Below are 254,428 nucleotides of genomic sequence, written 5' to 3'. Positions count from 1 at the left end.
TGGTAACACACAAATTTACTTTTCAAGCCCTGACCTTACACCTGCTGTACAGACCAGAGTTTCTGAATGTCTCTCAGCTATATCATCCTGGATGGCCTTCCACCGACTTAAACTTAACACGTCAAAAACAGAGCTCCTCATAGTTCCTCCAAAACCTGGCCCTACAATCTCCTTCTACATTACTGTTGGAAGCACTATCATACACCCAGTAGCACAAGCACGCTGCCTAGAGGTCACACTCGACTCCTCTGTCACATTCTCCCCTCACATTCAAAAGGTAGCTAAAACCTGTCATTTTCCCTCTGCAATATTTCAAAGATATGCCCTTTCCTCTGTTGCGCGACTGCTAAAACTCTAACACAGGCTCTCATTCATTCCCATCTCGACTACTGTAACCTTCTGCTTTCCGGCCTTCCTGCCTCTCTTCTGTCTCCCCTACAATCTATCCTAAACGCTGCTGCCAGAATCACTTTGCTCTTTCCTAAATCTGTCTCATCGTCTCCCCTGCTGAAATCCCTCTCCTGGCTTCCAATCAAATCCCGCATCTCACACTCCATTCTCCTCCTCACTTTAAAGCTTTATACTCTTATGCTCCTCCTTACATCTCAGCCCTAATTTCTCGCTATACACCATCCTAACTCTTGCGTTCTGCTCAAGGATGTCTTCTCTTTACCCCTTTTGTGTCTAAAGTCCTCTCCCGCCATAAATCTTTCTCACTGACTGCCCCATACCTCTGGAATGCCCTTCCCATCAATATCCGACCAGCACCCTCTCTATACACATTTAAGACCCATCTTAAAACACATCTTATCAAAGCATATGAGCAGCTGTGTGGTTTATACTTTACACCTCATACATTGACCTTATGTAGCAACTTTGCAGACACAATTACCAGAACACCTTCCTACTGTCTCTGTACGTTCTTCCTACTTGCCAATTAGATTGTGAGTTTTTCCTGTTACTTTTATGTTTGAAGTGCTTCTTCCCATTATGTGTTATTTGTATTATTTATTTACATGATTGTCACGTGTATTAGTGCTGTGAAGTGCTACAGTATGTACGTTAATGGCACTAAATAAATAAAGATATACATACATGTGGTACGTGTTGGGGTTAGAGCTAGCAGGGATTGTGTGTTTGTAAAATAGCAGGGGCTAAATATTGTAGGTGTAAAATGTGGTGCAAGAAGTGGATTAAATGTTGCCATAATGTGTCACTAGATGTATAACTCACAGAAAGAATAAGATACTTTGGGCCTATTCTAGAAGCTACACGTTTTGTATATCCATGTGGAAAGAGCCCTTTCCGATTGGATTTGCAGGTTTTGGTTTTCTGTAAGGCCTTCCCGCATGTCCAAACCACATAGAAAAAGCTTTTTAAAAGAGGTTTCATTCTGGCTCTGCTAATCCAAGCAGAATGACCAAAAAGGCTTAAACTCCCATTTTTTTCCAACTCGCAGGAATTGTTAGTTCAGTTAACTTAACACCTAAATTAAAAGGAAACTAAACTGTGCATTATGTGCAAATTACGTGGTAATTATCCCTGTATAACAATACTAAACATAGGCCTCACTACCTATCCTTACAGCCTGTGTTTAATGCTTTCACATAACTAATCAAAAGTCACCTCATCCCATTGTTATGCAAATGTTTTAACAGAAATGTCCTCTAATTGTTTTAATTGTTGGTCTTGTAAATTGCAATACATTAGCAAACATGGAACACTAATATACATGATTGGCAAACAAAATTATTTGTTTAATAGTGCAACTGTCATAAGTATTTTAACCTTCTGCAGGTGTTCATTCACCCCCAACCAAAGTGGAAAAATATTAGTGTTAAGAATCGGGCCATACAGTACATGTATTTTGACGTTTGCTACTGTATATTGCAGGTTGCAGATTAGATAAGATTTTTCACACCCCTTTCAACATAATACAAATGTTGCACACTCTGTTTATACATAAGTAGAAATTGGTCTTGATAGTTCAGTTTGTAAGGTAAAAATGAAAAATGGGAACTTTTAGTTTTAACACTGCTCATTTTGGACAATGTACTGATAGATTTATCGGTAATGGAGGGCAAATTTATCTTAAACATGTCACCCACCCATGGTTGTCTTATACATGTTACCCACATCATTTAGTTATAATTTGGGGAGTGATTTGTCCAGCATCCTTTATTCTAATTATGTTAATGAACGAAATAAGGATGTATGTGGCTAAACATTATACCAACTCAATTTTGGGTACAAGATTTATTACATCTCAATTATTTCTGCACAACAGGTACACCTACATTTTTACGACCCCTTTGTGACCCTGTTTTGGGGCCTGTTGCTGCAGCTACAGCTGGTGGGGTGGCTACTACAGCAGTTGGTTGCATAGAAGCCGTTGGTGGAACCCTTGGTGTTTGCCTTGCATTAGCTTGTATACGTGTATACGCCCCAATGCAAAGTACACGGTCTGCTTGTTTCAGCCACACTTAATTGCAGGGATTCTCCAGTCCTTACAGCTTTTTCCTGTTTTAAATTGTTGTACATTTGTTGTAATGTGGCAGCAATGTTCTCACTAGCTGTAGTCTGTCTTGCCTGGAATTCGAGCTGCTTTTTCAGAGAAGCCATGGTGTTCTGGAGCTCCTTGGAGTTCCATTCATTCACAGTGCTATAGTTTTTGCTTTTTGAAAAAGCGTCCCTCTTCCTCCTCCTTAGGGTTAGCCAACACTCGAACAACAGATGGGTCGTACTGGGGCACATGCTGCCTCTGTTGGTTTAGCGATGGGCTGTTTCACCAGCTGAGGAAACTCCTTCCTCCTACTCATCCTGCTCCAGATTCTTCAACCCACTGTAGAGCATTAGGGTTATGCATGGTGAGCATGATAAGGGGGAGTCATGTTGTGAGGATTCTGATGAGGCTCTTGGTCAATCAAAAGTGGGACAAGGTCAGTGAATGTTGGCAGTCAATTGACTGTAAATGTGGTTAGCTCTGTATGAGATACATGTGAATGTTTTCAATTGTTCCAATGAAAAACTTGTATGCTTTTTTTGACAGTGAATTTGGTCCTTACAGTATGTTATTGACGCTCATTTGAATTACAAAGAAGGTACTCCTCTAGCTTCCATTTAAGGCAAGACCATACAGCCTCCGCAACGAACAATAATATCCATGAGGTAATAACAATGCACCATACAGACATATATAGCTGCAAGAAACCAATTAATATGATAATCCCTCAAAGGAAACCTAGGTAGAGGGAGAAGGAGAGGGGAGAAAATCAGATCCCATATTCTGCCTCAGCAGATTCAATGGCGGATTGGCCTTTTTGAGACAGATCTGCAGACAAAAGGAACTGGCCGATCCAAGATGGATCCAAATCTGCAAAGAAAGTTCACTAATCTCTACCATCCACCTCCAACGTGAAGCCTGACCCCCTCCTCCAGCTCCGACATGAGGAAGAGGTCCCCGCCCTAGCCCTGTAGTTTAGAGAGGGACTGAGTTAGTTATGGAAGATAGTGAGTTAAAGGTGGGTGTGTAAGTATATGCGTGTTTAATGAAGAAAATAAGTATTAACAAATAATTTATTGGGAAGTTAACAAAAATACAACAAATCACAAAATACATTAAAAAGCAAACATTTCTAACTTAACTATAACATAAGCTAGCCAATTTTTCTTCCCCTTTCCCCCACTAACCATTAAATTACTGTACAAAACACTCATTCCACCAGGTTCTTTTCAGATAAAGTATCTGTCGTCCAAATTTAGCAAAGGTTGAGCATGATGGACGTATGTCTTTGTTCAACCTCATCTACTATGTAACTATACTGGTGAAAAATCAAGTCCTATTTAAGCCCTTTTTCAATATTCTGTGAAGTCGCTTCCCTGTGCTAGAGAGGAAATCAGCCTCAAATAGACTACATTCTTCTCCAGTATATTGAATAAGGGAGCAGAGCCCGTATTTAATATTCTGTACTGGAGAAGAGTTTAGTCCCAAAAGATTTTTGCCAGAAGAAAAAGAGGAAAACAATTTGACTTAATCAGTGTCTTGATAACTCTATGCTTTTTCAATTGCAATATTTTTTTTTTTAACTTTATTCAAATGCAATTGTCAGGGTGGCTCTAGGCATCTGTCTTATACGACCTCACCACAAACAAATACCTAGTGTATATTAAATAAAATGAACTTTTAAGGGAGTAAATACCCTCAAGAGAAAAACATACCATAGCCAAGTAATATGTTGATATGCTACGTTATGCCATTGTTACCTATTATTAATTAAGACAGTCTATCTTATTACAGTTAAACTCTGTGCAGTATATCAATAGGCATACTTATTGTAGCCATCATTGGTTTGCAGTACACTTCATCTCTTCTTGCCTCACCAATGGATCAATCTCTGTTGGCAGTTTCACCCAGGCCCGCCAACAGGGGGGGTCTGCCGGGGTTGGTGTCCCCGGCCCGGTGAGTCAGGGGGCCCGGCCGCCCGTGCCCCCTGTATGACCGTGCCAGTGTTTAAAAAAAAAAGTGTCAGGAAAAAATAAAATGCCGGCGATCCCAATGCGCAAAGCAGATGTTTCAGCGCACATGCGCAGGGTGTCCGGTATTGTTCCTCCCGCCCGGAGCAGCAGCAACCACGTGGATGTGCTCCCCCGGCTCCCAACATGGGACGGAGGGGAAGTGCCATGGTGCGCCCACCAACCCAGCTCCCCCCGCACCAGCCTCCTGCCCCGGGCAGCAGCCGCGGGGACTGGGGGGAACTAGATGCTGCCAGGGGGGGAGGAGAAACTAGATGCTGCCGGGGGAGGAAAACTAGATGCTGCCGGGGGGAGGGGGAAACTAGATGCTCCCGCGGGAATCAGCCCTCCAGTCCCGCCTACCTCCTGTGCCCACCTCCCACCCTGGGCAGCAGCCGCAGGGATCGGGGGCAGGGGGGGAAGTGAGGCAAGGAAGCAGTACCCACCAGGTCAAGGTAATTCACCCACCAGGCAATCAGTCAGTCACCCACCAAAACAGGCAGTCAGTCATGGCAGTCAGTCACCCACCAAGGCAGTCATCCACCCACCCACCCACCAAGGTGGTCAACCCAGTAAGTCATCCACCCACAGTCACCCACCCAGGCAGTCACCCACCCAGACAGTCACCCACTGTCACGGTAGACCAGGACTTTTAACACCATTTATACTTAAGGGATCAGTCACAGGGCAAAACTGTACACATGTAACTATACTTGTAACCATGTACTATTTGTTTGACTCTGTGTCCAGGACATACTTGAAAACGAGAGGTAACTCTCAATGTATTACTTCCTGGTAAAATATTTTATAAATAAATAAACACAGTATGTGAAATAAAATGAGGTTTATTTTGGATAAATCCTTGGAAATACACAAGAATACAAAATACAAAAATATACACACTTACAGGGATCTGAGGGATGAAATCTACCTTTCCTAGGTGCAAGGACCCACTTCAAATCCACTGTCCGCTTCTCTGCTCCAGGTTATCAAAGTGCTGTACACAGCAGCCCCTATGAAATGTATCTCCACACTCCTTCCCAGAGATGAACTTCCGGAAACTCCACACTCTTTCCCAGAGCGGACTTCTGATGAACTTCTGATGGAATCTCCACACTCCCTCCCAGTGTCTCTCCCTCTGAGAGTAACTCATGCACTGTCCAGCAGCACCCTTTATATACCCCTTGGTGGCTATTGAACAAAGGCAGCCAGCCAAGAGAAAACAGTGCCTTGGGCTAAGGCCTGATTACTGATTCATTTAACTAATCCTCTACCTTTGTTCTGATCTATTTCTATGGAGAGCTTCAACTAAGTGAATTACTTGTCTTTCTCCATACAAATGACAGGCACATACTGTAACTTAATTCACATTTGCAGGGCTAACATGTTAATTCCATCACCACACAATACCAAACTACTTTATCTAGCTGAGAGGAATTGCTAACACAGGCATAAATACAGACATAAGGTAATTATGTCAAGGACAGGACTGTAACGATCGTGATTGCCACAAACTGGTACCGGACCGCGGGGCTGAGGTGGGGATGTATATGCACCGACCTTAGGCCACAGAGTCAGGTCTGGAGTGCGGATTCCGTGGTCAGACATAGCCGGTTCAGGGTTGGAGAAAGCAGCGTTAACGTTATCCAGGCTGGGGTCAAGGCAGGCGGCATAGGAGCGATTGTCGCGGTCACAAGCTAGGGTCGTCATCAGGAAATCTTCAGCAGGACGCTTCAGCAAGGAAAGCAGGAACTTCAGCGGAGCAGCTTCAGCATAGGAAAAGGGCCCCTGTAAGGAGGACAGGGGTAGGACAGCATGAAGGCCTCTGCAAGGGAAATATGCAGCAGGCCACAGGAATTAGAAGCTTAGCACTGGGGAACCAGTGCTTCACACAGGAACAGAATGGCCAGATAGGCGTGCTTGTAGCAAGCACCATAACATCCAAACAGACTTGGATTATGCTTAGCCACTTCCTGGGGGGAAGGGCTAACCCTAAATAGCATGGGCAGCCAATAGGGACAGAGCTGCATAGCAAGCAGCATGAAGGAGACTGCAGAGTGAGTCCAGAACAGGTGGTTCTTGATTGCAGCAGCAAGGAGGGGTTGTCTGTAAACTCCACAGCTATGCAAGGATGAGTTCCAGCCAAAACCCAGGAGCGGATTCCTCACAAGGACTTAGCATTACACACAGCTAGCCCAAATCCCATCAAAGAACAATGTTGATTGGGGAAAGGATTGTTACAGAGAAGACAGAATACATGCTTTGAAATGCATTCTTACAGACATGGTGCATTATACATTCCCTGTTTTTCCACAGATATTAAAGACATTTGGCTGGATGAAATATTACTAGGACAGCCAGGGTACACAGTTTTGTACGGGTAAATAGCTGGGATTTCTCTTTATTAAGTCAGCCAGCGACCCGTACCATCACACCCACCCAGGCAGTCAGTCACCCACCCAGGCAGTCAGTCAGTCACTCACCCATGCAGTCAGTCAGTCACCCACCCAGGCAATCAGTCACCCAGGCAGTCAGTCAAAGTCAGTCACCCATCCACAAAGGCAGTCACCCACCCACGCAGGCAGTCACTCAGTCAGTCACCCACCCACCCAGTCAGTCACCAACCCACCCAGGCAGTCACCCACCCAGTCAGTCACCCACTCAGGCGGTCAGTCACCCACCCAGTCAGTCACCCACCCAACCAGGCAGTCAGTCACCCACCCAGTCAGTCAGTCACCCACCTACCTAGACAGTCAGTCACCCAGGCATTCAGTCAGTCAACAGGCAGTCAGTCACCCTCCCACGTGCCTTCCATCTCCCCTCCGAAACTAGCCCCACCGCCTGCTAATTGAAGCCCCCCACCCCCTCCAGCCGGTAGAATGCTCTACCCCGCCCAGCCCCCCAACCTGGTTGGTTGAAGCGCGGGCCGATTGAAGGCTCCCCCAGCCGGTTGAAGAGCGGGCTGATTGAAGGCCCCCCTGCCGGCCAGTTGAAGGCTCTCCCCTCTGGGATGCTTGATGCCGCCCCTGCGGGGCAGTTGAAAGCCCCTTGACCAATCGAATGCCCCCACCGCGGATCGGTTGAAGAGAGGTACTGTAATTCATTTTAGTCCCATACTGTACTTTACCCTTTAGGTCCATACATAAACCCCCAAGGCCCATACTTAACCCCCCTCCCCCTCCAGGCCCATACTGAATCCCCCCAGGCCTTTTGTCACCTTGGATGTAGCATTGGGTATCTTTGTCTTTTGTTGAAAATATTAAAATAAACTGATTGCATTGTAATGTTTTTTTCCGTATTACATTAAGAAAACAGTTAAGTAAAAGTTAAGCGCTAAAAAAAAAAATTCCATGGTAGGTGCGCTATGGGTTGGGGGGGGGGGGCTGCTCCTTTCATTTGTCCTGGGCCCTATGATTTCTGTTGGTGGCCCTGGTTTCGCCTAATCTTCTAGTTACCTGATTCTTTTATAGGGTAACATTATGTACTGAGGATACTTCTAAACATGTTACTAGACCACACCTTGATGGAAAAAGCTCTGGTTGACTTATATATTTTGCTCAGGTGCTCAAACAATAGTTCTGTCCATCCAGGTCCGGTTTGACCACAGTCTCCTTCTATAGTTGTTATCCTTGGAAGAGTTGACAACGATTTTATTTTATGTTCATGGAATCTTGGAAGCAGTCAACTGCCCCACGCATGGTTTGCTCAATGGCTTTCCATACTGCCAATTTAAGTTAATATTAAACTGTCCACATTCCAAAATTATCATGCCACATTTAAATTCTGAATGTGCTTCTGGGCAACTGACTTTTTACTACCTCATCACAAACAAATAAATATTGCATATTGTTTACAATTCATTTTTATGGGAATAAATATCCTCAAGTGTGAGACACCCGAATAAATATCCTCAAGTGTGAGACACCCGATTGCATGCACACGACTGTATGTTACTATGCTATGTCATGCCAAATTTCAGTTGGCAACGTTGTCAGTTATCATCCCCAGGTCAATTATGAAGGATTGTTGTTGTTCGAATGAAAAACCTCACTCTATCCTACTGCCAAAAAAGATATAGATATTAAGAAATTACTGTATTGCGGAGGTGTTGGGGGATGCCAAAAAGTCTATGGGATGAGTGTGATATTGACAGTAATTAACCTGTGTATACAACATGATTCAGTACTGAAAAGAGAAAAATAGTTTAATAGTACTGTAGCAGGCTCAACCCTCTTTGCAAATAGCCTAGCACTGTTTGGGCAGCTAATAGTTAACTCCTGTCTAGAGGAAGCAGGAGCACTAACGAGCCACTGGGGCTGAAACCTTTAAAACCAGGCAGCCTGAAGTCCCGTGCTGTTGCTGTTCGGGACTGCAGATGGATACTGAGTCTGAGGTCTGTTACCATACTGTACTTAGTACTGCTGAACTTTGGCTAAGGTCTGTTGCCCTGTTATACTTTGTACTGCTGAACGTTTGGCTGAGAAAAAGCCGTAGTTTTTATGTTGATGAACTTCGGGTGAATAAAAGCCTACATTTATTTCTCCAAATGCGTCTCATGTCATTACCTCTGCGGACGTCTCGTACAGTTGGTGTTAAAAGTTAAATGCTAGAGGTGGCCCTTATATCTCAAAGGGGCCCAGGAGACAGTTATGGGGAAAAAAATCAACAATTCCTGCAACAGCAGGCCTAGCAAACAGAGCGGCAGGCTCAGCAAACAGAGAGGCTCCTACAACTGCTCACCAAAGCCCAAGCGTTTAGCAGATTAGAGCTTCCAGACAATCCGACGGTCCTGATGCTAAAAATTAATTTAACAGATACACAAGGGCACTCCTTCAGACATTTGAGGGTTGCTACTGCACATGAATCGCTACAGGCCATGAATCGCTGGACAACTACTTTGGCACCACTACTTACTGGAGAAGTGCATGCAGCATACAAGCTTTCTCCATAGGGCAAGCATTGGACTATAAACAAGTCAAAACGGTCATTCTGGACTGGCTAGGCCTAACCTCAGAGACCTATCATAACTGGTTCTGGACCTATCAAAGTATACCCAAACCTACAGTACCCCGGACTATTGCACAGCAACTACGAGATTTGTTTACCCATTGGCTCCGACCAGAGGAGCTTAGTAAAGAAGAAGTCATTGAACAGGTTATCTTGGAACAGTTCATCCAAGTTCTGACAGCTTCTGCCGGTGACTGGGTGAAGTGTCATGCTGCAGGGACCCTTTCTATGGCAGTGCAACTAGTTGAGAACTTCTTTGGTGCTAAATCCCAGATAGGCGCATTTATTTCAGACCCCAAGGTGACACTGACCCGCAATGAGGGAGCTGCGAAACCTACAATCAAGACTGTACGAGAACGCCTGGGTGGCTCTAATGTGGGGACACCAAAGTGGAGATGCAAAGACTGAATGTAGATACCGGCCGTAAGGTCCACCAAGTCCATGATTCCAGAGGCATCACCAGATGTCTACAAACTTCAGATGGTCAGCTGTACCTCCTGTGGAGAGCAAGGACACCAGCCAGTTGACTGTCCCGAGATGATTGACTGCTCCATCAATGACCACAGCTCACCTGAGACAAACATCCAGTCCATTGCTCTTCCAGGTCCTGATTGCTGGAAAGACCGTCCAAGCCCCGCTCGATTCTGGCTCTGCCAAGACGCTGGTGCCCAAAGATCTGTTGAACCTTGAGGAGGACTCCTACGAAGCCACATATTGTATTGAGTGCATTCACTGGGATTCCTGATGTTACCCCACTGCTCAGGAATCCTTGAAGGTAGAGGATCATGAGGCTTCCCTCTTGGTCGGGTTAGCTCTGTGGTTGTCCACACCTATTATACTGGGCTGCGACTGTCCCTATTACGATTTCCTGTTATCTGCCATTTCTACTGTCAGGTCCTCAGGGACCCATGGGGCCCTCTTTCCATTTTCTCCTGAACTCTACCTCTCGAAGCAACAAATCCTCATGTCCCAGGTAAAAAAAAAAAGGAGAAAGGTACTGGCTTTGGAATCGAGATAACCATGAAAGGAAACTACCTGCATTGTTGGGGGAACGGCAGATGGAGGGAAAAAGAGAGACCTACTGTAATACGTCTGCCGGAACTCACACTCCCTGATTTCAGGTCAAGACAGATGGAGGACCCAGATCTGGCTAAAGAGTACAAAAAGATGGTAATGTGTAATAACCAAATAATTGACCAGGTTGGGGTAAAGGTTTTTCCTCGTTTTATGTTAAAAAATTATATCTTGTTCCGGGTGACCAAGGATACACAAACAGGAGAAATCACCCAGCACATGTTTTTCCCCCAAATGTTCATAAAAGCAATGTTCAAGTTAGCCCTTACTGTACCGTGGGGAGAACACTTGGGCCGTGAGAAACCCGCACACCGTATTGTGTCCCAATTCTTCTGGCCGGGGTTCATGCGGATATTACTAAATTCTGTGCAAGCTGCCCAGGGTGCCAACTGACCAGCCAGAAGAATCAGAAATCGGAACCTTTGATTTCCTCACTCTTAGTAGATGTCCCATTTGAGAGGTGGAAATGGATCTTGTAGGTCCGCTAGAACCCTCAGCAAAGGGCCATAGATTTATCCTGGTGGTGGATTACGTCACCGATATTTGGAGGCTTTTCCTTGAGGACCGCTATGGCCAAGAATGTGGCCAATAAGTTAGTTGAGTTATTCTCTAGTGAATGCTCTTAAAGCCTGGCAGAAAGACTTCCCGGAAATCCAGACTATGGGCAAATTGATACAGGGATACGAGTGTACATAAGATTATATCATCAGAAACATGGAGGGAAATGCAATTCAGGATAACATACAGAGCATACATAGCATTCGCTAGACAGCAGAAACATATAGCGAGAGATACCAGGAAGTGCCCTAATTGCGGGGCGCACACAGCTGACCTAAAACATTGTCTTTTGTCATGCGGCTACATCTCTAGATTCTGTGATCAGATACTGAAGTACATCAAATTAATAACAGGAGTCAAGTAGGAAAAACACCCAATACCAATGATATGAGCGAATACAGAAACGTGGGGGCCTATGCAGAAAGGGCCGAAAAATTGCATTCGCCAGGGTTTCAATTCGCCAGGTTTTTGGCGTGTTAACCTCGCTGTATGCAGGGAGGGCTGAATCCCTGGCGAATGAATGCGCCACCACCATTTGAAATAATGGCTAGTAACCGGTGGCGAGACGGCTGCCTGGCGAGAAGCTGCCGAGAAGCCGTCCCCTGGCGAGTTGTGTTTGCAGCAGAGAGAGATCCGCTGCTCTCTCGGCGCAAACATCAGCACATTAAAAATTAATTAAAATACATTTTTACTGATAGTGTAGATGTGCAGAGGGTCTCCGGAGCTGAACCGCATTGGTTTCCGGTCTGGGGACCCCCTGCTTCCTGAGATACAGGCCCCTTTATGAGGTGCCGGTATCCCTCTGCATTTAAAGGTCACGATCATGTGACCGCGGAATGTAAAAAAAGCAGAGGGATACCGGCACCCCATAAAGGGGCCTGTATCTCGGGAAGCAGGGGGTCCCCGGACCTAAAACCAAAGCGGTTCAGCTCCGGAGACCCTCTGCACATCTACAGTATAAATAAAACACACATATCAATACACAATCATTCCTTACCTTAGCGGCTATGTGCTACGGTAACAAAGCAACATTAATGTATTTTTAATAATAGTGTACAGTGAGCAGGGGGTCTCTGAGCCACAAATCAATGCGGTTCAGCTCAGGGGGCCCCCTGCTCATGCACAATATTATTAAAATACAGAAATGCTGCTTCATTACCATAGCGTATAGCCGCTAAGGCAATGAATGGTTAAGGCAGAATAGCATGTTTATTGGGTACAATTGCCCCCAATAAACATTGCAATAAACAACATACACCCACTGTGTATTTAAATTACATTAACAAGAATAAATACATTACATACATATAGCACTTACCCATTACCGGTTGCCACGATGAAGGCCATCCTCATCTTCATCCTGCCCATGTCCCCTCCGCTGCTGCAAAACAGACACAACAATGAAAACATCCAAAGTAATGTCCCCTAAACCCCTTAATCACCATAGCGGTTATTAACCGCTACAGTCATTAAGGGGTTAACCCACCCTCACCCACCACTCGGGACGCCTACATACCCTCCCACACTAACCCCCCATCCGTGAGGCCTAACCACCCTCACCCACTACCCACAAGGGAGGCCTACCCACATACCGTTGGGGAACACCCCCCCCCCAACACCTACAGTACAATAATGTGCAAAATAACTATTATCCAGATAGGGATAATAGATTATTTGCCCATTATTAAAAACATTAACTAGCATATTCAAATAAATTAAGTACTACTGACCTTATCAATAAGAAGTCTCAGTCGCCAGCAACATCCTTGTCTTGCCCACAAACAACATAGCCAATACAAAGCCAATACATTGCAATTACATTCAGATATCAATTAACCCCTTAAATACCATATCGGATAATAACCGCAAAGGTAATTAAGGGGTTAAGCCACACTGGCCCGATACCCACCCTTCACCCATGAATTTGTACATTGGCTTCATCATGCAAGTATATATATATATATATATATATATATATATATATATATATATATATATATATATATATATATATATATACATACCCTTATGGTATTTAAGGGGTTAATTGATATCTGAATGTAATTGCAATGTATTGGCTTTGTATTGGCTATGTTGTTTGTGGGCAAGACAAGGATGTTGCTGGCGACTGAGACTTCTTATTGATAAGGTCAGTAATACTTAATTGATTTGAATATGCTAGTTAATGTTTTTAATAATGGGCAAATAATCTATTATCCCTATCTGGATAATAGTTATTTTGCACATTATTGTACTGTAGGTGTTGGGGGGGGGGCGGGTGTTCCCCAACGGTATGTGGGTAGGCCTCCCTTGTGGGTAGTGGGTGAGGGTGGTTAGGCCTCACGGGGTGGGGGGTTAGTGTGGGAGGGTAAGTAGGCATCCAGAGTGGTGGGTGAGGGTGGGTTAACCCCTTAATGACTGTAGCGGTTAATAACCGCTATGGTGATTAAGGGGTTTAGGGGACATTACTTTGGATGTTTTCATTGTTGTGTCTGTTTTGCAGCAGCGGAGGGGGCATGGGCAGGATGAAGATGAGGATGGCCTTCATCGTGGCAACCGGTAATGGGTAAGTGCTATATGTATTTAATGTATTTATTGCTGTTTATGTTATTTAAAATGGCCACATTCACTATTATCCCTTTGTGGATAATAGTAATTGTGGCCATAACTATACGGTATGTGTTAGGGGGGGGGGGGGGTTATTTCTTTAAAAGTATGTATGTGTTTATTCATTAATTTGGGGGGGGGCACATAATTAGTACTGCAGGCCTGCGGGTAACACCCGAGGGCCCCCGCCGGCCTATAGTATCATTGATGTGCATATATGTGTATGTTAGGGGTTATAGGGGTTGTTGTTATATATATATATACATATATATATATATATATTTATATATATATATATATTTATATTCATTTATTTATTTATTTACAGTTATTTATTTATTTAGGGTGGGGCTGCTGTGTGTGAGTATTTTTTAATTGTGGGTAGCGGGTGTGGAGGAAGGGGGTATTAGCCCCAACGGTGGTTTGTTTAGGGCTTGCGGGGGGGTAGCGGGAGGGCTTAACCCCTTCATGACCGTAGCGGTATTAACTGCTACGGTCGTGAAGGGGTTAACTGCACCCGCAACCCCCCCCCCCCGCAAGCCCTAAACTCACACCCAGGGCCAAATACCCCCTTCACCCACCCCCGCTACCCACAATAAAGCTGGCACGGTGGGTTAACCCCTTCATTGCCTTAGCGGTTAGCCGCTAAGGTAATGAAGTGGGCTGTACATGCATTTTTCCTGCCTCGGATGCATGCCGGGGGGCTCCGGTGCTGGTATTAATGGTATCAGCTCTGGAGCCCCCCAGCATCAATCCGAGCCAGGAAAAAGGCCTGATTTTTTTTTAATGTCCCCTATCGCCGCTCAGCTCCAGCTTCTTGCCAACTTTTTTTGGCAGGGCTATTTGGAGAACATCTCTCCATTTTATTGGCGCGATCAGCGGCGAGATGCTGATCGGGGCTACCTGCATACGGCGGGTTTTAAAACTGGCGAGATATGGCTTCTCGCCACCCGGCCGGCGAGTTTTTTTTCCAAGAAAAAAAAACTGGCGGATTTTCCTCATCTCGCCAGTTTCTCGCCATTTACTAAATTGCTGTAGGCATTTTTGGCAAAAAACTGGCGAGATTGGGCTTCTCGCTGCTCTCTGCATAGGCCCCTTGGTCTTTAAAAGTCAGATATTACAGGAAATCTGTCAGTCCAACAGAAACAATCTTACTGGCAGCAAGGAAAGCGATAATGATTAATTGGATCTCAACTGAACCCCCCTCGATAGCAATTGTGCAGTCCTTACTATACTAACTCCTTTCCCTAGATAGAACAGAAGCTAGTTTACATCCAGGAGCCATGGGTGACAAATATCTGTCCAAGTGTAGCTGTCTCCTGGAATCCTTGCCAAAACGAGAGCAGGAAGAGATGAGAAATGAATTAACCAAACCGACCTGGAGCTTAAAAGCTGGTCCAAATCCCAAACCAAGGATGTGGACAAAATACACATCTAAAGAACACAAATACAAACCCCTATGTTGGTATTATTTTCAGTTGAAAAGTTAAATGGATTAGTAGGTTACTAATCGCACTAAGATAGATAAAACTTCACAACACACACAAAACACAAAGGACATCAGCTAAGGTTAAAATAAGAAAAAAATGAGGCAAGTTCAAAAAAGAAATAAGGAAAGGGAGAGAAAATAAGGAAAAGCTGCGTCCCACCAGCCCAGAACTAGGGAGCAACCAATGAAAACTAAGAATACTACAGGATAAAAAAGGCCAGGGCAATGCAAAGCTGAATTTTAGACCATTTATATAAAATATGATAACAATGTATAATTGAATGTCTTAATAACTATTCCTTTCTGTAACACCAAAATGATTTCCCCACATAAAGATATTTTTTGGGGGGGAAAAAGGACAGGGAGGAACAGCAATCTCTTTCTAAAAATGTTGTCTAATATGTGATTAACCTCAGAGATTGGCTACAGTTAGTAGGTCACTTTGAAAGACAACGTTTTCAAAACTCTCAGCATGGTATGCGTGCGGGCGCACGCCCGGTGTTGTACGCGCACGTGGCGTGCATGTTTAGTTGCTATAGCGCAAGCGGTGACCCGCGTGGCTAGGGGGCGTGGCTCTGACATAACACGTGGCGCGGCAGCAGCGCAAAAATACACATTTCTTGTATTTTCACAGATCTGCCGTGCGAACGCTCACGGCCATGCACGCGCGCGTCTCAAGTATAGCAACTGCAGGCTCACACCCTGCAATTATCATTGACGATAGTCTTTCAACCCGGGGACAGAGTAATGTTGCTACTTCCCAGTAGTGAGAGTAAACGTTTGGCGAAGTGGCAAGGGCCCTTTGAGGTGCTAGGTTGCACAATCAAAGTGAACTATGAGAATGCTTAGCCAGGTTGCAGGAAGGGTAAGCAAATTTACCATGTGTACCTCCTGAAAGGTTGAAAAACAGGGGAATCCCAGTTCATCCATCCGGTTGACGAGAGTACGGATTTGGGACCCCCAGCTTCCTGTAGAAGGAGAGATTCATAGAGCAGATCCCAATGGGAAAACAGTTAACTCCCAAACAACAGGAAGCTCATTATCTAGTTTAAGGATGTTTTTTCAGAAAGGAAAAACTCATTTGATTTTGCATAAAATGATAACTGAACCTGGAGTGCGAGTACGGTCTCACCTATACAGACTATCTGAGAGCAGGAAGGACATACTCCGAAAAGAGGTCCAGGAAATGTTAAGGCTGGGGTTTATGGAGGAGTCCCATCGTGACTGGTGCACTCTCCTTGTTCTAGTACCCAAACCAGATAGGAAAGTATGGTTCTGTGAAGGAAAGTCAATGCGGTCCAAGTTTGATGCATACCCAATGCCCAGAGTAGATGAGCTGCTTGATTCCTTAGAAGAGGCGGACTACATAGCCACTCTGGATTAAACTAAAGGGTATTGGCAAATTCCTTTGAAAAAAAGAGTCAAGGCCAAAAACTGCTTTCGGCACTCCTATGGGACTGTTTCAATTTCTAAACATGCGTTTGGGTTAAAGAGGGCACCAGCCACTTTCCAGAGGTTGATAGACTGGGTGTTGGGTCCCCATAAAGGCTATGTAGTGGTGTTGTGAACGGGTAGTTTCTCTGTTTAATAGCTTTTCAGGGAAAAGCTTATGTGTAGCTATAGTACCAAGTTAATCACAGCCTGAGTTGATTAGCCAGTTTCTATCTGGCTCGTTACCAGTGTTTAAAAGGCTGGAACACAGCAGTCTAGGAGATGTCTGATCCAGGTAGGTACTCATTCTGGACCGCTCTAGAGATCACAATGCATTGGCCCTCTTCCCCGAGCCAGGAGGAAGCCGGGGAGCCAAAAGGTATAACAAGTCTGTGACTGTGTTTTGACATAATTGGTAAGGGGCTTAGCCCTTCAACATACTATATACCAGCGGTGCGCAAACTAGGGGAGGGCGCGAGACTGTCTGCAGGGGGCGTGGGGTTTACAGAGGCCCCGTGTGCTTCCCAAAAGCACTTAAATTAAGTGCCGGGGAAGCTGCAAAGGCCTCTGTTAACCTCACTTACCTTGGCTCCAATCGCTTCTTAGACGCGTCACCATGGCAACACAACATCATGACGCCGAGGTAAGAGGGGGGGGGGGAGGCGCGGAGAGAGGGGAACTGCCAGCAGGGGGGCGCAGGGAAATAAATTTGCGCTCCCCTGCTATATACTGTAGATAGGAAATAATCTTTGTAATTAGTCAGCGCTCCACATAGGAGCTAGGTATGTTTTGTTTGTTTTGTTGCTCCATTATACTGATCGAAGCAAGAACAGCACTGCATAACAGGAGACAGTAGCAGCACGGCCTACCACTAAGTTAGCAAGAAAGTTGTGAAGCATAGCATGTTTGTATTTGGCGCCTTGTTAAAGTCAGTGTGAATGCCTGGGAATGATGTCAACAACCGCCCACATCCAGGGGTGCGCCTCTTGAAGACTGATACCCCACCTCCACGTGCGCGCACACACATAGCCCAACCGACCCTCTGAAGCGCAAGCAACAGAAGCACTCGCACTGACCGACACAAACCCTGCACATGAGTCCTTTCAATCTTTAATTAGATAATAGTGTGCAGACTGATTAATAACGTTTTATCACATTATAACTTCTTTCACGTGTAATTGTTCACTCTGATTAAAGAGATACAATATTATTTATATATATATATTGTAGTACAGTATATTAGTTTTAAATAATAGTATTCACAAAGATTAATGTCATTTTTATACACTTTAATCTTATGGACTATTCTTTTAAATATCTTCACGATTTTTATATAAAAAGACAGTGATGTCTTTTTGATGTATCTATGAGTGATGTCATTAGCATATTGTCTGCTGACATCATCTCATTAGCATATGGCGCCAAAGATCACTAAGGTGGTGGATTTAAGATAGCTATAAATAATAGTAGGAACAGTAGGTTTGTTGCTTACACCTGAGGAAGGGATTTTTTATGCCCCGAAATATTGTGCACTCCCATGTTTTGTTTACAGTATACAGGCATACCCCGCTTTAAGTACACTCACTTTAAGTACACTCGCGAGTAAGTACATATCGCCCAATAGGCAAACGGCAGCTCACGCATGCGCCTGTCATCACATCCTGAACAGCAATACCGGCTCCCTACCTGTACCGAAGCTGTGCGCAAGCGGGGAGACTATAGAGCCTGTTACAAATGCGTTATTTACATCAGTTATGCACATATATGACGATTGTAGTACAGTACATGCATCGATAAGTGGGGAAAAGGGAGTGCTTCACTTTAAGTACATTTTCGCTTTACATACATGCTCCGGTCCCATTGCGTATGTTAATGAGGGGTATGCCTGTATATAATAAATGGCCCCACGGGACCCTTAGTACTAGATGTGTACATTTGGCTTCACTGGTTTATGTGGTATAATATCCGGACTGCAGACAGAGCAGGTTCATCAGGACAATCAAGTGGCCAAGCATTTTCTTAAAACAGGACATTCTGTAGCAGAGCTGCTGTATGATATATGCCAATTGAACAAGTGAGAAAAACACAATGTGGGGATGTATGCCATTTTGTATATGCCGTAAATGCTTCTAGATCAATACACTAGAGAACAACTAAAAAGCTTTAAGGTTAACCTCTCACTTTCAGGTTTTCTGGATTGTTGCCAAGCTGGATAATTAGTATATGTCGCTTGGCACATGCCCGTGTGAATGCAGTGTGCATACTGTGGGATGGAGCATACTGTATAACAACAGTTATTTACAGACTGTTATTTACTCAGCTCGGGAGGTTCTATGAATTAAGGCATACGGTATATTCCTTTATAATTGTTAATTTACTCTATTATTGGAAAGTGATGCGTATCCAGGAATGACCAAGAATGTACTCCCGGATGGACCGGACCACTTTTACTATGAACTATGAAATGGGCCATATTATGGACTTGCATCATCAATTGGCTTGTGGCATTTTGACTGTGGCCACCGGACAACATTTGTTCAGTGTGGGTGGCATGTACTACTGTATTCCACATACCAGCGCTGACCATTTGAAACCCATTCTGCAATCCTGGTTGGCATACATCCCAGGAGTATCCGTGTGACTACGTTCTAACCCATTTTCTTTACAGTCAAGACTTGGAATAGGATTTGCCTCAACCCCCAATGTTGTGATGATAGATCTGAAGTCCTCTGGACCTGGAGAGCACATATACAGGTAGCGCTTCTGCAATTGAGAATAGGACATGCTTCTAACCACAATATGGCAAACAAACTTGGATACCGTCTCTAATAGAATGTGTTCTATATATAAACAGATGTTCTATATACAGATATAACAGGTGTTATTACTCCTGTTCACGCACATAACACAGATACAAATAACATACTGTATGTATTTAGGAGGTAACACACACTTTATCATTCTTTTGCAAAGTGATGCGATAAATCTCGCATTACATAACCTCGTAGCGTTGATGCAACACATTGCATTAATGAGAGTAATGATGTTTGCTAGATATGTACAACTGATAAGTTTGCTACTATTACAGAATGTAATTTTCTGTATCCCAGCTTGACGATAATATATAAACACACCTGCAAGGACAAATGGCCTGCCTGGAATAATCTGTATACTAAATATTCTTGTTATACATATGTTTTACTGCATATATTTTGGTCATGTCTGTTCCCATACTTCACTCTTGGTCGCATAAACGTTTTGCTACTTATTTCTTTTTGCCTTGTATGGTTTTTAGATACATTTGTGTGGCCAAGGGCCAGGACTCCAGATATTGCCTGGTGAATTGCTGAGCAAGGGTAAAGCATGTGGAACGATTGGTTGAGGGTTGATGTGGAGTCCAGCTTACCTTTTTTTGTACACGCGATCGCCATTTTGTATAACCCTTCTCTGTTTGATCAATATAGCTGCACTCCACCCTTTGGTCCATATTTACTAAACATTCTTCTGCCATAAAGCACCTTCTGGTGCTAAAAGACACCCTACATCCCATTCACGTCAATAGGCTGCAAGGTGTCTTCTAGCTCCAGAAGGTATCTTGTGGGAGAAAACTGCTTAGTAAATATGGGCCATGAGGTTTTTTTGACAATATGCAATGCCCCACATTTTTCATCATTTGGATCCCTTGACTATTATTTTCTTTGTTTTCTTTATTCACCTTTGGACATCTACTATGTTTGGTAACAACACAAATTGTTGTAACATAGACAGATTCTTGTGCTGGACAGTTGCTGGCTTACATTTTTGCAAGCCTTTTCACTATAGTTTATGTATAGTATAATATAAGGCAGGGGAGCGCAATCTTTTTCCCATGCGCCCCCCTGCCGGCTGTCCTGCTCTCGGCGCTCCTCCCTCCCTCCTCCTTACCGTGGTTCCCGGCGTCTGGGCATCATATTGCCATAGCAATGCGACGTCACAAGACCCTGCGGCGTCATTGGACACCGCGTTGCCATGGCAACGTGTCTCCAGATGCCGGCTGAACCACGGTAAGTAAGGTTTACAGAAGCCTTCGCCGCTTCCTGGGCACTTAATCTAAGTGCCTTCGGGAAGCGCGCAGGGCCTCTGTAATCCCCACGCCCCCCGCAGTTAATCTCGCGCCCCCTAGTTTGTGCACCGCTTGTATAAGGGACCATCATTGATATGGTGTTTGTCCCTGACAATGTTTCTAGCGGGCACCGAAATGTTGAATAATAAATATTAACCCTACTTTTGCACGAGTATGTCCAGTCTACTAATGAATAAATATATTTTAACAAAAAATAATAATATATATACTGTATGTAGCACCTGTTTCCCCTCACCCATCCCCACCCTACGGGCAATGTGGCAGCTACATGGGTGTACTCTGATGCTGTTAGCTCACCTGCAGTCTTACAGAAGGTCTGAGGGCTCCACTGGTGTTGTATGGGAGCAGCAACAGGACAGGCCTTTCCTCCTTAGGGTGCAGCGCCTCCATCCCATGAGGATCCTGGCTCAGGCAGGATGATCCTCATGGGCAACTCTCTTCTCCAAATAACACAGTATTGTTGGTACAACTGAATCTTTATTCAGCCGACAGCTGGTCATCCTCCACAATCCCTGGAGCAGTCCCCAAGGACTTGAGGCCCCAAGAGTCCCTCCTCGGCTCCTTCACCCCCTGACAGGGCAAAGGGAATCACTCTCACTCCCCTTAGGGAGGGAAGACACACACCAACAACCCCGCCTAATTTGGTGGAGTGCCTGCTCTTATACCCGGGGGGAGGGGCTTGTAACCCTGCCCCATAGTAGGGCAGGTCCATAACACCATCTGTATGTGACCCAGTCAGTACCCTCCCCAGGTATGACACTCCAACTGCCGGTTAGGCCTGCCTCTGGATATAGCAACAGTGTAACATGTAACTGCAGGCTAGGCCCTACACAGGTGTTTAACCCCAACACTACCTGTTCCTATCAGGACTTATAGTGTTGAGGCCAGTTAAGGCTACAGCCAGGGGCACTAGGCTACACATACACACACACACACACACACGCACGTTATGGTGGGTAAAAAAAGTGACAAAAACCCTCCACAACAAAGCATATAGCAAATGGATATATTACTGTATGCTCATTTGCATGTCTTAGACAGGTCTGCAACCCTGCCTTTCACCATTATCACCCCGCACACAGCACTTACACTGCAGCAAGGGATTCTGGGAAATGACATGCAAATGAGCACACAGTGCCACTTTTTGCTTCAAACCCATTCAACATGGTTCCCCCATAGGCTTAAGCTTGCTGCATGGTCACAGCTTTGAGCACAGCCAGGGTTAAAATGCATAGCCAGCGCTATATATATATCTCTACCATTTTTTTGTGCAGTTACTGTTGTTTTAATTTTAATATGTTACCGCAAACTCTCCCTGCATAGAAATGGGACATGTAAATGAAAGAACAGGTAATGGCGAGACATTGACGGAGAAATGGGGAAGCATCTGTGGGAAGGAGAGTGGGCGTCAGAGAGTGGTTACAGTGATGGGATTTACAGTGACATTACGTGGGCATTCCAATTAACTCTTTCTGTGCCACCAGTTATACATTGCTGGACCTTCATGTATTGAACAAATGCTGAGATGCTTCTGCAAAGTAAGTTTTCGACTGATAGTGTAAAAATATAACAGAATATATTCTATTTAGGTATATATTCCAAAGCTCTTTACAATTATACTTTAGAGACATCCATGCAGTCATTTTTGGGGTGCAATCCTAGCAGCACATTTCAGAATTTTGGCAGCATCCAAAGTGGAGAAGAAAATAATTATAACAATACGACTAAATAACAGAGTAATTGAGGAACAAGGAATATAGTGAGTGTACTTAACCTTCAGTATGTAGAAAGTGTGACTCTTCACATTCAGTGCTCTAAACGCACAATTCTAAAAAAAAATCTTTACTAATGTAGCGGTCATGTAAAATGCCTACAGTCATCTCTCCTGCTGGCAGCAAGGCCTGGTAAGTGTGGGCATGCCAGCAGTAATCATGGAGGTTTTCCCTCACACCCTGGTGGGGTGCCCTGTGTATGGATGGGACTGGTCACATGCTCTGACTCCATGGTTAGTGATGTCAGAGGTGTGTCAGCCTCAGAAGTTACATAAGGCACAGCACTGTATCAAGAGTTAGTTCTGTCAGAGTTCAAGGCGAGTACAGTTGCTGGAAAGTTCTTGCAAGGTTCAGGAAGGAGTTCAAGTTCTGCAGAGTGTTAGTTATGTTCTAGTAACTCAATGGGAGACTGTGTCCAGGGACCTGGCACATGGCAGTGATTCCTGCGGGAATAGTGAATCCCTCATCTAGGTGACATACCTATCAAAGGGGAGCACGGGCGAGATGATCGGCTAAATACACCCATTGTGGAGGGCAGCTATGCCCACCGTGACAATAAAGATGGAGCTGATCAGAGAAACCCCTGTGTGTGAGAGTCCAATGATTACACAGGAGGTTGCACCACCGAGGAGTTCCTCGTCAGGATCATCCCCATGCGGACGCAGGGACCCTGGTGAGGTGGAGGCGCTGCACTGGAACTAGGTGAGACTCAGCACACTACCTCAGCTGCCTGTCTGACGGGTCCTCCCCACACACCATCATGTGGGAGACTCAGGAGTCCTGTAGCCAACAGGTGCACCATCAGGCATATCTACACTGTAATGGGGTCCGGTTAGACCACAGGGGCCAATGTGAGATTGGGTGGGTCAGGCCGGGCCAGAAACACCGTTACATTTGGAGGCGAGCTGCTGAGATCAGATCTGTCATCAGGACAGGCTCTAGCTAGGCACACTGGGAAACAGGGAGAGAGTCTGCTGCCACTCTGTGCTGCGTAGGGACGGACCTAGGGGTGGTCAGGGGCTGACGGGATATTGTCAGTTCGCAGGGACAACCTAGGGGCCTGAAAGGAGTGAGGGGTTTGGAGCGGGGCTATAGCTGACCGAGTCACCTTGAGGCAGTGCTAGTTGGTAGGATGCCAGAAGGGATAGCCTGTTAACTTGGTCAGGAATCCTGGAGAGGGTCTGCGCTAGGCTGACCAAGAGAGGTAGACGCCCCAAGTACTGCATGGCAGAGCCAGAGTACCTAGCCCATTCCAGACACTCACCGTAGGGAGCACAGACTGGGAGGAAGGAGTCACAGCAGACACTGAGAGAGTGAGCCTAGCCTGAGGTAGTGCAACACTGGGTCACACCTAGATAAGGTACACATGTGGTGGTGCATCTGAAGCTAATCTTTATTGTACCGGTGTGGTGGCTGCCCCGCAGAGTGGAGCCCCATGTACGATAACTGTTACGAGAGAGTGGAGGATCCGCGTGGGGCGGAGAACATGAAATGGCGGACAGAGGCTGATGGGGAGGGCACCCGTGGCGTGCAACCCACTGAAGAGCAGACTGTCGCCGAGTTATCATTGACCAATCTGCTCTGGAGCGGAGCGAAGGCCGTGGCTGCCCCGTTTTTATCCTGTTTGGGACAGCGAGGGGCCACAATTGAAGAGTGTGAGGAAATTGTAATAATTGGGGGAGAACCCCGCGAGGAGAGCAAACAAATGGACTTTTTGGGCGTAAAAGTCAATCAAAATGGCGGTTCCCGCTTGCTAGGGAAACCGCATGGGCCAGTCGCAGAAAAAATGGCTGATGCAGGACTTGCAAGGAGCTGGCCGGGAATGGCGCGAACAGCAGAGCCCCGCCCTGATGGGGGGCATGGCGCGAAATCTATGGCTGCGCCGGGATGGACAGTGACTAACTCAGCCCCTGTGCTGAGTCAACCGCTTAGTCTATGGGACCCTCCCCTGATTTCTACCAGGGGGAGTGACTTTCAACTATGGCCTGTGGGAATGCACCCACTGGGCCCAGGGACTGATATCCAGACGGCGCCACTACAGAAAGTAGTTCCGGCCGTGGAAGAGCCGTGCAAAAAGGATGGTTATCTTGCACGGAGGGCGGCTGCCAGGAGAAGGCGGGAACTAGCCGCGGGAAAAGACCCCCACCCTTGTGGGGAAATTGGCGCGAAAACGCTAACCGCGCCCACCAGGACTGAGAGAGGTGCGGCCTTAATTAAGGGGCATGATATTCCCCTGTGGGACCCGACCATTATTGCAACCCCTGGGGGCGGGTTCCAGCTCTGTCAGAGAAGGGAGGAGCCGAAGCAGGGAGTGGCGGATCCAGCAACTTCCACCAGCCAGTTACGAGGAACCACTAAGCTGGAAAGACCTTTACAGAGAGTGGCTCCTGTAAAGAGAATAGCCTGCTCCTCCACTGTGGGCACAATGGTCTCTACACAGCCCTACTCAGTGCCCGGCGGGGTGCTAGTAGTGAGGGTGGCCAACACCGAGACGGTGGTCGGGCTCTGCCTACAATGCGGGCTGCCCGGAGGAACGGTCAATACGGCGGCACGTTGCCCTCATTGCGGGACTTTATACCTGTGGCCTATGCCCACATTTATTCCTATACAGCCTGCTGACCCCCCGGTGGACATGACAAGGCGCTCCGCCGAGTCCCCGGGCGCGCTATGGATCAACCGCGCGAGTCCCGGAGACAAGGGACTGGAGCCGGTCAAGTCGGCTGGGTCAGTAGCGATCGAGGCGGCTGAATTAACCCCCGCGTTCGGGAAAAAGAGACTGTCACCCCGCCCGGAGACCCCTAAGTCAGGAAAAGGGGATTACTCAGACGAGGACCTCCGTGAGCTGGCGGTGGTAAAAGCGGAGTTGAAAAGGCAGACCGGAAGGACGACACCCCGTGGGGTGAGTGGCAGGACGTCCCCCGCAGATCGGCGACCCGACCGACGGAGTCCCGCCATCCCAGGACCTGGCGGAGACGGGAGAGAGACGCCTACACCCCTGCGGACGGGTAAGCCAAGCAGCCCTATTACTTACCTGGTTACAGCGGACGGCGAAGCGCTGGAGGGGCCGCGCCAGGCCCAAAGCGCACGTGGAGGGATGGCATCACTTCCGGCAACGACGGCGGAGCAACCGGATGTCGTCATAGAGGAAGAGATCCCGCATGGGGGTCCCACGCAAGATGGTGACGTTTCCGGTTCCGGGGAGGACGTCACTTCCGGTGGCGACGGCGGAACCCATGAAGAAAAAGCAGCGACGCTTCGGCGATCGGGGGAAGGTCCCCGATCACTTACAAGGCCCAGAAATTGGAGAGACGATCTCAGGACTGAGGAGGGTGAGACATCATCCTTGGACCAGTCTACGGACAGCCAGGAGCGGGTCGTAACCCCGTGGGGTCCCGTTCCGTGCCCCTATGCCCAAACCCCCGCCATAGTTAACACCCCTACCCCCATCCCACGGTCACCGGGTTCACCGCCTAGCCTGGAGTACGTGGACAATTCACAAGGGGGAGAGGGAAGACGGACTGGGGAAAGGCAGCGCAGTGGCGCTACGGAGGGCGATTCAAGGGGAGGGGGAGAATTGAGAGTGGCAACTACAGCACCCCAACCCGTAGTAAAGGCCTCGGGGTCGTTTAGGTGGTCCGTACCGCGATCTGAGAGGTCATCAGGGGTATTTTCCATGGACGATGATAGGGACTCAGGAGGGTCAAACAGATTCCAGGAGAACCGGTGGTGGGCCCCATTATTTGAAGGGTACTCGGCCTGGATGGACCGCACTCGGTTCCTCATCCGGCGAGAGGATGTAGTGGACTATTGGTGGGCTGTGGGAGAGTTTACCCCAGAACAGAGGGACAGAGAGCTGCAGGAGCGATGGCTGCAGATTGAGAATAGGGAAATAGAGCCTATGGGTCCCAGTATTTTGTCAGACCCCGTGGATCCTGACGAACCCCTATCATGGGTGCTGCCTGGGAGGGGAGGTAAGGCTGACCTGACTAGAATTAGTAGGGCCGAGAGAACCATAATGGCTCGGTATAAATCTTCCCACGGGTTGGAGTACCCGTATGTCCCTGAGCCTCTCATGGACGAGATAGAGGACAACCGGGATAGGTGGCTTAGGGAGGCCATAGAAATGCACCTAGTGGGGAGAGGGAGTTCCGTGATAGGAAAGAAGGCCGAGGAACGGATAGAACATTTAATCCGCATATGGGCCATTGGGAGAAATATCTATAAACACAGAGTAACATATAGACCAGAGAGGGGATTACCCAGGCATTTCTCAGTAACAGTTCTGGATATGGGGGGTAGAGAAGTAAAGAAACCGGACCCCTATCACTATTTTTAGGTGGTACTGTGCATCACGCGGGTCTGTGGCTGCTGGTCGGGGCGGGCTTGGCGGATGACTGTATTCATGTGTACTGCATTATGAGGAAATTTGTGTGATGTTAATTATGTTTTCCGTTACAGTGCTTCCTGGAAAGAGGTATACAAATTTAGGTCCCAGCGAGGACGATGGGATTCACCAGGGGGAGAATGTAGCGGTCATGTAAAATGCCTACAGTCATCTCTCCTGCTGGCAGCAAGGCCTGGTAAGTGTGGGCATGCCAGCAGTAATCATGGAGGTTTTCCCTCACACCCTGGTGGGGTGCCCTGTGTATGGATGGGACTGGTCACATGCTCTGACTCCATGGTTAGTGATGTCAGAGGTGGGTCAGCCTCAGAAGTTACATAAGGCACAGCACTGTGTCAAGAGTTAGTTCTGTCAGAGTTCAAGGCGAGTACAGTTGCTGGAAAGTTCTTGCAAGGTTCAGGAAGGAGTTCAAGTTCTGCAGAGTGTTAGTTATGTTCTAGTAACTCCATGGGAGACTGTGTCCAGGGACCTGGCACAGGGCAGTGATTCCTGCGGGAATAGTGAATCCCTCATCTAGGTGACATACCTATCAAAGGGGAGCACGGGCGAGATGATCGGCTAAATACACCCATTGTGGAGGGCAGCTATGCCCACCGTGACAATAAAGATGGAGCTGATCAGAGAAACCCCTGTGTGTGAGAGTCCAATGATTGCACAGGAGGTTGCACCACCGAGGAGTTCCTCGTCAGGATCATCCCCATGCGGACGCAGGGGCCCTGGTGAGGTGGAGGCGCTGCACTGGAACTAGGTGAGACTCAGCACACTACCTCAGCTGCCTGTCTGACGGGTCCTCCCCACACACCATCATGCGGGAGACTCAGGAGTCCTGTAGCCAACAGGTGCACCATCAGGCATATCTACACTGTAATGGGGTCCGGTTAGACCACAGGGGCCAATGTGAGATTGGGTGGGTCAGGCCGGGCCAGAAATACCGTTACACTAACTTCTTTGCTTGCGCCTACAGGGGTTTCATGGTGAAAAAATCCTTGCATTGTAACAAAAACCTGTAACGTGAGTGGCATCACCGTACGAAAGGGCGCGCAGCCCCGTCGTGCCCGGCCACCGCGCTTGCGCATGCGCACAAAAACAGCATTCTAGGCTGCACGGACCTTACAATAAATTTGCATGCGCACAAGAAGAGGTTGTGAGCCCCGGCGCGCATGCGCAGAAGGCAATTCTCACCCCCACACATGCGCAATACAGCTGGCCGTGTCTCTGCACCTCCACTGGGGGAAGGAGAAGAGGGGGGGGGGGCTGCTTCGGCGGAATCATTGCGCATGCGCACATGCCTATAGGTATTGCACCCATTCTGGCGCATGTGCAGAAGGCACTGGCGTCCAAGTAGCAGGACACGGAGACCACACACACACACACTGACTGAAACACACACACACTGACACACTGACAGATACAGACACACACTGACTAACACACACACACACACTGACTGACACACACAAGGAATTCAGTTACTATAAATATAGAAGTGCAAATAGCTAAAACACGCGTTCTAAGTCAAGACATCTTTGCGTTTTGGCACTGAAATTGTGTTTTTATTTTTAATTAAAAACATCACCATCACAAATATAATTTTAGTGACAAAAAAACTAAGAAGTTTCACTTAAAATGCACATGCTCGGCACACACACACTATGTTTTTTTTTCAATTTTATGTACTGTATATAAAAACTGATACAACTCTACTAATCCAAAGAATAGCTTGTCTGTTGAAAAGCGGACCTTACTCTGGCCCAGATCCACAGAAGGGATACATATGAATGCCAGTAAAAGCGTGCTAAAGCATAGCACCCTTTCGTGGATCTACAGCCGCAGCCGGTTTTATTCTCCGTCATCTCCGATTTTTTCGGGGATTTTTTCCGAATGCCACGCACTTCACCGCGTTCATGCCGCATTCATGCCGACGTCACCCGCGGTTGATGTATTTATTGATATGTTTATTGATAATGGTAGGCCGGTGTGTCAACACAACTAAGGCCTCGGATATAGTGGGTGCGCATGGCGCCGCGCAAGCCTGTCGGCCGAACGATCTGTGACCTGAGATCCACAGCAACGGGGATTCGAGGTGTGGCCGTGACATCACGAGGCCAGTTTGCCCTGATTGGCTGAACCGCTCACGTGACCTGGCCGTCGCGCGCCAAAAACAAATTGTGTTGTCTGCTGGAAACGCTATCGTGTTTCGTCGCGCGCTGGGTCGCGCATTCTATGGCCTGCCTCATTGAGGTACGGCCATTTGTTCGCGTTGCGCACAGTATGGACGTGGTCTAAGACCTATAAATAGGTCATATTTTGTCCCTACTATACAACAAATGAACTATTATTGAGCTTTTTAAATCTTGAAATTGAAGCCAAGCATTTTACTGTTTGAGTGGCCTTGAAGGTGACCTGCTAAAAGCCTTTACATAGCCGTAAACCACGGCAGTTAGAAATCTAAATTTGTATATAAACTAGTCTTCCTTTGTATAAAACCATCTATTAATCTGACACTGTTATTATCATTATTATTGGTATTATTTTGATAACCTCATCCACAGGCACCACAAACCTATTGCTGAAGCAGCAAGGCCTCTCTGGCAGTAAAAAGACTAGAGAGCAGCAGAATATCCTCTCTTGCAGCAGGCCTGCTCTGTGTCCACTTGGAATCCACTCCACATCTTCCTGCAGGCTGTGAGTGACATGATATCACTGGAGGTGTGCCTAATTCCTGGTGTGGAAGCAGTCAGTGAGCTGCATTGCCGCTGCCTTGGTAGCTGTTAATGGAATGACTGGATCCTGAAAGCTGTGAAGCACTTTGGTCTATTAATGATCCTCATGGAGGCACGCAGAGAAATTGTAGAGACCCAGGAGGAATTCTCAAACAGATGTGTCAGTGAAAGGTAATCGCTGAAAAACACGGTGTCAGAAGTGGATTGAGCAACAGATAAAAAAAATCTATTGTGTAGTGTGTGATGGGGATGGGGTGGGATGATCTTGCACAGTATGCTTGATTGGCAGTAATTGTAGCAGCAACACAAAAAGCCTTTGTGTTTTTATTTTCACAAGAGGACAGCTTTTGTGGGTTTTGTCATATGTTGTCCATTACAGATTGAAACATTTCATCCCTTTGACCAACAACTGTCAACATATTGTGTTGCTCCTGTGAACTCTTACAGCCTGGGTATTATACAGCCTGAGGGTGCAGTATGCTTCCTTCCTCCTCACACTGTATACTAGGGCTGTATCCAGATATTCAGAAATGTGGCTGCACACTATCATGTATAGAGATTTCAACCAGTGGTGGACAACATGATATACTTCAGGGGTTGCATAAGTCTTTTGTTGCATATGTGCTCCTTAAGCCATAAAAAGGGGTACACGTTATCATTAACTGAGGCAGAAGAACCCATTGGGGGCAGGTGGTGGCGGATTGGATAAAATGGGTGAAGTTGGGGACATAGTTGTACCTTTTTCGTTCTTTCCGGTGCACATGAAGCAGGGATTATGCAGCTGGGTTACAAATGCCGTTACACACTGGCAGCTGCTTAATGCTCGTTAGTACTGTCCTGCTCCTTTTTCTCACCCTCAGAACTAGTCTCGAGCACATGCCCTATTTACTGTATGAGCATGCTGTCATAAAACAGCTGACTGGAGGGCATGGGCGGGAGTTCTGATCTGCAACAGCAACATCCCCTGGAAGAGGGGGAGTGGGCTGCCAGGGCCCACCAGGGAGAATAGTCAGCTGGTTGGGTTGCCCACACATAATTTAAACATAATGTAGGGCAAAACAAAGAACAATTCCTGTGCTCCTACCAATTCGGCTAAAATATACTAGTGACATTTTTACATTTAGAACCTAAGTCTGTGTGACAAAGGAGTCATTTGGTTGCATATTTTGATCAAAACATGATTCAAGCCTGCAAACCTCGTCAAAGTAGACGCCGTTTAGCAGGTGCCTACACGGAATATATGGCAATTTTCTTATTGTCCTATGGACTAAACTTTGTGGAGTATGTGAAAGGGCCCTGAAGGGGTTAAACAAATGACGCATATGCTTATTTTTGATTTAGTGCAGTGAAAGTTGTATAAAGCTAGTATCAGAGTTCCCTTATTATAAAGGTGATCTGTGAGTGCACAAATGACTCATTTGTCACACAGGCTTAGGTTCCAAACGTAAACTAGTATGTCACTAGTATATTTTTGCTCAATTGTGCAGGAATTGTTCTTTGTTTTCCTTAAATGTAAGGCCAATTCTTTTACGAGCTGAATACTGCACAAAGGGAGGAGCGCAGATAATATGTACAGTATTTGTTTTCCATAATGCACTGCAAACTTAACCTGGGATTTGTTTTATGTAGGAGCATCTGTTATTTAGATCTAGAAAATATATTGGCTACCTATTAAAAGGAAGCCATAGAATTATGCAAAGGGTAGTTTTATTTTCTTCTTTAGGATGTAAACTATCCCTTAGGATAGCGGAGCACAAACTTTTTGCCCTGCACCCCCTGCCTGCTCTCCCCCAGTGCTCGAGCCTCCCCTTACCTTCTCTTGACTGTCAAATGACGCAGTGGGGTCATGTGACGTCACGTGTCCCGCGGCATTTGACGTCGTGTTGCCATGGCGACGCTTCATCTGTCAAGGTAAGAGCGCGTTACAGAGGCCTTGCGCGGTCCCATGGCATTTAATTTAAATGTTGTGGGGAAGAGTGCGGGACCTCTGTAAGCGCCACACCACCCTCCCCCCCCATAAAATGGATGGAGAGATTAACAGATAGGGAAAACAGTATTTTTCTTTATCGTAGTCCTCTCTAGCTGTATGTGATCTGAGGTTGTTCACTTGAGGTCCATATGCAGGGAAGGATTTGGGATCCCACTCTTCATTTAATCACTAGCAGTGATTCTTTGTGTAATACATTGTAAAGAAACATTATTTAATTACACAAACAGTCAAAACAAAAGTCACTGTTGTGATTAAAGTAAAAAAAAAAAATCTGGGCTTGAGCTTGTGTGGCCCTGCTGCTGTTGCTTACTATGCTGCCACATATTGCTGTGCCTATACAGTACATAGCACCAGTACTATGGCTACTTGTGCATACTGTATGAAGCTGCAGTGTGTGAATCCAGAGAGTGAAGTAAGAAGGTTTCAAGAGGAGCTGTTCAGCCGGATAATTGGTTATTAAATGACACTCATAAAGAAACCTGGGGTTGGTGATGTGAAGAGCCAGTTAATTTTGCAAGCTTCAACTGGTCTTGACTGTGTGAGGTGTACTATATACTCTCCCTGCCTCCCACATGCTATGAGGTGTCTGGCTGCAGCAGCTTCTTGCAATGATCTCAAGTTGTGCCTTGAACGGCTGCCAACATTATTTTATAGAAGTTTAACACTATATTCTAACTCTGTGTTTCTCAGCCAGGATGCTGTGTCATCTAAGGGTTCCACAGACTAACCAAGTGGTTTCTCTATTAAAAAAAATTGATTTTTAGTACGTTGTTGGGAAAGATTTTGTATCGCATTTAAAAAAAGAAAATCTTAATTAATAATTACATTTACAAGCAGTCACTATTAGGGATGGACAGAACAGTTCAAATCCGTTTCCCGGAATTCCACGGATCATTTTGACAAAATCTGTCCCGCCCACTAAAATTTGTCAACAGATTAACAGAATAACAGAAGTTGTGTGGGTTCAACTTCTCATCATGTTGGGTCTGATACTGTACCATACCTAATTCCTAAGGTGCCGTAGACCAGGGGTGTGCAAACTGGGGGGGCGAGATTTTTCTGTGGGGCGCGGCAGTTGCTGCGCTCTATCCCAAGGCATTTAAATTAAATGCTGGGGAATAGCGCGAGGCCTCTGCTACCTGAATTTACAGAGATTCAGCCGGCTTCTGGACGCGTCACCATGGCAACGCGGCATCAAATGACACCACAGGGTCATATAATGTGATGTCATATGACTCACGGCGTAGTTTGACGCTGCACTAAGGTAAGGGGGGAGCGCGAGCACCTGGGGATACAAGGCAGGGGGGCGCAGCAATAAAAGTGCGCACCCCTGCTTTAGACCGCTGTGGTATAGAAAAGCAGTGGTTACAGCCAGCACCCACAAGGAGGGCCACTACCTGACCTGGTTTTCCCTAAACTTTTTTCTCTTTGATTTCTCCATTTTTCCCCTTCCCTCTCTCTGACCATCAACTCGTCTCATTTTCTCGCTCTCACTTCTCACCTTCTCCACCTCCATCTACCCCTTGTTTCTGCAGAGACCTGTGCTCTATTAACCTACCAGTTTTTTATTTCACTTTACGCTCCTCCCTCTCTCTCAGCTCCAGACCCTGGCAACCTGGTCAGGAACTACAACTTTGCACTAAACTTTGCACTATCCTCCACTCTTGATCTACATGCCCCGCTTTCTCTTTGCCGTTCTCAACCTTCTAACCCCAGACCCTGGCTTAATTGCCACACATGCATGCTGCTTTCCTACACTCGCCTCTGTAGGAAATCTCACATTCTCGCAGACTTCCTTCACTACAAATTTATGTTATCTTGTTTCAACTCTGCCCTCTCCCAGGCTAAACAAACCTACTTTTCTTCACTAATCAACATGCACATGTCTTTGACCGCCTACTCAGACCATCCTCTGCTGCCTGTTTTTTTTCTTCAAGCTCATCTCAGTACTATGCTACAGTAACTAATTCAAGGAAAATGTGGAATTCATACTATGTCTGGACATCCCCTCTTTATCCTCCTCTCATCCTTCACCTCCTCCTAACTCTCCTCCTGCCTTCTTCGACTCTTTTCCCACTGTCACAGAGGAGGATGTTTCGTTGCTGATCTCCTCTTCTCCCTCTACCACTTGCCCTCTTGAACCCATTCCCTCCCATCTCCTAAAACTCTTGCTCCTACTATAATCCCTACACTCACACACCTTTTTAACTCCTCCCTCTACTCTGGTACCTTTCCCTCTACTTTCAAACATGCAACAGTTATACCATTACTCAAAAACAGCAAGCTTGACCCTACTTGTCTTTCTAACTATCGGCCTGTCTCCCTCCTGCCTTTTGCCTCTAAACTCTTTGAACATTTGTATTGTATGTCTTTATTTATATAGCGCTATTAATGTACATAGCGCTTCACAGTAGTAATACATGTGGTAATCGAATAAATAACAGATAATATAAATAACAGATCATGGGAATAAGTGCTTTAGACAAACATAACATTAAGGAAGAGGAGTCCCTGCCCCGAGGAGCTTACAATCTAATTGGTAGGTAGGGAGAACGTACAGAGACAGTAGGAGGGAGTTCTGGTAAGTGCGTCTGCAGGGGGCCAAGCTTTATGTATCATGTGTTCAGAATGTTCACAGTGCTATTCGTATGCTTCTTTAAGCAAGTGTGTCTTAAGGTGGGTCTTAAAGGTGGATAGAGAGAGTGCTAGTCATGTACTGAGGGGAAGGGCATTCCAGAGGTGTGGGGCAGTCAGTGAAAAAGGTTTAAGGCGGGAGAGGGCTTTAGATAAAAAGGGGGTAGAAAGAAGACATCCTTGAGCAGAACGCAAGAGTCGGGGTGGTGCATAGCGAGAAATTAGGGCTGAGATGTAAGGAGGGGCAGAAGAGTGTAAAGCTTTAAAAGTGAGGAGAAGAATGGAGTGTGAGATGCGGGATTTGATTGGAAGCCAGGAGAGGGATTTCAGGAGGGGAGATGCTGAGACAGATCTAGGAAAGAGTAGAGTGATTCTGGCAGCAGCATTTAGGATAGATTGTAGGGGAAACAGGTGAGAGGCAGGAAGGCCGGACAGCAGGAGGTTACAGTAATCAAGACATCTTGTATTCTCTTGCTTGATCCATTTTCTCGCCACCTATTCTCTCCTAGGCCCTCTACAATCTTGCGTCTGCACTGCTCACTCCGCTGAAATAGCCCTCACTAAAATAACTAATGACCTACTTGCAGCCAAAAACAAAGATCATTACACTCTGCTCATATTACTCGACCTTTCTGCAGCATTTGATACTGTGAACCACCCTCTTCTCCTTCACATTCACCATACTCTTGGTTCTGTATCTGTAACAAAGCTCTATCCTGGATCTCCTCTTACCCCTCCCATCGTACTTTCAGTGTCTCTTTTGCTAACACCTCCTCTTTTATCGATCTCTCTGTTGGGAAACCCCAGGGCTCTGTCCTGGGACCTTTTAACAGGGACTTATCCCTAAACAGAAAAAAAGAGATTGGTGCTTCAAAAGCGCTTGTGTGATAAACACAAATACAGTGCATATGCTCAATATAATATTAAAACAAGAGCACAAAGAAACTCATACATATCAGGTAGGCAGCCTGATAATACTGACTGAACAAAGTCAGAACACAATACAGAGAAAACAAATACAGACCGGCGCCTTGAAAAATAAAGTCCAATGATTGTCCAGAGGTACTGTAGAAGTGCTATACTTGTAAGGTGTCAAATCCTGTACACCTGGATCGACTTTGTGACTCCGTAGATTACGTCCCGTGATATGTGGAGTTAAACACAAAGAGAAACCATAGTTTACACTGCTAATATTAAAACATATAACTCTAACAAACCCATAAAACACCCACATACAACACTAACTAACACACATAAAACCTATACAACACTCAACATATAGATATAAACAAACAAGGCTGTATAATAGTTAACTAATTTATTAAAATATAAAATGAACACAAAGGTTCCATAAAATGGAGAAGGTAGCTTGTTGAGGATGATCTGGTGGTTAAAACCAGAATCCTACTTACGACAGGGCAGATCAAAGCAACATGTGTGTCCAACTTTAACAAGGTAGCTCCCGTTTTTCCTCCGTTGCAAGCACACGTCTGCAAACCCGTTGCAATGCTGTAATGTGTGCTCCGTATCTGCTCTCACACCACGGAAGCACACACTGGGGGAAGGAGACGCTTCTGGATGCTGGATATACAACACGCTTGAATGGCTGCACACAAACTCCTCTGTGGTAGCCTCAGGGAAGTGCCGTAAAATGAAACGCGTAGGGTCAGAAGTCACGTCTACCACGGAGGAGTTTGTGTGCAGCCAGGCAATTAACCAGTCTCTACCTTGCTATTCAGAGCTGTAAAAAAGCCTCCTGTGAGAAACTGCAAGACAGACAGATTTTCCTTAGCACACAACGGTGCTGACGCTGGAGAGAGACAATGTCTTGAGCGCAAAGGCTGTGCTGAGATCAAGACACAACTGACCTGAAGGGCCCCCTGTTTAAGATACACCTTGAAACTTTGGGGTGGTAGGCAGGTAAGAGGCTTTTCCTCCCCGTCTTGTAGAGAGGGACTGGGGAAGTAAGTTAGCCCTTACACAGGGATAGGTGTTTGTTGCTTTGTTTATTTTGTTTTTGTATGCTGTACAGAGTTTAAAGCGACAGGCTCAATAAAGCCATATTTTAATTTCACCCAAATTGGTCTCCATTAGTGTACCTCTGCACACAGCTCTCTTTTTTTTTTTACTTATATTTTTATTGAGATTTTTCAGATCTAAATGGGGAGGGGTACAGAAGGGGAAAAGAAGGGGGAGGGGACAACCATTTTGTAACAATGCTTACAGTCATCAACAGTCACATTACATCACATACATCGTTTTATAAATCACATATCATATTTTCCTCACTCCCAAATTCTCCTTTCTATTACAATCATATCCTTATCCCACAGCCCAAGGTTCCCATACTCTATCAAACTTTCTTGTGGTATGATTCAGAAATGAGGTGAGTCCCTCCATTAGTTGGACATCATTAACCCTTCTAATTATCTCTCTTCTGGAGGGCAGGATTGTCTTCTTCCACACTGCTGCTACAGGGCATCTACTGTAGTCGCCGTTAAAATAATTATAATAAATTTGACTGTATAGTGGTTCACATCATCCATGGGTCTAGCCAGGATAATTAAGACTGGTCTAGCCGCATCTTAATCCCTATCACACCTTCTATCAATTTGAGATCTGTCCTCCAATATGTCTACATAACTGGACAGAACCACCAAATATGCGCTAGATCCTCTATCTGCCCACAACCCCAAGTTCTCGACCTAACCCCTCTGAGTTTATTTGCCAACAGATGGCTATTAATTAGCTCAAACCATGACTAATACATCATGATTAGTACAAGAAATATAGGAACTGTCATCATACACATAAGGGTTCAATAAATGCATTCCTAAAATTGGAGATGAGGTGTATATCTATTAAAGATGTTTTCTATATAAACAGGAATCTTGAATGGAATCTATGAATGAACAAGGTATCCATATACAAACCGAAATTTCACTGTAATAAAGAGCAACATAATGTGTAGCAAATACAGAGAGAACAATAGAGAACATTACATTCTTTAAGGACCTAGACCAGGAAGTGTTTTAGTTCCCAGTCTGTATTGATCCCCAGGGGAGACAGCGAACCCAGTGTATATATCCAGAACATTTGTCTGCGGTTGAGGATATATTCTCTACTACCTCCTCTAGTTGGTGAATAGCTCTGTTCTAGAGCACTAAATGTAAGCGTGTCCAAGCTACCGAATGGACACAGAGAAATGTCTTGACACTGGGTACCTGTCATCTTTATTTTTGATGGATCGTAAATGTTCTGCAATTCTAAGTTTTAGGGGACGTATCGTTCTTCCAATGTATTTGCTACCACAGCCACATTTAAGCATGTATACAACATAATTGGAGCTACAAGTTATCAAAGATTTGATATTATATTTTTCTTTTGTATAATACATTTTCGCTCTTTTTAAGGGTACGGCATAGCGACATACATTGCAGTTGCCACAGGATTTTAAACCTTTTAATTTGGACCCATTATTAATCTTTACGTCTGAGCGTAGCAACAGGTACTGGGGGATAAAAAATGCCCCAATGTTTTCGCTCTACGAAATACAAATTTAGGTGGATTCTTGGTATAGGTCTTTAAATCGTTATCAAGACCAAGCACATTCCAATGTTTTTGGATGATAGCACGAATTTGCTGAGACTGTTTGCTAAAAGTGGAAATGAATAAAAGAACTGTATCATCTTGCAGAACCATTTTATTCCTTTTACCCCTTTTCAAAAGATCCATACGATCAGTATGGAAGGCTTCTTCAAAGGCCATAACAACATTTTCTTTTTTATAACCTCTTGATAAAAATCTTTTTAAATCGTCGGATTGTTTAAGGAATGATTCCTCATTAGAACAAATCCGACGCAGTCTCAAATTGTACTTTTGGAATTCCATTAAAAAGGGATGTGCGCTGTTTGCCTTGAGGAAGGAGTTGTGGGAATTGGATTTACGGTAGAGATCTGTTTGTATATTACAATCCATACCGATATACAGACATACATCTAAATAATTAATGTGATGTCTGTCAGATCGGTGCGTAAATTTAAAATGTTATTCAAATAGTCAATGAAGGCCACTAATTCTGCAGTGCTTCCTTGCCAAATAAGAATCAGATCGTCGATATAGCGACGGTAAAAAATTATATTAGATCGATATGGATTGTGGTCCCCAAAAATAAAGATAGCTTCCCAGTAACCCATGAATAAGTTAGCATAGGAAGGTGCAAAAGAAGTGCCCATAGCAGTACCCTGTGTTTGGAAATAATAAGTGGTGTCGAAGAGAAAATAGTTGGGATGTAGTAGAAAAAAAGATGGCATCAGTAATAAATGTGTTCTGTGCTTGTGAAAGATGGGATTTATTGAGAAAATATTGTGTGGCCTGTATACTTTGTGCGTGATCTATAATAGTGTAGACTGACGTGACATCTAGAGTTACCCAAGTATAATTTTTACACTAGGTGATTGTGCTGTTCCCAGATTGATGGACAGCAACAATTGCTTCTCTAAAATCATTGCTGATGTCTTTCCTCCTTGGCATTGTGTTAACACACACCTGAATGCTCCAGACCAGCAAACTGCTAAAACTTCGGCTTTTATAGAGGTGGTCACACTTGCCGATGATCAATTAATCAAGGGCATTTGCAGCACCTGTCTGCTACATAGCATCTTAATTCCTATGGAAGCAGTAAGGGTGTACTTAGTTTTTCACACATGGCTTCTCCATTTTGGCTTTTGTGTTGTTGTTCATCTGAGGTTGTATTTACCTAATTTTAAGACCTGCTAAGGAACAGATGATTGTTATTATGTCCTGATATGTAAAACCATAGACTTCAAAGAGTGTGTACTTTCTTTTTCAAACAACTGTGTGTGTGTGTGTGTGTGTGTGTGTGTGTGTGTGTGTGTGTGTGTGTGTGTGTGTGTGTGTGTGTGTGTGTGTGTGTATAATATAAATATATATATATATCTATATATATATATATATATATATATATATTATATTATACACAAAGTCGCATCGGTGGTCCCACGATGTGGGGTCTGCAAATCTCCCCTGACGCCTTACTGCTGCTGGCCATGTGCGGTCTCATCTGAAGCCCGTAGGTCGCTGTGCGGACGTCCTTCTGACTGCGCAGTGGTGTGGGTTATCAATCTCTACTAGGGAGTGTTCCTATCTAGGGCCTTCCCTACGATACTGGTCTCAGTAGGGATCGGGGTCTAACTGGGGCCTAAGGGCAAAGTCTGGCCTAGTCCAGGGGCTTACTCCCTCACTGGACACATCTGTCCTCTTTGCTGGGTCTGTGACGACTGACACGTGGGCTCCTAGTCCGCAGAGGAAATCCTTCTCCTAAGCCCCTCCCCTTCCGGCATCACCAATCCCAACATGGCTGCCACAGCACACAGTCCCGTAGACTTACATGTGCGCCAACCTCAAAATGTCCGCCGCAACTTTCCCCCGATCTCCCGGTCCGGCGTAGCTTCGGATCACTGGCTCATCAGCGGGGCAATGCAGAGCAGCTCCCCATCACCCAGGAAAGGAAGGGGGACCCTGCCACACACACACACACACACACACACACACACACACACACCTTTAACCAGGGTGAGAGAAAAGAAGAGGGAACTGGCCCTTACTGCTTATATTCTGCACTACCCGTTATAAACCTCCAGCAACAGTTAACCTAATCAACTCATGGTGAGAATTAAACAGTGTTGTACCTCACAAACAGTGCATGTAAGACTAGAAATCCTCAGGAGGTCAAATGTGTATATTTATTTATATAGTACCCACAGTGTACTAGTAGAAATATAATATATATATATATATAGAGAGAGAGAGAGAGAGAGAGTTTTTCTTGATGATTCCAAATAAACGTAAAACAATGGGGTACAGAAAGAAAAATCTCGGGTGCATTTACCGTTATTGGTGTGTTAATTCGATAGTACATCAGTGAGAAAACAAAAACCATGATCACACATACAGTACATAATAAAACCAAATCAAGAGTCCCCCTATACATTACCCCCACACACACCATTCTCTATCCTTGATCCTTATAGTTCCAATATTGTCCTATTGAAGCATGCGACCCCCTCCCGCTCTATCCAATGGTTCCAGATTTTGAGGAATACGCTGTTCCTTTCGTTCAGAAAAGCTGTTATTTTTTTTGTATTTGGATCAGCCATATCTTGTCCTTTATTACCATCAAAGTGGAAGTAGCCTTTTTCCATGCTGCCATCATACAGCACCTAAATGCTGAGAAGACCTAGGTAATCAATTTATTTTCCGCTAGTGAGATGTTATATATCGGGCAGTTTAAAAGTGCTGACCAAGGGTCCATTGTTAATGAAAGATGGAGGGTGTAATTAATGTGTATATCTGCTGCCATAGCGCTACCACCAGTGGGCACGTCCAACAGATATGCAGGACTGTGCCCATGCCCCCGCAACCTCTGTAGCACATGGGGGGAATTTTCATTTGGATGCATTTTTAAAGACATGGTTTGAATTCAGTGCAATGTCCTTGTGTCTTTCTTTATATTACTAATTTTTTTTAGGAATTGCCTGATCTTTCTACTAGTACACTGTGGGTACTATATAATAAAGATACACATTTGACCTCCTGAGTATTTCTATTCTTACATGCACTGTTTGTGAGATACAACACTAATTAATTCTCACCATGAGTTGATTAGGTTAACTGTTGCTGGAGGTTTATAAAGGGTATTGCAGAATATAAGCAGTAAGGGCCAGTTACCTCTTCCTTTCTCTCACCCTGGTCAAAGGTGTGTGTGTGTGTGTGTGTGCCATGGTCCCCCTTCCTTGCCTGGGTGAGGGGGAGCTGCTCTGCATTACCCCGCCAGTGATCCGAGGCTCCACCGGATCGGGAGATCGGGGGAAAGATGCGGCGGACATTTTGAGGTTGGCGCCGCATGTAAGTCTATGGGACTGTGTGCTGCTACGGCCATGTTGGGATTGGCGACGCCGGAAGGGGAGGGGTTTAGGACAAGGATTTCCTCCGCGGACTAGGAGCCCGCGTGTCAGTCGTCACGGACCCAGCAAAGAGGACAGATGTGTCCAGGGAGGGAGTAAGCCCCTGGACTAGGCCAGACTTCGCCCTTGGGTCCCAGTTGGATCCCGAACCCTACTGAGACCAGTATCGTAGGGAAGGCCCTAGATAGGACCACTCCCTAGTAGAGATTGATAACCCACACCACTGCGAAGTCAGATGATGTCCGCACAGCGACCTGCAGCCTTCGGATGAGACCGCACATGGCCAGCAACAGTAAGGTGTGAGGGGAGTTTTGCAGACCCCGCATCATGGGACCACTGATGCGACTTTGCTAATGGAGGATCCCTCTAATTCCCTGGTGTTAGCCAGGAAGGTACTCACCGTGCACCACCACCCTTCAGGGAGGGTAGCGCTACCTTCACACACATTGGGGTGGGGTTTGCTCCTGGGATTGGAGGAGGGACACTGGGTTACCACACTGGTACTATTGCTATTGTAAGTTCATTATTATTGTGTTTACGAGCAGGGACCTGCTGGTAAAATATACTGTTATTACTATTGCTGTGTGAGTTCTGATAATTGCTGTGTATTGGTTCCTATGAGGAGTCATCTCGCTCATGCTGGGATCCACATAGGTGGAGGCGCTGCGAGCTATAGTACCCAGGCTCCCCAGAAGTGGAGGCTTTGGCCTCCTGTGAGCCCCACAGGCAAGAGGAGCACGTGAAATCGCCCGCAGTTTCCCCTTGGCATAGGGAAAGGGGGTTACATATATATTGCCAGCCTGGGGTAAGTGGTCACACAGCACTTTTATGTGAATACTTACATTTTGCAAGATGTTCTCATTTGCATCCAAAATTTGCATATCACATGCAAATTTAAGAAATCATCAAATCACTACTTTAAAATGCATTTTTTTTTTATATGGTGTGGACATTAACTGTAATAACTGTTAAATGAATATAGAGAGATGTGTTTTCTGAGCGATTGTGTCAGTTGTTGCTTGGAAACTGCTCCTAATTTAATAATAGGCCCATACATGCACTTCTAACCCACAAGGTCAGCAGGAACATCAGCAGATATTGAAGCGCAGCAGAAGTGTGCCTGTGCATTACAACCAGATCCCTTTACCCTGTTTTAATTTGCTGCACTGGGCACACCTGACCAGGGTACCACACCATCTATTTAAAATCTTTGAAGAGAATGGACCTTCTCAGGCATGTTGTGCAGTCTGGTTGATTTGGTCATGGTTTTTTTTTTTTTATGAATGTAAAAACGACAGTACTCGGCTCTTTGTTTCACCTCCGTTACTCTCTAGATGGTACATGGGCTTTAAAGGTACGAAGAATTTCTTGCTCAAAAAAGTTTTCAATGTAAGCAGCATGGTGTGAGATTTTCACAAATGCACAGGAGACATGCTGTACTATTTCACATTAGAAAGGAAAGAAAAATAGTTTATTCTGAAGGCCGTGACTAGAGAAAAATATAAACCTTTTAGGGTTCCCTGGTGAAGTGTCATGTAGTAGAAAACATTTTGGTACCAAAAGTTATGCAAACAGTTGTTGCCCTAATCAAGGTCCTTCTTGGAGATATTTTAAATACTATTTATATCGTTGTAGACGTTTTACATAACATTTGGGGTGTTTGTTACAATTTCTATGGCATAAAAAGAGCAGGAATAAATGTGAGGGCAGTTCGTAAACTCACAGTAAAAAAATTAAATAAAAAGTAACATAAACTGCATGCATACACTTTATTAAATCAGATTAAGATTAAACACATGTTTACTAACCTTTGCTATTCCAGAGGACATATTCCAGTGTCAGAAGACCTCTTACACCCCATTCAAGCCAATGGGCAATAGCGCTTCTTTTGGTGCTGGAAAGTATCTCTAAAGAAACAGCACCCCTTAGTTAATATGGACCCGAGTCGAGCCTTTACAAGTTAAAACAGCTTTTTTATATATAATAAATTTAAAAACAAATTTAAAGCACTTACGCATACATTAATTTATTTTCAAATGTCACCTAAGTGTTTATTTTGATATGGCTTAGTGTATTTAAGTGTAGCACATGTTGTCCCCCCCCCCCCCCCCCACTCTTGGAGATTTAGTCATGACTATTGCTAGGTGTAGGGCTTGTTACCTGTTTGGCACAGGAGAGCTGAGGTACTCGCGATGGTGAGGGGGAAGACAGGCAGGTTTTTAGGGATTCCTCTGGTTCTTCTTGGTGACAGCGCCTCCAGACATAAGGGGCTTCAGCAAGGCTGAAGGCGATCCCCGCTATGACAGTTCTTACGCACAATTCTCCCTCTACAAAGACTGCCGCGGAGCCAGAAGTATAAATGAGGGTGCTATTTATTATAGCAGCAACTGTGATGTTGCGAACGCTTTAGTTGATAAGGTAGATCCCTGGCTTCTGATGGTGCTGGCCTGCTGTTAATAGTGAGGCCTCTCTGGATTTGGTTAGTGCCTCAGCCCATGAGGGACTGAGCACATGTCTCTCTCCCAGCATGGAGGAGAGCTCAGAGCTCCTACCCCATGAAGGGATAGTTGGAACCCCAATCACAGACTGAAGGACCCACCCCTAAGGGGCTGAACTTCATACTATAATTTAGGCACGTCCTTCCTGTAGCTCGAAGAGGGAGGGCCCAGCACATGCACCACCGCTCTGTCACTCAGGAAGTCAGCACGAGAAGGGGGAAAATCCAATAGGACAGCCTGTCGCTGTCTGTGTCTTACTAGAACTTGCATAACAGGGTAGGTAGAGAGCTGGCTGGACCAGCCACCGCTATATAAGTATTGTTGTAATATGCTGTGTGTGGGACTTAGCACTCTTTGTGTTGTTAAAGAGTTCAGTAAGATTCAAATACAGTTGCATTTTAGGCACTCTGCAGCTCCCTCAGCAGTACTTTTATTATTTCCGTGTTTGACTCTTATTAAGCAATTCTATCCCTCATTATGTCCACAGGGTACTGTGGTAATACCGTATCTCCAGTCAGACCTTAACACTGTCTCTGAGATTACTGTGTAGACACTTTTTGTTATTTTGTACTTCTCACTGCATTGTAACAGTACAGAATTAATTTTAATTATACTCTCACCCAGCCATGTAAAAGTCGCTGAAAAGGTCTTGTTTAAATTGCAGGGTTTCACATTGATTCTGAAATCCTTTTTTGGATTGAATTGAACACACAGCGTTTGAAGTCTCTTTTTTTCAGTGGAGTTAAATAGAGCATAATAATTATCATTTGAGTCATTTCTTCTCTGCCTACTGATGTGGTTTTTTTTTCTTGTTGAGCAAATGGGAGCTCTTCACAAAATAATTTATATTGAATTCGGCATATCCAACCTATATTTAAAGCCGCAATACCCCCACCCCTTAATCCTATATGATTTTAACCCATATAATGTTGGTATCTTAACCCCTGAGCAGGTCCCACTCTCTTGATTTTTTTGTTGTGTTTAATAATGATGTTCTTACACTGTTGCCTTCCCTTAAGGTTGGAGGAAAGGAGATTTCACCAGCAACAAAGGAAAGGGTTCTTTACAGTTAGGGCAGTTAAAATGTGGAATTCATTACCCATGGAGACTGTGATGGCAGATACAATAGATTTGTTCAAAAAAAGGTTGGACATCTTTTTAGATGGGAAAGGTATACAGGGATATACCAAATAAGTGTTGATCCAGGGATTAATCCGATTGCCAATTCTTGGAGTCAGGAAGGAATTTATTTTTCCCCTTATGAGATATCATTGGATGATACGACTCTTTGTTTTTTTTGTTTGCCTTCCTCTGGATCAATATGTAAGTATAGATATAGGATAAAGTATCTGTTGTCTAAATTTAGCATAGGTTGAACTTGGTGGACGTACGTCTTTTTTTAACCTCATCTACTGTGTAACTATGTTGCGTTTGAGGGTAACATGGTAATCTTTAGGCTGCACTCAGCCCTGGGGAGGGCTCCAATTGTACCTAAGGTACCAGACAATTAGGCACCGATCCACAGAGATCCATTATTGACTTAATGAGGCATTAACCTAAGTTAACGCCTCGTTAAGTGCTAACGGATATCTTCAACGCTTACGAACGTAATGATAAGTGTTTTTACTAGTCGGAAAGGGCCTTGCTTTAACTACTAACTGCAGTTCGTACTAATGATATGTAAAAGAGGTGTTCTCTCTAACAACACACATCCCCAGAGCTGTGTTACTGTATATGAGAGATGGAGACAGTCCCAAGTTGCTTAGGTGTTACCCAAACACACTTTTAAACACGTGGAGAAACCAGTGCACAAAAAGTAGAGCACAAGATATCTGGGAAATACACTGTAAGCTAATTTTAACTATACTTTGCTTATCCAAATTAGAGAGATTTACTACCCCCTGGGTGCCCCATCACACAGCTACCAAGTCATGAGGTCTGGTTCTCCAGGGGGCCCCATGACTTCATAGCCACGTCATGGGATTAGTGCTTGTTTTCTGGGGGGAGATCGGATTCTGCTCTCCTTTGGGGCACTGAATGGAATCTGACGGGACATAGAACGGAAGAGGATAATCCTGCCTCTACTGTTTGCATCATCAGGGACGTCGCGATGATGTGAATCGCCAGAGGAGCGCTGGGCCAAAGAGGCTGGGGCACTCTGGTGCTGCGGAGCCTCCGGCACTGAAAGGATTAACATGAGTAAACATGAAATTTAAAAAAAAATGGTGATCGGCACAGGCTGCTGCTTCAATACAACTTCGGTGTTTTCATGATTGGAGGAAACATTACACTTGTTTCCGTGTTATAATGACACATTTAATTAAGTAGAATGTCACTCAATACTGAAGTGCTCATTTTCTCTGCGCTAATGACACAATGTAAATGTAACATTATTACAATGGGCGGAATCAAGCTGTGCAAACATATCTCACCCCAATATTGTCAAGAATGTATGTTCTTATGTGCCCCCATGAGACCCTTTATCTGTGATACATCCAAGCACTGTGCACGTTGGTGTTAAATTCTGTATATATTTCTGATTTAACCTAAAGGATTTCTTTGGCTTTAACAAGCCATGAGCTCATTAGGTTTTTACACCTTTTGAAATGTAACACAAATTATGATGTCTGTACTTGGAAGCTGCGGTTGTTCAGGATGACCAGTTAAACGCCTAGAAAAAAAAATCATAGTAGAGGAGAGTACAGCTCAACCCCGCTATAACGTGGCTCCGCTTATAACGCGATGCAAGCGTGGCTCCCAATTTTCGTATTTATGAATACTTTACAACACGATTATTGGTATCTTAAATACTTTATTGGACAATGCATACAATGTACATTTTTTCGAACGCGATCCGCTTATAGCGCGATGTGATTCTTTGGATCCCAAGCACAGTGTTATAAGGGGGTTTAGCTGTACTTAGTAATGCAGAGTGGCCCCAAAGCACTGCATTAATCGTAAGTAGGGATGGACGAAAATGTCGAAGTTCAATCCATGAACATTTCGACAAACTTTTCTTATTCTTCACTAAACTGCAAAAATTGATTCAAATGGTTTTTAATTCAACATCTGTGTGAAAGCGTGGAATTCTGCCCAAGTCATTTAAAATAAAATTAAAATAATGTAAAACATATATATTTTTAATCTTTGTTTTGGCGCATGTGCCGAGTTTCTTCCCTTGTTTATTTTTGACAACGGAAGCTACAGTTGAGCATCTTTTGGCTACAGCTATTGAATACAATCATTGCAGGCTGGCCAAATATGGATACAGCTTTTACACTCGAGCTGCTGCAAATGGACTGTGTCCAAATTTCAACAATTTTTCAAACTCTTACTGTAGTAAACAAACTTTTGGTATACAGAGTCAGATGCTAATGTGTGAAGGCTGATGGCACCATAAGGCCCCATCAAGTGCGCACTTGAAGAGGAGACTTGTAAATGTTTTGGAACCACTGTAAGATACAATTGACAAAGAGCTCTTTTGTTGAACGATTCAAAAGTATGGCATCCAAATGAGATCCCAAAAACTTTTTATTTTTATTTGAGGTAAAGATTACCTGGTGTCGCTTTAAAAGGGTGAGAACTGTGTCAAGATAGATAAGATAGTGTATAGATAAGAATTCAGGTATGACAATGGTTGCATATATGGGGAAATGTCCAGTTGTCAAAATAACAATATTTCTTTATTCTCTTTCCATTTTTATAGGTGTAGTTCCATTTATCAAGCTAACTTGTGGTTTTAGTTCACCTTGACTTTTCCTGCCATCCCAAACATATGAGCTATTATACAATTCTGTAGTATTTAGAAAACATGTATATAAATTCTTTAATTTTCAGAGCTTCTTCAGATGCTCATTTCTGTGTTTGTCTTTGATGAAGGAGACCTTACAACTTAAAAAAAATATATACATACTTTAAATATAATATATATTTTCATTATCCTTCAATCCAGCATATCTTTCTTCAGAGAACAATTTAGCCTATCAGGATTAAAGATGTTTGTGAGTTGGGAAAATGTTGCAAAAATGTTAATATTTGCAAACTAAGGAACGTTTCCTTACTTTTCAGAGACCGTAAGTAGGGTACAGTGCAGCGTTGCACCTTTTTATATGGTGAAGATGTCGTGGTACTTTAGGTGTCATTGGCAAATGCGTGTGCTAGTTTTATTGTCTTTTAATTTGCATAATTAGCATGACATTTAATGTTATTAATTCACAACATCGTTTAGGAACTGGGATACATTTGACAGCACTAATTAGCCTTTCTGCTATTTTAGTTGCTGGCTGCATTGTAGCAGTGTTTTCTCATCCTCAGACTCCCAAGCCGAGATTGGTGAATGTGTCAACATTCGCAAATAAAAAAAAATATATATTATTATTTTTACACTTAAAATGATATTATTTAGAAGGGGGATAGAGAATAAGGGGGGAAAGGGATCGGGAAGTGGTACAAGACATAACAAGTGATAAAACGAAAAGTCGCTCATGGAATAGGTGAGGATGCAATCCAGGAAATGGCTCAATAAGCATAGAAATGAGATGGGAGCAAAGAATTATGTAGACTAGGCCACCTAGTTAGTTAAGACCAGATAATGAAATAAAGCAAGGCTCAAGTTATTAACTTCTGCATGCAGCTATAGCGTTATGAGGTCTCAATCAAAATTAGACCATTTTGTGTTTCACAGCCACGGGTCCCAAGTATCATTACATTTTCTGAGTGTGTCGTTCAAGAAAGAAGTCATCTTTTCAAAATGCGTTATCGGACAGAATTTGTTTTCAATTGAAGTCCAGCTAGGAGCAGGCTTTCTTCTAGTTGCAGCAATGCAACACCAAGTGCCTGAGAAGATGTGAGTAATTAATGTGTGTTTACTGCTACTATAGATACCTAATGTATCAGTTTATTGAGTAAAGCCATTGCAGGGTCTGACCTGAGTGCTGTACAGTACTCACAATCCTGTTGACCGCACAAAATATTTTTTCTAGCGTTCCTGGAAGAATGGGCAAAGTAATCATGTATGTAGAAAAGAGACAATATTCTTACAGTTCCAGAAACATAATGGTGAAATTTGCGTACATATCTTGTATAGTTTCTCTGGTGTTTGGTATAATCCGTAAAGCATTTTATAATTATTTAGTGTGTGTGTGTGTGTGTGTGTGTGTGTGTGTGTGTGTGTGTGTGTGTGTCACGTAAGGAATGTTTTCCCAAATCTCATCCCAAGACTCTGGGTCCAATGCCTCTCCCAGGTCCAGTTCCAATTGTTTAATCCCAAAAAACAACTTTAAATAGTGCTATGGAATAGTTCACTGTAAAGTGCAACAAAATTGAAATGTTCAAATTGGCCTGCTGGTGGTCTTTTAGGATCTTTCTGCGCAGTGTAATAAGTTTTCTCCTCAGGCCGCAATGATGGGAGAAGGGAGAAAATAAACACAATCATAGTGAAATATCCCAGGGATAGAGTATACTAGACAAAGCATACTTGGAGTCCAGAGTGGATCGAGATATATATGTGGCTGTTCTGAACAGAGTAACACCAAAATGTTAATGTGCGTATGTATATCTTTATTTATATAGCGTCATTAGTGTACATAGCGCTTCACAGTAGTAATACACGTGACAATCATATAAATAACAAATAATACAAATAACAGATCATGGGAATAAGTGCTTCAGACATAAAAGTAACATTTTGGAAGAGGAGTCCCTGCTCCGAAGAGCTTACAATCTAATTGGTAGGTAGGAAGAACATACAGAGACAGTAGGAGGGCATTCGGCTAAGTGCGTCTGCAGGGGGCCAAGCTTTATGTATCATGTGTATAGTATTAGCCACGGTGCTATTCATATGCTTCTTTAAGCAAGTGGGTCTTAAAGGTGGATAGAGAGGGTGCTAGTCGGGTATTGAGCGGAAGGGCATTCCAGAGGTGTTGGGCAGTCAGTGAGAGAGGTTTAAGGCAGGAGAGGGCTTTAGATAGAAAGGGGGTAGAGAGAAGACGTAATTGAGCAAAACACAAGAGTCGGGATGGTGCATAGCGAGAAATTAGGGCTGAGATGGAAGGAGGAGCAGAAGAGTGTAAAGCTTTAAAAGTGAGGAGGCGAATTGAGTGCGATATGCGGGATTTGATAGGATGCCAGGAGAGTGATTTCAGCAGGGGAGACGCTGAGACAGATTTAGGAAAGAGTACAGTGATTCTGACAGCAGAGTTTAGGATAGATTGATAGAAGGAGGGCCTGAGTCAGAGTTTTAACAGTCAAGCAACAGAGGAAAGGGCGTATCTTTGTAATATTGCGGAGGAAAACGCGACAGGTTTTAGAGATATTTTGAATGTGAGAGGAGAATGTGAGAGAGGAGTTGAGTGTGACCCCTAGGCAGCGTGCTTGGGCTACTAGGTGAATGATAGTACTTCCAACAGTAATGTAGAAGGAGGTGGTAGAGCCGGGTTTGGGAGGAAGTATGAGGAGCTCTCTTTAAGTCGGCGGTGGGCCATCCATGATGACTATCACAGAGAGACATTCTGAAACGTTTGTCTGTACAGCAGGTGTAAGGTCAGGGGTTGAAAACTAAATTTGTGTTTCGTCGGATAGAGGTGATATTTAAACTCAAGAGATGTGATTAGGTCAGCTAGAGAAAGTGTGTACAGAGAAAGGAGAAGAGGTCTCAGGACAGAGCTCTGGGGTACCCCCACAGAGAGATCGATGGAGGAGGTGTCAGCAGAAGAGACACTGAAAGTACGATGGGAGAGGTAAGAGGAGATCCAGGATAGAGCTATGTTATGAATACAAAGAGTATGGAGAATGTGAAGGAGAAGAAAAGACTTGCGTAAAGGAAATCTTTTTGGTGTACCAAACAAATAGTCTGATTTGGGTGGGTACAAAATTTTTATAAAATAGAATTAAAACAAAAATTCCATGGCAAAAAAATTACGACATCATGACGACTGGTTAAAAATAAAATTTTACTCATGAAAACATAAGCTGTCATAAGCTGGGGGTAGCGGAGTTGATCTTTAGTCCTGGCTGGTCTGTCTGGTCTGCGTGATGTGCTTCAGGCATGCTATTCCGTGTGTTCGTTCTTCTCCTCAACGGTCATGTGGATCGGACTCTCCGGATGACGTCACGGATTGCTCAAATTCAGCTGGTGAATCTCCGAATCCCTCCTGCGTTTATTCCTCACTCATGGTTTAAAATCGGAAAAATCCCATGATTTTCCTTTTAGATAATATAATGTTTGATAAAAAAGGGATATTAGACTCTTTGACTGAGGCATAGATCTATGAACAAATTCGAAGTATTATTTGATGTTGTCCTATGCAATGGGTCAGAAATAATGAAGTGTCGCAGTTGCATATAACGGAGTAGTGCGATATTAGGAATTAAACATTTTTCTTTTAAGGCTTTGAAGGATTTCCCATTGCTGCCCGCAAGTAAAGCTTTGACTCTTCTTTTTTCTTTTTGCCACGCCACCCAAAAATGTTTTGTAATTGAGGCATGGGTTAAAGGCTGGGTTTTTGAATAAGGGAGTCATATTGGTATTAGGGGAAGTTAACCTAGAGTTGGTGCTTGGTATGTCGCAGATGCTTAGGGAATTGCTTATTGTAGGACGTAGGGAAGAGTTATTGGTTCCTATCTTTTTTCCGAAGCCACAGGCTTCACACTTAATTCAAAGTGTTCAGTAGAAGATTTCTCAATGCTAACTCATCTGTTGTATTTAGAGGGAACATACCAAAGCGTAAATTGTGCAACTTGGGCTGCTTTGTAATAGGTAATTTTTTATTTTTTTTAAAGATGTTCTGGTTAACCCTTGTGTTTACCAGCACAAATATCTTGTTGTTTTTTGTTTGTTTGATATTTTTAAGGCCCTCTACATCTCTAGAGATAAGTGGAATAGGGAGAGACCTGGACAGGGAAAGGATCTTTTGGCAAAAGAGTAATCTTAACAGAATACATTTTGCCGATCCTGAGATGCTGTAGCAGGACTACGTTTGTAATTCCTTCTTCAGTTCTTTATAAATATAGGTTGTGTGTGTGTGTGTGTGTGTGTGTGTGTGTGTGATACGTTTTGGTGATCTTGACCCCTAGAGTATGTCAGACTACTCTTCTTCTGTCATTTTAAAGTTAAAGTTGATTGCTATCAATTTCACAGTTTTCAGAGGTAGGGTAATGTTCAAAGCTTCAAATTTACTGCTATTAACCTTGAAACCTGGCAGGGACTCAAACCTGCTCAGTATCTTATATACATTCGGCAATGTAATGCTAGGTTTTGTTCTGGAAAGGAGAATATCAGCAGCAGTCTGAGTGTATTCTTGGCCTTTTGACAGTGATACCTGAGACATTTAGGTGTTGTCTTCATGCTATTGCTAAGGGCTCTATCGAAAGCATGAATAAAAGAGGAGAAAGCGAGCACACGTATCTCGTATTTTATTTATTTATAAAATCTTTTACCAGGAAGTAATACATTGAAAGTTACCTCTCGTTTTCAAGTGTGTCCTAGGCACAGAGTTAGAATGACAAATACATGGTTACAAATACATAGTTACATCATTTTTAATCCCAATAGAGTTTGAGTAACCTGTGCTCCTCATTATTGCAGATGGAGAATTGTACAGAGATTGAACCAGATGTAGAAAATAGCCTTTGAACGTATGCTTTCATAGCGGAAAATAAATAAGACCAGTCAACGCTATAAACAGATTTCTCCACATCTAGTAACAATAGCATTGTTGGAATTCTGGAGGTATTGACTATGTAGCTTAGGTTAATCATCTATCTGATATTACATCAGGCTTGCCTATTTGGAATAAATCCAAGTTGGTCAGGATGTACTGTATGAGAATGTAAATAGGTATTAAATGTAACCGCCAATATTTTGGCTAGCAGCTTAACATCAGTGTTGATAAGAGAGATAAGCCTGTCTGTCAAGACTTCAGGTGCAGGTTGGACCTTAGTTGCCGGAACCGCAGGGAGCAGGCAAAGCTTAGTCTGGGTCACAGGCAGGGGCCAGGTTAGTTGGCTATAAATCGTAGTCCAGGTCAGCGGCAGAGGTCGGAGGCAGGCAGCAGTGTATCGTAGTCAGGTCACAAGCAAAGGTCAGTAGCAGGGGATCCACGTGGGACTATGGCAGGAACAGTGTCAGGGCAAACAACAGACAGGGACAAGCCAAATTACAGGCAAGGACCTTTATTAGCAAGGACTGAACAAGAACAGGGAACAGAAACAGGCTATGGCAGAGAAGTCCAGGGAACACAAAACAAAGGCAATGTGAAACAGAACACAGGAAACTATAAAGGCAGAGCATGACAGAAGACAGGGAAACACAGGAGAACCAAAAGAAGACAGACAGAGGGAAACCCAGAGCAGACAGAAGCAGCAGCACACCCATTGGACACACAGAGGAACTGTGGCTGGGAGCAAAACATCCAGAAAGAACCTGACTGTCATTTTTGCAGACTTCTATATCTTTATTAGGTTTAGGAATTAAGATTAATATTGCCTTTAGCATTTCACTGGAGAGTGTGCTCCCTTTAGTTAGGCTATTAAAAAGATTGGGGTACTAAAATGTTAGAGATTATATACGCACGCGCACACACACACACACACACACACACACACCCATCTACCCCTGGGACTTTAGAAGTCTTAAAGGATTTAATACCCAGTGCAACCTCCTCTTTGGTAATAGGTCTATTGAGATTATTGGGTGCTTCATTATCTGATTGTGGTAGTTTGCAGTCGGATAAAAATTGATCTAATTCTGGGGTAAAGTTTTTATAAGATTTAACTTCTTGACCATGCAAATATAGTCTATATGTAATTTTTTCCCCCATTAAAATATTCTGTAATTGTTACATTTGTTTAGCTTTATTTCTAATGGATAAATATTTGATTAACACCAATACATTTGTGAATTTGCTGTTTTTGCAGCAAATTTGAGAAAGTCTATCTATTTCTAATCAGAATTAAATATTTTGAGAAGATTGTCCTTTCTCTTTCTTATCCTGAATAATTGTAGTATAAATGTTTTACTTTTTTATGCCATCATGGGATTTAAAGTGCTCAAAAAAAGTTAGATTGGACACCACAAAATAAAGAAGTCAGCGGTGGTGTGTGATGGAGAGTACAATTCCAAAGTGCGGGGAAACGGGCGAGGAGAATCTTTTTTGTGCAGCCAACACAACCTGATGAAAGATCTATATGGGACCTGAAACGTTGTCTTTCCACTGTTCTTGGCTGCCACATTAAATGGAGAATTGCATTATGAACTTGTGAGTAGAGCTCTACTTTGTATCTCTGTCTTAGAGGAGACACGCACTTTTGAAGAACTTGTTTGTGTGATGAAGAGTTGCAGACGCCACAAATCATAAGTAAGGCACGTTTACATTAGGGAAAGCAAACCTTTTCAAACAGCTCAGTGATGCTCAGGATGAATGCAACATAACCCTTATGCAAGTGGAATAGTAAATAATGGTGTTGGATCTGCTGGAGGTATAAGGCAAAAATGAGCAGAATACTGTAGGTGGGCCAAACCGCTTTTATGTGCTGTCTATTTTGATGCATCTAATGATAAGATAACTACATCTCTTTTGTGAGTTAATGCTGAAATGGATGTGAATTACACATTTCAGAGGAGGCATATTCTTCACTGATTATATTGTAACAGTGTACGTATATTTATTTATTTTTAGGTTTCTTTTTCATACAAATCTTCTTCCACAGATGTACTGAACTGAGTTGGCTGTTTCTTCCCCTCCGCTAAACAGCTCCTAATATTTGTTTATTTTTAATTCATTTACAGGATGTGAGGAGTGCAATCTTCTTAATCTCATGCTATTTTAGTGTTTCATATTTGTGAATATGGTAATTTTTATATTACAATAAATTGGCAGTGCACATGCACAGTGTACATATAGATAGATAGATACATAGATACATCGATAGATAGATACATAGATAGATACATCGATAGATAGATACATCGATACATAGATACATACATAGATACATACATTTCCAAAGAGAATGACCTAGGCGCAAATGGAGACAAGAAAAAACAAACATAGGGTAGTATGTTCTAACAAATAAACCGCCAGAAGGTATAATATGCACTCACAGCGTATAGGATAATATCAAGCCTTGTATCCACTCTGGGATCTGGAACAATTAAATGATGAGTCTGGAACAGCTGGTCATCCACAGCAATTGCAATCTCGAGCAAAGGTACCCATGCAGGAAGAGAGATAGAACACAAATAGCGTAACACAGTTTATTAAAATTATTAATAAAAATGACTATAAGTAAAAGACTCACATTCTGTGAGATATCATAAAACTTTTGAGAATTCTGAGCATCTCACACTCATTGGAAAAGGGTAGTAACACTATGCAGATTTCTTCAACAGTCCTTAGTCTGTAGATATGTAACCAATAGGGAAATGAGTCCAGGTTGTAAATAGCACACACACTTAGTGTCTCTACTGTTCCACACAGTCTCCTTGTGTGAGCTGTCTCTTTCCGTTCTTATCAACCTACATAGGTCTATCTCACTGCACCTAATGTGCGTATAGTACTCACGGTACTTAAAGGTAGGTGCTGTCCGGTTTCACATATAGAGAGTTCTTTCTGTTTTCCCACGAAGAGTTCTCAATCTTCCTCCGGTCACCCACGTCTCCTGGGGACGCTCCGTGCCACGTGACAACGTGGTGACGTCACTCCCTCTCGCGAGAGTTCGTCCGGTGGGCTGTGGGAGCGGGGCCTCAATCCTCTGCGCTGCTAGTCTTCCTGCAGGCAAATAGTGGGACAAACGGCCACCGGCACCTCTTGGCTGCTGTCTGCTGCTACTCCTGCTGAATACACTGTGTTCACTGTCTGTAAACCACGCCCTACGCGTTTCTCCGTTAGGCTTCGTCAGGGGCTGATTCGTCAGCCCCTGACGAAGCCTAACGGAGAAACGCGTAGGGCGTGGTTTACAGACAGTGAACACAGTGTATTCAGCAGGAGTAGCAGCAGACAGCAGCCAAGAGGTGCCGGTGGCCTGCAGGAAGACTAGCAGCGCAGAGGATTGAGGCCCCGCTCCCACAGCCCACCGGACGAACTCTCGCGAGAGGGAGTGACGTCACCACGTTGTCACGTGGCACGGAGCGTCCCCAGGAGACGTGGGTGACCGGAGGAAGATTGAGAACTCTTCGTGGGAAAACAGAAAGAACTCTCTATATGTGAAACCGGACAGCACCTACCTTTAAGTACCGTGAGTACTATACGCACATTAGGTGCAGTGAGATAGACCTATGTAGGTTGATAAGAACGGAAAGAGACAGCTCACACAAGGAGACTGTGTGGAACAGTAGAGACACTAAGTGTGTGTGCTATTTACAACCTGGACTCATTTCCCTATTGGTTACATATCTACAGACTAAGGACTGTTGAAGAAATCTGCATAGTGTTACTACCCTTTTCCAATGAGTGTGAGATGCTCAGAATTCTCAAAAGTTTTATGATATCTCACAGAATGTGAGTCTTTTACTTATAGTCATTTTTATTAATAATTTTAATAAACTGTGTTACGCTATTTGTGTTCTATCTCTCTTCCTGCATGGGTACCTTTGCTCGAGATTGCAATTGCTGTGGATGACCAGCTGTTCCAGACTCATCATTTAATTGTTCCAGATCCCAGAGTGGATACAAGGCTTGATATTATCCTATACGCTGTGAGTGCATATTATACCTTCTGGCGGTTTATTTGTTAGAACATACTACCCTATGTTTGTTTTTTCTTGTCTCCATTTGCGCCTAGGTCATTCTCTTTGGAAATTTTCGTTACCAGCCCGTGGAGCGGTAGACCTTTTGGCTGCAGACTGAGTCAGGGAAAGTTAGACTGTAAGGGTATATACCCTCCATTACATGTGGTAATTATTCTATTTACTAATTTCAGTGTGGTTGCGCTCATTGTATTTCTGTCTTTTGTATAGATACATACATAGATAGAGATGCATACATAGAGATGCATACATAGAGATGCATAGATAGACATACATACATACATACATACAGATAGATACATACATACATACATACATAGATATAAAGATACATACATAGATATATAGATACATACATAGATATATAGCTACATACATAGATACATGTAGAGGTATCTGTACCGTGTTAGCCGAGCTTAGGTGAGACGGGACAAGGGCTAAACAAGAGAATGAATCTGCATCGCCCGAAGAAGAGATCAGTGTATATTCAAAGTTCGCAGAAATAAAAACATTTAGTTAGCCACAGAAGGGTATCGACTATTTGTTTTTGATTTTATATATGTATGCAGGGGGATAATAGCGAAAAGCAGGGTTACAGATCTGTCTATGACATGAGAATGTGCTCACAAGTAATATTTTTATATATACGGTGGAGGGTTTTTAGTCACCTTTTCACTTACCATAACCTTAATAATGTGAGGTGAAGACCTACTCATGTCTCAATTTGCAAAGCCAATATAATGAACCTCACACTGATGAGACCCACAAGGTCGAAACAGTCTGTCTGTGAGTGGGTTTATTGGCTTTGCATCTCATCCCAGGCTATGTTTAAAAGCTGTGTTTAAAGCAGCATGCATTGGCTTAAGGGTTTTCCATGTAATGTGGGCTTGAGACAAAAGGTGGCACTGTGTGCTCATTTGCATGTCATTTCCCAGAATCCCTTGCTGCAGTGGAAGCACTGTATGCTGGGTGATAATGGCGAAAAGCAGGGTTGCAGACCTGTCTATGACATGTGAATGTGCTCACAAGTAATATTTTTTATGAGAGATATAGATATATTTTAATATTTTCCCTTTATGTGTAAGCGATTGCGTAGTAGTTTGAGAGTATGTGTGTGTTTGTTTTTATTTCCCTATTTTATTGATCTAATTAAAAACATGTATTTGTGTACCTGAGCTGCATTGATTTTATGTTTCATGCATCGCCATAACACTGCATCACCATAGGGCAGTGGTTCTGCCACCCTCAACAGGTTAGGTGATTGAGCCACCTGTGTGTCAGGAGTGTCCCAGGTGGGTCTCTCGCGCTCCCACTCTGGAGTTCTGCCAGTCTGCCAGAGGGACTGCTGTTCAGTGCTGCTGTTCTCTGGAGAGAACTTTCTAAAGGTGGCTGCTTTAGTCATTGCTGGCACCTTCATACCTGCAGCCAGCCTGTATAACCTCCCCTCGGTAAGCAAGCTCGCTGCCTCATTGTACCATTTACGGTTGCTGTGTACTGGACTCTATTTGGACTTTACTATGTTGTTCCTCTGTTGCCCTGACAATCGATACCTGCCTGCCTCTGTCCTCTGCCCTTTTCCTGACCATTGTTACCTGCATGCCGCCTGTCCACTGACCATCGCTACATGCCTGCTAGGCTGTCCCAGCTACTGGACTTCAACCCTACAATTGCTCCTTGTGACACTGAGCTAAGCAGGGATAGCCTTAAAACCTGACTTGCTGGGTGTTCATGAGGGAACTACTGTCATAGGGTATTAAGCCACTCCGAATCGGTCATGGGATACGGGTCAACTGATTAAACAGTAGTGTATAAAGATGTATCCTCCCTCCTTTTCACACAGTTGTGGTGTTTCTTACCAGCAAGAGGTAGACATTTTTATTTTATTTTCCGTTTTTTTTCTTATTTTATTTTGGGCCGCTTGAAGGCAACCTGTGGTAGAATGAGGTTTAGGACTTAACCATGGGCCATATGTTGCCGGCCTATCTGTACCGATACATTAATTTTAATTTGCAGCTCCCTGTCTGCTGGTTCTGACAGCCATTTTATGGTTACCTCACATACTGCTTCTGCAGCATGTTCTTCCACTCCCACCTGGTACCTATCGGAGCCCTTCGCCGGTCACTGTTGCTCCAGGGACTTTTATTGGCGTGTAACATCACTGCACCGTTGGTGCCAGGGAGGGGGCAGGCACGGGTCTCCTCTGGCCATGCTAGTTTCAGGAGGGCCTGATGGAGCAGCTGTTATGGAAAAATGTTGCTGAAGAAATATATTCCATGGAAAAGGGCCTCTTTCCTTAATATTTATTTATTTATTTTTCATAAACTGCTTAATAACTGTCGTGTTCCATCAATGAAGGAATTATGCTGCAATGCTTCCTTAATTAGATATGAGCTTCTATCTCCTTAAAGCAGTAAGCTCCTCATTTAATTTGTTTTCTATTTTGTTTTATTTTTGCCTTATTTGAAAAGAATGGTCCCCTGAAGCGGAAATGTGCACTCCAAGCTAAGGCAACCGCCGCTTCTTTAGATATTTAATTTTTTTTCATTCCCTTACAAGAATTCTTGACCGGAAAATACAATATGGCCTGTAGGGCCAGCTTTACTCTGGCAGGAAAAAGAAAGCTGTGAGGTGACATTACAGATTCTGACACCCCCTCCCAGCCATCTTAACTTTTGTCAGTATTTGCTAGGAAAAATTAATGTTCAGTTCACATACAGTAAAAAAAAAAAAAAGTACTTTAACAGATATATAAGATAATATACAATATGTGATGTTTGTTATTCAGCATTATACTCCACAGAGCTTTCAGTTTTATTGCACTTTATATATATATATATATATATATATATATATATATATTGCTTAAAACAGGCCCAGTTAATCTAACTACATACAGTATACTGTATTATTTTTTTCCATCCTGAAAACAGTATATTTATTGGGCACTTATCTTACAGACACCAAAGTTATATCTATGGCAAATAACAAGTAAAACACCTCTCAAAGTGATAAATAACACTGCCAGAATAACTTGTACCACTTAAGGCAGTTATAGACATGACTAATTATTTACTTACAGGTATTTATTTTTTACTTTCGCACCAATCAATTTGTATATAGTACAAGTGCGAGAACGTGAACGTCGTGCAATAAAAGTAAATGATTTGGGGATAAACATTGTGTGTTTTGCTCTGCACTAGATCTTTTTTTTTCTAAATATATATTTGGTGCCTGCTATCTGCAATTTGCTTGCCATTTATATAGCTTCTAGGGAAATGGTTTGGTTTTAGTTATAATGTCTTATAATAACAATTATGTTGCTGAGGTGATTGACTGCACAGGTCTGACCAAAAACACTCCAGTAAATCATATAAATCCATTAATACTGCCCTAAACCCAATGCCTGAGAGCAATATGGCTGTTGTGCTATGGCTCCAGTCTCACTGCAGGATAATGTACTTAAACCAGCCTTTCATTGCCAACAAATCATGCTGCTATGTTGGATTCCAATCTCCTCTTACTCTCTGCTGAGATCACATGCAGTTCAGGTTTGCTTAAATTAGCTATCCTCCTGCCCCCTGGGAAAATTCCACCCTTATGAGTTTAGCATGATTTTGTAGCTTATTCTTTTGCTACATCAACCATGATCACTACTACAATTTCTTGCGCTGCTTGATCACAATATAAATAGACATTGTATGCAAAGCAAATCTTGCTATGGCACGATTTTTTTGAACTCCTGGGCTTGTTTTGCAAATGCCTTGCGTCTTTGTGTAAAAGATAATTTTGTTAACTACAGTATATGCTAAGCCTGTTTATATGCTTGTGATGCACAGCAATGTAGAAACAGGAGATAGTTAAACACAGCCATTTTTAGATTACAGTATGTTAGGTAGGATTCTGTTTTCTTCTCTTGTCCTTTTATACCACAGGGCTACAATTAATAATAATAATAATAATAATAGCATGTTCTTGTATAGCGCTGCTAGTTTTACGTAGAGCTTTACAGATACATTTTGCATGCACACGTCCCTGCTCCGTGGGGCATACAATCTATTTTTTGGTGCCTGAGGATATTTACAAGAACAGTTACCTTTCCAAAATAATATCCCCACCAACAAAAGACTGGACATTCAACTTGTCAGATGTCTGACAACATATCAACGAATCCATATTAAGCCATTCTATAGTACAGCTCAACCCCGATATAGCGCGATCCGCTATAACGCGGTTTGAGCGTGGACCCCGAATATTAAAAAAATAAAAAAAAATACATGCACTCGCAGCATACTGCACACACTCACAGCACACTGCACACACTCACAGCACACTGCACACACTCACAGCACACACTCACTGCACACACTCACAACACACTGCACACACTCACAGCATACTGCACAGCACACTGCACACACTCACAGCACGCACACAGCCCCCCTACCCCCCTGCTTTTGGTGTCAGCTGCTGGGGCATCGTGGGGCTGCTGGCGGGGATCGGTGCAGGGCTGGGTGGGATTGGTGCGGGACTGGGGATCGGTGCAGGGCTGGGGGGGATTGGTGCGGGGCTGGGGATCGGTGCGGGGCTGGGGCTGGAGGATTGGTGCGGGGATCGGTGGGGGGCTCAGGGGATCGGTGGGGGGGGATCGGTGGGGGGGGGATCGGTGTGGAGCTGGTGGGGGAAGTGCGAGGGGAGTGCGGGGAATGCTGGGGGAAGTACGGTGGCTGCTGGGGGACGTGTAGGGCTGCCGGCGCCTTACTCCACCTCTTCCTCCCCCGTCCTCCCCCCTCCTCCCGATTGGGTGTGCAGCGGCCATTTTTTTAAAAATTAGCGCGACCCCGGTTATAGCGTGGTCGGATCTGGTGGCCCCCGAGGACCGCGCTATAACGGGATTGAGCTGTATATCAGTATTTTACATGTATAAGGAAATTACACCATCTGTAATTCAATATGCTGTGCTATGAAATTATAGTGTGATTCGAACCCCAAAAGATTATAATCACTCCTGCAAAATTATACATATTCCGATAATTGTTACTGTAAAAGACAAAGGGGCCTATTCTAAAAGCCTCGATAACCCACTTATCGAGACCTTTTCGGCCAAAATGCCTCCCGCTATTCAGAAAGCCTCAATAAGTGGGCGATAAAGGCATGAATCGCCAATTTTTGCTGCCATCCAAAATACTTCGCCAGGTGAGCAGCAATAAGACACTTATCGGCAGGTTTTGAAACTTGTGCAATTCTAGTAGCCTCGATTAGTTTATCGAGGCTAATCGCAGCTCTAGAATGGCGATTTTCTCCCAACATCCTCATACCAACTTTGATAACGATAGAAGAAGGTGAAAGAAGATCAAAGAAAGAAGATTTTTTTTTTTACCTGATGCTGTTCTTCAAGGAGGATGGAGACGGATTGCGGGTGATGACGTCGCGGGTCAAGAGCTTCCTGAAACGCTGGGATTTGGAGGATGAAGACTTCTACAGGTAAGATAAATATTGAATGTATGTAATTGTCCTTTTTCAGGTTTTTTTTTTTGTATTTATTTCTTTTTATGTTTTTGATTGCCCATTGACTGCTAAGGTATTATCTGTGCCCTTAGGGTGCAGATAAATACAGTGATAGGCAATGCATTTTTTGGCAAATGTTTGTTTCAATTGATTTTTATTCTATTTCTGTTAATTGTTTGATTAAATTGTTTGGCATTTGGATGGCTTGTTTTTAGTACATTTGTGGATTGACTAGCAGTTTTTTTTCTTCATTTGTTGGTTAGGTGTTTCTTTAATTGTATTCTATTATTTTGGTATAATATTTTTATTATTTAGCGGTTTTGGTGTTAGAATAATTTTATTAATGTGTAGTTGTGGCTTTTTAGTTTTATTATTGTTGTGTTTAGGTGGTTGTTTATATCTTTAATTGTTGTGTGTTGTGCTTGATTGTTTTAATAGGTTGGCCATTGACTGCTATAGTGGTTTATCATGCCCATATTATATAGGTATGATGTACCACTGCCAGTCAATGGGTAGAGAGGGTGGGTATAGTGGCCCTTGGGTGGGTGGTTAGGCCTCTTGGGTGGGTAGCATGGGAGGGTGGGTAAACCCCTTAATTATTATAGCAGTTATTAATCGCCAAGGTGATTAAGGGGTGAGGGGCCATTAGATTGTATTTTTTCATGTACTCTTGTTTGCAACAGAGGATGTGGACCTGGAGTATGCTGACGAGGACGCCCTTTATGATGGCAGGGGTAAGTAGAAAGTTTTATTTACTTTATGCTAGCTGGCTAATGTTTGATTTTATAATGGACAAATGCGCTATTATCCATATGTGGATAATAGTAATTTTGCCCATTACTGTACTGTATGTGTTGGGGGAAGAGGAGGTGGGTAGGTGGGTAGTAGGGTAGAGGGATTGGGTGAAAAGGGTAGAAGGATGGGTGTTTTGGGCCTACAAGGGTGGGGGGGGGGTAGCTGGACTGGTTAACCCCTTCATTACCATAGCGGTTCCCACCGCTATGGTAGTGAACGGGTTAACTCCTCCCGCAACCTTCCATGCAGGCTTAACAACCCACCCTGAGACTACTACCCCCTTCATCCACCCCCTCTGCCCCAAGAAATAGGCTACTGAGGTTTAACCCCTTCATTGCCTTAGCGGCTAGCTGCTATGGTAATACAGCTATTTTAATAAAAATGTTAATACTAGTGTACGTGAGCAGGGGGTCTCTGGAGCAGAACCGTGTTCATTTGAGGTCCAGGGACTCCCTGCTTTCCTAGATACAGGCCCCGTTATGGGATGCCGGTATCTCCTATGCATTTTATTCCCACGGACACGTGACGCAAGACATGTAAATGCATATGAGATAATAGCACCCCATAACGGCGCCTGTATCTCAGAAAGCAGGGAGTCCCCGGACCTGAAATCAATGCAGTTCTGCTCCGGAGACCCCCTGCTCACGTACACTAGTATTAACATTTTTTATTCAAATCTTGCAATCACTGGCGAGATATGCGTCGGCCAGATCGCAGCAGATCACTGGCTGAGCCCTTTAGAGAGAGGCGAACATCACATCGCTGGCTACTCGCCATTTTGGGCATTTTGCTATCGCAGGTATTCAAGGCTTTCTGATACCGTGATAGCGACGCTCCAAAAACTTATGGCGTAAGCGGCCCAGCTACTAGAATAGGCCCCAAAGGGCTTTCTGAAAATGTGTTTATTTTAAGTAGAGCACGAAGAAATGTTTGAAACGTTTAGTTTTATTAATAGTGATGGGGAAAACTTCTTTTTTTTAAAGCATATTACAAGATTTTGTACCATTTGGTTGAGCGAGAGCCTTTCAACAAGGGTTGATGCAAAATAAATACATAAAATGTGAACGTTGATACAATCTTCCATCAATTTTATACTGTATATATCTTTCTACTACTAACAGGGTATATTAATTTGTCTTCATTTGCTTGTCTCTTTTATAAAACTACTGGATGCAAGTTTCTTATATCATTATTAAAAATAAAAGCCATGCATTTTGCTTGTGTAGAATAGAATTTTCATACATAAGAAATTACTCATTCAGAAAAAAACACATTTTAAGCCAAAAATGGGACCACTGTTCTTCATCTAAATGTAAAAAAAAAAATCCATTGAGGATGGAAAGCATCTGTAATGAACCTTAACAGTGAGGGAGGGAGAAGGAGTGGCTCGGTCAGTAAAAACACTGACTGGCATTGAGTTTGAAGCTGAACCTGGTTCAATTCCCAGTGTCAGATCCTTGTGACCGTGGGCAAGTAACTTTATCTCCCTGTGCCTCAGGCAACAAAAACATAGATTGTAAGCTCCATGGGGCAGGGACCTGTGCCTGCAAAATGTCTCTGTAAAGCGCTACGTAAAACTAGCAGCGCTATACAAGAACATGTTATTATTATTATTATTACTGTTGGCTAGAGTAGTCGATTGTTAACTCTTGGAATTTATTGGGATTTAAGGGATTAAGGGCCTCATGCAGAGAGCATCGAATTTTCAAATTGGCGAATTTCATAAAAAGTAGCTTTTTTGGAGAGTTTTATTCTCCATATGCAGAAATGTTCGAATTCTGCTATGTTTAACATGGATGCGTGTGGCGAGTTTAAATGGGAAAGATGCGCGATTCAGAAATGTGTAAACAAAAAATCGCGCATTTTTTTTCCCCTTTACTATAGGCGGCGAGCGCCATCTTCTTGCCAACTTTTCCTGGCGCGCAAAAATGAGAAAATCGCGCCATTTTCTTGGCGCGAACAGCCGCTACATGCCGTTCGTACCTCTCTGCATTCGGAGAATTTTAAAAATGGCGAGATGAAGGTTCTCGCCAGCCGCGCGGCGAGATTTTGAAATAGGAAAAAAAAATGGCGCGTTGTCCGTAACTCGCCATTTTCTGCAGTATTCTGCGCGAAATTCTACAAAAAATGGCGAGATTTGAAATACCGATGCTCTCTGCATGAGGCCCTAAATCCCTTTCTATGGATAGTTGCTATGGGAATATGTGTAAGAGCAAAAAGGTTTTGCAACATTGTAACTCATTTGTTGTCTTGGCAACCCTGGAGGGCTTCAGAAGGAAGATTCTGTCATGTTCTGGCACCTTCCTGGTGTTATAAATAAGAGTGCTGAGCTTGGACCAGGTTAGTTCTCAGTTCAATTGAGAGTTCTTATTTCTTGGTTATTGCAGCTCCAGTTTTTAGTTGCAGATAACCATGTAGGGTTACAATAGCTGAAGGGTGCGACTGCATCCCTGTCCTTGGGTTTGCCAGCTGGGGGCGAGGGCAAGTTGGAGTAGGTTCTCAAGATTCGTCTAAGTGCAGGTGGAAGGATGAGCTTCTGGCTACATTGCTAGGCTTCCTTTCAAAGGATGAGCTTCTGGCTAAAATGCTAAGACTTCCTTCTAAACTGAGACCTTCCAGAGATCGGTCACAGTTCCTATAACAAGCCTACCCCCCATGCTGTATCCAGTGCCCACTAAGTGAAGTGTCCCTGGTACTGGGTGGTGCCGGCAATTATTTATCTGGACCAGCTAAGTTGGTCAGTTGAAAAATAGATTTTATCAACAATGTTTTTACTTTTAAAAAGAGAATCAGTCCATGCACTCTGGAAAATATGGAAAATTATAATTTTGTTGTCCATCTGGAATTTTGAGATTTAAGTTTTTACAAAATATATCATAAATCGGATACGAAATTAATGCATTGTTACCCAACCGATACGGCCACCGGATGGACAATGAAAATCATTTTTTGCAATATTTTCTAGAGTGCATGGACTGATTTTCATTTTGATGTTACCGTGTGAGGGAAAGTGGACTCTTGTCGGTCTGATTGCAGCTACCTAAAAAAAAAATAAGAAGGACAAGCGCACAACTCTCATAGTGTAGCATAAAAATATATAATATGATAAATGGTAAGTATCGCACGTACAAAAAGATAAATCTTTAAGGCATTTCATGTGACATAGACATGGGTTACCGCAACAGTTCAGGGTCTTGACACACACCACAGCGTTGATGGCTTCTACGCTGGGCAGTCGCAGAGTAGAGTAAGTGGAGAAACTTCCAATCATGGGAAGTGCGACGTAAGCACCGTCAGCAGGTCAGTGTTGTCGGCACACGAATGCAGCAGCAAGGTATATTTCCAGTCTAACAGGGTCCAGAGTAGATGCTACCGACGGAGAAGGTAGTGTCTTCCAGCGGGAGTAGAACTCTGAGCTGCAGTGGGTGGCGGCTAATGACATCACCGAAGCGTCACAGATGCGACCATAAGGTGTGACGTCAGGAAGGCCGATTTTTATTGCAAGCACAGTTTACAGCTGTAGTTCAACGTATTGAAAAAGTATTGAGTGCACAAATGCTGGCATTTAAACACCTCAGTCAAATGTGATTGGCCGAAAAAAGGGGTGTGTGGGTCAATCAGAAGTGACAGAGCTAGCCAACATTGCTAATTCTAATCACATCAAAAGTAAAAATGCAATACCAAAATAAAAATGCAAATACGATAGAAAATCAAGATAAAATATAAATATTGTAGGGTTTTTATATTTCCTCTGTGTTTTAAACATTTTTTCTTTTTCGTTTCAGCGATTCAGTTACGTTAGGTTTCCCCTACTATATTTATATTGTATCATGATTTTCTATTGTATTTGCATTTTTATTTTGGTATTGCATTTTAAATTTTGATGTTATATTAAATATATCTGCAGTATGTTATTAGTTTATTGCTAATCGTGATTGGAATCGGCAATGTTGACTAGCCAGGTCACTTCTGATTGGCCCACATACACCCCTTTTTTCGGCCAATCACACGTGACTGAGGGGTTAAAATACCAGCATTTGTGCACTCAATACTTTTCACTGATGAAGTAGTTAATTCTACGAAAAGCATTGGATAGAGACATTAGAGTCTCTTGACTCTCTTTGAACAACAGCTGTAAATTGTGCTTGCGGTAAAATTCGGGCTCCCTGACGTCTCGCCGTATGGTCGCCACTGTGACGCTTCAGTGATGTCATTAGCCGCCCCCACTGCAGTTCAGAGTTCTACTTCCGCTGGAAGACACTATCTTCTCTGCCGGTAGCGACTATTCTGGACCCTGTAAGACTGGAGATGTACCTTGCCGCTGTTGCATTCGTGAGCCGAAAACCCTGACCTGCTGACGGTGCTTACGTCACACTTCTCGTGATAGGAAGTATCTCCACTTACTCTACTCCGCAACTGCCCAGTGTAGAAGCCGCCAGTGCTGTTCCTCCGCGGTGTTTGCGTGGAGACCCTGAACCTCCGCAGTGTGCGTCGGGACCCTGACCCGTTGCGGTAACCCATGTCTATGTCATGAAATGCCTTAAAGATGTCTTTTTATAAGTGTGAGACTTACCTTTTATCATTTGTCATATTATATATTTTTATACTACACTATAAGTCGTGCACTTGTCCTTCTTTTGTCTTTTTCTAGTGCTTTGAGATGATGGGCCATCTTCTTTGGAAAGCGGCAGACTCCCTTATTTTTAACCCCCTGATACCAGGTTTTGTTGTTTCACTTCTTCTTTCACCATTGATACTTAGTGTACATCTTACCTTAACCACATACCACGTGGGTTATAACACAGACCATTTCAGGTCACATTTGCTATCCAACTGGTTAAAGTGTCACTCTCACTTATTTTTCAATTGGTGCGCTGCATTCTGTCACTTTTATGCACCTACAATACCTAAACCCTTATATTAAGAAAAAACGTTGTCAACAACATTTTTCACTTTTTTCTTTTTTGTAGTGCAATATTACACTGTATCTTTAATAAAAAAAATAATAACTTTTCCGAGACGGACTTCATGGCAGCGGAGTTTTGAATAAATGTTTGGAAATTAATTCCCTGTAATAGTCATGCAGCTATTTTTATTTTAAACACTGGCTTGAGTAAATATAGGGCAATAATTGTTTACCAAATGTTTAAAGCCAATTATGGCAACTACCTATAATAGCACAAATGCGCCCTCTAAAACTATATTTACACAATTATTAAGCTTTGGTTTTCTCTAAAGCAGAGAGAAATAAATATGAACCATTCATTCCTTTCTACAGTAGTCGCTAAAATAGATATAGGGCAGTGCTAATTCAGTCAACATTAACAAGGCCAGCAAATTGTAGTGTAGCAAAAGAAAGTCCTTCATTATGTAGGTCAGCGGGCCGCCTTTTATGCATTTACATTTATACAGTATAGCTGCTCTTTTTTTTCTTTTTAACCATGCAATGGCATGACACCTCTGTAGTTTGCCTACACGGCAGAGTTAGTGCGTTATACTAATAAGACATTTACAGACAGGTCCACCAACAGATTTCCCGGGGCCCCGGACTAGAGTTTTGACCGGGCCTCCCCCCCCCCCCTTTACACCTCCTCGCTCTCCCTCTCCTCCCCCAATGTATTTCTCTCCCCCCTCTGTCTCTCACCCTTCCCCTTCCTCTTCCTAACTCACTCTCCCCCCTCACCCTCTCCACCCCACCCACATTAATTACCCCATCACAATACACACAGTAATACCCCCCACAAAATACATACAGCATTACTCCCCATCCCCAAATACATACTATGCTACGCCCATCCCCAAATACATACAACACTACCCCCACCCCCAAATACATACAATGCTACCCCCATCCCCAAATACATACAATACTACACCCCATCCCTAAATACATACAACGGTACCCCCCATCCCCAAATACATACAACACTAACCCCCCATCCCCAAAACCATACAATGCTACCACCCATCCCCAAATACATACAATACTACACCCCATCCCTAAATACATACAACGGTACCCCCCATCCCCAAATACATACAACACTAACACCCCATCCCCAAAACCATACAATGCTACCACCCATCCCCAAATACATACAACACAACCCCCATCACCAAATGCATACAACACTACCCATCTCCTGATCCCCAACTACATACAACACTACTCTTCATCCCCAAATGAATACAACACTACCCCCTCCCCATCCCCAAATACATACAACATACACTTACTTTGGGGGTGGCCTCTGGCTGCGACCGGCCCCGGCTCTCCCCAGCTGCTGCTGGCCTCCTGCTGGGCCTGCCTCTCCTGCACCGGGCCTCTCACGCTGGAAGCTGACAGGGGAGAGGCATGTTGGGCAGGAGGCCTGCAGCAGCTGGGGGAGAGCCAGGGCTTGGTGGAAAGCAGAGTCCCGGCAGCCGGACGCAAAGTTGGGCTTGTCCTGTTGCGAAACATCCTGTATGCGATTGCCCTCTCTCCAATGAGATTTAACCCCATCAATGCTTTGGTATAGCAAGCCTGCTTTCTCCATAGATTATATATTCCAGCCATACTTCGCAATATTAATTGTATCTTATGTGTATACTATTCTGCTTGTACTGTAAACTAGATGCCTTACATGTAAACACCTTGTTATTGGTAAGGATTTCTGCTCCTTCTCTAACCGCAAGGAATATGAGGTGAAGGGCAAAATCAACTGCCTTTCTACGTTTGTTATTTATCTAATTTCCTGCTCTTGTGGTCCCCAATATGTGGATAGGACCACACGTACCATGAGTACTAGGTTCCTAGAACACAGGGGAAATGTCATCAAGGGGCACCTAGCTCATAGTCTTTCCAGACACTTCTCACAGAATCACAACAGAGATCCCTCCTCTATGACCATCAAGGGTTTGGAATGTGTGGCGTTGACCCTCCTGGGGGGTGATAGATTCAGGAGGTTGTGCCTTAGGGAGACCTTCTGGATCTATACATTGGACACTCTGTCCCCCAGGGGGATTCAACGAACACATAGACACAAGCACAATTGTATAAGTCTGTGCTCCCTTCAGGGGGCTCTGTTGTGATTGTTTGTAGGAGACTCTGCTGTGTCTGTTTGTCGGCCTCAACATCCAATGCACTTAATGGAAATGTATAGATTTTATGAATTTTAGAAGTTATATGTATGTAATATTTAATGTATATTATATATGTTATATCTTGTGTTTAATATAGATGTTATGGTTTCTTAAGTACATATTTTTAATATAAAAGACTATTTGTATCTTTATAGATTGGTAAATGGTTTTTAACAAACTTTTTAACAAATGTTATATCTGTTCTCTCTATTACACATAGATTGGAATTTATCCAATGATGTTTGTGTGATATGGTATGTCTCGAGTTGTATTTAAATTTATGTAGTTGGATGAAATGAAGTCACATTTACTCTGGGAATAATTTGTTTATTGCCAGTAATTATATATTAAAGGCCACCTGACATTTCTTTCATCTAGTAAATTCAATGTTTATTCAGGTTTATCTCTTGATCACATATATGATTATTCATGTATTTGTAATATATAAGTTATGTCTAAGGGTAATTTATAGTACATTAGTTAACTAATGATACGTATCTATTGCTATATCTCTCTTCTCTTTATGTTTGGTAGACCAAGTGTGTTTGTTTTTATTATTTTTATTTTTATTGTTTGAGTGTCCAATCTCTATCCCCTTCTCTTTAAGCAGATGTACAATTATTTGAACCATTATTTTAGTGTTGCAGCACCGGTGTGTAAACATCTCAACTAATTAATCAATTAAGCATTGGGCTATTTAAGAAATACACCGATGACTGCACATCTTTCCCCTGAGGAAGTCGCATGTTGCGACGAAACGCGTAGGGCAAAGCCTAGGACTCTTTCAACCATTGTGGACTCACATACTTTACTCCCAATACACTGCCAGTATTGAAGATATCCACTAATATCTTCCCGTGACCATTTGGTTATGGTACACTGTATGTTATAAGTTCCATACTTCCGGGATTGATATCGCGAGACATCAACCAGGAAGGGAACCAGTGTGGACGCACACTCCTGGCTCCGTGGCGGAGGTTCAGCGGTATCACCACACGTGGACCCGGTGTTTGTGACGGAGTAACGGGTGAAGTTCCTGTTTAACTGTGATCCTTGCTTGTTATTATTTTAATATTGTGAGTGGACGTAATCTGGGTATTGGGCTATTATTAAAACTTTTTAAGTATTACGCTATGGAAGCCGTGCTGTTTTCTTTTGTTGTAATATATATATAAACAAGGAGTCCCTCTGATCTCTCTCTACAGAGAGAGAGAGAGAGACTCAGTCTCAGTCTCATTGTTTCAGGCAAGTCAAATAATGGTTTATACATTTGAAGGGGAAAGCTACTTTAAATAGAAGCAAACATGTGCAGGTTTTTACATGTTAACAATATTACAATATACGAATATATACCTTTGCAGAGAGACACATCCAGTTATACCGAGTGTTGTTCTCAAAATGTCATCTTTTCTATAATGTAGAATAGCCTATTATTATTTTTTCTATTTAAGTGTCCCCCAGCACCAATCTTGGACCTACGATTTGGTTATCAAATGTATGTTAGCAATTGTTAACATGTGTTCACATAATTATTCTTGATCTTTTTTGGCCTAGAATTTATAAATGGTGAATCTCATTCATTACACATACTTTTCCAACCTTCTGAATATTTATATATGGTGAGAAGTTGTGTAGGTATTTGTATTTTAAGAGACTTGCACATATCAATTTTGGGAAAAGCCATGGGGCTAGATAAACATGTTTTTTTTCTTTTTTTTTCTTCCGAATGTCATTTTACACTATTCTAAAGCTATGTGCCAAAAATAGGCCTCTGGATGCATTTTTGTCATCAAAACTACCTGGCAAAGTTAAAACTGTTTTCAAACACGATGATCTTATATCAGGTTTCCATTATGATGATCTGTGAAGAAAATAATAGTTTCATTTCTGTAAACCAATCGCTGCTGTAAGGTTAGTTATGTTCCTAATGGCATTCTGGAACTTTGCCTGTCCCCATTCCTTTGTCAGGCAGATGTTGATTTCCATGCCTAGCTTTTTTCAAGTACAGTAAGAACATCTTGTTTGGAGACCAAAGAAAGCTCCACTTTACTTGGACTTTACATTATACAAACAGGAGAAATTATATAAAAATACAGAATCCAAATATTTTTAGCACCATGAATGAGGGCTCTTTCCATGTAAGGAACAAGAGCAATACTGTTTTTCATAAATCCCAGACCATCTATTGTCATAAAAATGTATAGGGATGGGCATGCTCACAAATGTATTTTTATGTATTTGTGTTTTCATTTATTAATTGAACAATGAAAAATGCAACATGTTTTTTATTTTATTTTTTATTATTTTTTACTATTGAAATTGACCTCATAATTTCCTTTTTTTTATTGCATCATTCATGCTGATTTGGTGTAGATTGTATGTATACTGTTTATTGCTACAGTTTCACTGAATTTTTTACCTCAATGTAATTCTTTATATGGTGATGTCAAGCCCCCTCTGTTATTCATTATCACTTCATGGGATTTTTGGGGCTCCTAGTTTGAGCCTTAATGAAGCACTAACTGAAATACACTGTAAGTACTGTAGGAGTCAATTAAAATGTTGACATGCTGTTAACATTTATATAAATGGGGGGGGGGGGTTAACTATATGGGACGTGGGATTTGTGCTTCTCCAGCTCCCACACAATTTTTTAATCTTTTAGAAATCTTGTTGATTTTAGAGGGGACCGGCCAAACCCAGTCCAAAGCTCATTCCAATTTGAGTAGTTGGATTGCTACTGAGCGGTCTTTTCAGGTGTACTAACTTCATTGTTCAGTATCTTATGTGGTCTATTTATAACTGAAGAGAGGCTATATGGGGCAATAATATTATGTAGGTGGAGAGGCAATTGATGATATACATAGACCCAGTTATATCAAGCAGTGGTAAGGACAACTAGAGATGTGATCTCCAAAAATTAGTAGATTTTTGCAAGTTGACCAAAAATGTACTAATTTTTGGAGATGTTATAGTGTGCTATGTATCCATTTTCCTTGTCTTGCTATAATATTTACAAGTATATTTCCAGGGACATACAGCATACATTAACTGACATTTACCTTCCCATTTATGGAAACCTAATGTGTTGAACTGTATCGGGTGTTCTAGCCACAAAATACCAACTCACAGATTTGTTTTCAAATTTATCCAGCTGTACTGTAAGGTTACCAACTAACTAGCAGGTCAATTTGGTAACTATAGTCAGACTTCTATATCCTATTACAATAGATCTCAATTAGGGAATCTCTTTTTTTTATTAGAGGAGTGTCTTCATTCTAAGGCAATGTGCCAAGCCACCCCCTGCTAGTCAATCACATTCAATCTGCTGAAAATCCAGACTCCAATTTTCTAACAGGCTTCCAGATGCCCATGTCCATGTCCAGTCAGTAGTATGGAACCACTGGGTGTTTAATTACAGAATTCAAGCTACATGGTAGGATCCTGCATTTCTCTTAAGAGTGTCCATACTTTTTATTCTGTGTGTTTAATTGTACTTACCTTCTGACTGACTGGACCTCTGAATAATATGTACATTTTTATGTTTATCTTTTTTTGTGATTAAAGTTAAAAGTACTTTTTTATTTACTGTACTTGAGTATATTCTGCAAATCTGCCTAATTGTCACGCTTGTATGCCCGCAGACCTGGCAAGACCCCAGTACTGAGGTGGGAACGGTATTACACCACACACCCACAGCAGTGGGAGCAAGCCCGGAATGTGGTATAGCGTTGCTGGGCCTGTAGAGAGAGTTGTTAGATATACTTGCAACATCTGATGGTGTAAGCGTAAGAATGGTCGTGTCCGTGTGCCAATGTCCAGGGGTCCAGAGGGTTGAGTCGTCAGGGTACAAGCCGGGTCCTAGGATGCCAGAGGTAAGCGAGGTAGAGTTCGTAGCGAGGTTCAAAGGGGTACCAGAGAGCAGAGTAGTCCAGGACAAGCAGGGGTCAAAAGCCAGGGAAATCCAAGATAAACACAGGAGCAGGATACAGCAGAGACACAGAGGGAGCACAGCATAGGTCAGCACACACAGGGAAACAGGAACTATGCAGAGCGAGGAAGAAGTGGACAGACAGGGATTATAAAGGGAGACACACCAATAGGAGAGAGGGGAGGAACCGAGAGAGAAGTGGGAGACAATAGAGATAGGTCAGGGAGAGAAGAGGAGGAGACAGGAGGGGCAGTCAGGGGAATGGCCTGAAGGGATTTGGAGGAGTCAGAAACGTGACCGGCCAAACAAGAGGAGCGTGTGCGCGCGCCCTCGGTAAGTTGAGGATGCGCGCGCACAGGCTGTGACAGGGAGATGGCACACAGGGACTGAGAGGAGGGAGCAGAAGGGCGACAGGGCCTAGAGGAGGAGCGTGTGCGAGCGCCCTCCGTGAGCTGAGGGAGCGCGCGTACAGACCGTGTCACCAGGCTCGCGGAGCGCCGCGGGCACCCCGCTGGAGGAAGGCAGAGGAGCGGACGGAGGTACCAGGGAAGGTGAGGTACTAGCCGTGGGCACGGCGGGTGTCCGGGAGCAGGGAGCGTCACTGCAGGGGTTTGGGGACCGCGCGGGAGCGTGAGACCTGCGGGGCATGCGCTGAGGTAGCGGGAGAGAGGTAGATGGAACGGGACAGGAGTGGGAAAGGGTAGAGGGATTTGCAGGAGATGGGACAGAGGGAAAAGAAGGGGAAGGAATCCCCTGAATCGTCACACTAATAAGCTAATGGAAACCTTACTCGGCAGCAGATATCCACAGAATGCCTCAGAGCTAGGCAATTCATTCAGTGTAAGACTGTGCGGATTATCTTTTTCCTTGAAAAATAACATAAGGAAGGTATTTGCTGGTAGCCACATTTTCCAACAGACGGCTTCCTGTTGGCAAGTTAATCAGTAATAACAATATCATTGGTCACTGATACTCATTGTTTCTGTTAGTGGTTGTGTTGCTGCTAAGCAGTGGCGGATTTACTATTTTGATGCCCTTAGGCCCATACCCTTTTGCCGCCCCTAAATTTTTATTCTCACCCTCTCCTCAATACACATAATACTCCCCTCTCCTCAATACACATAATACCCCCCTCTCCTCAATACACATAATACCCCCCTCTCCTCAATACACATAATACCCCCCTCTCCTCAATACACATAATACCCCCCTCTCCTCAATACACATAATACCCCCCTCTCCTCAATACACATAATTCCCCCCTCTCCTCAATACTCATAATACAGCTCAACCTGTTATAGCGTGATCCGTTACAGAGGGTGTACAACAGGTAATAAGCAATAGCCTTTATAACAGTTGCTCTTCTTACAGATTACCTTTTGTATATATGATTAAGGGAGGTTTTTTCTTGCGACGCAGTATGTGGACACCTTATGGATACCATTAGGCAATTATTCCTCCATAGCATATTGATCTGTACTTTAAATTTGGACATTCTAAGGCAATCCGGACATCAAATGACTTACAGTCTTGAAAAGATTTTCCAGAGCATATATGTGGTCTGAGCACCGTTTCACATTGGACTTTAATGCGAGAGAGAGCAGTAAAGGTGAAACGGGAGGAGAGGAGACAGTTATTGGTCCAGTGCAAGAGACGAGCAGGGTCATAACGAGAGATCAAAGCTGATATATAGGGAGGAGCAGATGAGTGGAAATCTTTAAAGGTAAGGAGGAGAACTTTGTAGGTTGTCTGAAATTTGATGGGAAGCCAGGAGAGGGATTTAAGGAGGAGATGAACAGAGATTGTTTTGGGAGAAAGTGAAAATATTCTAGTAGCAACATTTTGGATGGATTGCAAAGGAGAAATTTGTGAGACAGGGAGTCCAAAAATAAAAAAAATATAGATGTTGCCCAACAAACTGACATACAAACATAAAACATATGAACAGGGGAGGAAGGGGAGAAAAGAAGAAAAACACAATAGTGTAATATGGCTAAAATAGATCAATATAATTAGCAGCAAGTTGGTATAGCACTCACAAACATCAGCTTCAAATAAGCATATGGGTCGCGATTTTCTCGCTTGGATGAAGGGACTCTCTGTCAGTCGGTCCGTGAGTTTCTCTCTCAGATTGTATTATCTTTAACTGTGCATGCAATGTCTTGTATATAATGTATAACCCTGTTCACTTAATGTAAATCTGAATTTGTAAGCATGTATTTGTCATCATATCTCTGTGCTCTGGACATACTTGAAAATGAGAGGTAACTCTCAATATATTACTTTCCTTGTAAAAGATGTTATAAATAAATACTACTGAAGAGGTAGGTTCTCCTTTGGCTGGATCTGGTGATGAATCTTTTTTTTTTTTTTCTCCCCCGCCTTGTGTTACTCTCGTATACTATTTTGTAGTCCTTTTCTGTTTCGGCAGCCCTTTAAAACAATGAGGACAAGGCGGCATCAGCACGCACTCTTGAATATAGCAATCTGGAGTTCATTTCATTGGGCCTGATCATTTTAAATATGTTGTGTGGTGTGTGTCATATATCGGTCAGTGTGTCACAGATACATACTGACACGCTCCGACACACAGTGTGAGGATTCTGCCCGATCCATGCCAGATTTTGCTGCAGTTCGGGTTTTCCAGGTTTCCTGCCCTTTTTGCTCAGTTCGGCCATTTTGTTTACTGGAAGCCTGCTATATGGCTGCAGTTCTTTGTGGGAGTCGCCGAGCAAGGTTCTAGTTTTTGAAGCTCCTGTTGGTCTTCGCTGTCACGCCTTTCCCTTTTGCTATTTGGATTCCTTGTTGCTGATCCCAGACCGTGACTCCGACCTGGCTGCTTTCTGCCAGCCCTGACCTTTTGCCTATTACCTGGACTCCGCACCACTGCCACCAGCCCTGACCTCTGCCTACTTACTGACTTCGGATACTAACAGGACTCTGTCTCTGGGCTCTGGTCAGTTATGCTGCATCCCTACCTTAGCCCTGTGGGTCCGCTTCCTGATTCGAGACGAGCACCGTCAAACATAGCCACCAACAAGGTTGGGCGTGCTGTGATAGCTGAATTCTGGCTCCTACAAATTCTGTCTGACTCCTAATATGTTTATATTTTTGTCCACCCCTGCTTTTTAGCATACCTAGGGCAAATGACTTTGCATATTGATAGAACAACAATATGGTATTTTTAAATGTTGCATATTGTCCATATTATGGTTTTACACCATGACTTTTATGTACTTATTAGTAGCACAGCAACACACCTGGCTGTTATATGATTGTTTACTGAAGTAAAGTTTCAAGGGAATTTCCAGCACTTGTATTCGCTTTAATTTTCAAGAGGTCAGTGGATGTGACTAAGTAATCTTGACTTGCTCCGTATTTTACCTACAGATGTTATAATGTGCTTAACATTATCTGATGCCAGTAACTAATCTGGGCTGAATGACACAGCGGGTACTGATTAGCTTTTTAGGATTGTTGCCTTTTATTTGTTGCATGCAAAGAAGCGTAATCCAGTGCTAAATCAGAATGCTTGCTGTGCACTTTGGTATCTTTGTACAGCCTTTGTGATCCGTGAAAAGTGTTAAAACTTCTAGCTTTGTCTCTTTCTGTGTATATGCATGTACAGTATATACTCATTTTGCTCCAAAAATATTTGTATGTATAGTTATACATACTGTTTTGTTTGTTTTTTTAATATTAATCTATTGAGGTAAAGATATACACAAAACACATGAAATATACGTTACCAGCGCAGTATATTACAAACAACTTCCTTTTGAAATATACAATAGAAGTATATTACAAACACTTCCTTTTGAAATATACAATGTAATGGCTGTTTGCCATGTTAAAGTTGTTAAATTGTATTTCTTTCTTCTTTTTTCAACCAGATAAACTTGTACATTTTGACTATACAGTTAACAAAGCAGGAAGGGTGAAAGGGAAAAAAGGGAATAAACTAGGAAATCCACTAAATAACAAAATAAGTAAAGTAAAAAAGTGGTTTTGGAATAGTAAAGAGAATTGAGATTAATAAGGGTGTATTATTAATAAGAAATATTAGTATAGAGTCAATTTTATGTTTCCTGATTCTTACGTTAGTCTCTTATCCTTTTGGAATAATCCAAATACTGTGCGTGATTAGAGGAACTGAACAGAATGAGCAAATGCAGCAACTTTGACTGAACAAAGACAGAGTGATATCATTCTGTGTGAGAATACGTTCATATAAACATCATTCTTTTAACCCAGTTATACACTACAGGTTAATACAAAAGCAAAATTACACTATATGTGAAATGTTGGAATCTTTTTAGCTTACACATTTGTAACACCCTTATCTCCACACACGCCCCCCCTAAGGGAGATCTGTAGTTACATGATGTTATTGTGGTGCTGTGTAGCTCAACTGTAGTCTCTCAAGAGGTCTGAGTCTCAACAGATGGTTGAGGGAGTAGGCAACAGGACAGGCTTTTGGTTCGTTGGTGCAGCGCCTCCATCATTTAGGACTCTGCCAGAGTCAGGGAGTGTTCAGGAACCCTTCCATGAACTCACACTCCAGGCAAGGAAACAGTTCAACCATTTATTGGCAGGCCAGTCCTGATCCTTCCTTCTCATGCAAGAGAGGAACTCATCACACAGCATTAGTCATAGAATAATTCCCTCGCAGCTTGCATGCTGATCACTCCTTGACTAGGCCCCATGGGCTAGTCTCAACCCCTTACCCCCTGATGGGGTAAAGTAAATACATTACCCACTCCCTAAGGAGCAGGCTAAACTGAAGCACACTAAATGTGATAGGGAGCCATCTTTTATACCAGAGGAGGATCCTGCTCCTTAGCTCCAGTAAAATGGGCAGCACTCCTCCAGTGAAATTGGCGATTTACCTGGGTTTCTTCAATAATTCTTCCTTTGTTATATGAGCCACATTATTTCCAGTTAAGGGCTCGGTGACCGTTATTAGCTCACTTTGTGCCCTTGATTCTCTCTTACTCCTGTAATCCTTTATCTCAAGAGACATGTTTGCCACGAGAACAAGAGTTACAGTAGAAACACTAGCCACAGAAGTTAGAAAAGTAGTTTAAAGATTATTTGTGTTCCCAAAACAAACGTACAAAAGTCAATTCAGTGGTAGCTGTTAAAGTGTGCTGAGATTATATTATGAGTGCTCCAATGTGATGTGCAGTGTTATAGTGATCCTATAGACAGCTGGAAGCTGCATATTTAGCGGGCACGTTATGCTGTCTGTAGTAGGAAGTCTTTCTCCAGTAGGTTGCAATGCCACGAAGGCCAAAGCCAAGACGTAAGGTACTAGCCTAGGTGAGAAAGTAGCCAAGCACACAGACGGTTTCCAACAGAAAGCAGGCTGTCTGATATGTGAGGAAAGCACTGCAGCCTCAGGCTCATGCAGATATTGCAGTCACAGCGTACATACAGTACTACCGCAGGGAAGGCCGCAACTTTTAATATAAATTACCTGGCAACCAGGGAAAGATCCATAGCAGACAATACGGGTCTCAAAAGAGAGTCCTTAGCTTGGCCTACAATCCACAGTAAGTAAAACCAACAATTTGAGTTGGTAGGAGGATGGCTATGGATGTAGAGCGGACAGGCAGAGAGCTCTGGTGTTAAGCAGCCATCTTGAATGCAAAGCCTCCTGGAAGTCTCAGGCCTCGTCCAGGGTGGCACTGAGCGGGCGCGCACGCTCTGCTGGACACGTTGCGACAATGCACGTTGTGATTTTGCTGCTCGCAAGCGTGTCACGTGAGCGGTTCGCCCAATGAGGACGAACCAGCTCCGTGATGTCGTGGCCGCGCCCCCAGACGCGCGCACCAAGCCGGCCAGGAATCGCCGAGCAGGGCGCTGCGCTGGAGCGCCAGCGCGCCTGTTTCCACCCTGGACGAGGCTTTAAATACTGTTGTCAGTTTGCTTTAACAATTTCTACAATTTTATGTTTGTTGCAGCATCAAATGTAAGAAACCTGTTATTTAGGGAGGTTTATACAATCCAAGACCTAATGCAGGTTTGGCTGAAGGAAAATTGAAAAAAAAAAAAATAACATTTTTTTATTATTATATTTGTGTTAAGTAACTTCTCCATAACCGCTTGTATTAACATTCCAAAATCACAATATGAAGATTCCTCTCTTAGAACCAATTTTGCTACAGAATTGCCCTGATGCATAGATCCATGGACATTGGTCAGAGTTCCCAAATCTAATTTATTGGCCCTGAAATGGGAGATAAGCACTAGTTACCACTTACTACTTACAATGTATTTAGTTTGCAGCCTTGCAAATAAAATTGAAATTCTTAGGAACAACAAGTTTTGGAAGGGCCAGGAAAGGTTCAATTGCTGAGTAATATGTTGATGTTTTCTGGCTTCATTCTGTCTTTCTTCCTGTGACCTGCTTTCCTCTCTGTCCATGTCCTCTTCTGTCTGCCTTTGTCAGCCCCTCCTCCTTTGTCTGTCTACCTTCCTATACCCCTCCTCTTCTATATCTAATTCATGTGTCCCCTCTTTGTCTTTCAGTTTTTTTGCAATCATCTCGTCTCCTTCCTTTGTGCTGTATGTTCTGCTGAAGTTCTATAGGACCCAGGAAGCCACAAACTCTAGGCTCTTCTCCTCATGCCACAGACCAAATTCCATCTCGGTTCACACTCAGGAAAAAAAGAAAAGGAGCCGTTTCTGGCTTAGCTTCTGCTGATCCTGGGTCCTGTTGTCCTCCAGCTGTAGCCCACTGGCAAAGTACATCCTGCTACCCGGCACATGTATGTAGGTGCTCAGGGTGCATGGGTACTGGCCGTATTTATTCATAGCTGTGTAGCACCCCTATCCCACCCGGCTGCCAGAGATAGGGCTTACATGTATAATTGTGTCACTTTGCAATTCTGACAAGGTTTAGACCTGTTCCATTAGAGTGTTAGCTCAGTGGGTTACCTTTCTCTTCCCAGGGTCTCTCTCCGTTGGTGGGTTCAGGCCAAGGCTGTGAGGAGTGAAATAATGGTAGAACGGGGCGCCAGGAACTTTTCAAATAGACTTCTTTATTGGGTGCACCACATCTTACATCTCCATCCTCCTCCAGACAGGAGTTCAGTGAAGGCAATATAGAATTACAACCTCAAGCCTTTCGTTGGACGTGGAAGCTGCATGTGAGCAGGTGTCACCTTCTCAACCTTCCACACGAGAGCTTCTCTTGGTTACATAATTCAAGGACCTTTTACTCTAAGGAAACTTACCCCTGTCTGGGAAATCCACGAAGGGGAATGCTATCCCTTTCCAATAAGCTTGCTGGCACCAGATTAGATCCCTGAGGAAAGGGATCCCTCCCAAGGTCTGTTCACAAACCCCTATGGGGTCTGACTCATAATTAGGTGGAGGTCCATTTTTATGCAGTAGTGCCAATCCTCTGTCCCAGTAACTGGGCAGATTTAGCTGCAGCAAGGCCCTCACCCTGTCAGGTGACTGCAACAGCTTCCAAGCAGGCATGTTACACTTCGATTTAAATACATGGAACTCTCATTTTGTACATATTTATTGTGGACAGTCAATGCACATACAGATGCAGCGGCCATTATTGAAACACTTCACGCGGTTTATACCTCAGAATATCCATGTCATGGTGCGGGATTTCATCCAACCGTACCGCCTTAAGACGCGAGTGCATAAAATGGCATTTTAGTGTTCTGGCTTTTAAACACCTGAAATTGACACAGTAGCACAGTACTGCACACATTACAATTCATTCATTTAATTGCACACAATCCATGAAATTCAAACAAAGCAAACACGATAAACACGTGTGCCTGGGGCGATTGACGGCATTAATGCTGCGTGGAGTACAGCAGCGCACACGAAAACGGCGCCATGATTTGTTTGAATAACGTACGCTGCCATCTGTACTATAGAGTACATTTTTAGGTCAATGCCTATCACAGATTACATCTATGGTGTTTTGTACTGTGTACTGAGAGGCATTGATTTCCATGTGCACACTTTTGAATCATCAATGAAATATGTCACTATGAACCAAGAAATAATATGCAGAACAAAATTCTTTCTTGAAATATCTAAATATTTTCTTTGCGCATGGTCCATTGCTCAGTTCCTCACTTGTGGAGAGTGTACTATACCAGGGGTGCGCAATCTTTCCCTGGTGCGCTGCCCTGCCTGCTTCCCCCCCCCCCCCTGCTCGTGCCCCGCCCCTCCCCCCTGCCTTTCCTTATCTTCTCTCTGGCGTCAAATGACTTTTCATGGCATATAAGAAGGCACCTTCACAACACGTTTGCTTGCCTAGAGGCAGGTTATCCTTTTCTACTGCTACTTGGAAGCTCCCTGCCTTTCTGCTGACGATTTTCAAAACCTGGTACCAAATCCAGCTTGTCCTCTCTCACCTGCCTGATCCCTGTTCTTACCTTTGACTTGATTGGCCATTCTTCTGTTTGCTGCCTGCCTGACCTTGTATCGCCTGACTTCCTCACCTGCCTGATCTTCCCTGGACTCTGCTACCATCACACCACGGATCTGGATTCCTTACTCCAGCTACCTGCGACAGCCCCAGGTGAATTTGCAGTACAGATTCTCCCTGTGGATTTTCCCTACTAAACCTGATGGTATGGAATTCAACCTGGAGAGGACACTGACACACCAGGGAGCAATACACTTAGGTGATGTCCTTAATATCGTTTGAGAGTAGTTTGACTGCTTCATCTCATTTTATTAAATTGGAAATGTACACTATGGAAATTCCTTTTTTTGTGCTTTTTTCTATAAATTTTACAAACTTCCCGAGTTACGGGCCCTGGTATGGGGCTTAAGGTTCCGGTGCTGCCACCATTTTTAAATCGTCCGCGTCACTTGAACGGGGGATTTAAATACCAGGGCCTGTAACTCGGGAAGCAGGGGGTTCCTGGGGCTGAAATCAATGAGGTTCATCTCAGGAGACCCCCTGCTCCCGCAGTAAAAATGTAATTAAAGCAGCTTCATTACCATAGCGGATAGCCGCTACGTTAATGAATTATTTTTATTTTAATGTTAATACTAGTGTATTGTATCAGGGGGTCTCCGGAGCAGAACCTTGTTGATTTGAGGTCCGTGGACCTCCTGCTTCCCGAGATACAGGCCCCGCTATGGGGTGCCGGTATCTCCTATGGATTTAAATCCCACGGTTGCGTGACGAGAGACATTTAAATGCATAGTAGATACCGCCACCCCATAACGAGGCCTGTATCTCGAGAAGCAGGGGGTCCCCAGACCTGAAATCAACGCGGTTCTGATCCGGAGATCCCCTGCTCATCTACAATAGTATTAACATTTATATTAAAAACTTTTGGTCGCTGGCGAGATTTGCACAGGGAGAGGCGGCTCTCTCTGTGCAGCTCTCTCTGCAGCTGAAAGAAATCGTCGGGTGAGCCCTTTTCAGAGAGGCGATCATCACGCCGCCGGCTACTCGTCAGTTTTGGGAATTTTGCTATCACAGGTAATCGAGGTTTTCTGAATACCGTGATAGCAACGCTGTCAAAACTGGCGGTGTAAACGGCACAGCTAAAAAAAAATTATCGGGGTTTATAGCATAGGCCCCATAGATGGATTTGTTTAAATTCTTTGTTAAAATATATGATGTCAATATCTGTTGTTTGTTCCTTTTTGCCTGTATGGAATCTAGTAATATACTGCGATATATATTGTTTCAGTGACTGGTGTATGATATCAGGAGTTTTATGAGTATTGTGTAAACAATGGTCCGTGAGATCATGTTATCATCATCTCAGGTTAGATAGCAGAATTTCAATTCCATTATCATTCTAGATGCATTTCTTCTATTCAATAGAGAGCAGGTGTCCTTATTGGAATTATTATTGAAATTCAGATATATGTTAGTATTAGCTTAAACTCAGATGGTTATATACTGTTGGATAGTTATTTAATTTCCTTTTAGTTAGATGCAATAGTCTCCTGTATGGGATAAGAATTATCTGAGACTAGAGGTATTTTGTTCAGAGGAGATCCCTACCAATATTCAGTTATGTAATCTACATTTGGGATTTATTCTACTAATATACTGTACTTTTCAAATAAGCTCCTTATTGTGTGGTCTCGATCCCAAATGTCCTGAAAAGCTTAGTAATGGAGCCAAGTTACTTGGTTCTATGAGAATCATTAATATTGTGAACACTACACAATCCTATGCAACATATTAATATCAGATATGATCAGTCCCTTTAATATAAATGAATTGATATGCACAGATTTTATTAAATGAAACGTTTTGGTGACTAACAGTGGATTTAAATATTAAATCTCCCTCTCTGTTGTATTTGTTAAATGTAATGATAAGAATAGACAATTAATGCTTTAGTGCGTATAGTGTTAACCCTAACAGTTATTTAGGTTTATATTAGGTTTATCTTATTCTTTGTCAATTAATATCTCCTTTAATGATTTTCAGTGTATGCATATCTTTTTAATGAATTGGTGTACTCTCATTAAATTGAATTATATGATCGTAGCACGTTAGTCCTTTTAGGTAAATGCTAATTGCACCATTGTGTCAAGATGGGGAGACTATTAGACATTTTGGACATTGACCAATCAGGTGAAGGTGTTGACTATTTGAGAGAGGGTCAGATTATCTGACATTAATCCCTGAAGAAGCCATAAAGTGAAACGCGTAGGGTGAAGGAGCATTGCGGAATAGAGATGGACGGAGTAGAGGAAGAAGCCTCCAATAGATTGCTGAGCATCCGGGCATTTACTAACGTCATCGTGGGGGTGGAGTCAGGAGGACGCGAGGAGCCCTGCGTTCACTGTCTAAGGAAACATCATCCTAGTCTCAAAGTGGCTCTTTTTAAACGTGATGTAAGTGCATTACTTGTCTCTTTTTTAATAAATTATGAGGATCTACACGTCCATGTCCCTTTGTTGAGAGGCCTTCAGGGGTGTGACGCCAGGGGTGAGTGCGGAACTTCGCTGCCCAAAGACACCGGTTCCAGTGTGTCTGCAAGTTCCTGCATTGTATGCTGCAGCTCCAGATCCAATATTTGGGAGAAATGCGTTTTTAAAGCTATCCAAATGTGAGTGCAATACTTACCTTACAAGCAGATAACTGTGTGCTAGGACGTACTACTTTATGTTCTGTTCTCTTATTTTTTGTGCCTAGGTCATTCTTTCTGTGCAATTTCTTCCATATCAACGTCTGTGGGGTTGAGGACTTACTGGCAGCATTTATAGGGACAGCTTTAGTTAATATTTTAACACCTTCCCTCCACTTGAATTTATGTGAGTTTTTTTGGTAAATGTATTTGTTGATGTGCTTTTTGTTATTTCTATATATTGCAATATATGTGTATTTATATACGTATGTACACAAAAGTGCAATAAGCGCTAACTTAATTTGTGAAAATTTACAAAAATAATTGTGTCTGTGTAATGTTGTAAAGTGCAAGAAATACAAAATGAGAACATTACTAAAACTACAACAGACAAGCTAGAGCACTGTGAACGATTAATAAACAATTGGTGCAACTATAAATCCTACTGTCAAACCAGTGATATATACAGTGTCCAAACTTAATGTTCAATAAATCTGGAGGCTTCTTCATGAATGCCCAACATCCAATATGCAGACAAATCTAAAAAAAACAGGGAAGAAGTGCACGCTACATAGTGCAATACATTTAATACAATTACTACTGTTTGTAAAGGTGACAAATGCCCACTCACAAGGTATGAGCTGATAATGCGTAGTTTCAGCATATAATACTAGATATTTGAGAGACAGATGAAAAACACCTCCAATCTTGAGCAGTGTATTAGCAGGGGAGTCCACCTGAGCGACCGCTCCATCTTGACTCAAGGCATGGAGGGATCTGGGGAAACGATGGTAGTGGCCCCGCTCACACCCTCGTAGTGTGGAATACGCTTGCCCTGCTAGTCCTGATCGTGTATATTTTCCATTCACTATCCCTCCACATCCACTGTGGATCCGGCGGCTGGTGTCAAGATAGAGCGGTCACTAAGGTGGACTCCCTTTCTAATACACTCCTCAAGATTGGATATTTTTTTCATCTGGATCTCAAATCCAGGGGAGTACCTGCTTGTATCAGCTGGTCTGAGACACGGTCTGCCGCCCAGGATGCCGTTTTAAAGTAGCCCTTGACGAGAGACGACATCTCCCGATCCCATATTCATGTTTGAATGCGCATGTCCTATTTGCGTCCTGTAAGTAGGATTCTAATTTTCACGGAGCGGACAAACACCTGATCATTTGTTGTATTTTGCTATATTGTTTTTTAGTATTTTATTAAATGTATCTTTTATCACTTCACTTTACATTTCTATTTATTTTCCATACCTCTGAGGCATCCATATTTTACTAACGCTTAATTGCCACAAATTGAATACCAAATAGTATTATGCTATGTTTTTTTGTTTCTCTCTTTTCATGTGCTGTGACCATCATCCGTAGCATTACCATTTTCAGAGTGGCCAGGACATTTTCACCTTGGAACATCTACGGTTGTATTCATTACACACACATGTTATCAATGTAACAACTCTTAGATTGTACCTACCAGGCGCCGTTACAGTATTTCCTTGTTGCACAGTTCCTTATCTGACCTGGGTAGTCAGATCACCTGTTTGGCAGCCACCCATCACTCACTGGGATAATTGAATTTTTTGTGTGCTCACAATATTCACTTTGTATCACATTATTAGTAGCGCTATACCACCCCACTTCCCTTTTTTTGCACCAGGTTAAATGGTACAGTCCACATTTTCCAGGTGTTTCCACTAATTCCTGTGGGGCAATATATACATTTCCCCCATGAGAGGACAGTGTGGCAGGACTTGAAAAGAGATTTTTACATAATAGCTGGCTTCCCCACAGTGACGGGTCCAATAGAATGCACATACTGTACGTTGCATTATCCCCACCCACAGAGATGGAATTTCGGTTTCTCGACCACAAAAATGTTCACACGATCAATGTGGAGGTGGTATGTGATGCCAACATGCGCATTCAAAGTGTTGTTGCCGGCTTTCCAGGTTCCTCTCATGATACCCAAATCCTGCGTCACTCATCCCTTGCTTGCCTTTTTGAGGAGTGGAGATACTGTATGGCGTTGGATGGCTATTAGGTTTGTTAATCTAAAAAATATATTTTGAGGGTGTACAAATTATTGTAAGCATTTCCCAGTGTAATGAATACCATTGCTTCTAATCTCATAAGAAATGGGTGTTTAAACAGTTAATGAATATGTAAAAAAAAAAAAATAATAATAATAGTGTAACAATTTTTTTTTATGTGTTTCAACAGGTGATGCATTTTATGCATCCCTTTGGTACTGTGATTTGGAGAGTTCGTAGAAGTCAGGGATTCGAGGAACCCATGGTTCCAGTGATGCAACTCTGCATTTTAAAGACAAAGATACCTTTGAATGCCTTTTGCTACTCACTTGCTGTAAGTAGCTAGTTGTGGAGTGAACGAGTTCAATCTTTAGAAGTTAGTGCGCAATGGATTGTTTGTTTCCTTTCTATGTTTACAGAATCATTCAATTCTGAGGAGCCAATGTGAGACCAGCGTTTTCACGTAAAAGACCGACATCAGTATTGTGGTCAAGGACTTTTGCAATCAAGGACTGGTATATTCTCTGATTTCCTGCGCCAGGGACTTTATGTTCTCTTGCTGTTTCTACTATTACAAGTCATTGGATAAACTTGTTAAATTGTCTTAAGGCTGCCATCCTATAATTCACTTAATTGTTCATTTGGTATTTATATCACTTCTACTTTTTATTGATCGCTAGTGATCTTTTTTTCACAAGTCACATATATATAATTTTTGTGCACTATTGTATTATAATTATTTTATGTAGAGGTAATTAGTACACTACTTGTTTATTAATAGGCGGAGCGCTTATTGTAGGTTCATTTAGTATTATAGCCATCTGTTTTCAAATAACGTGTTGTGTTCTACTATCAATAAAGCTCTTGATCTTGTACTGCTTCTTAATGTTTTTAGAACTATGTACCTGTAGCCCTGGGTAAATTTGGGGCTATAGATCTTTCTCCTCCTGTGCAATAATCCCTGGTAAGGGCAGGTTGCCAGGAGTAATCATGGGTTTTTCCCCACACACCTCTATGCTGTGCAGTAAGGCAGTGAAGATAGTGTCATCAGGCTCTGTACCCAATTACAGTGACACAGGGGTGGTGCCTATTCGAACTACTTATTGCATAGCATTTCCTGAATCTAGTGAGTGCCTCTCCCCCTTGAGAGAGGTTAGTCTGTACCAGCAAACTGCCAGGGCTCTGGCAGGTTTTGGTGTGGGAGACTATTTCTCTTACTCCACCAGGGAGTAAGAGAAGAGCAAGGACAGCTTCTAGAGCCTTGACTAGGAGTGGTGTCCAGGGACTTCCTTCTGGAACAATCTATGGTGAACGGCTGAGAGACCGGCTGCATAATGGGCAGTCTGCTATTCTTGGAACAAAGTATGCCATTGATAAAGAACTCTTCTCGTCTGAGCCTGGAGTCATTCAGGGCGAAGCTGCACCCAGAGGTTCTCTTTCAGAGACTCCTCCCTACAACACTGGGGGTTTGGAAGAGATGGAGGCGCTGTATCAATAGTGAGTATGACTCAGCCATACCTCGAAAGCCAGTCCTTATGATATCCCCCATACAGTAGGATCCCTTTCAAAATGCACCAATGTGTGTTGAGAACATTTCCAATGTTTTGGCCTAAATGACCATCTCATCACAAAAGTCAATTCATCTGAAAGTCTGTCATGGGACCTTGAACAGAAGATGAGTGTTTCTCTTGTTTTTTCCTCTAGTGACACCCTCTTGTTGTGAGATTTTATTATTAGCACCAGATCTGCTGGATAGTTGAGTTAGTACCTGCATGTTGGTAGAACTTGTATCCTTATTCTGGACAAGGGGCTTGTATTTCTTATTGTAGTTATTCTTATTCTTGTTTTAAAAACTATCCTGAATTTGTATTAGAGCTTTCTTATATGCTGATTGAACCAGCAGGGGATCATATCCTTCCATTATAAATTTCTCAGAAAAGGCTTTCATCTGTACTTCAAGTTTAGAGTTCTTTGAACAATTTCTAACAAATCTAAGAAACTGTCCGTATGGAACATTATTGCTCAATGTCTTGCTGTGATAGCTTGAATTGACATTCACTTCATTTTTTTGTAACTTATTCTTTATTAGAGTTTTAGAAAAACAAAAAGAAAGGGATACAGAAAATAGAAAAGAGGAAGGGGGAGGAAAAGGTACCACCTTTTTAATACAGTTATCATAAAATATAGTGTCGATGAGTAACCACATCACTGCTCACTTCACACAATAATCAACCCTCTGAGAGAGGATACAACTCTCTATCCTCACTGATTCAAAAATTCACGGATTCCGCCTAGAGTACCAGGGCCTCCATACCTTGTGACATTTTCTTGTGTTAGGTTTTACGTAGCCTGGTAATCTCTCCATAGATTGGACCTCATTTACTCTCAAAATAATCTCTCTCCTAGAGGGTGGGGGTTGGGTCTTTTTCCAGGCCCCTGTGATTGCACACATCGCAGTGGTCAGAATATGTAATAACAATTTACATGTTTTTTGGTTTAATTATCTAGGGGTTGCCCCAGAACGATTTTAAGCGGGTCTAGAGCGATTCTTATTTCAATTATTTCCTGTATCAAATTCTGCACCATTCCCCCAAATCTCTGGATTTTGGGCAGAACTTCCAGATATGGGCCATATCCCCAACACCACCACAGCCTCTCCAACAAAGATTTGTGGCCCCTGGGTAAATCTGCCTCAACCTCTGAAGAATCAAATACCATCTAAAAATAACTTTATAAATATTCTCTTTAGATATTGTGCATATAGATGTATTCGTTAAGTTGTCCCAAATGTCTTCACAATCTTCCCACGAGATCTCAACCTTGAAATCATGGGCCAATTGATCCATATAACAGTGGGTGCAGGAAACGTTGATTTCCAGAGAAGTAAGACTTTGGTACAAAGTTGAGATGAGACGCCTTTGATAATTTCTGTTTCTACATAACTCTTCGACTATAGAGCAATTTGGTAAAGACCCACAAGAGACCATTACCTAAGATAATGGCAAACTTGTAAAAATCAAAACACATCAGAGCCCGTGAAAGAGTATTTCTGACAAAAGTCGCTGAAGTTTAACAGTTTACCTTTAAATAGCATATCCCCCACATCCCTAATTTTCTTACCCCCCAAACATCAAAAGTTACAGTAAACAAACACGGACCAAAGTCAGGGTTGTAAAAAATGGTTGTACATCTCGAGGGAACTGATAACTGATATTGAGGTTTAACCCTATGCCAAATCTTAAGAGAGGATTTTATTATCGCCGAATCAAAAAGGTCTGGTTTAGAACATTTTATTGACTTATTATTCCACAAATATCCAAAAGCCATCGTTCTTACAGAAACATGGCTAACCCCTAAAACCCCTGATGCACATATTGCCATTCAGGGATACTCCATTTTTTTAGGAGAGATAGGTCAAAGAGAGGAGGAGGGGTGTTATTTTATATTGCACACCTTACAATTTACTCTGTTAAATTGCCCCCCAAGACCAACCTCTTTTGAAATCCTAGTTGGCAGAATCTGCCTCCCCTTTTCTAAGCCCATCCTGATTGCTGGCATCTACCGCCCCTCTACAATCCCTGACTGATATCACCCAGTTTCTTGGCTCAATTTCCTCTCTGAATGAGAAGAGTGAACTGCTGCTAGTTCTTGGGGATTTCAACTTCAATTGGCTTGACCCTAAAAACCACAAAATCCACACACAAATCAAGTCGCTTAACTTATCGCAACTCATTTCCCAACCCACACGAACAAACCTGAAATCGCACAACCATTCCTTGCTTGACTGGATTCTCTCCTCAAATCCCAGCAGAATCCAATCCTCTGGCATCCTTCCTGACATTTTCAGTGACCATGCAATAGTACACTGTGTATGGAAAATTAAACCGCCCCAATCAAGCCCTAAAGTTCTCCTCACTAGAACATTTAGAAACTTTAACCCACAACAGTTTCTGGCTGACCTTACCAACTGCCCTTGGCACAGAATCGATTTAATTCCTGACCCTGATTCTGCGCTCGACTATTTCCAATACGAGTTCTTAAAACTCTGTGATACCCATGTTCCACTACGCAGAATAAGGGTACAGGGTGCCCACCTTCGATGGGTTACACCTGACCTTATAGCACTCTACCAGTTCAGGGATGCCTTGTGGAAAAGCCACAAAATAACTGGCACTACCAAGGATCTCAATCACTACAGATGCCTGCGGAACATGTGCACAAGGCAAACAAGGCATGCAGAAGCACAATATTACTCTGACAATCTCCTCCAGAACACATCAAACCCAGCTAACTTCTGGAAGGTTATCAACAACATATTCCAGCCTTCTAACCATCAACAGCCAAATAATATCACTAAGGGCGATATTACTCTGACAAACCCCACTGACATTGCAAATGCATTCAATGATTACTTTGTGGGGTGTGCTACTAACTTATTAACAAAACGCAACCCAAACCACAAACCTGAATCTCATCCTGGGAGTACCCCTATAGCCCCACCCCCTCCCAACATAGCCCACAATTTTCAATTTGGCCCAGTATCCGAAGAGGAGATTACACAAGCGCTTCTCAAATGAAAACTAAGCAGCCAATGTGGACCTGACTTACTACATTCTAGGTTCCTAAGGCTAAGGCCCCGCTGCCTCAGACCACGCGCCCACACTGCAGAGAGGCGGCGCGTGGAGAGGCACTGGGGCTTTTTCCGGACCAAAGGGACCATTTTTGTGAGCGGGGGTGGGGTGTGGCCAAAATGGGTGGGGGGGCGCGGCCATTACGTGGGTGGGCGCAGCCATGACGTGAGGGGGCAGGACCGCCCGTCAGCCGTTCAGCCCCTCAACTCTTCAGCCCCTCAACAGCTAAGCCCCTCAAATCCTCAGCACTCAGGCACTCACGCACTCAGGCACACACACACACAGACAGGCACTCAGGCACACACATATACACACACAAACACGCACTCAGGCACACACACAGACAGGCACTCAGGCACACACATACACACATACAGACAGGCACTCACGCACTCAGGCACACACATACACACACACACAGACAGGCACTCAGGCACACACACACAGACAGGCACTCAGATACACACACACAGACAGGCACTCACGCAGCTTTCCCCCCACACTCTCCTCCCCACTCCCCGAAGCCTCCCCTCCTCAGTGGCTCACAGCCACACCACGTGACGCGTCGCCGCTTGGGATTACAATTCTCTTGAATCCCCTGGCGGCTGACGCGTCACAGCGTGTAGTGAGCTGTGCAGCCAGGGGGGACTGGGCCCGGCTCGGGAGGATTCCCCTGCTGGTGGGGAACGCTCGTGCAGCCGCCCGCGCCGCCGGGTGCAGCGGGTCCCAGCCCTAAGACTTGGTGCCCCAGCAATTGCCAACCAATGGCTTCCATAGTCAACTCTATTCTGTCTGCTGGCCATATCCCTAAGACCTAGAAAGCTGCCAGAGTTGTCCCAATCTTCAAAAGTGGGGACAAAAACACTGTCTCAAACTACAGGCCAATCTCCCTTCTCCCAATCCTATCCAAAGTCATGGAAAAATGTGTCCACTCCCAATTAAGCGTTTACTATAACAAGACAAATTTCCCAAGCCAATTCCAATCTGGCTTTCGCCCCAAACACTCTACAGTAACTACCCTGCTAAAAGTTTGCAATGAAATCCAGTGTGGAATGGAACGGGGACAACTTACTGGTGCAGTATTCCTAGATTTTGCAAAGGCTGTTGATCATGTTATCCTGCTTAACAAACTCCAGAGCTCTGGAATAGGGAAGCATGCTTTAAACTGGTTTCAGTCCTACCTATCAGGTAGATCCCAACATGTGTCCATCTCTGGCTCTAACTCTAACCCCCTGGCTATCACCGGTGGCGTCCCGCAAGGCTCTGTTCTGGGGCCCCTACTCTTCTCAGTGTTTATCAATGATCTTCCCACCGCTTGTCAGGAAGCCTCAATACACATGTATGCAGATGACACAATCCTATATGCACACAGTCATAGCCTCTCTGACCTTCAACACATGCTTCAGTCTGACTTTTTCAGACTCGAAAACTGGATTTCCCAAAACAAACTGTTTTTAAACACTGACAAGACTGTAACAGTGGTGTTTGGGACCAAGACTAAATTTTTAAAGCTTTCAGCGACTGAGCTCCAGATTACAACCAACACTAACACCACCCTAACTCCTGTTACTAGTTTTAAATACCTGGGCATATGGTTTGACTCCCACTTAACATTCGGGATGCACATTAATACCCTGACAACCAAGACCTATGCCAAACTAGGGGTACTCTACAGGAACAAATCCTCCCTAAGTCTCCTGGTCAGAAAACGTATCGCACGTAATGCCAATTATTGACTATGGAGACATAGTATATGGCTCGGCACCTCAAACCCACCTTAGCAAACTTAACACCCTCTACAACTCAATTTGTCGTTTTGTTCTCCAATGCAACTATAACACACATCACTGCGAAATGCTCAAAGAACTAGATTGGTCATCACTCGAGTCTAGGCGCAAAGTTCACCTTTCCTGTCTTGCCTTCAAATTCATTATGGGCAAGCTACCCAGCTACCTGAACAAGCTCCTCACCCCTACCACATGCAGCACCTATCATCTGAGATCAGACTCCAAAAGACTGTTCATGGTCCCAAGGCTCAACAAAGTATCCGGCCGCTCCTCCTTCTCTTACCGTGCACCCCAAAACTGGAACAACCTACCAGAGACTCTTACATCCACCACCAGTCTAAGTTCTTTTAAATCTAAGGCTGTCTCACATTTTAATGTGGTCTGTAACTGTTTCATACTCCCATAATATATATTTACTTTAACTGTGCATGCAATGTCTTGTATATAATGTATACCCTGCTCATTATGTAACTGTATTTGTAAACATGTATTATTTGTCTTAACTCTGTGCCCAGGACATACTTGAAAACGAGAGGTAACTCTCAATGTAGAACTTTCTGGTAAAATATTTTATAAATAAATAAATACAAATGGGCCAGGAGTTCGGCGGAGCTATTAAATATATTTTCTAAATCTACCCACCTATATTGATTTTTCTGGGAATGCCAAAAAATTATCTGTTTCAAATGGGAAGCTAAATAATATTTCTTAATATCAGGGACCGCCAGACCTCCTCTTTCTCTGGGTGCGAGCATAACTGATCTCGCAACTCTTGGTCTTTTGTTACCCCAAATGAACTGCATAATATTATTCTGTAAATCCCTTACGTATTTTATCGGGATAGAGACCGGAAGTGTCTGAAAACAATATAACATTCATCTTAACTGATATAATACGGCCCATCCAAGTGATTTGGTGTCCAATCCATATTAAAAGATCTCGTTTGATTCTTGTGAAAAGCTCTGGGTGGTTTTATTTGTAAAGAGATTTGGTAATTTTTTGTAAGAAAGATCCCTAAATATTTCAATTTTGCTGTATTCCAATGGTAATTGAAGTTTAATTGAATTCGTTTTACCTCAATGTCTGATGAGGTTAAATTTAGTGCCTCTGACTTGGCAGAATTAATTTATAGCCCGAAACAGAGCCAAACCCAGAAAGCTCTTCTTCTAAATTGGGAAGTCAGGGGATTAGAGTTTCAAAATAATATCATCAGCAAACAAAGATAATTTGACATTTTCCAGGCGGATTTTAATACCCTGTATGTTTGAGTTTTTCCTAATTTCAGTTGCAAGCGGCGACATTCACTTCTTTTAAATAAGTGCAGGTATGTACAGTGTCATCCTTGATATAGATGTTTAAATCAAGGAAATTGATTAAATCAACACTGCTTGTACAGGTAAATGTCAAATTATTTGTTTAAGAATTCAAAGAGTTAAACTCAGATAACGTAGATTCATCACCCTGTGAAATGAGTAAAATATCATCGATGTATCTCTGCCACAGATTATTCTTTGTGGGAGATGCATCAATATCCCATATAAATCTCTCTTCAAATTAACCCATAAATAAATTGGCAAAACCAGTGTCCCAAGTTTGTAAATAAAATGATTGATCAAATATAAAAGAATGATGTTCAAGTATAAAGTCAATGCATTTCAGAATAAAGTCTCTTTGGATACAGGGTTAACACCCATCATGGTCCAAAAAATACTTCACTGCCTTCAACCCATTCATGTTTAATGAAATATATAAAGACTGTGTGTCTAAAGTGACAAGCCTTTATCCTTCACACCAGGTGACCGATTTCAATAACTTTAGTGTTGCTGTGGTTTTCAGATATGAGGTGAATTTGATAACTAGATCTTGCAGAGAGGTATCTACATAAAAGGAGAAATTTGATGTGAGTGAATTATAAAGATTACCTGTCTATTTGCCTTTGTCTCTATCTTCCCCGTTGTGTATCTTTCCCTTCCCCTCTACTGTGTGCAGGTCCGCCAACAGAAATCATGGGGCCCGGGACAAATAAAAGGAGCAGCCCCCCCCCCCCCGAAACCATAGCGCACCCCCCTCCCCCGAACCCATAGCGCACCTACCACGAAAAAATATTTTTTAGCGCGCAACTTTTACTTAACTGTTTTCTTATTGTGATACAGAAAAACATTACAATGCAACCTGTTTATTTTTATATTTTCAACAAAAGACATGTTACTGCCTGCCTGGGTGAGTGGGCGGGCGAATGACAGTGGGTGGGTGGATGAATGATGGTGCGTGAATGACGGTGGGTGGATGAATGACTGTGGGTGGGTGACGGTGGGTGACAGTGACTGGGTGGGTGACAGTGACTGGGTGGGTGGGTGACAGTGGGTGACAGTGACTGGGTGGGGTGACTTACCTTGACTGCGTGGGTGCAGCTTGCCGCCGGACGCTTCCCCCTCCTGCCCCCGATATCCCCGTGGCAGCTGCCCGGGACGGGAGGTGGCCTTGGGGGAGGAAGCGCGGGAGTTGGGCTCGGGGGCGCGCGGGAAGCTGGCTGAGGGGAGGAGCGGGCCACAGGAGGAGCTGGTACTTCCCCCTCTGTCCCACGTTGGGAGCGGGGGGGGGGGACCGGGCCGCAGGAGGAGCTGGCTGGTACTTCCCCCTCCATCCCATGTTGGGAGCGGGCCGCAGGAGGAGCTGGCTGGTACTTCCCCCTCCGTCCCACGTTGGGGGCGGGCCACAGAGGAGCTGTTACTTCCCCCTCCGTCCCACGATGGGAGCGGGGGCGGGCCGCAGAGGAGCTGTTACTTCCCCCTCCGTCCCACGTTGGAGGAATTGCCGCCATTTTTTTAAACTTTTTTTTTACATTTATTTAATTAACGCTCAGACCCACGGTGCCTGGGACGTCAGTGCCCTTTGTCCCCCCTGTTGGCGGCCCTGACTGTGTGTATGTGTCTCTTTCTGCCAATCTGCTCTCTCTGTCTATCTGTTTCTCTGCCCTTCTATTTCTAAGCCCCTCTGCTCTGTCTCCCTCTGTCTCTCTGCTCTGTTTTTCTTTCTCTGCTTCACTGATGTCTCTCTCTGCCCCTCTGCTCTGTCTCTCTTTCTCTGCCTCTCTGGTCTGCCTTTCTCTGCCCCTCTGCTCTGTTCCTTTCCCTCTCTCTGCCACTTTTGCCTCCTCACTCTCACCCTTCATTCTTTTGCTGATGCCGATGCATCAGCATCGATGCTAAGGCAGGGATGACTTTAAAGGGAGGTCATGCCACAAGAACGCTTGTTGTTGAGTGGTTCACACTAAACCCAAGCATGAATGGAAAGCTTGGTTTTGCCTCGTATTCAGTTCAGGCCAAGACACACAGTTCCGAGCTGCTGCTCAGATTTTTCTGAACCGCGGGGGGATCGGATTAGTGAAATTTGAACTTGCCCATCACTACTTCAGATATTACTTCTTTTTGTGTAGTGATTTAATGGATGCTGACCTTTTCTTCTCTCATTAGAAGTAGTTAGTTTACTATTTATTAAAATATTTGAATATACAATATAATATTTTTTTTTAGGGAATGTACTGTATCTCTAATATAAATGTATCAGTACCTCCATTTGGCTCTATAATAATAATAAAATGTTTTTCCTTTATAGCACTAACATTGCACGAGTCCAGTCGTAAAAAGCTTACAATCTAATTTTGATTAATTATACCCAAAGTGCTCTTTAACTAAAGCTTATTGAATTGAGAAGTTGTAACTACTGTAGCAATCACTGAAAGAAAAATATAAATCGGTGTGTTTAGCGTTTCTGTTGCTACAGTATTTACTTTTTTCAACCCTTTTATGTAATACTTTGTTGCGAAATATCTGAATGTAGTAAATATCCCCTAACGCAGCGGTGCGCAAACTGGGGGGCGCGCAAGATTGTTTAGGGGGGGCGCAGGAAGCAGCGGCGATTTTGCCAGGAGCAGAGGGAAAAAAGCCGTCTGCAGCTGCAATTTTTCTTTTGGCCATTAGGTGGCGCTGTGCTGCGCTGTGCTACAGTACACAGCAGCATCTCGTTGCTTCCTGCATCAGCGTGTGACATGGGGAGAGGGGGTGAGTGAGACTGGCACATGGGGGAGTGTGACATGGGGAGAGGGGGTGAGTGAGACTGGCACATGGGGGAGTGAGACTGGCACATGGGGGAGTGAGACTGGCACATGGGGGAGTGAGACTGGCACATGGGGGAGTGAGACTGGGACATGGGGGAGTGAGACTGGCACATGGGGGAGTGAGACTGGGACATGGGGGAGTGAGACTGGGACATGGGGGGGAGTGAGACTGGGACATGGGGGAGTGAGACTGGGACATGGGGGGTGAGACTGGCACATGGGGGGGAGTGAGACTGGAACATGGGGGAGTGAGACTGGCACATGGGGGAGTGAGACTGGGACATGGGGGAGTGAGACTGGGACATGGGGGGGAATGAGACTGGGACATGGGGGGAGTGAGACTGGGACATGGGGGGTGAGACTGGCACATGGGGGAGTGAGACTGGGACATGGGGGAGTGAGACTGGGACATGGGGGAGTGAGACTGGGACATGGGGGGGAGTGAGACTGGGACATGGGGGTGAGTGAGACTGGGACATGGGGGGGAGTGAGACTGGGACATGGGGGGGAGTGAGACTGGGACATGGGGGGGAGTGAGACTGGGACATGGGGGGGAGTGAGACTGGGACATGGGGGGGAGTGAGACTGGGACATGGGGGGAGTGAGACTGGGACATGGGGGGTGAGACTGGCACATGGGGGAGTGAGACTGGGACATGGGGGAGTGAGACTGGGACATGGGGGAGTGAGACTGGGACATGGGGGGGAGTGAGACTGGGACATGGGGGGGAGTGAGACTGGGACATGGGGGGGAGTGAGACTGGGACATGGGGGGGTGAGACTGGGACATGGGGGAGTGAGACTGGGACATGGGGGGGAGTGAGACTGGGACATGGGGGGGAGTGAGACTAGGACATGGGGTGGGAGTGAGACTGGGACCTGGGGGAGTGAGACTGGGACATGGGGGGGAGTGAGACTGGGACATGGGGGGGAGTGAGACTAGGACATGGGGTGGGAGTGAGACTGGGACATGGGGGAGTGAGACTGGGACATGGGGGGGAGTGAGACTGGGACATGGGGGGGAGTGAGACTGGGACATGGGGGGGAGTGAGACTGGGACATGGGGGGGAGTGAGACTGGGACATGGGGGGGAGTGAGACTGGGACATGGGGGGGAGTGAGACTGGGACATGGGGGGGAGTGAGACTGGGACATGGGGGGGAGTGAGACTGGGACATGGGGGGGAGTGAGACTGGGACATGGGGGGGTGAGACTGGGACATGGGGGAGTGAGACTGGGACATGGGGGGGAGTGAGACTAGGACATGGGGCGGGAGTGAGACTGGGACATGGGGCGGGAGTGAGACTGGGACATGGGGGGGGGAGACTGGGACATGTGGGGGGAGTGAGACTGGGACATGGGGGGGAGAGAGACTGGGACATGGGGGGAGTGAGACTGGGACATGGGGGGGGGGAGAGACTGGGACATGGGGGGAGTGAGACTGGGACATGGGGGGGTGAGAGTGGGACATGGGGGGTGGGAGAGTGAGACTGGGACATGGGGGAGTGAGTGTGAGACTGGGACATGGGGGAGTGAGTGTGAGACTGAGGCATGAGGAGGGTGTGAGTGACATGAGGAGTGTGAGATGGGGAGGGGGGTGAGAGTGAGTGTGACATGGGGAGGGGGGGGTGAAAGAGCTACATGGGGATGGGGATGAGAGAGACATTGGTGGGAGGGAGGGAGACACTGGCAGGAGGGAGAGAGACACACAATGGCTGGAGGGAGAGTGTGAGAGAGACACCGGGTGGAGGGAGAAACAATAGCTGGTTGGAGAGTGCAAGAGAGACACTGGGGGGAGGGAGAGGCAATGGCTGGAAGGAGAGTGAGAGACAATGGAGGGAGGGAGACACTAGGGGGAGGGAGAAAGAGAGAGAGACACACAGGGGGAGGGAAAGAGAGTGGGGGGAGACACTGAGGGGAGGGATAGAGAGGGACTGGAGGGGGAGTGAGAAATACAGGGAGTTGGAGAGACTGGAAGAGGAGTGTGAGACTGGAAGAGGGGAGAGAGTGAGAGACAATGGGGGGAGGGAGAAAGAGACACACACTGGGGGGAGGGAAATAGAGTGGGGGGGGAGGGGGAGACACTGAGGGGAGGAATAGAGAGGGACTGGAGGGGGAGTGAGAAATACAGGGAGAGACTTGAAGAGGTTAGAGAGGTCCTGAGGTGTTCTAATGTGGCGGGAAGAGAGAGATTAATAATACAGCAGAAATGGGAACGCTATTAGACAAATATTATAATATTTATTTTTAAGTTATGTAATTTGTGCTATAAATACTTTTTTTGTAGACGCGTGGCGGGGGCGTTACAAAGCTGGTTCGCCTCAATGGCTGAACCAGCTCACGTGCACTGACGTCATGTGATTTTGATTACATCAGGCAGGGGGGGCCCGAGAAATTTCATGGATGAAAAGGGGGGCTCGGCATAAAAAGTTTGCTCACCCCTGCCCTAACGTCTGTCTTAGTTATTTGATTAGTCCGAGTTTTCATGCTTGTTTCACGAAATTGAGTTATGTATGAACGTCTTCTTCGTACGTTAATTGTTTGTTGTTCTGGTTATTGTTGTAAAAACTATGTTCTGAAAATAGCTATTACTTGTGTGAAATGATCCTCTATTTTGAGGTGCAATCAACATTTGTGATGTTTCTTCTAACCTTTTTTCATAGAGCGACTTTTCTATTGCCTTTTCAGCAATATTGCTCTCTATTGTTTTTTTTTCATGGCGTACTTAAGAATTTTACGCAGCACTTGTCCCATCTCCGTCATCCCTGTAATATTTTGAAAACCCTATATAAAAAAAAAAATTAAGCTTTTGCCGCAAAATAATTCCCTTCTTTGTTTTATGAAATCAGAAACAATGAGTGAAAGCGAAGTCTGCACTGAGCCAGGTGTTTCTTGTTTGGCAGCTTGCTCCCTAATGACTTTGGCTCTCATAGAGCAGCTGCCTGCTTGCCTCCTTTGTATGGCCCATTGTTGCAGCACACCCCTCGTTAATGCACATGCTGCCCCGGGGCAGACCCTGGGAATGAAATCAACTTGCTTATCTTAGAAACCTACAAACCTGACACAGGGTGGGGAGGTTGCCTTGCATCTGCCTAGCCAAGTTATTGTCAGCCTGCTATTCTGCGATTGGCTGCTTTTTCTGCTCAGTAATAGGTTAAGCAAAGACACTGCTATTCCATCTGTTCAGCTATTCATTGTTCTGCCTGCCTGCCTGGAAGCCTGCAGCTAAAATTGCGTTAAGGAGTTGCTGTTAAAACTGCTACAAGAAACCAATGTCTGTGTGCTTCCCACCTAAAGTAAGTTCATAGATTTGTTCAAATTGTTGGATTTTGAAAAATATATTTTCTTGTCTTGGCACCACGGTTTACAGGAGAATAAGTGGCTATAGCAGGATGAATACGACATTCGCAGTTGAAATATTTTGGTTAAAAAATAAAAAAAAATCCGTTTATAGATTTGAGGTGTATGTGTATAATGCACACTGGTATTTAATTCGCTTGGCTGCTTTACTTATTTTTAGACGTTGTATTGTGGATTCTGATGAAGCTGAAGAAATACATTTGACTCTAAATCGAGTACAGAGCAGGTGCACAGATGTCCTGTGCTGTGCAGTTGCTTCCCAGTTGATAGAAATGTGTTTTGTCTTTTGTGACCATTTTAGGGCAATGTGTGTGAAATAATTATCTGGGGACGGTTGTATCACTTCTAACCAGTGTGTGAAGGAATAACCCCACTTCGGTCAATCATAAAAGTATGTCAAATGAATAAGATTTCATAAGAATTTTGACATGGCTCACCCCAGGATTGTAACATGTGTACAGTACAAGAAGTGCCCTTTGCCATCTACGTACATACTGTGCAAACCAAATTACCAAACGGGGGTAATAGTTTTTATATTTGTATGTACATAAATAATAAAGGGCACTTCTTTTACAGATGTTGGAAGGTTATGTTTTTTAAAAAATATCTACATATCTTGTGGCTAATTCACAAATGTCCTTTAAGGGAGCTGCATGGACAGCTCCATAGTGTATGTCAGAGGTTTTTAATTTAGATTGTAAGCTCTCTAAGGCAGGTGTTGATTGTGTTTGCATCATTCTACTCTTTATACTGCTGCATGCACTGTCCGTGCTATTCAAGAATATTATTATTTGCTATTGTATTCATTTCATTTATTTTTGAGAACCTGCTTTTTTGTACTTAACATTTTGGAAAAACCTTACAACATACGTTATAAATACACTGTACCCTGTGATTTTAGGATATTTCCTTTAACTAAGCGCTTTATCATGTTTATTTTAAACACACACACACACATATTGTAATATCCATGTTAAATCCTTTTTTTGTTTTGTGCTCCAGATTGAACTGTTCAAAAGCCCACAAACTCTCAAAGGCCTTTCAAATATCAGTTTGGAGGCAAAGCAGGTGCACAAAGAGTTAAAAAGAGGCAGCAATCGTAGCACATGCCCCATTATGTGAACATATGCATTAGTCTATTGAAAGTTTTCAGGAGATGGGCAGGCCACCAGTTGCTGGTCTCCTGCAGTTCCAGTAGACATCTGTTGCCCCAGAGCATTAACCAATCTGTTCAATGGGACATCTTTTCTTTGTTAGATGGAGGCTTGCAGACAACAGTACTCACTGGAATACAATGGTAATTAAATTCACAGATACCAGTGCCAAAGGTATTTATTAAATATTCATTATTTTGCTTGCATTGTTTCTGAACATTTGATTAAAGCATTTAGCAAGAAAAGCTGTCATGCTGAAATTCTAAATTAATTACAATTAAGGAAAACATTGTTATTGGCACAATTTTCTATTATGGTAATGCAGAACAAGTAACTATTGTGAAGCTCGGTTAAATGTAATGTGGCTGGTTTGTAAAAAAAATATTGTTCGGTTTATTTTTATTGGAGTCGGTTGTATATATATATTTTACATGAGATTATCTCATATTTTCATATGACCTTAACAGCTACCTGTAGGTTCTCTATTTAGTGTGTATGTGGCTAAACAGAAATAGGGCTACTGTATGCTTAGTATGTGTTCATACATGCTGAATATACTGTATCAAGAAACACTCAATATGTATGTATCATATATACATGGCTAATACAAATAGTGACTTTAATTCTGTTATGTACATGTGCATAAATAAAACAAAAATAACTTTTTTTATCCTACCACTGTACATAGAAACATTCAAATGTTTTCTATTGCCATTTATTGTAAGTACAATACAAAGCTGGATTAAACCTGTTACTTATTACGTGTTTTGTAGTTGTCAGAATTAATTCACTTATTACATTTTCGACAGCAAAATGATGAGGAACACTACATGCCTATAGTATATACTTTTGTTTAAATATAAATAACAGCCCTTTAGTTATATAAATGCTAAATTGCACCTGCTTACAACTGTGCTCTTCAGTGGGCAAATTGGCATATCCTCTGAATAATGTGGCGTAGTAAATATGTATTCTCCACCCCTGACGAAGTGTGGGCAGCCACACGAAACGTACGTAGGGGTTTTATGAAGGGGGCATTTTTAGCAGATGGCAGTGACTTCTGAGGTACTCCGGTGATCAGGTGGTTTTGCGGTATTCTTATAATAACCTTCAGATACTGAGTGGCTCTATTCCGCTTGTGACTCTCTGTAGATCAGAGTGTGTGATAAAGAGCTTTTCATGCACTTTGTTACACGGACGCAACATAGTTGCTGCTGTGATTTACTGCAGCTCAGGCTGTTTGCGAAATACCTAATACGCTTTGCCACACGGTGGTAACACTGTTGCTCATATTACTCTGTGCAGCTCAAACTGTGAGAGTATTCATACCTAATGCGCTTTGCCACACGGACGCAACATATTCTCCACATGTGTCAATAGTAGTACAGCATTGTATTTTAAGTGTTGATTTTGACCCTCAAACTAGGGCTTACACCACTTAATACATTTATGAATGTTTGTAGCACACTATTATGAGGCTGCGCTTCTAGTGACAGCGACGCGACGTCGCTTCAAAACAAATGCATTGCCGGCTTGGTCACGATCGCTGGAAGTCATCTCAATTTGTTTTTTCCAGCAACTGTAGCCTGACGTCGCGTCGCCGGCACTATAAGCGTAGCCTGACAGTGTCATGCTCAACCATATCATGCCTAGTATTTCTTCATAGACTTGGAGTATTTGTCCTATGTGTAGTATATTAACCTACTGATTGGAGTAAAAGGTTTACTATCTAGCACAGCGGTGCACAAACTGGGGGGATGCAAGATTGGTCAGAGGGGGGCGCGGCGGTTGCAGAGGCCCCATGCTCTTCCCCTGAGGCATTTAAATTAATGCCGGGGATCGCGTGAGGCCTCTGCAACTTCACTAACCTTCTCTTCAGCGCCCGTCACCATGGCGTCAAATTACACCGCGGGGTCATGTGATGTCACGTTGGCAGGACAATGTGACGTCACGTGACCCCGCTGCGTCATTGGACTCCGAAGAGAAGGTAAGGGAGGGGGGGGGGGTGCATCATGGAAAGATTGTGCACCCCAGAACTAGCACACCTTGCTTGGTATACCATTGCACTAATGTACTATCTAATTGATAGACCTGCATCTATGTGCTATCATGATATACTATAGCAGCCATCATGGGGATTTTAAAGCACTGTAAATAGTTTTCACTTACGTCGCTTACTAATAAAGTATTTGATTATTTGTTCAAGTGGGAGACAATAAATACCATATATATACTGTGTAACCTGGTATTTATATATTCTTTATACACTTCGGAATGCCTCCTTAAAGTAGTCTTCATATTGTTAGGACTATTCAGTCAGTAATACATTTGGCATAATTTATCACTGAGTGCAATATGAGGGCTCTTTTGTAGGATTTCTTTCCCACACTAAATGTTGTTGGGTTATGTATTATATATCCTCTGCACCGGATATATGAGAGTTCATATTTCTCCTTGACATAGCAATTTTGGCTGAGCGGATGATCAAAAGACAGTAGTTTAATACAAATAGTGACTTTAATTCTGTTTCTTATGTACACGTGTATAAATAAAACAGAAATAACTTTTTATCCTCCTCCCCCACTGTACATAGAAACATTCAAATTTGTTCTATTGCCATTTATTGTAAGTACAGGCATACCCCGGTTTAAGGACACTCACTTTAAGTACACTCGCGAGTAAGTACATATCGCCCAATAGGCAAACGCCAGCTCACGCATGCGCCTGTCAGCACGTCCTGAACAGCAATACCGGCTCCCTACCTGTACCGAAGCTGTGCGCAAGCGGGGGACTATAGAGCCTGTTACAAATGCGTTATTTACATCAGTTATGCACGTATAGGACGATTGCAGTACAGTACATGCATCGATAAGTAGGAAAAGGCAGTGCTTCACTTTAAGTACATTTTCGCTTTACATACATGCTCCGGTCCCATTGCGTACGTTAATGCGGGGTATGCCTGTACTGTACAATACAAAGCTGTATCAGACCTGTTACTTATTACATGTTTTGTAGTTATCAGTCAGAATTAATTAGCTTATTACATTTTCTACAGCAAACTTCAGTGGGCAAATTGGCATATCCCCTGAATAATGTGGCTTAGTAAATATGCACACAGTTGTACTCCTGCAATGGGAAGAGCATTGCCATGCAATCTCTTATTTGTGGAGGGGTTGGGGGGATCTTGGCATGAAGAGGAGGGGGCAGCATGTACAGTAACTCGATATAATGGTTTATGCTGTTTAGTGAATCACGACTACAGGACTTTCCAAAAATTGCGAAAACGTATTTTAACAAGCATTTTAATGTTGTAGAGTTTTTTTTTTTTTTTTAGAGGAATTAGATTTTATTATACTTGGTACTCTGGACATGTACTTGTCTTTGTTTGATTGTGGGGTTTGTAAGCATGGTTGCGGCCTGCTGTCCTAGTAATATTGCATATAATTTATGGGGGAAATGAAGTGCTGGACGTTTTTGAGAGTAATTGCTTTTCTGTGTTTTGCTGTAAAATAACCTCTTGGCATGTACTGCACATTTTTAAAGAAGCAATTTCATGTGAAATACTGTTATGTTTTCTTTCTAAAGTAGAGAAGGTGCTTTTGGAGTTTGTACATAAGCGCTGTATTGATTTCAATATTTGTTAGCTGTAGCCGGAAGGATAGTGACCTGTAGGTGTCATTCTATTTCTTGTACAGTCAAACTCTAAGGCCGGGGCCATAGAGGCTTAATCAGAGCGGAGGCGCGCTGAGGCTGAGGCTCGCCTGCTGAAGTCTGCGCTATTGCATGGACATGCAGGCGAGCCAGCGGGCGCGAAGGGAGCCGGGGGGGAGGTGGTTGGAGGCGGGGCAGTGACGTCGCTGGGCCAATCGCCCGCGACGCACTCACGTCAACGTCACGGCGCCGTGACGTTGACGCTGCTTCAGGCTGATTGGAGGTTTTCAGCCGACAGCGCGCTGAAAAACAGCTTGGCTGGCGGCTGAAAACTCCAAAGCCTCAGCACGCCTGCGGACACTCGCGTGAGCCCCCTCTCAAGGCTCCCTCATTGAGGATGCAGGGGCTCAGCGCTGGAGCGTCCGCACGCCTCAGCGCAGTCTGTGGACTCGGCCTAAGGCTTGTCTTATAGTAGTTGCGGTGTGCGAACGCGCGTGCAAGTGGCGCACGCTTTGTGTGTGTGTGTGTGTGTGTGTGTGTGTGTGTGTGTGTAGAGATTGTGTTTATGTTAATAATGAATGAAATAATATTTTTTAAATAAAAAAAGTTGCACAATAAAAATAATTTTTATTTATTTAACTTTGACACACACACACACACACACACACACACACACACACACACACACACACACACACACACACACACACACACACACACATTACAGCGCCGCTACTAAAAATGTATTATTTTCCCCATCTTCCCCACTGTCGGCCAGCTCCATGCTCACTAACCTCAGCCAATTCTAAGTGCCGCGCGGCCACTATATAACAGCCCTAAAGCAGAGGATGTGTGGTCAAATACTTGGTTGAATTTGTGATAGAAAGGAGTGATACTACAAAAAAAATGCATTGTTACTGTTGACTTCCAAAGTATGTTCTTGTTGTGTTTTGTTTTGTTTTGTGTATACACTGTGAGCCAAGCTTGCAGTGCTTTTTGGTAAAAACCGATTCCTTTTTTTTTAATGTATGGGATTACACATACAATATAGAAACAACTGCAACTAGCACAACAGAAAAACATATGTGCTCCATGGCCCCCTAGTCAAGATGCCACTTCCTCTGTGCTGAAGAAGGTTTCGTCTCCATTCAAATGAATGGGAATAAAATCTTCTCCATCACAGAGCAGCAGCAGCTTCACAACATGAAGAAGAAGGTCTTAAGTGGCAGGGACGGCTGTCGCTGCTGTGCGAATAATTATGTGAAGAGAATGGAAATCACCGACCATAGGTCTTAAAATCCAAAGTTTGGACTCTAAACACTTGGTGATCATATTTTTCCATTCAGGAGCACCTATTTGTTTGCTAATTTGGTAAAGGAAACTCCTTATACGCTGTTAGTATTTTGATGTTTATATGCTGCTGCAGTATTAATAAAAACATAACATAAGGCAGCTGCAGATACTGGAGGTCTTTGCACCCAATACCACAGGGAATGAACAGATACACAGATGCCAGCAAGTGTATGCAAGGCCACCGAATTTGCATGATGACCACAGGCCTGAAAGCTCAATCCATTTGTCCTAGACTTAATGATAAGGTTTCAGATTTCACATGCTTTCATATTGAAAATCCCTGAGCTCCCCTAGTTCAATCAAGTGGTAAATGGCAGGCGTGTGCTGGAGAACTTTGCATTCAGCCGGCTTCTACCAGGGTATAATTTATTCTACTTCTCTTACGTATGTGTATTCCTTCCAACCATATATAATATAAGGGAAACTGGAATAAATTTTGCCATTTGGTCAAATTAAATACATTTATTTTAAATAAAATGTGTTATTATATTAGTAATTGAATATTGTTTTCCTTGCACTTGCCTTTGTTTTATTATTTATTTTTTTACCCTTTTGGCTTCCAGGCGGGACAGCAACCAGGGTTTGCGTTTTTTGTATACAATGTTAAATTCAAAAGTTTCATTGTTAAGCTTCTACATTTCGGACCTATTTTTTTTTTTTTTTTCTTTTGTGTTCTATTTCCAGCAAAGTCGTTGCTTTGCAGAGCGACAGTTCTCTACCCCCTTTTCCATGAATGTCCTTTTAATAACTAGGCATTCGACATAAAGATCTAGACACGATGATTTGCATTCTACTTACTGTGTTAACGTTTCCAGACACCCCATCCCTGCATTTAAATGGGGCTTGCATGGAGATTACATTATTTCTATGCTAAAACAGCATTATTCGGTAGAATGATTTACGCACTGAACCATTATCTTACACTGCGCCACCATGGCGAAATAAGAGTTGTCCCGAACTTTTTCAGTCGAGATTAAAAATGTTCCCCATTAAATATACTTCCTCCAGCCTGAGCACATTGCTAGGCTTATGGAACAATGATGTCGGAGCTTCCAGATTGGTTTGGCAGCTTCATTGTTCTCAGAGGGTAGACCAGACGCACTTATGTCCAAGTCCTTTTTTTTTTTTTCATGGGCTTTTGTTAATACCAAATTATTCTTTCACTGTGATCGCATTCATGATGGCATGTTAAAGAAGTGCATCCTAGCAACTGGAGGCTGGTTGCCCGGGCAACATCGTGCCTAGTAGGTTTTCCTTGTTAGAATACTTTTTTTTTTTGTTGGAAGAGCTGTGAAGGCTGCATTTAAGTAAAAATAAAATAACAAATATCCTTTGGCAGGAATGCTGTCATAATTGGCTGGAGGTTTCACTGAATAGACCTGGAGCATTCCTACGTGGAAAAATTCATTCATTTTCTTACATATCCAATTGTAACTTGAAAACGTAAATACCCTTGATTAGGGCTTTGTATGAGAAATGAGGCTGTGTTTGGTTGCAAGGCTTTTGAATTAAACTAATTTTATGTGCAACTTCTAATGACTTTAACAACAATACGGAGCAATTACCTGCATCGGATTAGTTTGTAGTAATTGATTTGTGTATATATATAGGAATGTCGAACATTTAATGTATACAAAAGTGTTACTTGAAAGAAAGGAAAAAAAAGATTTTAATATATTGGATGTATACTGACATTTTGTAAATTAAAATGACAAGACAAAATGGTGGGTACCTAAAATTAATTTATAAAGCTCTACTCACGATTCAGAGTGTCATAAAAGTATTGGATTAGGAACAGCAGAGAAAACGTTTCAAGTCCCGCCCGATCTTTTATCAGGTTGAACATGATGAAAGATTTGGACGGGACCTGAAATGTTGTTCTCTGCTGTTCCTAATCAAACACTTCAATTCTTGAGTAGAGCTCTATAAATTGTTATGTTTGTCTTTGTGACATTAGAAGTGTTGACCATGCTTTAGGTGTTTGAGTTGAATTGTTTGCTCAATTTATGAATTTTTGCTGTAAATAAAAATTATATATATATCTCATACACATTTTAAGTTATATACAAATGTGTGTGTGTGTGTGTATGATAGATATATATATATATATATATCTATCATGTGAATGTACTCACAAGTGATATTCTTTATTGGCTATATGCTAACGGTGGAGGTTTTTTGTCGCCTTTTCACCCACCCTAACTTAAAATGTGTGTGTGTATGTATATATCTGTACCGGGTTAGCCGAACTTAGAAGAGATACATGTATCTCGAAAGCTCGCCCAAATAAAAGCATTTCGTTAGCCACAAAATGGTATCGCCTATTCGTTTTTGATTTTATATACAGGAGGGTCCCACTAATACGGCGGGTTCCGTTCTGAGGACCCGCCGTAAAGTGAAAATAGCCGGAAAGTGGAACTGGCGATTTTCGTTAGGTGCGCATGCGCAGACCAGCAATGCGCCATCCTGCGCATGCGCGACAGGAGGAAACCCCTCCATTCCGCGCATGCGTGACCCCGGGCTGGCCTGTTCTGCGCATGCGCGACCCCAGCCAACCCGTTCTGCGCATGCGCGAACATGGCGGCCCCCTTCTTGGCACCGCCGTATCGGCGGATCGCCGAAAAGCGGAGCCTGCTGTGTGTGTGTGTATGTATGTAAAAAAAATATCAACTGCATAGAGACAAAGGGGTAAATGATGTCTAGTAGATGCTGCCTAAATGCTATTTTTAACACAAAAACCTGAGTAGTTACTGCACCGACACACTTTATTCGAGCAAATACCCGGTATGTACCTGGCAGATACCTGGAATGCGCCGCTCCTCACCTCTGACAAGCCCCGTTGCATTTGCCTTCCCAGCCTGGGTTCATGCCTGGCTGATGGGCGGCTGATCTGTTAAATGATAATGATTAGGATTTAATAGGCTGCAATGCTTAGCGTGTCTACCTGATGGCATAAATTCATGAATTGTAATGCAGTATATATATATGTACTGTGCAGTATTGCAGCCAACGGGAATAAAATGCTTCAATCCCTGCCGGAAAATAACTCAATGCACTCGGGCAGAAAACAGTCACAAACCTCAATACACCCGGGTATACCCGAATTCGTGGGACTAGCCAAGCTCGAATAAAGTGTGTCGCCAGTGTATGTAGAGTATGGCATTTGGCGCAAACACAGGACAGGGTCCAAAATTAAATGGAAACGTATTTAATGAGGACTATCAATGAATATAAATGTGATATCAATTGGACCTGGAACAAAGAATTACTGTATATGCACTAGAAAGTCTCAATTTCACTGAAACATGAAACAATGTATATAAAAAGTGTTAAAAAAGATCAAAGTGACAAAAAATGAGCTGAAAAATAAGTGTAAATTACACCGAAAACAAGCTTATGTCTTTTGAGTATCTCTGTGGTAATCCATTAGTTAAATACCTATGGTTCAGTGTCCCGAGATCAAAAAACAGCTTTAGCTTGGAGAGAAATTAGCCAGCACCTCTGTTATATGCTGTTACTGGCTCACGATGATATAGGGACCTTCATGCTGATAGGACTCTGCACTTAGTCCAACCTGCTGATATGATTCGGTACTTCAGCACCTCTGATCTTTCGCCAAGTCGTCCCCTCTCTCACCTGCATTTTACCAGATCAGGTGTCTCTCCGATTATTTCGATCTGCACACACACCAGCTCAGCTCAGTTGCTCCGTCCGGCATCGATCTCCAGGGACCTCCCGCCGCTCATCCACGTCGGTACACCGGCTCTGCGTTAGGCAATAGGCAAATCCACCGAGCTCCAATGGTCCGTCAGGCGTCACTCTCCGCTGCGACAGAGACCTCCCACTGCTCGTACACTTTGGCGCAACACCTGCACGACAAGCAAAAGGTGAACCGGCTCAGTTCCGATGTCCTCCAGGCACCGGATGACTTCTCTGTATAGGGGAGGGGCCACCTTCACTTGGTTCAGGGAGTTATTGATCGACAATAGTTAAGAAATGATAAGACACCTAGAGTTCCTTCAAACTTGTATTGTAAAGTTTGAACATACAGCAAGGCATAAACAATGTACAGAAGGGTATACTCGAGGCACCCTACGCGTTTCGTCTATCTCAGACTTCATCAGGGGTATACTGGGGTAATAAAGATATCATATATTTAGACCTGTGTCCGTAACCCCATTGGTTATAAGAAAGAAACCAATTAAGAAGGCTATAATTTAACCAATCACAACGCGTATATACAATATACAATGAGTGCATACTACACAGGAAGAAATATCAAATTGTATACAGCCTATAGTCAAGTGCATTTATACAGTACAGTTATTGAGATATTTTAACACAATCACATCTAAAATAAATAAAATATAATAAACAAAATATTCAGGAAACTGTTTAAATATGGAAAATAACTTCACATGTAAAGCATAATAACATGGAAACCTAGAGGTATCTGACTGGGCACGAAACCAGATGTTTGTAGATATATAATCAATACATCATAAGTTTAACTAAGAGGGACAAATGTGACATACATAGATGCCGACATCGAAGTAGACAAAATGAGATGTCTATAATAATCATATGTCTATATCATATACAGTGAGAACAAAAACGTGTATGGAACCGAATTAGGGAGGAGTGAAAAGGTTAATTCAGTCTTGGAGAAAAGCTCCCAAATCTAAATGGTACCAATGTTTTAACTAGAAGTATCCATTTGGTTTCTAATTTGGAGATCTGATTGACCAGATCACCACCTCTCCAATTCGGTTCCAATAGATCAATTCCCATACATTTAATACTTGCTGGGTTTTGATTGTGAACTTCTTTGAAGTGTCTGGACAGACTATGTTGTGTAAAGCCTTTCTTAATATTGGTGATAGGTTCTGCAAATCTAAGTTTGAGTTTGCGAGTGGTCCTACCTATATATTGTTTTTCGCATGGACATTGAATTAAATATACTACATTAATAGTCACAATAAAAGAAATGATTAATGATGAATTCTTTTTTAGCGTGTGTTGAAGAGAAACCTCTGACATTTTTAACGTCTTGTGGGCTTAGTTTGCACATCTTGCATTTAAAGAATCCCTTTATATTGAGAGGATTTGCAATGCTTTTCTTTACTTGATTTCAAACAGCTAGGGGCAATAGTTTTTTTTTAAGCAAATTAGCTTTCATAAATATAACTCTTGGAATTGGTGGGAGATATGAACTTAGAATAGGGTCTTCCAGTACTAAGTGCCAATATTTACTAATGACCCTGTCCTGTGTTTGCGTCGAATGCTGTACTCTACATAACTACTCAGGTTTTTGTGTTTAAAACCAACATTTAGGCAACATCTCCTAGACATCATTTACCCCTTTGTCTATGTGCACTTGATATTGTGTGGAAAATATTATGTATTGGTTGCAGCACCGATTTAAGGGTTAATAAGACAATATGGATACCTATCAGTCAAGTATTTTTAATTTAAGCGCAATGAGAAGTGTTACTTCTGCTAACATCTTTGACGATGAGAATTTAATTGAAACCACTTTAGTAATTGAAGACAATCTTTCTCATCACTTCTTTGCTCTTGAAAAATTGTTAATTAAAAATGTAAAAGACTATTGCGATGTCACAACCTTGGAACAATATCTTATTACCAATTGAATCCCAAAGGGACTAAGATTATTCAAAATACCTACAGTAGATATCACTAACACTAGCTTTATTGAAGACTGGAACAAACAATTGGACTTCTGTTCATTTGAATTAATTAAATTATTAATTAAGCACAGAAAAGAATCACTTTCAAAAACCGAAATAGAGATTTAAAAACTTCAAGAGTTAATGAAACCTCATTCTGAGAGGGAGGAATTTAAAAAATCCAAAAACTTCAATGAAAAAGTATTAAATACTGAGAAAGATGTAATTTTAACAAAACAAAAGAAATTAAAACGTGACAAAATTTGACTATACCAATAATTGTATTAGAACATGGAAAGAAAAACAAAGTGTAGACCAGAAAATACATAAACAAGGAGACAATAAATATCAATTTATTTCAAATTTTAAACATGAGAATAAGGTTCGTGTTCAAAAACCATCCTACTCTAAAAAATCTACACCAGAAAATAACAAAGTTCCTTATAGGAACACACATAGATATGCAGATAATATGAAACATAGAGATCTACATGGAGAGATCATCATAATAAACAGAAAAAAAGGGAACATTCTCCCAACCAAAATGACTTTCTAAAATTTTATACGGCGAATAAATACACACCACTGGAAACATCTACGCCTTTTTTAGAGAGAAGTGGGAAATTAATCGGGGGGAGGGAACAACAGAACAAGATACAACTAAATTTGAATCCAGGAATGGGAAAAAGGGAAACGTCACTAAGCGAGGAAGTAGAGGAGGACGTAAAACCAAAAACAAAGAAGAGCACATCATAGAGCAGACCTATGAGGGTGTCTTCAATTTGAGCAAAAAAGTTCTTACAATTGAGGAGAAACAAGTCCTAAACAAAGGCTTGGCCTTCACACCATCTAATAAACTATTGTAAGTGTATTTAACATTTATATAGACATAGGCAGGTTTGTTAGGAACTTATCACTCAAGAAATACTTCATTAAACAAAAATTACACATTGAGCAAAGAAATGAAAGTATTACGTCCGCATTGGCCAAACCGATTTCCATCACTGGATTCAAAAAGAAGTCTACATTCTACCCCAGTTATCTTAAAGGGGGTTGTCTGGATATGTTTGAGAAACTACTACGACAAGACTTAGATAAATTGGATAAAGAAAATAAATTAATTAAACCCAATCTGAATACTGGACAATTCAAGGTCATCAAATCTCTTAAAGCTGACACCTCTATAGTCATCAGGTCAGCACAAGGGAGGGGGTGTAGTTGTCCCTCTTAGTTAAACTTATGAGGTATTGATTATATATCTACAAACATCTGGTTTGGTGCCCAGTCAGATACCTCTAGGTTTCCATGTTATTATGCTTTCCATGTGACGTTATTATTTTCCATATTTAAACAGTTTACTGAATATTTTATTTGTTTATTATATTTTATTTATTTTAGATGTGATTGTATTAAAATATCCCAATAACTGTATTGTATAAATACACTTGACTATAGGCTGTATGCAATTGGATATTTCTTCCTGTGTAGTATACACTCAATGGCATTGTGATTGGTTAAAATATATCCTTCTTGATTGGTTTTACAATCTTTCTATTAACCAATGGGGTTACGGACACAGGTACAAATATGATATCTTTATTACCCCAGTTACCACTGATGAAGTCTGAGAGACAAAACGCGTAGGGTCCCTTGAGTATACCCGTCTGTACATTGTTTATGCCTTGCTGTATGTTCAACCTTTATAATACAAGTTTGAAGGAACTCTAGGTGTCTATTATCATTTCTTAACCATTGTCGATCAATAACTCCCTGAACCAAGTGAAGGTGGCCCCTCCCCTATACTGAGAGGTCATCCGGTGCCTGGAGGAACATCGGAGCTGAGCCGGTACATCTGTACACCTTTTGCTTTGCATGCAGGTGTTATGCCAAAGTGTACTCGCGGTGAGAGGTCTCTGTTGCAGCGGAGAGTGACGACTGGCAGACCATTGGAGCTGGGTCGATTTGCCTATTGCCTGACGCAGAGCCGGTGTACCGACATGGATGAGTGGCGGGAGGTCCCTGGAGATCGATGCCAAGTGGAGCAGTCAAGCTGAGCCGGTGAACCCACTGACTGATTGGATGCCGGACGGAGCAACTGAGCTGAACTGGTGTGTGTGCAGCTCCAGATAATCGGAGAGAAGACACCTGATTTGGTAAAACGCAGGTGAGAGAGGGGACGACTTGGCGAAAGATCCGAGGCGCTGAAGTACCGAATCATATCGGCAGGTTGGACTAAGTGCAGAGTCCTATCAGCGTGAAGATCCCTATATCACCTTTACTTTTTTCTGCAAATTTTTTTGTCACTTTGATCTTTTTTTAACACTTTTTATATACATTGTTTCATGTTCCAGTGAAATTGAGACTTTCTAGTGCATATAATTCTTTGTTCCAGGTCCAATTGATATTACATTTATATTCATTTTTTAAATATATATAAACACTAATAGACAATACCGTTCTGTGGCTAACGAAATGCTTTTATTTGGGCGAGCTTTCGAGATACACTGATCTTTTCCGAGCTCGGCTAACACGGTACAGAGATATATTTATATATATATATATATATATATATATATATATATATATTTAGTTGTATAATATGCTGTGAATATTAACTGTGGTAGCCTATTACACAGTGGCATTACATTTCGAAACTGGTTTGATTTGAATTTTGCAAACCATCCAAGGCCATTTAACTTTCACATTTATTGTGACATTGCTTCCATCAACATGATTTTGTATGTTTTGAGACATGCAGAGAAATATTTAGACACTGATGCAGCAAACCCATTTTTGTTTCCCCTAACCTTTTTTGTGTCAAACTTGTTTTTTTTTTGTTTGTTTTAAAAAAAATTATTTATTTTTTTATTAACAGCGGTGACGCCAGGGTGCTCTTTGGAGTTGAACAGAGTTGTTTTCCGCTCCGTGAGACAATAGGAAGCCATTGTGGCTCCCTATTAAGCAGCCATTTAAATCCCACCCGGGAAACAAGGAAGTAATGCTGATAAATACCTTGGGAACGAGTTCCCCAGATCTAAAAAATAAAGGGGTTCAGCTCTGGGAGACACCCCAGTTTCAACCATTAAAAAAAAAAAAAAAACAACATTCAGCGGGATTGCTGCTTGGCAGCAAAGTGCTTTGAAACATGAGAAATGGTTAACCGCATATGCAACTCAAGCTTTTTTTTTTACTTCATCGTAATGGAAAATTCAAGTCAGTGGTTCTCTTTGCTGAAACATTCTGTTATGAAATGCCACTCTTCACAGCAATGCACTGCTTACATCCGTGTTGAGACAACAAATGGCAAAGAGAGTGTATATCCCATATATAAACATTTGATTTAATGGATCATTGGGCAAACGGCTACATAACGGAGCCCAGTGGCCCCCACCAACGCGTTTCGAGCTCTCACTCTTTCTCAAGGTGCACCTCGGATGTAAGCAGTGCTCCAAGCTTCCTGTGATTCATTTACCTGCAAGCTGTGGAAATCGGAAGCACACCCTAATGGAGGAAAATCATCATCCTTTCATGTGAGTTCATTATTCTTCATGTTGTACAACAACTGCATTTTCATCCACATCGATACATGTATGCTTGGACACTATCAAGTGGATGGATTCTTATAGAAGTGATGGTGGAATCCTGACCACCTAGTCGATTTATATAGTGGATGGTTGGTGTTATTTGTAATTACCTATATAGATGATACTCCAGGGATATACACCAGAAGAGACTTAATTATGTGAATAAATTGTGCTTATAATTAGCTATTGATGGCATAAATAGAGCACCATACAGCCTTTGATTGATTTACTCTTCACAGCAATGACTTATTCTGTGGATACTGCATGTAGATCGCTTATAACTACACATGATTTAACTGCATGCGCATGTCCACACATGCAGAATTTATCACAACAAGGGGTCCTATTCATGTTGGAGAAGCCGACTGCATGGAAAGATATATTTACATAAATTAGTCCTACAGCGTGGCTTTGCCGGCTGAGCTCACATGCTCACGTGCACAATGCTTACACTGGCAGTTAGATTTCTGCCGTCCTGCACCTTGTCCTGACTTCTCTCAAGAGTTTTTTTTTTTTTATCCAGCTGTTTTTTTCCTGGTATAATGCAAACATTTTTAAAAGCTTTAGTTTCACCCCTCTGCTGTCAGATGGGCCTACACATTGCTTTTCTCTAGAAGCATAAAAGTATTTTAATAAGATAAAGGTATACTGACTTATGTGACTATACAGACGTTTTATTTTTTTTAATTAATTTCTCTATTTTTAAAACGGAGAACAAGATGACAATGCGAGGATTGAATAACATGTCAGTTGGTCATTATATTGGTAGACAAAAGAAGTGTTTTTAAATGGGTGTTTTTATCAGAATGAGGGAAGGTGCCCCGGTATTGTTGCCTCCCGGGTGAACAATAGGAAGGTTTAAAGCTCCAGCCGGAGTTACGCAGGCCAATAGGAAGCTGCAACATCCTGTGTCCCTGCTTCCTATTGGCCTAACAAAAAAATTGGAGAGCAGGAGCATATTGGTGCCTCCACTATCCAACTAGTAGCTCATTTTTCAAAAAGCACTCCTGGGCGGTTAAAACTTAACATTTAATAAATTACTTACTAAAATAAATTCTACATACAGAGTAATAATAATAGACACACAATGTACTTATAAAGGAAGGGTGGTGGGAAGGTAGGGTTGGGCTAGAGGTGTATAGCACAATTACAATCAACCTAAATAGATTAAAGGAAAAAATGGGCTAATTAACACCTGATGTAACCTATTATTATAGAACATAGAATCTCTAAATTACCACCACTAACAAGACTCCAATACCTATATCGACATATATGTGTTGTGCGGCATCAAGCGTAGCATACCGATCAAACCAAGCTGTAATTGTGGGATGTAGCACCAAACAGTGTAATTGTTGGATAATCTACCACTGCTCTTAACTAATGAAGCGTAATATTACCACTGTAGGTACAACACAATCACAAGTTGGTGGTACGTGGATTGACTCTACGCCTGATGACGTTAACATACACAGCACATAGATCAATAACGAATATAGCTAATAAGGAGTATAAATGATCGAAATCAGCTGTGACTAAACACTCTGCTTAAATGAATAAAAGCAGTACAAAAATGTAACTGTGGTTAATGGGCATGCCATCTGGATTTTACAGTGCTGGTAAGACAATATCTTCTATAAAGCAATCTGCATCATACAATCAAAGAATCTGCTGCAAAACACCGTGCCTTCATGTGTATTGGCAATGAATTTGCCGATATAGGTATTGGAGTCTTGTTAGTGGCGGTAATTTAGAGATCCTATGTTCTATAATAATAAGTTACATCAGGTGTTAATTAGCCCATTTTTTCCTTTAATCTATTTAGGTTGATTGTAATTGTGCTATACACCTCTAGCCCAACCCTACCTCCCCACCACCCTTCCTTTATAAGTACATTGTGTGTCTATTATTATTACTCTGTATGTAGAATTTATTTTAGTAAGTAATTTATTAAATGTTAAGTTTTAACCGCCCAGGAGTGCTTTTTGAAAAATGAGCTACTAGTTGGATAGTGGAGGCACCAATATGCTCCTGCTCTCCAATTTTTTTTGGTAATTCATTAATATCAGCTCATAAACTGCACCCAACGTCACACTAGGCGTTTATGGGCACATTCACTTAATCACAATACTATCACCTTAGTGAGCTGTATACTTTGTTTGTATTTGAGTTTCCTATTGGCCTGCATGAAACGGGAGCTTTAAACCCCCATAAGATATTGGCAGCACCATTCTGAGGTACGCAGAGGGTACGCAGAGCGGAAATTAGCAGAGTTCAGCTCCGGAAATCTCCTGCATCTCCCTAGATCATTTGGGAGGTTTTTTCTCCATGTAATGCTCCTTGACAATTGCCAGAGAGAGATGTGAAGCAGCTAAAATACCTTCCAATCACTCATACAGTGATGTAGCCAGCTTTATTTTAGCTACTGATATTCTGCATTCTCATAGACTGAAACACACCAGTGGGAGCAATAACTCTGCTACATTTATCCATCAAAGTGAAATGCATATAAAAGTATGAGGTAATGAAGTGTTCTTGTCCATTATATGAGCCTGCTCATTGAGAATTCCTGTCTCAAATTGAATTTTTCGCTTCATTTTTGGGTATTTTACCAGTTTTCAATCATGTTTTTCTTTTTGGGGCTTTGTCGGGTATTGTTTTTTTTTTGGGGGGGGTAGGGGGAGATGTAGGGGCATGCAATCGAATTAAATTTAGCAAAATAATTGGATTTTATTTTTGGGAAAACTGCCTGTAAAGCAGCAGTGAGGTCTCATTCTTGTAATTTTTAAACCAAATACGGTACTTAATTCAGGAGATAAAAGCATTTAAAATAATAAGTGGCTAAAATGAAGGTCACCCATCGAAGTGTGTGTGTGTGTGTGTGTGTGTATATATATATGTGTGTATATATATATATATATATATCTATATATATATATATAGTGGTATATAGTGGTATATATATATATAGTGATATAGTGATATAGATATAGTGATATATATATATATATATATATATATATATAGTATATATAGTGATGCCATCGGGTATCTCTAGGTATTTTTCTTGCTCACAGAGGAGTTAATCCTCCCTGGAATGGCTATGCAGCTGCTGCCTAATTAATCATCATGGACTCCTTGAGTGAACAAGGAAGTGTTTAAGGCAAACAGAGAGCTGCCATGCTGCCAGAGAGAGATTGCTGTCCCAGAGAGGGGGACAGAGAAGTGCTCCCCAGCAAGTGAGGCTGGCATAGTTCCTGGTACCCCCTGGATGGTGATCACGGAGTCTGCTGGGACTGCCTGGGTTTGAATCCCAGAGGAAAGAAGGACGGCAGAAGCGGGGATGTCCGGTCCTTGGCATTTACAGAGGAGAGTTTCTCTGAGCTCACGTGGGGCCGAGTCCCCCTAGGAAGAAAAGCTGCGCTGAAACGGGGACGTCGTCTCCAAACAGATGATAAAAACACTTTATTGTTGTCTTAAGACTGTTCATGTGGGGTGCATATGCCAGGGCATGTTTTAAGCTGGGAACCAGTATAGTTGGCCAGCTATTGTTAGAAAGGGTTGAAGAAAAGTTACGTTATTTTCCCTAAAGGGAATAGGTGTTTTTATGTTTTGTTTGGACTTAAAGAGACGGAGGGCCTGTTAGCATTTGATTTAATCCCAGAAAATAAACCCAATGTAAGAGAAGTATGATGTCTCCTGCCTTTATCTGGGACTAAAATATGCTACAACGTGGTGTGTGTGTGTGTGTGTGTATATATATATATATATATTACACATATGTAGCCATGCCACCTCTGGCTACTAGCTGCCCTTCTCCTGGCAGTAAGTCCTGGTAAAATCAGGCTGCCAGTAGTCGATATGGGTTTTCCCCACTCGCTTGCTGAACTTGAGTGGCAGGGGGAGGCGGTGACATCAGGCCTGAGCATGTCCAATCATGGGACAGACCTGATGCCCTCTTCCTGGCTGTACATAAGGGCAGTGCCGTCCCAAATTTGGCAGTGCCTCTACCCCCTTGAGAGAGGCAGATCACACCGCCAAGAGCCTTACAGGGCCTTCTCTGTTCCTCTTCCCTCCGGGGGAGTGTGAGTCTTTACCATATCTCTGTCTCTGCTAGAGGGGAAGGGAAGAGCTGGGACTGCTGCAGGTGCCCTTGGCCTGTAGTGAAGGGACCATCCTTCATTGGGTAGCTGAGCGTGAGACTGTATTGGGCAGAAGATTGCCGTGTACTGCTGATGGTGTACAGACAATAAACCGTTCCTGTTATCATACCTCCGGCCTGGTCTGTGAGGTTATCGGTTCTACCGTGGGAGATCATCTTCAGTTCCCTGAAGCCTACGGCAGATGGAGGCGCTGCACTGCTAAAAATATGTGGGGTATGACCCCAGAAGCCTAGTCTGTATCCCCACAACCACCGGCAGACGACTCAGCCCTCCTGTTGTATGTATGTATGTATGTATGTCTTTATTTGTATAGCGCCATAAAATGTACATAGCGCTTCACAGTAATAATACATGTCATATAAATAACAAATATAAATAACAGATCATGGGAATAAGTGCTTCAGACATACTGTAAAAGTAACATTAAGGAAGGAGTCCCTGCTCCGAGGAGCTTACAATCTAATTGGTAGGTAGGGAGAACGTACAGAGACAGTAGGAGGGAATACTAGTAAGTGCGTCTGCAGGGGGCCAAGCTTTGTGTCATGTGTCCATGATTATCCAGTGCTACTCATATGCTTCTTTAAACAGATGTGTCTTAAGGTGGGTCTTAAAGGTGGATAGCGAGGGGCCTAGTCGGGTATTGAGGGGAAGGGCATTCCAGAGGTGTGGGGCAGAAAGTGAGAAAGGTTTAAGGCGGGAGAGAGCTTTAGATACAAAGGGGGTAGAAAGAAGACATCCTTGAGAAGAACGCAAGAGTCGTGATGGTGCATAGCGAGAAATTAGGGCTGAGATGTAATGAGGGGCAGAAGAATGTAAAGCTTTAAAAGTGAGCAGTAGAATTGAGTGTGAGATACGCGATTTAATCGGAAGCCAGGAGAGGGATTTCAGCAGGGGAGACGCTGAGACAGATTTAGGCAAGAGTAGAGTGATTCTGGCAGCAGTGTTTAGGATAGATTGTAGGGGAGACAGGTGAGAGGTAGGAAGGCCGGACAGCAGGAGGTTGCAGTAATCGAGACGTGAGAGAATGAGGGCCTGAGTCAGAGTTTTGGCAGTTGAGTAACAGAGGAAAGGGCGTATCTTTGTGATATTGCAGAGGAAAAAGTGACAAGTTTTAGAAACGTTTTGAATATGAGAGGAGAATGAGAGAGAGGAATCAAGTGTGACCCCTAGGCAGCGTGCTTGGGCTACTGGGTGAATGATCGTATTTCCAATAGCAATGTGGAAGGATGTAGTAGGGCCAGGTTTGGGAGGTAGTATAAGGAGCTCTGTTTTTGCCATGTTAAGTTTCAGTCGGCGGATGGCCATCCAGGATGATATTCCAGAGAGGCATTCAGAAACTTTGGTCTGTATAGCAGGTGTAAGGTCAGGGGTTGAAAGGTAAATTTGTGTGTCGTCAGCATAGAGGTGATATTTAAACCCAAAAGATGTGATTAGGTCACCTAGAGAGAGTGTGTAGAGAGAAAAGAGAAGGGGTCCCAGGACAGAGCCCTGGGGTGCCCCCACAGAGAGATCAATAGAGGAGGAGGAGGTGTTAGCAAAAGAGACACTGACGGTACGATGGGAGAGGTAAGAGGAGATCCAGGATAAAGCTTTGTTCCGAATACCAAGAGTATGGAGAATGTGAAGGAGAAGAGGGTGGTCCACGGTGTCGAATGCTGCAGAGAGGTCGAGTAATATGAGCAGAGTGTAATGACCTCTGTCTTTGGCAGCGTGGAGGTCGTCAGTTATTTTAGTGAGGGCTGTTTCAGTAGAGTGAGCAGTGCGGAAGCCAGATTGTAGAGGGTCTAGTACAGAATAGGTGTTGAGAAAGTGTAGCAATCGAGAGAATACAAGACGTTCAAGGAGTTTGGAGGCAAAAGGCAGGAGGGAGACAGGTCGATAGTTAGAAGGACAGGTAGGGTCAAGCTTGCTGTTTTTGAGTAATGGTTACCAACAGGTATCATGCACCACACGATCAGTAATGGCCAAATCTACCAGAGGTGGGGGAAAACATTGTTATACATACATACATACATACATACATACATACATAAATACATAGTTACATAGTTACATAGTAAATGAGGTTGAAAAAAGACATACATCCATCAAGTTCAACATGTGCTAAATTTAGACAACAGATACTTTATCCTATATCTATACTTACTTATTTATCCAGAGGAAGGCAAACAAAAAAAACCCCAGCGTTATTTCATCCAATGATATCTCATAAGGGGAAAAATAAATTCCTTCCTGACTCCAAGAATTGGCAATCGGATTAATCTCTAGATCAACATTCTTCCCATGTTTACTTATTTGGTATATCCCTGTATACCTTTCCTATCTAAAAAGATGTCCAACCTTTTTTTGAACAGATTTATTGTATCTGCCATCACAGTCTCCATGGGTAATGAATTCCAGATTTTAACTGCCCTTACTGTAAAGAACCCTTTCCTTTGTTGCTGGTGAAATCTCCTTTCCTCCAACCTAAAGTGATGCCCCTGAGTCCTTTGTACTGCCCTTGGGATGAATAGTTGATTGAAAGCTCCTTGTTCTGTCCCCGAATATATTTGTATATAGTTATCATATCCCCTCTTAGATGCCTCTGTTCTAATGTAAATAAATCTAATTTAGCTAGCCTTTCCTCATAAAATAGATTGCCCATCGCCTTTATTAATTTAGTGGCTCTTCTCTGCAATCTCTCTAGTTCCAGAATATTTTTTCTAAGGAGCGGTGCCCAAAATTGTACTCCATATTCAAGGTGTGGTCTTACTAATACTTTGTAAAGGGGCGTAATTATGTTTACTTCCCTTCCATCCATTGCCCATTTAATGCAAGATAAGATCTTGTTTGCCTTTGCAGCTACTGCATGACTTTGGGCAATATTGCTAAGCCTGCTGTCTACAAGCACTCCTAAATCCTTCTCCATCAAGGATTCCCCCAATTATCCCCATTTAATGTTTATTCTTGCATCCCAAATGCATAACATTACATTTATCTGTATTAAACCTCATCTGCCATTTACCTGCCCACGTTTCCAGTCTCTCCAATTCCTTCTGGAGAGAAATTACACCCTGCTCTGATTCTATTACCTTACACAATTTAGTATCATCAGCAAAGATGGAGACTTTGCTCTCGATGCCAACCTGAAGGTCATTAATAAACAAGTTAAAAAGCAGGGGTCCCAGTCCCTGAGGAACCCCACTCACAACTTTAGCCCAACCTGAAAAAGGGCCATTTATGACAACCCTCTGTTTATCCTTCAACCAGTTTTCATTCCACATACATACATACATACATACATACATACATACATACATACATACATACAACAAGCTACTGTTAATAATAATAGTTTGTTCTTGTATAGCACTGCTAGTTTTACGTAGCGCTTTACAGAGACATTTTGCAGACACAGTCAGTGTCCCGTAGAGCTTACAATGTATGTTTTTTTGTGCCTGAGGCACAGGGAGATAAATTGACTTGCCCAAGGTCACAAGGAGCCAACACCGGGAATTGAGTGCCAGAATTTAGTGGCAGAGTCCGTATCTTTACTCACTGAGCCGCTCCTTCTCCTGAGTTAAACTCATATAGTCTTCTGGGAGGGATTCATGCTTTAATGCCTATTTTAAAGAATCTCCCACACTATATTCTTACAAAAACATCAACATGTTTCTTATAACGTAAACACAATTACTTAAAATAACCTTCAAGGCATCTGAAGCAGAAGGCTGTGCTGAGGAACTATGCTGGAGATGGTTTTTTTTCCTGTGTGCGTTACTGTGTCATTAGTGTGTGTTGTGTTTTAGCGTCTTGTCTTGGGGACAGTGCAAAACAATTACACCATTGCAGGTGAATGGTTTACTGTTAAAAAAAATGTGACCAAAACCCACCGTACAGTGTACAACAAATACCACTTGTGGGTACATTTGTGTGTCTTAGGCAGGTCTGCAACCCTCATTTGCATGTTATTACCCAGAATCCCCGGCGTCAGTGGAAGCACTGTATGCTAAGAGATAATGGGCAAACACAGGGTTGCAGACCTGTCTGAGACATGCAAATGTGCAAACCCACAAGTGGTATTTGCTGTACACGGTATTTTTTAGCAAACACGATATTTCCTGGAGGGTTGTACAAGTCATTTTTTCTGCTTGTACGTGTGTCTACAGAAGGTTGTACTTTCCCTTGTGTGGTGCTGAATTGTCTTGATATTCATATGTCTGCTATTGTAATCCCTCCAGCCACCAGCATTTTGTGTTGTTTTGAATGTACTCCCAGATGTTCGCTAGGGTTGTCTTAAGGACAATCCTGTTATGTATAGGGTCCTTATATAGTAGATATTTAATAGGTGTGTTTTTGAAGTTTTTTGCAAGTGTATAATTTAGTATTATATTGCCTCAGGGACATGGTTCCATTGCACTAAAAGAAAATATAATTATTCCCAAACCAACTATTGCAGAAATGACACCGTAGTGCTCTAAACAAGTCCTCTTACACTGTCATTACCGTCCTTTAATAAAATAGGCACCATGGCAATTGTTTGTGAAATATTGCTTACGTTTAAACAATAGACTTCATTTCAAGCCTTTCGATGTCTCTCAAATAGTTAAGTAGCGTGTTTGACAAATGTGTAAATGTTTTATTTCTAATAAAGTTTATAATTGACGGTTAAAATATTGGGAAATAGTATTAAAAAAAAGACAATTTTTTTTTTTTTTTAATATTTTAAAATGTGGCAAGTATGACATTTTGGAGAATTCTTCAGGATTCTTGAAATCCAAGAGCAAACCGTGTTTCATCAGATTGTTACTCCTCCAGAAGCAAGTTCATGTGATAGAAATCCTTGGTGTGTAATAGCAATGGTTACATAAATTAGGGTTGTATACTCCTTGATCTTTAGCTACTAAGCAGCATCTTATTGAGTTAAACCTTCTTGTTAAGTATACAGTGTATATGCCAAGGCTGCAAAAATATAACAGATTTTGTAAGGAATTCTCTTTTGTACATGACTTTAAATGTGAAAAGATGTAAGCACCATTTAAATGCTTAAGGCTAAGGCACCACTGCACGTGCCGGCACGCCCGCCTTGCATCCTGGCGGCGCGTGCACGGCACTTCACCGCGATCTGCAGGGATCACTTTAGGCGCGGGTGGGGCGTGGCCAAAATGGGTCGGGTGGATGCGGCCATGATGGAGGGTGGGGGGGGCACGACGCCGGCTCAACCCCCAGTTAATCCTATCCACGGTTTAAATACTTAACAAAATACAGTAATCTGCTAATACCAGTGTTACCCGAGGCTAATAAAACACATGTGTTTATAGTTCTAAATTTCACCAGTGAAAGTATTTGTCATTTGTGGCACTGTGTCTTGCGATGACTGTCTCTTTCAATAGCAATTCTGCTAACACGGGTGCCCAGTAAAGAAAGGGAAGTTCCTTGTGTGAGAAAATGATGTCACATACCTGGCCTCTGATTAGCTCCCTGGCGCACCATATGACGTGTCGCCGCACGGGATTACCATCCTGTTGTGGCCCCTGCTGGCTGACGCGTCACAGTACGCAGTGAGCCAAGGAGCATGTAGGCACCTGGGACAGCCAGCCAGGAAGGAGGTAAGGAGCCGGTGGGAGGCTCGGTTGACTGCAGCGGGGACATAGCCTAAGAGATCTAGAAGGCATTGTACAGCAACAAAAGAATCATAGGCGTTGATAGTTATCTTTCCAGGTTTGATCAAAATAGTCGTGGCATTTGTAAGGGGGAGATGTCATCCCAGCCTGTGTTGTTTTTATTCTGTAATGTGTATAAATGGGGAGATGGCATCTAGTAATTTTCTTTTTCCCTTTCTCAGGAGTTCAAGTCATTTTATCAAGAATACAGAAACAACAGCAAGGTGGAGTCGGATACATGTAGCAGCTTCATGGGTTTAAAGGATCATCTGGGGCAAAGCCTAGGCAATCTTTATGTGGAGAGCAGTGATTCACACACAAGTGCAATTGTACCGTGGTCCATGGTGCAAAAACCAACAATGGATAAAGTTAATTCCAGGAAAGAGGATTCAGACAAAGACACATCTGAAGAGACTTGCAGTTCCAGTGGTGACTCAGAAGAAAGCACAAATTCTGACAACGAATCTGAGCTGTCAGGTAGACTTGTGGCAGAACCGTGTAGGGTAACTAAGACGCATAAACAGCTATGCAGATCACTTTGTATAGAGCCATATATACTAAAGCGGAATGAGATTTTACAAGACATTAAAACAGAGGAAGCTCTGACGATTACTAAAGAGATAAAGAAACCACCAGACGTGGTAAAGGACTACCAAACCAAACTGGACTTTGCACTTAAATTAGGTTACTCGGAAGAACAGGTCCTGCTTGTTCTCAACAAGCTTGGCACTGAAGCTTTAATTAATGACATTTTGGGGGAGCTTGTCAAACTTGGCAGCAAGTGTGAGAATGAACAGAATGGTGGTGTAAGTAGCACGGTGATGCGAGAAGCATCCATTGAATCTCAGAGATCAGAATCACCCTTTTACCAGGAGGTGATCGATGACAGTGAAAACTTACGGCCAATTGTAATTGATGGCAGCAATGTGGCAATGAGGTAAGTGCAAATATGCATGGTAGCTCCTAAAGTCCATAATTCGCTAGACTAATGTAGGTTGGAGTATAACTTTTAAAGGAAAAAAAAAAAAAGGAAAAACAGAACTCTTTGAGCATGACGTATGAAGCCTTCGTACATACGAGACACTTTTTTTTTTTATAAAGGTTTGTACAACTTTTTAGCACTAAAATTGACACAAACAAAATTTGGATACTGTATGATCTTCGTAGACTCCATAGTGTAACCCAGTGGTTTTTAAACCTCTCCTTGGGGCCCTGAGCCTGATCAGGCTTGTAAGGCAACCATCAAGCATTCTATTCATTTGCAAATGAGTTGTATTCACCTGCTTGCATGTGCATTGCTTATTTCTTAAACCTGACATGGTGGGGGGGGAGGAGGGGGGAGGGGTTCCCATGGAGAGGTTTGAATTGGTGTAGTCCAATGACATTGATTCAAATACAATCCCAAGATTCACTGGGTTTTTTTTAGTTTGACACTCAACACATGTCAGAGTAATTACAGACGCTGTTATTACTCTAGTTTCAAACAAAACGTGGTGAAATGCAATAGTGAAAGCCTTTCAGTGGGAACAAAAGTTTAAAAAAAGTTACAGGTGTATATTAAAGAGGCAACCCCCCCCCCCCCCCATTTTTTATACCGGATTGAAGCAGCGAGTCCCCGGAGCTGAACCCCATTAATATCGGCTCCAGAGATCCCCTGCTTCCGGAGGTACTTGCTTCCATAGTGGGGGCTGTAAGCCACTCCAGGGTTCACATTATGACTTATTTTCAAAGCTCCCGGACCGCGCAGGCCAATCGGAAGCCTTGACATCATCCGGTGCGGCTTCCTATTGGCCCGTATGACCGGGGGCTTTAAACTGCAGAAAACTGCAAGAGATACCGGCACCCCCTTTGGAGGTAAGTATCTCCGGAATCAGGTGGTCTCCAGAGCTGAAATTTACGGGGCTCCGCACCGGAGACCTGCCTCAAATCTGTATTAAAACATTGGGGGTGGGGGGGCAGGGGGTACAGAAAACCTGCTTTGATTTCTCCTTTTAAGGCATGGATATATTGATAATTATGGGAATAAATAAGTGTAAAACCAATGTAAAAAAAATCTATGTATGATGGAGCTTCATTGTACTTGGATTATGTATTGAAAATGTTTAAATATAAAGGGAACACGATTTGAAACATTTAAAAACATTATTGTGTATATGTGTTGACACGATAAATAACCTAGCTGTGTGTTTACTTTTACTTTCAATCTATAGGTATCACTGTGGAAACATGCATTATAAATTCCACATTTACCTTTTATATGTGGAGAAATGTTGTTGTTTTTTAATTAACAAAGAAGACGTGTTGGTATGTTTATTCTTTGTTCCAGAAAGAATAGTGAATATCATTACTTTTCTTTCTAAATTGAAATTTAAAACTTAATAATAAAACATAATCTAGACTGCATTTTAAGGGTCGATTTTTTGTTTTGAAAACAGCTGTAGCTGTATTTCTGGGACATTGTTGGTACAGTATTACATTAAACACTGAAAAGGACTGTCCATCGGTCCGGTTATAAGTGGTAATTGGTATGTATCTGTAGGTTACATTAATTCATGATCACATTGTTTGATCTAATAGTTGACTGTTTCTTCACCGGTTTTCCCAAAATGTGTGTGGGGAAAATACAGGGAATATACACAATTTTTTTTAGCTCCATCAAAAATCATACAAAGGAACAGGCTAGTATACTCTTGTTTTAAAATACATGTTTTTGTTGATGTCATGTAAAGGGACAGTTTCCCATTTTTAATTTTTTTTAACACACAACAGTATTTTAATTTAAAAATGCAGTTGGCTTTTTAAACAAACAGAATCATTCTTAAAGCAAGCATTTGACTTTGGAAATGAAAGTCTTGTCGTTACAATAAGAATTATCCAAGTGTTTCTTCCAACCTTGGCCTGCTTTTTCCTCCAGGAGATAAGAGATGTGGGCACTTTGTCTGCACAGTATCCTGCACAACACGCAGTGATGTCCTGCACAGTGGGCAAGCCAAAGGAAGTCAAACTCCTGCCGAGATTTTGCTTTTCCAATTAACAATCCAGTGGGGTTCAAAAGCTTGTAACATCAACTTTATGTTGGTCAAATAAAAGGTATCGCACTACCCACTCTCTCTCTCTCCTTCATTATGTTACCTGATGAACTTTAAAATTAATTAAAAAACATACTAGGTCTTGGTCCACCACATTTAACCTGTTTTAAACATGGCGTGAATATTTCTTCTTTTTTCTCCTGGGAAGGGCTGAACATTACCCAGACTTTTACATTGGTTACACAATGATCATGAACTGGCACACTGTTTTCTGTATTTAATTATATAGACTTGTTATTTATTTGTCTGCACTGTTACACTTTGTGTCATCCACTTGTTGCATGAGATTCCCTTGCACCATTTCAAAGACCTCCCCATCTCTTCTCAAAGCATCGCATCATTTTCTCACTCTTCTGCATACTGTTGCACAGACTGTCATGTGGTGGGTTTATTTTCTCCATAACATGTTGCAATCAGAGAAGCTCTTGCCTCCAGAGTAAATCCTCTGTGTGTTCTGTACCGACCAGGAATGATCAGTGGAACGCTGTATTTTACAATGGTATCACACCGTGGGTTTTGTACATGATGAGGTGTTATGCAGCAGAAACAATCATGGTTGAACAGTTGTCTTGTATTATTTTCCATCAGTTACTCTCCATATCTAGCATTAACTTACAGATGTAGCAAGACTTGCTTTTCCCGTGTCCACGCGAAACCACGGGCGTTACCCTGGTATTTATGTGCATGACGCGGTCTCGTAATCGCGGGTGAGCCATGGCTGCCAAATGGGGTTTTGCAGCTGCCGTAGTCGTTTGCTGTAATGATAGGCGGTGCTAGTGTCTTTAACATAAATTCAATGCACAGTATTCCGATGCTATTGCTGCACATTTTGTACTGTTCTGTGTCATGTAACCCACCCCTTTTCCCATACACTCTTTTAATACTAGGAAACTTTAGATAACACACTCCCTATAGATGGTAATATGTGGCTATCAGTGTTTTGCATAGAGCCGGTTTTCATACATAGCTATAAGTTATAAACTAGCACTAAATAATAATAATCAGTTTTCAGAGGATTGAGATCCACCAAAGGAGTTGGACTAAATATTATAACTTTCCAAGTTAGCAAAACGAATAACCAACCGCTCTACCTTAATACTCTCTAGAGAGAACAAATTAGTGGGTGCAAGGGAAATGGGTTATAATAACGACGAAACTGTTGATCAAAAGGTGATCAACAAAAAGAGACCCCTTTAATTGCACTCTGCCATCTATGTGTAGCAGTAATATTGTCTATAGTAGCGAAGTGATCGATGCCTCTCCACCACAGAAGGTCAAAACAAACAATAACATTTTATTTATCGATTAACTCTTCTAAGTGCTCAATAGTACTGTTTATACAGTGAGATTAAAATACACCAGTACTCAAGTTCATAGACTGGGAGTATAGAGGCTATAGTGTGACAGACACAGAGACTGGCATAGTACACTGTGCTGTTAGTCTCTCATAGCCTGAACTGACTGGAAAGGTTAATAATGTTTTGTGATATTGTACAAACACTTTGGGCTCAATATTATGTATACTGACAATATACTGTAGGATAACAGCCTATATCAATATGCAGATAGACACAGCATAGATAGCAGTAGCACAGTATGTAATCATAAGTATTTGTGTTTGGTCAGCCATAAATGTCAGAGATAAAATACAGCCCTAGTAATGATAGCAGAATAATGAGGTGCAAGAAAGTATGTCGCTATAAAACCGTGTCTTCCATTGTCAGGGTGGATCCACCATAGTCAGGATCAGGTATTAGTCCTCACAGTGTGACGGCATGATATGCGACGCCAACCAGACCCGACGATCGTTTCACGCAGAGGTGCGCTTCTTCAGGGGTGGAGGAGCTGAGTAGCGTTTCGTAGGGGCCTCTGAATGTGAAATTGTTTGTCAATCAAGTGTTTTCTTTACTCTTACCCACCCATCCCCTGTCCTTGTCAGAGAGCCGGTAAAGAGAGGAGGGGAAGACAGGAGGCTCAAGCTGTGCAAACTCTTGTTGAACACGGTGACATTAGACAATATACAGAAATCAAACGCCTCCCAAGTCTCCGCTCACAAAGTAACTTAAAAATGATGTAAATATATTTATATAATTACAGTATGTGTGTCAGGTCTTTCATTTTCAAAAAGGCATCAATCGGGAGGGAGGGGCCCCGGGTATATGTGAAGTACCTGAAAAGATGGCCACTTGTTAGGTGAGCTTCTAGGCAGAACTTTTGATAGAAAATGGAAATTTAATCATTATCGAATAACCTTTTGGGATCTCAAAAAGTGGAAACTACCCATTTCTTTTCAGCCCAAATAGTGTGTATAAATTGTGACTTATCACATGCGTGGTCAAGCTATAACTTGGAAATCTGAAATGAATTACCAACTCTCAAATAATAAGGTTATGGATAACCTCTTTAAATATGCTATACAAACCTTCCAGTCAAAAATCTCACCAAAATGAAACAAGAACTCATTTCTATTGGAGAAAGACCGAACGCTCTACAGGCTAAGATGGTAGATCATTAAGATCCTGCCAATCGAAACCTAGTCTATCTTAAGAAGCAGATTCTCTTCCTTAAAGAAAGCCCCAAAAAAGCAGAAAACTATTTTCGAAGGAATAACCTCCGACTAAGAAATATTCCAAAAACAGTTGAAAGTGACCAACTAAAGGTATATCTGCTCCAGATGTAAATCCTGAAAAGCTCGAATTGGACAAGGCACACATGCTGCCCAGACCCAGGAGCCTGGAAACTTGGGGCCCAAAGACCTACTCACCCGGGTCCATTACTTCATTATCATTTTATTTTTTTTAAGTAAATACAGGCCTCCTCTTTAGGGGGCATCACAATACTTTACAGTCAGTTTGAGAACAACTACAATGAAACGCAATTATTTTGGTACACATTAGACAGACAGAAAAAGACAGAATTATAATAATATATGGTTGTATTAAATGAACAAAGGTTTTACATTCAGTTTGCATAAGTAACATTTACAGACAGGATTAAAATGGTGTTAGAAGAGGTAGGATAGGCTGACAATGTGTTATTAGAAGAGGCCCTGCCTCAAGGAGTTTATTTACAATCAATAGGCAGGATACGTTGAAACATTGACCCAGTGTTATGTCAAAGAGATTCTTTGACCTTGTGCATGGTCGGCGAGACTGCACGTGTTTAAGGCAATGATTGCGGCTATAGACCGCATTTGCGCCAGCACGATGGGGTGCGAAGAATCAGATAAATTTGATTCTGCGGCGCGACGGCCAGCTCACGTGAGAGGTTCGCCCACTGAGGGCAAACCAGCTCCGTGACATCACGGCCACACCTCCCCATCGCGTCTACCCAGTGCACAAATCGCTGCAACTAAAACACGGGTAATGTCATGCGCACGGTCGGGAGTGCGCGCTCACCATGGACCCAGCCTTTGGTAGAATGAAACTGCAGCATAGCACAGTACTGGACCTCAGGCAGAAATGCAGGGGGTGGGAGGGGGGTTGGAACTGATAAGCTCCAGGTGGTCTTTGAAGCGTCTCTTTTCCTCATGCTGTTAACCCCATCTACACTGGCTTAGTGGACAGGGTCACTGAAGGCATATTGGGGAGTCTCTCTTAGAGAGAAGCCTTTTAGGGAGACTTGGGTGTTATGTCCCAGCAATTCATTGGTAGAATGCTAATACTTCACCACTAAAGAGCTGATCCGGTCCTCCTCCAAAGCCCTTCTAGAAATCCAATTTGAGGAATTGTTTCAGATATACCGGAATATTGCTTCTACCACCTTAACCTGCTGACACAACCTTGAAGAGCTTTCAGAGATCCTACAACAATATAATGTAAAATACAGGTAGGGTTCCCCCTTCAAACTTAAGTAGTTTGAAATACCAATCCGGACCAACTTGCAGTGGGAGGATGTGACAACTCTATCTCCTTCCTACCAAGAATAGATTGTGGCATGACTAAAAAAAACAAAGGAGGCCTACAGTACTGTACCTTCTCCACCTCGCTGAGGATCTCTGACCATCAACTTTCTTTGGGCTTTAACCGTGGACTCAGCATGGACCCCAGTTGATTACCCGGGTGTTTCCTCCTTCCATCACCTGCCTTATATCTGAAGAGGATAACAAGATGGGCCTATGTTAGTTGCCCTTTGAGGACACAGGGCAGTTCTTACCGTTCCCAGGGGTGATCCAATTAGAGGGGATACTCTGTTAATTTAACATTTACAAGTTTTGATTCTTCAGTTCGGTTACTCTATTACCCACTAGATTTACATTTTATTTCCTAACAAACCAGAATAATCTAGGATTTAAGCTTGAAGGGTTATAAATTTAGCTAATATGTTCGAAAACACATTCCCCCCTCCAGTGACTTCTCTCTTTGCAGTCCTGTCTGGCCGCTGCACCAGGCATCCCCATCACTCCAATAAGATTCTGCCCCTTCTTTGCAGAATTCTATGCCTGCAGCCATGTTGGGTTCCATGGGCTAAACACATGCCTCTTCCCCCACTTCTATCAACCCACTTCCAACCACCCTTTCTTTTCCCTGTTTTATTTGTATTATTATGTTCACCTTTGGGAACAACCTACCTCAAAACCTTTAGATTTTCGTATTAAGCGGCTTTGGCTTGATAATATATTTAAACCCCTATAATGTGTGTCTAAAGTCAAAATTAAAAGTAATATCCCTAGATGTAAACAATCTTAAAATCCTCTTTAAAGAGGCTGCTAGCCTCTTCTCACTTTAAAAAACATAACGGAGACACAATTGTCCTTCAATTACCTTAACTAATCTTTGCTCAAGGATAAGTATTTTTCTTGAATTTCCTTTTCATCGAAACAACTGAAATAAACAAGGGCAGTCATTTTGCTTAAAGATCACTAAATCTGACAGATGGATAGTAGTAGATTCCTTTTACTAACCGGCAGAAACAGCCCAGAGGATATCACAATTTGTTAATATCTATCCTACTAATAAGCACCAAAACTCCTTTGTTCTTAAGATTTATTTATTTTCTTTATTTTCCTCCATAATAAATGCCCACAGGAAAGGCCATCTTGTAGGACGTGATTTTAATGTGGTCACCCATCATTTGCTCGATAAGGCCTCACTCCACTCTCCTTATATTCTCACCTAATTTCACAATTCAAATGTGTTTCAAACAACAATCAAAGAATAGAACTGTACCTTCTGGCCTCCTGGAGAACTTGACACCTAACAGCAGGGGAGTATACTTTTACTTGGTCCCATACAATAAGTATACAAGAATAGACTATATAATAATTAACCCCAAACTACTTGGATTATGGCCCTCTGTAACCATAGTTATCACGTGGTCAATCATGCTCCAGTCACTGTCAGTTAATGATTTCAAACTACCTCATATTTCAATCTCAAAAATCACCCTTCAGGAATAGCAAAAATCCTTCATTTTATGCTAATTGTTTACCTGTTTAATTTGGCACTGGGATCTGCTGTACCAATGGCAACCTCTGTTGTCTTAATTAGTGCAAATGGTTGCATCCATTTTAACTTCCCAGAGAGACAAATGTAAAAAAAAAAAAGGGTAGGATTTACTATGTTCAAATAATTAATGATTACAGCGTGGCACAATATAGTAAATCTGGCCCACAAATATGCAAAATGACTACATTTTGACATTGAAAAATCGTTGTTTTTTTCCAGTGTGAAACAAGACTAGGGGAGTTATTCATCAAACTCCATTATGGGTTAACTCACGTTCAAGTCAATTTATTTATTTTATTTATAAAATGTTTTACCAGGAAGTAATACATTGAGCGTTACCTCTCGTTTTCAAGTATGTCCTAGTTAAGATGACAAATAATACATGGTTACAAATACAGTTACATAAGTGAACAGGGTTATACATTATATACAATACATTGCATGCACAGTGTTGGAGTTCATGTCAGTTTTGGAGCGTTAAAACATATCGGAGCTTGATGAATCTGGGGGTAAAAATACTTTCCCATCATAATGTTTATCCAATTACCTTTCCTTTTGTAGCAATTGTCTCTCGTTCTTTGTAAACAAATGTGTGTGCGGTGTTCATTAGTATAATTGCTAATATTCTACTAGGGTTTACACTCGGACCAATAATAATTACCTGGAGTTGCTCTTGTCATTTCCTTTTCCTCTAGTCAATTACATAAGGTACTTTAAAACACATTGCAATTTTCCCAATGTTGTACACCCCACCTAATGCGATTCTCTTTCTGTTGCAGTCATGGTAATAAAGAAGTGTTTTCTTGTCGTGGGATTAAATTAGCGGTTATCTGGTTCTTGGAAAGGGGCCATAAAGATGTTACGGTGTTTGTGCCTGCATGGAGAAAAGAGCAGTCCCGACCAGATGCCCTCATTACAGGTGAGAACAGAACAATGAAGGAGCAAAGTCCTACTTCAGGTTGCTTTACATGTTTACTTTGTAACGCAACCTTTTCATATGTAAACATTGACCTCTGTTGGATGTTCTCCGTCCTCTTGTGCCAGAAGAGATAAGGTTGCTGTCCAGGACAAGGCTTGGCGGGGTCATACGGTCGTTGTAATATCACCCTCGGCCATAATATTTGTGCCACTTTGTGTAAGGATTAGCAGTGAAAGGGTCTATTTTTATGTGTGGAATGCAATTATGGGTTGTTGTTATGTTTTGGGGGTGGTTCGGCTCAGCATATTTAAGTTTTAATGTTTCAGTGCTGAATCTCACCATGGTTGTCCTGAGAAATCTATAAATGCAGCAACAAGAAATACTTCAGTAATGCTCCAATCTAAATCTGAAAAGCCTTTCTCAATTTGTGATAGGGTTTGTGTACAGAAGTAAACCCTCACTGTTGGCGCCCAGTATTAATGTTTTTGGAAAACGTGCATCTTCTGACTCAATTTTGTGTGTTACTAAACAAAGGAGTCCTTTGTTAAGATAAATCTTTAAGCGCTTTGTAGCACAAATTGATCCTAAAATGGGACTGGTATACTACTAAATTATCAAATGTCAATTTTAAAGTGGTATATTTGAACTGTGTTTTTCAGGCCAGCCATTGTTTTGGGAATTGTAGAGCAGAAAGGCAAAAGCTATCTGTTTTCTTGAAATAACTTGACCTCTTGCTTTTTCAACAGTTGATTTTTTTTATAGTTTACTTGTTTTTTTTGTTGCGTTTTTATTTAACTCTGGTTTCTTTATCAACTCGCCACAATGTTATGTATTCAGAAAATGTCTCAGTTGTGTGAGCATACTGTATTTGGTCAAATCTTCTACTGTATTTCACAGACCTGAATTTTTCTTAATGCTTGCTACATTTTTTTCAAGGAGAGTGGTGGGTTGTATGGAACAACTTTTGTTATGTTATTGTACTAATCTCGGGGTCTTCCTGTTTCATTCTTCTGCACATGTTTTTACTTGATACTCATACTGTCCACCTCTACTTTCTTTTTACTGTCTATCTCATCTTTGTTGGTTAAATACCCTCTACCATAACATATTTCTTTCCTCCTTTCTCCTACATCGGTCATTTTCTGTGGAGAACATCTATTATGCATAAGCAGCCACTCTCTCTCTCCTCTCTCTCTCTCGCACTGTCTCCCTCTTCCCCTGTCCCCCCAGCCCCCATTGGTTTAATTTGGTGTTTTACATTTCTGTTCTGCTTGTATCCCATGTTACTTTGGTTTCTTTGCCCTCTGAACACTTGCCTCCTATGCACACAACCACACTCCCCTAATAGATGCCTTGCCCTTGACTTTCTTAGTACCTCGTTATAGTTGAAATTCCTCCTTTACCCTGTATTTATATTACTGGATATTTAGGGGCTTATTCAATAATCTCTAGCTTTATCATGCACATTTAATTTCTTCTCCACCCCACCCCCCCTTTTTTTTCCCGTTTGCTTCATGAACATTTACTTTAGCAGCTGTCAACTGAAGAATAGAAACTAAAAGTTTTGTTCAACACCATGGTGCTCTGATCCAGGCTCACCACTAGAAAGCAGCAATGTTATCTCTAAATGACGTTGCCTCATTCTGTTGTTGCCCGGAGGGTGGCTTACCTTTGCAGGCATAATGTTCTCAGTGAGCTTTAAATACCTCAGGAATTAGGGGTCTGCCCAGCTTGGGGTAAGGCAGTTTGGCTCCAGAGGCTACAGTAAGTGTTCCTGGGAGGAATAGCTGCATTAAGAACCTATGTGTATGTAAATATAATGATAAACAATCAAGCTGGTTCGAAGTTGTGGTAGCCTTTGCGTTTGGAATCATTAACATATTCCTTAATGTTTCTGCATACATCGTTTTATGTATTGTATCCTGTTTTCCCAATTCATGCCTTTTTATGCTCCCTCGCTGTAACAATCATTTTTTTTTTTAGATCAAGAAATCTTACGTAAGTTGGAGAAGGAAAAAATTCTGGTGTTCACCCCATCCCGTCGGGTGCAGGGGAGAAGGGTGGTGTGTTATGATGACCGGTTTATAGTGAAGTTGGCATTTGAGTCGGACGGCATCATTGTATCTAACGACAACTACAGGGATCTGGCAAATGAAAAGCCTGAATGGAAGAAATTCATTGATGAGAGGTTGCTAATGTATTCATTTGTCAATGACAAGTAAGTAAAGCCCTGTTTTGTATAAATACTGTACAAGTGGTAGGAGACAGAAATGAAGATTTTGTTTAATTCCAGTGCCATAGACATTCACTTAAAATGATGTACATCATTAAATACATTGGAATCATTTACAGTGTATAAAATTAACTTCACAAAATGACAGAGGAAATCCAGTTTCTTAAATGAGGGTGAGTTTTGCTCACTCCACGTTTTCCAATTGTATGTATTAGGGCGATTTGGGTTTTTATGTCCCAGCAATTATTTGGTAGAATGCTAATACTTCACTACTACACTTTATTTTATTAGCATTCAAAGTGACTTTTAATATGTTCTTCTTTTCATGTTTTGTACATCATGCAAGTAATTTAGCTACATTTAGGTTTCATATACTGTATTATATTCTTCTTCTGGTTTTCATAGTAGATGAGATTTCTGGTCTCTATTATTTTTTTTCCGTTATGAAGCATCAAAAAGTTGCCTAGTTTACTTTATGGGTGAACCTTAAATGTACAGAAGTACAAAGGACATTATAGAACGATGAGGTAACATCACCTATCTGTCACATGTCACATTCCTCTTATAGCTTCTCTTGTCTGTAACAGCATCAATGCTACCATCAAAAAAGAGCAATGTTGATGCAAGGGCTTTTGCTAATTCTCAATTGATGCATTGTGATGAACTTTTGTAAGTATATACGTGTGTGCTCTAATCTAACATATCTACCCTCATACAGGAGCTACCTATAGCTTTGTCTGTGAGCTTTATGTCCAAAATGTCATAGTTTTTAGCTATTTTCCCCCCCAATCTGGTCAATTTTATTAAAGTAAAAGATGACGCTCCATAAATAACTAGATAAAAGTACCAAGTGTTGCTCAGGAATTCTAAAAAAACTACCTCATCCCTTCTCTCTCTCTCTCCTCCTCTCCTTACCCACTTCTATCTCTTCCACCCCCCCCCCTCATTTCTCTCCTACCCCTCATCTCTCTCCCATCACTTTCCTTCAATACCTAATGATGTCCCCAATTCTTTTCACCTTTCTCTCCTCCAGCATTCTGACTTTCTCCTCGCATGCCAGCTGACTTCCTTTCTTTCTTCATCTGCTTTTTGTGTAAGCTTTATAGCTGCCTGACTCTCCTTATCTGCCCCCAGGCTATGTGCATTATGATGTCACGTGCCAGATACATAGCCGACGAGGTACAACACCCTGTGGTTGAGTTGCTTGAGAAATTGTAATAACTCATAGAATTAATAGAATTAATAGAATGTATCCAAACATAGACAAAAACCTGCTCCTTGATCTCAGGAAACATCATGCAAAATGTGGTTGCGCTATCTTAGAGGTGTCCAAATGCATGGCAAAGAGGCCAACCATATATAGCAGACAAATATATAGTAGTTGTATTGGAGAAGAGGTTATATGTAACCCCTTCACTACTAAAGATGCATTCTTAAATAACATTTTACAAAAATGTGCAATGCATTGGAGACCTCTCTGGGAATAATGGGAATATTAGAGAAAACAAAAAAAATGTTTTTTAGTATAATTAAGGAAACCATAAACGATAAAAAAAATCCAAGTTGGTTAATATGTAGCATTTGCCTCTTTTGTAGATTTATGCCTCCTGATGATCCTTTAGGCCGTCACGGGCCAAGCCTGGATAATTTTTTGAGGAAGAAACCTGTAATCCCTGAATGCAAGAAACAGCCTTGTCCGTATGGTAAATAATTGTTGTTATTACTAATATAATGACGACGGTATGTGGCACTTTGCATTATGAGCATTCATAAATTAGTGCTTGAGACAAACTGTAAAAGCAAATAGTGGGTAAATTGTGGACACTGTATTTTGACATACATGTAAGGCTAAGTCCATAGTGAATTTAGCCGTGCGGAGGCGCGCTGAGGCTGAGGGAAAGCGGGTGCTTTCCCTGGCCTTAGACCGCGCGCCGTCCGAGGGCGTGTCGGGGGGGGGGGCTGTGATGTCACGGAGCTGGTTCGTCCTCATTGGGCGAACCGCTCACGTGACCGGCCCTGCGCTCCGGCGAGCGCAGAAACTAACATTTTCTTGCGGACGCGTGCGCGAGCCCCTGCTAAAGCCGCTCTCATTGCGGCTGCAGGGGCTCACTGCCGAGCAGCAGCGCGCCTCAGCACGGGCCAGCGCCTAAGCACTGACCATGCCAAAGGCTACGGCCACGCTGCCGCTGAGCGTGCTCATGCTTGAGAGCGGTGACGTCACCAACTCTCCAAGCATGAGCGCTTGGCTGTCCTTCCGCAATTTGTGAGCACGAGCGGGGGGCATGGCGCTTAAGGGAAGGGGCGTGTAATTGGCTGGATCGGGGCGTATTATTGAAGGAACTATCATGACGTCATTTTGGGTCGTGTGACTGTTCTGAGCGCTTGGAAATCAATTTTCCATGTCGCCCCAAGCGCTGAGCATTGCCGAGTGTACGTGCACGCGCACAAAGCGTTAGTGTGGCCATGCTCATTATATTACATTAAAGTGAGCGGGCCAAGAATGAGCGCGCTCAGCGGCAGCGTGGCCACAGCCTAAGAAAGAAAGCATATAGATTCAGTAGAGAGTGTGAGTAAGTTGCAGCTCAGTGATGTAGAACAGTATATGCATAAGGGATAGGAAAAAACTGTATGTGAAAAGGGATCTTGGAAATGTTATTGAAACTAGGACACTGTTTTTAATTTGAATCTTATTTATACAAAGTATAAATATCCATTTATTGCACCCCAATTTTGACATTGCTACGAATTATTTTATGCATGTAGACATTATAGCAAATTGATATGCCCACTGCTCTTAATGGCTAGCTAGCATGAAATGCATGTGAATTCTAAACAGAGTATGATATATTTAAACATTTTTATGTAAGTTATTAATGCATTCCTTACTTTATCTTCCTTTCTTTTCCTAATAGGAAAGAAATGCACATATGGGCATAAGTGCAAATATTATCACCCAGAGAGGGGTAATCAGCCACAGCGCTCAGTAGCTGATGAACTTCGTGCCATGTCTAGAAGCACCACAGCCAAAACTGCAAGTGAGGTAGGACTGGTTAAAAGCAACAGTGTTCCTTCAAATACCAAGATTGACAGCAGTTCTGACATGAAGCGTTCTGCTCCAAAGAGGCAATCAGACCCAAGCATAAGGACCCAAGCCTATCAGGAATTAGAGGAAAAGCTTCCCACCAAAAACAAGTTTGAAACCAGGTCTGTACCTTCTTTAGTTAGTATATTGAATACCAAATCCCAAAGTACTCCACCTTCAAGCAATGGTATCCTTTCAGTTGTGCATTTACCATCTCAGGATCAAGCACCACCTGGATTGTATTCTCCAATGCTAAAGTCAACAAAAAATCATGGCACTGTCCCCTGTGACCAATACCCCAAATGTGAATCACCTGTTGATATAGGATATTACTCGATGGTGAATGCTTATTCAAACCTCGGCATCTCTGGAAATCGAAGTCCTGAAAGGCGTTACTCACTGGACACCGATTACAGGATTAGTTCTGTAGCGTCTGACTGCAGCAGTGACGGAAGCTTGAGCTGTGGCAGTAGTGACTCGTATGCAGGATATAATGACCGCTCCTATGTCAGTTCTCCTGATCCACAACTGGATGAAAATATGAAATGTCAGCATATGCACTCGCACAATCATTCCTGTTCCCAAGCATTCATGCAGAGCTACCATGATTCTTTAACAAGAGTTCAAAGCTACGGACATGAGGAACCAAAGCATCATCACAAACCACCGTTTCCTCATATGTCTGTTCCACTTCAGCATCATACAGTTGCAGCCCGTTCAAGTTGCCCAAATGAGTACCATGTTTCTCAAAATTCCCCCGTTTCTAAGAACGGGATTATGGGCAGAGCTTTGGTGTCCACAAGAATGGAAAGCGTCTCTGATTCACGTTTATATGCCAGCTCCCCACTGCGACAACATAAGCCACATCCAAGCCAAGAAGGTCCTGGGAGTTGGGAAAGGTCTAATTATGGTGTCGGGGCTTATGGTTATCGTCAGACTTACTCATTGCCTAGCAACCCTTCCCAGCCATGCTATGAGCAATTTGCTTTCCAAAGCTTGCCTGAGCATCAGGATCAGTCTTGGAGGATACCTTTCTGTGGTATTCCACAAGAACCTCGAAGGTATCAGGGAACCAGAGAGAAGGTTTTCGTTAACTTGTGCAACATCTTTCCTGCAGAACTGGTGCGGATTGTTATGAAAAGGAATCCACACATCACAGATGCTCAGCAACTTGCGGCCGCCATTTTAGTGGAGAAATCCCAGTATGGATATTGAAAAGTGATGCATCTTTGTGGTGTGGAGTACATTTCTTTTGTTCAGCTCATGCTGAATGAGGTTTGCTACAATAGCATCTGTAATCTCCTTCTCCGCAAGGGGGTTATATAGTAATCCATGTATGTGAAATACTAAGCCATTCAATCTGCACGAACAACACTGTGCGTCGGTCCCTACCGTGCAGAAGACTAGCAGAAAGTTGCTGGAGTTAAGGCATAATGCAGGGCTATTTTACATTCAAACTTAAAATGTTTTTCTAACGGCCTTGTTAATTGCATATCTTTAGCGATAAATATGGGGCTGGGGCTACGTTTAATTTTATATACATAGATATTTATTTATATTTTGATATTTTGGTGCATCAGGGGTTTTCAGTGAAGCACTTTTGATTCTTCTGCTCGTTTCTTTAACTTGGGGTTAATCTTTCTTCACTTGCGATGAATAAAATGATCCAGGCAAACTTAACGAACCAGTCCCTTTTTAAGACAAGTGCGTACAATAAGTGAGCTACTTGCCCAAGTAAAATCTTTTTCTGTAATCGATTTGATCATTTATAATAGCGTCATATATACGCTTGGAAGATATATATATATGTATATATATATATATATATATATATATATATATATATATATATATATATATATATATTTAAGTTATGCTGGGTAAAGAAAACCTCCACCATAACCCATATAGCAATATGCTTTACGGTGGAGGGTTTTTTGACACTTTTTTTTTTTTTACCTACCCTTAACTTAAATAATGTGTGGTGGATGCCTGTCCAGAGCTTCAAATTGCAGAGCCAGTATAACCAGCCTCACACTGATGAGACCCAAAAGGTCGAAACAGCTGTCTGTAAGTGGGTTTACTGGCTATGGATCTTAACCCAGGCTGTGCGGAAAAGCTGTGCAATGCAGCGAGCATAAACTTATAGGGATCCACGTCAAAATGGATTTGAAGCAAAGGGTGGCACTATGTGCTCATTTGCATGTCATTTCCCAGAATCCCTTGCTGCAGTGGAAGCACTGTATGCTGGGTGATAATGGTGAAAGGCAGGGTTCCAGACCTGTCTAAGACATGCAAATGAGCACACAGTAATATTTCCATTTGATATATATACATATACATATATACATATATATGTATTCAGATGCTACTGGATGTGTATTCCGTATTGTGCGTACCATGAATACACATGTAACTGAGAATAACTTGCAGTGATGAGGGTGGAGTTTTGAAGCAGAAGTTTTATTAAATGTCTATATAAAAATATATATTATGTCCATCTAAATAGGCTCCACAAGTATTTCGTTTCTTCAAAGTTTGTGATCAGGATGAAAATAGTTCTTTTGGAAAGGAGTCAAAGGGACTGATTCGTGAAGGGTTCATAAGCAGATAAAGCTTAATATTATCTGGATTCAAACTTGTAACACTGCACACCTCTTTGGGTTATATGATAATGATATTTATATAAAACAAAGACTTCACAGCACTGATTTTTTTAATTTTTTTATTATTTATTTTTAATATTTGATTTTGTATTTTACCTGCTAAAATGGGCAACAATATTACAGTATGAATGAATTACAGTACAGCACTTTCTTTTAAATTATTATTGTTTTAGTTTTTTGCTTAACAGTTGACATGGGGTGAATGTATGTAATTTATGAATACATAATGTAGAGCTACATAAATAGCCCATACTTTAATAACAATTTTATGGAACTCAATGCAGTTCGCGTCATATTGGTTGCAACATTTTTTTTTTACACCTTTCCTCCATTGCACATAATTGTTGGTCGGACATTTTTGATACAAATACTATTTAAATGATCAACTTTATCAAGGCTTTGTGTTGGGAATATAGAAGATGGATTGATCATGCACTACGGTATGAAATGGTATTTTAATGTTACAATACATGTGGTTTTAAAGGCCAAACGAAGCAGTCTGGCCTTGTTGCGGGGCATTGTTTTCTTTAATTGCCAGGAAATTGATACTCTCTGGAGATTGTGCATTGCAGAGAGTAGCAGGGATTGAAACCACTAGTATTACAACTTTCTATGTAAGATATTGTATATTGAATTTATATTTTAGGAGGACCAATTCTTGCCACAGTTAGTTGAGTTTCCGGGAACTGCCCGATTTCTCAATTCTAGGGCTATCTCTGGGCAGATCGGCAATGGGTTTTGGTACATGCTCCTTCTTATTCTATAGAAAAACATTTAGGTATTAGTTTTCTTACTGTCACACATCAGTATTCTGCAGGTTGTGCAGTAATGTGTAATACAAAGGTTGCCACCTGCCTGTTTTTTCTGATGACTATTTAATTGCTATTTCAAAGATGAAATGTTTCTTTTCCAGAGAAAATCAGAAGAGTGGTTCCTTCTTTAGCCAGCTGCTTCATACAACTCCTTGAGATGAACAAAGGAACCTTGTGCACGTGAAGTGCATGGGCTCTCCGCCTGCCACTCTCTAGAATGCAGTTGATTTACTTGTTTTGCTTATCTTTCACGTGGATGGCATATGTGGCAAAGGTGCAGTCCCTCCCAGGACCAAAATAAACCAAAATACTTCATCTGGGTTCTGGTTTTATCTACTTGTACGTGAATTTTTTTTAAATGTGTTTTTATTCAAGTTAGTTTGTACACCTGGTTTGTTTAGACCTGAAATTTGGGGGAAAGAGGTGGACTTTTTCATACTGAACGAGAGCTTGCATTGGTATAGCTCCTTCTCTCCTTATTTGTGTTTGTTCTCTAACTCGGGGGGTGCTCAACTCCAAAGAATTGAACAAAGAATCAACAAAGAAATGGAAAAGTTAAGTTGGTTACACAATACAATTGTGTTTTTTTTATTTGTCAATTAAGAGGGATTGCACCCTTGAGAGTGAGGTAGAAGGAATTGAGAGAGGAAGAAATGGGGGTTTAATTTCTGTTCCTTTTTTGCCACTCACAGGTGACAACCTATTGTATAACTTGGGTACATTATTAGTCAGTAGCAATGTATGTTTCCAATGAAGCAAGGCAATGTTACCGATTTTTATATCACATCCCTAATAACCAGAAAATACCTTAAAGGTTGATACAAATTGTATCATTTAAAGTGTGATACTATATTTTTTGTATTTGTAGTTTGATGTAATGGTAGACTTTTGGGCAACATTTTATCCATTATTAAAAAAAGGAAAGACAATGCATAGATGTTAGATTTAGGTGTTTAAAAAACATTTACCATAAATATTTAAGAAAAATAAATTGAATTTGAAATCAAGGTGGAATTTTTATATAATTTAGCATCATACTAAATTGATCTAATGCAGACTGAAAATAAAGGTAAAATGCTGCCTGAAATGATATCCAAACACCTTTTGAATATGATAACATTGAAACTATTTGTGCAACACTGTGTGTTACTACAAGTAGAGTTTGGATACACAGTAAATGCTTCTGAACGGCATTGTGCTTATTTGAAATAACTTGTAATCTGAACCATGTTCAGCAAACTTTTATTCAGGAAGTATTCTTCTATACAGCTTTTACTGTTACATATGTTGCTGAAATGTGTATGCATATTTTCTCTGTGTTAAAGAAACAGACAAGAACATAACTTGGCTGCATTGCTGTGTCTTTCAAAGAGCTTGCCTTTTAATCCATAAACATACTACCATATTGCTTTTTGTATATTTCATTCTTATTGGTACTTTGAGGTATCTTGATGGGTTTCTTGTACCTTTTGCAGGTAATTCTGCATCCTGTCTTAGATTGGTTTCTGTGTAGAAGATGAATGATTATGTTGCGTGTGCTGAAAGGGATTGGCACTATTGAACCATTAGCTTCTGCATTGTCCCACAGTTCATTGCGGATGCCGTTCAGCATTACAAAGAAATGCACTTCAGACCTATTCAGCTCCTGTAGCATATTGTAAGAAAGTCATAGAGAGGAGTACATGCACACTGCAATATGGTGCTGGAGGGGGGTACTTATCTGCCGGTGCACTGGGTCCAATATGAGGCCTTCTCCTTGATAAAGGCAGTGAGATTCGCCCGAAACGTTGGATTTCTTTGTGGCACATTAAATATCTTTTTGCATAAGCCCGTGTGCCTGCTTCCCTTCTCTTCAGCATATTGTAAGAAAAACATCCCCGTTCTTATTTAATTCTCCCATACTCCTTTCCCATTTCTACTTATTTGAGTAGGTATTGTAGCAAGTAACGCTTCATGATCTGTCAATCTCTTGTCGTGTTACTCCCGACTTCCTTTCAATGCAGTGATGAAGTTTCATAAATAATATTTGTTCTTGCAAAACAGACTTTTTGCATGCGGCGACCAAAAATAGATGGGGACGCGGCAGCTCTCCTGAAATGTATAATGGCGTCTTATGTATATTTTTTGCATAGTCATTGTTATTGTTATGGTAACCTATTTAAGAAATATTTCAAATATTAGTATTGTGTTTAGCAACTACTAGTATAAAAGCGAGATTTACTGCTCACAATATTTGGATACACTTTAATATGAATAAAGCAAATGCAAATTAAAGTTATAAAGAAGGGTTTTTATATCGATTAAATTAATGTTTGTAAATCAGGTCACACTTTTGTCCCAAAGTTGTTTCAATGGACAGCTGTTTTCAGCAGAATTCACTATTCAATGTAAAACATAATGTACATTTTGGGATGAAAAGAGCAATGCATTACCTTATTTATTATGTGTATTGCAATAACAATATGGTGAAAATGCACCACTTGTGATTTTGATTTTTGTGTTTTTTTTAATTGGTTTGAAGCGGGGGATTTCTGGAGCTGAACTGCATTAATTTCAACTCCTGCACCACCCTGTGTCCCGAGATACTTACCTCCGTAGGGGGTGCCGGTAGAAGCTCTGGCAGGGCTATTTGGGGCTATCGAAATGGCTGTTTAAATTTCCCACATTCCGCGGGCCAGTAGGAAGGAGTGACGTAATCTCTTGACTCTTTCTATTGGCCAGCGTGACCGGGACATTTAAACCTCCAAAGAGATACCAGCACCCCCTATTGAGGTAAGCATCTCGGGAAGCAGGGGGTCCCCGAAGCTGAAATTAACACGGTTCAGAGACCCCCCAAGGGTGTCGTTTTAATTTTTTTGGGAGAGCATATGCTCATTTAAAAGCTAATGTTTTCAATTGAGTATTTACATGGAGTACTACACTTGAGTACTATATGCTCATATACCTAGGTACTTGTTAATATTTTGTATTCAAGCATTAACATTGATTTATACTGATCTGAGACATTCTGATTTTAAGCATTTTGTCCGAGTTCGTCAAGATGTACACTTTTTATATTGTGCAAATTCAATATATTCGTAGCCTACAATTTATGGTAGGCGTCTGTTTGAGCCCTATTAGAATGTTATCTTGTGTAATGTGACATTTGTAGCTTGTTTGTTTTGTATTTTTCTTCTGGGACCCAACTGACTTCTTTTAGTTGGGTAAAATGTGCATTTTATATACCAAGGATAGTGGATGAGTGGGGGCTATGAAATGGTCGAAAAAAAGCGATCATATTTTAATATTCCACTAAAAGTCGAAGAGACTTTGGCCAATTAGCAAAAAAAAAAAAAAAAAAGAGAGAGAGGGGAGAGAGGGGAGAGAGGGGAGATATGCAAAGTATGAACATTTTACTGAATGGAAATCACCTGCTAAGCAGACACGTAAAAACTCATCTAAACTTGTCTAGGAACAAACATTGTAATATCTAACCTCAAATAGTGAAGACAAGGTCTGTGTGAGTGGATATTTGTACGGCATGTTACTTATTCATGTAAAGACCACATTTTGTAAAGCTGTACTTTCATTAAAGAGCTAAACGTTAGTGTTATTTTAAAAAAAAATTTGCTTGACTAACATAAGAGGATTTTAAAGCATAATGCAATGCAGCCTAAAATTGCGCTAATAGATTTGGATAGGGTTTGACTTAAATGCAACAAGCATAGACATCTTTCTCATTGGTACAAACAGCCTAAGCAAAAACAAGACATTAGGATCTATTTATTCAATTCTGGTGAGAAAAAAAATCACATCAAATTCATCACCTGAGAAAATCCTATTGCTTTTAATTTGATTACTTTTTTTTTTATAACTGTGGTAATGTTTTTACTCTAATTTTACCCCAGTTTTGCAGCTGGGAGACGTTGGTAGATACACTGACTATACCTCTAAGAGCTTGAAGATCTATGAAACTCCTTTCCCAGCGCTCTGCGGGGCAGGATAGAAGATTAGCAGGGTGTTTCGCATTGGACTCTGTAAAACACATTCGCTCCCACTACAATTATTTCAGCCCAAATTGCAAAGATCATATTTTCCACATTCTAAACCAGTTTTATGTAAAGGGAGCAAACCAAGCACAGCACAGGTATGGTGGCTGCAAGAGTGACACCATCCCACCACTGTACAGCATACATCAAACGTATGAGGGCATCTGCATGTCTTTTATACACTAGGTGTTTCATTCACCCCATTGTCACATCCTACAGGGGTTAAACTATATAGACACGGATTCTGGGTGTGGTATTGTATATCATATCTTGGCTTCGTATCAATTTTAAACATGGATGTTTACCTACCGCAGAGTTGGTCAACCCCATTGCCTTCGGCCGCTTCATATGTTAAAGTCCTTGTGATACTCTGGTATCAGCCGCTCATTGACTCTCCTCACGCCACCTGCCGTGCCGTAGCCCACGGCCGGTGCCAAAAATTGGGCCCAACGTCCGCATCCGCCCACCGGGACCGGAGGCCTCCCGTTATCCCCCAAGGTAAAATTCTTAGCGGTTGGGAAGAGAGTGAGAAATGGGGAGGGGGTGGCCCGCCAAAAAGATATGTGCCCATTTATTGGCACACCTGAAAAAAAAATGGTTGGCCACCCCTGACCTACAGCTGTCACCTGCTACATAGGTTCATCAGCAGAGCCTGGAATTACAACACCAGAAACCCCACTGAAAGACTTACACGATTCATCAGTTTGAGATTAGCTACTGACTCTGGTTTCTCATGCTGGTGATTGCAAACCAGACACAAGTGGAGAGGAGAAGAGGCACAACCCCCAGGGAAACATACATGTTACAAATGGATACGAAACGAATAAGTAAGTCACAGAGTGTGTTCGGTTGCATGTTCGAGGATCCTTATCTGTAGTTTAACGCTGATGTATGTGTAATGATATTGTGGTGTGAATGAGACAGGTTTGGGGGATCTGAGGAAAACCGCACATGTGAAAGGTGGAAATCCTTTATTGTATAATATATTCAATATTATTTCAAAACCAATAATATGTCTGCTAAAGTAACATGAGTACAAAGGGAAAAACTCTAGACTGTCTGTTCCTTTAGTGCATTATATGGAATCTTTTTATTTTCTACAACTGCTGTCATTTATCATTTTGCATACAAGCCTATGCACAAAACCAATAAAAGAAGACATTATAATACAATAAGTGCATCAAGGAAATGGAATATATCAATTCCTGTGCAAATTCCTCAAATAGGAAAAGGAAAATACAATGAGTTTAATGTATTATGTGTAAATACTTCTTATTGATGCATATTCAATTAATATAAATATATGCAAATTAAGTAAGTGATTGGATTAGTGAAAAAAGAAATAGGTGCAAAACAGCGCTAGGGATACTGATGAATAAATGTTCAGGCAGCCAGGTGAATGACTGGTGGTACAACCAGTCAGGGAAACAAACAAGACATACAAACATATAACACTAGCACGGCCTAAATATTAATAAAAAGCATATTTATTGATGTGGAAATGTGCATAAACCGCATCCGGAGGGGTAAAATTGCAACCCTACTCACAAAATGCTGGAAAGGTACAGGCAGATCTGCTGTATGCAGCTGGGCTCTCAAGATGGCGACCGGAGCACTTGTGCTGGCGTCCACACGTGACTAGGAAGCCAGGCAGATGACTCAGATGACGAGGCCTCTGGGCGGACGTGACGTCACCCCCGTTGTGTATTCTCCACCGGCTCACAGGACTCCAGTCCTCCAGTCCTCATCAGCAGCCGCAATATCGCCGTACCTCGGTTCAAAACACTAGTTGGAGACTGCAGAGTTTCTCCTTTGGAACTGCAGACTTCACCACACTGGAACACTCTAAAAACTTGAAACTTCCCGACGCGTTTCGTACGCATGCGCGTACTTCTTCAAGGGATGTCATGACATGTCATGACATCCCTTGAAGAAGTACGCGCATGCGTACGAAACGCGTCGGGAAGTTTCAAGTTTTTAGAGTGTTCCAGTGTGGTGAAGTCTGCAGTTCCAAAGGAGAAACTCTGCAGTCTCCAACTAGTGTTTTGAACCGAGGTACGGCGATATTGCGGCTGCTGATGAGGACTGGAGGACTGGAGTCCTGTGAGCCGGTGGAGAATACACAACGGGGGTGACGTCACGTCCGCCCAGAGGCCTCGTCATCTGAGTCATCTGCCTGGCTTCCTAGTCACGTGTGGACGCCAGCACAAGTGCTCCGGTCGCCATCTTGAGAGCCCAGCTGCATACAGCAGATCTGCCTGTACCTTTCCAGCATTTTGTGAGTAGGGTTGCAATTTTACCCCTCCGGATGCGGTTTATGCACATTTCCACATCAATAAATATGCTTTTTATTAATATTTAGGCCGTGCTAGTGTTATATGTTTGTATGTCTTGTTTGTTGTTTTTTGTCAAGATCTGTGATCACCCCCCCCCCCCCCCCTGTGTTGATTTACTGCACTATTATTTCTCTTTCTCTTTTTTCACATATGCACTGCTGAGGTGAGAATCATCACCATTCATCATCCCAAGGACTGTATTTGGACTGTCACAACAGGACTGGTATTTACCCTCTTTGGCGCCGGTTAACCCCTTTGTTTCATCTGATTGGATTAGTATTAAATTGTTTGGAAAAAAAAAAAACCAGTATTTGAAAAAAAAAAATGTGTTTTAAATAAACGATTCGTAAAAAAAAAAAACATGTATATAAAAAAGTGATGCAGAACACTAATTAAAAAAAGTTATAAAAAAAAAAAAAAAACGATTGAGAAAAAAGTGTATAATCACAAAAGGTGCCCAATGGTTGGAATGAGACAATACCTAAAAAGAGATTGATCCCAAAAAATAGTTCTCCGCAGTCCTGTGTTTTGTTGTCAGAATGCCGAGAGCTGCAGCGTTTCCCCAGTTTCCCCTGCTTCGTCAATCAATTACCCCGACAGCTCCAAATCACTGCAGCTCTCTGCACTCCGACGGGAAAACACAGGACCGCGGGGATCTATTCTCTGGGATGAATATCTTAAGGATTGTCTCGTTCACCACCATTGGGCACCCTATATGATGATACACTTTTTTTGTCGTACAACAGCAAAAGAGGGGTCCCTGCTCAGCCTAATAATTACTAACTAAAGGGCTGCAATCAGGGAAAAAACAATATATACTAAACACGGGAGAAAAAGGAACCCTATTGTGCATCACTTTTTTGTCAACAGTTATTTTTTTAAATACCTTTATTAGTGTGTGTGTGTGTGTGTGTGTGTGTGTGTGTGTGTGTGTGTGTGTGTGTGTGTGTGTTCACACATCATTTATTTAAACCACATTTATTTCAAAACAATTTAGTTCAAAACCAATCACTTAATTAATTTACATATATCTGTATTAACTTCTGCATCAATGAGCGGTATTTACACAAAATATATTAAATTAATTGTATTTTTATTTTCCTATTTGAGCAATTTGCACTGGAGTTTATATATCCCATTTTCTCCGTGTGGACCTTGAGAATGGTTCGTGTTCTCAGGAGTAGCCCAGTTTTTTAGGAAAAGTATAGGATTTTGTTTGTTGTAAATTGTATATTTTTTAATGATATTCACTAATTGATCCATTTATTGATTACACAGTTATGTCTAATATACATCTTGGCTATCTTATATAATAAAATTGAATCTTGTGAGTAGATGTGGTGAATCTGATTGGTTCCTGTGTCCGCCCGCCCCCCGCGACTCATTGGCCAAGAGGTACGCTCCACTGTGACACACACATAGACACACACAGACATTGGTCCCTGTGTGCCTCCCACACGACTCTCATTGGCCAAAAGGTAGAATGACATCACTGACACACACCTACTTCACTGTCACACACTCTCACTGACACCATACCCCCAGAGAACCCCTGCAGAGTCCTTGGTAAGTTTCAGCCATCTCACACTGTCACCCCTGTCTATACACACACCCTGTGTACACACACACACACACCTGAGACCCGTGGTAACTTTCATCCATCTCTATACACACACCCTGTGTACTCACACCTGAGACCCTTGGTAACTTTCATCCATCTCTATACACACACCCTGTGTACACACACACACACACACATCAGACCCTTGACTTTCATAAAAACGGATTAACACACACTCTGTGTACACACACACCTGAGACCCTTGGTAACGTTCATCCATCTCTATACACGCACCCTGTGTACAAACAGGGGGGAGAGGGAGTCAGGAGAGAGGGGGGAGAGGGAGTCAGGAGAGAGGGGGGGAGAGGGAGTCAGGAGAGAGGGGGGGAGAGGGAGTCAGGAGAGAGGGGGAGGGAGTCAGGAGAGGGGGCGAGAGGGGGGAGGGAGTCAGGAGAGGGGGCGAGAGGGGGGAGGGAGTCAGGAGAGGGGGCGAGAGGGGGGAGGGAGTCAGGAGAGGGGGCGAGAGGGGGGAGGGAGTCAGGAGAGAGGGGGGGGAGAGGGAGAGAGGTGGGGAGAGGGAGTCAGGAGAGGCTGGGAGAGGGAGTCAGGAGAGGGGGGAGAGGGAGTCAGGAGAGAAGGGGGGAGTCAGGAGAGAAGGGTGGGAAGCCCACTGACTGACACACACTCACTGACTGACACACTCACTGACTGACACACACTTCCCCCCTCAGTCAGCTCACACTCACTCACTGACACACACACTCACTGACACACTCACTGACTGACTGACACACACTTCCCCCCTCAGTCAGCTCAGCTGCCAAACTTCACTCACTCCCCTGCACCTCACATCACCCCACTACACCTCCCCCCTGCACATCACCTCCCCTCCCCCCCCCCCCGCACCTCACATCACTCCCCTGCTCCTCCCTCCCCCCCTTGCACCTCACCTCCCCCCTTGCACCTCCCCTCCCCCCCTGGCATCTCACCTCCCCCCCCCCCCTGCACCTCACATCACTCCCATGCACCTCCCATCCCCCCTTGCATCTCACCTCCCCTCCCCCCCTTGCACCTCACCCCCCCCTTGCACCTCCCCCCGCGGCACTTCACGGAGCAGGCAGGACTAGCACACTCGTGCAGTCCTGAGAGTAGGCTCGAGGAGGAGGAGGGGGGGGGGGCTCGTGGCTCGCGGGCAGGAGAGGAGGGGGCTCACGGCTCGCGAGAGGAGGGGGCTCACGGCTCGCGAGAGGAGGGGGCTTGCGGCTCGCGAGAGGAGGGGGGGTTCGCGAGAGGAGGGGCGGCTTGCGGCTGGGAGAGATGGGGGGGATAGCGGCTCGCGGGCAGGAGAGGAGGCTCGGGAGGGAGGAGGACGGGGAAAGCCGCCGCAGGCGGGCCGCGTGTTGTGCAGGCCTGTCTTACAGCCTCCTTAAAATATATTATTTATGAAGGAGCGGCTCAGTGAGTAAAGACACTGACTGGCTCCTTGTGACCTTGGACAAGTAACTATCTCCCTGTGCCTCAGGCACCAAAAACATAGATTGCAAGCTCTACAGGGCAGGGACTGTGCCTGCAAAATGTCTCTGTTAAGCGCTACGTAAAACTAGCAGCGCTATACAAGAACAAGCTACAGGCATACCCCGGTTTAAGGACACTCACTTTAAGTACACTCGCGAGTAAGGACATATCACCCAGTAGGCAAACAGCAGCTCACGCATGCGCCTGTCAGCACGTCCTGAACAGCAATACCGGCTCCCTACCTGTACCGAAGCTGTGCGCAAGCGGGGAGACTGTAGAGCTTGTTACACATGCGTTATTTACATCAGTTATGCACGTATATGATGATTGCCGTACAGTACATGCATCGATAAGTGGAAAAAAGGTACTGCTTCACTTTAAGTACATTTTCGCTTTACATACATGCTCCTGTCCCATTGCGTACGTTAATGCGGAGTATGCCTGTATTATTATTATTATCTTTAGAACTGTGAACAGCTCTTTGAAGAGCACGCTTTACTACACACATACTTTACATCACATTTTGACGATGTTTACTTTCAAACACTTGTTTAGGTCTCTGTTTTATATAATAATTTATCTCTTATTAACACTTTGAGTTTGACACAATCACGTTTCTATTTAGTAGATACATCATAAGAGTAATTTGATTAAATTGAAGCACATCTTAATTTCCAGAAGGCTAAACTATACTGTAACTACTTTAAAAATGAGATCAATAGAATTCCATTTCAAAGGTATTTAACTGATTTGAGGAGGTCGGTGCAAGTTCCTATTACAATACAGCTTGTCAGTACAATAAGACTAAACAAAATGTACAAGTACAACAATCTAGGCAGGCTACTTAAGACTTCAGTTTTAAATGTAGCTATTTTAATTAGTGTTTGTCTCTTTTAAAGTAAGATTTATTTTAAGGAAGCCTTATATGGTGATTAAAAGTGAAGTCTTAATCAAGATAAACTATTCCAGGTATAGAGTGCAGTTGCTATAGGGATCTCCCTTCTTGTAACTAGCAGTTATTTCAATGAATCCCTGTATCCACCTACCTATTTTGTATAAGAACAATTAAATAAGAGGCTGGGCAAGTTCTATTTGTAGTTATTATAAAATTAGGGTTATACTGTTAATGCCGCCTACAAACAGTCTTGTTTTTCCTGAGCTACTGAAATAAATAAATATATATATAATCAAAAAATAAATAGATGATACCGTTCTGTGGCTAACAAAATGCTTTTATTTGTGCCAGCTTTAGAGATACACTGATCTCTTCTTCCGGCGATGTTACTATATATATACAGGCATACCCCGGTTTAAGGACACTCACTTTAAGTACACTCGCGAGTAAGTACATCTCGCTCAATAGGCAAACGGCAGCTCACGCATGCGCCTGTCAGCACATCCTGAACAGCAATACCGACTCCCTACCTGTACCGAAGCTGTGCGCCAGCGGGGAGACTATAGAGCCCGTTACAAATGCGTTATTTACATCAGTTATGCACGTATATGACGATTGCAGTACAGTACATGCATCGATAAGTGGGAAAAGGGAGTGCTTCACTTTAAGTAAATTTTCGCTTTACATACATGCTCCGGTCCCATTGCGTACGTTAATGCGGGGTATGCCTGTATATAGTTGATGCTCTTGTGAGTCTCTCTGATATGTACCTTCTGAGCTTTAGTCAATTTCATTAAAACTAAATCAATTTGCCTCCTTAGTGAAATGGATGTAAAATCAAACCAACAATCCACACTGATTAGCGGATTTCCTTGTTTCAAAGATACCTGAAACTGGCGGTCCAACAGAGCTCCTTCCCGGTTCCAGGAGGTTCCCGATCACCAAATAAGTCTGTCCAATGTCCCTGGTGGACAAAATATGATGATGCTCAGAGCTCACTCCCGCGCCCAATAGAAAGTTGCAACATCATCAAGAGATGACACTGTCACTCTCTTTTCATGACCTCGCAGCCATATTTGTAGTTGTGTCAAAACCAGCACAAAAACATGATAAATATTTCAGGAACCAGGGAGCTTCTAGAGGTCAGAGGACCACAAGTGAGATCTGAGGCACCCACCGGTTTACGTAATCTTGAAAAATAATTTTGGGGAGGAAATGCAGCTTTAAAGTTCAGAGAAATAAGAACTATATAACAGTCTTCTGACATAACCGCAGAATGTTTTTATTTAATGCCCATTTCCTCCAGTTTGACGTACGCATAAAATTGTGTGTTTCTGTGTGATAACTTTCTGTTACGTGAAAGCTTCTTTTGGACATTTTCCATACAAACACAAAACTTAAAGGGATGAAATGACTAAATATTGTACTTTATGAATTGTAACATTCTGATTATGAGCAGAACTTGCAGTGGATGAGCCAATTGGGTTTTGCAAAGGGTAGAATCACGATCTTCCATTGGTAAACTGCTTGGTTTTCTTGTGGACTTTTTTATTTTACACTTGGATCTTAGTCCGTTACTTGCACATATTGATGCGGACGGTACCCACCCAGGGCTTGCACGTTACTCAAGTTTACATATCTGGAACACTTGATTCAAGATTGTCCATCAGACAAACTTTTCTTCCTGAACCTTCCTCATCGTGAAATTATGCAGTTATATCCATATTCACCAAATAATAACATTCATACTAAAAAAAAATAACAACAACAAAATACCCTACAGCATCAGTATATTTGCCAGACTTATTCAGGAAAATAAAATTTAAATAATTAGCGTTTTAGTGGTTCTGGTAGAATGAGCGTTTTAGTGGTTGTCTTTAACCCTTTCAGTGCCGGAGGGACTGCAGCACCTGCGTGCCACAGACAATCCGGCACATCGCGATCACGTCACCGCTTCACATTCCTCTACCTGCAGGATGGCATTCCATGCTCCACAGGAGTGCATTCCATGCTCCACAGGAGTGCATTCCATGCTCCACAGGAGTGCATTCCATGCTCCACAGGAGTGCAGAACACGATGATCTGTGGAAATCGAGCTAAAAGCCCATAACGCAGTTACAGTTCACAGCTTAATGAAAAAACCCTCATAGTATCTTCTTTTCTTTCATATTTATGGCTACTTTTCTGATACCGCTTGCACACAAAAGAAGTTGGGCATTTTGAACAAAAGAGTTTGCCAAATTCTAGCTTAGTGATTTGGGGGTCACCAAAAACAAAGTGTGAAAAGGAAATCTAAAAAATGACATTCCTTTTATGCTCAAGCTGTATCTATTATTTTCTGACAAAAAATCTAATAGGAGACCACTCACCAGAGTTACCAATCTCTGTTTAATAATGATTAAATATTCAGGTACGATTGGAAATTAAGCTGCAGGAAATAAGCAAATAATTTTATTTTAACTTAAAATACGGTAAAAACATTTCTGATTCAACACTTTGACACCTTTACAGTAACACAATGTTTACCTCACATTGTATGAAACGTCACTATTATTTGTTTATCCTATTCACTTTTCCCCTTGGGAGCTCAGCATGTAAATTGCAGTATTGGCATATTTCTCCCCTTTAATTAGTCTTTACTGTGAAAATCATAAACCGCAATAAACTGTACAGTAGGTGTCTAGGGTGGTGCAAGAGGAATACAACCGAATCATTAAGAGAACTACGGATCCCTGATGCTGCACTCAAACCCCTACTTATTTAAAACATAATCTTTAATTGTATATCAGAAAAACTAACAAAATTGCTATAAAAGAGAAGATAATCAGCAGGAGGTAAAGGCTCAATAGTGTATATATAGCCTGTGGGACTTAAAGAAAGATAATATCCCCCGTGTGACTTGGAGCCAGTGAAAAAAAGGTAGTAATCTAGGGCCCAAATCCCAGCATCTAGTTGCAGTTCCCAGGTAATTTAAAGACCCTAATTGTCCTTCAGAATTGCTATCCCTGCCATCACGAGACCTATTGTAGTAAAAATGGAATTTCAATCAAATGAGCAAAACTGGCTTTTTTAGACAAGACTGAACCGCTCCGATGTGTGACACGGAGCTCGGTTCCTTCTTAACCACCGGGTCGTGCTACCATGACATCACAGCAGCTGGTTGGTTGGTGGTTGTGAAGGAACTGGTATGTATTTATATCATATATATAGCGCCATCCATGTACATAGCCATCCCACTTGGGACCAGAATTTGTTCAAATCCGTGAATGAAGTAGTACTGTATATTGAATCTCGATGATCCTGTTTAAAAGATAAAACAGAATAAGTAACTTATAGACCACAAAACTATTTTAGAAATGCAGCATGTGATCCCAGATGCCAGAATATAATCTATCCCATTGTAACAGAATATCAGGAGTTTCTACAGGATTCAATGGCAGTGTGGGTTCAGAATGTCACAACATATCCCACTTTAAAGGCCCCCGACGAGACAATGAATCCAGAAATCAGATTTATTTACTCCGCTTTCACTAGCATGAATTGATAAAGCAAACACATCATTATTAACGCTTCTCCCAATATTAAATAGTGGGTGATAGGTGAACAAAATCTCAAATAAAAATCAAATGTACACTGTTTACAAACCCTTCCAAAACATCTTCAATTGTCTGGTATTATTTTTTTTTTTTTTTTTTTTTAAATGATCTATCACCAAGATGTGATGCATTATATAGATCAAAGCTAAAAGTTCAATTGTAATTTCCACTTATCCACTTTAATTTTAACCATTCTAATATAATGCTGAAACCACTATCTACTATGTGAATAAGTCCTCTGCTTTAGTTGCCCCAGTTAATATTCTCTCTACTTGGCCTATGGAATTCAGGTCGGGTATGGCACCAACCAACCTATTTAATGCGACTCTTCCCTCCCCCTCACTTAATTACTACCCATCACTGAAAGGATTAAACACAACTAATTGTTCATTTTATACAACCGTGCCAGATACCTTTGCTTCAGTTCTCTGATCAGATATGCCAATTTCTCCCATGTCTATTCTAAGGTGGTTAAACTTTCAATAAGTAAGTAAAGATGGGACTCAACGCAAACCACTCTTGCGATCATCGTTATCTGACCTGTGACTTGGCTAGTTCTTCGTGATATATTTCCTGTATATTGTTTATCAATTTTTCATCCGGGTCATTAATTTCCTTTCCATATAGAGGCAAGATTTCATGACATTAATTTGAATGATCAAATTACATTTTCCCTAGAATTAATAGACTATGGGACTAATTCTCCAAAACAACTTCTCACGCCACGATTACAAGAATTTTTTCTATTTTATGACGTTACTGTACTTACACTGTATAGTTATTTAGGATTTTTGACACAATATAATGAAAATGTAATAGTGTGAGGGATGTGAGTTGTCAAAATAAATGTAAAAACAGTCTATGCTTTCAGAAAACTATAGGTAAGCTATTGCATTACTTTAGAGTCGAACGTTTCACCACGAAACTGAGATGTTTTGAACTTCACTTGTAAAATAAAATATGTATTATAAATGCTATTTATGCTTGACTGACTTGTTTTGTATTGTGACTGCGTGTGATTCAAGTGTTCATGCATAATATGTTTAGATTTCTCCATTTATATTCTTACAACACAACCTGTAATGGATTTATACTGCAATAAAGACCATTTTTAATTGCTTATTTGTCTAGTGAGTCACTTAAGTGTGTAAGCATTTTTTCAATAAATACAGCAATCAATAAATATATTCACAAGAATCAATGTGGTGCAACCAGAAATCTACATGCCTACCTGAGTCAACCTGTCCTAATTCGGTTGTCCAATTGTTCTTTGTATTTAATAACAGATTAATGAAACTTTTTTCATTTCCATATTAAACAATACACAGAATTTTACAAACATTAAATTAAACACAGATTTGTGTAAACTTTGAAAAATACCTAAAGATCTCTTCATTATTATGTGCCCCAAAAATGTAAGTTTCTCCAGCTTGAGTTAATTCATTAACAAAAAAAATAATTTCGTATTACTTAAACTTCCAGTGATCTACTATTAATCAGAAATTCTCTCTGTTGCTACAGCACAAACACCTGGTATCGTCTTGTGTTCTTGATATATTTCTACCACTGTAGTTTGCCACAAGCATGTACAGCACTGTACCTTCAAAATCCCCTTTCCATGATCAAATGTAGTGCATATAAATCTGTGTCTTTCTTTATAGTAATCTGTGGCTATTAATAAAGATCGTTACTACCAATGATTTACCAGAGATGAAGACATACTGTCCGCCTATTCTATTTCTTTAATTTCACATTCAAAAGAAAATAATGAAGAGGTCTTATTGAAAAAAAGGTAGTAATCTAGGGCCCAAATCCCAGCATCTAGTTGCAGTTCCCAGGTAATTTAAAGACCCTAATTGTCCTTCAGAATTGCTATCCCTGCCATCACGAGACCTATTGTAGTAAAAATGGAATTTCAATCAAATGAGCAAAACTGGCTTTTTTAGACAAGACTGAACCGCTCCGATGTGTGACACGGAGCTCGGTTCCTTCTTAACCACCGGGTCGTGCTACCATGACATCACAGCAGCTGGTTGGTTGGTGGTTGTGAAGGAACTGGTATGTATTTATATCATATATATAGCGCCATCCATGTACATAGCCATCCCACTTGGGACCAGAATTTGTTCAAATCCGTGAATGAAGTAGTACTGTATATTGAATCTCGATGATCCTGTTTAAAAGATAAAACAGAATAAGTAACTTATAGACCACAAAACTATTTTAGAAATGCAGCATGTGATCCCAGATGCCAGAATATAATCTATCCCATTGTAACAGAATATCAGGAGTTTCTACAGGATTCAATGGCAGTGTGGGTTCAGAATGTCACAACATATCCCACTTTAAAGGCCCCCGACGAGACAATGAATCCAGAAATCAGATTTATTTACTCCGCTTTCACTAGCATGAATTGATAAAGCAAACACATCATTATTAACGCTTCTCCCAATATTAAATAGTGGGTGATAGGTGAACAAAATCTCAAATAAAAATCAAATGTACACTGTTTACAAACCCTTCCAAAACATCTTCAATTGTCTGGTATTATTTTTTTTTTTTTTTTTTTTTTAAATGATCTATCACCAAGATGTGATGCATTATATAGATCAAAGCTAAAAGTTCAATTGTAATTTCCACTTATCCACTTTAATTTTAACCATTCTAATATAATGCTGAAACCACTATCTACTATGTGAATAAGTCCTCTGCTTTAGTTTTTTTTTTTTTTTTTACTTTCAATACACCATTTTACCACTCATAGAACTATTCCTTTTTAATCATATTTCTTCTTGGTTATGTCTCATATAATGTGATTTTTTTCTGCTTTGTTGACTGCTGATCCAGCATGGTAGGGGTTAATCTAAGCTAAGACATTAAACTGTGGGAAGAAATACTGTAGCTTTGTGTAGCCCTGTTTCCCCCTGACACAGAAAGCTACTCGTGCTGCCCTTCTACCTGTTGGCTCACAGGAGCCTAAGGCTAAGGTCTCAGTGCCTCCGCTGCACGCGCGCCCGCGAGGCTGGCTGCGCGTGCAGCCGATTCCCCAGTCTGCAGTGAGCTGCAGGAAGAGAGACCGTGGGTGGGGGGGCGTGGCGGGGGAGTGACAGGGGGCGCGGCCATGACGTTACCCGGCAGGTTCACCCTCATTACCTGAACCGCCAGGGGGCGTGGCCTAGCGCTCCGTCGCGAGTCCTGCGCCATTGAGGGGAGGGCTCTCGTCCCTGCAGCGTCTACCACAGCGGGCGCTGCAGTAGCAAGCGGGACCAAAGCCTTAGCCTCTGCCACGGAGAGCCTGGGGTGATACACTTACAAATCTGGTGCAGCGCCTCCACCGGCGAGGGGTCCCAGCGTAGTGGGAGGAGCCCATCACCGGAACCAATATACACAATAATTACACACCTTTATATAAAACAGTATTTACTGAACACACCTTATTCATGCACCATCAACATAACGCGCAGACTATCACCCCACAATAACACCTCCCGGGTAGAAAACCCAATGTACTGGAGTGCCTGGGCACTTAACTCCTGAGTGTCCACAAGCCAGTCCCTCAAGTGTGTGTGGGATAGCGTGCTTCCCTGCGTGTTGGGGCCCGTTGGTGCACTTGTTAATACCTCCCTGGTCTCAGTCCAGACCAGGACAAACAATGGAACTCCTTAGATCAGCGGCGTGGTTCCACGCCACAATCTGCTGCTCCTCTGGGTGGATCCACAGCACTCACTACACACAGTATCTACTGGGACTCGGGGATCTAACTGGGACCTTGGGGGCATCTGGCCTAGTCCAGGAGAGCACTGCTCCCTGGACACTACCTGCACCATCTCTGTCTGGATCCTCACTGATCTTTACACTCCCAGCATGCAATATATCTCTCTCTTCCCCTTCCATGGGAAACAGCAGTCTCATTGGCTGTCGTGGGTCACATGGTGCCATCTCCCTATGCAGCATGGGAGTTGTAGTTCCCCGCTGAGCCCTTTTCTAGTGCAGCTGCGTGCGCCAACATTACTGCGCATGCACGACTGTTATGGCCGCCGCAAATCTCTCTGCGCATGCGCGAACCTTCGTGAGTGTGCGTGCGCACAACCTAACAAGGCGGCGCCCTGCAGAGGCAGCCGCCAGAGGCTCTGGCAATGCGCTCGCCCCAGCAGCAGCCCCACGCCTCCCACATCACCCCCTATGTCAGCGGAGGTAAGGGGAAATCACAATTAAACCTGGGGACCAGAGGGGACATGGCTACATTTGCTTGAATGGGAGGGTTTTGATTTATTTACTGAATCCAATCAAAACAAATGCCTAGTTAATCAATGGGAAGTTTCCGGAAAAGGTGAACGGAGGAGACAAGTAGGTTTGAAAACTGTATGATAGACCAAAAAGACAAATAAGAGATAATTTATAGATTGATTTTAAATAATTACAGATTTATCATCTTAGTCTTTATAGTCAATAAAAATCTTTCCTTGGACTACAAAATATAAATATGTTATATGAATATACCAACAAAAAAAACCATTTATCAGTGTAACCCCCCTAGTGGGATTACTATTGCCCATAGCAGGAGTGCTCATAGGGAGTTAATAGGTTAATGCAGCGGTGCACAAACTGGGGGGCGCAAGATTTTTGTGGGGGGGGGGAAGGGGCGCGGGTGGTTGCAGAGGCCCAGCACTCTTCCTCAAGGCATTTCATGCCGGGGGATCGCGTGAGGCTTCTGCAACACTCCACTTACCATGATTCAACCGACTGTGTGACGCGTCGCCATGGCAATATGGCGTCAAATCAAATGACGCCGCGGGACCATGTGAGGCCGAACACCAGCACCCTGGGAAAAAGGTATGAGAGTCTACACCTTCTTCCATCACTATCTCACACACTTGTGACCCTCCTTATAGTAAGAGTCGTGCAAGGAGGGGTTACATCAGTGTGCAATACAATCTTGCTGATTTAAGATACATCTTTTAAAGCAACACGTTGTAAGGTGCCAATGACTTGCTAGAATCCATGGTGTATTTGTTTCAAGACAAAACTGGTACACATTTCAGTCAACAAGCTGCATCTGGTGTATTTAAGGGGAAAAAATCCTATGTCTTTCAATGTTGTAAAAAAAATTCTCTTTATATATCTGGTGCAGTTATTTTTCTCCAAAATTACAACAGTACATAGATCTCTATATATTTATTTTCTCCCATGGCAAAGAATGGTACTTTGTGGCAGACTCGATTTCAAGGGTCCACAGGGGGAAACGGATTTTAGGAGCAGACAAAAACAATTGCACTCATGCATACATACACAAGCTCATACAGTACATGTATTCACTCATACATACGTCTATTTGTCTCTTTCTTTACCTGATTTTAAAATTGTAAGAGTACTGTGAGAATTCTATTTATATAGTGTAATCAGTTCACACATACATTAAGGTGCAGATAAATAGGAATTATCTAAAGACCAAGCTTTTATACATTTACAAAAGATACTGTAGTAAAACAAATGAATAGAGCAATAAGTGACTACTGTACAGTATTAGGGGTCATTCTATATTTTATGTAAAGAAGATTAATCTTTCTCGACTTTCCTGGTTCGCCAAATGAAGATTTACCACATAGTCCACGGCACGGTTCCTTTCTTAATTTAATCAGGAACAAAATAGAAAACATCTTTCACAGCATAATTTCAGTCACCAACAGGTTTCATCATTCACGCATATAGTTATGGAGTGGAAAATCTTTGCTTGGTGGTAAAGGATTCTGAATGTCAGAAATTCATTTATACTTTTCTCTCAAACAGCCTAAACATAGGAATCGTTGTTTTTCTCACCGAGCTCAAAATACTCTTGGTTAATAATCAATCTTAGAACACTATTTCTTCATTTAGCAATATTTACTGTGACATAGAAGAAACTTTTTGGTCTGTCACTAAGTAACTATAGAATTAACTTTGTTCTTAATCCTTTAATACCTCTCTCCATTGTATTGTCATTTACTAACTAACCTTTGAATACAAACGAGAGAGAATGAGAGAGAATGAGAGAGAGAGAGAGAATGAGAGAGAGAGAGAATGAGAGAGAGAGAGAGAATGAGAGAGAGAGAATGAGAATGAAAGAATAAATAGGATAATTAATATTTAGGTTTGAAATCATCCAATCTTCAGTAAGAAGTGGCCATTTGGGCTGTTTTCAACCAACACCCATTAATTTAAATGGGGATTTTGTGCTGAAACCCTCCTGAATGATTGGATAATCTAGAATACGCCCTTAGTTTTATGACACAGTACAGTTGGAGAAACAAAATGAAAATGAGACAATTAAAACATTATGGAAAGTACGATGTTTGGTGGAAGCAAGAAGTTCTTTTATCCTCTAGAAATTACATGTACAGTAAGTGCTTTCAAGCAGGTGAATTGTCATATCTTCTAAAAGAGTTAATTTGATGATCAAACAAACAATAGCATAATTGCCATGATATTTAGGTGAACCATCCCAAAGTACCAAAAGATCGTTCTGTATAACATCATATACAGACCAGTGAGCAGATTTGATTGACAAAGAAAGAGAAATCCGTGACAATGAGATACATCCTATCATAACACCGCGCTGAACACCTCCATTCATTCTTATAATAAATAATGTCATTCTCTTTAGATTATTCACCTCCTGGCGCATCACATACTGCATCTCTAAGCAGAATATGTCCCTTTTTTAGTGTATCCCCTCTGATGTTTTTGTTCTTTCTTCCATATTGAATAATGATTAGGATGAATTACACAAAGGGCCAGATCCACAGAGCTCCATTAAAAGGAGCACCCCTTTTTTTAAAATAGGATTGAAGCAGGGGGTCTCAGGAGCTGAACCGCGTTGATTTCAGCTCCGGATACCTCCTGCTTCCCGAGATACATACCTCCATAGGGGGTGACACTCTTCTGTTTAAAGCTCTAACGTCACATGGGCCAATAACAAGCCACAAGGGATGATGTCACAGCTTTCCTGTGTGATGCTTGACATTTAAACCGCCATTTCGATAACCCCACATAGCCCAGCCAGAGCTGCTACCTGCACCCCCTACAGAAGGTATCTCGGGAAGCATGGGGTCCCCAAAGCTAAAATCAACGAGGTTCAGCTCTGGAGACCCCCTGCTTCAAACCCATTATTTTTATACAAACAAAAAAAAACCATTGCTTGGACTTCTCCTTTAATGTGATCCAACGTATATCGTCAAAGGCAAAAAGTTACGGTAAGTCATATTTTTGACTGGACACAGCATTGCGTTAACTGAAAACGGCAGCTAGATATAATATGCAAAAGAAGCGTTCCCCCTAATGGCACATATGCACAGGTTAACGCACTGACTTAACATGACGTCAGTGAACTACTAGCTGAAGATGCCGTTACTCCCATCCAGACACTGAGCACAGTTACTTAATAGATGTGGCACATGGTAGGGATAGCATTGTTTTAGGAATGAGGGGGGATAGGTATTTTATTAATAACTATATCTGTAATAAAAGAATGTAGCAATGTGATACATGCACCCGCCTCTATTCAACTAGAACATGATGAGCAGCATTGAGCTGATCAACTACATTAATAATAGATAGAGATGATCTTTGTGATGCTATAAATTGAGTGAGGCATACAAATGAGCCGAACCACCCTAAAAAATAGTGTTGCATGCATGAGGGCACGTCCTGTTTTATATCATTGTAAATATTTAGAATATTAGGTATTTCTTTATCACATCAGTTAGTCTGTATTATACTCCGCTGATTGAATGCTAGATATTGGGAGAGTGAAGTCAATAGGTACACTGATACCGTGAATGAACGCCACTGTTGATGTAAAAGAATAAAAGCACATTTGCTGTAACAGATGACTTGCCTCAGATCACAGCATGAATAAGTCAGGAGCGCTCGAGGAACCAGTGCTGCATGCATGACAAATGTTAATGTAAATGAGTCAATAGGGATGTAAATTGTAACTATACAGTCAAAACATGCTCTTGAGTGAATGACACCCTGTCAGTCCTGTATGGATTGTTAGTGTCATGCATGTTACGCAGACCTATCTTGTGATACATCTTTCATGAACAGCAGGTTCATCTGTCTCTTCAGATGTTTCACTGCTGCTTCCACTCAACAGGAACATGCTTACTTCTCGATCCTTTCTTAAAGGGACAGTCTGAAGTAACAGGTCAAAACATGGTTTTTTAAACACGTTCGAGGGGAGAGCAAGACTGTCCAAAGTGGTCAGAAACCCCTATTAAAGTCAATGGGGGTTCGTCGATCAGTTGCTTTGGACAATAGAGAATTACCCCCTTAAAGTAAAAAGGTTCCTTGGAAAGATTAAATCACTCTTAAGTAATAGTTTCATTTAATTGCATCCTGTTAAAAAAAAAAAAAAATCAATATGCTTCCCTTTTCTCTGATGCATTATGCCGATGCACATGAGTTTCTAATCTTTGTTGTACCTTGTATGGAGGAGTTTGAGTATGTATATATATATATATATATATATATAGTGTTCGACAAACCTATACATTTGCTCGCCCCGGGCGAGTGGATTTAACCCCCGGGCGAGTAAATATTGGCCCAAGCAGCACACGTTTGGTACTAGGTGGCGAGTAGATTTTTTTGTGTGGCGAGTAGATTTTTTTGGTGATTTGTCAACCACTGTTAAATATATATATATATATATATATATATATATATATATATATATATATATATATATATATATATATGTAGCCAGGTCTCCCCAGCACTCCAGCATCCCCCTCACCTGCCTGCCGATCGCGGGGGCCGCCGCGTCCAATGGCGGCTCCGTTCGGCGAGGGCAGGGGAGAGGGCGGTCAGGTCCCGGCTCTGGGGTTGCCGGGGACGCGTGCGGCCGGTTGCCAAGGCCGCACGCGCATCTCAGGGCTCCCGGAGCCGGGCGAATAGGGCGCCGCCATGTTGCGCCGGGTCGCGCATGCGCAGTGAGTCCCCGGCGGCCCAGATAGCTCGCGCATGCGCAGGGAGAACCCTAGCGCCAGGGAGCAGTTGTGTGAGGGCAGGGAAAGCGCAGGAGAGTCGCGCGAGAGTAGGGATAGATAGTGAGAGGTTGTGGCGGCCATTAGGGGTTAGTGTAGGTGCAGGAAAGGCGCGCACGCGGCCCCAATGTAAGTACAGCCTCCTCGGGACTACAATTCCCATGAGGCTTAGGGCCAAGCACATCAGGTGCTTCATAGGAGCCAATAGGGCTGCAGGACTGCCAGGAAAGCAAGTGGATACATTTCGCGGGCAAAAGAGCACACTAGTCAGTCAGAGGAAGGAGCAGACAAGGGAAGGAGGTAGGGTGCAGGAGAGAGGGATTCCCCTGTATTAGGCCAGCACCCCCTTGGTCCGAGAGAGCTCAGCTCCCCAGTAAGGTGAGTGTTGCCAGGGGCAGCCCTCAGGTTAGGGACCCTGCCACTTACATTAGTGGGAGCTGGAAAAGGAAGTCCGCAGTTAAGAGAGTTGGAGTCAGGGAGCTGTAGGGAAGGAAGGGTGCGGGGAGCGAGTGCAGCTTCTGCCCCATATAGGTACCTACACTCCAGGTAGGCCCCAACTCCCCACTAGTTGGGTGGGTAACTGCTTAGGGAGGTCCTAGAGAGGGACGCGGCCCCTAGTTTGGAGTGCTGCCTTGTCAGAGTCACAGCAGGCAGTGCTGTGAGGTCTGACTGGCAGGCACCTTGTTGCGCAGCACGCTGGCTGCAGCCTCCAGTGAGCTACAGCTTGCTGCTGTAGGCGCTGGGACTAGTTAGAAAGTAGTGAGGCTGAAGGGACTTGGGTAGTTAGGGGAGTGGGACAGGTCATTACCCCCTGCTGGCCATAGGAGTTCCCCAAGCCACTACAGGTTGCTGTACTACAGGGACAGGCCCTAGGTTAGGGTTCCTGTCACGTTAGTACCATTTAGATAGATAGGGACACAGCGGCTGCTGCTGTTCCTGTGGAAGCGGTTGGACCCACGTTGGGGTCCACAGAGACGGTTCCAGAGTGGGATCACCCTAGCGGTCCGCACGTGCAAGGAGTTCGGTTGGAGGATCAGACGGATTCATCACACGTCTGACCCTTTGAGAAGATTGATGCTGACCCGAGCACCGGAGTGCTCGGCAGGTATTATACCATCATATGTGCACCAACAGGCCTAGAGGTTCTTAGTGACTGCGCAGTCACCCATTGACTATCTCTGTAGGAGTACGGGACATTGGGTGGGGTTCTTGGGACACTGGGTGGGATCACCTAGTGTTGGGGAATCGTCCTGCGAGACGTCACGGTTAGTGTCTCCTAGTGAGAGGGACACAGGTTATTATTATTTGTTAGTAAAGTCATTAGTTATATAATCACTGTGTGTGTGGTTTCTGATTGGGTTCCTATGTAGGGTCATTCTACACTTCCCTAGAATCCTACATAGGTGGAGGCGCTGAAAGAAGATACGTTCCAGAGGATTCACCCCAGGCTCTCACTAGCGGAGGCTCAGACCTCCTGTGAGCCTGCAGGTATACGTACCACACCGGTAACACCGCATGTTCTACGCACCCACACTATATATGCGATTGGGTGGGGTGGAATACCCGTTACACACATATATATATATATATATATATATATATATATACACACACACACACACACACACACACACACACACACACAGAGAAAAGAACATAATCCACTTAATTATTTCTCTACACCACTGAAAGGTTTTAGCTACTTCATGGTATGTTTAAAGAGCAAAAAATAGTGCACTAAGGGAACTAAGGGATAGCTTAGTGGACATTCTCCATACTCTTGGTATTCGGAACAAAGCTCTATCCTGGATCTCATCCTACCTCTCCCATTGTACTTTCAGTGTCTCTTCTGCTAACACCTCCTCCTCCTCTATTGATCTCTCTGTGGGGGTACCCCAGGGCTCTGTCCTGGGACCTCTTCTCTTTTCTCTGTATACACTCTCTCTAGGTGACCTAATAACATCTTTTGGGTTTAATTATCACCTCCATGCTGACAACACACAAATATACTTTTCAACACCTGACCTTACACCTGCTGTACAAACCAAAGTTTCTGAATGTCTCTCTGCTATATCATCCTGGATGGCCCTCCGCCGTCTAAAACTCAACATGGCTAAAACAGAGCTCCTCATACTTCCTCCCAAACCTGGCCCACCTACCTTCTTCCACATTACTGTTGGAACTACGATCATTCACCCAGAAGCCCAAGCACGCTGCCTAGGTGTCACACTGGACTCCTCTCTCACATTTGCTCCTCACATTCAAAACATTTCTAAAACCTGTCACTTTTTCCTCCGCATTATAACAAAGATACGCCCTTTCCTCTGTTGCTCGACTGCTAAAACTCTGACTCAGGCCCTCATTCTCTCCCGTCTTGATTACTGTAACCTCCTGCTGTCCGGCCTTCCTGCCTCTCACCTGTCTCCCCTACAATCTATCCTAAATGCTGCTGCCAGAATCACTCTACTCTTTCCTAAACCTGTCTCAGTGTCTCCCCTCATGAAATCCCTCTCCTGGCTTCCAATCACATCCCGCATCTCACACTCCATTCTTCTCCTCACTTTTAAAGCTTTACACTCATCTGCCCCTCCTTACATCTCAGCCCTAATTTCTCGTTATGCTCCATCCAGACTCTTGCGTTCTGCTCAAGGATGTCTTCTTTCTACCCCCTTTGTATCAAAAGCCCTCACCCGCCTTAAACCTTTTTCACTGACTGCCCCACACCTCTGGAATGCCCTTCCCCTCAGTACCCGACTAGCACCCTCTCTGTCCACCTTTAGGACCCACCTTAAGACACATTTGCTTAAAGAAGCATACGAATAGCACTGTGAACATTCTGAACACATGGCACATAAAGCTTGGCCCCCTGCAGACGCACTTACCAGAACTCCCTCCTACTGTCTCTGTACGTTCTCCCTACCTAACAATTAGACCAGTGGTTCCCAAACTGTGCGCCGCGGCTCCCTGTGCGCCGTGGCTTGGCTAGAGGGGCAACACAATCAGGGTTGCCAGGGGAACAAGGGCTGCTTGTTATTTAAAAAAAAAAAAACCTCTGAACCCGGACCCTGGTCTCCCTGTTGGCAGCGCCAGAAATAAGCGAGAGGTAGGCCCGGCGCACGCGCTGGAGGAGCAGCACCGGGAGATAGATGTCTCCCAGCAGCACTGCCACCAACCCCCCCCCCCCCCCTCCCGGCCAAAACCGCTACCCACAGCACTGACCTCCCCCGTGCAGGGACAGGGCCGTTCTGTCCCCGTCCCCCCCCACCCGCAGCTTCGGCCCCCCGCATCACCGCCCCCCCTGCCCCCCCGCAAGCCACCGGCCTGACCATCATCCCCAAGGAGATCATCCCCAAGGTAAATATATATATATATATGTGTAACGGGTTTCCCCCCCCCCCCCAATCACAGATCTGATGTGGGTGCGGAGGAACATATAGTGTTACCATAGGTGTGGTGCGTTACCTGTTGGCTCACAGGAGGGCTGAGCTTCCGCCATGGGGAACCTGGGGCAATTATACTAGGGGTACTCACTTACATCGATACAGCGCCTCCACCTGCGATGGCTCCCACCATAGGGGGAGTGGTTCCTCGCAGGACAATTACTAATAATCAATACTCACACACAGGGATATATAATAACTAATACTATTTACTTAGGAACATAGGATAGCACATATCATGACAGGTGTCCCTCTCATGAGGAGACACTAACTGCGACGTCTCGCAGGACGCTTCCCCAACACCAGGTAATCCCACCCAGTGTCCAAAGAACCCCGCCCAATGTCACGCACTCTTGCAGAGAAAGTCAATGGGTGACTGCGCCGTCACTAGTTATACTAAGGGCCCGTTGGTGCACTTGTGTAGTAGATAGTACCTGCCGAGCACTCCCGTGCTCAGATCTCCAACTGGCTTCACAAAGGATCCGTCGTGTGATGGTTCCGTCTGATCCCACACCGGGCTCATTGCACGCGGACCGCCAGTGCGGTCCCAACCTGGAAACAGTCTCTTAGGACCCCAACTTGGATCCGAACCTCTTAGCAGGAACCGCAGCGTCCACTGTGTCCCTATCTAATCTACCCTGCTGTGGCAGGATCCCTAACCTAGGACCTGTCCCTACAGCACTAAGTGACACGCGCAATACTATAGGCCGTCCCTACAGCACAGCAACCTGTAATGGCTTTGGGGGAAACTCCTAGGGGTCTACAGGGGTTAATAACCTGACCCACTCCCCTAACTATTCCCAGTCCTGACTGTTACTAAACTAATCCCAGCGCCTACCGCAACAACCTGTGACCCACTGGATGTGTGCAGCCAACGTGCTACACAACACTGTGCCTGCCTGTCAGACCTCACAGCACTGACAGCCGTGACTCTGACAAGGCAGCACTAAACTAAGGGCAGCGTCCCTATCTTGGGCCTCCCTCAGCACTTACCCACTAACCTAGTGGGGAGTTGGGGCCTACCTGGGATGTGGGTACCTATATGGGTGCAGGAGCTGCACTCGCTCCCCGCACCCTTCCTTCCCTCACAGCTCCCTGACTCCAACTGACAAACCTGAGTGACAGGGTCCCTTAACCTAGGGCAGTCCCTGGCTACACTCACTATATTGGGGTACTTAGCTATCTCGGGCCCTGGGGGTGCTGGCCTAGCTCCTTCCCTTGGCTGCTCCTGGCTCTGACTGACAAAACCCTGTCTGCACACAACATTGTTGCAACTCTGCAGCATGAGAATCTGCCAGCTCTATTGGCTTCAATGCTGCCTGTGACAAGGGTGAAAGTGCAGTCCCCAGAGGCTGCTGGGAATTGTAGTTCTTGGTACAGCTCTTTTCTATGGGGACCGCGTGCGCGATCTTTACTGCGCATGGGCAAAGCTTATGCCACAACCAAGAGGGCGGTGCCCGCCAGGAGAAGTCGCCGTCCCCTTCCCCCACTGCCACAGGGGTAAGGCAGGGGGCAAAGGAAGATCAGGGGAACCGGGGGTGACCCCCTTACATATGTATTGGGGGTGTTCACAATGTAAACCCTAATGTCATATATAGACAAAAGTCATAAGAAACACTTGGATGAGCCAGAACCTCAGAAATAGGCTATTTCATTACCAAAACACTGAAACATGCGTCTAAGAAAATGCGTCCGTATATTAACCAGTATATAGAATATTGCCTCAACAAGCATAAATGCAGTTTCTAAATGGCAGATATAATAACCAAACCCACAGCAATTAAAATCTCTGGGGGAAAAGGTAAATGTGCTCAGAGGAACACTCTATAGAGTAGACAAAATGACATGCATGTGACATGAATGAGTGCATGTTTCAATAAGGAGTAAAAAGGTAAATAGCCTATATGGTACAAGCATGAATATCAAAAAAGCGAGTCAAAGTTCAGAAAAAATCATCACAGCAGTGTTAGGTAGTATAGTTACGTGGTTGTATAATCCAGGGGTCCTGCCTAGCACCCCCACTCCTACGCGTTTCGTCAAAGGACTTAAACTTGGAGTGGTGAGGATGCTAGGGCAAAACACTGTTTAAAAAGGCATGTTTTCTCGCCAAAGAGGGACAAGGGAACAGCTGTATATGTTTACTACCATAATTGCGTGTTAGTATTTCCGCGTTCCACGGTGACATGCATATGCAAAACAGTTATTTCAAGGTTGGCGCCATGACATATTTTGCGCATGCGCAGTGCCGCCATAATACAAAGGACGGCACGGCGCTCCTATGGGAACATAAGTCCTATCCTCAGCACTATCGCCAGGAGCAGCAGGCATACAATAGGCACCATATTAGGAGCAGAGAGGCGCTTCTCACCACATCAACATCTCCTATAGCGCGCTACTGATTACTCTGCGCATGCGCTGTGCATTCCACGCTGAGACGCACAAACAGGATACATAATGCGCATGCGCAGTGCCGCCATGATGCAGGAGACGACACAGCGCTCCATGAAAACCTGAAATTTATGCTTGGCAATCTCACCAGTGGCAGCAAGCGTCAGTAGGCGCCATAAAAAACAAAGAGACACATCTCCAACCCTCAGGATCCCCTAACCCAGGGGAGCGCAAACTTTTTGTGCTGCGCCCCCCTGTCTCTCTGCCCCGGCTCTCGCGCCCCCCTGCCTTCCTTCAGCCGCGTCTGATGACGCTGCGTGTGACGTCAGGTCACATGGTGCCGCGGCGTCTATTGACGCCGCGTTGCCATGGTGACGCAACACAGACGGCTGAATCCCGGTAAGTAAACAGTTGCAGGGGCCTCACGCGATCCCCCGGCATTTAATTTAAATGCCTGGGGGAAGAGCGCGGGGCCTCTGCAACTGCCCGCGCCCCCCCAGCACAATCTCCCGCTCCCCCTGGGGGTCGCGCCCCCCACTTTGCGCACCGCTGCCCTAACCCACTCTAATAAATATATTCTGCATGCACAAAATATATGCAAAGCATGGAGCTTACATAACACAGGTCAAGGGCTAGAAATTGTCACAGTATAACACCCAAGCACAGAGTTGTGGTCTAGCTGAAAGCGCCCCCTCTAGGGCACATGATATTACTCCACCACTGTGATATATATATATATAATTCAACTCCAATACCAAAATCTGTAGTAGATCTCACAAAATCATTAGCTTATAGACTTTGATAGGGGGGGGGGGTTAGTATACAGACCCCATATCTGTCAACCACATTTGATAGAAAAGATGCTATCCGTGAATATGCCTAAATACCTCATATACACACACACACACACTAATATATATATATATTTATATATATAATATATTTAATATATATATATGGGAAAAAAGAAAAAGACTGTGCCTAAATATATACGTTATCACACGAAGATCAGGCGCTTTTTTCTTCTTTTTTCCATACATACATACATATATATATATATACATATATATATATATATATATATATATATATATATATATATATATATATATATATATATATATATATGCCTTAGACATGCAAATGAGCATACAGGAATATTTCCATTTGGTATATGCTTTGCTGTGGAGGGTTTTTGTCACTTTTTTTACCCACCATAACTTAACTAAGTATATATATATATATATATATATATATATATATATATATATATATATATATATATATATATATATATATATATATATACAGTGGTTGACAAATCACAAAAAAATCTACTCGCCACCTAGTACCAAACGTGTGCTGCTTGGGCCAATATTTACTCGCCCGGGGGTTAAATCCACTCGCCCAGGGCGAGCAAATGTATAGGTTTGTCGAACACTGTATATATATATATATATAAATAAAAACTAGGTGTTTTTTTTTGTAAGCATTTGGGAGGGGAGGTTGTATATATTTGGGGGGTGGGGATTTTTTTGTATGTATTCGGGGGTGGGAAGTTTTTTGGGATATATCTTGTGGTGGGAATTGTGAGGGGGAAGACGGAATGAGTGAGCGTGGGGTAATTGACGGAGGGAGAGGAGAGAGGGGGTGAGTGAGGAAAAGAGGAAGTAAGAGTGAGAAGCATGGGAGAGAAAGACATGCGAGGCAGGAGGGTGAGACGGAAAGGAGAGAAATACATGGGATGGGGGCTCGTGAGGTGTGAAATGGGGGGGGGGGGGCGGCTGGCAATACCGCTGACACGGGGGGGGCTGCTTAAAATGTTTGTCCCGGGCCCCACGATTTCTGTTGGCGGCAGGGGGTACTGGCATCCCTAGCCCTGTAGTCAGGGGGCCCGGGCCCCCTGCGCGGCCGTGCACCTCGATAAATCCTGTCGCCCGGTCACTACAGGGTGACAGGATTTAGCACGCTCGCGATGCGCCAGGCAGCATGTTGGCACGCTGCCAGGATTTTTTTGGGCCCGCAGCAAGCTCTATACGAGCTTGCAAAGCGAGGCCCGCCTCTTTCTGCATGGAGCACGTGGTGAGTACTGCTCCATGCCTTTCTTGCTTCCCCCTTGCCCCCCTTTTCCGATTTCCCCCCCCCGCTCCGATTTCTCCCCCCCCTGCTCCGATTTCCCCCCCCCCTTCTGATTTCCCCCTTGCTCCGATTCACCCCCCGTTCTGATTTCCCCCGTGTGTATGCGAGTGTCTGAGTGATAGAGAGAGTCTGTGAGAGAGTGTGTGTGAGAGAGTGTGTGAGAGTGTGTGAGAGAGTGTGAGAGAGAGTGTGAGAGAGAGTGTGAGAGAGAGTGTGAGAGTGTGAGAGAGAGCGTGTGAGAGCTTGTCTGAGAGAGCGCGTGTCTGTGTGAGAGACATACCAACTGCGCTCTCCAACTGTTAGGTATGTATATACAACTTTGTTTTCACTTTGGGCGCCGTGGAAAAATCCTGATCACCATAGGGAGCCTTGAACCGAAAAAGTTTGGGAACCACTGAATTAGACTGTAAGCTCCTCAGAGCAGGGACTCCTCTTCCTTAATGTTACTTTTATGTCTGAAGCACTTATTCCCATGATCTGTTATTTATATTATCTGTTATTTATTTGATTACCACATGTATTACTACTGTGAAGCGCTATGTACATTAATGGCGCTATATAAATAAAGACATACAATACAATAGCTACTATCCAGTGAAAAACAGTGAATATCAATAGCATAATAATAACAGAGCCCAACAGCTTAAAAGCATATATAAAGTGCTTTGAATAAGATTATTAATCAAATATTGATGATCTTATCCGTGATGACAAAAAGTTCAAATTCTGAAGTAGAATCAAGGGTCTCAGGCGTGTGCTGCTCTCTGTGGGAGGTTTTCAACTGATGAAGTGATTGCTACCACGAAACGCGTAGGTTTAACAGGTACTCCAGTATCTGGCTGGCTGCCCATTTTTGGAGGAGAGGTCCCGGTTCCTCTGGCAGTCTGCAAACCACTGCCAAGAGAGTGCACAGCAGGTGACGTCACAGAAGCGACTGCACCGACCGAACACACAGCAGCAGACAGACACAAGGATCCGGATACCCGAGGACACTACAGGAACCTCAGAGCGGGCGCCACACTTCCCCTGAAAGGCGTGACGGCTATATTTCTATGGAAACCTTGTGAATTTAATACCACCTGTTTATTATATTTTATAAATACTGTACTATACTATGGACGTGTGCTTTTTCTTAATCTACTTAATGTTATAGTAACTAGACTGGAGTATTTACGTAGTTTGCTTGGAGAAAACAGGAAATATGTATGTGTATTGACAGTGGTCGACAAATCACCAAAAAATATTCTCGCCAAACAAAAAAATCTACTCTCCACCTAGTACCACACGTGTGCTGCTTGGGCCAATAGGAGCTCGCCACAATGTTAAATCCACTCGCCCGGGGCGTGCAAATGTATAGGTTTGTCGAACACTGTGTATTGATATAGGTGTTTATTATATTAAATATATGGGCCCTAGGGTTGTATTATCAGATAACATGTTTATTGTAGTAATCCTCCCAATAGCAATATAGGCGCTGACTGACACTGACTGACACTGACCTTCACTCCTGCACCACTTCCATTCTCATCTCTACTGAGGCTCGTATTTACTTAGAGGTGGTTTTCCATAAGGCAGGGGTCCTCAAGACCCCCCCCCCCCTCCCCAACAGGTCAGGTTTTCAGGATATCCCTGCTTCAACAAAAGTGACTCAGTCAAATACTGAGTCACTGATTGAGCCACCTGTGCTGAAGCAGGGATATCCTGAAAACCTGACCTGTTTGGTATAGTTGCCTTAGAAAAAAGGTACAGAACAGAATCCTGATTGCGGCATCCCCCATCAGCGACAAATCTTTGTGGAAGGTCCTGTTCTGTAGACAGACCCTTCCCAGGCAGCCGCGGATTTTACTGTCCTTGGAGTTGCAGCATTTTGCTTTTCATCTCTGTACAGTACATCTGGCTACATCTCTTGAAGCCTACCTTTCTGGTGCTTTAATACAGGGGTGCGAGTAGCGCTTGCAGAGGCCCCGCTCTCTTCCGCAAAGCATTTAAATTAAATGCCGGGGGGACCATGCGAGGCCTCTGTATCTTCCCTTACCTTGTCTCTGACGGCTTTGGGCGACGCGGCATCATACGACACAGGAGATAAGGTAAGGGGGGGGAGCGAGCAGGCAGGGGGGCGCAGACTGAAAAGTCTGCGCACCCCTGCTTTAATAGACTGAGGCATATTTACTAAGCAGTGCTATGCCATGATGCATCTTATAGCCCTTGTAATTGAACAGCCTATAAAAAGGTGCCTTCCAATGCCAGTAGGTCTTATGGCAGGAGTTCTCAACTCCAATCCTCAAGACCCCCCCAACAGGTCAGGTTTTCAGGATATCCCTGCTTCAGCACAGGTGGCTCAATCAGTGGCTCAGTCAGAGTTGGCTACCCCTGCTCTAGATGAAGTGACCTTGTATCTGGCTGATTTCATAATCTTTCCCCTTTGCAGTCTTAGGCCTCGGACATGGTAAAAAAGACCGCACTGAGCCAGCACACTTACCTCCTGCATCTGGTATGTGTGTGACCTTAGCAGGCGCTGCTGCACGCTTCCGCAGGCGTGCGGAATTGCAGGAGACAAATTGATTTTCCTTTTCGCGCTGAGGGAAGTGGAGGGCATAAGCCAATGGCACTAAGTGACGTCGGCGCCGTGACACGCTAGCCCCGCCTCCCGCCTCTCAAGCGCGCTTGCCGACGCTCATGCCAGGACACAAAAAGCCTCCTGCTTGAGCAGGAGAGCATGAGCGTCAGCGCGGCTCAGCGCGGTGTTTTTTACCATGTCCGAAGCCTTATTGTCTCATTCTGCGTAATTAAGTGGATCAGATTCTTTGGCAAGAACATACAATTTGTAATGATTTCACAGAAATCACTCACGTAAAAAAAGGACAAATTGCATGAATGTAAGTGTAACTGTAAATCTGCAGTCATTGAACATGCTCCGGAATTGTGGGAGAAAAAATCGATATATAATCAGCACACATTAACACCGATTCCAATATGCTGAAATGCCATAGAGTGCTACTTTTTGTTATGTGTAGACAGACATCAGCTGAACGTCAACTTTGTACTGTATATAATGTGGAAAGAGAACAGTTAAGATAGAACATTAGGGGGTCAAGTCTAAAGCATCTGCTTGGTTGCTCAGATAGACAGGCATTTCAATATATGGGAAACATATTTCTACCCTAGTACAATGCAATCATTTTTTTGTAAACAAACTGAAAAATGCAATAAATTCAATGCACCAAAAAAAGAAAACACGGGGCCCAAGAGATGTATGATATATCTTTATTGTTCAACAACCTTGTTCAAAATAGTTGAACTCGTAGCTTAGATGTACAACAAAAAGATGCTAAAGGGACAAAAAAATTACCACATCCTAATTAAATGCGTTCTCAATGATTCTGCACCAGTAAATGTTCACTACTCTTGGGAAGAGTAGTTATGTACAGTTTGTTTGAGCAAATGTATGTGACATTATTATTATTATAGCTTTCTAAAGAAAAATAAATTGGATTGACTTTGATTCCAACATCTGCATTAGTGGTACTCACTAGGACATTGCCAAAGGCCCGTTCAGAAGCAGCAAGTGTTTAATAGGTCCTCAGCATGATCACAGTCGCATTGTTTAATCTTTCATCAGCAACTGCACATGCACTGCACATGAGTCTGTCAGCTTCCCTTTTATACCAGGTAACACTAAACTATACTGCACCTTAAGGCCATTAATGTGAACTGAACAGTCATCTTGAGATCAAGAGGACATCAAACAGGTTAGAAAAAAATATATAGTTCCCTGTAACTTCCATTGGCAACAGTCTGGTTAAGGGGCTACAAGAATAGGCCACATGTGGCTTGTTGGTCACTTGCTGAACACGACTGCATTATGTTATGAACTGGGGACAGAAAATGTAGTTAACAGCCTCCACCCCAAACCAGAAGCCGAACTGGTGCATCAATTTATGTAGTAGGATGTGCCTCCATTACAGGTAGAACCTAAAGCTCATTACTCTTTACTGTAATGAGTGCCAGGAACATACCACAGGTCTCATTTAAGAATTCTGTTGGAAGCACAATATATCACCTATAACATTAGGTTCTAACACACTGATAAATGGGGGTGGGGGGAATGCATCAAAACACAAAAGTACCTTCAAGATGCACTGCAAACAAACACCAACTCCAATAAAGCAGTGTTTTCAAGCATGTGCACAACAGTCTTTTCAGGTCAATATTGTTCTAGTTATATAAATAAAGTATCTGTTTACATAAGTGGCAACATTCAGTTGCTAAGTAAGTGGGCCACACTAAAACACCAACTACCAATTTAGCACAGGCTCAAAAAGTGCAGGCCTGGATAACTGGTCACTAGTCTCCTCTCACATCCAGCAGGTTGTGAAACTAGAAGGTTCCTGAGCATTCCAACTAGTAGCCCTTCCAAGGAGAGGATGGAACCTGCTAAAACCTGACCTACTGTATGGTAGCTATATTCTCACCGAACACTGGTGAGTATAGAGTTTGGTAGGAGATTAAGCTTTGTTAAGAATGTCCTACATTTAAAGTATTTGGAAACCTAACTAAAAGGCTCCATATGCATGAAAGTAGGTGACTTCTTTAAGCTGATTTGTCAAAACGTGTAACAACCATTCTTCTGTATTTGGTACGATTTTCAAATGACCTGAAAATTGCAATTGACCCTTTAGAGATGTCCGCAGAACCCAGGTTGAAAAACACTGTTTAGAAACGAACAAACCGATAATGAATAAATGGCATTAAAAAAAAATAAATGAATTAGTGCATAACAGCACAACTTATGTAGCTGAATCATCTTCAGAGAAAATCTTATGAGAACAATTTGCTACAGATTTCTAATTTCTGGATTAGTACTCTATGTGGATAAACAAAAAAGCTTCACTGACCCATTGAATGGATTTTTACATATACATGTAAATGATCTGAGACAACTGTAAAATAAACAAATATAATTATTTTGACATTGTTACCAGTTGTGAACACTAATGCCTTCATCTGGATCGTTACGGCACTGGACGATGCTTAACGGGACAAAAAGCACATGACTGCATGGAGTAACTGCTGTATTTCGTGCTTGGAGTCTCTCATTCATTAGTATTTATACTTGAATCCTCTTCAATAAAATAATATACCAGTGACTACTTACAAACTAATATAGGCAGTTTAAAAGTGATAAGCACTAAAATAAAATTAAAAAGTACAAAAAAAAAAATCAAACAAAAAACTTTCTGGAGTAAGCGTTAAAATATATTGTTGGAATTGTATTAGATGAAAGACCAGTCACCATTGTATTTGAGGCAGTAGTATGATGCCCTCTCCTTGGAACTGATGTTTTCATATGCACTTCATCCAAAAAGGTCTAGTGTTTCCTTATTACTACGCTGTTGAACTAATTCTCAATACTGTACTTCATTCAAGTGATTATTTTCAGACCTTTAGGTCTAAATCAGTCTGTAAGTTCACTTGAAATTCAGATAGTGTCCCAAGTTCACTTGTTTTGAAAACCTGCCCGCTGACTAGACCTTTCTGAGCAGATAGGCAATGAAAACCACCACTGATAACTGGACATAAAATTCCAAACAATCCCCCCCCCCCCCAAAAAAAAGATTATATATATATATATATATATATATATCCGCTTCCTAGCTCTGCAGTAAACTAAACAGTTAAAATCTACAAAAAGGTATGTCAGTTCTAGGGTTTAACTTAGCAATATTCTTTTCAAAAGAGCCATGACAATACAAATATATGAATAACGCATTGATATGGTATTACAGACGGAAATCAGAGGTGACATATAGACTGCGGAAGTTGAAATTCTTTTATTGTCTTGGTTTGACTTCTAACCTCCACAGTCACACTGGTACAAGTGCTTTGGCAAGATAGTCACGCTCCAATAATTCTGCAAAAGCCTACTTTCTATGTTGGTTGTTCAGCATTAAGTAGAACGTGTAGCAAACGTTCTCACATCGCTTCAAATTCATCAATACGCTGTTTTGTATTGCCTTGTCGTATCTGGCGCAGTGTCTTGTACTTGTCACGGCCAGCTTTTACATTTTCAGCGTGAAGTACATCATTTTGTGTTTTCTTGGTTTCGTCTCTTGCATCAGCCAGCTCAGAACTTAAAGCCTGTTAAACAAAATAAATCGCATTAAATGCATGGTCAGTCAACAAATGACTCGCTATAAACCCTCATCACCTTAGTGTCATTTACACATATTCAGTGGCACAAAACATAGGTTAAATTTTTATCCTGTCAATACACTGAAAAACACTAAACTAACAGATGAGGAGATTTGAAGCCCAAACATCATTGTTTATTTATTTCAGGTTTATACCACGTAAGACCTCGCAGAATTAGATACAGATCAGTTCACTATCACCCATTCATCAAATCCTCACTAGCTTTTTGCATTGCTCCATAAAATGGCTCTACCAATCGCATGCTGATACAAGCAAGATAAGATAGGGCTAAACGGAGCTAGTTGTTAAAGGACATATATCCAATGCTCCAATTAGTGTCAAATCTGCAGATTGTGGAGCTGGATGTATATATATATATATATTTTTTTACTTTAGCATACAGATGATGGATTTTGAGGACTGGCAGACAGTCATCAAATTTATTTGTTTTGCAAGTGGTCAAAAAGCAGTCAAGCGTCAAGTGAGAAATGAAATCATAACAGATGTAGTGAATAATAATAGTCTGTTGATGCAAAAGACAAAGTTGCCTTTTTCCCCATACGTCTACTGGAAATGGCCAGTTTAATACTTTATGTAATGACTCCGTAAAAGATCAAGTGGATTATTACAGAAAATAAAAAATATCTGTATCCTATTTAAATATTAATCAATAGTCACATACTGTATGTATCACTTTTGAGCACTATTACAAAATTATGCACCTTCTCAGATCATGTTAAAAGACCTAAACGCCACTGTAAACAAGCAAAGTATACAGGCTGGACAAATTGCGGAAACATTCATTTACTTTAATCAGTGTTATCATCTGCATCATTTTCTTCACATACCACATAATCTAAAGAAGGTGGTGACCTCAAAGAATACTTAGGAAACTTATTTCAGTCTTTGGTACAGCATGAACCTACAGACTTCTATCCCACTATTATTCCTGCCAGACTAATCAGAAAAACCTCCCAGTGGTGTGAACTGATTTGAACTGTGGTCAAAGCCAAATGTATTACAGACTGAAAAATGATATCGCTGTCTATTCAGACTGCTTGTAGAAAAGAGTTCCAAATATGAAAGTGATGGGGGGATCCAATAGTCTTGGAATTATTTAATTATTTTCCATAAATGAAGTATAGAAATGTGGCATTACTAAGGAGTGGGTATACTACTAGGTGAGTTACTAAAATTTGACACTTCTTAACCCTCCTCAAGGTAAGAGAAAAAATTATACTTTCACTTCGCTGCACCTCATTGGAGACACTTGCGTAGTATTAAAGAAAAAACTCACCGGAACTTGTAGTAAATCTTGAATAAGATGATCCTTCAATGTATCTTACCCACTCCTATAGCCAACTAGATTCTTTGGTGGCGTGTCCGGCCGCAGATAGGGATCCATACAGCAACAAAAATATGCAAAAACTGCAGCGCACTGACCAGGGAGACAGGTGGTATAAAAATTAAAAATGTATTGTCAATCCAGCATTACAAAAAGGTGTAGAGCCTCTTATGCGTTTCACACAAAAACTGCTTGATAAAGTACTTTGTGTGAAACGCATAGGAGGCGCTACATCTCCTTTTTGTAAAACGCATAGGAGGCTCTACACCTCCTTTTTGTAATGTTGGATAGACAATACATTTTTGATTTTTATACCACCCGTCTCCTGGGCAGTGCGCTGCAGTTTTTGCATATTTTTGTTGCTGCATGTAGAAAAGGACAGTTTTCATAGTAATTTTAGATTGATGTCTGATCTTAAAGAAAAATTTAAAGTTCTAAAATATTACAAAATGTACTCTACAAGTGGAGCTATACAAATGGGGGTTTAAAATAAAATCTATGAGATATGCTTTTGTTTTTAGGAACTAGACAGCATTTGTAATGTTATTTATTTACACTGGAAGGCCAATTACAAATCGCTCTGCCTCCAGATTTTTCTGCAACAGCACAAACAATGCAAACCCTCTCTTTACTTCACCTAATGTTTTAGACAGCAAGTAAAAGACAGCTGCATCAAAATAAATGGGAACAACACTCATTAGTAATGAATCTTAATGCACTTTGGGCTTACAACATCATTAACGACATCACCAATCCAAGATGGCTTCCTCCAGACAAGGAAATACAGATCACAATTATTTTAAATGCAATCTTACGTAGACCTGACAGCATAGATGTGCATTTTTAAATATGCTACAGCGAAATTTTAAATAAAATAAAAAAACAAAAAGATTTTCTGATCACGCGTATGGGCAGCAACCTTAGATTTTAGAATTTGACATAAGAAAACTGTTTTTCGAGGGTGACCATGTAAATACAAATTTTAGAAATCAACGATACAAAGGATACACAGAAACATAATTAATTTAAATAATTGTGTCTAGTTCATAGTAACAATGGGATAAACTTAACTTGCATCCCACATGGGGTGACTGAGAAAACATGCAGACATTGCTGGTTTCATCTTCCGCTGAGCCGTGGCAAGGACATGTTTTTGCCGCAGCCCATCCTGTGCCGGTGGAGCTAAACAGCGATCAAAGCGGAAATGACTCTGGCTACATATGCAGTTTTTGTAGTGGACTTCCCTATATTCTTACCTGAAGTTGCTTCTTCACGCGTTCATTTTTCTGTGTTTCTGTCAGCCGCTCTTCCTCACTTCTGTGGTTCATCAGACCCTCGGATAACAGATCGGCGCTGGCCTCCGCACTGGTCTCATCCTGCTCGTCGTGCTCGTGTTCATTTTCTGCAGGAGCGACAGGGGGTGGCGGAAGAGGTGGTGGAGGAGGGGGAGGAGCGGACATCACAGTCTTCAGCTCCTCTTTGGTCTTTTCCAAATCTTCCTGTGCAGCGAAAGCCTGAGCCGGGAAAGTAAACGTCACTATTTCATGTGCTAAATACAGGTCTCAAGTAGCGTGCAAAGTAATGGCGTTCATTTACACGTTGAGAAGGGCAATGCTGTAGCGTTTCTGTTCTGCTGCAAAGCATTACTACCCAAGGACATCTGGAAAGAATCTGCAGGCTTGAAATATTGCCATTCGTTAATGTTATTGATTTTCTTTCTATCCAAAAAATCCAACAAGCTACTGTATTATGACTTCACTGATGGAGTATGTATGAAAACTGAAGCATTGTTGCATATGTTCTAGAAATTTGAGGTTAGTTGCACTCCTAATCAATGATCAGAATGTTCCTCAGAGGAGAAGAGTTATGGGTGTGTGGTTATGGGTGAGCATTACTTCACTGACATCAGTGAAAATGGCAATAATTAAATGTAAGGATGAACGGTGGTCACAATTATGCACAGTAATGGTCAAAAAGCACAATGAAAAAATGAAAATTTGCCCTTATGCATGTCATAGATACGGTTTGCTAACGTAATATACCGATTCAATCACAGTAGGATGACCAGGACAGTATGAGACAAAACAGTGTGATGCTGATCTACAAAATACATGTAAAATGTACTTAAAAGGCATATCAATACACAGTCAATTTAGATTCATTGATTTATGTACAAATGCCCTAATATAGGGGTGTGCAAACTGGGGTTCGCAAGATATTATAACTGGGGGGGCGTGGAGGACCACAGGAGTGGTGGCAGAGAAGGATGGTGGTGGGAGAAAAGGGCGGATGGTGGGGGGCGAAGCAAGGCGGCAGAGGACGATGGTCGGGGAGGAGGGTACCACAGCGGTTCGACCAGGAAGTCTTCACTGACTTTCGGTGTGCCACTGCTACAGTGCGCTTCTCCCCGCCAGTCCTCCTCTGCCGCCCTGATTCGCTACCGCTGTCCAACTCCTCTGCCACTGCCCTACCCCACTCCCGCGGTCCAGAGGGGCGAGGAGGAGGAGATGGGGGGGTGAGGGATAATGAGGAGAGGGATGATGAGGAGGGGCGTGAGAGGATGAGCAAGGGGAGTGAGAGGATGAGGAGGGGGGTGAGAAAAAAAATTGCAGTTAGTATTATCTTATACTACTACCCTGATTTATTTTTAAAACCCTCATAACAATTGTCATGTCAAAAATGTTGAAAGATGCAAGTATTTTTACTTATTTGTATTTACTTTTATATTGTACAGTATACTACCGGTAATAAAGTTTTGTTTTTTTTCCTTTAATTTTGATTACCTAAGGCAATGGGGCCCCCCGACTAATATCACGGATGAAAAGGGGGGCTCGACATAAAAAGTTTGCTCACCCCTGTTTCAGACCTAATATATAAAATACGAAGGACTTTATTGTAAAAAAAAACAACTAAAAAAATCTAACTAAACTGTTCAGGCAGTTTACCATACTGTACATTTGTCATCATCTGGCCCCTTTGGTAAACAAGTTGTAGAGAGCACTTTGCAGAAGGCTTTTCTAATCTAATTACAGCATGAACTGTAATATATTTACTGATAACCTTAACCATTCAGACACATGTAACCACCCATGTCCCCAAAGATTGGAACCAATTTGATTTTAAGATCCGTTACTGAATTTGTAGTCACAGCTTCCTCTGGAAAGAAATTACACAGCATAATTGCATCTCGGATGTGACTGTGTCCCCATTATGAATAGTAATTAGGGATCTGCCATGTAGTGGATGACCTACTTATTCACATTCATCTACAGTATGTCCTTCCAAAAAGCGTATGTGCTTTAAACGTGTACTGTGAATTGTTCAGAAAGTGAAGTCAAATGTGATCTGGATAATTTGGAAGATGTAAATTATGTACTGTATATGGCTGTATGCGGATGTACATGTTTTATTGACTGTACTTATTTTATTTACATGCCATATACTTATCTCATACCGTGAAGAGCTAGGAAAAGTTGGACATTTTTGCAGCATGTTGGATACCAAACAAATATAACTTATCTACTGCAGCTTACAAATGCATATTGTACACAGATGTATTACTTTTTGCTGCCACTCCGTAGCTTCGTCTTCTTTCTTCTTCTTTGCCTCTTCAAGCAAAACAATCTTGGCAGTAAATTCTGCAAGTTCAGCTGCCTAGAACACAACCAATAACACAAATCAGCAACATACTGTAAGCCATGAACACACAGCACTCTTAACACTGCAACGTACAGCAGAAGCACAAGGAGGAAATTAGACTCGCAGTCACAATGCAGACTTGCTTGGAGGGGAAACATGGATATGCAGTTTCAGCCTGTTTGTAAGTACCGGAGTGCCTTTCAGTTTCTTTCATTTTTTAAAAACATGAAAAATGCTTTTTCTAATACAGAAAACAAAGGGGGTGGGGCACGTGGAGGGGGGTTATAGAAAAAAGAAAGGGATATTATGACTAAGTCGAAATAGGTACACCCTCATACATTTACATATTACAAAGATCATGTCTTGTTGCGAGGGAATCTTATACAGCATACTTAAAAATGTAACACGAGACGAGATGGAAAAAAAATAGGAGGGGGTCTGTCACCGACCACCAGATCCGAAACTACCACGCAGGTCACCTAATGTTAGGATACACCAGTCCCTCTGCCTGCAGCCAGGGGCTGCATCTCTCTCTCAGGAAGGCTGTTACATGGTCATGGTTTGCCAAATCCTGTTTTTACCCAGTTCATATTTGGGGCAGTAGGTTTCCTCCAATAGGCAGCGAAACAGCACATCGCGGCCGTGATAATGTGAACAATAACTTTAACCTCACATCTAGAGAGGTAGGGGGGAGGTCTGCTCAACAGAGCTAACCAAGACTCAGGCCTCAATGAGGTGTTCATCAATTAATTAATGAGGCCAAACACCCTTTTCCAGAAAGGAGCCAATATCGAGCAAAACCACCAGATGTGCAATCGAACCACTCTGGCCACAGCTGCTGGGTGCTTTTTGTTCATGGCATGTAATCTGGTCAGGGTCAGGTATCACCTGCACAGAGTATCTTGTATGCATTTTCCTTAATTGCCGTGCATATCTGAGCTCTTTGCCAAAGTCGGTCATTTCATCCCATTCGTCCTCATCTAGGATCTCACCTAGTTCTCCCTCCCATTTGTGCATATATGGGCACTTTTGGTCATAGGCCTGGCCGAGCAGCAGCTGGTAAACTGAGAAAATTAGTCTCTCTTCTAAGTATCTGGAATCAAACAGGAGCTCGAAGTACGTAATAGTGGATGGTTGGTAGGTAATGTGTACCTGCATTACGAAGTGTGTGACCTATATGTAGGTACCTGAAGATTTCGGAGTGGAGATATTTTTGTGCCTGCAAATCTGGGAATTGTTTTATACCGGATCCTGAGGACAGATCCTGCACTCCAAAAATGCCGGTCTTGATCCAAGCACTGAAGGCCCCCTCAGGAGGTGCCAGGAGCGAAATTTGGGTTTTTAAATAGAGGGCCCACACCAGATCTTAATGTGCAGAGCTTGAAAGGTATTTCCAGGTGATCCCAAAGTGAGAGTGCTTGATCACAGGGTGGAACCTTGTGTTAGTTGGTCTTTGGGTTGCCTTTGACAACCACATTAGTGAGCGGCTTTCAGTCTTTTATTCACACAATTGAATCAAACGATTAATTTAAAAAAGTTCATCAAATTTGTAGGGCCCACAAAACCCAGTCTAATATTCGCAGTACTTATTCATCTGCAAAGCCATCACAAGATCCAGATCGCTTCAACCAGAAGATGCTCCTGTCAACATTTTGTGCCTCGGAGATGTGTCATGGAGCTGTCGCCAGGTTTGTTCATGTACATAAGATGAACTGTTACTGTAATCCAATCCTGGGTTTGCATTCCATTTAAAATCAACAGAAATGTATATGTTTAATGCTTAGTACTTAATACTACTATGTGATTAATTGACATGGTGCTTCCTCTGTTTTTGGAATTCATTGCATAAATGTCTAGCACTGCTGACTGAAGTTATAAGCACTAGTAAAGCTATAAAAAAAAAAAAATACCTGAAAGAATACCTAAAATTGTAGATATCCGAGTCGTAAGTCAGTCCTTCAAAAACATTTTTTTATGAACCATTTCTTACTTACATGTAACATGGTTGAAAAATTAAACATGTATATCATTTTTTTGCTGAATAACTGGGGGATACTTTAAGATGGCATCATAACCTAGTAGCATCTAAGCTTATGGCTTTTAAATTACTGTAGTGGGTGATTGACTTTTGGAAAATGGTACAAAAAGGTCTGGAAAGTAAATGAGTTTGGTTGTGTGATTTCTCACCAGCTGTTCTTGATTTTTCATCTGATCCGCGGCTTGCTTTGCCAGGGTAGCCTTGGCTTCCTCTGCAGACCTCCGGTCTTTCTCCAGGCGCTCTGCCTCCTCTTTTGCTCTTTTTCGCTCTTGGTCTAACTCTAAAGCTTTTCTAGTTTGTTCTTCTAGCTCTTGGATTTAAAAAAAAAAAAAAAAGAAGAAGAAAGAATGTTTAGGTTTTTGAAGCAATCTGCAGCAAAAAGAACCCACAATTATAACAATGTCACAGGATAAAAAAAAAGAAGATTGGAATACAACAAATCAGGGTGTTCATAGACGCGCGCACACCCAAAAAATGATTCAGTCTGTTCTTGCATCACGTCTTAAACACCTGGAATAAAACAAACGTTTACTTCATTTAACTCCATTAGCACCAGTAAAGCATTGCAACGGATTGCTAATCCCTCTGGCATCTAAGAGGTTTAATAAAGTAAAATACATCACTCACAATAATAATATGGTAAAAAGTAACAAATCCTACTCCACAGAAAGATATACAGTTGTGTGAGAAAAAGAAAGTACACCCTCTTTGAATTCTATGGTTTTACATATCAGGACATAATAACAATCACCTGTTCCTTAGCAGATCTAAAAATTATGTAAATACAACCTCAGATGAACAACAACACATGACATATTACACCATGTCATGATTTATTTAACAAAAATAAAGCCAAAATGGAGAAGCTGTGTGTGAAAAACACCCTTACTGCTTCCATAGGAATTAAGATGCTAAGTAGCTGCTAATCAAATGCCCTTGATTAATTGATCATCAGCAAGTGTGACCACCTCTATAAAAGCCGAAGTTTTAGCAGTTTGCTGGTCTGGAGCATTCAGGTGAGTGTTAACACATTGCCAAGGAGGAAAGACATCAGCAATGATCTTAGAGAAGCAATTGTTGCTGCCCATCAATCTGGGAAGGGTTATTAGGCCATTTCCAAACAATTTAAAGTCCATTATTCTACAGTGAGAAAGATTATTCAAAAGTGGAAAACATTCAAGACAATTGCAAATCTTCCCAGGAGTGGACGTTCCAGCAAATTCACCCAAGGTCAGTACAATTAGAAAAAGACTGAACAAGTATGGTTTGTTTGGAAGTGTTGCCAGGAGAAAGACTCTTCTCTCTAAAAAGAACATGGCAGCACGGCTTAGGTTTGTAAAGTTGCATCTGAACAAACCACAAGACTTCTTGGGACAGACGAGACCAAAGTGGAGATGTTTGGCCATAATGCACAGCGTCACATTTGGCGAAAACCAAACACAGCATATCAGCACAAACACCTCATACCAACTGTCAAGCACAGTGGTGGAGGGGTGATGATTTGGGCTTGCTTTGCAGCCACAGGACCTGGGAACCTTGCAGTCATTGAGTCGACCATGAACTCATCTGTATACCAAAGTATTCTAGAGTCAAATGTGAGGCCATCTGTCCAACAGCTAAAGCTTGGCTGAAATTGGGTCATGTAACAGGACAATGGTCCCAAGCACACCAGCAAATCTACAACAGAATGGCTGAAAAAGAAAAGAACCAAGGTGTTGCAATGGCCCAGTCAAAGTCCAGACCTCAACCCGATTGAAATGCTGTGGCTGGACCTTAAGAGAGCTGTGCATAAACAAATGCCCACAAACCTCAATGAACTGAAGCAACGTTGTAAAGAAGAGTGGGCCAAAATTCCTCCACAACGATGTGAGAGACTGATAAAGTCATACAGAAAACGATGACTTCAAAGTTATTGCTGCTAAAGGTGGTTCTCCAAGCTATTGAATCATAAGATGTACTTAGTTTATCACACATGGCTTCTCCCTTTTGGCTTTATTTTTGTTAAATAAACCATGACACGGTGTAATAGGTCATGTGTTGTTGTTCATCTGAGGCTGTATTTACCTAATTTTAAGACTTGCTAAGGAACAGATGATTGTTATTATGTCCTGATATGTAAAACCATAACATTCAAAGAGGGCGTACTTTCTTTTTCACACCACTGTATATGTAAATCCCTCACATAGCAAACACGTTTACTGCCTGCTGTACTTCCTTAAACATGATACAACAGATATAATATGGATATATCGGAGCTATTTCAGAGCCCTGCTATACAGCTTGCTTCTAAAATCGGAGTTCAGGAAGTCTGAGACATAGGCAAGATCCTTAATGTGTTCGCCATATACAAGAATGAGACATTCACGGTACTTACCTGCTTCCCTCCATTTTCAAAAAGTTACCTCTTGGTACTCTAGTTGAATTATTTTGTACTCATTTTTGCTAACCATGGGATCTTTAAGGTATTATACAGAGCTAGTGGCAATACACAGGCTAATAAACCAACATTCAAATTTTAAGTTAAAAGAAAAGAACATTCTATATTTTAAAAGATGCCTCTCTTACTTGCAAATGGTAGGAGACAGCTGATTTTTTAATGTAAATGAACACATTTTTCTGTGTCTCCAGTCTGATTCCAGAGAAACTGGGTCTGTAAAACCACCGGTAAACCTAATTTAGAACAAATGAAATAACATCCAGTCATGTGTCATTCTGTGCAAGAGAAGCAGGACCATTTTTATTACCTTTCTGAGCTTTCAGGGTCTGTTCTTCGATTTGTCGGAGGCGTTCAATCAGTTCATCCTTCTCGCGTTCTATTTTCTCTTTCTCCTTTTCTGCTATTTCTCTTTTCTTTTTCTCATTTTCTAGCTGTGCTCTTAAATGATAAAGGTACCATGTTAAAGAGAAAATGGCATAACATCACAATAGCAAAGAGAAGTCATGATATTTGGGCAACATCAGGCGCTGTCAATTTGATTGAATTATAAATGGCCAATCAAAACTTTGACCAACCAAAGATTGCTTCTGCTGCTCTCTCTCTCCTAAAACCTGCTACCGGCAGAATGAATCAAACTATAGGTTTCCATTGAAGCAATGTCCATTATGAAGTACGGTATGGTCAATGGAAATTGAAGGTCGTACGCTTCAGAAGGAAAAAAAAAAAACCCATGACACGACAGACGTACAGTTTAGAGATCAATCCGTGCTTTCTCCCCCTCCATTCACCCCCCCTACCCACGCCTTCCCCTCCTTCTGCCCAACCTCTGATGATTATCTCCTCTCCATCAAACGCTCCCATCCCACCACATTCCCTTCTGACCCAGGGCTGATGCAAGGGTGCTCTGTGCCCTAGGCGAACCTTCAGCAATGTGCTGCCGCCCCACCACACAAACCAGGATTTTTTTTTCTTCCGATTAAACTAAATAATTTACATGATATACATACTAGATTTCTGTTTCTAAAATTCATACACACTCTCCCCTCACCCAAATGTTTCCCTCATCTCATCCTAATTCTCTCTTCCCCTCATTCTCTGTCCCCTCTCATTTTCTCCACCTCCCCCCCCCCTTTCTCCCGGTCATTTTCTCTCCCCGACACACACACCTCTCTCCGGTCTATGCTATTTCCTCCTTTGCTTGGTCCCACCACCAGGCTCTTGACAGCTCCTCCTTATTGGATGCTGCTGGGGAATGCAGCCAATCAGGATGCAGGAAACCAGCCCCATAGCAACTGCCCTGCTCTCTCCTTGCTCGGTGAAATCCCATATCTGGTTACACTGCACTACGCAGAGTAGGTGGCTGCCGCCCCAAAATTTGCCTGGCTCCACCTATTTGGCCTAAACCGGCCCTGTTTTGAACCCATTCCACACTCCCGCCTCCTTCAACCTCTCCCTATCCAGCGGACAATACCCAGACTCCTTCAAAATTGCGGTCATCTGCCCTCTGCTCAAAAAAATAAAATAAAAAATCTCTCAACCCTGACCTCCCCTCCAACTTTCGCCCATACTTCTCCAAACTCCTTGAGTACATAATTCACAATCAACTCTCCACCTTCATCCATACCCATTACCTCTTTCCCATTGTCCAATCTGGCTTCCGTCACTCACACTCTACTGAAACTGCCTTCCTCACCGTCCACAACTTTCACTCCCAAGCTCGCCATTCCAAACTCTCCTCCATCCTCCTCGACCTCTCAAGGCTTTGACACCATCTTTCACCTCACGCATCTCCACCCTCACCAACCTTGCATCACTGACACCGCCCCCTCATAGCTCTCATCCTACCTCTCCCACCACTCCTACTCTGTCACCTTAAACATTTCACTCTGTCCACCCACGAGTCTCCAAGTGGGTGTACCCCAAGGCTCCATCCCTGGTCCTCTTCTCTTTTCCATCTAAACTGCCCCCAACTTTGACTTCATCTTCTTCATGAATTCCATGAATTCAACGTCCATTTTTTCACAGACATCCAAATCTACCCCTTTCTCACCCGAACATTACACCTGTATCTCTGCCTGCCTTTCTGCTATTTCCACCTGGATGTAGTCTTACTTCCTACAAATGAACGCTGCCAAGATTGAAGTCCTCTGCTTTCCTGCTTCCTCCTCCCCAAACCCCATCATCTCCTTCCCTCCGTCACCATCTCCCCCTCTGCTCGCAAACTTGCAGTCACCTTTCATCCTTCCCCCCTCTTTGCCCACTAAATCACCTCCATCACTACCACCTGTCTCTACCACCTATTCAACAAATTTGTCCACTTATTTCCCTCTCCTCGGCCCAAAATCTCATCCACTCCCTCATCTTCACCACTCGACTACTGTAACTCCCTTCTCCTCGTCGTCGTCCCCCTCTACTCCTTCATACCCCTCCAACAAATACAAAACGCTGCAGCCCGTACACTTTTCAATCTCTCCCGATCTACCCATGCCACCCCTCTCCTCTTCTAACTCCACTAACTACCCATCCAACAATGTTCCCTTCTGTAATTCCTCATCGTGGTCTACAAATATCTCCATGGTCTTGCCCCCCCCCCCTTAATTTTCAGCACTCATCTCTCGCTACACCTTTTCCCATCCTCTTCACTCCCTGACTGCCACTACCCTCACTTCCCCCCCCCCTCCCAGCCTTCTCTCGATTCCGATCATTTGCCCAACTCGCTCCTCTCAACTGTATCAGCTCCCCCACCACATCAAATGTGCCCCCTCACCAACTACCTTCATAAGCCAACTCAAAACTCATCTTCATTGCATTCCATGATCTCCAGTTAACATCCCCTCATCCCACACCCACACCAATAATATCCCCTACCCTTACCCCTTTCTAAAGTTTACCCAAATCCCTGTAAAGTAACCGACCTCACTGATCGCATCACCTCCACTGTTAGACCTACCACCATACCACCAAGACTAAATCCAGAGACCTGACCCAACCCCTGCCCACCAAACAAGCAAGCTCTCAATGCACCTAACCAACAGCACGACCATAACGCTCCCACCCCTGCCCACCACAAAGACATCTTAATAAATACTCTATGCCCATCACATGAAATGTTCCATATGTAACCACCCAATGTTTTACTAAATAATGTACAGCACCCTGGATAAGGGCACTTTATAAATGTTATCAATAAATCATTTTGGGGGTAATAGAGTAATCAGAACCAATGGAACAGGTTATACATGTGAGCCAGAGTCCGCTTTAGGCAGATGCTGCCAGCACCAACGCAGGGCCCCACGCTTGCAGGAGCCCCACCCCCGTCTCTGCCCTCCTTGGATTCTTTCCCCTCCGACCTGTGCAAGGGCTTCTGAGAATTGTAGCCCAGCTCCTGATGCAATGCAGAAAAATAAAAAGGGCCTGGGACCATAACTCACGGAATCCTTTGAGGGAAATCCCCACAGAAAGAGAAGAAGGTCACTTGATGGGCAACAGCCAATCAATGCAAATGCTACCAGGGCAGTAATCATTCCTTAAGGACCCGTCACCCCTCTCACTTCCTTCCCCCTCCCGGACCAACTGCCCAGTCTCTCCCCCCTCCTGCCCCCATTGTATCTGCCTCTCTCCCCCCACCAGCACCCACCTACTGCCCCATCCACTCCCCCCATCCCTCACCTACTGCCCCCACCTCTCTCCCCCTTCTGCACCCACTGCCCGCCTCTCCCCCCTGCACCCACTGCGTCTCTCTCCCTTCCATACACACACTGTTAAAAAAAAAAAACATTGATTAGTTAAATCCAAACAAAATAATTGAATAAATTAAATGAAAAATATAGTACATTTTGGGATATAGATATACACACACATAACCCTACAGGACAGTTGGGCTGGTACTAATACCCAGATATCACACAGGGCCCCCGCATTTCCTAAAGCTGGCGCCGATTATAGAAGTGCAAAACTATGTGAAAATATAAATGTTTTACATATTGCCCTGATGATTAATAACGACATTATTTAAGGCTGAAAAAGCCTCTGTAAATAAATAACAAGCACAGTATAATAATAAGTAACTACTTACCATTCTAGCTCTATCTTTAGACCTTACTAAAATAATTTAAAAAAAATCAGATTCAAAACCTAACGACTCAGGTACTTTTTGTCAAATTTGGTAGAAATTGATTTTGTATAGGTGATGACAAAACTCATGAAAAACCCACTTAGTTCCAAAAACTATATTACGTTATGACAGCCTATACTGTACATTCCTCGACATACATTTTTCTTTTTCAACAATGAATACAATATTTTCCTTACTGTTTATTCAACTATTTAGACTGCTATTCGTGTTTATAAGCTTCTGCATTTCAAGTATATTACATGGGTCACATGGGAAAACTCATTGCTAAACTTTTTGGGTTTTATAGATCTTTCCCTATGTTAGGGAAGAACAGCTTTCACATAAGGCTGCGCTTATAGTGCCGGCAACGCGATGTCGCATCAAAACAAATGCATTGACGCCCATCGCGTGCGCTTATAGTAAGAGCGACGCGAGAGAGCGACGGCTTGGTCGCGATCGCTGGAAGTCATCTCAATTTGATTTTTCCAGCGACCGCAGCCTGACGTCCCCGTTGCCGGCACTATAAGCGTAGCCTTAGTCAGACAGGCTGTGAGGTTGGGAAAATACATACATGAACGTAATACAGTGCATTAGTTCGAAAGTATGCCTATTGCTTTAAACATTAGGCCGTCTTTCTGAATTCCTGTTTTACCCATTATTAATTCAATTAACCTTGTCAGTGCCCAGCTGTACAATGCACAGAAATATATAATCACCTAACGTCAAAATGTAAACTCCAAAATTGAGGAAATGGTTTTTAAATTAATATGTTTTAAAATAGGTTTCACCGTTTTTAATTCTTCTTGTGGTCTGAATCTCATGTTTAAACGTGAATAAAATCTAGATGCTAGTCTATCCAGAATTGATTGCAGTTTGCGATAACTATTACTAAGCAAACAAATATTCTTTGTAAAATGTATAATCTGACTCCCGAGACCATAAAGGTCCATTCTTATTTAGGCTTGAGATGTCCATACCCCATATGCATCAACACCTACAAAAAGAACAGTGTTCAATAGACTGTTTGCAATAAGCAATACGAACAGATATGTTTTTTCCCCCGCTACAAGAAATCTGCACTGCATAATCTATTCTAATCTGCTAACCAATCGAAATCTCTAAAGATCTCCACAGTGCTAATATAGTCACTCTTCTACAGATTTTGTGCTACATATGCTTCAGCGTTTAAGCCTCTATGTGCAATGCGAAGAATGCAATCAAAGAAAAATGATTGAAGTCTGACCATACCAGCCTTACTGTATATCTTCTAAGGACAAACATCTTGGAATCCTCCGATTTATCTGGGACTAGCACTGAGCCGACCTGTAACTCCACCCCTGCCCTAATTCAAAGCATGATTAGGTCACTCCAACCCCTCCTTCCCCCCTCCATTATACAACACAGAATGAGGCAGCCTAGAGGGTAGAGATATGCAGACACACAGAGACACGGGGAAGCAGATTGCCAATATATCTGGTTCTTTCGCATTCTTTTTTTTTTTAATTTGTGGGGTCTTTATCTCCCTCTTTTCTTGATAAAAATGAGAGACTGAGGGGGGTTATTCATTAGAATACGAAAGTGACGATCGAGGCACTATCCCTATGGAAACGCCAATGGACTTCAGTCAGAGTTTCTGTGCAATAGTGCCCTGATTGGTACAATCGCAGTTGAATGAATAAACACCCCATGAGTGTGTTGGACAGAGACACATACTGAAGGGGATCCATACACATTGACAAGGAGAGAAACAGTGATCAGGTTAAATACTTCCACATGAAGAGAGACCCTCGCTGAAAGAGAGACACTTACAGATGTAGCAGTGTCCCCTTTATCTGCCCACAGGAGGGAGTGCTATCTGCCTCTGAATTGCCCCTGCATTGCTCCGTCGTATCGGGAGAAGATGCGGTGGCCATTTTGAGAACCAGGAACTACAATTCCCAGAAGCCTCGAGCGAGAGTTGCGACAGCCATCTTGGATTGGCTCCGTATGTAATGTAGCGGGACTACAAGCCCCAGAATTCTCGCAGGGGGGATAGAGCACATGGGCTGTCACAGCCAATGGGGTGAAGCAGCCTATTGAAACAGGTTATCCTCTGCGGGGCTCAAGGTGACTTTGGAGTCCTGATGGAGCCGGGAAAGAGGAAGGTAGTGTCCAGGGAGCAGTCAGATTCCTGGACTAGGCCAGACCTTACCCTTAAAGCCCCTGTCACTCTAGTGGTGTATTGCAGGGTCTGCCACATTATAGGTATCATCCCTTACTTTAGAGGCTGCAGTGTTCAGGGACTTTGTGTGAGACACTCCGGCTGGAGCTCGTACCACCTGGAGGCCTGGACCCCAAGGTGTGAGGGGATTTATGTTGGAGGCCCTGCTGGGTGGGATTGTTCTGAGAACATCAGGGTTTCAGGTGCCCAGGGCACCCTCAGTACTTTGGGGGAACCACCATTATTATTGTCATGTGTTACCGTGTATTGTTATGTTGGTGTCATTATATTATGTATGAGTAAAGTGTGTTTATATACGTTGATTGTATTATTATTAGTGAGTATTGTGTCCTATGAGGAGTCAATCCCACCTACGCTGGTATCCTCTTAGGTGGAGGCGCTGCACCGCGAGAGATAGTATCACAGGCTCCCCAGGAGCGGAGGCTTTGGCTTCCTGCAAGCCTCACAGGTACAGAAGCATGCGTAATCGCCCGCGATTTCTCTTAGGCATAGGGACAGGGGGTTACAGAGGGAACGAGGCAGATACACACGGACTGCACAGGACATTTTCAAACGTATCACTGTTTAGTTATATGAAAAAGTAGTGAAATCTACACCATGTTACACATATTTCGATTTTCAGTCCTTTATATTGCATAAAACTATCAGACCTAACAGTTGGGATTTTTTTTATTTTTTTAGGTTTTAGCCATGCCAAAACCAATGTGGTCTAAAGAATAGCTCTGTCTTTCCTAACAGAACATGGGACAGCAAAGCAATGTTTTGCTGATCCCCCTAGCAAAGAAAGGTGGTTAATATTACCCTGAAGGGGTTAGGTGCTCTTATTAAAAGCTCCAGAGAACTCTGCCCCTTCTCAGAAAAGGCGAGAGATGCCCATGGTAGGTCATTAGTAAGCATTCATAGGGGAAAGCAAGCTGTACCTCTCCAGCTGTTTCTGATGCTTTTCTTCTCTGGCCTGAGCCTTCATTTGCTGAACTTCAATTGTGTCAGGCTTTCTTCTTCTCATATAAAGCTCATGGTTACCCATGCACAGGGCCAGGATCCGTTTATTGATTCTTAGTCGGGGTGCATAAAATACAAAATCCTAAGATGAAGAAAAGAAGTACCCAAAATCACGTATCAGAGATATTCTCCCACAGTTTATTTCGAGAAAATTCTGTACACTGACCGAGTTCTGATCTCACTGCAGTACAATGGCTGCAACAAAGGATTTGTTAATATTTGTAAAGGTTGGGTTTGTAACTGTTTGCACAAGCAATAACATAAAAAGCATGACTCTCTTAACAAAATGATGAAACGGACACAGAAGAAAGTGCTGCGGACTTATGGTGGCACATCATTTTAAGTATCATCACAGTACAAGTCCTCCGTTAGAAATCACATTTCTCTTGCAAGCACGGCTCACATTTACGTTGTCAGTAACAAAGTGCAAAACGTAATGGCTCATTATTTTGTATTTAACTTCAAGGGTCACAAAAAGGGATAGTGTTTCCCATGCCGTGAGGAAAAAAACAACTTGTGCATGTGCATTTGTTAAAGATATTAATTGTACTGTAGGTGATAATTTATCACTTGTACAGTATGGCTATTTGTGGTTAATACCGAATCTAGTTATGTCATATATACATACAACCATGTACGCAGCGCATTACAACATTACAAAAGGAAGTCAATAATGTGCATTACAAACAATGGGAATAATTGCAACAGGTTAATGACAACACATGGTTAAAGTAGGTCCTGCCCCAAAGATCTTACAATCTAAGTGTAATGTTTGAGGCATACTTGAAAATGAGAGGTAACGCTCAACGTATTACTTCCTGGTAAAACATTTTATAAATAAATGTTGGGAGGCTTACAGGCACATTAGAAGTAAAAGTGCATTATCAGAAGTGCAGACAGGAGAGGGCTTGTGCACACGGAGTCCGTAGCAGAGGCGTGAAACGTTTAATGAGTTGCTTCTTTTAAGAGGTGGATTTTATGGCGTTCTTTGCAAATTAAATGTTTAACACTACCAAGAATGTTATATGCATGAAAATTTTATTTTAAATATATATGGTTACATACAGTGTAGTGAAAGAAGAAAATAAGCAGCAGTGGATGATATAAATGAAAGTAGGTTAAACAGTATTTGTAAAAGCGAACTCTTACCGGAGCCTTTTTGTCAATAGGTTTTATGACAAACTTTTTATCATTAAATGAAATGTTTCTGATTTCACTCCAAGGAAATCCAATTTTAGGTGTCAACCTTAGGAGAGAAAAAAAAAGCCCACGTTAATAGAAAGACAACATTGCATTTGTAAATTTGAAATAGCATTGTGCACAGTCAAGAAAATTGCAGAGGCTGTGACCGACATGTTTTGCCAATAAATGGCTAGAGCAAATTATAAATACATGTTAGCACAGACAGACATCTGAAGCATCTATTTAGGAATCTGCAGCAGGAGAAAATGACAGACCAAAATCAGAAAAACATGCGCTTCACTTATAATTAAAGTATTTAAATCCTAACCGAGAATTCCTTTGGAAAAATATATTCCAGTGGGTTATACCAGGGGTGTGCAAACTGGGGGGTTGCTAGATTATCTGGGGGAGGGTAGTTGGGGGGCGCGGCAGTTATGGAGGTCCCGCACACTCCCCCAGGCATTTAAATTAAATGCACTTTTCCCCCCACTTGTAGTGATCCCCTTTCTTCACACAATTTCTTGCTTCAATTTCAAGCGGATTGCACACAGAATACCCAAGGCCCCATGGGACGGATGTTGGATGCTGTACTATGTAAGGAAGTCCATCTGTGGTTACATCACAGCTTACCCGGTCCCCTTATATGGCTGGTATGGGGACATTTGATGTGCGCTGTTGTATCTGGCACTGGATGCGTTAATCTCTACAGCTGTGATATCTGAGGTTTTCCAGGCAAACGTTTCCTCCCTTCCTATACAAGCCAGATATAGATTTCCAACCAGGAATACCCTTGATGCATGTATATGTGTCTTTATTACATGACCATTATTCATTGTAATTCATTGAGCACCACGCAGTTTCTGGACTCTTATTTATAAAATGTTGCAAAAAATCTCACTTACAGGAGACGTTGTCCTGTTCTTTTATTTTTAAATTGTTTTTATTATAACTGCAGTATTAAAGACGCAATCCTACCTAGTCGACCTGTTGAATTTGTTAGGGCCCTCTGAATGGAGAACTGCTTGTCTATCAAGTGGTTTCTTTACCCTTATTGTACTCTGCCCTGATCATAGAATGAATGAAGTTAAGGGAAGGAGGGGAGGGTGGGGATGTACAAGCACTTGCTGATCACTCTGTGTCATCACAGAAACGGGAGTCGCCAGAAGAAACCAAACCCCACTCAAGTGTTACCTTGAAGTCTTTAAATTGATTTTCTTAAGGTGTCACACATGAATAAAAACATTATTGTTATCAATTGACCAGGTGTGATCCCTTAAACATGATAATGGAGTTAATTCACTTTGGTCCTAAAACAGATTGCCCCTTTAAACAAACGTTTGGCTTCCTGTGTTGATCTAGCAAAGCCATACTCTCTATTTTTAGTAGAGGGTTTGTTAACAGAATCTAGTACAGTATGGCTATATAGCCATGTGCACAAATAGATATTTATGATACAATAAATATTAAAGTACGTACTCTCTTTTTCCACTGATTTTCCAGATTATGCAATAAATATGCAATTTTCCAACCTCTATTTGATGGTTTACAGATCGGATTTTTTTCCACAGAATTGTGGGACATTCTAAAAATGTGGTATTTTTAAAAATTGCATCTATTAATTCAGCCCGCTCTTCTCACCAAGCATAACAAATAACAAGTCATGGATAGGAATGAAGCTTTAAATATTTTGAAACAAATACTTATTGGTTCACTGATTGAGTCATGTCGAAATCTGCTTCAAAATAGAGAAAAGTTAGAAAGCATGTTATAAAACCAAGGAGAAATATGGAATTATTTACTGAAGTACTTAAGAACATTAGGTTTAATGGTATTTGAGATATTCCCCCTTGGCCATTTGCCAACGAGCTTTATTTTGAAGATGCTAGTATAGAAAACATATTATATTACTTACTTGTCATCATGCTCATAAATATTCAGACCCAATGCATCAACACCTAGCCAAAGTTCTGTTCCCTTTTTATTTTTTATCTCAAAATAGTTGACACCATACATTTCTAGATCTTGTGCGATTTTCAAATATTCCATCATAGAATCTTCCCTGTGGGCATTGAAAAAAAAAAAAAGAAAAAGAAAAGGTCATACATTCTAAAAAATATTTTGTTCTTTTTATACAGTTCTAGAATTTTTTTGCCATTACATTTATACTCCACCGGTATTCATTTACAGGTTCCCTAGTAATAAGTTAATTTAAAGGTAGTCAACGAGATGCCCTTATGATATCCCCACCATGACATCAGTCACCAAATGCCACGGTGCAATACAGCTCGTCTGCTAGGCTCAAAGCAAGAGCGTGTACAACAGAACTCCTTCTCCAGCAATACACTTTGTATATCCACAAGTATCCACCTTCACCGCAGATAAACCTCTTAGGACCATAGGTCCTAGGCTTAATCGTCCCTAAGCTGCCGCATGCAGTTTTCTGATATCATTCCGATCATAATGAATAAGGCACTCCATGCATAAAGTACAAACTGTTTTTAAAAACACATGGGCTGGGAGACATCAAAGCCTGAATCTGCAACTAACTTTAATGGCAGGTACAGGCATACCCCGGTTTAAGGACACTCACTTTAAGTACACTCGCGAGTAACTTATATTTTATTGGCAATTTTCAATTGGGATACAGAAGAGAAGGATGTTATATGACAATAACCATGACAGACAATCCGGGCCCACCAATTCTAAACATAATGATTATCTAAATTGTTAGGTTCCTCCCTAACATTCCATAATAACTCAGCAGCTAAATAATAGTGAATAGAACATAATGGACACAACAATGCAAGGGGACATGAGAGGAAGGGGGAGGGAGGGGGTGGTGGCAACAATATTTGCGACGGTCTAAGTTTAATTTACTTGTATACTCTGAGTCATACCCATTATTGAGGGGGGGAGAGAGGGGGAGAGGGAGAGAGAGGGGGAGAAAGGGGCAGAGAGGGGGAGAGAGGGGGGGAGAGAGGGGGAGAGAGGGGGGGAGAGAGAGAGAGAGAGAGAGAGAGAGAGAGAGAGAGAGAGAGAGAGAGAGAGAGAGAGTTTGGCAGCCTGTTGATTTGGTCAACCATAAAAGAGCAGTAATATCTGCGGGTTTGGACATAACACTCCTCATGTCCACCCAGCCTCTTGTTTGCGGCTCAGAGTTCCAAAGCAGAATCTGGGAGGCCCGATAGACTGCCTGGACCTCATATTTTCCTGGCTAGCATAGTATGGGCTTTATTTCCTCTCGCATAGTATTTCTGACTTCTAACATCAGTGTGGTTGTTTTCTATAAGTAGTTTACACTAACTGCACAGCAATAGTTAAATAAATCCCTTGTATAATGCAAGAAACTCCATGTAAGTTCACATACTGTATGTTTTCCCGAAGCATAAGATCTACTAAACAACCTCACAGCTACCACATACACAATGCACAGAGAAAATGTGCAGTACCTTAACATGCTTCGGTGTTCCTCATGCCAAGTTTGTATCCTTTCTTCCCATTGTTCCTTTGTCAACTTATGCTGTTCAAGAACACTAGAAAAAACAAAATGTAGAATGAGCAGCCACGTTATAAAACAAGGAAACAGTAATGGCCATCATTTATCAAAGTTGAACTCCAGTGATGCACTCTTATTTTGTCCATCAACAATATGATCTTTGCATTGATAAGTATAGTGATCGTTCTGCTCTAGTGCAAAACAGGAGTAAAAAAATTAAAATACCCTTCACCTGTTTCAGGATTATAACGCTAAAAAATTAATGTCATCAATTTCATTCATTTTTGCATTCCAATGCACCACTAACATGAGGAATGTAGATGGTATCATCTATGCATAAATTGATTACATCTGTAGCATAGGTTATTGTTGTTTTTGTTTATTTTTATTAAGGATAAAGAACGCATATTAAAACATTCACATCAAGAGGTCCAGTTTTTTTTTCCCATTTTAAAACACTTTTACAATCACAATAACTGTGCACATATTTTGCTACCTGTCTCTTTTTCTAAGGCCACCTACTTCACCATCATAAAGTTTTCCTTTTAAACAATAAAGCCTCACTCATTTGTGACTAGTTAATCCCATGTTCGTGCCATGTAAATCTCTAGTGGATGTGTTCAAAGTGATGATGGAAATCTGGTCCACATTACTTCAAGGCTCCACAGGTCAGTACCAGCCGACGATTGTATTGGTAATAACAGCTTTGCAAATAAGATTGCAATGTTTAGGAGCCCAATGGGGGAAAAAAACTAGCGGCTTCCACCTACTGTAAGAATTATATAGTCACACGGTACCACCCACTTTCAAATGTTGCAGCGTTCCGGGAGCCTGGCTTTTTGCATAGCTGGATGAGGTCATGAAAAATCCTCCAAGTGTTCTACATATCTTACTCCTAACATTGTGAAAAGGCAGTTTCATTCTTTTTTATTTATTTCCGATACATCAAAACATTGCAACAGCCTGAGTCACAGAATGTTATCGTAATTTCTTGCTTCACAGTGCTACTACTTTGATATAGAAATCAATCACAGGCTTATACTGTATGTAAGAGGAAAACAATCATACATTTACAAACATTTAGGTGAATATGCTCATTAAAAATAAAATTCCCAGTGCTTTTTAAATGGTAAAATGTGACCAATCAAGTTTAATAGAGGTGACCTGGTAACTTCCCCGTAACATACCATTGTTCGGGCAAATGGCAACAAAAGTTGAAATGAGTATCTGATAAATTTAGGACAGATGTGGTTTCTGTTTGGCACATTTATGAAGCTGAACTGTGCTTGGAAATCTGTGCTAGTTACCTCGAGCTATTGTCTGAAAACGAAGAAAAATAAGACCAAAGCAGTTATTTCTCCATAGGAGGCCAGGCATTTACAGGTTGCATTCGATTCCCATTCTTTACAAAGTTGGAATCAATACTACACAACGACACAAAGATTGTGTCACTCCATTCATTAAAAGAATAGCATTGGAAAGCAGTTCATTCAAATATCATCTTTATCTGTTTTCCCTACTCTTCACTTACCGCTGGGGAAGAAGTCGGTCGTTGGCCAAGTAGCCTGGTTTATGGACCTCCTTGCTGTAATCTCCATATTTGGCTTGAACAGCATAGGAGGCCAGCAGGACAGCGGTCTCAGGGGGACAATAAATTTCATCATTTAATATAGCTTCTTTAACTTGCAGAAAGAAAAGTCTCTGGGTGATTTCTTGAATTAATTCCTCGGACACATCCTCGGGGAAAAATTTCGCACGGAACTTAAACTGAAGAGGATTTTCTTTTCGAACATCTTGCTGGGTTACCTGAAAACCACACACAAATACATGACATTGTATACACATTTATTCTTACGTTAGCCGTTTGTGATTTAAACTGCAGCTGGGTTTACAGTGAGTTTCTGTATCACAAGTGCATCACACTCCTCTTTCAACTACATAACATACATCCTTGTAAAATAATACAGCAGTTTCCTATAGCAATGTGTTTTTCTAAGACTTGCTTTATAACCCTATAATATGACAGTGTTTGCCTATGAGACATTGACAACCACTATTGACAAAAAGACAAAAACCCCAATCCACTGAAATACTTTCCCCCTAAACCAGGTGTTCCTGACAAAAAGTGGTGCATATTCATTTTCACAAGACAGAAATAAATAAGACAGGCACTTGAAAAATTATTCAATCTTTTTCAGGAAGCCAATTACACTCTGAAGTTGTTTAACAATATTTTTTGGAGTTGCTAGAACTTTTTTTTACATTTTATTTTTAACTTTCATTGAATATATATATATATATATATATATATATCAGTGTTCGACAAATCACCCAAAAATCTACTCGCCCAACCAAAAAATCTACTCGCCACCTAGTCCCGCCCCCAACCCCGCCCCTAGTCCCGCCCCCAACCCCGCTTTAAAATAAAATATATAAATAAAATACATTTAATAAATTCCTAGTCAGAACAACATTCGTTTTTGACAAATGTATTTATTGTATTACATTATACTACAATTAGTCCTTGTTACATGTGTGTGTGTAAATGTCGGATCTAGAAATATAAGCCAGGTGTGAATGACTAGTTTCCTGAACCCCTTAACCAGTGTCTGGATGCCCCCGCTTCACAATATCTAAAGCAGCAATCCCACCTGGGATCTTACCTGATCCGCAGTCCATCAATGTCCAGGTACGCCCATTCCCGCAATGTTATACATTGGGGAGGTGTTCCCTACCTGTCTTCTGGGTTAGGGGGGGGGGTTCCGATGTCTTCCGTGTGAAGCTTGAGCCAGATCTGGAAGAAAGCAGTATAGGGTAGTTAAGATTTCGGTGTAGTATAGGGCAGTTAAGATATATAGGGTAAATAAGAGATCCAGATCCAGAGTGTGAGTGACAGAGAGAGAGAGTGTGGGGGAGAGAAAGAGAGAGTGTAGGGGAGAGACAGAGAGAGAGTGTAGGGGAGAGAGAGAGTGTGTGGGGAGAGAGAGAGAGTGTGGGGGGAGAGAGAGAGTGTGGGGGGAGAGAGAGAGTGTAGGGGAGAGAGAGAGAGTGTAGGGGAGAGAGAGAGAGTGTGGGGGAGAGAGAGAGTGTGGGGGAGAGAGAGAGTGTGGGGGAGAGAGAGAGTGTGGGGGAGAGAGAGAGTGTGGGGGAGAGAGAGAGTGTGGGGGAGAGAGAGAGTGTGGGGGCGAGAGAGAGAGTGTGGGGGAGAGAGAGAGAGTGTGGGGGAGAGAGAGAGAGTGTGGGGGAGAGAGAGAGTGTGGGGGAGAGAGAGAGAGAGAGTGTGGGGGAGGGAGAGAGAGAGAGTGTGGGGGAGAGGGAGAGAGAGTGTGGGGGAGAGAGAGAGTGTGGGGGAGAGAGGGAGAGAGAGTGTGGGGGAGAGAGAGAGTGTGGGGGAGAGAGAGAGAGAGTGGGGAGAGAGAATGGGGACAGAGAGAGAGTGGGGAGAGAGAGAGAGAGAGAGAGAGAGAGAGAGAGAGAGAGAGTGGGGAGAGAGAGAGAGAGAGTGGGGAGAGAGAGAGAGAGAGTGGGGAGAGAGAGAGAGAGAGTGGGGAGAGAGAGAGAGTGTGGGGAGAGAGAGAGAGTGGGGGAGAGAGAGAGAGTGGGGGAGAGAGAGAGAGTGGGGAGAGAGAGAGAGTGTGGGGAGAGAGAGAGTGGGGGAGAGAGAGAGTGGGGGAGAGAGAGTGTGGGGGAGAGAGAGTGTGGGGGAGAGGGAGAGAGAGTGTGGGGGAGAGAGTGTGGGGGAGAGAGAGTGTGGGGGAGAGAGAGAGTGTGGGGGGGGGGGAGGGAGAGAGTGTGGGGGGGGGGGAGAGAGAGAGTGTGGGGGAGGAGAGAGAGAATGTGTGGGGAGAGAGAGAGAGTGTGGGGGGAGAGAGAGTGTGGGGGGAGAGAGAGTGTGGGGGGAGAGAGAGTGTGGGGGGAGAGAGAGTGTGGGGGGAGAGAGAGTGTGGGGGGAGAGAGAGTGTGGGGGGAGAGAGAGTGTGGGGGAGACAGAGGAGAGAAACGGTGGGTGACACACACAGAGGGTGGGTGATACACAGAGAGAGAGAGGCTGGGTGAGTGACTGGCTGGGTGAGTGGTTTGCTGGGTGAGTGGCTGGGTGGGGCAGGGGTGACTGGGTGGGTGGGTGAGTGACTGACACTGACTGGGCGTGGGGGGGTGACTGACACTGACTGGGGGTGGGGGGTGACTGACACTGACTGGGGGTGGGGGGGTGACTGACACTGACTGGGGGTGGGGGGGTGACTGACACTGACTGGGGGTGGGGGGGTGACTGACACTGACTGGGGGGTGACCGACACTGACTGGGGGTGGGGGGGTGACTGACACTGACTGGGGGTGGGGGGTGACTGACACTGACTGTTGGTGGGGGGTGACTGACACTGACTGGGGGGTGACTGACAGGGGGGGTGACTGACACTGACTGGGGGTGGGGGGTGACTGACACTGACTGGGGGTGGAGGGTGACTGACACTGACTGGGGGGGGGGGTGACTGACTGGGGGGGGGTTACTGACTGGGGGGGGTTACTGACTGGGGGGCGGTTACTGATTGGGGGGGAGGTTACTGATTGGGGGGGTACCTCTGGTGTCACACACATACACATACTCCCATACACACATACATACACACACATTCTCCCACACACACACACATACACATTCTCACACACACACACAGGGGAGGAAAGGCCGCGACCAGCACCACGCTCCTCCCCCACCCACCCGCGCCCATCTCCCGCTCGTGTGGGGGGCAGGCCGACATCCCCCCCCCCAATCAGCAGGGTTGGTGGGAGGCACGTTGCGAGGTATCCCCCACCGAGCGCCCCAGGGGACAGTCAGCCCCGCTGTGGCCGCCACTGCCCTGCTCCCCTCGCCGGCATGTCACAGTGCACGGCCAAGCTGCAGGCTGCTTCTTCCCCCCCAGCCCGTGGCGGCATGAAGCTCGTGGGGGGGGGGGCAGGCCGACATCCCCCCACCTCATGCGGCGACTGCGCCACCACTGCCCCCCCCAGCAAGCCAACCGGGCTGCTGCAGCGGGGACCTCCCGCCCCGGACATCGATCGGTGGATTGAGGGGAAGGGGACAGGAGGAGGGGAAGGGGACAGGAGAAGGGGAAGGGGACAGGAGCAGGGGACAGGAGCAGGGGACAGGAGCAGGAGACAGGAGCAGGGGACAGGAGCAGGGGAAGGGGACAGGAGCAGAGTACAGGAGGAGGGGAAGGGGACAGGAGCAGGGGAAGGGGACAGGAGCAAGGGACAGGAGCAGGGGACAGGAGGAGGGGAAGGGGACAGGAGCAGGGGACAGGAGAGCTGCCGCGGTGGGGAGTAGGGAGCCATGTGGGGACCAGGGGGATCGCAGGGAAGGAGCAGAGGGGCCGCAGCATGGAGAGTACTTACCCTCCAACAGATCTCCAGGCACAAAGAATGGCCGCTCGTTGGGGGCTGGCTCATATAGAGCCTGGCCGCGCGCCCAAAAAGCCTGGGAGCGCGCGCCAATCTGAAGTCAGGTAGGGTTTTTTTTTTGTTTTTGTTTTTTGAGCGCGAGCAGGGAAATTTCAGCGCGAACGGGGGAATTTAAAAAAAAAAACACACGTGCTGCTTGGGCCAATATTTACACGCCCGGGGGTTAAATCCACCCGCCCCGGGCGAGTAAATGTATAGGATTGTCGAACACTGCATGTCTTAGGCGGGTCTGCAACCCCGCCTTTCCCCATTATCTTCCAGCACACAGCACTTCCACTGCAGCAAGGGATTCTGGGAAATGACATGCAAATGACCACACAGTGCCACTTTTTACTTCAAAAACCATTTTTAACATGGTTTCCTATAGGCTTAAGCTTGCTGCATGGTCACAGCTTTGAGCACAGCCAGGGTTAAGGTGCATACCCAGAAAACCACCCACAGACAGCTGTTTCGACCTTAATGGGTCTCATCAGTGTGGGGCTGGTTAACTGGGTATGCAAAGAAGCTAAAGGATAGGCCAACCATAATACTGAGTTAAGTTATGGTGAGTAAAAAAAGTGACAAAAACCCTCCACAGCAAAGCAAATATGCAAATGTAAATACAACTGTATGCTCATCTGCATGCATGACATGCAGATGAGCATACAGTTGTATTTACATTTGCATATTTGCTTTGCTGTGGAGGGTTTTTGTCACTTTTTTTACTCACCATAACTTAACTCTATATATATAGATATATATATATATATATATATATATATATATATATATATATATATCCTAATTCACCCTACACATAATAGGATTTAGAATTTAGGTATAACAGTCTTTCAGCAGGTATTGTTCAATTTCAGTGTCTTATCTTTGTCCTCCGTGTTTAACTATTTAGCTAAATATTTAAATATAAATTACTTTACAGGAAGAACAAAGGAAATAAGTGAGTATTGAATTTGTCTGCAGACACAACAAGGCACAAACTGGCTTGTCACAAAAGAGATTAGATAAAGATCACAAAAGCTCTCTAAAGGCATTTGGCAACCATGGAACTATTTAAAGTATGATGTAAAAGCACTGGAATTATTTGTTTCTTCACATAATGACAACCCCCCCCACCCCCCTGTATTTCAAACCTACACGGACTAAACAAAATGACTAATTTTTGTCCCTCATAGCACAATTTCTGTAAAATTATCAAATGATTTATTTCATCAATTTGCGTTAACAGGTTAAAAAAGCCATGAATCTATTTAACTGTTAAAACTTTTGTAGATACAATTCTGTTTCAGTGAATTTCACTAGGTAATTTGTGCTCTTCAACTTGAAAGAATCCCGCTTCAATATCACACTGCCCTCACAAACTGCACGTGCAAAAAGGAAAGCTATTAAGCTTCAAATGAAACAACTAATGAAAAGACTACAAATGAATAAAATCAAAGAACATTTCCAGAAGAACAAAAGGGAAGAGACAGATAAAGGGAACCGGACAGAGGACTGCAAAGGACAACATACCTTTTTATTCAACTTGAGCCATGTAGAATAACCCTTGCTGTCCACATACTGCAGCCCAAAGAACCACACTTCACGGAGACCAACGGTTTTCACCACCTTGAAAACAAGAAAATAAGATAATCCATTTATAAAACCAGCTACAAACCTCAGCCGCATTTACACAACATTTCACTGTTCCTTCAGCACCTATATTTAAAAGTTTAATAAAAATAAATTTAAAAAAAGGTACAATCTGAGATTCTCAATGTAAGAAAGAAATAACTGTTCTAAATTTCCTGAGATTACAGTCATTTTATTTCTATGTTTCTGCCAAAAAATATATTGAGTGAAGTCAACCTAGAAAAATTATAATTACCCCAATTCATTTTTGCGATGACCAAGCCCGGCCAACGCTGCCAGGTCTGCAATATACCCACAGAAGGGTCAAGCAGAAATAGCTACTTAGAGAAATACAGCATTAGGTTTACCTGGTCAAAAAGCTGTTTGCCAGTAGTATTCGGCTGGATAGCAAACTCTAATTCTGCATCCATCGTCGTCACCCGTACATTGATCTATGCAAATAAATGGGAAACACATGAAATCATCTATACTGTATTACTGTAGCTTGTCAGCTGCAGGAATCACTGCACACATTCAAAATAAAATATGCATTAAGTTTAAAGTACTGTGTGTATATATACATCTCCAATAGGGTTTAGACAAACAATGAGTAATTGAGAGTCAGGGTATGTGCAAGAGTAATTGAAACCCTGGTATTATCAGATAAATTAAAGGGGATAACTAGAAGCAGGTGTTTAGCAGTGATATTGATATTCACAATTGCCTTTATTTTACCTACCCTTGTGAGTGAGCCTTTTCCCTCCCTTCCTCAGTCCCACTATTAAATGTTTTTGTTTTTTTTGCGCTATGGGGCATGCGCTTTCTTTTTTCTCTCCCTCTTAGGTTTACCTCTGGATGTAGTTCATCCTTTTGAAAACTGCCATCTACCCCTGTACATGAAGCGTACCTTATTGGACTAATAAGGGGCTGTTTCTTCTTTGTTCAATGTTGTTTGTACGGTCTGGCTCAACGTCATTTTGTATTTTATATGCATATCTATCGAGTGGACACATGTAGTACTCTTCACATTCTGACACTCATTGTAATTGAACTATATTATAAATTATATCTAGATTCTAATTATTTGGCGATATATATATATATATATATATATATATATATATACAGTGTTCGACAAACCTATACATTTGCTCGCCCCGGGCGAGTGGATTTAACCCCCGGGCAAGTAAATATTGGCCCAAGCAGCACACGTTTGGTACTAGGTGGCGAGTAGATTTTTTTGTGTGGCGAGTAGATTTTTTGGTGATTTGTCAACCACTGTATATACATATATATATATATATATATATATATACATACCCTGCCTTTCACACCCCCCCTCACGGCCTCCGGGCAACGCCGGGTATATCAGCTAGTACATATATATATATACAGCCAACCTCACACTGATGATACCCATCAAGGTTGAAATATGTCTGTGAGTGGGTTAACTGACTTTGCATCTCCCAAGTCCTTGCTTAAAAGCTGTGTTTAAAGCAGCATGCATTGACTAAGGGTTGCTCATGTAATGTGAGCATGAGATAAAAAGTGGCACTGTGTGCTCATTTGCATGTCATTTCCCAGAATCCCTTGCTGCAGTGGAAGTGCTGTTTGCTGGGTGATAATGATGAAAGACAGGGTTGCAGACCTGTCTAAGACATGCAAATGAATATACAGGAATATTTACAGTTGCTATATATATATATATACATACATACACATACATACATACATATATATATATATATATATATATATATATATATATATATATATATATATACACACATACACATATATATATACATACATATATATATATATATATATATATATATATATATATATATATATATATATATATATATATATATATATATATACACATACATACATATATACAGTGGTTGACAAATCACCAAAAAATCTACTCGCCACACAAAAAAATCTACTCGCCACCTAGTACCAAACGTGTGCTGCTTGGGCCAATATTTACTCGCCCGGGGGTTAAATCCACTCGCCCGGGGCAAGCAAATGTATAGGTTTGTCGAACACTGCATATATACATACATATATATATATACATACATACATACATACATATATATATATATGTACAGCTAAATATTGTTGAATCATTTTATTTTATGTAAAGTTTAAACATTGCCATAGTAAACAAATGCTTTGGAGGGTTTTTACACATGTTTATGTAATGCATTTTGATGGTAAGTCCATTTGTCAGTCCTCAAAGCCCCAGGTAAAAGATGTTCTTTGTTTGCCAGCCAATTATGATGCCATCCTTAATCAGAATGGATAAACACAAGGGGCCTGGAGAAACGCACGCACACACACACAATTTGTAGAAAAATAAAAAATAAAACGAAGCAGATACTTTAATAGTGATTACATCTTTCTAAGGAAGTCAATTACATAGATACAGTAAATTGTAAAAAAAGAAAATTATACACACACATACACACACTGCTGTGTAGGACTGCGCCTCTTTAAAAGGTGTAAGCCTCATTAGGGCCAGAGAAATAGTGACAGCAACGCATGTAAAATGCTAGACTTCGGTGACATTTATCAAGATATGTGTAGCCAGGCTCACCCCCGTGGCGGGTGGGGGGAGGCTGCATGGTGGTCGGATGCTGCCGGAGCTCCGTGGCATACCTGGCAAGCGGGGGCGGCCATTTTAGAAGATGTGCATGCGCAGTGTGATGGTCATGCATGCGCAGTGGATGTTTGGATGCGGCGGCCATGTTACGTGGCTCCGCAAGAGCCGCAGGGGACTACAAGTCCCAGGCTCCTCTAGGGCAAGCAGCACATGGGGCTAGAGCAGCCAATAGGGCTCCAGGAGGGGAGAAAAGGATAGAGATACATTTGGCGCGAAACGGAGCGTGCTCAGTTGGGAGCAAGACGGCAAGGGGTGAGGACATGTTCTGGGTGCCAGTAGGCCCCTGAACTAGGCCAGATCTCCCCCACAGGTCCCAGCTAGGCCCAAACCCTCTGTAGCTGCTTGTGCTGTAGGGAAGGCCCCTCAGGTATGGACGGTTCCCCAATATGATACACAGTATTAGTACACCGGTGACTGATGCCACGCGGTGAGCTGCGGCCTGCGGTCTGGGACCAGACCACAGACACCCTAAGAGACATTAAGGGACACACCCCAGCTGGAGCTCCCTCAAGAGGCGGATGCCTTCGGCAAAGAGAGAGTAAGAGGATTCAGCAGACCCGGGTCGTGGGATCCCAGTGCAGTTCTGTGAATCCACCATTTCCAAGTTGGCCTGGTCTGACCGAAGACCAGGAAGGTACCCACGTGCACCAATGACTTACAGAGGGGGTAGTACTACTCCATACACACTTCGAGTGGGCATTGCTCTGTGGACACCGGGTGGTCAGGTGCACCTCAGTACTTTGGGGGATCTCACCGAGGTGTGAACATTGTGTGGGCCATTGTTTTGTGTGTATTGTGTTGGGGTACCGTGTATAGTGTTATTATTCTTAACGTGTTAGTATATATAGTAGTGAGCTACACATAGTCCCCAGGTCCGGTGCTCCAAAAACACAATAAGTATTTAAGCTGGAAAAAGGGCTGTGATTATAACAAGTGTACTCTGTATGTCTTTACCCTGTCTTGTGTTCTTGCTGAAGAGGCTGCCTCCAATAAGACTGTTAATCCGGGAGGTGAGTGAGATAAATAAATAAACCATTATTTGAACCAAATAATAACAGATAACTGTATGGCCATAGAACAACTGGCTCGTGACCGCGTTGATTTGAAAAGAATCAGATATACTTCTGACAGAAGTCAACAATAGCCAGAGATTACAATAGACAACGGATGCCTTTTCATTCTATACCACGTAAGTGGAATAAAGGGAGTGAACAACAACAAAACCAGAAGACTCCTAAGAAGTCTATTCTGAAGACCCGTCACACGGACACATCCAGTTTTGATACAGATTCATCTGATACGATGGACAGACCATCTGTTTCTTTCTCTAAAATTAATCACCATACTAGATACTTCTGATTATGGACCTAAAGATAGAAGACATACTACTGCATCTCGTGACGAACAAGCCAGATCTGCGTTTGATGCCATATATTTCACAGTCAAAAAACGGAAGAGGCCAAGACGCGGAAAGAAAAATAGGCTGGCTAAACGGGTCCAGCAAGAGGAAGAAATACTCCTGAATGCCTCCATAAATAATGTGATTAATAGCTCGGACACTGTTCTAACGTCCCAACAGATCTTGTTGTTAAATAGGGGTTTTAATTTTGCCCCGTATCGGAATTTTGATTTATTTAACTCTGTGATAGATCTTCAGAAATACACCCGTAAGTTAGCTCTTAAAAAGCTTTATTCAAATAAAACCAATGATCAAGAAATCTCTGATGAGACTAATGGAGATGTGGTTAGTACAAATACTACCATTAGTACATTTAAGGACTCCATGTTCTTATTAGACATGGAGACTTTGTATCAAGAAAACAACACAGAAGTGCCCAATAGCGATTCACCTCCCTTCTTTGGTCACATAGATTCGGGTCTAAAGAAGAAATCTCTATTTGTGCCTAGCTTTTTTCAGGGGCCCTTATATCTCTGCTTTTGAGAAACTACTGGAGGGACCTCAGGATTTTGTCCGGTGGGTTTTCATTCTGAAAGATTTACAAGAGCTATTGGAACTTGGCAATACTTTGTTTGTGTTAAGTACCAAAGAGTTTCATTATTTGAATTGTCTACACCCAGTTATACCGGTGTTCCACCATCTCCCAAAGATCCATAAATCACGACAGCCCTCCAGACAGGCCCATCGTGTCGCGTATTGGATCTTTGGGAGATGGTGTTTCCCATTATGTTGACAGGTTTTTACAACCACTTGTACATAGTCAGCCCTCGTATAGCCGTGACACCACAGATCTTCTATTAGCGATGGAAGGAATAGTCTGGAATACCAATTATCGTTGGGTCACCATGAACGTCACATTATTGTACACAATCATTGCACATGATCATGGTCTTTTAGCGGTTCAACACTTTTTACAATTTTCGTCACCATCTATTTCACAGAACACCTTTATCACGGATTGTATTTTGGTTTTACTCACTCATAACTATTTCCTATTTGATTCACAGATTTATCTTCAAATTAAAGGCATTGCTATGGGGACTTCTTTTGCCTCCTTACGCTAATCTTTTTTTGGGGCTATGGGAACTCACTCACATTTATGGTACTACTAATCCTTTCCGTCACCATATTGTTTTCTACAAGCATTATATAGATTACAGGAGGGCCCCTGTCATGCGGCGGGTTCCGTTCTAAGGACCCGCCGCAAAGCGAAAATCGCCGGAAACAGAACCGCCAATTCTCGTTATGTACGCATGCGCAGACCGGCAATGCGCCGTTTTACGCATGCGCAACATTGGCCCAAAAAAATTCTGCGATTGCGTGACCCCGGACCGGCCATTCTGCGCATGCGTGACCCTGGACCGGCCGTTCTGCTCATGCGCAGACATGGTGGCCCCTTCTCGGTACCACCGTATCGGCGGATTGCCAAAAAGCGGGGCTTTGCTGTATTTAATTTTTATATGGGATGGTGATATGGATACACTGAACACTTTTTTTTGACACTTTAAATATTAATGATGTCAACTTAAAACTCACTATGGAAACAGATATACCATATTAGTTTCCTTGATGTGACGTTCTATGTGGATTTGAACAATCTTATACAGGCTGATGGTTAAAAAACAAACAAAAACAAAAAAACACAACACACTACAAATTCATTTCTCCATGCGAGAAGCAGTCATCCCAGATCCCTAGTACGTGGGGATCCCTAAGAGACAATTCCTTCGCTACAGAAGACTCTTGGATGAGGATTCTTTTTTGGAACATTCTAAAGATCTCAGTGCGAGATTCAGGTTGAGAGGTTATGATCAGTTGGATATTCATGCAGCCTTTCAACAGGGCAGTCTTACAGATAGGAAAGATCTCTTGTTCTCCGAAAGAAACACAAGAAACAGGAATTTACCACTCCCTGTAAACAGTGGGACACTTTGAAATTAGATTCAGATCTGAATATGATCACTAAAGATGGTCCAAGGTTCGCCTTTAATAGAGCTAGAATTTTGGCACCCTCTATTTCCCCTAGTCCAGTGTTTCCCAACTCCAGTCCTCAGGGAACCCCAACAGGTCAGGTCTTAAGGATATCCCTGCTCCAGCATAGGAGGGTCAATCAGCGGCTCAGTCATTTTAAGACCTGACCTGTTGGAGTTTCCTGAGGACTGAAGTTGGGAAACACTGCCCTAGTCTATTCAATTCATCACCCTGGGATTACATCCGTGGCATACCCATGGGGTTCAACAGATGTGGTCATTGTGGGTGGTGTCAGTTCGTAAAACCTATTTAAAAGTGAATAGTATACAACCTAAATCTTGTTACAAGATTTCATCTTTCATTAACTGTCAGACAAGTTTTGTTATCTGGGTTATTGTGTGTGGTTGTGATAGAAAATATGTAGGGAGGATGATCAGACCCCTAAAAACCAGAATTGCAGAACATGCTAGATTGATTAAAAAGAAAGATCTGGTACATCCAGTCTCTAAACATTTCTCTGAATGCCATATGGGGGTATTGCCAATTTTCAATTCTTTGGTGTGGACCATGTCATGTTACATAATAGGGGAGGCAACAGCCAGAATTCTCTAAACAAAAGGGAAATGTATTGGATCTTCATTTTGGATACTCTGTATCCTAAAAGGTATAAACGTTGAGTGGGAACTTAAACATTTCTTGCATGACTAATTATCCATCTTTACAAATTTGTTGGCAGGTTTCTGCTCTTCACTAGTTTATTTTAAACTTCTGGATATTAGTCATAAACTCGACATTTGTTGCCTTGGATTAAGGGTCTCACACTTTTTTTCCAACTTTTTTCCATCTTTATATTTTATATTGAATACAATCTACACAAATACACATGTAATATATATTTTTCACTCCATTATGTGTATACAAATGGTTTGGTATATTGAAGTAATCAGTTACTGGCTTTGTTGATATTTTTTGTGTTATTTGTTATCATTATTTGTTTTAGCAGTTATGAGTATATTTTGCATATATTCATTTTTTTCTTTATGTATTTTACTTATTTTGCATATTTTATTTTTCATATTTCATTTGACATTGGTTTTGTAAAATATATTTATTATAAATTTGTTACGTTTGCACGTTTCTTTTGTCATCAACAGTTATGCCTTGCTATATGAGTTCATTACTCTGTTACTATGCCCTTTACAGGTGCTTTTACCTACCAAGTAATTGCTTTGAGAGTCAGCTTGTCTATCAGGGAGGTACTCTATATCAAGACATCACTCATCCTGACAGATCACTCTTTGACAAAGCGCACCGTGCGTGAAACGCGTTAGAGGATATGTCAGGACTCAATCTTTATGTTTTTTAATCAATACATTTTTGAAAGGTTACTTTGGTCCACCATTGCATTTTTTCCGGTTGTGCACCGGTTCTCTCTCTGGATTACACTTCTTAATGTGTTAGTAAACTGTTATAATACACTGTGTGTGTGTGTGTGTGTGTGTGCGTGTGTATTTCTCACTGATGTATTGGTTCCTGTGAGGGGTTATCCTGCCGTGCTAGGATTCCTCCCAGGTGGAGGCGCTGTATCCAGATAGACAAGCTCACCCCAGGCTCCCAGCGGCGGAGGCTTAGACCTTCTGTGAGCCACAGGTAAAGACAGCACGCGTAGTACCCTTAGTTACTGGGAAAGGGGGCTACATACATCTTAGGTCTTGATACCTTTTAATACCCCTTAACTGCCCCTCTGTCAGCTAAAGGGTTAAAGGGCTCATATAAAAGTCTCTTAGAGATGTAAATATAATGAACAGAGCTTCGTAGGGCTCTTATTCCTATGTGGTACATGTACAGGGAGCGACAGCCTACCATTGGCAGATGGCAGGATAGTATAATAATGGTCCTGTGTAAAAATTTATATTTCTCTATTTTCTTTGGGTCAGTGTAATTCTAACTTTATCTTGTAATCATTGCTCTACTTCTTTATCTCATGACAGCAGCATGATACGTTTTTTTTTATTATAACTTTGGTTTTATTAGGTGTTTTGGTGCATACATTATAACACAATCCATTAGCATTTGGAACTTCACCATTTCTTTGTTTCCAAACACTAAACGTGACTCACATGGCAGACTTAACAAACCAACGAACATGACGTCAGGGTAACGTGATGAGGGGGGGGGGGGCGGGAAAGGGGGAGGGTCCAGAACGCGACCTTGATCACTGCTGGGCGGATACAGCTCTTTTCACTTTCCTTTCTGTCGGTATCTTGTTGGTATTAGCGTGTCAGGTCAACGGCCAGTCTATCGGAGTGGCCCTACTTCCTTGAGCTCCCCTATACCTCGGGTTTTCCTAGTCACTGTGTGGTCGAGAATCCATTTGATCAGAGGAGAACGCATTTATGGTTATCATTGCAAAATTATGGTGGCATCCACTCCCGGGATGTCTGTTTGGGCCAACCAGGGCGACCACACTTTTAGAAAATTTGAGCCGAAGTCATTGACCAAACTCGTCAATTGTTCCATCCGGCACACAAACCAAATTCTGTTCCTAATTTTGGGTAAAATTGGCACTTCCAGTTGTTTCCACAATGCTGCGATCTCGCATCTGGTGGCTGTTGCTAAGTGTGCTATCAGTTTATGAGTGGCATTCGATAGCCCCTGGATCAGCCTGACCACCAGGAACAGCCAGGGGTCCAGGGGGATCTCCACTCCGATCAATCTTTGAAGCCAATCTCTAATTTCCGCCCAAATCGGAGCCACCTTCGTGCAAGACCACAGCATATGGCGTAAGTCAGCTCGTTCTCCGCATTGCTTCGGACAAAGCGGGGAGTAACCTCTGACAAATTTGGCTAGTTTTGTTGGGGTGTAATACCACCGCATTAGGACTTTGTATGCGTTCTCCTTTAAAGTGGTACAGATAGAGCTTTTGGCTGCTGCCTGTAGGATCCTGTCCCAGTCCTCGTATGTCGCCCCTAAGTCGGCTTCCCATTGTCTCATATAACTAAGTCGGGGTTCGTCTTTTGTCTCTGGACAGATCACTTCCCTGTACATTCTAGAGGTTAGTCCCCTTGTGTCCGTACCTCTAGAACACAGCTGCTCGAAGTTTGTTCTCCTAGGCCGAATTGGGGTTTTGTTGTAAAATGCCCTGATCTGGAGGTATCTAAAAAATTCTGTATTGGGCATGTTTTTTTCTTCTTTGATATGATCAAAAGTTTTAATATACTGTCTTCCCTCCAGATCATTTAGTCTAATATACCCTGATTGAAACCATTTTGCGAGATGTGAACGAGCAGCATGATACGTTTAAACAAAAAAGGACAAATTCTGGGTCAGCAACTTACCTGTATGTTAAATAGTTTACAAACGGTCTTATTTCCAAAACCATTTGGTTACTATATAACTTTTTATTTCATATAGCGCAATTCTCCAAATGGGACTCAAAGCATTTCACAATTACAATGCAGCGTGCGGTATGCAGCGTGCGGTATGCAGCACGTAGAATTTTTGCAGGCACGAGTCCCTGCCCAGGTGAGCTTACAATCCATTTTATTTGGTGCCTGAGGCACAGGGAGATAAAGTAACTTTCCCAAGGTCACAAGGAGTCGACTACGGGATTGGAATCACACTCCATTGCTTCAAACTCTGTCTTCGTTATAAATCAGTGTCTTTACTCTGAGCAATTCATCCAGCCCTATGGAAACATTATTTATACTTGCCAGCTTATTAAACTGTTCAAAACAAGAGAAACCTTGACAGGAAATCTTTCATCACGATGTTTTATACTTCTAACACTTCAACTATCAGAGCACTCAGAGTTAGAATAAATGAACATGTTAGAAGTATAAAACATCGTGATGAAAGATTTCCTGTAGCACGTCACTTTATTAACTGTACTCAAGGTTCACTTTCCAAATTTTCATTTAGTGCAATTGAACATGTGCACACTAATGTCAGAGGAGGAGACAGAGAAGCTCTCCTGAATTGTAGGGAGATGCATTGGATTTATGCTCTTGAGACATTGGCTCCCAAGGGCATGAACCTAGATTGGGAAATGAAACATTTTTTAAAATAGATTGATCATAATTGTTATCACTGGATAGATGAATATTTCTGGTTTGGGCAAGGATGCATGACTTTGTTTATTATTTTATTCAACCATGCAACTCACGCTATTGAATATAGAAATAGTTGTACATTTATCTTTATCACAAATTAATATTAAATATTAAAGATTAAAAATGTTATATACACATACATATATATTTTCTCAATTTATAGACTTTATTATTTATTCAATATGATTATATCAACTAATTTTGTGAGAATGCATTCCTTGTCCCAGTATGAATTGTTAAATTGTTATATTGTCATGCTCTGAAAATGTTAATATGTTTATGATACTTATACTCTTATCATGCATTTACACTATAGGATCATGTTGGAAATGATTTATCAGTTCTTTGCACCCTTTGATTTTGTTACATTTGGGAGCTGTCAAAAGTAATATTTCTGTTCTCTACTCTGGACTATTTATATGATTAGACTAGTGACAGTATACTATTATTAGTTTTGTTGCCACAATCTATGCATTGATTTTCTATCTATTTGAAGGGGTTGCGATTAGTTACTATCCCTCTTCCCATCCACTAGTTCGTTGTTCTTTATTTATTATTGCTTTTCTCCTATTTATGGTTTTTTCAATTTTTTTTTAATCTTGTATAAACTTTATTTGTTCTTTTGTTAACATCATATATCAGTTCTCGCACTCCTGTTTGTGACCCTCCGCTGGCGCGTGACGCGTTTCCCGCTGGGGGTTGCTCATTGGCTGATGGGTTCCTCCAATAGGATTTGCGCCCTCAGTTTCGCGCCGTTTTTCGGTGCGCTGCTCCGATCGTGGGGGCTGGGGATCGCCTATAATGGTGCGAGTATGATCTAGATGCGGACATACTCTTTGATAAAGGGCGTCAGCCTGAAACGCGTCAGAGCTGTTGTTACATTCCCTATATGCCACATCATTAAAATCTAACTTTTTAATTCTTCACTAGTGTCAGCCCCTGCAATTTTTCACAGCAGTGCTCCGTCCTCTTCTCTGGATGCTCGTATTTAGCCCTACACAAATCCTCTAACTGTAGAAGATTACGGGTGTGATTGGCGGCATTCACCTCAGCGTTCACGGAAGAATAACGAGTGAATGCCGCGTGAAATACAGCAGAGTTAACGAAAACGGCTCAGTGAAATGTTCGAATAACGGCCGCTGCATCTGCACATATAAAGCAAAGCGCTGTGTAAAGACGATATATTGTTTCATTTACACGTTGTACCTCTCTTTTTCACTTAAGTATCCAGGCAGAGAAGTAGTATACTGTAGGTTAAAGAGGCACCTGGTCATATGCAAAATATTGTATGAAGGACTAGAAAACAGAGAAAATTACAATGATGGAATTAACAATTGCATACAGTACAGGTTTAAAAGTTTGTCATCGATCTGAGGACTCATTTTGTGAATGTTTGGGGAATTTTTAGAATATCGGGTAACGTATTTCAGAAGTGTGGGTTCCAGTAGATGGATTAACACAAAAATTATTATGCCGCCTTGAGAGAATTATTATAATACGCACCTCTTCATTGTAATTAAGCGTGGCACTGTCTGCTTAAGCCCTACAATTATTAAAAAGTATGCCTTATCACTTCTGTTTGAGCTGCTCTTTTTCAGTTTACAAAGACAGGCTTAGAATATCATATAGGAATTTCTTACTTAATAGACGTTATCTGAAAAGCTTCAAGACAGCCAGATGAATTGATCAAAAAGGTGAAATGCACTGCAAAAAACTTGTTTAAATGAACGGATTACATTGAATTTCCTTACAGATTATAAACAAATCTATTGCAATTACAAGAACCTAGCATATTAACACACTTCTTTTGCATTTATTTTGAATAAAGCTTGATCAGGAACATTTTTCAAATGTTGCCACTGTATACTACGAAGTATGAAGCATACGAATGCTAAGAAATTGAACTGCCCTCTGGTTCTTCTTGGATATTGATTTGCTTTATTTATTCACGCTATTCTTCACCGTACAATCTTTCCAGGATTCATTATGAGATCAGGAAAGAAATCACGTGTGCACAAGTGAAATTCACAGTTTGCATCTTTAAGACTCTTATGCAAAAGGAGCGTGTTTCAGGTAACCAAATGTAGTCAACTAATTGTCTGATGTCCTTGGCAGGATTGTATCGTAAATATTGTATGAAGTGTTGCTTAAGAGTAGCCGTGCTCCAGCCAATGAAATAAACTCATTGCTTGTTCTAGCAACATAATCGTATGTGCTATGAAGGCGTAATTCATACGGTGTCTACTTCTGGCTTTCTCCACCCACAGATTGTTGGAGTGACATAAAATGCCTAGATTTTTCTATTAAAATCCTAGTAGCAGATGCGCTTACTTCACCTCTAAAGATAGTAAATATAGTCCATTCCCCAATAAAATCCAAAACAATCCACAGGGGTAGCCACAAATATTAAAACGTAGGCACCCGCCGTAATTTTCAGGAGCAGCGATTTGTAACGAGTGGAGTTAGGGAGGTAATTAGCTTGTGACAGCACTCCACTCCCTTCTGCAGCTTTGAGTGGCACAAACACACACAAAAACTCCTCCCCCCCCCCCCCCGTTAGCAGCACGGGTATAGTCCTAGAGCGCTTCACCTCACTCTCCCCCTCCCCCATGCCAGAGTAAGCAGCGCAGTGTAAGGCCCGTAATATAGTTGGCGCGCTTGCTGCGCCGTGCGTGCGGCACTTATAATTGGCTGTGGTTAGCCAGCCATTCTATGCTAGGGATGCGCGCGCGCGCACGGCAGTGAGCATGGAGCCGGACGATCGGGGGAAGACTCAGAAAAGTATGTATTTGCGCCGCTACCGCTCAGTCTGCAGTGTATGTGTGTATGTGTGTATGTGTGTATGTGTGTATGTGTGTATGTGTGTATGTGTGTATGTGTGTATGTGTGTATGTGGCGCCAGGGATTATTCCACCCCTGACTTAATGGGTGCACATTCTACCACATAGTCCCAGGCACCACCACAGCAGCCTAGAAGACTAAGAATTAAAAAAAATAATGGGGAGAAAAAAGGGCGTTAAGCAAAAAACAATTACATTATACAGGTTTTCATATTGGCCCTGACTGACTGGGAAGTTGAAAACTGATACGATGCAATCTTTATTTTTGTATTGCGCTTTATTTTGCTTACAATTTTGTCTTCACTGTCCATTGTGTGCTACGTCACTTTGGCTCTATGGTAACAGTACCTTGAGACAGAAAGGGTTATTTCACACTTATTTTTAATATACATTTTAGGAAACTTTACTGCACAAAGAGCTTATTGTAGTGTTCCAGAGGTGGACATAGGTCCTGTTTGGGCATGATGCCCATGTAATAATGGCTTGGCACTGAAGCTCAGAACCAAGCTGAATTTAGAACTAAAATAACTTGGCAAATGTCGGCTTGTTTTTTTCTAATCCGAATGCTGGTGTACAAATGCTCTGCTGACAGCTATGGCTAATACACCTTTGCAAACTGTATGCTTCCTGTGATCAATAAAATCAAACTCTGGGATTCAAGACAGATGCATCTCAGCGTCGTTCCATATGTAATGTATCTTAACTACTCTCAAGAGTCCTCATATGTTGTTTAGAAGTGATATACCCTAACCATTTATAATAGCAAAATATACTACCACCACAGAACAGTAGTGGGAAAAACTAAAATATTCGTACCATAACTGGAATATGAAGGTTTGACCCAATACAGGTAAAACAATAGTATTCTGACATAGTCTCAATCTGTTTTAATAAACCTTTATGATGCCAGAAGCCTGACAATACCCGAGCACCCCTGGACATCTGAGATCGCAATCACGAGATTGCTTCGGTAATGATCACATGGGCTCAACCATCCCGTCCCCTAGAGATGTGAATGGAAGTGCAGAAGGCGCTTTCATCGCTCCGTTTATGGCAAAAGGTCCCTGGCATGCCGGCACCAGCACCGTATCAACAGCAAAAATAATTAAGTCAGTCTGATTAAAAGAGAGAGTGGCCAAAACATAAGAGACTCTTCGCGGGGCTCGGGTTGCTATGGGAGTAGAATAATTGAAATGCTTTGCCGGGGTGTTGATTGAAAACAATAAAATAATTCCTTAATTTTCCCTTTATGCCAAAGCATTAACAAAGAATGAGGAATGAGGGGATGAGAGCACTTAGCGTGCAGCAGGACAAGAAAAGAAAAGAAAAAAAGACTGATCTAAAACAACTCTCAATTTATATTGTTTACAAGGATTTACAAGACAACTTTTACATTTATTTATTCGTCGGCTTTACTAAACACTGTCACTAGTTTGCTTTGTCCAATGTGACTCCCCAATGTGACTCCCATTACGTGCGTTTCCTGCATTCTTTTCATATTGAATTGGAACAGAAGAATAAACAGAACAATCAAAACACAATGTTCTTTGAACCATATGTCAACATATTATTGGTCCTGTACTTAATACAGATATGCAAACTTGCAGGTAGTACATGTGTATGTATATAATATCTGTGGACTGGCAATGCAGGCCAGACTCTAGCCAAACTACCTGCCAGGTAAAATAAGAAATAACCATTTTCTTGAAGAGCAGAGTCTACTGTAGGATATTTATCAATAAATGCCAGAGTTTCATGGGATACAGATATGTTGTTTAGCACATATTAAAACATCAGCTTTAAATCAATTGTCAGGGTACTGATCCCTGGATAACATTTTCAAGTCAATGCTGTAAGGCAGCGTTTCCCAACTCCAGTTTTGAGGACCGGTCTTAAGGATATCCCTGCTCCAGCACAGGTGGCTCAGTCAAAATGACTGAGCCGCTGATTGACCTACCTGTGCTGAAGCAGGGATATCCTTAAGACCTGTTGGGGTTCCCTGAGGACTGGAGTTGGGAAACACTTCTGTATGGTGACTTGCAGCTCCGGAAGGTGCGTTATTGCAGAAGAATGCTTAATAAATATGGGTCCAAGTCTATTTAATTGGGAGGTGCCATTGCTCAGATAGATATATTTGAACCGTGTCACATATTGCATTACAAATGGCGAGCTGAAAATAGATCTTTTTGCATTCTAATTTTGTTGATATACTCATGTGGCAAACAATTAACATCAAGTCCAAATCATTTTCTTATTACTGGAGGAGACAAGAGAGCACTGGGAACTAAAACAATTCATACTGGACCTTGAAGCAAACCAACAGAAATAGACCCGTGCATGAAAAAGAATGGTCAGTTTCTGAAGTACTGTAACAAACAACACAAGTGTATAAGCAGAAGTTCCCGGAGAACCACAAACGAGGAGAAGAAGCCGAGTCCCACTGGAAGGAAGTTCCTGTTTTGTCATTTAGGCACCAAGGACAAAATGAAGACAAGAGGGAAAAAAAGCATGCATTATATACTGAAGTCACAAATACCTACATCCGCTGTAATGTCCTTCGTATATTATGACGTGAACGTCCTATGAGGTGTGAACCTCACTTAACTTAATTAGAACCATCTGTTAACTCCGTGAACAAGAATCTCCCCATCCATGAATATGTGTGTTGATTTCTGGTATGTTCGGGTTAGAATGCTTCATCCTTAATTGTGTTGTCAGCTAATAGTCCAGGCGGTAATAGGCAGATTTTTTGGGTGGAAGTGATGCGACTGTTTAGATGAACAAGTTTCATAGAAGTCCTGGGACGCATAGCATCTAAAGAGTTCACATCTTAAAGTGAGAATCTTCAAGTGAATACATGTAGTTAGACAGTAGTGTGACTAGGTCTGGATCCTTCATTAACTTCATCTACACAACTCATTAACCCCCACCCCCACTTATTTACCACAGGCTCTCCCTGCGCACACCTTCCTCTCCAATTCTCTCTGCAACCCCTTAACACATCCTGGCACTGCCAAAGGCGGCATACTTTTGGCAGTAGCCAAAAAGGCACACCATTTGTTTGTGAACTGCACATCAAATGTAAACACCCCAGCTTCATGCCAAGTCATGACCTCAACCATCTTCATGCTTTATACCACCGTTACTCTGCTATCCCCATTTGCCTCCACCCCTCGCTCCCACACTTTCACCCATAAACCTCCCCTCCTATATTTCCCATTCTCTACTGTCATCTCCCTCATGCTGCAGCCATCACCTCCAGCTGCTTCTCAAATCACACCCCCATTACCCCTAAAAAAAATAGCAACTCCCTGTCCTACTCCGTCTTTCTTTCCTTATGATTACTGCTACTCTGTGGCAACATGTCCCCCAATCCCGGCCCTATCCACATACCAATTCTTTCATGTCGCACACCCTACCCCAAAGTCTCCTTCTCACCACGCACTACTAACCACTCCTACCTCATCCCCATTACACCTCTCCGTTCCTCTTTCCTGTGCCCTATGGAACGCACAATCTGTCTGCAATACACTTACTGCAGTACATGACTTATTAATTTCGAACTCCCTCAATCTCCTAGCCATTATAGAAACCTAGCTCACCCCCTCAGACACCACCACTCGTTCTGCACTCTCCTATGGTGGTCTCTCCCTCCGCCACACCCCCAGACCAGGGAATATACACGGTGGAGGAATTGACCTACTACTTTCCCCACACTGCACATCTCATGTCATACCCCCCCCCTTCCCTCCCTCTCATCCTTTGAAGTCTGTGCTATCTGTCTCTCCCCCCCCCCCCTCATTTCCCTCTATGTTGCTGTCATCTAATGGCCCCCTGGACCTACGTCTCAATTTCTTGACAACTGTGTCACCTGGCTTCATCACTTCTGACACACCTACTGTCATCCTGGGAGACTAACATATCTATTGACAATCCTAACGCCACTCCAGTAGCCCATCTCATCTCTAACCTACTCCTATGGTCTCTCCCAGTGGACAACCTCTCCTACTCACTGCAATGGAAACTCCCTTTAACTGTTTTTCTCCACCATCTCTTTGATCATCCTAACCTTTAGTCTCATTCTACCCTCTGCACCCTCCCCAACACCTACTTACACACCCACAAGTATATGCTCTAGACCCCCTCCACTTTTCAACATCTTTACAACCTTTCTCTCTGCCATCTGTAACTTTCCCTGCCCACAAACGGCAACACCTCTATAAAACATCACACTCATCAGCCCTAGACCAGACAGCTTCTACCACCACACATCACACCCTACAACTTAAATCACAACCGTGACACACAAGCTCCACCTGCTTCTTTCAAAATTGCTCACGCACAGCAGACCGTCACTGGAGGAAATAACGCCCTACAGCAGATTTCCTCCACTCCTGCGATAGGTTTCTATAGTTGGTAAAGTGCAAACCAATATCCAAATGGAAAGCGGGGTCAAAATGAACTCTGCATCAAATATCCCTCCCTCTTGTCTTTTGTGACTTTCTCAAAGAAAGAAAATGCAGAACATAATGTGCAATATATTCAAAATTAGAAACGCGACAATCCCACTCACATTTTACAAGAACAATACGGGCATGTAGTGCGAGTGCACAGCAGGGTCGGAGTGGCAGCTGATATCGGCTGCGTTTCCCAGGTCTAGAGGTACAGATCACAATTCACCTCCAGAGTCTGACGTCACCTATGGCAGATGTTGCATCCTGCCCTCAGCTCTGACACTTCCATCTCTACGAGCACTACAATGCATACAACTTATATTATGGCTCAGACTGATATTCTCCTGACACCATAATGTTTATGGAAAACTGCTGCAGCGTCAAGGTGAGTATAGAATGTAACCTTTGAACCTACATGTAATAGTAATAATCCTGGGATTCAATAGTTCGCTGTATATTAGTCATGCAGTAGTAAGGTCATATATATTTACTGGAAAGGATTGTTCAGCAAATACAAATGAGTTGGCCACCTGGCTCTGAAGATACTAAACTGTGGGTTAAATAAAATGCAAAATAAAGGGCTAAATGCATCAGAGCGACAAGTGTCCCAACAGGGAAATAAACAGCTCTCTGACTATTCAGAATAACCATTGTTTGACCCACAGCATGTGTGGGAAAGGGCTAAATTGAGGCTGTGAGTAGTATGGAACAGCGGCACAGGGGAATGATATTCTTCTCCTGACCACACTAAGCAGTGATACTGATGCCGCCTGACAAGAACTTATTTAGTGAGTTGGTCCCTGTACCAGAAAAGGGCTTCATATGAGCTGTAAGAGTGTAAAGTCATGTAAACGAAGCCCAAGCTTTGCAGAAACTACAGACTACACAGAGCCGTGCCTTCCTTTTATCAGAGTACAGATTCTAAAATAAATGATGAAAACACAAAGCCCTCATTGAGTGCTTGAGGGGAAAGAGTTTCTCAGGAGCAGGGCCCTCACTACATCTGTATCTGTTTGCGCCTGTCTGTCCGATCATTTAGTTTATGTAATTGATGTCACACTGTACCCCCACTGTACAGCACTGCAGAATATGTTGACGCTTTACAAAAAGGATAATAATAATGACGATGGGTTTGAGGCTTAAATACAGTGGCGAGAAAAAGTTTGTGAACCCCAATGATAATTATGGAAATTCTATAGTTTTTCCATGATAACTTTCTTGAATAAAAAACAGACTTTTCTTAAATATCCAATAGAGGTTGTTAACCAATCTCATGTCTTTTGAAACAAAATGATGTATAATTAGAAAAACAATGCGTAATTAAGAGTCAGGGTATGTGCAAAAGTGAAACCCTGGTTTTATCAGCTAAATTAAAGGGAATAATTAGAATCAGGCATTTAAATAATTAGCTATATCTTCCGGGATGAGTTTGGGAGGCCCCACCCTATATAAAGATTAAAAACATTGTGAGTTTGGTCTTCACCATACAGGTGTGTGGAACGTCATGCCACCGTCAAAAGAAATCTCTGAGGACCTCAGAAAAGCAGTTATTGGTGCTCATCAGTCTAGAAAGGGTTGCACATATATTTGTAAGAATTTGTGGCTCCACCAATCCACTGCCAAACAGATAGTCTACAAATGGAGAAACCCAGTGTCACTCTACCCAGGAGGGGACGTCCTACCAAGATCTCGCCAAGAACAAACCGGAAATCATTCAGGAAGTCACAAAGAACCCCATAGTAATATGCAAGAAGACTCTCGTCTTGGCTAATGTGAGTGTTCATGACTCAACTATCAGAAAGACTGAACAAGAATGTGGTGCTCATGGAAGGATAGCCAGGAGCACAGCACTGCTCTCTAAAAAGAACATTGCGGCACGTATGAAGTTCGCCAAAGAGCACACAGATGATCCACAAGAACTTTTTGTCTCAATGAGAAACGTTATATTTGGCGAAAACCAAACACTGGGTTCGAACAGAAGAACCTCTTCCCAACCGTCAAGCATGGTGGTGGAAGTGTGATGATTTGGGGCCGCTTTACTATCTCAGGACCTTGACGGCTTTCTATCGACATCCACAAATTCTGCATTATCAGAAGATTCTAGAAGAAAATGTCAGGCCATCCGTCCGTGAGCTGAAGCCAAAGTGGGTCATGCAGCACGAGAATGGTTACAGGACATGCTTAGTTGAAGTCATTGCTACTCAAGGGGGTGTCACCAGCTACTGAATTTAAAGGTTCACGTGCAGTTTCACACATGGATATTGAATGTTTAATAATTTGTGGAAAAATAAATGTTGAAAAAGTATCATGTTTTTGTGTCATTTGGTTGTTCAGGTTATCTTTATCTATTACTAGCTGAGAGACCCGGCATTGCCCGGGACTCAAACTGTCCGTCCCCCCCCACACACACTGTCCCCCCCCCCCCACACACACTGTCCCCCCTCCCCCACACACTGCCCCCCCCCTCCCCCACACACTGCCCCCCCCCCTCACACACACACTGTCCCCCCTCCCCCACACACTGTCCCCCTCCACCACACACTGTCCCCCTCCACCACACACACACACACACACACACTGTCCCCCCCTCCCCCACACACAAACACTGTCCCCCCTCCCCACACACACACTGTCCCCCCTCCCCCACACACACACTGTTCCCCCCCCACACACACACTGTTCCCCCCTCCCCCACACACACACACTGTCCCTCCCCCCCACACACAGTGTCCCTCCCCCCACACACACACACAGTGTCCCACACACACTGTCCCCCCCTCTCCCCCCCACACACTGTCCCCCCCACACACACACACTGTTCCCCCCCTCACACACACACACTGTCCCCCCTCCCCCACACACTGTCCCCCCCCTCACACATACACACACACACTGTCCCCCCCTCCCCCACACACTGTCCCCCCCTCCCCCACACACACTGTCCCCCCCTCCCCCACACACACTGCCCCCCCCTCCCCCACACACACACTGTCCCCCCTCCCCCACACACACACTGTCCCCCCTCCCCCACACACACACTGTCCCCCCCTCCCCCACACACTGTCCCTTCCCCCCACACACGGTGTCCCACACACACTGTCCCCCCCTCTCCCCACGCACACACAAAGCCCCCTCACCTCTGCCAGGACTCACTGCACCGCTCCTCTCTCCCGCGCTACGGGAGGAAGTGTTTTGTGGTTGAGGGGCAGGGGAGGGTGTTTGCGGGCTACGGGAGTGTTTTGTGGTTGAGGGGCAGGGGAGGGTGTTTGCGGGCTACGGGAGTGTTTTGTGGTTGAGGGGCAGGGGAGGGTGTTTGCTGGGTACGGGAGCGAGTGTTTTGTGGTTGAGAGCCAGGGGAGGGTGTTTGCGGGCTACGGAAGGGAGTGTTTTCTGTTTGAGAGGCAGGGGAGGGTGTTTGCGGGCTACGGGAGGGAGTGTTTTGTGGTTGAGAGCCAGGGGAGGGTGTTTGCGGGCTACGGGAGTGTTTTGTGGATGGCGTCAGGAGCTACATGAGAGCTTTGGTGGTCCGGTGAAGCACTGATGTGTGAGGAGGCTGCAGGTGAGGTGTGTTGGTGGCGGAGGGTGTTGTTTGCGTTGGACGGGAGGTGTTGGTGATTGTGTGTGCCACGTGCGTGTTTTTGTGAGTTGCGGGTCGGGTTGTGGGCCACGGGAGTGTTTGTTGTGTGTTGTGGTGCATGGGAGTGTTTTGTGGTGACGGGAGTGTTTTATGTGGTGTGCGTGCTACGGGAGTGTTTTGTGGTCACGGGACAGTTTTGTGTGGGGTGTCGTCCGGACCTAGAGGAGGGCTTTGGTTGTCCGGTGAAGCAGTGATGTGTGAGGAGGCTGCATGTGAGGTGTGTTGGGGCGAGGGGTTATTGCGTCCCACGGGAGGTGTTGGTGATTATGCAGCCTACGTGCGGCTTTGGGGGAGGTGCTGGTCAGGTTGTGTGGCGGGGGAGTGTTTTGTGGTTGTTGGCTGGGCCAGGGGAGGGTGTTTGCGGCCTAAAGGAGTGTTTAGTGGTTGCGGTGTGGCACAGGGGAGGGTGTTTGCGGGCTAAGGGAGTGTTTTGTGGTTGCGGTCTGGCACAGGGGAGTGTGTTTGCGGGCTACACTCCACGATAGTGGTTGTGGTGTGTGGGGGGGGGAGTGTGTTGAGTGATAGTGTAGGAGATGTGTGCAGGTGATCGTGCGCTTTAGGTAAAACAATATATATATATAGAGAAGAGTCTGTATCTGATTCCTTATTTTGGTGGTAGCATCCGGTGAGGGTTTAGTGCGTTGAGAGGTGAGAGCTGTGAAGCGTCGTCTCCCAGAGCAGTGAGAGTTAGGTGCTGTGAAGCGTGCGTTCCCAAAGCTCAGTGAGGGCTGGGAGAGTGGGGCAGTGGTGAGGTGTGCGGGGGCGGGCCAAGGGAGCCTGAAGCAGTGGTGTGAGTGTGTGAGGCCAATGAGCGGTGTGCGGGGGCGGGCCAAGGGGGCCTGAAGCAGTGGTGTGAGTGTGTGTGGCCAATGAGAGCTGTGCGGGGGCGGGCGGGCCAAGGGACAAATGAGATTGCCGCTAGGGACAGGGAACACACCAGGGAAACATACATACATACAATGCTTTCAGAAATATATAGTAAGATACAAAAACGCTAGATGGCGCTCTACTAGCCCAAAACAGTGATATCAGTTATATCAATAATAATTAAACATTCAATATATGTGGAAAAACAGTGAATCATATAAAAATATATTAATAAATAAACGTGTGAAAAAAATCACTGAATAATATAAAATAAAATAGATAAATAGTAGTGATAAAGGCAAAACCCCTTATCACTCAACCCTGTAGAACAGACTGTTTCAAAAGTCTGGAAGAAGCACTGCTAGTTCGAAGTCCAGGGGAGCGTCGCCAAATGCCCAAAAAAGAAGAAATGTGGATAGTGTAATACAGTATAAACCGTGAATTAAAAATAAAATAAGGCTTCCAATTTCCTACTCACAAGTGAAGTAGAAAAAGGAGCATGTGTGCCAGTCTTTGACTATAAATCGTCTCAGTCTGGTTTGTAGGGTATATGCGGTCAGCAATCTCAGACAAAAGAGAAAACAACCATAGTGCAGATCAAACAACAAATTTATCAATGAAGAGCTCACAAATGGAGGCTTACATGGGTCCAGAAAGTTAAAGCAGTGAACAGCTGGGCGCCTTGGTGTGCCGCGACTTTCACCACCTCGGTTCACTCTGCTGCAGCTCTCGCATGCGTCTGGTCCTGTGGCGTCACTTCCGGATTGTGTCGTCACGGCTACCCGGAACGGAGGACACCAACAGGGATCCCTCTGCTTCTCTCTCTCCTCCAAGATGGCTAACGAGCCCAACTCAACGCGTTTCGACATGATGACGTTTTCCTCAGGAGTAAACGACACACCGAGGTGCTCAGCTGTTCACTGCTTTAACTTTCTGGACCCATGTAAGCCTCCATTTGTGAGCTCTTCATTGATAAATTTGTTGTTTGATCTGCACTATGGTTGTTTTCTCTTTTGTCTGAGATTGCTGACAGCATATACCCTACCATCCAGACTGGGACGATTTATAGTCAAAGACTGGCACACATGCTCCTTTTTCTACTTCACTTGTGAGTAGGAAATTGGAAGCCTTATTTTATTTTTAATTCACAGTTTATACTGTATTACACTATCCCCATTTGTTCTTTTTTGGGCATTCGGCGACGCTCCCCTGGACTTCGAACTAGGAGTGTATCTTTATCTATTATTAGAATGAAGATTAAGTTCTAATAACATTTTAGGTTTGAAATATGTGATAATCCTAAGGGGTTTACAAATTCTCTCGCCACTGTAACGTACATAACGGAATCAAAGGACTTCAAAGTATCCCATTTGATTAAAAACGTTATGGGAAAAACAACACACCCCGGGAACCAATAAAAAAAGCTAAATCTGGTCTTATTGGTATCCTCAGAGAAATGCTAAAATAATTAGGAATAGTTTTGCTTAATATTTTGATGAACTTTCAATAACTTGGCAGAAGCAGGTCAACATACAGTAGCACATTTTCCTTAATCTGCTCCTGTGCAGAAAACAGTAACTTTACCAAATAAAAATACAGAAATAATGTTTGCACAGAATCGAGTAAAGGGAACAAAAATAAAAATGTCTGTTACAATCACAGATCCTAAGGAAGAATATATGAAGTCACCAGGATGCATCAGCAGTTTTGAAGTGAATGGAATTAGTGTTAGCAAAATGCTTGTGTGGCTTAGAAAATCAGACCATAAAGCTACATTTCGTGTAACTGATAATCTCAAAAATGTGGCATTTGTGTCTCGATCCATACTTGTACCAAACACCAAGCAAGATGTTCTCCCTCAAGGAAAGGAGGAGGCATCAACGTCATTGAGATATTGTTTAAAAGAATTAAGAGTACTTACAATGTTGCCATTCAAATGAGAGGATTACATTTGCAATGCATACTTTCTTTTCATTGCTTTACTATACAGAGGGGGATAAAGAACCCTCGCTTTTAAAAGCTGCAGACTAAGCAATATCCTACTGTACGTGTTGTTTTGTTTTTTTTTTAAATAAATCCGTTCTGTACTATGAGAAAATACTTGTAGCATTTTTATTTAACAACTCTAAAATGTAATTTTTAATATAGCAACCATTTGCAAAGTCACATCCCCTTCCTCTTCTGCAACAGACTCTGGCACATCCCTTTTTGAGCCCTGTCCTCTCTTGCAGTGTACCAAGTGTATCTAGTGACTGCCTGGTCACATGATCTTCACCACAGAACTTTGCATCTTTGGTCCTCACCTGCTGCACTGACAGCCATTTAATGAACCCGAGCCGAATCTTCGTTGATCGGTCGGCAACTTTGCTAATTACTTATCATTGCGTGGATTGTATTGATGCACATATTAAAAGAATAAAAAATAAAAAAATTTAAAAAGGCAGCTTGTACTGCTGCAGTTCAGTCAATATCCTGCATGTGTGTTTTTTTTAATAAATCAGTTCTGTAGTAAGAAAAAATACTTTTAGCATTTTCTGTTTTTAAAAAAACAACTTTGAAAGACCAATTTTCTTGTATTCTATTTTAACAGCCATTTGCTAAGGCACTGCCCCTTCAGATCCTGTCACAAGCTCTGGCACACCCCTTTGTCAGCCCTGCCCTCCCTCTAGCACATGTCAGTGCAGGAGTGCTCATGAATATTCATGAGCTTCCACTGAGAGACAGAAGCAAATAAAAAAAAATGCCAGCTCTAATTATGTCACCAAATTTCGCCTATCAATACATGGAGAACGAATTGACCTGCAGCTATACAGTTCTTTAGGTAATTAGAGATTGCACACATAAAACTATTGAAGTAAAAAAAAAAATAAAAAAAAAAAAAAAAGACTGCACTGCAGCTTTAAGCCCCAGAAAACAATTGGAGGGCTTCTCACAACTACCTCCTCCTCTTGTCTACACTTCTACACACTACTTGGTCAATATACCAGAAATGAAAGGTCTGAATTCCCGCATTTTAAATAGGTATTGAAAACGTGCAAATTTGGCCCAAGAGCTGCCTCATTAGCGAGGCGTGATTTACTGTTACTATTGCTGGCAATTGTATGCTTCAAGTGGTTGACCATGTCAGCAGGAAACAAATCAACAGAATTACTTCCTGAGATCGTTTTCTTATCTTCAAAGAGGAAACATACAAGTGGCGTTAAAAAAAATAAAATAAAAAAAATGTATTTGTGTCGGTCTGGGGCAAGGCACATGTATTGAGTGTCGGCTCAGGAGGCTACATGTATGTTTAATGTAGTAATCCCTCCTTAATTTCCATTCCTTGCAGGCAACAATGAATACAGTTAATGAATGAGACAGTGCCCTATTCCAGCGGTGCGCAATCTGTGGGGCGCGACCCCCAGGGGGGGCGCGAGACTGCCGACGGGGGGCGCGGGGTTTACAGAGGCCCCGCGCGCTTCCCGAAGGCACTTAAATTAAGTGCCGGGGGAGCTGCAGGGCCTCTGTAAACCATACTTACCCGTGGCTCCGGCGGCTTCCTCCCGGCGTCGCCATGGCAACGTGGCGTCAAAATTACGCTGCGAGGTCATGTGACGTCACGTTGCTATGGCAACGTGACGTCATTACGCCGGTGCGAGGGTAAGTTGGGGTTGGGGGGGGCGCGGGAGTGAGGGGACAGCCGGCAGGGGGGCGCAAGGAAAAAAGTTTGCGCCCCCCTGCCCTATTCAATATGATGTGAAGCCGTCTCCCAGTGCTGGAGAAGAACTCAGCTGAATTCAAGTGAATGGGACAAAAATATTTTTTTTCAGAACAGGGAAGCATTATCCTCCATATTGAATAAGTCAGTGGTTTTCAACCTTTTTGTCTTAAGGAACCCTATAATTATATTGTGAAATTCTGTAGAACCCCATCTCTCTCTAATAGAGCGTCTGAGATCAGATGAATTGTAAGGAACTCCAACCCTCTCTAATAGTGTGTCTGACATCAGATGCATTGTAAGTTCTTCTGTATTTGGTACATTATTCAAATGACCTGAACATTGCAGGGAACTCTATAGGGATGCACCCAAGGTTTTCTAGGAACCCCGGTTGAAAAACACTGGAAATTAGTGCTATAATTAGACATCATTGCAAAATGTTTCCACAATTTTGCGACCTCACCGTGTCAGCAGTATTGATTGGCTCCACAAAGGACACTTTTCAACTTCATAAAAAAATCACGGAAGAACAAAGGGCCTGGGATGTTGGATGCTTCACAAATTTTGTTTGTGGCAAGGTACACAGATCTACTTATCCTCATAGGAGTCATAGCACCTGGATCTCTAGTATAGCCACTGTATGCTACCCAACGGACATTTCCAGAGTGCCTATTTTCTGTAGTCAAAGTGAGTGGGGACAGCATGTCAGCTTGAGAAACTGTAAACAGATCTTCACTCCCCACTAAGTACGGAGGTAAAGTCCCCAGGAGGGTTTGAGAACTGGGTCACCAAAAAGGAGTTATTAGTTTTAAATGAGAGTGGTGGCAATGCTGGTTTAATGTGTTTTTTTTTTTTTTTTTTAATTAGGTACATTAGGGGACAAAGTCCATGATGCAGTCTGGTTATGTTATAAGAGTTATTATAATGTTAGAAATAATGTTTCTGCAGTGGAAGTAACAATGGTATATCCTTCACACCAGTGGTCCCCAATACGGTGACCGCGGGCACCATGGCGCCTACCATGCCTTTTGTGGATGCTCCCGACAGCTGCAGCGTGCAAGAAGTTGGGTCCGCCCGGAAGTTCGGCCCTACTTCCGCATCCGCGAGCTGTACCGTCGCAGAACTGGAGGCCTCCCCCAATGGCAAGTGTATTTTGTGCGTGCGCGTGTATGTTACTTGGTTGGTGCCCGCCACTCTCTCCTGAAGTCTCAAGTTTGCCCTTGGGGACCCTTGCGCCACATCATCAACTACACTACATAGGGACAACCGACCAAGTTAATTTCCCCTACCAAATTCTTTTGTTGCACAGTATGTACGGTAGGTCTCTTTAGATGCAATCAGGCCGAGAATGATTCCACATACAGCTAAACCCCGTTATAACGCGCCTCGTTATACCGCGATTCGGTTATAACGCGGTTTTCCCGTGGCTCCCGTTTAAAAAAAAAAAAAAAAAAATTCCCATTTTTTTTTTTTGCACACTGCACACACTGCACACACTGCACACACTGCACACACTGCACACACACTGCACACACTGACACACTGCACACACACTGCACACTGCACACACACTGCTCATTGCTCACACTGCCACACTGCACACACACTGCTCATTGCTCACACTGCACACACTGACACACTGCACACACACTGCACACTGCACACTGGACACACTGCACACTGCACACACACTGCTCATTGGACACACTGCACACACACTGCTCATTGGACACACTGCACACACACTGCTCATTGCTCACACTGCACACACTGACACACTGCACACACACTGCTCATTGGACACACTGCACACACTGCACACTGCACACACACTGCTCATTGCTCACACTGCACACACTGACACACTGCACACACACTGTACACTGCACACACACTCCTCATTGCTCACACTGCACACACACTCACACACACTTACAGACACTCACACACACTTACGCACACGCACACACACTCACACACACTCCCACGCACACTTACGCACACTCACGCACACACACACACTCACACACACTTACACACACTTACACACACTTACACACACACAGACACTCACACACACTCACACACACTTACACACACTTACACACACTTACACACACTTACACACACTTACACACACTTACACACACTTAGACACACTTAGACACTCACAGACACTCACAGACACTCACACACTCTTACACACACTTACACACACTTACACACACTTACACACACTTACACACACTTACACACACACTCAGACACTTACACACACTCACACCCACATACACACACCCATATACACACACACACTTTCTCTCCCATATATACATACACACACACACTCTCTCACTCTACACAGACGGGGGGTGGGGTCGGAGCACAGGAAAGGCCGCGACCAGCACCACCACCCGCTCCCCCCCCTCCTCCCGCGCAGGCAGCGGGAGCGCCAGGGACAGCGGTGGGGAGAAGAAACCCCCCGCTACCACCTCCATGCAGGCAGCGGGATCTGAGGTAAGCGGCGACCTGAGGGACATCCCCGCTCTCATCTCCTGCCCCGCGGGCTGTCACGCGGTGACAGGGGGAAGCGGGGACAGGAGGGACATCCCCGTTCCCATCTCCTGCCCCGCGGCCTGTCACACGGTGACAGGGGGAAGCGGGGACAGGAGGGACATCCCCGCTCCCATCTCCTGCCCCGCGGCCTGTCCCGCGGTGACAGGGGGAAGCGGGGACAGGAGGGACATCCCCGCTCCCATCTCCTGCCCCGCGGCCTGTCCCGCGGTGACAGGGGGAAGCGGGGAGCGGAGGGACATGCCCGCTCCCATCTCCTGTCCCGCGGGATGAATATGCGCTAAAGCGCGGCGGCCATTTTTTTTTCTCGCGACCCCGTTAGTAACGCGGTGGTCTCGGGGTGGACCCCGAAACCCGCGTTATAACGGGGTTTAGCTGTACATAGACACATTCTAAATGGTTAAAATAAAACATTATTGTTACTTTCTCTGAAAGTGTCTTACATAATTACATGTTTTCACGTTGTACTTGCCAAAGCCTGTATTTAAAAGCCTCTTTTCGTGCAAGCAAAACTAAAAATAGCTGTGATTGGCAGTAACAGTTTGTAAATCGAGAATCGCCCCAGAGCTCCTGATGGATTTTCCAAAAATTCAACATATTTACCAGATTAAATAGGTTAGAGCGGGGAGGGAGGCAGAAGGGGGCAAAAAAGGGACAAAAACTCTCTACCATACAGCGTACAGCAACACTATACAGGCATACCCCGCATTAACGTACGCAATGGGACTGGAGCATGTATGTAAAGTGAAAATGTACTTAAAGTGAAGCACTACCTTTTCCCCACGTATCGATGCATGTACAGTACGGCAATCGTCATATACGGGCGTAACTGATGTAAGTAACGCATGTGTAACAAGCTCTATAGTCTCCCCTCTTGCGCACAGCTTCGGTACAGGTAGGGAGCCGGTATTGCTGTTCAAGACGTGCTGACAGACGCATGCGTGAGCTGCCATTTGACTACTGAGCGAGATGTACTTACTCGCGAGTGTACTTAAAGTGAGTGTCCTTAAACCGGGGTATGCCTGTACCACTTGTGAGCACATTCGCATGTCTCAGACAGGTCTGCAACCCCACATTTCACCATTATCACCCAGCACACAGTGCTTCCACTGCAGCAAGGGATTCTGGGAAATGACATGCAAATGAGCACACAGTGCCACCTTTTGCTTCATAACCATATAACATGGTCCCCTGTAAGCATAACGGTGAAAGGCAGGGTTGCAGACCCGTCTAAGACATGCATATGAGCATACAGTAATATTTCCATTTGCTATATGCTTTACTGTGGAGGGTTTTTGTCACATTTTTTACCCACCATAACTTAACTAAGTGTGGTGAAAACTATCCTAAGCTTCATTTTGCATAGCCAGTATAACCAACACCACATTGATGAGACCCATTAAGGTCGAAACGGCTGTCTGTGGGTGGGTTTACTGACTATGCATCTTAACCCAGGCTGTGCTCAAAGCTGTGAAATGCAGCAAGCAAAAGCTTACAGGGGACCATGTTATATAGTTTTGAAGCAAAAGGTGGCACTGTGTGCTCATTTGCATGTCATTTCCCAGAATCCCTTGCTGCAGTGGAAGAGCTGTGTGCTGGGTGATAATGGTGAAAGGCGGGGTTGCCGACCCAAGACATGCAAATGAGCATACGGTAATATTTCCATTAGAGAGATAGAGATATACCAGATAATGAAGAAACATAATTGGGATCACAAAAATAAGAGCAATTTATACACTAAGCCCAAGTAAGTGGGTTTTTCATTAAACTGAAAAAGTGCCTAACGTGACACTATCTAATGGATACTGGGGATTACAAAAGGAGTTTCCGTGCGATAATACCCTGATCCGAACCATCACAGTTTAACCCGCACAGTATCTGAAAAATAATTTTGTTTCCCTCCTAATGAGTTGCTTGGATTAAGGCTATGCTTATAGTGCCGGTGACGTCAGGCTGCGATCGCTGGAAAAATCAAATGGAGACGACTTCCAGCGATCGCGACCAAATGCATTTGTTTTGACGCGGCGTCGCTGTCGCCAGCACTATAAGCGCAGCCTAAGGGGTTAAACTCCAGTGCGAAAGACGCAGCTTCAGCACAGGTGGCTCAATCCGTGGCTCAAGCTTTGACTGAGCCACTGATTGAGCTACCTGTGCTGAAGCAGGTATATCCTGACCTGTTGGGGGGGGTCATGCGGACTGGAGTTGAGCTCCCCTGATCTAACACAGTGGGTTTCCCATTTTCTACAACAGTACAAACTTGTGCATTTCCTTCCCACTCGTGCCGTAGTCTTCATGCTGTATACAAGCAGACATCTTTTTTTTTTGTTTTGTCTGTTCTCAGGGTGCTGCCCCATTTTGTCGCTTTTTACTTTAACCCGTTCATTACCAGGAGAGCTGGCAATGCATTGGAGATTTAAGAAAGAAGACACATTTGTAATGTTTCAGCAAAACAAGCAAAAATACAGAAGGATTAATAATGCAGCTCCATGTACATCTATCTTTCTGATATGTAACAGTGCAGGTGACAAATCAAGACCTCCACAAAACACTCATTTTCAATACATTTTAGTTTACATTTCATTTTGTATAATTCCAGTGTATGTAGTGGTCAACATTTTGAGGCTATGGTCTTTAAGTATGTAAGAAATAGAAGACACCTGCTGTACTCCATACATGAAAAAGAAGAATATATAAATACTGGTGCGCCTATGCTTAGGGATGGCCTGTTCGTAATCCAGTGTGCATAATAAACAAAAGCAACAGAGGGCACTGCGGATTTTCTAATCTATTTATTGAGCAAAAAACTATGCAACGTTTCGGCCTACAGTATATAGGACTTTCTCAAGTGGTAAGTGGATTTAAGTATATAAAACATATTATGTTGCAACAGTTATGGATGTTTTAATGTCACTTCGCAATAACGTAAACCTGTGGTTTTCAACAAGGTTTCCTAGGAACCCTTGGGTGCCCCGGGCATTCCTAAAGGCTTCCCTGCAATTTTCAGGTCATTTGAAAATTGTACCAAATACAGAAGAATGTACAATGTATCTGTTAGAGAGGGTTGGGGGTTCTTTACAATGCATCTGATCTCAGACCTGCTATTAGAAAGGGTTGGGGTTCCTTACAAGCAGCGCTGAGGCGTGCGGACGCTCCGCGCTGAGCCCCTGCATCCTCAATGAGGATGCCTTGAGAGGGGGCTCACGCGAGCGTCCGCAGGCGTGCTCAGGCTTTGGAGTTTTCAGCCGAGCGCCAAGCTGTTTTTCAGCGCGCTGTCGGCTGAAAACATCCAATCAGCCTTAAGCAGCAGTGACGTCGGCGCCGTGACATTGACGTCAGTGCGTCGCGGGCGATTGGCCCAGCGACGTCACTGCCCCGCCTCCAACCACCTCCCTTTGCGCACGCTGGCTCGCCTGCAAGTCCGTGCAATCGCGCAGACTGAAGCAGGCGAGCCTCAGCGTTAGCGCGCCTCCGCTCTCCCCACACATCTATGGCCCGGGCCTTAGAGAGGGTTGGGGTTCCTTACAATGTATGCGATCTCAGACGCACTATTAGAGAGGGTTGAGGTTCCTTACAATGCATCTGATCTCAGACGTGCTATTAGAGAGGGTTGGGGGCTCACCAGACTTTCACAATATAATTATAGGTTTTCCTTAACCAAATAAAAGTTGCAAACCGCTGGTATACACATTAATACAGCTTCATCCAGGTGGATTCTATATTTAAAAAAATGGACCACCTTGAAACGCAAAAAAACGAGGCTTCTTAGTTTGACCACTGTAGACATACTGTATAAAGCCTACTGTGTATTATGTTACTTACATTAGTGCCAAGTAGTTATTTTTTCACTTGAATGCAAAGCTTTTAGGCGATAAACATCAAACTTGTCACGTGTCTATTTTCTGTTCTTATGAAACTAATTAAAAGATCTTAAGTATTTCAAGCCTCTTGATGACACAGGACGCGGCGGCCCACATCCTACAAGTAATCAGTAAAAACACAAAGCAGTAAACGTATGGTGGCCAAGAGGGGTTTCAGCTATTTCCAAGTCAAAATCTGACATACTTAACCCTTTCACAACCGGAGCACATCAAGCAATGGAAACGAATGAACTCGTGTGGGTTCGGAGACCTATAATAAGTTCACGTACAGTAATTTGACAATCCCTCCGAGGACCAAAGTGAACTAATGGCAGTGGCATGTTCAATAGGTTCAATGTAAGTGACTGACCATTTTAAACAAAATCAGACGAGTCATTTTCGATTATTTTTCTTTTATTCTGCAATAAATGCTTTGGGGTGGGTTTTTTCCCCAATTTTTCCTTGTGAGAAGTCTGTTTTTAAATTGTTGTCTATACAGCTAAACAGCCCATCCGGTTTCCCTATTTTCACCACATAATTTGTTTAAAGAGATACTGTGGATGAACAATAATTATTAAATAAATGGAACCAAAGAAGATAGAAAGATCTAGAGATGCATGAAAAATGACTATAATATTGGACGTCAACCACATTTGCTTAACAAAACTTTTTTTGTCCTCTCTGTGGAACTGACCCTTCAAATGTTGACCTTCAATAATAAATATACTATTCTGACTTTGGGGATCCCCCAGTTTCCGTGACTTTATGAGCCTGTGTTTCTGGTCCCTTTTTAAAAAAAAGTAAATATGGCTGCTATCTAAGCCGCACTAGTCTGGGCCATATGGAACCATCAATTCCTATGTAAATTAGGGAATGTCAATAGGATAAGCACATACTGTATAACAGTATTCATCCAATTCTGCTTCACTAGTCTTACCCAGAACAGAAGCATCCAACATCACTGATACACGTAAAATGTTGGTAAACATGTGTGTTATGCTAAAAACAGCTATAAACAGAAACAAAATTAATTAATTTAACCAAAAACTAGGAAAAACATCCTAATTTTCTTCCCTCAACAGTAAATACAACTGAAAATGTTTACACGTCATTACTTTGTTGTGTTGTTCACTTTAGCTTTGTACCAGTAGCTAAACCACTTTTAGGAATTTGTCATCTAAAATCTATAGTGATTGAGTCATTCTAAATGTGAATTATAATCTAATCTCCATAAAAACCAAGGGAAATTTGTTTAAAATAGACATGGCTGTTGTATACGAACAAGAATATAATTTCAGTTCATTTCACTCACCGGTTTCGGCATCTTGTCTCTGTCCTTTCTCTTCTAGCACTGCAAAAACAGTGTCCTCCTCCTGTTGAGAAGTAGGCAACCCAGTTACCATCCAAATAATACAGAGGAATACAGACAAACACCAAATATAAACTAGAACAATTACGTCCTGTTCACACACATTTTTAAATACGAGGGCCATAAACTTGTGCTGTACTTTTTAGAAACCGCTGCATGCTTATTAGCCCATTTATATGCTTCAAAGCCATATCCTTGTCAGGGAAGCTTAAAGCCGTATTTATTTGGGCCTTAGAGCTTCAAATTACATACGGTATAAGAAACAACAGAAAAAAACCAGTGGGGGAGATTTATCAAAACCAGATAGCTGTGATCACTCATTAATTGCCATTCAAGTGACCGCTATAGTGTTTTGCCCATTGCAAAGTGATCATGCCTGGAAAAGCAAGAAATATGATAAATGGGAGTCTGTTCACTTTTCGTTTTATTAGAGCTGCTATTTTTTGCCTGGGTTGTGTGGAGCACATTAACTGAACTAAGCTGTAGCTCTGCAACCTCTCATCCTGTCTTCACACCAACCAACAGAACTTGGAAGCCCCACTGAACATAATGACATCTGCAGTATTCTGAACCGCATTCTTTTTCATGGGGACACACTACTGTATATATTTGTTTCTTCTATTGCCATGCAGTGAATGCAGCACTACAGATGTAATAAGATTTACTGCCTGCGTGACCGCGAGAACCGTACAAATAAATTATTCCTGTTAACCGTAGCCGAGCCCGAGATGAGCCTCAGCTCGGTCGCGAGGAGGCGCGGTGTAAATGTCATTAAAGTGATTCGGAATCCATGTTGTCTGTTTGTATCCATTTTGTTTCTCCAAACTCTATTCAGACTGAACCGAGAAAGATTATGTAATATAAGAACATATTTACGGAAAATAACTTATTTTGTAGAAAAGTTAGAACAAGTGAATGGTTTATAGTACATTTTGGATACACAACATGCAGCCTGTCCAAGGCCAAGATAAGATAGGCTTTGTGCCTAGACAAGGATTGTATTATTGTAATTGTATTCTAACAAGCTTAGGTTAATTTAGTAGCTAGGGAAATAACTGTATGAATCCTGTTTTAAAGTAGATGCGTCAGAACAGAAAATACATAGCCCAAGGATATGTTCTCCATTCTTAACCTGTAACTACCTGTTGATGCCTGAAGCTTATTTGTAACTGCCTCTAGAATATTAAATTATATTCGGGAAAAAAAAAAAAAACCTGTGTCGAACCAATAATTATTGAAACAAAGAATCTGTATTGTCACACACACACTGGATAAACGTTTATTGTCACGCGGGCAACGTGTTCACGCAGATGTCATGTATATATGTAAAGTATGTATATACTTAATTAAGTTATGGTGGGTAAAATAAAAGTGACAAAAACCCTCCACAGCAAAGCTGTTTCCATTTGCTGTATGTATATATAGCTAAACCCCCTTATAACGCTGTGCTTGGGGTCCACAGAATCACATCACGTTATAAGCGGATCGTGTTAGAAATTATTGTACAATGCATACAATTGTACATTAAGTATTTAAGATACCAATAATCGTGTTGTAAAGTATTCATAAATACAAAAATTGGGAGCCACGCTTGCATCGCGTTATAAGCGGATTCGCGTTGTAACGGGGTTGAGGTGTGGGTGTTTGATAGTTAGAGATAGAGATATCTCTATCAGACACTGGGAACTGAACCAGGATTCACCAGTTTCTAAGGCAGTGGTTGTACAATCAACTGCACTACTCCATCTCTCTTGCTGTACAACCATCGGACCTGCTCAGCCCAACTACCAAAAAGAGGTACACAGAATGTGGATTTATCCACGGAGACAGAGTTTGGCTTTAAATCCCCAATACGTTTTCCACTCCTTCTGGCAACTCAACAATACAACATCAAGAGACAAGTTATAATCCAGCTACAATTAATCAATAGTGTACAGGTTCAGTCGGTTCAATACATCTGTCTGCCATCAGTCGTATATTTCACTGCAGTAGAAATCATATAAAGGTGCACTCACAAAGATGCAATTCCAAAGCCATGGATTGTTACAGTATTTATTGCAATAATGTACAGAAAAAAAAGCATGTTATTTCTGCACATTATTGTAATACATACCGTAGTCTTGGACTGTGGCATTGCATCTTGGAGAAGGTCTCTTCTAAAATGCAAACAATATAGTTTTTACCTGGGTTTTTATAGGAAAGTTGGTAAGCATCCAAGATATATTTCTGTATACATTTTTAAATAGGTACAAATACAGTGCAGATCTCTTTCAACAACAATACTTGAAGTAGACAATATATACTGTATAGGAATGTTAGATCAGATTGCGGAGATTAATTACATTTATGAGCAATGGAATGACTAATATGTTTCTTGGATTAGGTTAGAAGTAGTCAGTGACATATACCTGGTCATTTCTAAACTTTTACTTTATAGATGTGACCAATCACTGTCTTTGAGTGGGTCTGATATTCTTACCCAGGGTTGTCTGTACTAAACTGTACAAGTTAGTAATTTTGAAGTTATTAAAGTGTCATAATAAGACTGCTCCTCACTGTCCCATCCATTCCACACATCTGGATAAGAACCGTTAACAACAGTGGAATATTTTTGCGATACTGTAGTGGAAGACAAGCAAATGAGAACACTAAGGGTGTTATTCTATATCAGCCGATCGGGATGGTTTTCCAAATTGACTAATGGGGAATTGCGGGCGAAAATGTCCTGATAGGCCACTTTAGCCATTATAGAAGCAGCCCCGAAGTATCCGTTATTAAAAATGAACACTTTATTACACAAATACTATTATATAATCTGCAGTACATTTCTGTTTTATACAAATACTTGACGGGGCTAAAATTGAAGAACATTGTAATTGTCCAAAATAGATTTAGATAACAAAGATGGTCGCAAAAATGTTGACATTTGTACAATTTTCCCCCCACTGGTATAAACCCTTAACAGTGATATTGCTTACTTTCGGACAGGCTTTGTGGGACTAAATATGCAAAACAAACGAACAACAAATTAGAAAAATATTGTTGGCCAATTTAATTTTATCAAAATTAAAATCCAATATATACAGCTAAAGCAAACACAAATATTGGTTTCTAATTTTTCTACCAAATGACTAACCACTAGTAATTGAGTATTCATTAAATTACAAGGTATATATATATATATATATATATATATATATATATATATATATATATATATATATATATATATATATTTGCAAAAAAAAAAAAAAGTAGCGCCACCCGTGAAACTAATAAATATAATATGATTCTGCCATGTGCAATAAACAAAATACAAACAATCCTAAAATAAGTGAAAAAATAAAAAAGAAATTCAAATATAAATGCTAATAACAAACAAACTAGATTGTACACTCTAATGCATGAATTAAAAATATTCATGCACACACATAATATCATTAAATAATGAAAAAGTCCAAGTGTAAATGTCCAAACCCTAGAATGAGTCCTGATAGGTAGAACAGAACAATGTACAAGGTACAAGGTCCAGGGGTCCACGGCTGCTCTCAATTGGAATAACCAATTCCAATATGGGATCTAGAAGAACAAAAAGAAGACAGAGAGCGCACGCCCCATAGTGTAATATTGTACATTTAATTGGAGGGAGGGGATGGAGGAGGGATTAAAAACACTCACAAAGTAGATGTAAATAAGAAGCAAATTGTGATAAAATTCACCACCGAGGCAGGCACCGTCTCGTGTCACGTCGGCAGTCCAACAGGAAATCTTCGAACGATTCACCCGGTAGCGTTCATCCTCTTAACGATCAATAAAAGTCCTCCACGCAATGTGGTATTAGAGTAGTGTATGATGTCTTATTTAGGCCCTACTCCAATACCACATTGCGTGGAGGACTTTTATTGATCGTTCAGAGTATGAACGCTACCGGGTGAATTGTTCGAAGATTTCCTGTTGGACTGCCGACGTGACAAGGGACGGTGCCTGCCTCGGTGGTGATTTTTACCACAATTTGCTTGTTATTTACATCTACTTTGTGAGTGTTTTTAATCCCTCCTCCATCCCTTCCCTCCAATTAAATGTACAATATTACACTATGGGGTGTGCGCTCTCTGTCGTGTGTATATGTATATATGTGTATAGATGTGTATATGTGTGTGTATAGATGTGTATATGTGTGTGCGCGTGTATATGTGTGTACAGTATGTGTGTATGTATATGTATATGTGTATGTATATGTGTGTGTGTGTGTGTGTGTGTGTATGTATGTGTGTGTGTGTGTGTGTGTGTGTGTGTGTGTGTGTGTGTGTGTGTGTGTGTGTGTGTGTGTGTGTGTGTGTGTGTGTGTGTGTGTGTGTGTGTATGTATTTGGTTTATTGTGCATTTGTTTTTAGTCTCAGCTTTGAAGTATATCTAGTCTTATTCAGTATTCACATCTGCCAACTCAGAATAAAACATTGATGATGAGTATACACGTATACACACACACACACACACACACACACACACACACACACACACACACACACACACACACACACACACACACCTTTAGATTAGAATTGCACTGAAAAGACAAGTATAAAATATTTATATATCAAATCAAAAATATTGACATCCCGAGACACTGGATATAGACATGAACATTTTGATATTTTTACAGTTCATAAAAAATATATTTTTTTTATGAATACATAGTTTGAAAATAATTAGAAAACAACTTGATTATTTATAGCGTGATCAAAATTCTAGCATTACTGAAATAGAATTGTACCTCCCTTTTATAAAAATACGTTTTTTTTTTTAAATCATGTAATTTAAACAAGCAGGTCATCTTATAAAATACCTTTCATTTGAGCGCTATGTAAATAAAATTAAAATATTTTTTTTTCATCAATATTGATGCACATGGCAGAGTATACCGGAGAGAATTTTCATGCAAAAATATTATTACCATATAAATCACAAATGGGCACACATTTGAGGCAAATGAAATATACAGGCAGTCCTCGGTTATCCGACACAATGCGTTACTCAAAATGGTGTTGTAAAGCGAAACGTTGTAAAGCGAAACACGTTTTCCCATAGCAACACTGTTTAAATGAAAGGTTCCGTTCCTGAAGGCATTTTTAACACTAAAATACACCAAATATTTTATGCCGGCAATAAGATATGCAGCACACACATAAATTATATAGTGTATATACTGTATTATATATATAATATAACATAATAAATAATATATTATATAGTATAATATAATATTATATAGTATAATATTATATATATACGCTCTTACGACGCTTTGCAACGTTGTTTATGTGAATGTGTATATATATACACACATACACAACGTTGCAAAGCGTCTTAAAGATGCAGTTCAGTCAATATCCTGCATGTTTGTTTTTTTTAATAAATCAGATCTGTAGTAAGAAAAAATACTTTTAGCATTTTCTGTTTTTAAAAAAACAACTTTGAAAGACCAATTTTCTTGTATTCTATTTTAACAGCCATTTGCTAAGGCACTGTCCCTTCATGTCCTGTCACAAGCTCTGGCACACCCCTTTGTCAGCACTGCCCTCCCTCTAGCACATGTCAGTGCAGGAATGCTCATGAATATTCATGAGCTTCCACTGCCAGTCAAGCAGATTATAAACAAATGCCAGCTTTTAATATGTCACCAAATTTCGCCTATCAATACATGGAAAACGAATTGAGCTGCAGCTATACAGTTCTTTAGGTAATTAGAGATTGCACACATAAAACTATTGAAGTAAAAAAATTAATGTAAAAAAAAAAAAAAAAAGACTGAACTGCAGCTTTAAGAGCGTTGGATAAGCCATTTTGGCGTTGTAAAAATGAATATACGTATGCATTGCATAGCGTTGGATAAGCCATTTTGGCGTTGTAAAAATGAATATACGTATGCATTGCATAGCGTTGGATAAGCCATTCGTTGTAAAGCGAAGCGTTGTAAAACGAGCACTGCCTGTACTGTGGTAATTTGATAAATATTACATTGCTCGTAACCAAGGTTGGAGTCAGCTTCTTTATCAAAGTTTTCATTGACTAGTTCTGTTTTAGAATGAAAGTCAGAAGCAATATTAAACATGCCTGAAAACTGTTAGGCTCTGATCTGAATGTCAAAGATGTGGTCTGAAACCAAGATTTCCTCGGCTCTTTCAAGACTAAAACCAACAAGTGTCTCATATTGTGCAGGTTTCTTCTGTTGCTTTATGCTAGCAAGAGAGAATAGTCACCTCTCTTTCATGCATAGTATAGTTATACACTCAAATTATTGGTTTTCAGCAGAGTAGTGGTTTATCTCAAGAAAAAAAATCCCCTTTCTTGTACATACTTAGGCATATCAAGCTGTTAAGCCATACGGTATGACCTGTTACTTAATGGGTCATCCAGAGAAGTCTTATTTACCTTTGTACAGGGTAATGCAAATGAGCTTTGAGTGTCTAAATATATACCCAACATGCTGTATTGTGGATTTGCATAAACTGCTTCCGAAGTTCATTGGACATATAGTGATCTTTAGCAAACATTATTTGTGCTGCCTTACATACCAAGAGATCCCCACAGTCTTAACCGTTGAGGGAATCATTTTATTTTCTGGATAAAATCCACCACCATCTGTATACATAGAGCCCACCAAATCTCAAAGAGAAAATGGTTCTGCAATCCGTGTAATAACAATATATATTTTCAGCTCATCCTATAATCTTAGAAATGTAACCACCCCTAAAGCGATGGTTTTATGCATTTGTGTCTTGTAAATAACATGGCTTGCATTTCTCCAGTTCATCTGAATTCAAATATATCAGCTACGGATCAAAACAAAAGAACAATTTTCCCGTAGCTTTGAAAAAAAAAAACCCAGGGGTTCAAAAACTCAATTTGGGGATGACAAGTGGTGCTGAAAAGCCTGCAGCTGCTGATCAACTGCACTAGGGCCAAAGCCGTCAATTATCACTCTACTTAGAGGGGGGAAAAATTGTTTACCATAAAAATGGTAGAAATTCTACAAATAATTTTTAAATACTTAAAGCCGCCCGATTTTTAATGCCGATTACTACATTTTTCTAATTAACCTATTAAAAATGCCACTCTCCCTAGTTCACATCTGTCCTAGGAGTGACCGCCCCTTGTCAAGGAAGCCAAAATACTGTATATTGGCCATTCTTTTGGATCGTATTGTTCTTAGGAGAAGTGGGACTGGTCTTTAAAAAATAAAATAAAAAAATATATATAAGATACAAACTTACCGGGGTTTGTTATGTGAGGCACAAAACGTAACAATTTCCGGTAAAGAATTACAGCCAATAACACATGCCACTTCCTTTTTAACACAGACTGTGATCTTAAAAATCATTTAAATTGTATCAGATAAAAGGTACAGCACAGACGAGAAAAGAGGCCAAACCACCCAACAGACTGGGTCAGAAAAAGAAAGCCTCTTAACTTAAAAGTATTAATAGCGCTACATATTCAGCCCAGCCAGGCTGCAGAGAAGGCACGTCCAGTCCACAATGGCCACCAACAAGTCAGGTTTTAAGGATATCCCTGCTCCAGGACAGGTGGCTCAAACAGTGGCTCGTGCTGAAGCAGGGATATCCTTCAAACCTGTCCTGTTGGTGGCCCTTGAGAACTGGAATTGCCCAGCCCTGATCTAGACACAAATCAGACATAGCACTCCAACACATCACTGACCTGATTAACATATAGAAAGCTCTTTGCCTTTCCCAGGCAGGAGAAGTCGAGTGCTGCGTTTAATAGCCTGGTTTCTACGCATCCCCTACATGTTAACAAACGTACAGGCCGTCCTCGGTTATCCAACCGAATCCGTTCTGGAAGTAGCGTTGGATAGTGAAACCGTTGTAAAATGAGTCCCATGTTAATCAGTGGCGGTAAGCGTCAGATAACTCATTCCGGCGTCGGGTAACGCTCCACAGGGTTGCATTGTAAAGCGTTGGATATGCCATTCGTTGTAAAGTGAAACGTTGGATAGCGAGGACTACCTGTATAAGTAGGGCTATACATACTAAATTGCATTGAAAATAACATGACCTAGATATGTTTTCTTAATTGGCAACATGCCATTTTTGATTAGGGACAAATTTGATAGGATCATTTGTAGCAATCCTTGTGACTACATTGAAAGACTAGAAATGTGTCCTCCACCATGGTGGTGCTGCGTTCAGCATTACTTGAAGAAGAAAGATGGAAGAGGAACAGGTTGTGCCGTTCCTGAGCATCAGAGGATGAATGCTGAAGAATAGAATGATGACTCATAGAAGTCTACTGATTAATTTCAACTACGGTAGGGATGTAAATTGACTTGCCTATGAGTAAAAGTATAATTACGTCTTTTTGACATTTTCATGTGTAATGTAATTAATGGCTGTGAAAGCCCAGAATGGAAAGATCAAAGTAATGTAAAAATTATTGTGTAAAAAAAATTATATATATATATATATATATTTATATATAATAGAAATATTACTGTGTGCTCATTTGCACGCCTTAGACAGGTCTGCAACCCTGCCTTTCACCATTATCGCTAGCACCCAGTGACATGCAAATGAGCACACCTTTTGTGTGTGTGTGTATATTATATATACACATTCACGTGTGTGTGTCTAAATGTATGTGTATGTATGTATATATACACACACACACACACACACACACACACACACACACACACACACACACACACACACACACACACACACAAAACCCCACGCTCAAATTCAAAACTGCATAACTGTGTAGATCTGTGATAAAGTATATAATCTATACATATAAACAATATGTGCAGAATTGTGCATACAAATATCATGAATTAATAAACCAATGAGAACAAACTGTACCTGGCAACACAAAAGGCATAAAAGTGAAGAAACAGAATTTCCCCCACAAAAAAAAGTACAGCTCTACTAACGAAAGTCTTTCAAAGCAGTTATTTATTCAGGGACGAATGGACAAAGCGACGTTTCAGGCCCAACACTACAAATAAGTTTATAGTTTTGGGTATAAAAAAAATTACACTGTAATCTTGGAAAATACTTTTAGTTTAGCATTAAACCAAGGTTTTCTTCTTTTTTCAATTTAAATTATTCTGAATCAATACTTCATATATTACGGTGCAAATAAATAAATAAATAAATAAATATATATATATATATATATATATATATATATATATATATATAATCATACACTGAACACATTTCTATAATAAAAAATCTGAAGCACAGGTTTACTAGAGAAGAAAAAACTGTATAACATTTATAAACCGCTTTGTAACAAGGTTGCAGTTTTTCAAACAATGTGTGAAATGTTTTGAGAAGTCTATGGGGGTTATTCATTAAATGGTGATAACACCGCCCCGAGCACTATAGCACCTGATATCGATTGATAAATTAGCCCCAGAATTACAAAATATGTTCTAATGAACTTTACCAATAGGCCACCTTCCACCCCAAGAGATCCAATACTGCTATTACAGACTGCAGAGGTACACTGAAGAGAATCATATACTGTAATATTGTGCAAAACCAAGCTCATCCTTTTAGTTTAAACTTTTATAAGCAGAAGACCAATAGCATATACAGCAATGAACGGACTGTATGCTGGAAACAAAGCTAAAATAATATTGCACTTCTTACAGAACGTCCCCATTTGTCTGATTGCTTGCTTATTACTGTCTATGTTGTGTTGCTTTGGCACAAACATGTCAAGTCATAAGACCAATAGTAAACAAATCAGATTGCAGCAGATGTGACACTTTTCAATAGCAGAAGGTAGAAGAAATCTTGTAACCTACCCATACACAATGTGTGGCCCCTCAAAAGGGTTGCACACACACACACACACACACACACACACACACACACACTTGCAGCCATGGGTATGAGCTTCTCCTCTCCAATCAACGTCTTAAAGCAGCAATCCAAGCAGTTTTTTTTTTTTTTACATTGGCTTGAAGCAGGGTTTCTTTAGTTTCAGCTCCGGGGACCCCTTGCATACAGAGATACTTACCGCTATAGGAGGTGTCGCTAGCTACTCTGCTCAGCTAGCAGGGTTCCCGTTATGTAGGTGTTTCAAAGCTCCTTCGCCCTGGGGGCCAATAGGGCTTCCTATTAGCCCATATGACGCGAGAGCTTTACATTTTAAACCCCTTCTAGCTCAGCCAGAGTGGCAACCGGCACTCCCTATGGGAGGTCTGTATCTCCGGAAGCATTGGGGCCCCAGAACTGAAATTAATGAGGTTCAACTCTGGAGACCCCCTGCTTCAAACTAGCGTAAAAAAAAAAAATGAAAAAAGGGCACACAGATGAATACTGTCCCATTCCTCTCTTTATAGTGGGAATTAGATAGTAGCACTGTATTAGATAGTGTAAATACATACCCTTATCCATAAAAAAAAAAATGTAGCTGCCTCTTATGTGATTAACCGTGGAGTTGGGAGGAGTGAGGAGACAGTGTAAAGGCATGAAACTGCAGTACATGCATGCACCATGGCTGTCACTTGCCGCCAGAGCCTCGACACTAGCATACCACAAAGTATTGCGCTTAATGGCGCCAAGCAGCAACGACAGGAGCAAGATATCTCACCACCTACTTTCTCCTAGACCCTTTACAATCTGGCTTTCACACTGCTCACTCCACTGAAACAGCCCTCACCAAAATTAATAATGACCTCCATGATGCAAAATACAAAAGGACATTACACTTTCCTCATATTACTCAACCTCTCTGCAGCCTTTGATACTGTGGATCATCCTCTTCTACTACATATTCTCCATACTCAGTGTCTGGAACAGAGCTCTATCCT

The 254,428-nt window shown here is 42.6% G+C and overlaps 2 protein-coding genes across 5 annotated transcripts in view; one reads left to right on the top strand and one right to left on the bottom strand.

Moving 5' to 3' along the window:
- Positions 1 to 29,696: 29,696 nt before the first annotated feature.
- Positions 29,697 to 142,748, top strand: ZC3H12C (zinc finger CCCH-type containing 12C). Of its 4 annotated transcripts, XM_075592326.1 has the most exons (7): positions 100,536 to 100,864; positions 102,186 to 102,256; positions 126,348 to 127,102; positions 135,481 to 135,620; positions 137,604 to 137,838; positions 139,450 to 139,556; positions 140,766 to 142,748. In XM_075592326.1, exons 3-7 carry the CDS (start codon positions 126,417 to 126,419, stop codon positions 142,148 to 142,150), a joined length of 2,553 nt encoding a protein of 850 aa, XP_075448441.1. In that variant the 5' UTR covers positions 100,536 to 100,864; positions 102,186 to 102,256; positions 126,348 to 126,416; the 3' UTR covers positions 142,151 to 142,748. The 4 variants fall into 4 exon arrangements, with proteins under 4 accessions (XP_075448442.1, XP_075448441.1, XP_075448440.1 ...); XM_075592327.1 differs by lacking the exons at positions 100,536 to 100,864; positions 102,186 to 102,256 and adding an exon at positions 29,697 to 29,869; XM_075592325.1 differs by lacking the exon at positions 102,186 to 102,256.
- Positions 142,749 to 178,581: 35,833 nt separating this feature from the next.
- The window catches only part of RDX (radixin), an 88,342-nt gene continuing 12,495 nt past the window's right edge, over positions 178,582 to 254,428 (bottom strand). The window contains exons 2-14 of the mRNA XM_075592323.1: positions 243,523 to 243,583; positions 210,437 to 210,520; positions 209,970 to 210,065; positions 204,532 to 204,806; positions 202,954 to 203,037; positions 201,417 to 201,563; positions 199,472 to 199,568; positions 198,241 to 198,404; positions 191,293 to 191,423; positions 188,698 to 188,858; positions 186,433 to 186,525; positions 184,128 to 184,385; positions 178,582 to 181,472 (exon numbers count right to left, since the gene is read on the bottom strand). Coding sequence (XP_075448438.1) covers positions 181,308 to 181,472; positions 184,128 to 184,385; positions 186,433 to 186,525; positions 188,698 to 188,858; positions 191,293 to 191,423; positions 198,241 to 198,404; positions 199,472 to 199,568; positions 201,417 to 201,563; positions 202,954 to 203,037; positions 204,532 to 204,806; positions 209,970 to 210,065; positions 210,437 to 210,520; positions 243,523 to 243,534 — 1,767 coding nt within the window. The 5' untranslated portion in view covers positions 243,535 to 243,583 and the 3' untranslated portion in view covers positions 178,582 to 181,307. The remainder of the gene's footprint in view (positions 181,473 to 184,127; positions 184,386 to 186,432; positions 186,526 to 188,697; positions 188,859 to 191,292; positions 191,424 to 198,240; positions 198,405 to 199,471; positions 199,569 to 201,416; positions 201,564 to 202,953; positions 203,038 to 204,531; positions 204,807 to 209,969; positions 210,066 to 210,436; positions 210,521 to 243,522; positions 243,584 to 254,428) is intronic.

The sequence above is a fragment of the Ascaphus truei genome, chromosome 3 (assembly GCF_040206685.1).
Source record: "Ascaphus truei isolate aAscTru1 chromosome 3, aAscTru1.hap1, whole genome shotgun sequence".
In the NCBI taxonomy this organism is placed as follows: Eukaryota; Metazoa; Chordata; class Amphibia; order Anura; family Ascaphidae; genus Ascaphus; species Ascaphus truei.
Note: the sequence above shows the minus strand (reverse complement) of the source record. Positions and strands in the feature narration are given on the sequence as shown.

Excerpts from the sequence above, each read along its gene's own strand:
- ZC3H12C (XM_075592325.1), top strand. The coding sequence starts at position 100,841 with ATGTCTGTGTGCTTCCCACCTAAA. Across the intron at positions 127,103-135,480 it reads GGCAGCAATGTGGCAATGAG|TCATGGTAATAAAGAAGTGT; the intron begins GTAAGTGCAAAT and ends TTTCTGTTGCAG. Across the intron at positions 139,557-140,765 it reads GAAACAGCCTTGTCCGTATG|GAAAGAAATGCACATATGGG; the intron begins GTAAATAATTGT and ends TTTTCCTAATAG.